The 288,358-nt window shown below is 39.5% G+C and overlaps 3 protein-coding genes across 5 annotated transcripts; 2 read left to right on the top strand and 1 right to left on the bottom strand.

The window, feature by feature from the left end:
• The first annotated feature begins 53,502 nt into the window (after nt 1–53,502).
• On the top strand, nt 53,503–175,568 carry LOC109406911 (developmental protein eyes absent). Of its 3 annotated transcripts, XM_029867311.2 has the most exons (9): nt 53,504–54,755; nt 73,354–73,484; nt 84,326–84,749; nt 106,289–106,335; nt 156,131–157,412; nt 164,860–165,055; nt 165,323–165,437; nt 165,530–165,774; nt 174,481–175,568. In XM_029867311.2, the coding sequence occupies exons 3-9, from the start codon at nt 84,669–84,671 to the stop codon at nt 174,660–174,662; spliced, it is 2,148 nt and encodes a 715-aa protein (XP_029723171.1). In that variant the 5' UTR covers nt 53,504–54,755; nt 73,354–73,484; nt 84,326–84,668; the 3' UTR covers nt 174,663–175,568. The 3 variants fall into 3 exon arrangements, with proteins under 3 accessions (XP_029723170.1, XP_029723171.1, XP_029723175.1); XM_029867310.2 differs by lacking the exon at nt 84,326–84,749 and having other exon boundaries at nt 53,503–54,755; XM_029867315.2 differs by lacking the exons at nt 73,354–73,484; nt 84,326–84,749.
• Nucleotides 175,569–183,754: 8,186 nt separating this feature from the next.
• LOC109406928 (cytochrome c oxidase subunit 4 isoform 1, mitochondrial) lies at nt 183,755–199,193 on the top strand. Its single transcript, XM_029867316.2, has 3 exons — nt 183,755–183,911; nt 184,426–184,651; nt 198,704–199,193. Exons 2-3 carry the CDS (start codon nt 184,445–184,447, stop codon nt 199,028–199,030), a joined length of 534 nt encoding a protein of 177 aa, XP_029723176.1. The 5' UTR covers nt 183,755–183,911; nt 184,426–184,444; the 3' UTR covers nt 199,031–199,193.
• A 6,321-nt stretch (nt 199,194–205,514) lies between these two features.
• On the bottom strand, nt 205,515–210,327 carry LOC134285947 (uncharacterized protein K02A2.6-like). Its single transcript, XM_062847505.1, has 2 exons — nt 208,007–210,327; nt 205,515–207,909 (listed from the first exon to the last, which is right to left on the bottom strand). The coding sequence occupies exons 1-2, from the start codon at nt 209,921–209,923 to the stop codon at nt 206,017–206,019; spliced, it is 3,810 nt and encodes a 1,269-aa protein (XP_062703489.1). The 5' UTR covers nt 209,924–210,327; the 3' UTR covers nt 205,515–206,016.
• Nucleotides 210,328–288,358: the final 78,031 nt, after the last annotated feature.

Here is a 288,358-nt window from a genome sequence, read left to right as displayed (position 1 = left end):
TGGAGGAATCCCTGAAAAAATCTCTGAGGAAATCTCTAGAGGATTTCCTGGAGAAATTCTTGGAGAAATTGCTTACAAAATTTCTGAAAGATGTCCAGGAGCAATTCCAGGAAAATTCCAGGTGGAATTCTTGAATAAACTCCTGGGGTAATTCCTGGAAAAGTTCCTAGAGAAATGACTAGACAAAATCTTGGAGAAATGCCTGCAAAAATTCCTAGAGGAATTTCTGTACGAATTGCTGGAGGCATTCCTGGATGAATCTCTAGGGAAATTCTTGAAAGAATTACTGGATGAAGGTCTGGAGAACAGCTGTAGAGGAATCCTGGGAGATTTTTATTATTTATATATTTCTGGAGAAATCCTCGAAGGAATTCCTGATGGAATCCCTGGGGAAATCCGTGGAAAAGTTGTGGAGAAATCCCTGAAGCAATTCCTGGAAGAATCTTTGGAAGAAACCCTGGAGGAATGCCTGGAGGACTCCTGAAGTTATTCCTGGAGAGTGTCCTGGAACAATTTTTGCAGAAAGCCCTAGAGGAATTCATTTCCCCTTGGAGAAATTTCTGGAGGATTTCCTGGAGAAATTTCTGGAGAAATTTCTGGAGAGATTCCAGAAGGAATCTTCGAAGGAATCCCTGGGAAAATTCCTGGAAAAAATCGTGGAGAAATCCCAGTAGGAATCCCTGAAGCAATTCCTGAAGGAATCTTTGGAATTATTCCTCTAAAAATCACTGAAAAATTCCTGAAGGTATTCCCGAAAAAAATCCTGGAAGAATTTCTGAAGAAATCTCCTGAGGATTTCCTAGAGGAATCCCTGGAGAAGTTGATGACAACATTTCTGAGGGTTGTCCAGGACTAATTCCTGGATCAGTTCCCGGAAAAATTCATGGAGGAGTTCCTGGAGAAATTCCTGGAAGAAATCCTGGAGGAGTGCCTGGAATTATTCCTGTGGGAATTGTGGAAGAATCCCTGAAGGAATTCCTGGGGAAATCTCTAGAGGAATTCTTGAAACAATTACTGGATGATTTTCTGGAGGATTCTCTAGAGTACCTCTGAGTGAATTATCTGAAGCAATCCCTTAAGAATTCAATTTCTTGAGGAATTCCTGGAAAAATCCTTGAAGGAGTTACTGAAAGAATCCCTAGAAAAAATCGTGGAGAAATCTCTGGAAAACTCCCTGAGGAAGTTCCTGGAGGAATTCTTAGCGGAATTCCTGGTGAAATTCCTGGAGGAATCCCTGCAGCAGTTCCTGGAGGAAATTCTGGAAGAATTCCTGGAGAAATCCCTGGAAAAATTCCAGAAGGTATTCCTAGAGAAAATTCTGGACGAATTTCTCAAGGAATCCGTGAGAGATTTCCTGAGAAAATTCCTGGATGAATTGCTGATAGAATTTATGACGATATTCCCAGATTAATTCCTGATGAAATTCTTGGAGATATCCATGAAGAAATTCCTGGGGTTATTTCTTGAGGAATTCCTCGAGGAGACCCTGGAGAAATTTCTGGACGAAATCCTGGAGGAGTCCCTGAAGCAATTTCTGGAGGAATATATGAAGAAATAGCAGGAAGAATCCCTCAAAGAATTCCTGGAGAAATCTCTGGAATTCTTGGAGCAATTCCTGAAGTAATTTCTGGAAAAATCTTTGGAGGAATTCCTATGGGAGTCTCTGGAAAAATCCTTGGAGAAATCCCTTGAATAATTCCTGAACGAGTTCATAGGAAATTCGTGGAGGAGTTCCTGAAGCAATTCCTGGAGGAATATCTGGAGGAATACCTGCAGGAATCGCTGAAAGAATTCATGCAGACATCTCAGGAGGAATCCCTGTAGGAATTCTCGGAGAGATGCTAGATCTCTAGAGGAATTTCTTGCGAAATATCTGGAGGAATTTCTGGGGGATTTTTTTTTAGAGAAATCCCTGCAGGAATTCCGGGAAGAATTTCTAGATGAAGTTCTGATGAAATTTCTGGAGGAATCTCCAAGAGGAAATTCAAGAGGAATTCCTAAGGGAATATCTAAACAGTTCGTGGAGAAAGTATTAAATAAATTCCTGGAGAAGTTTATTAGAGAATACAAGGAGGAATTCCTGAAGGAAGAGTTCCAGGGGAAATCATTGGAAAATTTTTAAAAATAAATTGTTTCCGAAAGAAAGAGAGAAGGAATTCCCTAGTGAAGCCCTGGCGAAATTCTTGGAGGAATCCCTGGAGGTATACTAGACTAGTGCCTGCAGGGATTCCCGGAGGAATCTCTGGAGAAACTCTAGGAGAAATCTCTAGAAGAATTCCTGGAGGGATTTCTGGAGGAACTACTAGTGGAATCGCTAGAGGCATTTCTGTATGAATCCCTGCAGCAATTTCCAGAGGAATCCCTGGAATATGCGTAGAGGAATCCCTGTAGAAATTCGGAATTCCTGAAAAAATCCCATAAGGAATCCCGGAAGCCATTCATAAGAATTCAAAAGAAAGTCCAAGGAAAGCTTTTTTAACAAATTCCTAGAAGAATCTCTGTAGGAATATCTTAAAATAAATTCTGGACGAATTATTGCATATTTTATTCGTTGATAGACTTCCGAGCAAATCTTCGAAGAGGAAAAATAAATACTCACTCGTCAGATTGCATGGCATTTAGCAGCTGAACGAACCATGTATTCATTGCATCAACCGAGAGAGTGCGTTCAATGTTATTTTTGTTAGTGGTGGCAAAACTCAATCTATGGGAAAAGCGGTGTGACAATATTTTGGTGGGACAATATTTTCCGCGCGTGAGTCTATTACGGGGTATGGCACAAATTTCACAAATGGAGGAGAACGTGCCTCTAGGGCCGACCTACTGATACCTATTACGGGGTAAAATCCGCAATATTGTTGGAATCTTTGGATGAACTCACAAAATTTAGACATTTTACCAAGCTTGGTAAAATTTTATGATAGCAAGCTTGATGAAATTCTATGATAAGATTAAAATGGTTCTTGTTGGAGAAATACTTGGCAAAATTTCTTTTGATTTTCGAGTAAAAAAGGTTTGATAATTATGGATAAAAACCTTAATCATTAGAATAGTTCATTTGCTGAGAAAATTTTCTGCAACTCTTAATTATTGGTAATCTTTGAGTTGTTTCGAATTTAAAAAAAAATCTGGCGGCCAGGGGGGGGGGGCACGCCCCCTGCCCTTCTCTGGCTACGCCCATGGGCAAATGTGTTTGCGGACTTCATGAGAGTACCGCCAAGAATTTTATTGATAGACAGTAAAGGTTTGAAAAAGAAAATCATAAAAATATTGCAGAAGATTCATTAAAGAGCTGAAGAAAAATACGCCAAATATTTACCATAATAAAATCTACAAATTGTTAAAAAAAATAACACTGTTATTGCCATCAGGTCTACACAAGTGGTGAAGAGCACTTTTCGTATTAATCCTGCAGAAATAGTTGAAGAAATTCCTGCGGGGATTCTAAATATAATTTTCAAAAAAAAAAAATATTTAAATGACTTTGCTTTATTTCAGTATGTTCCAACACGGAACAAGGAAACGTATGAAAATAAAAGTTTGGCCACTGCAGTGTTTAAAACCGGCCATAGTGGTGCGCCTGTTGAATGATGTCTTAATATCTTCAGACCAGCCCAAAGGAGCATTCGTCCATTCTCTGGAAGCAGTTCTGCTACAGCAGCAGCAATACACCGAACAAATCATTCCATCATGTCATAATTATGAAATGCCACTCCACCACGGTACGCCCAGTACCAGCGAGGGTGGATGCCAGAGGAGGTATCTTATTTTTTATTCAGAAGCTGTCAGCCGTTTGACAGTTGATAATTTTCAAATCGCGTACATTCTCCGGGACTACTTGTTGCTTCCGACTGATTGCTACCGGGTGGTGGTCTGTGCCATCCAGCGGACAAATGTGTAATCTCGATTCTTCGTAGGAAATTCGTTTGAACTGGCTTCGCTGGCTGCTGTGAGCGAGTGAGGAATAAAAATATCGCTTTTGGTTTTGGTTTATCGTTTGATCTTGACCGAAATCAGGCTTAAAATACATATACACTCCCGATCAAAAGTTTGGGGTCACCCCCTCAAAAACATGTCATTTTTTTAGGCCCATATCTCCGCCAATTTGTGTCCGATTTCAAAACCCTAGATTCCATTCAAAAGATAATAAGTCAAAGAAACTTTGAACATGATTTAAAAGAAACTTTTTCAAAAAATTTTGTATGTAAACTTAACCCAAATTTGCCAAATTTTCTAAAAAATGAATATAAACTTACGGCAGTGTCGCTGGAAGTTGGGTCGACCAAATTTTAAGATGAGAGCGGTAATATGTCCCATTTTCTATTAGCTTTCAACTGCTTTTTACAAAACTTAGCTAAAAAACCTAGAAAGAAGTTATTAAGTAAATTAATCCTTGATGTCATCGACCAAAAGTTTGGGGTCACTATCGTAAAACATGGAAAAGTGATTTGTTGATATCTTTGTCATCTTTCATTCAATTTTAATTCTTCTTGGCTTATTTGAAACAAAATGAATGATACTTACTGCATAGACATTGAACCACACATATTTGTTGAAATTAACATACTAAAACTTAACGTAAAGTTGCTTCATTTTTTGAAGCGTGGTAAAATGTGCTAGCTTTACATATCATTTTTATATACAAAAATCGTTAAATACGTTAAGTTGAAGACATCAAACGTAAATTTAGTTAATTATCTTTGAAATGAGCCAAAAATAATTGAAATTAAACTATAGATGACGAAGATATCACCAAATCACTTTTCCATGTTTTACGAAAGTGACCCCAAACTTTTGGCAGATACATCATATTGAGGGGTGACCCTAAATTTTTGGTCGATGACATCAAGGATTAATTTACTCAATAACTTTTTTTCTAATTTTTTTTAGCTAAGTTCTGTAAAAAGCAGTTGAAAGCTAATAGAAAGAGGGTCATATGACCACTCTCATCTTAAAATTTGGTCGACCCAACTTCCAGCGACACTGCCGTAAGTTTATATTCATTTTTTAGAAAATTTTGGCAACTTTGGGTTAAGTTTACATACAAAATTTTTTGAAAAAGTTTCTTTTAAATCATGTTCAAAGTTTCTTTGACTTATTATCTTTTGAATGAAACCTAGGGTTTTGAAATCGGACGCAAATTGGCGGAGATATGGGCCTAAAAAATGACATGTTTTTGAGGGGGTGACCCCAAACTTTTGAACGGGAGTGTATATAGTCTCAATTGTAGGCGGATAGCAATCATACTAAATTTTCTTTCTTAGTTGTTCGAATGATTTTTTTTTTGCCAAAGAAGCTGTTTGGGCCAGTTGATTAGCAATATAAACTTCTTTTTTTTTTTTCGGTCAGCAGACAACTGTGTTGTGTCGGTAGGGGTTGTTGTAATGGACTATGACTAATGCTACGGACCGCCTATTCCTGTAGTAGGAGTCCATAAACAGCTAACCCGTTTCTAATATGAATGGATAGCGGTGTCTATCGCAATCGATGTCTTTGGAGTACTCGGGAATGGTACACAGAATTATGAACTTACCTGCTTTACCGGAACAATGGTGTAGCTGACCTTGTATTTCTCCTAGATAATAAGCTATTCTACTTTGAGTGGTACATATTATGAATAAGTTGTTTATTAGTTTTAATTATTATTTACATATATTTGTTATTTTGCAATGAAATCAATCGTTATCGCTATGGAAAAGTGAACAGTCAATGAACGGAAGTTTAGTTAAGGTAGTTACAATTTCCAAAATACCTGTAAAATATCATAGAAATTGCTGGAGATGTAGATATTCCAAAAGAAACCCTTTTATTTTCCATCAGCAAATCAACACAACTCACCCAAGTAGATTAGCAAATTGCACCTAATTGCGGCTGAAGGTTTCTCACAACACGATAATTAATTCCCACCGTCAGAAACACGTGCTCAACATGCTGCCACGTCAGCGAGACTTCAACATCACCAAAGGTAAGAAGCCATGACAACATCATCCTCCCCCAGAAAATGCCAATCCAACCATTATCATCGCAGCGCCGCCGACATCCAGCATCAGCATTCAGCAGCAACCAACAGCAAGTCCCGCGCGTCAATTCACGTTCACCGGAGCAGCAGCAGCAGTAGCAGCAGCAGTAGCACGGAGTGAGTGGGTGCGAACGTACGTTGCTGCTTGTTAAAAATAATAGAATTTATCTGTCATCACTCATTTGATAATAAAGGCATAAAACAGCATTAGACAGACACAGTGTAACTTCGGTCTGCTGCGCTTGGCGGTGGTCGGTGGTGGTGCTTTCATGATGTTTGCTTCTCGCGCACGTCGTACCTACAGAGTGTGTTGATATAAATAGCGGAAAATATAGTTACAGTTTGAGTAGTCGTTCTGGTATGCCGGAGTGTAAAATAAAATTCACGAATAAAAAGAAATTAAAAAAAAAAACAATTTTTTTTGGTATGCCGGAGGAAAAGTCTTGCGTTAAGCTGCGAGCAAAGATTTGTGTTTGAACTGCGAACAAAATGTTCACTTTTATCCATGCAATTTGGAATCACAATATGTAATTTGTATTTGAAGACGACCTTACAGTTAAGGTCGAAATACGTATCTGTCAGAGTAAGCAAATTCTTAGTGGAATTCAAAGGAACAGTACCACGATTTTCTTTTTTACTTATTCTCACAGGCATTTTGAACATGGGATTGCTTCAACAATTTAGTAACGAGCGCAATATTCAACCATATTGTGGTAATAATCCCGCGAGTTTTTGACGAAAATTCTTTCGGAAACTTCTCGAAATTTCTTAAGGAAATAGACCGCCATAATGTCAGTTATTTTCGATACTGTTGATAATTACATGAGTCATTCTGCTGGAAAGCTCTAAAAAAAGTTCATTGTACTCCCGAATCAATCAAGAAGGCCTTTAAATTTTGAATCAGGAATATTTTCAAGATATTCTTGATTTTTAATAATTGTCTAAAAATTTCTAAAACTGATTCCGAAAACTGAAAACTCTTTCAAGAATCCACCAGAATTATCTGCAAAACATTGTTAAATTACATAATATATTTTTGAAAGATGCCTGTCAGAATTCTGGCGAGTTGACACGCAAGCCTACTGTATTTTTGCCTTTCTCGTACACTAAGTGTTCTGGAAAGGCTATATGTTCACTCCAAAAATGACTTTTTGATAGAAGGCCCGGAGGGTAGAGTAACATATACCTATCGACGCATTGAGGTGATGTCTGTGTGTGTATTAGCGTGGTTCAAAAATCGTTTTTGCTCCACACGGCTTATTTGATTCGTAATCAGATTCTAAGCCTTCTCCCAAATTACGAGCTGAATTGGTTGAAAATTGAGAGTGCACAAGTCCTTCAAAGTTTGTATGGGAATTACCATGGGAAAACAACTTTTTCATTCAATTGACCGTAGCATTTCCCCAAGTATCCTAGAGTATTAGTTGACCTCCTCCTAGGTTACTCTTAGTTACAACTTTGCTGAAGACCACATTCAAATTTGACGCCTCATTAATAAGTTTTTGATTTTTATCCAACCGGAGAAACTTTAACAGTGATGGTTCAGCTTCCCAGCAGGCAACATTGCTGCACATGATCCCAAAGATAGCGTACAGAAATCATGGCTACTACCCAGACAACCAATTTACACGTATAATGAAGTTTATGTCCATGTTATACGTACTTTTATGCGGTAAAGTTACATCGCATAAGATGCAGTAAAAGTGCCTTATGCGTACAAAAGTGGAGGCGCTATACGTGCATTGACGGAAAAATAATAACGCTATATGACTTCAGGCGATATCTTATGCGATGCACGGTGTGCACTATTGCGACGAAATGTATCACCTTATGCGACTTAATAATAATCGAAAAAAAGCAATTCTTGTCACCTCAGTATTGAACTAAGAACCTTTGGATTTTCGAGCCACACTTCACACTGTGCACCAAACACTACTTATGAATCACACTGATTAAATGTCATGACCTTCTAACTCACCTCAGTGTTGAAATGCACTTGGATTCCGTGCGCCATCTAGAGCTCAAAATGACGAAACGTAATTTCCCGCACAGTTATCACTATCTCTCTCTTGCTAGCATATATATTAGCAGGTCATAATAAACAAAAATGATGACTTTATAACTTATTTTGTAACAATAATTATGACTGTTAACTTTCTTGTAGCTTTTTGGCACTCCAACAGCAATTCTTGCAATGTTATCACATATCACATCGCAATATGCCAACGTTAACGATTTTAGCTTATGCGAGTTTGTATGCACATTTTAACGAGTTGATTTTTACTTATATGCGATTGAGTTTGTACCCTGATAAAAAAGATCATAGAGATACAACAGAATGGATTGTTACAACACGCTGAATTGAATGGTACTTACCATTAATTCAATTGTTTAAAACGATAGAGTAACAACAGATCTTATGGTTTTCCACCATAGCATGTATTGTAAATGTCACTTTTTCAATAGAAAATGGGGGTTGTTATGTATCTTTACCATAAAAAAATCCAAATTTTCTGGAAAAAAATCAAGTCAACTACCATTCAACTTATGGTGTTTTTATTATTGAAATCTCTAGTGCCATTCATTTTATTGTACACGTATTGTAGTTCCAATACACCATTTTCAGCAGAAAAATACGTACACAATATAATTTGTTGTTGAATAGTTAAATTTATCATTATTCAATGGTAGTTTATGGTGTTTTTATTGGAAATTTTTATCAGGGTACACCAATGCGAGTTTCTCTGACATAATAAGAAAAGTACCATACGAAGTCGTATAATCATCGCAGTGCGCAATTATGCGAATTCAATTGGCACTTTGCGAGTCCGCTCGAACTCTTTTGCGAATAAGTAAAGTTCGTCGCAATAAAACATCAGAATATCGTCTACTACGATGTAGTTATACATTATAAAAGTTAATTTGCACTCTTATATGATTTTGCCAGATACATCGCAATAAGTTCAAAAAATAACATCATATGCGATGAAAATTGTCATTCAGCCGTATGTATATGCGGTAGTAAGTTAAAATAGTACTTTATACGATGTACAGCGTACATCCTTATGCGATTTCTGGTTGTCTGGGTAACGAGGCGTCCGATTGGAATGTGGTCTTCGACAAAGTTGTAGCTGATAGAGTAGCCTAGGAGTACCATAGGTCAACTAAAACTCCAGGGCACATGCGGAAATGGGTGTCAGGCCATTCGGCCGAAGGTCATTAGGCCGAAGGCCATTCGGCCGAAGGTCATTAGGCCGAATGGTCATTAGGCCGAATGGTCATTAGGCCGAATGGTCATTAGGCCGAATGGTCATCAGGCCGAATGGTCATTGGGTCTTCTTCTTGCCGTTACGTCCCCACTGAGACAAAGCCTGCTTCTCAGCTTATTAACTGAGAGCTTCCTCTGCAAATGACCATTTTGCATGTGTGTATCGTGTGACAGGCACGAAGATACTTTATTGATGCTGAATCTACTGATATTTTACCCATGAATTTTTCCTTCTTTTAAATATAGGCTGTTCTTTCTAGTATCATTGCTGAAATAGTTTTTGGCGCTGAAACTGCTGATATTCAATTCATAAATTTTTCCTTCTTTAAAACATAGGCTATTCTTTCTAGTTCCATTGTTAAACTAGTTTTTGTCAAAAATTGTTGGAAAAGGTAAAAACAACGGCTAACTTTCAATTCGTCCTGATGACCATTCGGCCTAATGACCATTCGGCCTAATGACCATTCGGCCTAATGACCTTCGGCCTAATGGCCTTCGGCCTAATGACCTTCGGCCTAATGACCCAGCATCGCGGAAATGCTACGGTAAATTGGATGAAAACCATCGTTTTCCCATAGTAATTCCCATCAGGTATCAGTAGGTCGGCTCTAGAGGCACGTTCTCCTCCATTTGGGTAATAGTAATTCCCATACAAACTTTGTAAGGGGCTGTTCATAAACCACGTAGACCAAAATTTGGCAATCTCAGACCCCCCCTCAACCAATTTAGCTAAAATTTTTAGAGAAGGCATATAGTCTGGTTATGAATTGAATTCCAGAATCGGTTCCGGATGTCCCGCCGGAAGTGGTCAAATATAAAAGTGAACATAACCCATTCATGCGACACATCAAACAGCTGCATTTCAGATAACCTGATGAACGGTTAGCAGGAAAACAGTATCAGACCATATCTGAACCGGTAGTGTTCCGGAACGGTTCCGAATGTCCCGTCGGAAGTGGCCAAATATAAAAGGGAACCAAACCCATGCATGCGTTACATCAAACAGCGGCATTTTCGATAACCTGATGAACGGTTAGCAGGAAAACAGTATCAGACCATATCTGAACCGGTAGTGTTCCGGAACCGGTTCCGGGTGATCCGACAGAAGTGGCCAAATATAGGGAACCGAACCCATGCATGCGTCACATAAAATCAATTTTCCAATAACCTGTTGGCTGGTTATCAAGGAACACCAATGTGGTCTGAGCGTCTGAGCCTCCTTCCTGGATAACCAGCCAACAGGTTATTGGAAAATTGATTTGATGTGACGGATGCATGGGTTTGGTTCCCTTTTATATTTGGCCACTTCCGGCGGGACATTCGGAACTGGTTCTGGAACACTACCGGTTCAGATATGGTCTGATACTATTTTCCAAATTTGTGACCCCTGTTCCGTTCTACAATTCCGTTCTACAATTGACATCAAACGTCTAGCTACTCTCGAGTTCTTGCAATTTCGTATTCAACATCGTATTCCAGATCATGAATATGCAACTGCAAAGGTAAGCACCTTTTTGCACACTGTGCCGCTGGAGCTAGCACACGCTGGTATCTCCTTTTGCACCGCACACACAGTCTTGATCACCTGCCGAATCATAGTAGCTACGCATATGAAATAAAAAGATTTGCACTCACGAACTTAACACCAAAGAATAAGAATATCAAGAATGCCCACTCCGCTGATGCTCGGGGGGACACTACCGCAGCACTGTCTGCGGATGAAAGTTCAACCTTAATGCGATATTGTGTGTTACTGATTGTGATCTTCTCTTATGACAAATCACGAACACTGTTAAATAGAGCTTCCACCTTAAAACGCTTAGAGAGCGCCACTTGTCTTGTCGCTTGATGTTTACATAGAAAAAGGCAAGAGAGGGCATTCTTTCTATTTTTATTTTTTGCTAACACCCTATATTAGAGACTATCGGTAGTGTTCCGGAACCGGTTTCGGATGGCCCGACGGAAGTGGCCAAATCCATGACACCTCAAATCACGGCTTTTTAGGTCAGTTGACAAAAAAAAGTTTCTGACCATATCAGAAATGGTCAAAATAGAAGAGATGGAATACATGTGACATGTCAAATGATTTATTCGGTAACCTGATGAACGGTTGGAATCATGGTTAGTATCAATCCATGTTTCGATATCAGAATTGTTGATAGTGCATCGAATGTTTTAAAATTTTGCCTATGCAAGGGATGTACATATATCGAGAGGTCTGTTTTCAAAATTTCCGTCATTTCAAATTCAAAAGTTACAGCGCTGATTAGGTGGTGCACGAAATTCATTTGCGCATGTTCTACTGTTTCATCGCTACAACAAAAAGTACAGCACCGATGTTCATGAAATATTTCTGGTGATCTTCTCAGTTAAAATTTGAAAAATTTTAATGCATCCATTCCAGAGTTGCAGTCATATTTCTGTGCCCCGATTATTGCGGATACAGGCTTTAAAAGTGAACCAAAATCATGCATGGGGTCACTCATTAAATACGTGACGAATACGTGATTAAATACGTGAAGGGGAGGTTCTTAAAATGTAACAAGCAATGTATTAAGTAAAGGAAAACCCCGTCCGAAGGGGGAAGGGGCGAAAATTTCCAATTTCAGCGTGACATACTTAGATGGCGAACATCTGATCCGTTGTAGCGCATTAACCCATGAATTCAGCCTGATATTGCCCCACGAACTCTTGTACGCTGCGCTCAGTAGTGTGAACGCGCCTTTTCGTAGATGAGACACGCGATTCCTTCCATCCATTCCTTCAGTAATACTTCCTCCTCCCAAATATTGGTAATTACCCAGTATAGTGTTATCATTAGTGCTTCTCCACCGTTTTTCAGAAGCTTGCTTGGTAGTTGATTTGCCCCAACGTATCTGAATACCAGGGTAAAATATTCCAACTATTATTCATGTATTGGTAAGAAATGGAAAATAGCAAAAAATAGTTATGAAATTTGCGCAGATTTGTGTGGTCACATCTCTTTATGTCAACTATTTTGAAAAATAAAGCTTTCACATCAAAGACGCAATTATTAAAATGCATTTCATTAGATTAAAAGTGACTTTCAATCAATAAATCAGAAAATATCATCATTTGAAAATGAGTGACAATTTTTTTTAAATGGTTCTTAACGTAGCTTTACTGCATTGAGAAACGTCCAAACTAATAAAACTTCACAAATATTGCCGCAATAATGACAATTTAGAGTAAAATCACCAACTTTTCATAACTAACGAAGTTGTGTTGGTGGGTCTCGTTATTGACGTTTGCGTTATTATCTTACCTTGGTATTTAGATACATTGAATTTGCCCCAGCGGCTTTGTTGTGTTTCAACCGGTCAACCTTCTCCTCAATTTCTTGGAGGTTAGGGGCTAGAAATCTTTCGTCCTGCGCACGTTCTCCTAGGGGCTGTCCATAAACCACGTGGTCATTTTTTTGGGACTTTTCAACCTCACCCCCCCCCCCCCCCCCGCGTGGTCATTTTTCCATACAAATTTTTTTATATGTCCATACAAAATGGTTTTTGGCCGAACACCCCCCCCCCACCCTCCTCCCCCCCCACCCTTCATGACCACGTGGTTTATGGACAGCCCCCTATATCTGCTTGCAACGATGCCATTGAGGTGCTCATAGTAATGCTGCTGCCACCTTTCGACCACCTCACGCTCGCCCGTGAGAAGATTCTCGTGATTGTCTTGGCAATGTCGGATTGTGGCGCAAAGCCTCTGCGCGAGTGGTTCAGCTTCTCGTTTGTTGGAGTAGTGTTGTCCATCAATCAGAACGTGATTGAATTGGGATTTTGTATGCTGTGGAGATTTCCGGATGAGAGGCTGTGATGGAAAAAGATGCTACGTGTGGTCACGTTCTTGGAGGTGGCGAAATCGATAAGTCGTAGGCCGTTTTTGTTCGTCTGCTGATAAGTGCTGAATATTCCAATCGTCGGTCTGAATTTCTTCTCCTGGTCTACGTGACTGTTTTGGGCTCCCATGACGATCTTGACGTCATGGCTGGGCAGTGATTGTAGTCGTGTTCGAGCTGAACGTCCTTGATATCAACAGTACTTCCTGAATATAGATCTTAGTCCAAATAAATCAAAACAATATATTTTTATATTTTAATGCTCCACCCTGTACCCCTAGTACAAAAAAGTGGAATACGTATATCTGGTGAAATGGTGTTCGATCCATTCTTATAACCACCCATCATCTGACAGCAAACCGCGTGTCTCCGACCAAACTAGGATGGATCTTATCAGCCCTCCCTCACCTCCTTCCACCAATAATTCCTCCACGATGGAATAAACTTATGATAAATATATCTAGCGGAATGGTTTTAAGGGTGTTGCAGTTCATTTTCAAACACAAATAATGTGTTTCTTCATCAAAACTTCTAAATATGCCATTGAGTAGTTTAATTTTGCATGAATTGATTGATAATGAAAAACGGAATGTCATATAAAATTAAATTTACAATTGGAAACCGTGTGTAAGCATATTTTAGATGTACCTATGTATGATGTTTTTTTGTTATTCCGAAAAAAAAAATGTAAAAAATATTTATTTGGTGTACGATATCATTATCTCTTCCAGAAAATTTATAGAAAAAAATCTGTTCCGATCTCATAGCCTTTCAATGCATCTAGTAAAACAAAGCATGCACAATCCCTAAGCATACCGCACACTCGTTATCCACTCTCGTCTGATGATACAACACAGTCGTCGTCGGCGTCGTCACCGTCATCCGCCACCACCACCGCCACCGTCACGCCGGAGAGCCGTTTGTATCCAATCTTCGGCTTTGGCGATGAGAAAAACGAAACCAAATTAAAAGCATAAGGCACAAGTTAAGTTGTTATAGAAACGCCCCTACAATTTGATTTGCGCTCGCTTCGCTTCTTTGCCGGGTGCCGATGGTGGCTCTGAGGATAAGAAGGGGCAACCGACCCAGCACAGGGCAGCGAAACGCAGCGCAGCGGTGGAAATGCTCGTTATTTTCCCTCTCGGGATGGAAAATTTTGCAGAGCTGAGGGAAAAACTTGTTTTTCCCGAGTCGGAAATAATTTATCCGTTGTTATTGTATATAATTTAATTTGCACAGAAAAAGGGAAATTGAGGGTAAATCCTTTGATGCGGTGGAGTTTCCGGTATCAACTCAGATTATCATTGGTAGCGATGGGGCTTATGTTTGCTTTCGAGTGTTATGGAAATTATGAAACATTTTTTGCAATATTTTGGAAGCGGAATAAGCTCATTGATTGTAGTAGATAGTCGAAACGATAAACGCGAGAGTAAATATTCAGCAAGGCTTATGTCAAGGGTGCCTGAGTGCGATTCCCGGTTGGTCCGGATTTTTTTTCGTATTTAAAGTAAATTAATATGAAATAGACTAAGTAGTGGGATTATTTGGGCAGGGGGTAAAAACCAATTGTAACGGAAAACCAGCAATATTTTCAGATAAAGCTCATACATGGACAAAATTTCATTTGAATTGAAAAAAGGTTGCGTCTACACGATTCGTGCGTTGAGCTGGAAATGCTCAAAATGAAAATGAAATTTCACCATGATGTCTTTGATTCGCTCAACGTTTTCTAACCGATACATCATCTGTGTCCAACATCACTGCATCTGTGTAGATATAGACTTTGGTACCCATCGCAAAACAGTTACAGTACTGTCGGTGGCGTACAAGAAGCGCAAAAAAAGGAACGAAAAAACCGAACATCATCAACGGGCCAGAAGACTGGCAAATCAATAAAAAATATCGAATATCCAATTTTATTAATGGCTTTGAACTCCGCAGAGCAAAGGTTCGATAATTAAAAGGTCAGGATGCTGCTGCTGCTGTCGGGATCGGGAGAGCTCTTTCTTTCGTTTTCAATTCGGTTGGCTAGGTAACGGCGGCAGTAGTGTGTGGTCGTTAAGAAATGTAGCATTTAATTTTTTTTCGAAAAGGTCACCCCTTTTTCGAAATTATCACGGGATATCGGGATACAGCTTTGATTGATTTGCCAAGGGGTCAGGCTTGTTTGTCCGAATTTCGGGCTGCAATTCAGTCATGGATATTGTGGGAACGTGCAGCTTTTTGAAAGGGTTGTGGAAGGGTCAAAGGGTTCGTCTTAAAGGGTTGCTTGATTAAATAATGCAATTTTGAAAATTCTTATACCGCTGCAGTTTTTTAAATATTTAAACTCTTTCTTCAGTTGCGATTGTGTATTGATTAGAATTTATTGAATTCTGAAACTGAGTTTGCTCTCACGACAAGCGTTCTCACGCTTTAAAGTTTTTTTTAAAGCATTTCAATGCTTCTCATTGTTCGTTAAAGGGATGAATGTTCTTCTTCTTTTTATGGCTCGACGTCCCCACTGGGACTTGGCCTGCCTCACTTCAACTTAGTGTTCTTTGAGCACTTCCACAGTTATTAATTGAAGGGCTTTCTTTGCCTGCCATTGCATGAATTTGTATATTGTGAGGCAAGTACAATGATACACTATGCCCAGGGAGTCGAGAAATTGTTCCGGAACGGGAATCGAACCCGCCGTCTCCGGATTGGCGATCCATAGGGATAAATGTGCATTGTGCATATCTGCACTTTTTCAAGATTTTATTTCATCTCAATTTTACTATGTTGGGAAGCAACAAATTTACACGTAAATTTGGAATGAAAATAAGATGAAATGCGACAATTTAGAATTTATTATTTATGCTTGTAGCAGTGCCTTTAAAAAAAATATTATTTTCTTTCCTTTATCACATATTTTAGGCCCATCGCTTAATCATTTGCGTGGGATTGATATTTTTTCTAATACAGTAATGCCCCGATTTTATCACCCCCTTCTCACGTCAGACCTGAACCACAAAACTTTACAGAACTACGAGATTTCACAGAAGTCAACATTACTGAGATCCTCGAAATCCATGAACAGTGGTTCAGCGCTCTTACAAAACGATTGCGTCCTTATGAAGAAAATGTTCGAAATGGAAATAACAAAACCGGATGTTCAACATTAACGAAAGGAAGTTCTACAACTGCATCCGAAACGACAAGTCTGGACAAGGCCTTCCTCAGATTGGCGACATCACACCGCTCTGGGTTAATCTATGGGAGAACCCTGACATGACCGCGGTCGTAGTAACCGGCTAGGATATACATGAGGACCCGATTTCGTGAACAATTTTTGGTATGGAAAACTCACTACGATTCACGGGTGGCTGGCGGAATGCTTCAACATGGTGCTTGAAGACCTAACGCAGTTACCAGAGTTCACGTATCTCCTGCCGAAGCACCAAAACACAGCTGATCCAGCTGGATGGCATACATGTCCCATATAGAGGATAACGTGCCTCTGGAGCCGGCCTTCTGATACCTGATGGCGTACATCGAGAAGGCGTACGACTCAGTACCGTACTCGTACCTTCTTTAGGTACTGCAGTTGTACCAGGTAGTCGTGCAAGATGGGAATGTGGAGCACGTCCCTACAAATTATCGATGGAACAGCTGTGTTGCGGTCCAGAACTTTCAGCATCAGGAGGAGAATATTTCAAGCCGATACCCATAGTCCGCTAAAAGTAACCTTGGCGTATCCAGTGTAATAGTAATTTGGCGACAAGAGACATATTAAAAGAGCTTAAATCATGGGAAAGTTAGTTAGATAGGTAATTTATTTTCGACACTTTACACATTAGTGTGCATTCATGTCGGTAAATCATGAGAAAGGAATTCGGTTCATAATTTGGCGGCGGCACAATGTTGGTCATAGTCATTAGTTGGTACAAATTGTACTTTTTAAATACTATCGCATCATGGCGGCGCTTACTTAAGGCGTTTAACATTCCGACTTGTTTATTTACATATCCAAAAATTAATCTCTGTGTGCTACAATGTTGATCAAAAGTTTCATAGACTATTTCGCGCAAACAGTAAACTTTTTGCAATATCATATTTTTGCGTTTTAATAGACTGGCATTTGTTGATATTAAACCAAGTTCCGAAACTTTCCAAATTAATGTTATTTTCGATCGCGTCAAATATTTTTTTATTATATTCAACAATGTTTCATATCAGTGCAATCAGGAGATTTCATATTTCAATATGCAACTAGCAATTGGGTTGTTTAGTGAATAACATATTGCTATTTTCTATATTGTCATATCGAAAGAGCTCATTTTTCTGAGTATGACATAATTTTATTGAGTTCCAATACCTTTGTTTTGATGGTTGAATTAACCCTAAAAGGGATACCTGGGGTCCATTGGACCCCAGGCGCCTTTCAGAGCTCGTCTTTGATGGAACACACTCAGCGAGGTGACGAAACTGAGGCCATGAAGGTATCCCTTTTAGGGTTAACAAAACAATTTGAATTTCTGTGGATAGAATGACAGTTCAATCAATAAAATGATAGTTCAGCCCGAACAAAAAATTTTCTCCATACAAACGTTAAATGCATTTTAAAAATACTTCCCAGACTCCGAGAAGTTTTGGGCGGAGATTCCAATTCTAAAATAATCCGGATACCCCTGAAGTACCCAATTTAGTGTATAAAAAACAAACATGGTTTGCATTACCAGTAGTGTCATAGAGTTTACACCAAGCTAATCACTGAGTAACCAGCTCTTCAAAAAAATAAAACAATTGCCAAGAATGAAAATGTGCTTCTTGTAAAAAGATAATCAATCCTGTCGTCCAAACATAATTTTACTCAAGATTTATTGTTTTTTGTTCTCTTATAAACATAAAAAGCCTTTGTGGAGCAACTTCTCCATTTATCATTATCCATATTATCACTATACCTTACCTACTTATTATTTAATGTTAGAAAGCCGCCTATAATTTTTTTAAAAGAATGTTTCTTCCCTTCTTGTTGCTGCAAGAAAATCGCCTATTTGATTGATAAGGCCGTTACAAATATTTATTTCACTTTTTGTCCCACCACTCTTTGGATGGTCGAGGGGGGGGATAAATATAATAAAGCATTTAATCTGAAAAATATTAAAAACTCATCGGATTTGTTAAAGAATTTTGGCAAGACCCGATATTTTGATAAATATTTTTTTTATCTGCCCCCTCAAAATGCCAAATCCAGCCAAAAATTTTGGAAGGGGGGGGAGACAAAAAGTCAAAATAAAATTTGTATCAGCCTAATTCTGTGTCCACATGAGAAAAATTTCCTTTATGCAATTCAGTATCATAATTTACAATTTATATAACTCATTTTGGTATCATAATGGCCATTTTTTTCGAACTGGCTCATTATGCAACTCAAATGAGTTGCATAATGAAAAATAGTTGTATAATGTTCATAATGCAACTCATTTAGGTTGCATTATGACCATAATGCAACTAAAATGGGTTGCATTATGAAAAAATCATTGCATAAAATTTTGTATGGAACTCGTTGCAAAACTCGATTTTTTCAGCACTCTTCGTATTTATCCAACTCGGCAAGCCTCGTTGGATAAATGTACGACTCGTGCTGAAAAAATCAACTTTTTGCAACTCGTTACATAAATAACTATTTTGGTATTTTTTTTGCACCCCATTGGGGGAAGAAAAAAATCCTTTGTGATTTTGGAAGAGCTGTGAATTTTCTCGAAATTTTGAGCGCCCTCATAAATTCAGGAAAAGTTACACGGTCATTTTTCAAAATATTTTGCTTTATTTTGCCCATATTGTAAGAAAAATCTTTTTTTCCAGTATGAAGAAACATTTTATTTCGCCTTCTTGGATTTAATAATAGCTATTTATGTAACGAGTTGCAAAAAGTTGATTTTTTCAGCACGAGTCGTACATTTATCCAACGAGGCTTGCCGAGTTGGATAAATACGAAGAGTGATGAAAAAATCGAGTTTTGCAACGAGTTCCATACAAAATTTTATGCAATGATTTTTTCATTATACAACTCATTTGAGTTGCATAATGTTCATAATGCAACTCAAATGAGTTGCATAATGAACATTATGCAACTATTTTTCATTGTGCAACTGCATAATGAACCGGTACGGAAAAGTTGGTGCTTATGATACTGAAATGAATAGTATAAAATAGAAATTATGATACTGAATTGCATGAAATGATATTTCGAACTATTCTGCGCCCTCACACACTTTGAGTAATTATTGATGTGAATAAATATTACAACTTTTGTGCCTCCATACGATAAAGTATATTCTTTATGATATTGGAAATTGCTTCTCCTGAATATAAGAAAATCGCCTATTTGATAATTGATAATTTTTGCGCCCTCATATTTGCAAAACAAAAATCTCTGTGATATTGGGACTACTCCCTGGGTTTATTTCAAAAATTCGTCCTCCGATGTCTTCAGAAATTCTTCTAGATATTCTAGGATTCCTTTGCAAATGCTTTCAGGGATTCCTCAAGGGATTCCTTCAATAATGGTTCCATGAAATTTATCAAGCAATAAATCGGAAATTTCTTTGGAAATTCAATTAAAAACTGCAAAAATTTCTTAACGGTTTATTTTACAAAAAATCCTTCATAAACTTCATCAGAAATCTTTCAGAAATTTTTCGAGTGCTTTCTCCAGAAATTTCTCGAAGGATTCATTTAGAAAACCATTCACGAGTTTCTTCAAAAATTCCTTCTTTGATTCCTTCTGAAAATTTATCATGGTTTTCTTCAGAAATTCCTCCAGTGATTCCTTTATAAAGTATTCCGTGAAATCATAGGAAATTATGCCAGGGATTTCTTTTGAGATTTCTCTGAGAATTTCTTTTAGAATTATTTCAGGGATTCCTTTAGCAAATCCATCAATTCATTCAGAAATTGCTCTGAAATTCTCAAAAGATTCATCCAAAAATGAAGAACTAAAAACAACAAAGAACTCTGCCATAAATCCTACCATGGGCTCCATTCGAAATTTTTTCATGGATTGCTTTAGAAAATCCTCTAATAATTTCTTTCAAAAAATCTTGCACGGATTCCTTCAGAAGGTTCTCCTGGGATTCTTTAAAAAAAATCATCCATGAACTGCTACAGAAATTCCTCCAGAGCTCCATAAGCTTTCGAAAAAAATGCTCCATGGATTCTTTCAAAAATCTCTCCTGAGATTCTTTCGGACAATCATCCACGGATTACTTCAAACATAGTTCAAGTAATTTCTTTTAGAAATTCCAAAGTTCAGAATTCCTCCAGAAATTTCACGAAGAATTTCTACAGAACATCCTTCTGAGTTGCCTTTATTTTTTTTTCGAGATTCATAATACATTTTCACCAAAGTTTCCTTTAGAAATTTTCCCAGGGATTCTTTCAGAAATCTCTCCAGAGATTTTTTTAGAAAACCTTCTATGGATTCCTTACAAAATTGCACTATGGATATCTTAAGAAATTACTCCAGGATTCATTTATAAAAAATCAAAGGACCCTTTCAAAAATTTTTCTAGCTGAATGGAATCATTAAGAAATTTCTCCAGGGCTTCCTTCAGATATGTCCTTAAACATTTCTTCAGAAATTTATCCAAGAATTTGTTTAGGAAATTTCCCATGGATTCCTTCGGAAACTTTGGATTCCTTCTGAAAGACTTTAGAAAATCCTTTAGAAAATCCCTCTGAAGGAATCAGAAGTTTGTCTAGCGAATCCAGAAGTTTTATTTTTTTTTTATTATTGAGATTTCCAGCCCTAGGCTGGTACATCTTCGCATTCTGAGTTCTTTCAAAGATTGTTTCAGATATTCTTTCAGCTAGCGATTTTTTTTCCGAAAAAAATCCGGTGATTCCTACTGGAGCTCATACAGGATTTCTTCACGAACTCCTCCAGAGATTTCCTCGGGAACTTCCCCAAGGATTCCATTGGAAACATCCGCAGTAAAGTTTCCAGAAATTACTTCAGGAGTTCATCCTGAAAAACGGACAAGAATTCCCGCAGAGATTCTTGCATTATTAACTCCAGTGATTCTAGCGGGAATTGATCCAGGGATTCCTGCAGAAATTCATACAGAGATTCTTGCATTCCAGTATTCCTCTGTATATTTCTTCTGAAATTCTTCCAGCGTCTCCTCCAAGGATACCTTTAGAAAATTTTCCACGGATTCAGAAAATTTCCAGAAATATTTACTTGCCATTTCAACAGAAATTCAATTGGAAATTTTTCATGAGATTTTTCGGCTTTCTCCAGGAATATTAAAAAAATCCTCCTGGTACTCTATTGAAGGATTTCTTCAAGAACTCTTCTAGAGTTTCTCAATTAATTCTTCTTGCAGTTCCACCAAGCGTTTTCTAGGAAGTTTTTCTTGTTATTCCTTCAGAAATTTATTCAGATATTCCTCCTGAGATTCATTCAGGACTTTTCCTGGAATTCCTTCAAAAATACCTTCAGGGATTTTTACTGGAATTAGACTGGACATTTTTTCAAAAATTACTTCATGCATTCTCTTAGTAATTCCTCCATGGATTCCTTTTGAAATTTCTTCAGGGATTTTTTTCGGAAATATCTCCAGAGACTCCAGAAACCGAACAGCTACCGGAGGAGTGGAAGGAAGGGGTAATCTGCCCCATTCACAAGAAAGGCGACCATTTGGAATGTGAGAACTTCAGGGCGATCACTATTTTGAATGCTGCCTACAAAGTGCTATCCCAGATCATCTTCCGTCGTCTGTCACCTAAAACAAATGAGTTCGTGGGAAGTTATCAAGCCGGCTTCATCGACGGCCGGTCGACAACGGACCAGATCTTTACCGTACGGCAAATCCTCCAGAAATGCCGTGAATACCAGGTCCCAACGCACCACCTGTTCATCGACTTCAAAGCGGCATACGATAGTATCGACCGCGCAGAGCTATGGAGAATCATGGACGAAAACGGCTTTCCTGGGAAGCTGACTACACTGATAAGAGCAACGATGGACGGTGTGCAAAACTGCGTAAGGGTTTCGAGTGAACTATCCAGTTCATTCGTATCTCGCCGGGGACTGCGACAAGGTGACGGAATCTCATGTCTACTCTTCAACATCGCGCTGGAAGGTGTGATGCGACGAGCCGGGCTCAACAGCCGGGGAACGATTTTCACAAAATCCGGTCAATTTGTGTGCTTTGCGGACGACATGGACATTATCGCTAGAACATTTGGAACGGTGGCAGAGCTGTACACCCGCCTGAAACGCGAAGCAGCAAAGGTCGGACTGGTGGTGAATGCCTCAAAAACAAAGTACATGCTGGTAGGCGGAACCGAACACGACCGGATCCGATTATGATATATGAGCGATTCCAAGCAACAGCATCAAAATTAAGGAAATTTTTTAATTCATGATTTTCTATTGAACTGAAACTTTGCACAGTTTTTCAGTTCCATCTAAATCGCCATTTTTCGATATCAAATTTTTATTTTGAATCACGACTAACTTTTCGAAAGGGTGTATGTGAAAATGGTTCAATAATATTCAAAAATCTGTACAGCCAAAATGGTTCGTTCGATTGCTATGAATTTTTCAGCAAAGTTAGATAACTAAATGGTGATTCCTATGAAAATATACACTGTGAAAAAAACATCTTTTTTAACATTAAAAATATCATTTTTGTCACAAAAACTCAAATATCTCAAAACCCTATCTTTTTACCAACGCAATTTTTTTAGGGAAGACGGTCCATTGTATTAGCAATCTACCATAAAAATTTGGTGATGGTGAACTAATAAACAAAAAAGTTATAACATTTCAAACATTTCACAATTTTCACATTTGGTAAATATTTTTTTCTGTGTAAATTATTTCGGTCAGAAATCGCAGTTTGATGCTGATTTTATTGTTCAGCAAAGTTAGATAACTAAATGGTGATTCCTAAGAAAATATACACTGTGAAAAAAAATCTTTTTTAACATTAAAAAATATCATTTTTGTCACAAAAACTCAAATATTTCAAAACCCTATCTTTTTACCAACGCAATTTTTTTAGGGAAAACGGTCCATTGTATTAGCAATCTACCATAAAAATTTGGTGATGATAAACTAATAAACAAAAAAGTTATGACAATTCAAACATTTCACAATTTTCACATTTAGTAATAATTTTTTTTAGTGTAAATTAGGCTAATACAAATTTCGATTTTCTCTTATGTCACCGCCCCCTCGGAAAATTTTGGTCGGAATTCAACATTTTGAGGGGGGCACAAATAAAATGTTCAAGAAAATCAACAAATTTAAGGTGTAATTCGAGTTCCACAGAAACTTTCTTAATAAATCCGATGAGTTTATCTATGTTGCCTAACTGTTTGGATATTTTTCCATCGAATACATTTATTATTTATCATCCTCCCCCTTAACGAGTCAACGAGCGCTGTGACAAAAGAAGAAAATGAGATTTGTTCCTGCCTTTATTTCGGCCGGAAATCGCAGTTTGATGCTGATTTTATTGTTAATGGCCTTGCGTGAGTAAAACAAGCTGTTTTTATTATGTATTATGTATATTATATGTACAGTAATGTTCCGATTTTATCACGCCCTCCGCGCATTAGTCGTTTATTCATTATTTGCTGTTACATTTGAGGACAAGTGTTTTCCCTCTTCTTCAAAATGAATGTTGAAAGCGTGTTTTGCAACGTTAAAAATATTGAAGTGGGTATAGATGTTGAAGTATATATCAAAGCATTTTTGAAAAGGGGCGTGATTAATTGTTCAAACTGATGTCGCTGATGGTACGGTGACATGACTCTCTGCACTTAGCACTTCTGGCAATTTCTCAGTTGTTGTCGTTTTCGAACTTCCTACGCCCTGCTTTACCGATGATATACAGATGGCTCGTTTGTCAAAGTCTAGACGGCATGACGTGCAAATGCGTAAATTTGGATTCAATTTGGGCATAACCAGTCTCTTTCAGATTATCTATGGTGCTTTCGGTGAGATTTCGTAACTCCTTTGATCATTTTTTTTCATCAAACGGTCTACAAGAGAGAGTTGAGTTGAAGACCTTTGAGAAAGCGACTGTTCATGTTGTTCGTTAGATTATAATAAACAAAATCACTTATTAGTTTTAACTGACTAGTTTGGTGTTGTTTGCTTGGCTGAAGAAAAAATTTACTATTTAATATCCATAGCGGTAGTATTTTTTTTTTGCTTTTTCGTGAGCATTGTCATGGTATGTATACAGACAAACAAACGTAACACTGACGAAATTTTCATTGACCACGCCTTTAACGATCATTTTGAATCTTGGTTGTGGCTTTCATAATCAGAAGAGTGCCCATCATTTTTCTTTGCGTTTGACGTTTCACACTAGCGCCTTCTGATGACGATATTGCACATCGCAGTATTTCGTGAAACATTTCCACCAGGTGGGGGTAGTGTGAACTGGGCGATGGATTTTCACGTGGTAGGTAACTCTCATGCATTTGTTGTTGTTGAAGTTACTCGCATTCTTCCGATCATAAAGTCTGTTCTCTAAGAGGTATTTTTTTGAAGATAAACTAGACGTATACGCGTATATAAAACTTTTATTATACAGCTTTTGTCTTAAAAATAAGTTTAATTCCATTTTTCTTATAATCAACAGCTTTTCAACACTATCAAGGGATTTTTTCACCAGTCACGTACAATAAAAAGTATGACACTCTCAATATTTTTGATCAAAACACTGGATCGCGTCTAAGTTTCAAATAGATACTATAGAAATTATGAATAATCAAACAAAAGTATCATGAAAACAACTTGTTTAATTCAGGCGGTAGCCTTTACAATAAAATCAGCATCAAAAAATAATTCTCAAAATAATTTACACAGAAAAAAAATTTTTTTTGTTACTAAATGTAAAAATTGTGAAATGTTTGAAATGTCATAACTTTTTTGTTTATCAGTTTACCATCACCAAAATTTTATGGTAGATAGCTGATATAAAGGGCCATTTCCCCTAAAAAATTAACGTTGGTAAAAAGATAGGGTTTTGAGATATTTGAGTTTTTGTGACAAAAATCATATTTTTTTTAAGTAAAAAAATACATTTTTTACAGTGTATATTTTCTAAGGAATCATCATTTAGTTATCTAACTTTGCTGAAAAATTCATAACAATCGAAAAATCCGTTTTTGCTGTACAGCTTTTAGAATATTTTTGAGCTGTTTTAGCATACACCCTTCTGAAAAGTTAGTCGTGAGTGAATATGAAGGTTTGATATCGAAAAATGACGATTTAGATGAAATTGAAAAACTGTGCAAAGTTTCAGATATTTTTGAAATGGTCGCTCAGGATCGACTGACATGACTCCGTGGAATTCCTCATATAGTTTAGTTTTTTTCTTTTAGTTCTACTAAAACCGGATATTATTATGATATATAGTTTAGTTTTTTTCTTTTAGTTCTACTCGGGAATACATCGGCTTCCTGCAACTTAGAGGTATTCGCCACATAGGAAGGAAGAACTGCTTAAGAAGGAACTGCAGGACAAGTTCTTGCATTGTGTCAACTGTGTTCTGAAGAGCTGACGGCTGGCAGAAGCCGGAATTGTGAATAAACCGCACAGTATGTGAAACTGGCCACGGATACAGCGCTCTGCATCTGGCGCAGGAGGTTTTCCAACTGAATTGCGACATCGAGACCGTCGACGAGATGAGCTTAACGTGGCGTTGAAGCAGAAGAAGTTGCATGGGAAGCACCCCTATCAACTGAAGCTCGAGCTCATCAATATGGTGGCGACGAAAACATGGCTTCGGCGTACCGCTAGACCAAAATTTCCAATCAACGTTCTCTGGTAAGGCGCTGTCCATAAACTACGTAGACTTATTTTTGGCCATCTCAGAACCCCCCCTCCCCCCTCGTAGACTTTTGTCCATACAAATTTTTCGAAATTTGTATGGAGCGTAGACTTTGGTCAGACCCCCCCCCGTCCCCCCCTAAGAGTCTACGTAGTTTATGGACAGGCCCTAAGATAACCAAGCACCACGACCTAGCGGATGAGTTGAAGCAGATGTGGCACCTGGAGGACGTCCGTATAGTTCCGGTTGTCGACGTAAAATCCATAAAGCCATCTGGAGACCACCCGACTATCAAACAGGAAACCAAATTGACCACGTTCTAATCGACGGTAAATTCTTCTGGGATGTAGCCAATGCCAAATTCGGATCACTATTTAGTCGCCTCAAAATTTCGAAAGTCGAAGTCTACCGCCGGCCGTGGCTTAACATCGAGCGGCTGCGTAACGTATAAGTGGCTCAAGACTACGCGCAGCAGTTAGCAGTGAGTGGCTCTACCAACGGAAGAGCAGCTTGAAGATGGCCGGAGGGATAGCTGATCCGCTATAGATATCTCGGCTGCAACACTAGGCTTCGCGACTCCGAATCAAAGAAATGAATGGTACGACGGCGAATGTGAACAGTTGAAAAACGAGAAGATTGCAACATGGGCGAGAATGTTGCAATACCGTACGAGGACGAATGAGGCGCGTTATAGACAGGCTCGGAACAGGCATAACTCAGTTATCCGGAGGGAGGAGCGCTAGCATGAAGCACGAGATCACGAAGCGATGGAAGAGCTTTACCACGCTAAGGACACCCGGAAGTTCTACGAGAAGTTGAGCCGCTTGCGCAGAGGCTTTGTGTCACAAGCCGACATGTGCCGAGTTAATCACGGGGATCTTCTCACGAGCGAGCGTGAGGTGGTCGAGAGGTGGCGGAAACATTATGATGAGCACCTCAATGGCGACGTTAAAAGCACCGAATTTTATGCCGCCGTCTATCACCGATTGCAAGAGAGTTCGTGGGATAATGACAGGCTGGACTCATGGGTGAACGCGCTACAACGGACCTGATGTTCGCCATCCGCCAGGTGTTGCAGAAATGCCGCGAATACAACGTGCCCACACATCACTTGTTCATCGCTTTTAAATCGGCAGATGTTACAATCGATCAAGACCAGCTATGGCAGATTATGCACGAATTCGAATTGCCGGATAAACTGATACGATTGATCATGGCGACGATGAATCGAGTTATGTGCGTAGTTCGAGTATTAGGGACACTCTCGAGTTCCTTCGAATCTCACAGAGGGTTACGGTAAGGTGTTTGTCTTTCGTGCTTGCTGTTTAACATTGCTTTAGAAGGATGCTGGGTCATTAGGCCGAAGGTCATTAGGCCGAAGGCCATTAGGCCGAAGGTCATTAGGCCGAATGGTCATTAGGCCGAATGGTCATTAGGCCGAATGGTCATCAGGACGAATTGAAAGTTAGCCGTTGTTTTTACCTTTTCCAACAATTTTTGACAAAAACTAGTTTAACAATGGAACTAGAAAGAATAGCCTATGTTTTATAGAAGGAAAAATTTATGAATTGAATATCAGCAGTTTCAGCGCCAAAAACTATTTCAGCAATGATACTAGAAAGAACAGCCTATATTTAAAAGAAGGAAAAATTCATGGGTAAAATATCAGTAGATTCAGCATCAATAAAGTATCTTCGTGCCTGTCACACGATACACACATGCAAAATGGTCATTTGCAGAGGAAGCTCTCAGTTAATAAGCTGAGAAGCAGGCTTTGTCTCAGTGGGGACGTAACGGCAAGAAGAAGACCCAATGACCATTCGGCCTGATGACCATTCGGCCTAATGACCATTCGGCCTAATGACCATTCGGCCTAATGACCATTCGGCCTAATGACCTTCGGCCGAATGGCCTTCGGCCTAATGACCTTCGGCCGAATGGCCTGACACCCTTTAGAAGGTTTAATGAGGAGTCCATCGTCCACACTACGAAAATCGGAAGCCTACAGTGACCAGATTACGTCATCAGGACGTCGGACAGCAACCCGAATGAAATGGTTCTCGTTAGCCATCCGACCAGTACAAGAAGGTGAACGGGAGACGACGCACCGCAACAGCAGAGGACACTCAGGCCTAATTCTGACCAGTAAACAAGACAGTAATTCCTGAAATAGCACTTACCGTTCATGGCAACGGACCTGATTTGTTCAGTATAGAGTTTAGCGGAGCAGAATGCTTCTCACCTCGTAGACTGAAAGCTACAAATACATATTTGAGTATTTCTCAATTCAAAAAACTTTTATCTTGATTCTTTGATTTTTAGATAAAATGAAAATGTAAATGTAAATCCCTTTTTCTCTCTATCTCAAGACACACAACTCTGACTACGATTTTCCAAACGCATAAATACATCACATGAACCACATTTCATTAAATTTAAACAAATCCCAACATTGTATTTACCAACGACAAACAATAAAACATCACCAAATCCAGCAGCCGTCGTCGCACAGCCCAACTTCCGGCGCCATCATCCTCCATGCTGCTCTCCTTTGCTTCGTGCATCCGTCGGCGTCGTCGGTTTGCTTTACTCGAGTGGAACCATACCAAGCGGAACGTTTCCAAATACGAACGCACAAAAACAGAATAACAAACTTAACTCTCGAACTGCTCCAGTATCATCCCGTCACGGCAGCCAACAACGGCAGGAACCAAACAAATAGCAGCATCATCATTAATCATCTTTGCCTCTGCGCTGCTTGCTGGCAGATCTCACGCGTTGCTTCATCTCAACTCCGCTCCGTGCACAACTACTGGCGGCGGTAGATCCACCACACGACGCGACGGTTAAGCCAACTCCCATTTTTGTGCAGTACCGCACCGGCAGCCACGCCGGTATCGAACCGGAACGTGTTGCCGATATACCTGCCGTCGTCGATGGTCGTCTACTCCGGAGGTTTTTATGGGGTTGTATGAGTGTATCGAGGAAAAACTCGTTTTGCGGAATCATCTTTCTCTCGCTCTTGCACGTTGAGAGTAGGAAACGGCTTTATGTGATACGGTGGGCGTGGCTTACAACGCTAGGTTTGGTGTTGGTGAACGTTTCGGATCACTAATACTGAAGTGATGAAAACGGATGAATTAAATTTACAGTGTACTTCGTTGGAGCCGAAGATTCTAGCCGAGTCTTTGAGGAGTTTATTTTGTTTTCAGCAGTTCGTACGCATTTTAGTGGGTAAACACGGGTAATAGGAGCCTGTGTCAGCTGGATGGATGGAACTTGAACGGTAGATGGTTTGTATGTAGCTATAAGCCGTGAAGCGTAAGGTGTGAAGAAAAATAAATTGAATTTCGTAAGTCGTATCTGTTCGGTGGGATTTTACTAAATATGTAGTGATGTGAGCTGCTCCAAGTAGTACAGTGACTCTCGAGTGGTTTTTATAATATCTGAAAATCGTTGTTTATTTTATCTAACACATATCTTAGTACTTTTGAACGATTTCTCTATAATATGTATCTTGGAATGCATAATGAATCTCCCAAAGAAACACTTTACATATGTTTTATTTTAACATTTTTTTTATCAAAATGGCATGTTTCTGGACTACATAACTTGCAAATATTTAGCTGGAAAAGGTACGACTGGAAACAAAGGTCGGCAAAAGAAAACAAGAAACGCAAACAAGACTGAGACATTTACTTAACTTTTTCACTAGAACTAAATTGGCTTATAACATTGGATCCTGTTCAAGTTTGGGAACCACTGTTCGGCTCCATCGAAGGCAGGATTGCGAGAGCAATGATGACGGAGTTGCCGATTGCTCTGCCGTAACAAATTGGTTTGCCGGATCGGTTTGAATTGCCTTCCAACAACCATTGCAATGGTAGGTACTACCTCACGTTGTCTGTGTAGGATACTTTTGCTAACTAGAAGCGACACAAAGTATTGCGACTGACTGATTCTGGTGGCCGGCGGGCTAGTGGGGATGATGCTGGTAGAATGGGGGGAGTTTCCATCTGCCGTGTGCTTTGGCAGCAAATAATACGGGTGGAGGCGAATAATAGATTACGATGGAAATGAATCAAATTAAATTTGCGTGATGAAGAGGTGTTAATCTCGTTACGAGAGAGAGAGAGACCTGAAGGAGGCAGCTTGGAAATGGGTTTCCGTCGATGGAAAGTTTATTTGCGTGAAGTGGAAATTAGGATCGTGTTTGGGAATGAGCAAAGGATGATGAGATCAACAAGAATGCGTTATGTGATTCAATTATGGCATTTTTATCGTTTTTTTTTTATTGATTCATATGTTACAGACTAATGCTTCTTAGATTCTTTCGTTATAGAATTTGATACACGGGCTTGATGTATAATGCCTACCGCTTCTGATTTGTATGCATAAGGTCCTGGGGCTCCCATAGCCACGGCTTTAAATGCGCGTGGGTATTCTGCCTGACCATGCAGAGGGCTTAGTCAGATTTTCGATCGGGGGGGGGGGGGGGTGGTGTCTGTCCAAGTATCCTTAGCAAATTTATACCTAATAGCTTTTATAAGTAAACGTAACACGATGAAATTGAATACAATCCAGCAATTTACGAGCGCCAATGGCTGCCACAATCATGCTCAATGCTCACTCTCTGCAACAGATACCCTACCCAGGTGGTTCCTCGGGTGATGTGGGGATCGACCCACTAAAAACTCATTCTCTCTCTTCCTTACCTTCGCGGTACACCCGTTAGGGATGACTTCGAGAAGGGGGGGACCGTACATGAGTACGCTCTAATAGTAAGCGTTCCACCAGCTACCGCCTTAAGTTGTTCACTCTCCCCTGGAGGCTCGGGTCCTGGCTAGTACTTAGACTACCCGTTGAACTCAAGCTTCTGGATGGGGAAGGGGGGCCAACTCAACTAGCTGTTGTTCGGCTTGCCATTTACTCTGTAGTTCAAGTACGATTCGAGAAACCGTGGAAGTAACGGAGTCCCACTTGTCCGCCCCCATACACATCCTTTCAACAATGTTGTCAGGCGTGATATCTCTACCGCATACCTCCTGCATACTCGACCTTTGCTCCATGAAACGTGGACATTCAAAGAGCACATGCTCCGCGGTCTCGTCGCAGTCTGCACACTCCGGACATGCGGGGGAGCCTGCGTGTCCGAATCTGTGCAGATACCACCTAAAGCACCCATGGCCTGACAGAAATTGAGTCAAGTGAAAATTCACCTCGCCATGGGGCCTGCTCGTCCACTTGGACACGCTCGGTATGAGCCTGTGTGTCCATCTACCCTTGCTGGAGGAATCCCATTCGCTCTGCCACTTCAGCATAGACGAGGTTCTGGCGATACGCCTCGCGCCTCTTATGCCGCGTCGCTCGAAGCATTCTTCATCCTCTGCCACCACTAAAGCTATGGGCATCATGCCCGCTAGCACACATACCGCGTCCTTTGAGACCGTGCGGTATGCGCTCACCACCCTAAGGCACATCAGCCTGTGGGTACTCTCAAGTCGCTTCACGTTTCGGTTAACCACTAGCGCCTTCGACCATGCAGCAGCGCCATACCGTAGTATGGAGACCGCTACTGCCGCGAGCAGCTTACGCTTATTCGAGACTATTGCCGAGCTGTTTGACATTATCTTTGACAATGCCATTATCGCCATGCTTGCCCTTTTGCAGGCATATTCTACGTGGCTTCCGAATTTCAGCTTATCGTCGATCAATTGCTTCAGTGAGCGCTTAGAGTTGATCGTGCATCCACCTGTGGTGACCACTGCCTGCTGTTCAGACTTGCGGTTGTTTACCACCACCACCTCCGTTTTGTGGTGCGCGGGTGCCAAATGTCTCGACCTCATCCAACCCTCCACTATGCCAATTGCGTGAGTTGCTGTCAGTTCCAGTTCCTCTATCGACTCGCCGTATACCACGAGGGTAATATCATCGGCGAAGCCGACCAGCTTTACGCCCGATGGAAGTTTGAGCCTCAATACGCCATCATACGCCGCGTTCCATAGTACCGGGCCCAAGATGGACCCCTGCGGTACCCCTGCGGTAGCCTTGCGGTGATTTTGTAGCTCCTCTCGCCTTCCTCGGTGTCATAGATTAGCACTCTATTCTGGAAGTAGCTCTCCAATATCCGGCATAGGCTAACCGGGACTCCTAGGTGGTGTATTGCGCACTCAATGGCGGTCCAGCTGACGCTGTTGAACGCATTCTTAACGTCCAGCGTGACGACCGCGCAATAGCGGATTCCTGTTCGCTTCTTTTGGAGCGCTATTTCGGCCGTTTTGGTTACAGCCCTAATAGCGTCCACCGTCGATCGACCCTTCCGGAAGCCGAACTGGTTATCCGAGAGACCAGAGTCATCGGGTTTCTTGGTATAGACCATCAGCCTCGACAGAATGATCCGTTCCAACAGTTTTCCGGCGGTGTCCAGCAGGCAGATAGGTCTGTATGCCGACGGGTCGCCAGGTGGCTTCCCGGGTTTGGGCAGTAGAACCAATCTTTGCCTTTTCCACCTCTCCGGAAATTCGCCTCTGTCTAGGCACATCTGCATAGCCATTTTGAACATGTCAGGCTTAGCCTCGATGGCCGTCTTGATGGCTAATGTTGGGATACCGTCCGGACCCGGAGCCTTTTCAACTTAAGCGACTTCGCTATTGCAATGAGTTCGTCGTTCGTCACCGGGGCTACCTCGCTATGGCCGGTTTGGCTATAGGGAACGGGGGCCCATGGTCTTGTATCGTGGCGCGGGAACAGCGTTTCCACGATCTTCTGCAGCATCTCTGGGGAGCGTTCTGGGGGTGCTGACGCGCCCTTCGTTTTGGCCATGACTACTCTGTAGGCATCACCCCATGGGGTCGTGTTGGCTGCCTGGCAGAGATTTTCGAAGCACGCCCGCTTACGAGTCTTAATCTCTTTATTCAGTGCCAGTTTAGCCGCCCTGTAGGCCTCGCTTCGTTCAATTTTATCCTCATCGGTACGAGCCCTTTGCATCCTCCTTCTAGCTCTTAAACAGGATGCGCGGAGTTCTGCAATTTCTGGACACCACCAGTACACCGGTTTGCGTCCATTTCTGGGTAGGGATCGCCTTGGCATAGTGGCGTCACATGCACGGCTTAGGGTTCCGACTAGATCATCGCTGGATAGATCGTCGGTGTTACTCTCCATAAACAATCGCTCCACAAATGCCGGCTTATCGAATCGCGAAGTCAGCCATCCCCGATGACGGTCGATGACCTTCGGCTGTGGCCGTCTTCCTCCGTGTTCCACTCTGTATCGAATCGCCAGATGGTCACTATGCGTGTATCCATCGTCAACCCTCCACTCCGAGCTAGGGTTTAGACCCGGGCTCATGAAGGTCACATCAATGATGGACTCTGCACCATTCCTACTGTAGGTTTTTTTGTCGCCTACGTTCGCGACATCCACGTTTAGTCTAGCCATAGCTTCGAGTAAGGCCCAACCTCTCGCGTTAGTCAAGCGGCTACCCATCTCAATCGCCCAGGCGTTGAAATCTCCCCTGATGACCATGGGAGGGATAGGCTGATCTGACGCTTGACTTGTGTCGTTTGGCATCTGGTCGATAAGATCGATCATAAAACTTATCGATCAGCTGTCAATCGACACAAGCCAAACGTCAGATCGTTTTATCCCTACCGGAAAGTGAGCATGTTTGTGGCGGCCATTACCGCTCGTGAATTGCTGGATAACATTATATTTTAAAAACAACATTAAAAAGCTCACCTCTTCTACACAAATCAGCGTGGTGTGGTAGCGGTGGCCATTTTTTGTAAGATTATGGATTTTTATTTACTCGTGCCTTATTTCTACTTTTTTTGTTAATATATACACAACTTTCTTATAAATCATATTTGAACCTTGAGCTCTTTTTGCACTAACCCAGGATTTTCTTCTTGATTTTTTTCAACATTTTCTTCAACATAATGAATTTTAACCGAAGACCACATTATCTAGAAGACTTGCAGCACTGCTGAAAATCGGGAGTCACTGCTAGCAGCACATGATAGTGTGTGTAAATTTTAATACAATGCACCAATACACTATTATACTTTAACACATAGATACCACTTTTGCTCACCAGTCGGCGGTACCGTCGGTGACACTTGCCGTTAGCATGGGAAAATAACAGAGTTGCATGTCTTCTTGATAAAGTGGTCTTCGCTTTAACATAATCAACTAGTCCGATGATTTTTTCAAAATGTCTTCATAATGTCTTCCATGACGAATTGTAGTTCTTTCAGTAACTAATAATCAAGTTTGTATATATTATCATTTGTATGTTTCTACGTTTATTAGCAACCTTGAAATGTCCTGGATCTGTATTCCTCTAAGAATAAACCTTCAGTGGTATTTATCTGAGTGCATCGTTGCTGGAATTCCCCTAAAGATAATTTTATATACTCATATACTGCCGTGTGCAACATAGTTGTCTCATGCTTTATGGGAATCCCATTAAGGCACTTCCCTGTAAAATTTTGGTTTGTATAATCTGTGCTAAACATTACTATATGAGACTCAATTCAGTCGTTTAAAATGCACACGATAGTATACTACATATATTCACCTCAGAGAATAATCCTAAAGAAATGTCAATTGACATATTCTTGGAAGGATCCATGGAAAAATTCTTGAGGGTAATCTTGTAAAAGCCTAGGAGTTATTTTTGGAGGAAACCCTCGAGGTATCCCTATAGGGATTCCTGAAGGGAATCCACAGAGAAATCGTTGAAGAATTTCCTGGAGGTTTTTCCGGAGAACTTTCGAAAAATGGAATAGTTGGAAATAATCTTGAGCTCACCTGTACGAATTCCTGGACGAATCCCATGAAATTTATATTCAAAAAAAAAAAAAATCCAGAGAAATTTAAGAAGAAATCCTGGTGCATGTTAAAAATATATTTAGGGGAAATCTCTGGCAGAATTACGAGAGAATCTTCCCTGGCTAAATTCTTGAAGGATTCCCTGAATAAAAGTTTGAAAAAATGCCTGGAGGAAGAGAAGTTCTGATGGAATCCCTGAGTAAACTCCACAAAAAACTGCTGGAAGGATCACCGAAAGACTCCCTGGAAAATTTTCGTACATGAACTACTAAAGGATTGCTTGGAGAAAATTTTGAAAAAAAAAACCTGGTTGACTTCTTGGAGAATTTCCTGGCTCCTGTATTCATCCCTATAAAATTATCTTCTTCTTCTTTGTGTCTTAACCTTCCCACTGGAGCTAGGCCTGCCTACTTCAACTTAGTGTTCTTTGTGCACTTCCACAGTTATCAATTAATGGACTTTCTTTGCCTGCCATTGCAAGTACAATGATACACTATGCCCAGGGAAGACGAGAAAAGGTGTTTGACCGGAACGGGAATCGAACTCGCCGTCTCCGGAGAGGAATTCCTGGAAAAAATCCCTGCAGGTATACATGGAGAAATTCTTAAAAGAATTCCTGGAGGAATGCCTAGAGGAATTTTCGAAGCAATTTCGGGAGAAATCCGTTAAGGAATTTCTGAAGGAATATCTGGAGGAATTCCTGAATTTTCCTGAAGGAATTTCTGAACAAATTCATGGAAAAATCTCTGGAAGAATTACTGGAGAAACCCTAGGAGAAATTTCTGGATCAATTCCTGGGGGGATTCCTGGATGAATCCCTGACACAATTCCTGGAAGAATCTCTAGTGGTATTCTTGAAGGATTGCCTGGAGAAATTACCGGAGGAATACTTGGAGGAATGCTTGAAGAAATGCCTGAAGGAATGACTGTAGGAATTCCTGCAGGAAGCCATGGAGTAATTCCTGGAAGAATCTTTGGAGGAAATCCTGATAGAAATCCTGGATAAATTCCTGGAGGAATTCCTTGTCGAACTCCTGTATTCCTGAGGAAATCTCTAGAGGGATTCCTAGACGAATGGAAGGAGGAACTCTTTAAGAAATTCCTGGAGGATTTTTTGGAGGAATTCCTGGAGGAGACCCTGGAGTCATTCCTGAAGGAATCCCTTGAGGAATGCCTGGAGGAGTACCTGGAGGAATATCTGGAGGAATTCTATATTAGAGTTAGTGTTGGAGTAAGGTACACCAGGGCAAATAGAAACACGAAGTTTTGAAATAGTTTTCAATACAATTTTGAAATTTTTCTTTTGCCGAAAGATTGTTTGAATAAAAAACTTTATGTTTTGGAATTCAAGCTGTTTACCATCATTGGATAACACAAGGGATAACATCATGTTAAAACGCTGTTTCATCTTGCCCCACGCGTTTCAACTTCCCCCGGTGTACCTTACTTGTAGGAATTCATGGATGAATCCCTGAAGCAATTTCGGGAGAAATCTCTGGAGGAATTCCTGGATTAATTCCTAAATAAACTCTGTGTGGAATTCCTGCAGGAATCCCTGGAGCAATTTCTGGAGGAATATCTAAAGGAACTTCTGGATGAGTTCTTAAAGATATACCCTGAGATACTTCTACAGAAATACATGGAGGATTGTTTAGCAGAATTCTTAGAGGAATCTTTAGAGGAATTCCTGGAGGAATCCCTGCTAGAATCTCAGGATGGTTTTTTAGATTTCTCAAAGGAAGAATCCTAGGAGGAATCCCTGTTGGAAGTTAGGTAGCGTTGAACGCTCGGGTAGCGTCGAACCTTCAGGTACGAGTTTGGAGTGTTGAAGCGAGGTAGATTTGTTGGCGTACACAGTTAAAAAATGTTACATCATATCACCTGTAACAAAAGGACCCCGTCATATCTCACACATTTTTCTATCAGTTTTTAAATTTACTGATTGCTCTCAGTATGAAGCTTGCGTTCAACATTCCATACAAGAAATTGTTTAATGTAAAATTCTGTGAAATTGAATAGAAATTTATAAGCCAAATTTGTTTACGTCGGGTGTAATTTTCAGAAATTTTTGCTGTGTAGGTATGTTGTTATTGAAGAAGATTGACAAATTGTATATACCTGGAATTTCGCTGAAATAGGAAAACATTAGACTCGCCTACACCCGACAGTGAAACAGTGGCAAGAAAAAAGCAAATACTCCCGCTACTTGAACACGATACCGTAAATCGTTCAGTACCACCTAAAACAGATTCCTCAAATGTTCAAACAATGAGGACAACACGACAGGCTTAAAGTTTTAGAACAAGAGCGACCATTTTTTTATCCCTGAAGAAGGTCCCAAACTAGGACCGAAACGTCGGAGCGAGAAAATTGTAGTTCGCTTAATGATTAAATAAGACTGCCGAGCCAATACAATAACCGCCCCTAGGTGATATCTAGTCGAAAATCCACCGTATTTCTGAATACCTGCAGAAATATCTAAAAGAATTTATGGTGATACTTCTTTGAGAACCCCTAGAGAAAATCCTGAAGGAAACCTCGATAAAAACACTGGAACAATCACTGGAGGAACCTCTAAAGATAGTCCAGAAGAAATTCTTGAAGGAATGTGTGGTGATGTCCTCAGAGGAACTCTTGAAGGAATCTCAGAAAGAATCCATGATAAAGCCACTGCAGGAAACTATGGGATAACTCCTGGAGGAATTCTTTACTGCATCCTTGCAGAAGTATGTATCTGTAAACATATCTGAAGAAAATTGTGGAAGGAATTTTTGAAGCATTTCTTGAACAAGCCCTGAAACAATTACAATCGGAACCTCGCTAGACGCAAGCTTTAGCACGACATTTGTTTGACTTGAATACTAGTGAAAATTCATGAATTTTGAGTTACTACACTCCATAGCAGCATATCGTGCTGGAAAGTCCTTCTCTTTCCCTATCGGAACCAGTTCCGGCATACCCGGAAAATTTGGCATATTGTTCTTGTATTCCATAAATAAAAATATGACGCGAATGCCACAATAATGGTAAAGTGTCGTTAATAAATAGTAATAATAACAAATAAAACGCACTATATTTTGCAATTCAACCAATCTTGTTATTTGGTAAAAGGTTTCGGAAAAAATAGTTTGTTACTTGAGAGAATTTGTCGGATATTTCGAATTATGTATTAATAATCTTGAGTAGGCTAAAAAAAATGCCCTTCTTCGGGTAGGCAAAAAAATGATCCTAATGCCAAAGGAGGGTTAATTTCAACGTTAAATTGTCCTGTTTTTGTTCGTTGTATCGCTATTGTTTTAAACACACAGAGGACCACACGAGTGTTCCTTGTAAAATTTCTCTAGGGGTTCCGAGGTACCAGAGTTGCGCAATATCAGTCTAGTCAGGTGACTAATGCAATTGCACAATCGTCACTATCACTCCAGAGTCCAGACAGTTCAATATTAAAACGACAATGACAGGCAACGACTTGATATTGACCCGCACTCTAGATCACAATAATTGCAACTGATGTGATATTTTAGTAGTTTTCTCCAACACTGAAACTTTTTTATGACCAACATGCAAAACTTGTTATTTTGTACCACATATTAAAATATCATCATGGTAAATCTTCATTTTCAATTTTTAAACGAATTTTAAAGATGGCCTATCAGTGATATCTACACACCATCACAGTTAGTCCAGTTATGATGGAGCAAGGAAAGTGACGGTGACTCACCAGAGCGCACGCTGACTTGGATCGCAGTCGGCCTATCAAAATCAGCGATTTGCTTACCATTAACAATGACAGAGTGCAACTCTGCGAGGGACTTTCACCAGGAGTTTCCACTGAATTCCTTCAGGATTTCTTCGGAAATTCCTCCAGGAGTTTTTTGGAAATATCTTCAGATGTTCCTGGTAAATTTTTTCATATATTCCTCATGAATTCTTCCAGGAGTCCTTTGGGAATTCCTTCAGGAATTCCTCGAGAATTTCTCCAGTAAATTTCCCCAAAAGCTCCTCGAGAATTCTTCCAGGAATTCCCAGGAAAGTCCTCCAGGAGTTCCTTAGAACTAAGAAACTCCTCGGGAATTACTCCAGGAGTTTTCCGAAAATTCCTTCAAGAGCTCTTCGGAAATTTCTTGGGCATTCTTCTAGGAAATTCTCTGGAATTGCTCCAAAAGTTTATTTGGGGATTCCTCCAGGATTTCATTAGGATTTCCTCCATGTGTGTTTCGGGAATTCCTCCAGAAGTTCTTCGCAAATTTCTCCAGAAGTTGCTCAGGAATTCCTTCCGAAGTTCTTCAGGCATCACTATAGGAGTCCCTTGGGAACTCCTCCAGGATTTCCTCTGTATTTCCCCCAAGAGTTCTTCTGAAATTCCTTCAGGAGATTCTCGGGTATAGCTCCAGAAGTTCCTTGAGCATTCCTCCAGGAGGTCCTCGGGAATTTCTCCTGGAGTGCATTGGAAATTATTTTAAGAGATTTCTTTAGAATTTCCCCCAGAAGTTCCATGATAATTTCTCCTGGATTTTCTTGTGAATACTTCCTAAAGTTTCTCAAAAATTTCTTAAGCTTTTTCGCGGGAATTCTTCCAGCTGATTCTCGGAAAATCTTTCAGAAGATCCTCGGAAATTTTCAGGGAGCCCCTGGGAAAATTCCCGGGGAACTCCAGAAAAAAACAACAACAAAAAACTCCTGAAGGAAATTCCGAAGAACTCTTGGAAGAACACTTGGAGGCGTTCTCGATGATGTCCTGAATAGCTCCTATAGGCATTTCCCTATCACATAGATACGTGAAGTTCATCAAATAAGATACCAGACATTTCACCAGCCTCAGAAACATGATCCGAACATTTTCTAACGATTTCCAACCGATTAGAAATTCTGTGGACGTACAATAAGCGAATGATAATTAATTATCAACAAATTTCTTAAGAATAGATGCATTTTGCTTCCGAAAATTCACTAGAATTCGGTAAGCTGAAAGATAAATGGTAAAATAAATAAAATAAACATGAACAAAAATAAGCTGGGAATTGGGTAGGCTTGGAAGAACGAGCAGATTATGTAGAAACTTCAAAAGGTTCAAGTGGTTACAAAGGTAAATAATAGCATATTGCAGGATGATAATAAAAATAAATACACGATTAAGGAACACTGTAGATAATGCTTAGCACTGCAAACTGAGACTTGAAAACAAATCACATTTATAGAAGAGTGCTAGAAAATTGAATGATGGAGGAGATAAGAAGAGATATTAAGTGTATTCCACAAGTTGAATAAAAGGATCCAATTCTACAAGATGTGCGAAGTGGACATGATGAGTGGTAGACATGATGGTAAGGTAAGATAGTTAACAACAATTCACAAAATTCAATAAATAAGGGGGGTCAGGGAGGGTATTAAGCTTATTGCAGATTGGATGAGGGAGTCGTGGGAACCAGGCTCAATTCACGGAGGTAATCGCTTATGATCAATATTTTTTGAATATTGACAATAGTTGATGATTTCTTCCAACATTCTGCGATAAGTTTGACGCACCCTTTTAGTTACAAACCACCAGATGGAAATCTTAATATGTACTGCGAGGTGTTGGATGCTGGGATAGGAACATTTTGTTGGAAGGAGATTCTCTGCCCTAGAAGTGGATTGCGCATTTGTCAAAGTACATATGGGGCCACACTCCCTTTTGGCCCTTCATACAACAAAATTGGGGATATACTGACTGTCCAACATTTTGATCTGGCTATTAAGAGGAACCGTACGACATGGCAAGTCCTGCACTGGTGGTGGCTTGACATCACATCACATCACAATAGATGCATTTTGCTTCCGTGACCGTGACAAAATGAACAATTATGATGCTTCCTGTATAAAGTCTACATTTATGAATTCTACGAAAACCTTCCTTGCCATCAACTATTAGACTGATTCCTCGAGTACTCCCTCTTCCAAGATCCCGATGATGGCTCCAAACAAGATGCTCGTTTGCATCGCCCGATTTGCCACCAAGTGGCATTCCTGCACTTGATTCCTGGGAACTCTAAATACTAAACAAAAATTGAAATCGAGAAAAACAAACCCGCGGGAGCACTCGTAAAAAGAAATAGCCCTTCATCCTCTTCGGCAAAAATCATAACACAATCCGAAACACAAAAAGGAGAAAATCTCATAAGCCTCGGCTGAGCAAAGCATAAACAGCCCGTAAAGAAGTGCCGCATTAAACGTGATCATAAAAATTAAAGCGTAAACTCATCAACCTCGGCAGCCAGCATGCAAACATACTTTTTTGCTGCCCCTTCACCGCCACCGGTTTCACTTCTGGAGGAGACTGATTAGCACGTCTCGCATTCGAACGTGGCGAAATATCATCTTGGGCATCACGAGACTTGCCAGTTGGCAGTTTTCCGACCATACTCATATGCATATACATATGCACGTATGCCTTGCCGTGCAGAATGATACAGCTTGTTTACATTAGGGATAATTGAAATCTCATTTGAAAATATCGTACTGCTGACTGACATTCGGGCTACTATGGCAACGATTGCACTGACCCGTCATCGAAGATCAACTCCGCGTGCCGACGACGTGACGCACGCTGGATGGTTGTGACGTGTGGGTGGGAGACCTTTCTTGGAGTCACTTGAAGACAGGGATGGAAAATGTCGCGGAATTTGATGAAAAAAAGTCATGACATTTTTCTATTTACAACGCTTTCGGACCTTCTGTTCGTCTATTTTTTTATCTGTATTAAGGCTTTTTACGGCATCATCAGCATCGGCAGCCATGTTGGATATGTGGCTCGAAATTGCAAAGTGATACTTCTCTGCCACCAAAGCGAATATTCGTAGGAAAAAGTATCAACCTATATGCTCACTCGCAGAGATTACGATGATACTTTTTCTGCTGGATTGCTGCAGAATTGACAGTTTTTTATCACTTCAAAAACGCGAGGCAAACAATCATTGAAAAGCAAAAAGTCAATGATTCGTTTGAAAGCTTAGTGATGCATCATGACACCTTAAAGAAATTTAGACCAGTTCATCTCGGGACCCACGCTTTATTTCCATTCCGAAGGAAGAACTCACATTTTGTGAGTTTGTCGGGAGTGGGATTCGATCCCAGGCCCTGGGCGTGATAGTCAAGTGTTCTAACCATCACACCAGGTCCGCTCCACAGTTCTGTTCGTACGCATCACCAGTCCATAACGTTGATTAGTTATGGATTATCAATGATGTCGCCGATTAATATTTCTGACAAAGTGCAGTGAAATTAGCAAATAAAGAAATGACATTTTCATAACATTTCCCATCCCTGCTTTTAAATGACATATTAAAAATTGGTTCTTTTTGAGAATTATTGTAGAAATCCTCATTTTAACTCGATATCAACAACGTGCCCCATCATCCCAGTTAGCATCACCAGAAACGTCGTCACTTGGTTTTCGCACTGAAATGTATCGACCATCGGAAATCACAATCTACCCATGCAGGCAGTTGTAATAAGCAAAGGCGCACGATCATCCTCCAAGTACGGGACCACAAAAAGTACTTACTTATGCGAGTTAATTTGCATAACAGTCACTGTTTAAAATTAAGTTGTTAAATACTCGAAGTCGAGCTCCCTCGTCAGGAGAAAGGCACCGAGGCGAGCCGGGCTCATTCAGCCAGCCAACACATAAAAAGGGACGAGACCGAGCGGAGGAAAGATGACGTCCGCGAGTCATGATCGTTTACATTCGCCTTCTGCGGAACGAAAACATACTGATCGATCGATTCCGCAAAGTCACCAAGGAAAGCAAATCGATCATTTCCGATCTTTGTTGCTGAACGGTAGCTAGAAGTGCAACGCAGCGTACCGAAAGGCGTGAATGAACTAATAAAAATGTTTTTGCTTCTGTTTATGATGAAAGTTTTGTAAATATCACTCTGCAGTGGAATGTTTGGAGTGGCGGAGATATGGTTCGATTGATTGATGAGGCATGAATGAAAGCACGATCACTGGCCCGGCTCAAGTTGACTTGTTCAAAGGAACGATGCGATGGATGGACAGACGACAGTTGACAACTTTATCCGGGATTTTCCTCAATCGGTCGTAAGGAAGACATAACAATGCAGTAGCGGTTGGTGTATATTTTATGCATGCTAGTCGGTTTTGCAGTTTGTTGGTTTATGACTAGCGTGGGAATGGGATTGCTGACCGGATAGAGATGCAGCACGAGTTGGCGTAGCGAAATGTTTATTGACTGGATTGATTCAAAGGGTGTCATTTTTATATTTTCAAACGGTCAAAAAAGCCAGACCAAATTACGTGATAACGATTTAAATTATTTTTACCAAAGAATACGCGAAGATCTTCCAAGCGATCAGCATTTTCAATGTCGTCTACAAACCTACTATCTAAAGATCATCTTCTGTCATCTGTCACCTCAAACGATTGGGGTTGTCAAGTCGAACTTATATACGGCCGGTCGAAAACGGACCATGTCTTCGCTGTTCGCGCAAATCCTCCAGAAATGCCGTGAATACCAGGCCCCAACGCATTACCTGTTCATCGACTTCAAGGTGGTACACGACAGTATTGACTGCACAGAGCTATGGGAAATCATGGACAAAAGCGGCATTCTTGGGAAGCCTACCAACCGGTGAATTGGACTGCAAAACGGTGAGCCGATAAGGAGAGCGTCCAACATATCTCTGGTCCTCACTACCTCACGCGCCCACGAGTCAAGCGATGATAAAGACCGCCAGCTAAGATTTGTGTACTCAGCTGGATGTGCAGCCTGGGCACGGTAGTTCTTCTGACTTCAGCTAGATTGAGGAGGTACGACCCAAGAGGCTGTTCACCAAGGAGGTGCGGCTCAAACAGCTTCTGTTCTAGCATGCAGCGGCTGAGTATGAAATGCTGTATCACGCCCAGCTAGATCTAAGCTGGTAGCCCCATCAGCGTGGTAATCCCAGTGTTGGTTGGGACGTCAAACAGAACTGGCACGATGGCCCTCCGGCGAGACAGGAGTGTTGGCGTAGGCCCAAAAGACCACCAGTAAAATCCCCATACGAATAACATAGGAGAAAATACGACTCGAAACAATCGGTAATGACCCACGTGACGAAAAAAGGACTACGATTGGAAACTTGGAACATGGAATTGCAAGTCACTAGGTTTCGCAGGATGTGACAGGATAATCTACGACGAACTACATCCCCGCAACTTCGACATCGTGGCGTTGCAGGAACTTTGTTGGACTGGACAGAAAGTGTGGAAAAGCGGGCATCGAGCGGCTACCTTCTACCAAAGCTGTGGCACTACCAATGAACTGGGAATAGGATTTATAGTTTTGGGCAAGATGCGACAACATGTGATCGGGTGGTAGCCGATAAACACAAGGATGTGCATGTTGAGAGTTAAGGGCCGTTTCTTCAACTACAGCATAATCAACGTCCACTGCCCACACGAAGGGAGACCTGATGACGAGAAAGAAGCGTTCTACGCGCAGTTACAGCAAACATACGATGGTTGCTCGCCGCGTGACGTGAAAATCGTTGTCGGCGACATGAACGCGCACGTAGGAAGGGAGGAAATGTACAGACCGGTAATCGGGCGGAACAGCCTGCACGCCGTATCGAACGATAACGGCCAGCGATGCGTAAACTTTGCAGCCTCCCGTGGTATGGTATTCACAAAGTCACTTGGAGATCACCCGACCATCAAACAGAAAACCAAATCGACCACGTTCTAATCGACGGTAAATTCTTCTCGAGTATAACCAATGTCCGCACATACCGCAGTGCGAATATAGATTCGGATCACTACTTAGTCGCTGTATGCATGCGCTCAAAACTTTCGACAGTTATCACCACGCGAACGCCGCGGCTCAAAATCGAGCAGCTGCGTAACGTAGAAGTGGCTCAAGACTAGGTGCAGCAATTAGCAGTGGCCCTAGCTTGGCGCAGCTACACTTGAAGATGACTGGAGGGACATCCGATCCGCCATAGGTACCTCGGATACAGCACTACGATGAGCGACGTTGCAAGCACCGAAGGTTGCATGGTAACAGATCTAGGAGTACATGCGCAGGACGAAAGATTTCCAGCCCCTAACCTCCAAGAGGTTAAGGAGGAGTTAGGTTGGTTGAAAAACAACAAAGCCACTGGAGCAGATCAACTACCAAGCGAGCTTCTAAAATACGGTGGAGAAGCACTGGTGGGAGCACTACCCTGGGTCATTACAAAGATTTTTTTGGACGAAGTATTACTGGAGAAATGGATATAAGGTATGTCCCATCTACAAAAAGGGCGACTATGTAGTTGGATTGCGGGAACTATCGTGTGATCACATTACTGTTTAATATTGCTATAGAGAGCGTAATAAGGAGAGCAGGAATAAACACAAGTGGAACGATTTTCACGAAGTCCGTTCAGCTGCTCTTTTTCGCTGATGATATTGATACTGCAATCTGATGATGAAATGAAACTCCAATACGGTGAACGAAAACAAAAGTGTTCCCAAAGTGTCAAGTATTGCGACTCGAACGGTTAAACGTACCACCCACCCACCACGGTGCTGGTTGGTCCAATGTTTCAATTGCGGTTATCAACCCTCATGAAAACGACAATCCTCCGTGTGACCAACACGATCTTCACAAGTTGATTCATATCGAGCCCTTATGAAGATCCAAACCACAGGATCGAAACGTAGGCAATGATTTGAAATAATCAACGCTTTTTCTGTCACTGAAAGCCAAAAAACACCAAGCATTAGTATTACCTAGCAAATCTGAGATGATGGCGGAATCGTACATTCGACTAAAGAATGAAGCGAAGCCAATCGGATTAGTCATTAATGTATCGAAGACAAAGTACATGATGGCAAAGGGCTCCAGGGAGGAATCACCGCGCCCGCCACCCAGAATTTCTATCGTCGGTGATGAAATTGAGGCGGTTGAAGAATTTGTATACTTGGGCTCAGTGGTGACCGCCGACAACGACACCAGCAGAGAAATTCAGAGACGCATTGTGGCAGGAAATCGAGTTAACTTTGGACTCCGCAGAATTCTACGATCGAACAAAGTTCGATGTCGCACGAAGTTAACTATCTACAGAACGCTGATTAGACTGGTAGTCCTCTATCGGCACCCTACGTGAAGAGGACCAACGCACATTTGGAGTTTTCGAACGGAAGTTGTTGCGAACCATCTACGGTGAAGTGCAGATGGAAGTCGGGACTTCGAAGGCGAATGAACCACAAGCTGCTCTGCATCAGCTGCTGAGAGAACCATCGTCCACACCTTGAAAATCGGGAGGCTACGGTGGGCGGGTCACGTCATGAGGATGTATGATAGCAACTCTACTGAAATGGTTATCCGACCGATACAAGAAGACGTGGTGCACAGCGAGCTAGGTGGGTCGACCAAGTGGAGGACTATTCGCGGACTCTTCGCAGAGTGCGGAACTGAAAACACACTACCATGGACCGAGTGGAATGGAGATGGCTACTATGTACAGCAGAGGCCACTCAGACCTTAGTCTGATCGGTAAGGTAAGGTATGAGACCAGACAGGTTAACGAAACTATGCAGGGTGTAAAAACTGCGTAAGGGTTTCATGCAGGTAAAATGTTCATTTCAATTGTGTTGGGAACTGCGACACGGTGACGGACGCTCATGCCTATTCTTTAACATGTCCAGGAGGATGTAATGAGACGAGCCGGGCGCAATATCCGAGATACGTTTTCATGGAATTTGGTCAATTTGTGTACTTTGCGTACTTTGTACGCCGACATGGCTACAAGAACATTTGGAGCAATAGCAGAGCTGTACCTCCGCCTGAAGCGCGAAGCATCAGAGGTAGGACTGCTGGTGAATGCGTCGAAAGTAAAGAACATGCTAGTAGGAGGAACCGAAACCGACAGGTTTCGTCTTGGATGCTATGCCATGATAGATGGGGTTACCTTCAAGTAGTGGAGGAACCTCGAATTGCTCTGACGGTACTCACAACCACACTAGCCTTGTTTGTAATGCTTCGTTTCATTGTTTCAGTCGTATATGATCCTTTTGTCCCCAAAGGGTAAAGCTTCATTGAGATAAATTATGTTTGTGTAACATTACGTAAATGAAAGTTGATTTTATTCAGGGCAGTACGAGGACTTGCTTAGTGAGGTTTAATGTGAGTTTACGGGGCCCCACATTTTTGGGCCCCCCACAAAATCCATTTTTGCTTGCTAAGCATTACCTTTATTTTTCATTTTACTCAAATACTGTTCAAAAACGAAGAAAAATGTTTTTGCTCATCGCATTTGTACCTCCGAGGGGCCTTTTCATCCGTTCTGGCCATGGGCCCCCACAATCCTTAATCCGGGCCTGGTCAAATAAGTAACCCATAAAATCATAGCCTTAGCTATAGGACCACGTTTGCATAGGGGGTGCATATTATCCCACCTTTCCCTACTACTTAACATACATGTTTTCTCAAGTTATGAATTAAATGACATTCTACGATTCCCAAAGAGCTTCATTGATTATAGGTGCACGGATCTATTAGTAATCTTTTGAAGCATTATGATCAACAATTATTCTTAAACTGTGTTTACTCTGTTCAGCAAAATGGGTAGTTCAAAGCTTGTTTCAAAGCTTGTTGTCCCTAAGAACCAACGAAACCCCTGAAATTAAAGTGAGACATTATACACTACCCGCCAAAATATGGAATCGTTGCAATACTCAGTATTGCAGCAGCAGCACCCAACAAGTTTTGCATCACCCACAATAAAGAGGAAAAATGAAGTAATCCTAGAACCAATTAGGTTGTGGGTACGAGTTCCATTTTCAAAGAGAATTAGATCATAAGTGACATCAGCCTCAAAGTCCTGAAAGAATCACATTTTAGGGTGATGCAAAACTTTTTTGGGTGCTGCAATATTCAGTATGAGTGTTGCAATATGTGATTCAATATTTATGGCGGGTAGTGTATGTCCAAGTTTTTGAACCTAATGTAATACCATCAAAACCTGAAGGCCCATGAAAACTACAGAAACTACTCTTGTACTACTTGAAACTCCCCGGAATGCTTTTCCAATTCCTTCTGAAATCTCCTGAAGTCCCTGGAAACTCCTTAATATCCATTGAAATCCTTGAAAGCCTGTGAATTGTCCTTGAATGTTCACGAACCCTTTTAGATCCCATTGAAACCGGAACTCAGTAAAACCCCCATCAAACGCATCTGAAACCTACATAAAACTTCATTAAACCCTTATAAAACCCCCTGAAACCTTCCTCAAACTCCTAGAGATGTCTCTGAGCAAAGCAAACTTTGTATTTGCTTCGTTATTGGACAGAGCAGTCGAAGTTGCATAGAGAACCAATTAATGAGTCTTGAGACCACACGCAAAACTCGATGTACACAGCGCAACGAGTAACTTTCACGCAGCAATCGAAAAGACAAATGAATTTTCTCGCAAATTTGTGTAACACCGGATCAGCACATTTTTTATGTTGATCCAGTCCTACACAAGTGAGTGAAAAATCCTTTGTCTTTTTGCTCGCTGCCTGAAAGTTACTAGTGCGCTGTGTTGTTTCATTTAACCCTAAAAGGGATACCTGGGGTCCATTGGGCCCCATGCGCCTTTCAGAGCTCGTTTTTGATGGAACACACTCAGCGAGGTGACGAAACTGAGGCCATGAAGTTATCCCTTTTAGGGTTAAGGGTGCAGTTAACCATTCTCAATTTGCACAATGCGAGAGATCAACATTTAGAAAATCAAGTCCAAGTCCTTAGGAAAAGTAAGGAATGTTAGTTTGGGAATCATTTCTACTAGAGACCGTGGGCGCCCTAGTTGTCTCGGGATGGAGTATTACGACTTATTTGAATTTGTAAAGGAATTCCTGAATGTATCCAAAGAAATCCCCAAAGCAACATCGGAGAGACACAATGAAGGAATCCTGAAAGTAATTCCTGAAGGAATTCCGAAAGAAATCTACGGAGCAAGCCCGGTAGAAATCTCTGATGGAATCCTGACAGAAATCTCAGAAAAATCTTGGAGTAATCAAGTAAGGAGTAAAGAAGGAGTTCCTTCGAATACTATTGATGAACTTCTGAAAAAATCCCAGGAGAAATCACTGAGAAGTCATTGTAGGAATAACTGAAAGAGTCGCACAGAAATTCTTGAAAAAAATCTCTGAAGTAATCTACGGAGAAATTCTGAAAAGAATGTGCTCGATGTGGCCCCTCGCGAACTGCTGGAGTACAGTCAAAGTATCCATTAACAACGCAGCCGAGAGCACTATCGGGTACGTAGAATGGAGTCGACGAAATGATTGGTTCGACGAGGAGTGCAGAGCGGTTCTGGAGGAGAAGGATGCAGCGCGGGCGGTAATGCTGCTGCATGGAACCCGACTGAATGTGGAGCGATACAGACAGAAGCGGAAGCAGCAGACCCGTCTCTTCCGGAAGAAGAAGCGCTGCCTGGAAGAAGCGGAGTGCGAGGAAATGGAACTGCTGTGCCGTGGGAGCCTCCTGACGGACAAACGTGAGGTGATCGAAAGGTGGAAGCAGCACTTCGACGAGCACCTGAATGGCGAAGAGAATGTAGGCACGGAGGACCAAGGCAGCGGAGGAAATGACTATGTTGGTGCAGCAGAGGACGGAAACGAACCAACTCCCACGCTGAGGGAAGTTAAGGATGCCATCCACCAGCTCAAAAACAACAAAGCGGCTGGTAAGGACGGTATCGAAGCAGAACTCATCAAGATGGGCCCGGAAAAGTTGGCCACCTGTCTGCACCAGTTAGTAGTCAAGATCTGGGAAACCGAACAGCTACCGGAGGAGTGATCATCTTCCGTCGTCTTTCACCTAAAGTAAATGAGTTCGTGGGCAGTTACCAAGCCGGTTTCATCCACGGCCGGTCGACTTCACCGTACGGCAAATCCTCCAGAAATGCCGTGAATACCAGGTCCTAACGCACCACCTGTTCATCGACTTCAAAGCGGCATACGACAGTATCGACCGCACAGAGCTATGGAAAATTATGGACGAGAACAGCTTTCCCGGGAAGCTTACCAGACTGATAAGAGCAACGATGGACGGTGTGCAGAACAGCGTAAGGATTTCGGGTGAACTATCCAGTTCATTCGAATCTCGACGGGGACTACGACAAGGTGATGGACTTTCCTGCCTACTATTCAACATCGCCCTGGAAGGTGTTATGCGACGAGCCGGGCTCAACAGCCGGGGTACGATCTTCACCAGTGCTTGAAATTGAGTGAATATGAATGGTACGATCAGTCATCAGCGCCAACCATCGAACGAACACGCACAGGGAGCAAAGAGAAACCGAACCAACCGCGACCACTATTCCTCATCGGTCGGTTGGCTGGTGAAGCATATTGACTGGTAACGATTATTTCTCACTTGCTGCGGTGAGGCTGAAGATGCGTAAATGATTCACTGGATTTATTTTTTGCTCAAAACTTGAAAAACCAATCAATTTGTCCATATGAGAATGATGGACGTGACTATTATAATCGATTTAATTCGAGTTTATGTCATTTGCACTGTAATAACGAGATAAAAATCAAGTATATTCATTGTCGTATACACCGGCGAAGAGAGAGATTCAGAGAGCCGCACGGCGCTGAATCGTCGTTCCTCACTCTCACTCATATTTTTTATTGCTCCCGCTCCCATTTGCTTCAGAAGCATGTTAGCCCATGAAGGCATATTTCTACCGCTTTGAGTTGAAAAGCGCTGGTCAAAGAAGAGCAAATTTTGATTCGTCTGAGGTAAAACGCTTCAATTTTCAAGCGCTGATCTTCACGAAATCCAGCCAATTTGTCTGTTTTGCGGATGACATGGATATTATTGCTAGAACATTTGGAACGGTGGCAGAACAGTATACCCGCCTGAAACGTGAAGCAGCAAAGGTCGGACTGGTGGTGAATGCGGCTAAGACAAAGTACATGCTGGTAGGTGGGACTAAGCGAGACAGGACACGGCTTGGCAGCAATGTTACGATAGACGGGGATACTTTCGAGGTGGTAGAAGAATTCGTCTACCTCGGTTCCTTGCTAACGGCTGACAATAACGTGAGCCGTGAAATACGAAGGCGTATCATCAGTGGAAGTCGTGCCTACTATGGGCTCCAGAAGAAACTGCGGTCAAAAAAGATTCACCCCCGCACTAAATGTACCTTGAATAAGACGTTAATAAGACCGGTGGTTCTCTACGGGCACGAGACATGGACGATGCTCGAGGAGGACCTGCAAGCACTCGGAGTTTTCTAGCAACGGGTGCTAAGGACGATCTTCGGCGGCGTGCAGGAGAACGGTGTGTGGCGGAGAAGGATGAACCACGAGCTCACTGCATTTTACGGCGAATCCAGCATCCAGAAGGTGGCCAAAGCCGGAAGGATACGGTGGGCAGGGCATGTTGCAAGAATGCCGGACAACAACCCTGCAAAGTTGGTGTTTGCTAACCATCCGGTTGGTACAAGAAGGCGTGGAGCGCAGAGAGCACGATGGGCGGACCAGGTGGAGCGTGATCTGGCGAGTGTTGGGTGTAACCGAGGTTGGAGAGCTGCAGCTGCAAATCGAGTATTATGGCGGCAAACTGTTGATTCAGTATTATCATGAATTTGATGTTAACTTAATAAATAAATGAATCTTAGGAGGAGTCATTAAAAGAAACCCGATAAAAGTCAATGAGGTAATCCCAGTAGGTATCAATGAAGGAATTCTGGCGTTGCCATGGAGGGAGTCGATTGCTCGATTACGCCCAATGCTCGCCAAGTCACGCTCCACCTGGTCCGCCCATCGTGCTCTCTGCGCTTCACGCCTTCTAGTGCCAAGCAAACTCCAGCTATGCAGAATTGTTGGGTTCGCCGTAAAGTGCAATGAGCTTGTGGTTCATCCTTCTCCGCCACACCGCCAATGATCGTCCTTAGTACGCGTCGCTCGAAAACTCCGAGTGCTTGCCGGTCTTTCTCGAGCATGGTCCATGTTCCGTGTCCGTAGATGATCACCGGTCTTATTAGCGTTTTGTACATGGTGCACTTGATGCGTGGGTGTATCTTTTTAGACCACAGCTTCATTTTAGACCACAGGCTTCCACGACTTCCACTGATAATTCCTCTTAGTATTTCACGGCTAGCATTGTTGTCAGCCTGGAGTAAGGATCCGAGGAAAATGAATTCCTCCACCACCTCGTACTTTGTTTTGAACGCATTCACCAACAGTCCGACCTTTGCTAGTTCGCGTTTCAGGCCTGGTGTACAGTTCTGCTACCGTTCCAATTGTTCTGGCGATAATGTCCATGTCGTCCGCAAAGCACTCGAATGGTCCGGATTTTGTGAAAATCGTACCCCAACTGTTGAGCCCGGCTTGTCGCATTACACCTTCCAGAGCAATATTGAAGAGAAGCCATGAGAGTGCGTCACCTTTTCGCAATCCCCGGCGAGATCCGCATGAACTGCATTGTTCACCCGAAACCCTTACGCAGTTGTTTAAGGATAAGGCTACACACGAAGAAAACCAGATACCAGATCCTCCATCTTCAGTTATTGATACGGAGTTATGGCTATCTTGAACATTTGCTTCTTTGTACACTGATAAAACGCTTTGTCATTTTACGCCTTGAATTTTGAATAAAGTACCAAGTGCTTCATCTTTATATTCTAAACCGCAAATGAAGGAAATGGAGGCGCATGGTTGTTAAATGTCAGCGAGTGTTTGAATTGCGTGCACAGGCGTGCACTATAAATTAGATAATGTTTCCAAATTTTCAAAAGTAAGGTCCTGTAAATAGGACGTTGGGCGTACATGGGCTAAGGTGCTGTCCATAAACTACGTAGACTCATTTTTGGCCATCTCAGACCCCCCTCCCCCCTCGTAGACTTTTGTCCATACAAAATTTTCGAAATTTGTATGGAGCGTAGACTTTGGCCAGACCCCCCCGTCCCCCCTAAGAGTCTACGTAGTTTATGGACAGACCCTAAGAACTGACGAAACGTTACATAAATACAAATGGCTTATTATTCCAAATGTTTGATAGTTGTAATCATTCGCATAAGTCAACAGAATAAAAACAATCAATATCTACTCCACTACCAATAAACATTTATCCTATCTTAAAAAGAGAAAATTATCACACATGATTGTACCTATCAAAAATAACATTGAAGATTTCAATTCAATTGACTCAATTCACAGCATCTACAAGATGTACAATAGTGGGTATTGTCTTTACAACAGCGAAGCTCTTTAAAACTGCTCTTCTATCAACAATGTATAAAATCGACTGCTGCATGAGCATCAGAGAACGGAATAAAGAAAACCAAAATGCACAACACCATCACCACCATCATTGAATTGAATTGTAAAGGGCTTTTTATGCTCGCAGAAATCTTCAGCATGGGGGAACCTATTGCTGCTGCTGCCGTTGCCGTTGATGGGGTGGTAGAGCCCAAGAAACCGTATTGCGCAGAACCAGCCAGGGCATGTGTATTGGTGGTGCTATCAAAACGGTGAAGAAGAGCATAGAATGAGCAACTCCGACCAACTGCGAACGTCCGCTCGGTCTCGGGGTGACCGTCAGCGGTGTGGAGGAAAACGTGCGTCTTTCCTTTTTCCACGTCGTCGCGCCCGTTTGCGTGTGGTTCGAGCGACTGCTCAGCTCACCAGCAGCAGTCCGTATCGCGTCTACTGCGGGAGGGTTCCCAATACCGGCGGCGCACAGCACCGCAGACAATCACGAAACAGCAAATGCTGGCACAGGAGTGAGCGAGAAAACTGGCCGACCTTCGAGGCGGGTCGGAACGATGGATCGAGGAAAAAAATCTACGACAACATTTTAGTTGTTGTTTGACTCTCCGATGCGGAGGACCGTCTTTTGTCTGGTTTGAAATTCGGTAGGTTTTTGTTGCGCCGATCGAGAGATCGTCATCGAGACGCGGGCGGTCGGTAAGAACGTAGATCGTTTCGAAGATTTCGAATGAGGAACACGGACGAAGGACGAAACGAGCCCATCTAGTCGGTATTCAAAGCATATAGGGAGGATACTGCTTTTTTTTCGCGTGAAATACTTAGTGATCGCCGGGACACGTGAAGCGAAGTGCAACCGAAAAAGGACCAGAAGGAACGATTTCAATTCAGCAAAAAGCGAGAAAAGATTCAAATTTCAAAGCATTTTTTTCTGTTCGTTTCATTGTTGTGAAGGAAACAAGATCAATACGAAAGGAATTTTGTCTATTCGAACAACTTTGTGGGAGTTTCGGAAGGACAAATTCAAGTGTGGAAGAAAAAGAGGAAACAGGAAGATATAATCCTCGTTGTGAAGTAGAGAAAGACGAAGTGTAGAAAGCGCGACGAAACTCGCGGATTGAAGTGACAAGTCGTTGGGTTCGACAAGAGGCTTAGCGCGGAAAAAAGGTGATATAAGAAGTAAAGTGTGAAAGTGCTGGAAACATAGAAAAGCTGGAAAAATCTATCCGTACAAACAAGTGAGCATTAAATGCAGTGGGAAACCCCGATTACGGTGGAACGAAACCGATACTACCCGCCGAGTAGATAGCAATATAGTGGTACAATTATGCAGCTCAGCTGAGACAGAATCGTGGAAACAGGTCAAAGCAATTTGCGGCGCTAATTGAATGCACTTTTACCAGGCTGGCCTGGTGCTTCGTGGGTAAACTTCCCGTAAGCCGTGCTGTGGAAATTGCCCTTTTAGTAGTCGCTCATTGTAAGGTTTCAGTGCATGCAAGTCAGTTGAGCGGTAGTTGATTGTCGCTAAGTTCTTGTGATTGATGATATGGATTGACCCGCCACGCCGCCAAACGACGCTGATGACAGATCGACGAGGACAAAAGGAATGGGAAACAGTGATTGTCGGTGTTGCGTCAAAGACAACGATCTGACATTGTTGTATTCATGTTGAAGCTGAGTGTGGATAGCTGGGATAACTGCAAGCTGACGGTATGTTGAGATTTGTTTTATTTTGCGGTGGACGGGGTTGTGTATGGATAAGGCTGCATCTTGTTTTCATCATATCTATCACCATCTTCTTTTCTGCAATCCTCTCTCTCAAGCCAGTAAACCTAGCTAGCAAATTAAACAGGATATTCATGCAATATTGTTGTAAGCAATCACCTAATGTTTTAATTCAGACTGTTTTATGTGGCTCTTATTACTTATGATCAACACATGAAAAAAATCCTCATATTTCATAAAGAAGCAACAATTATTGATACGCGATTGGACTGTCTGGAACGCAAATCTTTGTACACTGATAAAATTCTCATTGTTACTGCCGTCTTGAGATTTGAATAAAATACCTAAGTGTTCCATCGCTATATTTTGACTCGCAAAGGAAGAAAATGGAGACGCATGGTTGTTAATAGGGTAAACATTTACATACTTCGTCGCATGCGCTAATATTCTTCTCCTCAGAAGGAACATATCTAATCATAACAGATATTCTGACTAACCTTTGCCAGTGCTTCATTAGGTGGAAGCAAAAAGATGTAGACTATCGATAATCAGCCTCGTTAGCACTCGAAATCGAATACCTTATTACGCAAAATTTCATGGTTCAATTTTACTCCACTTGCGACTTCACAATTTTTCAATTTACACTAACCAGATGCACTTGTTGAACCAACCTTCATTTCACACCCCATAAAAGCTCTGAAGCACTTCAAAGTTGGATTTCACTGCTGCAGAATGCAGCAAAAGATGGTTAAGTGGATCAAATAAATCATTTTTCCCCGTCGTTAAAATGTAAACAACTAGCTTTCATCGTCTAGGGAGGATGCAAGCAAAAGTGTTCGTGGATTTTCTGCATACGAAACATCGTATTTCACAACCACAGAGAATGCATTCTGCGTTGCATTGCGTTGGCGTATATTGATCTGGTGGTCAAAAATATTTTTTTTTCAATTCGTTTATTTATACGGCTCTGGCGTTTTATATAAAACTTAACGGAGCCGAATTTCTTATGAAACAACAAAATGTTATTCTAAAGCTATTCTACATTTTACATACAATTCACATTGAATTGGGTTGTTTAGTGAATTAAATATTGCCATTTTCTTTAGCCTAATCGAAAGAGCTCATTTTTCTGAGTATAAAGTGATTTTATTGCATTCCAATTCCTTTGTTTTGATGGTTAAATAAACAAAACAGTTTTAATTTCCGTGGATAGAATGACAGTTCAATCGATAAAGTGACAGTTCGCCCCGAACAAAAAAAATTCCCCATATAAACTTTAAATGCATTTTAAAAATAGTTCCCGGGCACCAAAAATGATGAAATTTTGGAATTCAACTAATTTTTGGACGGAGATTCCGATTATACAATAATCTGGATACCCCTAAAGAACCCAATTCTTGCGCGAACTCTTTCTTGGGTAGTGCGATCTGTTGTGGATCCTGAGTCCGATGAAGCAAATTGAGCCCGACGTTGGTTTGCTATCAGAATCTTGCTTTTCTCCTTCATCATGGCGTTGAAATTTTTCGCTAGCTGTGTAGCATTCGGAATACTAAAGGTCCGCTCAAAGTACTCATCGTTGATAGCCGATTTTGACTTCTCTTCCTCTTTGTCGCTTGATTCCTGCACTAACGGAGTTTCCTCGAGAATTTCTTCAACTACTTCCACGACATCGTCATCTATTGGATCCGATTCCTCAATAACTGCTTCGACTTCTCCTGTACTGACTATTTCGGCAAAAGTTTTAGGCTTGTTGGTCTTCTTTCTTGCTGGGCAGGCGTTTCTCTGGTGTCCAACTGTGTGACAAAAGAAACACTTGTCCTTCAGTCCATCGTAAAACACTTTTCCTCTTTGCTTGTTCACTTCAATAAATGGTGGAATTTCCTTGTCGATGTCAATGTACACATCCATAACGACAGTATGCACATGATCCAATCCTAGGCTAGTTGAGAACTTTTCACGATCCGTTCTATTTACTTTTCCGTATTGATTAAATACCGTGACCAAATCATCATCCGAAACTTCCGGTGGGATGTCAAAGATGATCTTTCGAAATGCGTTATTTGTTTTTCGTACACTACACTGAAGAAGTGTTTTCAGAATTACATTTCAAGTCTTGCATCTTCCACCTTAAAAAAAACATAAAATATGATACAATTACGAGAAAACGTGTTGTCCCTGAGAAGCGTTTCAAATCATTTTCACTAAATACTTCGCTTTGTCACAGATTTACATCCCGATTCATATTTTATATGATGGATTGTAGCTCGGTGCGGTAGCTTCTTATTTCAGATGAGTTTTTTTTAGCTCGAAGTGATAAGTGGGAAGCTTAGTTTCCGCCATTCGTAACATTTTTTCGATATTGCAAGAAACGCATAATATGAAACGCGGTCATATCTCACATCATCATTTGAAACATATGTTGTTCAAAAGTAGGCAAATTGTACTGATTGTGGAGCAACTGTACTTTGGTCATCTCCACGGTCATATGTACGAAAAATTAGCCGGGGCCCGTGGCGTAGTTGGTCACACGTTCGCTTCATATGCGGATGATCATGGGTTTGATTCCCAGCCCCGGCACTAGCAATTTTTCGTCAGTTGCTTTTCCCCCGAGAGCAACCGACACTGACCCTCTTCTGAGCCCCATGGCTCAAACGGACCCGGATACCTGGACATCGGCTAACTGCTACTCATAATGGACCCCCAATTGGACTGGAAAGGAACAACGGCCATCCATCATCATCCTTGTGCTCATCATTCTACTAGGTATAAAGTAGAAAAAGTGAAAGCAGCAGAAAGGCAACCAGTTCGATAAAGTAGAATAGAATCTAGGCGCTGTACAAAATGTAAGTGCAGCTGTCAATTGAAATTGCTCACGTAGTGCCATAGTGAAAAATAGAGCTGTAAATTAGGTTAAGTGATTAAGAATTAAAAAATATGTACGAAAACTATAAAGTCCAAAGGTAATGGATAGCTTGACAGCAACGTTCCAAATGGAAGAGTTGCTCATGAAAGTTAATGATAATGTAATTTGAGAACACATTAGAACATTTCATAGTAAGTATATGTATTTTTATCGGTAAGCAATGAAATAGCTTAAAAACTTTGACATACACTTTAATAAGATGATAATTGATAAAATTATAAAGCTCAACTTTTAGAACTTCAGTGCAGACTTTGAAATTTAGCGTGAGTCACATAAATTCGATAATCCTATATTAATGAAATGTGACAAACTGAATGATTTTAGTGAGAACTCTATCATAAATTCATCATTAGGTCCGGAAATTTATGGCATTTGTTTACCAACTTTTACCGACCATTCATTTCTTGTACCTACCATTACATTTACATTCCTTTGAATTTCATTTTCTAAGAGTTATCAGAACATTTGTATGGGAAGTCTGTAACCCAAATGTTGAACGCTCCCTTAGACTAGCTCATCCTAATATTGGACGATTCTCGCTAATTGTTGAACGGGTCAAGCTTTGTTCGTGAATGATGTCGTATAACCCGACAAAAACCCATCATTGACGTGTTTTTGTTTTGGCTACAAACCCAACATAGACCCAACGCCAACAGCTACCCGCTGTGGATCCAACAAAGGCATAATATTCGGTAACATTTTTCCGGGTTTTTCGTGTTTTGTGCTCAGCTAGTAATTTGAGTGACAACTCAGGTATTAGTAGGTCCGCTCCAGAGGCACGTTCTCCTCCATTTGGGAAATTTGTGTCATTGGTGACCTTACCCTTGGATCGCCCTGAAATACTCATGGGATCCTTATCACTCTGAATCCATCTGGAATGCCCCTGGAACTCTCTTAAAACCCTAGAATTTTCCCCTCTGGAACACCCAGGAACATCCCTAGAACGCCCTAGAAATGCATGATAAGGTAAAGTGAAAAGAAAATCTGGCGGCCATGCTAACAGCTTAGGTTATACCAGTGTTCAACAATTGGATCATATGATTATGATATTGTGATAATATTTTTATGTTTTACCCCTGAGCAGTCGCAGCTTCGGCCACCCTCAACAACACCACGATCAAATTGTGTACCGCAAGCATGCTTGTTTCACGGTGCGTGTACTCAATACACGACGCGACCACTCTCGGGTGCCTCTGGGGCCGATCGACTGATCACGTTTACTGCAGTCTACACACTAAGATTCTGATTTTCCAGCTCAGTAAAAATTTCGCTGAGTTCTGCAATTTTTTCATCTTTTTACTGAGTTTTCAACAGCAGATTTATCTCGGTACACTCGGTAATCAATATTTACCGTTCATCAGTAACGATATTTACCGTTCATCTGTAATTTTTGACAGTTCATTTGCAGAACTCGTTAACTCATTTACAGAGTATTCAGCAAAAAAGATAACCGAGCGTACCGAGTTAAATCTGCTGTTGAGAACTCAGTAAAAAGATGGGGAAAATACCGAGCTGATCTTAGTGTGTAGGATATGTCAATTACAGTTTTAGAACAGCGCCACCTGCGTTTTTAAGCTTTGTGATAGATCGTCAATAATTCATTCATAAGGGAGAGGAGATCCCCATGTCAAATCCTAGTATAAAAACGATAATGGAAGAAATTATATGTATCAGAAAATGATTTTTGGATGTATCAACGTGGCATTAGATTCCATAGATTCAATTGGATTTCTAGAAGAAGAGAACCATAGCAAACTTCAAAAAGAATTTGTAGTAGAAATATTATTTAATTTCAAAACAATATTGGTAGCGCAAATCAGGCCAAACATGTCTAAAGGTCCTTTTCCCGCGAATACGTTGCGGAGTGATTGAAAATACAAAGGAGAGTTCCTCTACAACGATTTATTTGATACTGATTCTATTCAGTTAGAGGTGCCCTATTTATAGGGAACTCTTTCCTATCAAACAACTACCAGGTATAATTGCATACAAATAAATATCTATAATCTATTGTGTGAATGTGGCTGATCTTTTAAAACTGCTAGACCTTTATAACACAATAACAAAGCCTTTACGAATACGAGCAATGCAGTGCCTATCTAAAACAATAGCGATGAAATTAAAACACCCCAGATGCTTGCTTATGGCCTCGACAGGTCCTATCTGCAGAAGAGATGCTCTCTTTGCTTTCTCTCTCTTTCGTTAATATCTCAGCTGTTTATTTGAATTATGATTGTCTCCTTGCATAGAACGATGGTCAAAACAATCGTCTTTTGATTTTTACTGCAAAAATAGTTGAAAAGTATACCATTACATTGCAATAACTGAAAGAGCAAGTTAACAAAGAGAGCCTCTCAAATGCAGATAGGACCAATTGAAATGTTTGGCCCGAAATCTTGTGGATCTTGCAAAAGATTAAAAGACAGTTTCTTGCGGAATCCCTGATGGAAGATCTGGTCGATTACCATGTGGAACATAAGCATACGATCTGATACGTCTTACAGAGATGTTTCTGACGGCCTTTCAAATGAATTTGCAACAAAACTTCTGGCGAAACTTCATGATGCAATATAGATTGTAATATAAACTTAAGAATAAATGTTTGCGTTAATCTACCATAAGTTGCTGATGGTAAATCTGACTTAATTTCTCATAGAATTTCCAGTGAGGTTTCTAGAAAACATTTGGCGGAAAGTCTGTTCGAATTGTTATAGAAAACATATGCAAACTGTTTTCACAAGACTTGTTAGGATGCCTCCACATTTTATTCAAGTAATATTTTTATCGCAACATCCTTAATTCAGGAAGGAAACCTTTCAACTTTTCAATAAATAAATTCGGAACGAAACTTTCTAAATTAACCCGCCTTATAATCCTACTCGAGTTCTTCTTAAATATGTTTCCACAGTTTCAAGTTTAAATTTGAATGGACCTTGTATCGGCAGATAAAAGCAAAATCTAGAAGTGTAAAAGTTGTTCTTAATTTCGATAAAAAATCCTGAAACTAAGAAATCTGTGTGGTAATACTACATATAGTAAATATCATCGAAAATTTCTGGCAGAAACAAATAAAATATTCCTGCAATTCTTCTAAACCCTGAAAAAAGCTTGAGCTTTGAGCAGGATGTTTTTGACTCTTACTCAACAGCGAGTTGGAATTTTTTTCCAAGATAAAAAAAATACATGTTTTGAGTAAAGTTTAAAATGCAAGAAGCGGCAATCTTCCTTTGTAAAATACAATATATCACAAACATATTGCCAGTAGACATTAATCTGAAGTTCTCATGATGAAAGTTAATTTAAATGATGTTTCTAGCACTTCTCTTCATTTTTTTAAATTCATATTTTTATTCTTGAAAAAAGTTTTTCTGCGGGCCCAGGATCATGACCCACCTGTCCTCTCCCCTAAATCCGGCCCTAGTTGTTGAGATTTCGCAGAAATTTTGCACCAGTTTTGAAGGACAGAAATTGGAGAACTTTCCGAGAATATTATAAAATTATTTACATACGTAACTTGAGAAGTGCCTTGAACTTCTATTACCGTAACAAATATTTATACACTTAATTTTGAATATCGTGTTCGATAATTTTTTTTTGACGAAAATACAACAGCTGATTACAGCAATGATGGATTGTTTATTTTTTGCACCCGTTTTTAACAGCTGGTGTACCGAGCCTCAGTAAAATCGATTACTGAAGCTACCAAAATAGTCCTGCTGTTCTATTTTCGCCAAAGATTTTTGAATTGTAAATCTAGACATCAAGGACTTTGGACAGATGAATATAGATTACAACAATACATATTGCCCATTTTACTGGCATTTTACCAGATTTGCTTGTATGTCTGAAACATACTGGAAAAACTTGTAATTAGAAAGCACGAAATGTTGCTTATTGACAAATTGAGAGATGAAATTTGTGAAAAAAAATCGCGTTCTGGTGGGATACGAACCCACGACTTCGTATTCGCTAGACCGGCGCTTTAACCAACTAAGCCACAGAACAAGTAATAGTTCTGCGGAATAGAAAGCCAAACTGACTCCGAAGCCGCACCGTGAACACTCCTATTTCACAAACTCATCTCTCTTTCGACTTAGATGTCAATCCACAACACACTCCTGATTGTGCATACTAACTACAAGTGCGAGCGAATTATTTATATGAAGCCGAGACTTACTCTCGCACTCCGCATACCTAGCCACCAGGCAGTTTGTTTTGCTGGTGTCTAATTAGTATGCGTCGAGAGCTCCCACCAGAACGCGATTTTTTTTTCACAAATTCTCAATTTGTCAATTAGCAACATTTCGTGCCTCCTAATTACAAGTTTTTCCAGAATATAGACTGTTTCAGAAGTTATAAATACACTTTGTTTATTGAATAAAAAGAACTGATTTGATGATTTATACCAACTTTTTTTCAGAATGCAGCATATTGTGATAGCATGATATTTTGAAGACTAGGCGAGTTCTCTAGGCTAGTCTAGACTAGTCTAGTCTAGTCTACTCTAGTCTACACATACACAGCCATTCATTGAAATAATCCTCGAAAATGATAAAATCGACTAATTTCATCATTTTTCTTGTCATTAATAATGCTTAGATGTATTTACAAGGATTAAAGTGGCCAGGTCTACTGTGCAGCGTTTTAGTTTTTTTTTTTAATGAACGGTGACATCACGTACCAACCGCTCAGTTTTATAGAAGTAGAACACGTGAAAATCGGTGGGAAAAACGTTGCTAAGAAGGTTAACCTTCAAATATCCGACCCCCAACATTGATTGATTGATTTGTCTTTATTAAAGAGATTTTCAGCTCTTGGCTGGTTCGTCTCTCGGACCCCCAACATATCATTTTCAAAACGCTGGCATTTCGTCAATTTTCAAGCTATTTTTTTTTTGAAGTTGCCCTCAATCGATCATAAATTGGTGCAAGTTTATTACACCCCAGTGGCCATGCTATTTTCGGAACCATTCCGGAAATATTCCGGATTATACTGGGGTCGAGGAGGGTGCCGAAAAGGCTAAAAATTATTATTTCGTGTGCTATTGTATTTGAACCATTAATTTTCAGCTGAATTTTCATTGTGAACAACAAATCACAACTGCGATAATCAGATTTGAATAAGTTGACCTATCTGGATCACCGTGACAGGTTCCGCGGGGGCCTCATTGGGGACACTTCTGGTTTTCATCCAAAACATGTCGTGCGACATATCGATCTTCATGATTTCAAATGACTGAGTCAGAAACAACAGCCTGAAATCTGTATCAACTAATATGGCCACCCAGGAACAGCTAGCATAGGTTCCACGGGGGTGACATCGGGGACATTTCTGGTTTGCAACCCAAACATGCCGTGCGACGTAACAAACTTCATGATTTCAAGATAATGGGGCAGAAACAATTGACTGAAGTATGTAGCAACTCATATGGGGGTAATTCTCGCTGAGACCGGCCCACTATTTACACCTTGTCTTCAAAAACGCTTAAGGTGCCGATTTTCTGAAAGCCCTCGCCTAAAAAGAAAGAAAAATGCATTTGGTTACTCAAATTGATGGACCCCCCGTTAGTTAGAGCCACAACAATTTTTGCAGACCCCTCGATTTTGGTCAAATGGTGGCTCACTTAAACCGTTATAACTCGAAAGTTTCTCCAATAAACACCTCAAAACGAATTGTTGTTGAAAAGAGGAAAGATAGAGCTACTATTTACAATAATAAAAAGTTGGGGCGGCCATATTGATTTTGGCCGCCATCTTGGATTTTTATACCAAAACATTTTTTCACCATGAGGGCACCCACCGATTCTCAAAATTTTTGCATCAATTGAAAGCTGGGACATTTATACATAACATATCAAAAAATTAGAGATGTCTTTTTCTTCTTTCAAAAGTTATCTGCAGTTTTGTAAATCATGCTACTTTTGCGCACCGGTGCCGGCCGTTTACATAAATGCAGCGTTATTTCAAATTTCAAAAATACATAGATTAGATAGTCAATCTATGTATTTTTGAAATTAACGTCACGTATACCAATTGAATACCGGTTAAACCACTCATTCTTCACAAACGACAGAAGTCATTTCAAATCTTGCGACAGCTGAATTCTTAAAATGACAATATTCAGTCTATGATAAAGTTCCCCTATTCATACTTTTTCAATGAAAAATTGCTAAGAATTCGCATGCAATTTATATTTGAAGCTCCAGTTTTACGCTTGGCTGTATCTTTTTCATTTTCAAATTTACCAGATGGTTTAACACAGTAAATAGGAAAAAATGATCTAGAAAGTATTTTATTAACATTCCTATTTCAAGATCAAAACCCCGTCGGCGAACGTGGGTAATTAAACCGACGTACTTTTGCAATCATCACCATCACAACCTAGTTAAACCCCACTCAGCAGCCTCGATTCGCCACACCGTTTCAACTCTAGCTGCAGCACGGTTATTGCAGACCAATACCTACCATACCAATAACAACCGGGATGAAATGCACAGCGAATGGTTCGCACAATCTCCAATTACACAGCCGGGTGAGAGTGTCTCTTTTGAAATGTGACCCGTAAAATTTCACTAGAAACGGTTTCAAATTCGCCCATATTGAAGTGCCTCGGTTCGGTATACGACGGACGATGTCGAGTATCGAACCAACCGACCGACCGACCGTCGGAGACATTGCGGCTCAGTTCGGTGCTATGGCTCTATGAAGGCTATGGAGGAAAACAGTTCGAGCATCAGCAGTGGTGAAGATTAATCTGATCTCTTTTAGTGAAACAGCGTAGTAATGTCTGGGCTGGTTTTGCGAGAGAATGCAGCAGCACAATTATGGAGATCGATAATGCCCAAAACAAGGCGATTTGCTTTTAAAGTTTAGAAAAAATGCTGCTTTTCAAAATTGTTTGTCCGTTTTACGAAAGGTTTTTGTATACGAACAGTACTTATACGATGCCCAAGCACCGAAAATCGAATAGTCAAAGTGGTTTATTCAAATGATCTATTTTATGAGCTACGTGGCTGCTAAAATGTACATATGGCCAAAGATATGGCCGCAACGCCGCCTTACATGCATTTCAAACATATGGGACTTAAGTGAACTAGAAGGTGGTGATGATAAAAACTTAGTCTAGAAATCTTGTAAGGGATTTCCTTTGAATATATTGTTTTCTTTGATTATTTTCTACCCACAAACAGCTTGAAAGGGTAAAATGGGAAATCGACCATGGAGATGGCTCAGTACAATACAATTTTGTTTGACGACATGAATCCAAACTCTTCCAGTATAGTTTGTGCTGAGAGGCAGCCCAAGTGTCAATCTGAAGCTTTATCCAACCATTTTACCCTACATTGGAATAGATGGCTCAGGACCAGGGATGCCAGGTGATTTTTTCAAAAATCTGTACCCCACACAAAATTTGGGTGAAAAATATGTATCTCATACAAAAATAAAATAGCCCCTTTTGCTCAAAAATCAGATTTTCATATAAAATGAAATCTGTACGGATGCTCAAAATTCTGTATAATACAGATAAATCTGTATATATGGCATCCCTCCTCAGGACCACTTCAGTCATGTGATATTCCAGGGTGAGCCAATTCATTTCCAGCGATGTAAGAATGGCCAGGTACCCATACAAGGTGAGCAACGTTTGCTGAAATCAGCTGCTCGATTTGAGTTCGGCAAGCGATAACTAACTTTGCCATAGAGTTGTCCGAAGCAAGTGCTTTAATAGCAGCCTTGCTATCAGAACAGAAGTATATTGCTTTCCCCATTATTTGTTGCTGAAGTGCTGAATGCACTCCGCACATAAGAGCAAAGATTTTGGCTTGAAAAATGGTGCAGTGTCTACCAAGTGAATATGACAGATGTGCCCTTAGTTCACGGAAGTAGCCACCAGCACCTGCTCGGCCTTCTAGAAGAGAGCTATTAGTGTAACATGCGATGCTGTCTGGAATACTTCTCTCCGGATAACTAGATGTCCAGGGCAGGAATTTTGTGGAAAATGTCCCATATGGAAAATTGAAAGCAATTGTAAGTTTACTTGGACTAAGGACAACTTTGTCCCAATTCACCAAACAACGAGGTGTGCGTTGACTGCGGTTCACAGGAGTTTCTTCTGGTAAACTGAATACCGATAGGTAGTGAGTGCAATAAAGAACTTCGAACACTACCGTGGAAGTTGAAGAGAACATCATCATGAATCACATCCTTTGATGGAAGAGAACCCAGTTGGTTGACCGGGGATTCTTGAAACGCAAAATTTGCGAAGTAATCCTATAAAAAAGATACAGCGATGATCAGATAAAGATTCTTCATCTGACACACGCGAATTGGTTATCTCGGGACTAATTATATTAGAGCAAAGCGTTCTATCTAACACTTCCTTACTAGCAGATACTATGAAAGTTGGATGGTTGCCTGTGTTAAGAAATCCAAGATCTGTACTACTTAAGTACTCTCAAGTTAATATCTGGGCAGTCCCAGGTGATGTGGTAAGCATTAGCATCACTGCCAACAATTTGCTGTAGGCCTTTAAAGGTAAAAAATGCGATGACTTTCGTGAATTTTTCCGTGGAGGATGGTTCATCATGCGGTAAATAAAACGAACAAAAGACGTATTTCCTCTTGATATTTACAAAAGATTCGTATGTTGTAACAGCACATTCATCTCTGGTGGTAAGTTCAGAGATGAGTGTAGTAACGATTGCGCTGTTGACAAGCACACATACTCGAGGCATGACTCGCGAGTTAGACATTTCGTTTTTGCTGAAAATAGCAAACACCGGATGCACAAGTTTTTCAAGATAGAAATTCCCCATACGAAAGTAAGGTTCAAGATAGAAATTCCCCATACGAAAGTAAGGTTCTTAAGGTGAATATATAACGAGGCCACACCTCGATTTTTCGAGAGCACAAATCTGAAGAACCGAATGTCAGTTTGAACTGAAAAGTTGATCGATTGGTTACTCGCTGGTGGTGACCAATCGATCAACTTTTCAGCGCAAACCGACATTCGGTTCTTCAGATTTGTGCTCTTGAAAATTCGAGTTGTGGCTTCGTCATATATTCACCTTAAAGTCACTTGGGCTGAACCATTATGTATAGGTCTGCAAAGTTTGATCGTTGCTGTTCTTTTATGCTGACTATTGCTCTGAGCAACACGGAGATCTGTGGAGATATTGAAAGAGTAAAGAAAAAATTGATGTTCAAAAAACTACTAAGAGTCTTTTTTTTTGCAATTACGCAAAAAAAAAATCTTTTCACTTAGCAGTGCCGAAAAGTACTACTTTTCCGCATTTGGGCTGAAAAGTAGTACTCAAATATGACCCCAATATAGAAAAGCCTGTATAAATTCACACAGTCAATAAAACAGAACACTGTATTTGGCAAAGTTGTTGCAAATTGAGTCCTCTATTAAGGCAAACTGGGAATATTTGTATTTGAGACTATATTGACAACCTAGAATATCCTGAATACCTTGATGTGATGATGATGAATGATGATGATGATGATTATGTACCCCCCATTAGCACAAGGATTACCTATGGCTGCAGAGTCATACCGAAACGGAATGATCTACCTGATGGTTTGTTGTAGCAGGGCAAGCTAAATTCACGGGAGACCTTCGCAATACAAAATGGTGGTTGTTATCTCTGATAAAGTCTGGCCATTAGCCCATGAACACTTGCCCGGAAACCAGTTGGCAAGGACCAGTTGGCAAAACCATTTTGGCGGTGGTATTTCATTAGTTATTCCCAGATAATTTTGAGATATTCCAGATCAACCAAGCTACTCCGGAGACCATAGCTTCAGGTTTACATTTGTGATTATAGCTTTTGCTACTATGTCAAGTAGTGTTACATAATCAACTGTATTTACCAAATTACTTCGAGGAACAATATAAGTTGCTATATATTGTTGGGATTTCGTTTTAAATAGTAACGTTACACAACCTTTTAACACTCAACCCAGGTAACAATTTGATGCTGTACAAGCATTTTTCCAACTATTTTAAAGCAGCCTTAATTTTAACAAAAGCTGAGCACAAGTGGTATAATCATTTATTCAGCCCCTAAATATCTAATTTTGGTGATCTTATTCAACCTTTAGCTGATTTAAGGTTCATCGAAAGGCTGATTTAAGGCTTAATATGCGCTTAATCAGCAATCAATAAAATTTATTTATTGTGTAAAAATTAAAAACACTTTCTTAACATAATATCTACCATTTGCAGCTTATTATTTCCAGAAGAGATGTTTAAGAATGTGTAAATTAATTTATAGGAAAACTGGGGATTGAGCTCGGACCTCTTGATTTACAGTCACTCCCCTTAGTACCTACACCACATACAACTGTATACGTATTCTCGAACACGAAGCTTTACTCGTTGTGTCTGAATAATCAAGTTGAACTAAGCCTGCATTGAGGCTGAAGAAGCGATGTGAACTCTACAAAAACTTGTTTGGGTCAACTGTCAAAAATTATTTGATTAAAGATTGAACAATAAATGATTAAATCTACATGTTGGTGTTTTAAAGCTGGTTAAACAGATGAATAATATCCTATTCAATTTGATATTCAGCCATCTATGTATTGCCGACTTCAGACCAATATTCAGCTGTCGTTGTATTCTGCCTCTGACACCATTGACCAGCCTATGTTCAGCTATTGCTCTCACTGTTCAGCATTCATTGTTACTTGGGAAGGAACATTCCATGACAGTTTTGTGATAATTTGAGTCATCCAATCTTTCTTGTAGCAATGCTAGCCTGCTACATTGAATAATAACACATTATGAATCATATTTATTAATATTCTTCAAAAAGTATATGTAATATGAATGGTTGCACAACATTTTCAGAAACTCATTTTTTGAAATCTTAAATTCATTGTAGTCATATTGTTTGTGCTATCCGTGAATTTCTGTGAAACTCGGAGACATTCTAAAATTCCTTCGAGATATTTCAGGATTGCTAGACGTTTTTAACTGAGAACCACCAGTTGATATTTGTACCAAACTGTTTTCCCGATACATAGAGTAACCCTACATTATCAATCATGTTGTAAATAGTTGAAGGTTACACGGTATTTTTGTAAAGTTTTGGGTTGTCTGGGTTATTTTAAGTATTCTGGAGCTCAGTTATTGAAACATTATGACTATGACAGTAGATTCTCAAGCACGGGCACGAGACCAGGACTCGAGAAGAACATGCAAGTACCCAAAGCATGAGGTGCTTAGGGGCTGTCCATTAATTACGTAAGGGAATTTTAGCAATTTTCTGACATCCCCTCCCCCCTAGTAAGATTTTTTGTATTAAATCCCAAAAAAATGTTGTATGGTGCGTAAGATTTCTCAAACCCCCCCCCCCCCCCTCCCCCCAAAAACCCTTACGTAATTAATGGACAGCTCCTTAGGACCATTTTTGGCGGTGTGCAGGAGTACGATGTGTATGAAGAATGAACCACGAGTTCGCTTTACTCCACATTGAACCTAGCATCCGGAAGATGGCATAAGTTGAAAGGATACGATGTGCAGGACATGTTGTGAGAATACCGGCTGGTGTTTGCAAGAGATCCGGACGGTACAAGAAGACCTGGAGGGCAGCGCGCAAGGTGGGCGGACCAGGTGTAGAACGACCTGGCAAATGTGGGACGCGGCCGAGGATGGAGGACTCCCCAAGTAACAATTCCATTGCTGATTGGTTTTGTTTGATTTTTATTAAGGTTTTATTACAGCAATAATCAAAACTCACAGTTTTATGACTGCTTTTATGAAAACCATTGATGAAATGTTTTATAGTATACTTGAAGATATTCATAAAGACAGATTTTAAGAGTAAACAAAACTTTCCGATATGTAAACCATTTGGTAATCATTATTACCACAATAAAACTGTTAAAATTCTCAACAGATGGCGATCCGTTCGATTATTAACGACATCTGTTGGTGGAAAAGCAGAAACTACGACACTGCTAGGTTTATTGCGGTCATCATAAAAGTAAACTTGCTTTCGTTTTATTTTCGCTGATTATGGTCGTCGCCATATTGAATAATTAGCTTACGTGAATGAAAAATAGTTAATTTTGCTTAAATAAGCAATGAATTGATAGTTTGTCACCATTTTCATAACATGCTCACATAAATAAACTCTCTCTACTGAGTTTACTTGTGATTCGAGATAGTTTTACTAAATTCACAAATTGATTTATTTCATTCCAAGATGATAATATTCACTTTTTTAGAAGCGCATTAATTTTATGATTCTGCAACCCCAATATTCACGGTAAATTCGAACGCGCATAAGCCTACCAGCACAATAACTACTAAAATATTACGCTTTCTACTCACGAATGATGTATCCTCCTGAACTTTACGTACCATCGCAGAAGCTTCTCTGCATCTTGAGCTGTCATAGTTTTTGTTGAAAAAAAAAAACAACAACAAACGAGAATAGAACATTTTTCAACTAGTTTTAAAAGGAGTTTATTGCTACTCTTAATGCGGTTTGCAAACCCTCTTCAAGAGTGGTCCACTTAGCCAGATGATGCTCCTAAAGAGGTTATCAAGAGGTTTTGATGTATGATTCAGTTTTATTGCAAGTTTTATAAAACTGGTCATGAAGATCTCTTGTAGAGCCGTACAAAACTTAAAATGTTACTTGGGTCCAGTTACGCACCGAGGTTGTGGTGAAAAGTTGTTGATTCAGTTTTATTATAATTGCTATTAACGCATAACCTTCCGTAACTCGCGTGGTTGGCCACTTCCGTCAGTACCATGCTAAGGCTGAGTACAAAAAGCGAGATTCTTTTCAACGTATTTTGCGAAATACAACAGCGCGATCGCTCGAGGGTTAGTAGATTAGATACAATCATTACGATTGGTAATGTTGTGTAACTGAAAACAGGAAAACGGATATTATTACGGCTGTATACTCCATGTAATATATTGCAGGAAAGTGTGTACGATTCTGAATATCCCGAAGCTATGCCATAGTCTCTGAATAAATTCTGTGAGCTCCATTAAGTATTATAGATTATGCAACGTAACCCTATATAGCCAAAACAGAAACTTCAATTGCTGTAGATGCTAGATTCTAAACATTATAACTGTTTGGATAGCCCAGCTTATCTGATAATGTCCATTGAACATTCAGAAGACTTACTGCAATCATGGACATGATACTCACTCATAGCTCGGTCTGCAGAAGTATGTAATTCATCCAACCTACGACTACCGTCTAACCCCTCTGGTTCGACACGTTTTAATACGACACTTTTTAATTCGTACCCCGCTTATACGACACATGTCGAATCAAAAAGTGTTCAAATGTCACAGCGATACACTGTAAATGCAAAACAGTTTGATATTGCGCTTATACTCGCACCCGCAGCAACTCCTCCTGCAGCCGCAAATTTCGGAAGTTCTGAGTTGGTGCTATTCAACACCCAAACCGCCTGGAGACCAACCGGAATGAACTGAGGATGGCAACAATCGTAGAAAGAACGAGTTTTTCATTCGCGCCCAGGGCGCAAAATTTTCGAGCAGACGAGTTGAAGTTCACCGTGCGGCAAATTTCATTCACTTGCCTGCATATTCATATTCAGCTGCTCGATACTCGTTTGTCAACTGAATGAAAGTCAATGAATATTTGTAAACATCTTACAAATTGTTAAATTGCTAATAAAATATTAACGTTTCGATTACATTTAACTGTGCTTTACACAGATCTTTTGCCATTTGATTGTTGTGGAATGATTTTGGAAGGAATCGTAGCCATAAACGTAGGTAATTATGAAGATGTTTCTCGATCCGCTTTATATTCAATGACTACGAATTGACTGACTGTGTGAAGAGGGAGAGCGAAAATGAATTTGTTTGTTTTGAATATTCAGTGCAGAATCATTCAAATCCGTGCTGTTTTCAGTCAATGACTATGAACATTTTGCACCCTGTTCGCGCCACAGCAATATTTGATGAAATTATGTTTCATAACAAATCCGGAAATCAAAACAAAAACAAAAATAGAGTTGCCAAATTTCAATGAGCATGGTGGTGTAGGGTGACCAGTTTGTCGAATTAAAAGTATACCCCGGTTATACGACAACAGTCGATGTCGTATTAGCGGGGTAATACGGTAGTGATGAAGAAAATCATCATTCTGCAACTTGTTGCATATCCAAAAAGTGTTAGAAACCTTTCTTGATTTAGGACCCCCTGAATTCGGGGGCCCAGTGCAGACCACATCTCTCCACCCCCCTTGCTACGCCACTGACTGTAGGAAGTTGTTACAGACAGCGCCTATGCATGAAAATGAGTGCTGGTTGGGGCCTTGGCATTCATGGCTACTCAATCGTGGCCATATTATTATGAAAGGCAGTATATACATCACAGAAGTATAACAGAAACAGACCATAAAGACTGCTAAAAGGCGGCACATTTTCAGGAATGGCAAACATCCGGCAACAAGCTCGCTCACAGCCTGATCTACAGATTATTATCAAATTTGTCCTGGATCATTATTGTGATCAGCTGAAATATGACAAGCCATAGGCTCCCGAGAAATGCGGATTAGCAGACGGTCCTATCGCGATGCAGAATCTGCCCTAGAAAGAGGCAAAGCAGGTACCTGGTTGGCTGTCGGTCGGTGCACAAATGCGTTGATTCATGAAAATGGATTCCCTGCTAAGAACGATACAGGCGAAGCGAAGTAGAAGGATTAAGCCTACAACAGCTCTGCACCAGGAGGGGAACAATATTTGTAAATATATAAAGAGATGTTACAGTGGAATGAAAATCCCACGATACGTCAAGCTGCGCTGGATGGCTTCGGTACGGAATTAGCATATCAGGCGCCAGGTCAGCCAGCAGATGAGAGTTCTACTCGAACATCGGTAACGGCCGGTGACATTAACGAGTGGGAAGGACCAGTCAAAATTTGGGCGTAAATTGGACATTCGTAGTCAAACCCCATCATGTACTACAACAGCTATATTTCAAGCAAGCGTCTCGTCTGGCCCGAGCTGAAGGTGGTCCACGGATGGTTGTTTCTGGTGGGCCAAACAACTAGGTGGCGAACAGCAAATCATCGGAAACTCCCACGCGCACTATGGGGAGGAATTCATTCCTTCAGAGCTCAGCTGGACCGTTCGGATATTTATGGCAGTCTATTTGAGCTGTGACGGGGCCAATAAATTTGCCATTAGCCAAATGGGACCCTAGCGGGGGCATGTGGGAGCGCAGTCTATGCTGTTAAACATTTGTGATGCTGTGATGGATCTGTCGAGTCGGTTGTGGTGAGCAGCGATAAGAATAGGAATTGGAAATGTGGGGCGTATGCGACATCTGGCATCGTGTTATCTTCTGCGAGGCGTTTTAAGATGTCTGTTTTTTTCTATTAGGTGATAATTATGACACTTTTTATATGTTTTCATGTTATCCATTCATGAAGCTTGAATTGAAAACATAATCATAGTATACTCAATATTCTTCTAACCTTTAGTCTTTTTCATTTCGTTATTTCATGCACCTCTAACATTCATCACAATCGCTTTTCTATCGTTAACACACAATAGCAATAGCACATAAACCCTCAGTTCTCAAAATTTCTCCACCAAAAACGCTTGTCTTATGTGTGTCTTTTTTGTTTTCTCCTTTCTTCCTCAGTGTAACAGAGTGTCAAATTGTGTGTGATGAAAACACCAATTAAAGTGCAAAAAAAGAATAATTGTCATATGAAAGAACACGTAACCGATATATCACACACAAGAAAACGTGTTTCGCGGCCACTTTTGGGGGTAAGAATCGAAAAAAGTGCATAAACCAAAACCTGCGAAAATAAAAGAAAACCACTGGCAAGTGATAGTACATGTCCGTCGTCGTCGGTCGGTGTGAAATCTTACACTCAGTGTCGGAAAATTGCAGTCAACCCAACAACCCAACGCAACTGTGAGCCATGAAAAAAAAATCAAAAACTTCACCGGTGCTGGCTGGCGCCCTTCTGCGGTGTATCCAAGTGCATCGGATTCGTGGAAAGAAGCGTGCGAATTAATGGCACAATAAAAAACTAATAATTACAATTATACACTCGGGTAGTTAATTAATACGGTGGCCGGCCGGAGCGGTGCGATGAAAATTTAAAACCAGCACGGTAAAGAGAGTCAGCTCATTAAAGCTGGATGTGGATTAAAGTTGTGCGGTGGAAATAAATAACTGGCTCTCTTCCATTCTGACTGAAGAGAGCTTTCCGGGTCGTCGGGCTGAATATGATCTGTCCGGCACGGAAGACAGGATATGACCAATTGAGGCGTAAAAATGGCGCGTACGGAAATAAATGGTACAATTTAGCATGGCAATTAAATGGCCAGAAAGTGACTGGCGGCATTGTTTCGAGTAACCTAGTTTTGTTAACTGGAAAAAAATATGAGTGATGGGACGCAATGGACTGGTGGACAGGCTGCTCCAACTAGCAATACTTTCAGATCTGAAGGAGCTCCGATGGCTTTTCAGAAAACATGTTTGGCAAATCTCTGAGATTTTTGTAGTAAATTGCTCAGAATTTTGATCTATGAATTCAGTTGCATTTATTTAGTGGAACCCGTATCAATTCCACTGAACTTCTCGCTCTTCAGATTTTTCCTGAAGCTGTCTGCAAATTACTAGAGATGGGATATGTCATAGTCAAATGTAGTTTTGTTATTTGCTGTCCCTTGTTAGAAATGTTTATCGACGGAATCGTTAATTTTCAATAACTTATAACCATTATGGATTGGTCCGTTTATATCATCGGACGGAAATTTTCACCAGAAGTAGTGAAAATTCCAAAATATCATTTTTTTCATCCGTGACATTTCCAATCCTTGTTTCTAACATTCTGTTAGATATTCTGACATTCCTCCTGGACTGGAATTGGGAATTCTCCTATAAATCTTTGAAAAATTATCTTTTATCTATCGACTACAAATTCTTACAGATATTTCATAGAAAATCAAATCTAAGTGTTTCCTAAGAAATTCTGAAAAAAAAAATCAACATTACCTCAAGGATTCCCACAATAATATAGCGCATTTAGTTCACCACTGGACTATCGCACTAGTTTTCACGAGTGCGAAAACGCTAATAAAAGTGCGCGATTGCATCAAATCAACTCGGTGTCTTCAGAACACTTGTTCTCCATAGATTGAAGAAATAGTGCGCCGAAGACATCAACCTGATTTGATGCAATCGCGCACTTTTATTTACGTTTTCGCACTTATAAAGTCGCAGTTCGCAATCTAGTAGTGAACTAAATGCGGTATATCTCCAGGAAGTTTATACATAGGAGATTCCTTAACGGACCCTGACATTCAACCTCCAAATAGTTTAGAAAATCCTCCGAAGAGTTGTCAAAATTTGTCAGAAAAAAAAACAAAAAAAATCAAGGTGTTTATTTTAATTCAAGGTTTCGGTGAACTTTTAAAGAGCTTAAAAAGCTTTGATGAGAAACTATCTTCAAAAATTTGCCAAATTGATTCTTGGAATTAAATAAAATTTTGATAACATGGCCAAGAAATCCCAATTTTTCTTTTGTTTGGAGTGTGTGGATTAGATTTGCGGTTTTTTGATAATGTAATATTTTTCTATACTTTTAAAAGTTTCTTGAACATCGAAAAAGTTTTATGATTTCTTCTTGATCTCACGCACTCAATTCCCGAAAAACTTTTAAGTGGAGTAGAAGAAATTCTTTTGAGAATAGTAAAAAACTTTTAACAAAGCTATGAAAAAAATCGGTACAGCATTTATAACGAAATTATTTTACGGCTCATCAGCTTATTTAAAAAAAATCCTCAAAATCTTAAATGATCCTTGTGCTATTTAAAAAAATCCCTAGCTATATATGCCGTCTAGAAAGCATTCAAGAGTAATATTAAAAATGATATTGATTCTCCTATATTCATTCAGTTTGCTTCAGAAAATCAACGCAAAATGCCTGAAACAAGTATGCTTGCATTTAAACTTTATTTCCAATGAGATTTCCTGCGTTATGGAATCTTTACAGTTTTAAACTCCGCTGAAAATTCGTCCAGGAATTTCATTTAAACATCTCTGATAACTTTTTGAAAAAATTCTCAGATGTAATTTGGTTTACAAATTATGTTATTTAATATTTTCTCTTTTTCCAGAAATTCATCCATGTAGTTTTTTTTTATTTGTCGGAAATCCAAGTGTAATTTTGTAGAAAAATCTAGGTACTCATTTAAGACATTGGCTATATATTTGATTTGTATATATATATGTACGACTAACTTCAAGTTTCTTTACAATACCAATGCATTTATTTTAGAAGATCAACCTGTGATGCCTCCCAAAATGTTTATTAAATTCTGTTGAAACGTTCTTCAGATGCTTATAGAAGTGCTGCTAAAAGGCATATTTCCAGGTTTTTAAGAATAATTAGTGCTGATTCCAGAATTTTCATGATATACAAATAAAGCTGTTTTGTCAAAAAAAAGACTGGAAAATAAAAGTGCTCCAATATTGCTCAAACTCGGATGTTTTCCAAAAAATATAATGCCCGTATTTTTTTGTTTCACCATTAGGGTGACCATATTGAAAATTTAATGGTCCAAAACGAAATTTTTATTTTTTTTTCTATTTTAACTTTTGAACCAATTCAAAAGGTTCTATAACATTTACCCGAAAACCATTTACCCGAAACACATTTACCCGAATGACATTTACCCGAACGTCATTTACCCGAATGCGACAAATAACCGAACGCGACATTTACCCGAATGCGACAGTTACCCGAATGTGACATTCACCCGAATACGACATTTACCCGAATATGACATTTACCCGAATGCGACACTTACCCGAAAAATGCAAAAAAAACCGTGGACTTGATCCCCATATGATTTGTCAATAATAAATATGTTATGGTTAGACCTTATAATCATAAGGCCAAGTGATCATCAAGCACTTTGGTACAATACTAACTGGCGGTCAAAATGCAATTTTAATTTGAGGATTTTTTAATGTTTTTTTTAACGTCTTCACATCACAAGCCCGAACGCCAACCCGAAATCATTCAGGAGGTCGCTCAAAAATTGTTCACTGTGGACAATTTATTAGAAGTTGATAAAACTTAATCAGTTAGAAAAGGGTTATCCTTGGGCAAAATTCCCTAATAAAAAGAAATAAAAAATTAAGGGTTTACGGAGACGTAAGAAGCAAATGGAATGCATTTAAGAAAACTGCGACGAAGGGAAAGGTTGCTGATTCAAACAGTTTGCCTGATATTCAGCGTGCATATCCGATGGCCGAAGACGATGTACTTGTCTTCAAATATGGATCCTGAAGAGCTCAGTATGCCTTCTTTAAAAATATTGTGTTCTCTTAAAATATGCATAAACATTTGCTGTTGGTGCTAAGTCTGAACCAAATTTTTATAAATGATTCTCCCTTCTTTTTATTATTGGCTGTTCTTTGGAACTTACGTTACAATAGAGTTGTTGAAGTTTTTATTTGAGAATTCTTTTTATTTCAAGCTATGACTGTTCTTTCGAAGTTATTCCTTCGAAAGCTATAAGTATTTTGATCTGAAATGTTTCCTTCTTCTAAATGTTGAATGTTCTTTCAAATAGACGATCTTATAACCATACCCCCACGAAATTCGTTTTTATCATAATTCATTTGATATTGAGTTCTTGTCAAATGGCTAGCTTTCTGATAAGTGAGATAAATTGACCTGTTTTCAGCACAACTGAACATTCGAATGTAATGACTTTTTCATTACCAAGCTATTACATTTTAAGAAGACAGACTGCTTTGAGCTACTTATATACATTTATATACTCGGTCACAATTTAGCAGCCATACTGCAAGTATTCTCTACTTCTGCTAATATTTGCCTTCTTTATAAAATAGGCTGTTCTTTTGAATTTGCAGAGTCCAACTGTGTACTGTAGCTGAGTTTGTCGACCAAACTGGAAATAGAGGCTATTTTTCGAGTTGGAATGTTTTATAGTTTATTTGCAGACGAACTTCTAACTCCATGAAAGATTTGTCCTTCTTTGAATAATAAGCTGTTCTTTCAAGTTAAAATTTACACAATTGACTGGTGGCCAAATTAGCAACTTGATGAAATATTTTCCTTTTTTAGAAAAAACTGTTCTTTCGAGGCCTGCTAATCGATCGATATATCATTGTTTCGGCCTGATGACCACTCGGTTAGTATGCTTGGCTTACTATCCATTTCTCTACCTATAACGGTGTAATGACCCATTCGGGGTAATGGATTTTGGGATAAAGGCCTATTCGGGGTTATGGATTTCGGGCCGTGGCATTAGGGGTAATTTGGTAGAGTTTCTTTTACAGAAATAGTGTTAACCTCACTAAGTTGTTTGGTGGTCAAACTATTCCTATCCTTCGGAGATTTTTCCTTCTTCTCTTCAAAGGCTGTTCTTTCGAGTTGTACTGCTGCATATTTTAATGGCGTTCAAACTACTAACTGTATATGAGTTTTTTTTTGTCTTCTTTCGATCATAGAATGTTCTTTTAAATTACAATTTTAGGATTGAGTGATGAATTCCAAGTCTACACCTAAGAATGTTCCCTTCTTTTAATAACAGGATGTTCTGTATCGTGAACAGATTGCAAATTTTTTTATCAAAGTTTTTTTTTCCTAATGATATGTTGATTTGCCGAGGGCTGTTCTCTAATTGATTCGATCTAATGACCATTCGGCCTACACATAAAGTTTTTCTCTTCTTTTAATCATAAACTGTTCTTTGCTTATCGAAAGAACAGCTTATGAATCAAAGAAGGGTAAATCTCTAGAGGGAATTCCAACAGCAAACACAAAAAATATCAAGCTGCAGTGATTAATTTTATTCGGGTGTTTACCCTGTGAATTCCTATCGCGATTTATTTCAGAGAATATTTAATAAAATGTGTTTTTGAGGAATTCGACATTAAAAATATTTGTATGAGCCGCAATACAAAATAATACATGTACTTTTTGCATTGAACAAAACAAATGAACTTTACTTACAAAATCATAATTTATGCAGAGTCATAAACTATTCGGGTAAATGTCGTATTCGGGTATGTGTCGCATTCGGGTAAGTGTCGCATTCGGGTAAATGTCGCATTCGGGTATTTGACATTCGGGTAAATGGTTTTCGGGTAAATGTCTTCGGGTAAATGGTTTTCGGGTAAATGTTATAGAATCGTTGGGGTCAATATGACCCAAACAGGCACGCTGCACGTGCATTACGCCATCGTGGTGCGAAAAACCTAACATCCTAGGAGGGTTAATAAACGTGAAAGAATAGTCTATGTTTCAAAGAAGGAAAAATACATGAGAAAATGACATTCAATCATAGTACAAATACGAAACTTGAAAGAATAGCCTTTGTTCAAAAGAAGGAGAAACCTTTGATGGAAAAGCCAGTATGTGCCACACAAAAACGCAATGAAATGATGAAACTTGAAGAAAGAGCCAATATCAAAGATAAGGAGAAATCTTCGATGGGATTTCAACTACTTCACCAATGCCAACGAAAACTACATTGCAAAACAAGTTACCATAATAATAAACACCCTTGAATGAAATATTTGCTGTTTATTGTTTGATATTTTTAACATGATCAAATTGTTATACGACTTAACGTCCATTCAACCATCAAATAAAATCAGTAACAAATTAATTCAGATACCGAAATCCATCATATTTTTTCCACTAAAATATCTTTTCATCGGTTAGTGCCTTTCGACCAGATGTCCATTCGACGAATTGTCCATTCGACGAATTGTCCATTCGACTAAATGTCATATGCTTCTTCTTCCACAAAATTGGTTTCGACCAAATGTCCATCCGACCAAATGTCCTTTCGACCAAACGTACTTTCGACTAAATGTCGTTCGACCAAACGTCATTCGACCAAATGTCATTCGACCAAATGTCCTTAAGCCAGGTTCAACATTGTTTGGCCTTTTTTCCATATATAACACGAGATTTGTTAATTACGTAATTTATAAATGATGCCAAAAGATATCAACTGAAATAAGGCTGACACAAATTTCGATTTTCTCTTATGTCACCCTCCCATTTCTTAAAATTTGTGTCGGAATTTAACAATTTGAGGGGGACACAAATAAATTATCAAAAAATAAGGTCGCAGATGCATACCAAAACCGCCAGAGAGATGTGAGCACAAGGTGAGTATGAATTACACGAATTTTACTCACCTCGTACTCACAGCTCTCTCACAACTTTGGTATGCGTCTGCGATCTTTACTTTATTCGGCAAACTTTTAGATTGAACTACAATCTAAAAGCCCTTCAAACATCATTTTTTTGATATCATGCTTCTGGACTGAGATAGAAGCAAGTGAGTATCACTCTTTCAAGTGAGTATTCTCAACACTGAATGTTAGGTGAAATAAGAGTCTCTCAGAAACTTTTTCAATAAATCCGATGAGTTTAACGATTTTGCCTAATTATTTGAGTATTTTTTCATCAAATACAATAAATTATTATTTATCATTTCTAGGGTGGCCCACACTTATAAAAAAATAATATAAAAAATAAAAATAAAAAAAAACCATGTTTTATCTCCTGAATTGGTTGTTTTGGACTCTAAGAAGCAATGTTCTGGCGCTGTAAGCGTTCAGTGATCAAACCTTTTGGTACTATTATAGGTAACGTATATACCGAACAACTGTGTCGAAGACCGCAAAGTAAAACTAAGCCTGTTAAAAAATATACCCTAGGTAAAGTGAGCGGAAACACTATGGTTGTTTTCCCAGTCATGTAAAGGAATAATATCAATAATGAAATCTCAATACATCATCGCCTTGAGATTTTTGCATAAATTTCCCAAGTAACAATTCCATCGCTGATTAGTTTTGTTTGATTTTTATTAATGTTTTATTACCGCAATGATTAAAACTCGCAGTTTTATGACTGCTTTTGTGAAAACCATTGAAAAAATGTTTTATAGTGTACTTGAAGATATCCATAAAGACAGATTTTAATAGTAAACAAAACTTTCCGATATGTAAACCTTCTGGCAATCATTATTACCGCAATAAAACTGTTAAAACTCTCAACAGATGGCGATCCGTTCGATTAGTAACGACATCTGTTGGTGGAAAAGCAGAAACTACGACACTGCTAGGTTTATTGCGGTCATCATAAAAGTAAACTTGCTTTCGTTTTATTTTCGCTGATTATGGTCGTCGCCATATTGAAGAATTAGCTTACATGAATGAAAAATAGTTAATTTTGCTTAAATTAGCAATGAATTGGTAGTTTGCAACCATTTTCATAACATGCTCAGCTCACATAAATAAACTCTCTCTGCTGAGTTTTCTTGTGATTCGGGATAGCTTTACTAAATTCACAAATTGATTTATTTCATTCAAAGATGATAATATTCACTATTTTCGAAGCGCATTAATTTTATGATTCTGCAACCCCAATATTCACGGTAAATTCAAATGCGCATAAGCCTACCAGCACAATAACTACTAAAATACTACTTTGAAATAATCGCTTTCTACTTACGAATGATGTATCCTCCGGAACCTTACGTGCCATCGAAGAAGCTTCTCTGCATCTTGAGCTGTCATAGTTTTTGTTGAAAAAAAAAAAAACAACAACAATCGAGAATGGGAAATATTTCAACTAGGTTTTAAAACGGGTTTATTGCTACTCTTAATGCGGTTTGCAAAACCTCTCCGAGAGTGGTCCACTTAGCCGGAAGATGCTCTTAAAGAGGTTATCAAGAGGTTTTGATGTATGATTCAGTTTTATTGCAAGTTTTATAAAATTGATCATGAAGATCTCTTGTAGAGCCGAACAAAACTTAAAATGTTACTTGGGTTGGCCATGTTTTTCCATACAAACTTCAAGCTGGTTGAGCGCTCTCTTAGGCTTTATCGATTGTGCTCAAATTTCGAATGCAGCTTTCGGGAATATCTACAGAACCAGCTGTTGTGCTTGAAATAATTTCTGGTGAAGTTCCGAGAAAAGCTTCTGATGGAATTCTAATATTTTGACTATTTGAAAATATAGAAAAACTAATTGGAAGCACAGTTTTTATTTTCCATAAAATGTATTTTATTTTCAATGAGTGTTGGTGATCTTCTTTTTTGTCGAGAATGGTGCTGCTACGTTGCAGGTAAATGTGTAGGAGTCATGATTGCAATCGCTTGTCCACGGCAGACCGTCGAGTCTCGTGCGTCTGCACAAGTGCGGATGTTAGACTGTTTTGATTAATAATAGTTGTGTGGTAAAGGGTTCACGCTGATGCGTGGATGCCAGGCGTGAGGGCATAGATTGTGTGTTGAAACCTCTGAAGATTATGTGGCACAGTTAGCTGGTTGCATATGCTGTAGGCGTGATATGACAAATTTACACTACGCTGTGAAGTTGGAAGGAATGGAAACGGCTGCGTCAACCCGTTTATGGTATTAGCAAAAATATTATATAAACAAAATGAGTCACTTTCGCGTTCCCCATACATTGAATTGGCGAACAGCTTTCAGCACCATCTAGCGTCAAACGTGGCAATCAACCTTAAATTAAACCACATATTTGCTAAATATTTTTAACCGTGTCTCTATGACATTTCCTTTTGTTATGGTCGTCAACCATATTTAGGGATGTACAAGATTAAATTTGCGCAAACGAAATCATCTGAAAGTATCTGCATGATATTCGATCCGTATAAGTAATAACTTAGATCCCGAGCGGAAAATTTTTAGTGCACACTAGGGTTTAGATATAATTCACATATTCTAATTACTGTTTATTCTATGTTTATATTTTTTTAGCTGTCGTACATGAGTGATGAAACATACACAATTTGACGTTTCGCCGTTATCATCTTTTTTTCAAGAACATGTTTGTTTTGGAAGTACTGAGAAGTGAAATATGTTGGTCGAATTGTTATAGCTATTTGACTAAAATTATGCTGCGTACAACAACTATGACGCAAAAATATGATTTGTTTGTTTAAGCCCCATTATATTATTGATCCATAACTGAAGAGATTATTGACATCCCTAGTTCATTGCTGTTGACAGCGTGTGCAATTCTAAAGGACATGCGTTTTTAGAGTGTAATAGTTGCCACGTTCGTCACAAGCGGCGCCACTAGCACTGAATAAAGGGTCGCCAGAAAAAGCTGGAAGTGAGTTATATTATTAATATAGTATTATTAATATAGTAGTTCGAACATGAACGTATACATATATAGAGAGGAGAGAAAGTTGATAGAAAGATACAAAGTAGGATGTTAGGGACGGGCCAAAGGTTGAACCCAGAACCTTCTGAATTCGAATTCGAAGAATCACTATGCGAATCTTCAAATAATAAATATACATAACATTGAAAACGTTTGAAGCGTTACATTGTATAGGAACATCTGGATTTAACGGTACTAATAGCTTATGAATTTTTAGCCACTCTTACTTTTATGACGGGCTGCCATGCGTCTCCATAACTTCACCGAGTATGAATGGTGATTGGTGCCTTGACATGTTAAAACATTGATTGGCAGAAAACGATAGAAAAGTAATCAATGTTTTGAGTGCGATGACATGTATGTAAAATTCGTTTTTAATTTTTGTCAGAATCGATCTGCTTAACACTACTATTCATGTAACACACTTCCTATGAAGTTTTTCATCTGGAGATCTGTGTTTACATTATACTCTTTTATCGATAACACTTACTGAAACACACCACCAACTTGCACTGCTCGACCACTGCCATCAATTCCAAACAATGTAAATTTTCACGCGATTAATGACTAAATTGACCAGTACGGGTGCCGACGGTATCCGTAGTCCGTACACCGCTAGATTAAACCGTCGTCCGTCGGCTTTCCCCAGCGCGAGATAGATATCTCGAGCTATCTGATGAGAGTGCGCAAACGCGCGCTGACAGATCACCACATCTGGTGCAAGGCGGCAACGACTACGGACTCGCTCACTGCCATTCCACCGCCGGCCGGCCAGCCGACCGTTCGGGTTGTTGGGTTGCCTGAACTGATGATGTTTCGCGCTCGCGAATGACCAACCGTCGCGTTTTTGTGTGAGAAATTCGCAGTGCGATCATAAATCTCTAGGAATGATGATACATCATCAAACCGTCGCATCGCCAGCAGCAGAGGACGCACATTCCACGGTCGCCGCGGCACGAAAGAAACTGAGGGCGCAGATTCGCGACGCGTTTTGTGAAACGGGGAAAGATTTTTACGACAATTGGGACTTTGGAATAAATAGCAATTTTTCATTTGAATTTACATTTTTTTTTTCTAAAATTAAGGTAAATGTGCAATGCAATGAACCTCAATTTCAAAATGTCAATTTATTTCAAAAGTTTCAAGTTGATCAAGTGATCATTAATTGATCCATCAACTATTCAACGCAAATTGTTGTTTGTTTAGGTTACAGATGACAATTAAATTGTCATAAATTTCAAAAACAAAAAAGTTTTCTGTAATGCTCGTAGAAAAAAATGTAAATTTAAATAGAAAATGATTCGTGTTTAATGGCATTAGTAGTTTCGTTGAGTTCTACGAGTTCACGCCACAGGCTGCTAGTGAGTAATTGCGGGACATAAAATTTGGATGTTTTCACAGTTTTGCAGTGTTGGGCGATGAGGAGCCAATCGATAGCCCCGCAGAAACACCATGGACGACGGAGTCCAAGAGCAGTGTATAGTGATTGAGTCAGCTGCTGAGAGTTGAAACCTGAGGCAGTCAGTGAGGAATCAGAAAAAAAATAACCCGGTGAAAAAAACAGTGATTGTGGATCTGATAGTGCGTGCGACGAAACAAGAAACCTGCTCGTAGAGTGACCGGTCCTCGGAAGTGGGCAACGACAGGCAACCGCGGCGCGAAGGGGTCAGTCAACGTGCGTTGCGTTGCGTATGTGCCTGTGCGTGTAGTGTTTGTGCCCTTAATGTGAAAAATCATATATGAAATGGTGACACTAATGCCTTGTAGCTACATATCGGCCCCCCGGATCTCCATCATTGATAAAATGATAGAGATAGAACCAAAGGTACATAAAGACTTGATGCTTGATTTTTTTTTTGTTTCGCTTTCTTCTTTTTGTTTCGTTTCAGTCGTTTAGCTTTAAAGATATGATAATAATGATTGGAGTTCCAGCCAGTTGATGGGAGAAATCCCTTCTATCCAGGTTTTGTTTTTGTTTCGATCCGTTTGGTATACTGATCGGTTAAGGGTCAGGAGAACCACTTGTTGTGGAGAGCATCTTAGCAATAAATTTGTTTAATTTTATGTGAGTTTTCAAAAGATACAAATTGTTTGACAATTCGGAATTCAACGCGTTTAGGGATGCTAACGAACAGAACAAAGCACGTTTTCGTATTTGAAGCAGTGTTCATTAGAAATCTTTTGACCTTGTAATTTCTTGGAAAGTCGCATTCCTTAGAGAGTTTGAAGAGATTCCACACAGAATTTAAAATCCTTGAGAAAACTATGACATAATTTCAGAAGGAAGTAAATTTTAGAACAATATGAAGAAAAATTCCTGAAGAAAATCTTGAAAAAAAAAATCATTTAGGGGATTTACTAAACATGTTAAGGACAAGGTATTTGGAGTACACTGCTCAAATTTTCTCCAGTACAAGTCTAGAGAACTGTTTGACGTTTCTCTAGATTTTCGTACGTTTTTTTTTTCGGAAAATCAATAGAGTAATGCGCAGGGATGGGAACACTCACTTGCAAAGAGTTACATTAACTTGCTGTTTTCTCAGCTCAGTAGCTTGCAATCAAGAAATGATGTATGGACGACTTTTGCCTTGTGGTTTTGTCTAAAAGTTTGCCGAATGGTGTAAGGGTCGCACAAGCATACTAAAGTCGTGACAGAGCTGTTAAAGCGACTCTCCACGAGGTGAGTGTAATTTACATTCACCTCGTGGAGAGTTGCCTTCGCAGCTCCCTCATGACTTCGGTATGCGTGTGCGACCCCTACTTTATTCGGAAAACTTTTAGACAAAACCACAAGGCAAAAGTCGTCCATACATCGTTTCTTGATTGCAAGCTTCTGAGTTGAGAAAACAGCAAGTGAATGTAACTCTTTGCAAGTGAGTGTTCCCATCCTTGGTAATGCGTCAACTGTTGAACAGTTAGTATTGGTATTTTCGTCTTCGTTTGTTTTTCCTAGGCTGTCTTTAGAACTCTTGCCGCAACCCCCTTAGTAGCTTGGAATGTTGCTGGAACGAGCCTGAAATGTCCTTGAAAACCCCTAAAACACCCAGGACATCTCCTGGAACACCCTTGAAATCACTGGAATACCTCTGACACCCCTGGAACCCCTCTAAATCAACTGGAACGCCCTTGAAACCCCATGCAACGCCTCTGAAGCTATCCAAATCCTTCCAGAATACCCATGAAGCCTCTGGAATGTCGTCTAAATCCCCTAGAACGCCCCTGAAGCTGCTTGAAAACCCCTGAAACGCACATGTAACCCCATGTTACGCCTTCGTAAAGCCCTGGAATACCCGTACTACCCCTTGAAACCTTTTGGAACACTCCTGAATTTCTTCGAACTCCCTGAAATGCTCTGGCACCCCCTGAAACCTCATGATATCACCTGGAACGCCCCTGAAACCTCTCGAAAGACCCTGTAACGCACCTGAAATGTTCTGGAATTCTTGGAAGACATTCTTGAGGAGATGATTGCGAAAATTCACACAGAGATTTCATCAGAAATCCACTGGGTACTATGTATTTTCTCTGAAATTTCTCCAAGCGTTCCTCTTGGAATTTCTCTAAGGATTTCTCCAGGAATTCATTTTAAAAGAAATGTTTAAGATTTTCATTAGGAGACTTCTCCAGGATTTTTTTCTGCAAAAATATCTCATGAGGTTTTGTTAAATGATACGTACGCGCGCCGGCAGCTTGGTCGAGTGAATCGTTGCTCATATGTACTTTTCCTTTGGAGGGGCGGCTACGGAAGCTTTAAAACGTTTCTCGAAAACGTCCCAAAATTTGCCTTTTCAAAACAACCGGAGCAATACGCCCCATAAAAATAAAAACGTCCAGCCCCGCTGTAAAACTGTCCCAGGGGATAATTCCATCACATGTTTATCATAGGAGGGTCTTTTACCAACTGTTTAAAGACATAAAAATTGCAAAATTACAACAGCGAACAGGACTAGCTCCGTTTACAATGAAGTCTGCTTACAAAAAGCAAAATATTACATCGAAACCCTCGTTTTTAGACTTTTTGATATTTTTATTGCTTTTCTGTACCAATCAACTAACGGAGCAGCTTGATGGCAATTATTCTTCAAAATTTATGATTTCTAATCGATCACGCATGCGAAAAGCGCCTGAATCGCTAGAAAATGAAGGGGGAGGGGGCGGTTTTCCCTGGTGGAGCGTATTATACCCTTTTTCCCTACCACCCAAGTAACAATTCTATTGCTGATTGGATTTGTTTGATTTTTATTAGGGTTTTATCACAGCAATAATTAATACTCACAGTTTTATGACTACTTTGATGAAAACCATTGATAAAATGATTTAAAGTATACTTGAAGATATCCATAGAGCTAGATTTTAAGAGTAAACAAAACTCTTCGATATGTAAACCTTCTGGCGTTCATTATTACCATAATAAAACTATATTCAAACTCTCAACAGATGGGGACCTGGTCGATTAGTAACGACATCTGTTGGTGAAAAAGCAGAAACTACGACACTGCTAGGTTTACTGCGGTCATTATAAAAGTAAATTGCTTTCGTTTATTTTTGCTAATTGTGGTCGTCGCCATATTGAAGAATTAGCTGACGTGAATGGAAAATAGTTAATTTTGCTTAAATAAGCAATGCATTGATAGTTTGCCGACATTTTCATAATATGCTCCCATAAATAAACACTCTCAGCTAAGTTTTCTTGTGATTTGAGATAGTTTTAGTAAATTAACAAATTGATTTATTTCATTCCAAGATGATAATATTCACTATTTTCGAAACGCATTAATTCTATGTTTCTACAACCCCAATATTTACGGTAAAATTTAATGCGCATAAGCCTACCAACACAATAACTACTAAAATATAACTTTGAATAATCGCTTTCTACTTCCGAATGATGTGTCCGCCTGAACTTTACGTGCCACAAAGTAGCTTCTCTGCATCTTGCGCTGTCATAATTTTTGGTGAAAAAAAAACATCAACAATCATAATAGAAATACACTAGAACTCCAATGGCACTGTAGTCAGTTTTCATAATTAATTATTTTAATAACTTTAATTGCAATATTTCACAAGTGTCCTTCTTGTAGAGGACCTTTTGTTTTGGTAAACAAAATTAACTTGACACTTCTAGTACCGCTGCTGACGCTGTAAGGGCGTGGCAAACTAGATGTTAGTCACACGGACAGTCGCGACATTAAACTTCTGTGGCTACCCGAGCAGGAATGAATAACTGCCACATTACTGGAGCATACCAAAGTCAGGTATCATACCAAGACAAGGTATTGGTCGGTTATCCAGGTATTGCAAATAACTTATTTTGGTATTTTGTAGGTATTGATGAAATACCTCAACGAGTTATTGGTTTGGTGTTGAGGACTGTTTGAGGTATTATTCAATTATGGAAAAATCGCAATTTGTATGGAAAAATCTCCGAATATTGTTTACCCGAGCAGGAACGAATAACTGACACATAACTGCAGCATACTAAAGTGAGGTATCATACCAAAACGAGGTATTGGTCGGATACCCAGGAGTTGAAAATAACTTATTTTGGTATTTTGTTGGTATTGAGCTAATACCTCAACGAGTTATTGGTTTGGTGTAGAGGGCTGCTCGAGGTATTATTCGATTATGGAAAAATCGCTATTTGTATACCCGAGCAGGAACGAATAACAGACCCATAACTGCAGCATACCAAAATCAGGTATCATACCAAGACAAGGTATTGATCGGTTACCCAGGTATTGATAATATCTTATTTTGGTATTTTGTAGGTATTGAAGAAATACCTCAACGAGTTATTGGTTTGGTGTTAAAGACTGCTCGTGCTATTATTCAGTTATGGAAAAATCGCTATTTGTATGGAAAAATCGTCAATTATTATTTAGGTATTACCATACCTGGTGTCATTATTCATTTGTTATGCACAGAATACACACCAGTTATTATTTTAGGTATTTTACCTCTTATGCAGGGCTTCTTAATACCTTATTCAGGTTGTAGGTATTCGGTTTTCCATACCTGAGTTTGGTATTCTTCAGCTATTTTCTCCTGCTCGGGTTATTATTTAGTTATTGCCATACCTGATGTCATTATTCACGTGTTATGCACAGAATATGCACCAGTTATTATTTTAGGTATTTTACCTCTTATGCAGAGCTACTTTATACCTCATTCAGGTTGTAGGTATTCGGTTTTCCATACCTGAGTTTGGTATTCTTCAGCTATTTTCTCCTGCTCGGGTAGGTGTTGCCATACCTGATGTTATTATTCACGCGTTATGCACAGAATACACACCAGTTATTATTTTAGGTATTTTACCTCTTATGCAGGGCTTCTTAATACCTCATTCAGGTTGTTGGTATTCGGTTTTCCATACCTGAGTTTGTTATTCTTCAGCTATTTTCTCCTGCTCGGGTAGTTATTCTACTACAATCATCATAACCTCTTTTCGAGAACAGAACTTTTTTCAACTAGGTTTTAAAACAGTTTTATTGCTACTCTTAGTGTGGTTTGCAAAACCTCTCCGAGAGTGGTTCACTTAGCCGGAAGATGCTCTTAAAGAGTTTATCAAGAGGTTTTGATGCATAAATCAGTGTTATTGCAAGTTTTTGGTCATTGTTTTCTTTTAAAATCTCTTTTAAAGCCGAATAAAACTTAAAATGTTACTTGGGCAGTGAGCATAGCAGTGTTGGTGGCGGTAGCGATCGGTTGATCATTGGGTTGGTCCAGTGGTATCCAACTGCAAGTATTCCTCCAGGCATTACCAGGTGTTTCTGCGGGTGTTCTTAAAATTCCTTCAGAAAATTCATCTGTGGATTCTCAAAATATTCCTATTTTTTCAGATTTTTTTCAGGAATTCATTGAGAATTTCTTCAGTTTATTTTTAATTGCTTCTGAAATTTCTTCAGCATTTGGAAACATCTCTTGAGACTTCTTCAATATTGCAAGAATTACTTCCAAAATTTTAGCAGGGATTTATTCGAAAGTTTTTCCATAGATTCTTCCAGCAGTTCCATCAGAGATTGCTCCAGGAATTCATTCATTGGGAATGTACCAGTAAAGGGGCACTAAAATTGAGGAACCTTGACTAACTAGCTCGGATCTTACCATGACATCTTATCAGTAATCTGCCAAAACATTACAATGACCTTTTCATGGAACTTGCTTCAATCAGTAGAATACACGCCAAGACAGTATAAGGCATCTACCAAAAATATCTTGAATATATTACAGTTCTAGGTGAGAAAGACATACGAAATATTGATAGAAGTTTGTCAGAAAGCAGAATATATTTCGGCAATTTATTTTGGGATTGGAGTTTGCCAATTTCTTTGAAAAGCTTCCATCTTTTTTTCAGGAATTCCTTGAGCAATTCGTTTGAAAACTTTTTAGGTAATTTTGGTGGAAATTTATTCGATAATTAGGGTCTTGTACCATTTGGGCAGGTGTACCTATTTTGGGCACTTGCCTCTATAACTAGGTCAATTTCAAACCGATTGATTTGAATGTTTGTACAGAGTTAGATACTGTACGTGCCTAACTCTATACAAAATTTCAAATCAATCGGTTTGAAATTGACTTAGTTATAGCGGCAAGTGCCCAAAATAGGTACACCTGCCCAAATGGTACAAGACCCTAAATCGAAAATTTCTCTGGAAGTTTTTCGGGCATTTCGTCATGTTTTCATTTCAGAATCCTTTCGAGGATTCAGGAATTCCATTTTCAAATTTTTTCGACTATTCTCTCGCAATTCCTTTGTCATTTTTTTTTTATTTTTGAGCAAGCCCAATTATGAAATTTCTGAGCTGTCTGGAAATTTTCAAAAAAAAAAACAAAGAATACAGGGGAGGGGATACTCAAAATAACTAGGACAGGTAAAACTTTCACTTTTCAAGAAATGTCCAAATCGCTGTAACTTTTCGAAAAGGGCATCCAATATTCTTAAATTTTCACTGTAAGTTCATCAACTAGTTGTGTATCAGTGGTAAAAATTTGGGAAGGATCGGGGCCTTCTACACAAAGTTATAAAGATTCTAGAAAAAGGTATAATTTTCCGATAGCCAATTTTGAGCTGTTATATCTCCGGGTTCAATGAACCGAATGGAATGAAATTTTGATCATTTATGACTCATATAATGAGCTATTAAAAACATTTGACTAAACTTAAAAATCTTCACACGAAAGAAAATTATTTCGATTAGAAAATTTTTCTAATATAACACCAATTTTTCCAAAACTTCATCATCGTTTCAAAATTCGAGATAGTAATTATAGTTCATTTAAATTCCCTCTAATTGAATTGAATATATTTATGTTTCAAAGAAAAGCAACCAAATAGCCTTCATTAAATTGAAAAAGTAATGGGATGCATATGAAAAATAGATAAATTTACTGAAAAACCATGGAATAAATGAAATCGCCATAACTTTTTTTCTTATTAATAATTTCAAATTAAGTAAACTGTTTTTCAAAGTTCATTATTTAAGTCATAAATGATCAAAATTTCATTGCATTCGGTTCATTGAATCCGGAGATATAGCAGCTCAAAATTGGCTATCGGATAATTATACCTTTTTCTAGAACCTTTATAACTTTGTGTAGAATGGCCTGATCCTTCCAAAATGTTGACCACTGATACACAACTAGTTGATGAGCTTACAGTAAAAAATTGAGAATATTTGATGCCCTTTTCGGAAAGTTACAGCGAGTTGAACATTTTTTGAAAAGTGAAAATTTTGCCTGTCCCAGTTATTTTGAGTATCTCCTGTATATCGAAGGAATTGTGAAATGAATTCCTAAAATAATTGTCTGAAAAATTTACAAATTATTGGACTAAATAATTTTCAAAGAAATTGCCGAAAATGGTTCCTTTGAAATTTTTGAAATTTTCGAAATATGTGACTGGTCCGAAGTTGAAGTATGTGATTCGTTCGAGTCTGAAGTTTTGTATTGCATAAATTACCAACTATTTGAGTTTATGCTACCATCGATGGTAATATGTCCAAGAAGATAACCATGGATGAATGGAATTTCTAGAAAATGCACTTTAGGAATGTGGAGATGAACCAGCATCGGGCTGAAAATCTCCCTAATAAAGCTAATAATGATAACTTTAGGAATGCTTGTAATAATCTCTGAGTTTTCTTAACGAGTTAGTGGTTGATTATTTGGGTAATTTCCTGCAGTCTGTTCTAAAACATTCTTGTCAAATTCATTGACTAAACTCTTGGAGCAACTGAAAAATCCCTAAAAAAAGTATCTAAATGGACGGAAATTTCGAATGATTACTAGTGAAAGACTTTTAGCAAAAGTGTCTAAAAATGTTTGGCAAAAGTTGTGATGAACTTTTGGTGGAGTAAGTTTGACGGAACTGCAGTACAATAAAAATCATGCTTTCTGTACACACTTAAAATTGAAATGTTTCCAGCACATAGTAATAGAAATCACTGCATTTTCAGCAAAATTTTGGCAAAGCGTTGCTGATTGTGTGTCAAAAATGCTGCACACTTAATTTCGATTACCGAGTTCGGTAATTTTTTGACGAGATTAAAACTGCTGAGCACCGAACTCGTTCAGCAAAAATGCATTGTTTACCTTTTCCATACGATTTTGACAGTTGTTTTACTGAACCTCAGTAAAATCGATTACCGAAACTACCGAGATCGTACTGCTGTTATAATCTCGTCAAAAAAGTACCGAACAGGCAATTCAGAAATAAGTGTGTGAAGAGTTCAGCAAACCGAAATAAAAATTGCTGATACACAGCAATTCGAGAAGAAGGAATGCCTTGGATTGTTCCGGGAAATATGACCAATATTCGGATGATCTTTCGGTGCGTTTCGGTGAAGGACGATAAGAACTAGCATCATTAATCAAAGAGAAAATCGATAAAGAGAAATCGATCATTGTAGATACGCCCGTATGATACTGAGCGCGAAAATTTACCCTCAATCTCTTGAAATACTTATTAGAAATGCCTCTATTAAATCTGTTAATCTTTTCAGAATTGCTAGGTAACATTCCCACGTTCACATCTTGTCGTCAAGTTAAGGACAAACGTCTTGAAATCCCGCTTCAACATTGCATCATAACTTCAGATGTACACATCTTAAGAAGCAAGCTTCAAACAACAGTGCATTTTATTATTCTGTTCTTGCTCACTTGGAATAAGCTTAAAATAAAAAGATAAGGTGCGCTGGTTTTGTTTACAAAGAGATTAATGTGCTTGAAATCGTGAGTAGGTGCCAAAGTCGGCCATTGTGGCGACCATTTTGGGATTCTAACAAGTCTGTCCTTAAGAGTTACAAGGCGGTAACATGGATATGTAGTTCAAAATTCTTTGAATTCATATCGCTCCTGAATATTATGTGGTTATTCAAACTTTCCATAACCTACATGATAAACATTCTATTCAAGTTCTCAATACATACACACCTTCGTTGTAATAATTAAAAAAAAAAACAACAATGTGCGATCATTGCACATGGCGGACACTGTCACAGTCTTATGTCACGCAGCATTGAAAATTGCGTAAAACCTCCACATAGTGTTCCAATCCATGCTTCAACCTGACGTCTCCACTAGACAGAAATGTCTTGCCTTTTTCCGGACAGATGTGTCATGACAGAAATGTTCTCTCGTCTTACCATTAAGAGCAGTAGCGTTGAACATTTCTGTAACGTTTTCTCTTTCTCGTAGCAAAAATGCAAGGCATTTCTGTCTGAGGACGTGGGATAACAATCAAACTCTTTTCGTGTAGCCATTTTTTGCAGCAGTGGAATAGTAAACCCTCAGTCGTATCACTAGCATCTAACTTTTGGTGGTGGTAGAATTCAGTTTATGGTCATATTTACATGAAAAGTTGTTGACGTGAAACTTCACATTTGCTTCTTATAAGAATAACTAAATCCTCAGACAGTTTACAACAGATCTTCCCAAAACATCACATTTTCCTAAATAATATGGGATCCCACACAGCAATAATCGTAATAATCAATGTATATTCACAATGTCAACGCCATCCCACACCCAAGTCGGGGGTAACTCGCGAAGAAATCACACTTAAAAACTCGTAAAACCCAAGCTGTCCAATTAATTGCCAACCACCAATAGCACCCTATTGGTGTGGAAATCTACAGCAGCGTCAACCGAAGACAATAATAATTGTATATCTCCGGCTGCAGATCGACATCGTGTTCTCGATCGTCGTCGTCATCGTCAAACCAAAACCGATTTTTACTATCATTTCTACAACAAATCTCATAAACTCGGCCATCAATTTCCTCCACCAGCACACCGGTACTGGCCAGTACGGCAATAGTGATTCGAAATAACCACCACCGGAGAAGAAGTTCGCTGGCTCGCGTGGGGGTGATCGGGGTAAACTGCGCTCCACGTGTTTCCTGAAGCAAGGCCTGGAGTATAATCAACATGCTCATTCTAGATATTTGGATAAGAAACCCTTTTGAAATGAAGCATTTCACACCGATTTCCCCTTATCGTCAACGATCAGCGAGGAGAGAAAATTAAATTAATAAACAAAAGGACAGTATATTAACACGGAATATATTAAAACCCGAGGGGAAGACGAAACGGAGACCGATGAACACAATGTGTGACTCTCTGTATGGGCTCCTTTGGTGGTTTTTCTTCCAAGTGCGCGAGAAGCGAGCAAACAACAACACACGTTAGATCGCTCGTCTGTCTCGCTTCGGATGGGAAAGAAACGATCGCGAGAAACACCCCGATCGTAATTGAACGACACAAGAAGCGGAAGGGGGGAGGAGCGAGGTATGAGAAATGATCGAACAAATAAAATTTGAAAAATAGCCATAAATATTGGAGGTGATTGGGGGGAGATTGATTGTGTGAGGAGGGGGAAGGGGTGAAGCAGAGACGCGAGCAAATCACCAGGCAGCATCGAAAATCATAAAATAAAGCACGATGAGAATCTGCGCGAAGAGATTTCTTGCACCATCATGCACACTTCTAGAAATTCTGGTGCGCTTGTAAGCAGCGAACCTTTTCTAAGCAATAAAGTTAGAATGGTAGGGATGGTCTTATTTTTTTCTATGCAGAAAAAAAAAATGTTTTCTACGAACATTTATTTAGAACAAAATTGACATCGAGTCAACAGTCTTATGTCACACGTTTTTAATCACAGCGGCTTCTTTTCCTCCTCTGGAAAGTTCTTCGTCTTTTTCTTGGTGTAACGTCCCAAGTATCATTTTGATGACCAATTAGCCTTGCATAAATTTTGACAACCATCATAAAACCTTATGCTTTTTATTTTGGTTTTATGATGGTTTAAAGAACCTCTTCCAGTCTGTTTGACTTAAAAATGTTACATGGGGTCCCCACTAGCACAAAACCCGCTTTTCAGCGTGGTGTTCTATGAGCACTTCCATTGTTAATAAGTGAGAGATTCCTTATGACCATTTTGTCCAGAGAAGTCAATGAATTTTACGAAGAGTACCGACCAAGAATCGAACCCGTTACCCTCAGCATGGTCGCCTTCACAGCTGTGGCTATAGCGACCAGGAAAGTTCTACTACAATCGCTGAATCATCAAGACTTGATGGGCGATACGAACCACTTCTTGCAGCGAACCACTTTTTACAGGTTTCATTCGAGGCATTATCACAACATGGCCTGCCCACCGTAACCGGCCTCTGATCGAAAATGCAATCTACCAGAGATACGGTAACGCAATAACTCGCATGTGTTACCGCATCTCTGGTAGATTGTGTTTTTGTCAGGCATTTTCGAAGGATATTTCATAGATTGCACCTTTGACTCCACATGAAATCCCTCTTTAAATGCGATGTTTTCAATGGAAAGTAGCATTTTTCCTGGGCTTCCACTTCCAATATAAACGGCCAATAAGTATCCAACATTAAATTTGTCTTAGCCATTCCGAGACTCCATGACCTTATTCAAACATCATCAAACTATGTTTACTCGATACTCTCCATGGCATTGTACTTAAATCACGTTCCAAATTGATGTTTCTGCATCAATTTCACATCACATGCAATGGGAAGCACCCGGCCGGCTGTTGCCATATGACCTGCGTGATCACTGATTTGCTCGATCGTGCGAGAAATGACCCGATGTCAAAGACACATTAAACGAAGAATTCGCCCGAAAAGAAACAAACATAAAAATCGTCATCGTCACCCGGGGTTGTCCTGTGTGCATCGCCATCGTCGTCGTTGTCGTCCAGAACGCGAGAGAAAACAAATAACTTCGACGATATCTGCAAATCGGCGATCTCATCTCGTGGGGAGCACATTTTTGCCCAAATCTGTGTGCCCCACCACACGAGAGATCGTTCTGGCCGCATGGAATGGGCATGTTAAACAACACCAAAATGTCTCCACCGTTTCTTTTCGTTTTTTTTTCGCTGCTTTAGCTGTCGTTTGTTGGGTCATCCCGATGATTCGTTGTCACCCCGCGAGCGACCACGAGATACCATCAGCATCGAGTGCCTTCCAGTCTGGTATACGAAGGGGCATACCACACCACACTCTACTGTGTGTGTGGTTCATAAAAATTAAAAGACAACATAATTTTTCATCCATTAAATCTGCTTTTATGGATATTATTTATGGGGATAATTTATAGCACTTTTCACTCCTTTGTTCGCCATAAAGGAGGAAACGACAGGAGGGCCGATGGACAAAACAAACAACACAAAGGAAGGCACATCAGCGACGAAAAGTACAAATTGATGAATCTGTTTGCGAGCCCAGTGAGGACTAGTGAGTTGGGATCCAATATAAGAGGTTGGTGGAATGATATGGTCATTCAGGAAAGATGTAAACAAAACTAGCAAAGCAAATGCAAAACTCAGTGACAAATAATTAAGGGGTTATATATGTTGAGGTGCGTCAAAATAAGGAAATGTTTGAGTTTGTGTAAAAGTATGTAACCATGTTTTTAAATTCTCGCTTCCACTGTTTAGATCTCTATGAAAACTTTAAACAGCATTTCTAAGAATCCACACTCCCAATCCCAATCCAGATAAATGCATAAAAAATCGATTTTTTGCCTGACCTTAACATTTATAGCCCCTTAAGCCGAGGCACGTGGCGTAATTGGTCACAGGTTTGGTTCCTAAACGGATGATCATGGTTTTGATTCCCATTCTCGGCACTTACAATTTTTCGTTCAGTTGCTTTTTCCTCTGAAAGCAACTGACACTGACCCTCTTCTTAATCCGCGACTCTAACGGGTTCGAATACTTGGACATCGACGAACTATATCTCGTGATGAACCCCCAGGACTGGGAGAAAGAATAATTTAGCCACTCATCAAGATCCTCGTGCTCACCATTCTTGCATGCTAGCTTAGAAAGTAAAAGCAGCACAGAATCAACCAGTGCGATACATATAGTAGAAACAAATAGGGTAGACATCTTATTCGTCATATGCACTAATTCTCGTCATATTAGATGGAAAATAGCCAATAATAACATTTATTCCAACTTACCTATGGCAATGGCTCATCAGATGCAAGCAAACATATGTAGACTACCATTAACCAGCCCCATAGCACTGGAAATCTAATAATTATATAAAATTTTACGTTTCAATTTCATTTTACTTACGAGTTGAAATTAATTCTCGTTATGCGTACGACGAAGGCAACCGCTCCATAGCAGCAGCTAGCTGAATTGTTCTTCGTCGCCGTTCAATTTTCGCTTCGTCAGATTCACTTTTGGAACTTACCTACATTCAATTCACACTCCACTAAAGCTCTGTGGCACTTCAAAGTTGGATTTCACTGCTATAGATCACTTTGATCCCATTGGTAAAATTAAAACAACAAGTTGTACGTCTAGGGAGGAAGCAAGCAACGGTGTGTGTTGATTTTCTGTATATGAAACATCGCAGTTATTCTTGTTGAAATACCTTAACCACAGAGAAAGGTTCTTGGAAAGATATCTTCGTTGCACTGTGATAGCGTATTATGATCTGATGGGCAATAACATCATTTGAAATATTTTAATCGTTACTCTGAAGCACCTCGATTTGAAAGCTTTTGCTAAATCGTACTTTGGACACATGATCTGATTTGAGTTGCGGAGAATTCGACCGACTTTTCCAATAAACGGCTACGGTAAAATGATAATTTTTGGCCATCCTTTGTACCAAAGTGTCACGTAGAAGGTGTAATTCAATTCAGGTTATATCCGAAAAAGACGTGGACTAGACGGCAACTGAATTCAAGAGACAATTCAATCTTATTATTTAAGGAAAGCACAGTTCTTTCACAATACTTTTTACATGGTATGGAAGCTAATTTATTGATACCAAATTGGTCACGAGGCATTTGGCGAGGTGCAAGAATAAAATCGATCATTATTGGTTGGTGGTTCGCTAGACCTGGGACGGGACGTGACAGCTCACTGGAACAAGCCCTCCTGTTCTTTTCGCTAGAATTCATACGGAGTTGGCATAAGTGTTGCCAATAATATTGGAATGCCAATCAATCAAAATGTGTTGACTATTTTTCCTTAGATATTCTGCTTTAATGGGTAGTATGCTGATCGCAAGAAATTTTTTGGCCTATCTCGATGCGTGGAAAATTCAGGCAAGGAATCGCTCAAGAAATGAGCAAGCGTCGCTTTATTCCGGATCCCAGTACGGAGCTGAAACGAAACGTCAAATCAAATGGGGCTTGCTGTGTTAAATTTCTTGATCATTCCGGTCATGGAAAAATAATGCATTGAACGAAAATTACTTGAGCGATTCCGTCCTCGCATAAGGTGTAAATTTGAAACCAAGCTGGTCTTCATCGCTTCCCCTCTCCACACAGAGATCCATCCACTGCCGGAAAATCTCGATGGTTATCAACTGTCGACAAAATAAGGTTTAAAAAGGCAGTGACTACTAGCAATACGACTAACGTAACAACAAAATGCCCTCTTGTAAACTAACGGAACGGGATGCAACGATACTTTTGTCAAATTGACTAATTGATTGATGCGATTGATAGCGCTTATTAGCTTTGTTCTCGACAGGATGAAAATGGAAAACGTTGCTTAAGATAGGTTCCGTTCTTCTATATTTGCTACATTTTCTATTAAAACTCATGGACAATGCTTGCAGAAACTGAAGATTTTTTTGATTTGCAAGACTTTGAAACACCAACTTACGAACTTACAGTTGGTCGGCGTTAAGTCATAGGGGACCAAGTAACAAAATTGACGAAAACTAGATTTTCAAGGCATATGATTAAGAATTACTTAAGCTATTTGGAACATTGAATGTTACAATTAACGAGAGTTATAGCACAATTTTCTTTTGATTGAACTGCAAAAATGGATAATAGTGTGCAGTCAGAGTGGACCATATGCTTGATGTCAAGAGAGTTGAAAAAATATGAATTGGTTAAAATCCAATAAATAAAATAGGGTAATTGATCGGATCATGGAGGAGTTAAGCGCTGGGTTCATGTTTAAACCACAATTGTATCGCCCCAAGCAAACTTTTTACATGGATTGAATTGAAAATAATAAAATCCATCCTTAATCTACGGGAAAATAACGAAATATTGCCACTTTAATGTTGTTATGAGCATTTTATTCGTTTTTATCTGAAAGATCATTGTGTTCCTAATGTTGCGGTATGTGTTCCTAATGTTGCGGTATTTTGTTCCTATTGTTGCGGTATCCCATTGAAATCATTTGGGATACCGCAACATTAGGAACACTACCGCAACAATAGGAACACAGCAGCAAACACATTTAGGAAAATATTTTTTTTAAATAAGTTTTTGGGCAAATGTTAAGCAAACAAATGGTGCAATCTCATAATTTAAGCACCATACATCTATTAAAAATACCTTTTGGTAACATTTCAGTCGAAAAAATGCTCAATTGCCATTACCGCAACATTAGGTACTACCACAACGATGGGAACAATTACCCTAGTTTATCTTCAAAATGTGATACGTTTGCAAATTGTATGACTCCCTAACGCATTTTCTGATAATTCTTGATCAAGAAAACACGTGAAATTCCACTTTATTATGGTTAATATCGTATTAAACAGATCATCGTGTTGAAGCATATTGTGGCATTTCGCGTGCAGACAGAGTGGACTGTGTGTCTCTAAGAAAAATGGTTGAAATTATCTTATTCTTCGTAATCCTTTCCAAATCAAAATATGTTTGTTTAGTAGCTGTTGGGCATCAATAGTACCAATACCCGTTCCATGCAGAAATTGATTTTACCGATTATTTAAGAATTGTGTACTTGGTTCACTCTGTCTGAACGATTTTTTGAAAAGTACCAGTCTTCTGAATAAATTTTTATGAACTGTGAAACTACAATATTTCAAAAACGTACCGAACTATGAAAATACATTCAAAAGTTGTTAGCTATTGAATGTTCAAGTTAAGAATTCTCAAATAGCTCATCAATGGACTACCCTTCATTTGATATTGAATTGTTGTACTTGGTCCACTCTGACTGAACATAAAAATTAAAAATGGTAATCAACAGTGTAATAACAGAAATATCAAATTTCAAACTTCCTGCTCACATTATACACTACTCCTATTAACTGTTGTCCTACTTGTGCATTACTTTTTCATCAAATATGTAAAAACTTGCATGTGAACTGTAGTTGGTTGAAGATTTTCCAAAAACCGTTCAGTCAGAGTGGACTAAGTACAATCAATTAATTAGCAATTTCACGGTTTCGAGCTTTATTTTACGTTTTTTCGCGATCAATACAGAGCGATGCTGTGATGAATAGTTATTAAGATATATGGCAAAAACTCAAGAACATTTGTTGAAAAACTCAAAACTTATAGAGTTGCAAACTTTAAAGTCGTTTTTCTAGAAATAAAGTAAAAGACACATGATCCTCTCTGACTTAACGCCGACCAGTTTATATGTTTGTTCAACATGAGATTTGCAATGACTCCAGATCGGCTCTTCGAATGGAAAAAGAAATTATTGCTTTGATCGAAATCTATCAAACTCATTCCTTAAAATTTTGTTCTAGTAAATTTGATTTGTTTAGTGAAATTTAGCGCATAGAACAGTGATACAAGAATACTTAATCCCATGAATTTTTGCAAAATTAAAATATATTTGGAATTCTAGTATATTCAATAATAACATGTGTTTGATTGGGGAAGGAAGGGGAATCTGCCCCATCCACAACAAAGACGACCATTTGGAATGTGAGAACTTCAGGGCGGTCACTATTTTGAATGCTGCCTACAAATTCCGTGAATACCAGGTCCCAACGCATCACCTGTTCATCGACTTCAAAACGGCATACCTACGACAATATCGACCGCACAAAGCTATGAAAAAACATGGACGAAAACGGCTTTCTTGGGAAGCCGATTAGACTGATTAAAGCAACACGATGGACGGTGTGCAAAACTGCGTTCATTTGAATCTCGCCGGGAACTGCGATAAGGTGTGATGCGACGAGCCGGGCTCAACAGCCGGGGAACGATATTCACAAAATCCGGTCAATTTGTGTGCTTTGCGGACGACTTGGACATTATCGCCAGAAAATTTGGAACGGTGGCAGAGCTGGAACGCGAAGCAGCAAAGGTCGGACTGGCGGTGAACGTCTCAAAAACAAAATACATGCTGGTAGGCGGAACCGAACACGACCGGATCTGTCTGGGTAGTAATGTTACGATAGGCGGTCTAAAAGGACTCACCCACGCACCAAGTGCACAATGCACAAAACGCTAATAAGACCGGTGGTCCTCTACGGACATAAGACATGAAGCATGCTCGACGAGGACCTACAAGCATTTGTAGATTTCGAGCGACGCGCGTTAAGTTGTGCAGGAGAATGGAGTGTGGCGGAGATGAATGAACCATGAGCTCGCTGCACTTAACGGCGAACCCAGCATCCAGAAGGCGGCCAAAGCCGAAAGGATACGGTGGGCAGGGCATGTTGCAAGAATGCCGGACAACAACACTGCAAGTTGGTGTTTGCTACTGATCCGGTTGGCACAAGAAGGCGTGGAGCACAGAGAGCACGATGGGCGGACCAGGTGGAGCGTTACCAGGTGAGTATTGATCGTGACCGAGGATGAGGAGTGACAGTATTGTGGCGTACTATTGATGATTATGTCTTGTCTTAAATGTGGTTTTGGTAAATCAATTTCTCGGACACCAAGTGTACTGGAAAGCTATGTGCTCACTCAAAAAATGACTTTTTGATAGAAGGCCCGGAGAGTCAAGTAACATATATCAATCAACTCAACTCGATGAATTGAGATGATGTTGGTGTGTGTGTACAAAAAAAAACTCACGTCACTTTTTGGCAGTAAACCTCAACCGATTCTAATGACCGACGATTCATTCGACGCGGGATCTGGTCCCATTGTTTCCTATTGAAAATGGTTCGGATCGGTCCAGCTGTTCCGGAGTTATGGCCACTTAGGTGTTTCGGGCCGACTTAGTCGATTTCGCTCAAAACTTGAACGTAGCTTCTGAGAGTCCACAACAACTGATTCAGAGACTCGAATTTTATGTTTTCATATTAGTGTTGGACACCATACTATCCAGTTTTCCTATAGTGAGACTTCTGTTTGCTTGTAGTTGAACACAAATCAAGTTCATGTTTGTTGCTACATACAAAATTGCAAACAAAATTTAGCATGTTTTCACAAAACAAATCTTAAAATAAAATTTGATCATGAACTACCACCACTACTAAAGTGGACGGTAATTTCAGCTTACAAATCTTCCCCTTGAAAAGCAATAACAATAAGATACAAAACGACAAACATTTATCACACTTGCTAACATGCTTCTCCAAGTGGTGTTTCCCTCAGTCATGTTTTCCTTCCGATTCCATCCTCGTCGTCGCCAGTTTCTTTTTTCGGTAATTCACATTCTTTTCTCCTTTCGTTTCACTTTGTTCCCATTGCATCAGGTCCATGGTGCTAGCGAGCGAGGTGGACAAGTGTGACCACCACCGTAAGCACATGTGCCGCGTTGTCTGGTCAAGTCGTCCAGTCTAACTAACCAACCAACTATCCACATATGCAGCGTGAATAGTTTCCGCAGCTGGTCGGGCGAGAACCATTTTCGGACCGACCTGATCTACTACCAGTGGGATCTAATAAATCTGCTTGAAAAGTGGCCTCGGTCAGCTAAAATATTATGTAGCTAAATGATTTTCCGAGAAATTGAAGGTTCACTTGGTGGCGGCGGCGGTTGGTGCGACACCAAATGTTTACCATTCCAACACGTTCCATATGCCCATCGTTCAAATGCCATGCCGCAGATAAACGTTCTCGAGACGAGATGAGCTACGTCGACGACGCTACGGTCAACGCTTAGTCAAAAGCTGCAGCATAATTTACAAACATAATTAATTTTATATTATTTTTTAATTTATTTTTCATTATGTTCTACGCTTTTGTTTTTCGTTTATTTTTTTAAGTCACATGTTCAGTGTAGGGGATGCTGGGGTACCGTTGCGCAGTAGAGTAACGGATCCGAAACCAAAAAGTTCAGAAACGGCTGATTTTAAACCACTCTGAATTGTTTTACTTGTTGCAGCTACGTCCCACCTGGGACAGAGCTTGCCTCTCAACTCAAGCTACACATGGAGTTTAACAAGTTTTCATAAGTTAAATTTAACAACTTTAATTGTTATACACAAACAAATCGACAATGATTTTTCATAAAAGCCTAACTGACTTGATCGATTTCTCTTCGTCGACTCTCCCTTTCGCTAATAACTTGATCAAAACAAACAAAATCATTATTCTTTTTGTTTCTGTAGAAACATGTAGTCGTCTTCTTCGCATTTCAACCAAAAAATCTTTGGAAAACTCAATACACATTCTGTGATAACACAAAGAGAGGATCGATGAAGAGAACTCGAAAATGTCAGTTAGGCCCAAATGGAAAATCAGTGTCGAAATGTTTCAATTTGGTATCGATTAGAGCTAAGATATATTTTTTTAATTGATTATGTGGTTGAAAGCCATTAGACCCCTAATTAGGCTGGGCAATGCATTCGTTTTTGCCAGTGCTTATGCATTATTAGATTTGTTTCTATGTTCCATAATTATTAGTGCAAATAGGGTGACATAGTTTGTTTTCTTCGTCATGAGGGAGTTTTGTGGACCAAATTGCTTGAAACTTGGTCATATAATTCAGCTTGATAAGGAACGATTTGAAGCAAATTTTGAGTTCAATAGGTTAAAATAAACACACATAACGAAGAGAACAAATCGGCCGAAAATACGTAAGTTCCCCTATATTGAAAATTTATGCTGAACAAGAACATAGAACTGTTTGAGGGACTTGACTTATCGTGAAAATATGCATTAAATTATATTTGTTTATTTTTTCACTTACTGTCTGACATACTTGCTTACTTACTTACCTACTTACTTACTAACTTACTTACTTTCTTCCTTAATTAGTTACTTCCTTACTTATCTACTTTCTTATATGCTTATTGACTCACTTACTTTCTTTCTTTATTATTTGCTAACTTACATAATTTTCTTACTTTCATACTTACCTACTTACTTACTTACACAAATTTCCCAAATAGAGGAGAATGTCCGTAATTTTCCCCAAAATCCTATACAACCGCACCTAGTGGCATGTGGACCAACAACAACGTGTTGATCTTATCACACACAGCACATCACTACAGAGATATTTCTTCGTCCTTCCTCTCTACAGCGATTCTGATGCAGTGCGGTGCTGTGCCCTGTCTGTATGCTCCACTCGATCTGTTCTGCTGCTGCTGCTGCTGCCGGCGAGCCCCTGGGGGAGATATGCTAATAAGACACGCAGTCAAAACGAACCATAATCGACGATGGTGTCAACTCATAAATTACCACATTTATTGATTTTTATCGGGAAGCGTAATTTGTTGAGTTGGTTCCACATCCCGATCGTAAAATATATCAAAACGGGAATGGCTTGGTGCACTTCGTGCCAGTTCCAGTAGTGGTGGGAGGGAAGGCGTGTTGCTCACGAACCGTTGCAGCTTCCGTGAAGGTGCGTGAGAAAAAAAAAAATACAAGCTGGCGTTCCCAAATTTGACATATTTATTCTTCCTCTAATCTGACGAAGTCACAATAATCGTCGTGCAATTTATGACCTACTTGTTGCAGTGCAGTATTTTATGGTGATTTATCAACTAACTAAGCTCGAACACGTTTCCTCACTTGTATGGAACGGTCTCTTCCCATCGATGCTATCCTATGTTTCCCTATCCTCTTTGATGTACCACCCTCTTTCAAGACAAGAAGGAAAGCCGTAAAAATCACTAAACGGGAACAAATCGTCCAAGTGCTTCCAAATGTGCGATAACAATCACTCCCCCGAGAGTTGTGCAACATACCGATATGATGGTATGCTGTATGGGATACGAGGGATTAGATGTGATGGGGGGAAGATAGAAAAGGCATTTAAGGTTGACGAATTTCTAACAGCCTATTACCAAGTATTTTCGCAAAGAGTGATGAAAATTCTTGAAACCTCTCAGAGGTAGCCAGAGAGTTAGTTTGATCCATCTAACGTTATTAACATACTAGGGTATTGGTTCCACTATTAGGCATGTGGCTCCCATTTACATCCTACTAAAAACAAAGAATTGAAGCGCTGTTTGTTTTGTTCCTTATTTTTGTATGTTTTGATAGAAATGAGCACGCATGAAACCAAAAAGAACGGAGTCAAACGATGCCGTATTCGCTTGTTTTCGAATAGGATGGACATGGGAGCGTGAGATTACTGATGGCACTCGTACCCTATGTAATCATTAGCAATGTAGACTTTTTTTTGTCGATCGTGAGTTATACTTCTACTGTTTTTCAACTCTTGAACATACTACACGTTGAGTCTTCATATGTTATTAATATATATTGTTGGGATTTCTCTATTTTTTTGATATGTTGTTAAAAATGCCTCAGTTTTCGAATGGAGTCATCGATGTTCGTTAGCATCTTATTCTGTTTTACTGGTCAATGTCGAACTTCAGAAGGTTTTTTTTTATATTCGAAACACTATGGTTTCGAATCGTTCGACATTTCAACAAGTTCCGATAATTGATAATGTATAAAGTGGATCAATTGATTAAGCTGTACACCTATGCATTGGAGAAGCTCGATTTGCGTGATTCTGAATTTTGCAAAAAAAATCTCCACACATCATTTTGGCTCTTGGGTTATTGCTCTCTCTCCCTCCTTTTTATACTACTTTCCATTTGCTACAAGTAATTTTGCTTTCCTTCGACTTTTTCTCCTAATTCCTCTTTCTCCTTTCGCAAGCATCATTATAATGATTTGAAATACATCATCAATATCAATAACTTGATTTTTTTTCTCTTTTTCCCATTACAGGGTAAAAGATCACGCACAGAAGGACCAGAAACAGCAGAGAGGAGTCGGTTAGTATCTGAATTCTATATGCAACTTTTGTTTTGTAACCTTGTTTTTATTCATCAACTACTAAGCCTAATTTTTACAGCTCTTTTGTCCACTAGGGCACTGCGTGAGAGATTCAAACTAGCAGCTGCACTTACACTTTGTACAGCGCCTAGGTGTTTTCTATTCTCATTCTGCTATATCGAGCTAATTGCCTTTGCACTGCTGTCACTTTTCCACCCTGTTCATGGTAGAATGATGAGCACGAGAATGTTGATGTGTGGCTCTTGCTCCTTTTCCAGTGCGATTGTGGGCGGGTCCATTATGAGTTGCCGTTAGCCGATATCCACGTTTCTGGGTCCGTTAGAGCATAAGCCCAGAAGAGGGTCACGTGTAATCCAATCTCGGGGAGAAGAGCAACTGACGAACCGTTGCAAGCGCGGGGCTTGGATCGAACCCATGACCATCCATTTTCTGAGATTTTTCAGGCTTCTCCTCATTGTTGTTTCTGCGATTTCTGTGATCCTCCTATTACTCTCAGTGCTCTTCCTAGAATCACTAACGATAGCTGTCTCGGGATTCCTCTGGGAGTTCCTTTCAGGATTTCTCTCATAGTAATTCCCGGAGTTCTTGCCGCGGTTTTTCAATGAGTTTTTTTTTCGGAGCCTACGAGATTTCTTTGCAAGAAACTTCCGGAGAAATATCGGAAGGATTACTGGTGGAATCTTGTGAGGAGCTCTGAGGAAAAACTGAGACATCTCGGAAAAAAAATGTGGGAGTATTCCCGGGAGTAAATGTAAAGGAAATTTCTGGAGGAGTTCTGGAAAATTGTAAAAGAAGTCCCCGAAGGAACTGCAGCAGAAACTTTTTTTTGCAAAAAATCCTTGGAAAAACTTCAGCAAAAGTCTCTCAAAAATCTCGGGAAAACTGTTGGTAAGCTATCTCGGAAAAAAACTAAGAGAAATCCCTGAAAAAACTTTAGAAGAATATCTTCGGAAAGAATCCCATGAGTAACTCTGAGAGCAAATCCGGGAAAACTCCAGGAAGAAATGCCGTGGGTGCCCGTGAAAAAACTTCTGTGGAAATCCTAAAAGGAACTCAGATAGAAATCTAAGATGCAACTTTCAGAGATCCCGGAAGGAACACTGGGAGCAAATCCAAGAAAACCTCTGGATAGAATCTTGGGGAGAAATTCCGGTAGAAATCCAAGAAGAAATTCGGAAAATCTTCTGAAAAAAATGTGTAGATAAATTCAAGGAAGTACTCCAGGAGAAATCGCGTGAAGAACAACGTGAGAAATTGGACTGAATTTAAAAAATCAATAGCGGAAGGAATTTAGAAGGAATTCTGGACAGTTTTCCATAATCCAGGAACAAATCTCCTAATCTCTGAAACAGTTCTTGAGATCACAGTTTTTGTCTTGTACCAATCGGAATTCTATAGATATCGTCCGTTTTGATTCAAAATAGTTAATGGTGCATCGTTGTATCCAGCTTTCCGTAGGATTTTCTTCGGATTCCAAAAATAAGGGGAAAGAGGGACATAACGCCCCGGTTAAGCATATGTGGTCATAAACCTCAAAAGGGGCTGTCTATTAATTACGTAAGGGATTTTTTACGATTTTTCGACACCCCCACCCCCCTTGTAAGATTTTTTGTATGACAGCCCAACAATTTTTGTATGGCTCGTAAGATTTTTCAACTCCCCCCTCCCCCTATAAACCCTTACGTAATTAATGGACAGCCCCATAGATGCTTATTTTAAGTCGTATACTGCCTTGGAGAGCAGTTTACTCCTTTACCAGGGTTCGTAATTTTCGTTTCAGCGATACGAAATATGGCTATTCTCACGACGGCGGCGTTATGCCCGTAGTTCCCCTACTACTCCACCAGTAGCAATCTCTATTCAAAGCCGCCAGCAAGCAGAGATGGGAAATGATGAAGACTGCAGCTGAGCAGACACAAACCAAAACAAACATACTCGTGAACATCAGGGGCCCGAGAATACTCGCATTTCTTTATTCGTGAGTAAACGAAGCTGGCAAGCACTCGCATGTGATTCGCGAAGCTTCGTGAGTTTTTTTGCATTTTGACGAAAAACGTATTTTAACAACTGGCAGTGCTGCTTTTCAGGAACAATGAAGCATAAAGCATTAGTTTATGTTGGATAACCACTGGATTTGCTATTATAACCACAATAAAATGCACTTCCCGTACCTCCACTAGTTCTTCTCATGAGTGTTTCTGTTTTTGTTTTGCTTCTTACTCACGAAGCAGGCGGGTGCGAATAAACTCACACACTGTTTACTCTCGGAATCGTGAGTAAGCCTTGTGTTGGCTTTACACTCGCGAATTGCTTCATGATGAGAGTAATTCCATCACTGCCAGCAAGTACTACATTCATTCATACTGAACACTCCACTTGTATGTATGTAGTATGTTCGAAAGTAGCAGTGTAGTAAACTTGTTTTTATTCATATTTTTCTTCTTATTTTTCGACCTTTTTTCCCATCATTGTGAAATTAGGCTGGTCCCTCTAGTTTAGCTGATCCAAACATCTGCTTTTTAATAGTTTTATATACGCTTACAAAATGTTCTACAAAGTTGTAAAAGTACTTATTTGGAGCATCAGGGTTTGCCGAAAAAACCATTATTCTATCTCTTATGGTTCCTAACTTATAATTTTTTAAAAGAATCATGTTAGGGTGATCGATGAAATTCACTTGAAACTTTGTTCCGAGCACTTTTAGAACTATCAGTGACGCATATTTTGTCCAAAGAGCTCAATGTTCTAACTCTCATAGTTAAAAAGATATTGGCTTTTTCTTCAAAAAATCACCTTTTTTCAAAAAGTCATATCTCAAAAAAGAGCAAATGGATTTTCACTTCCCGAATTGCATTGAAAAGATCGTACTCTGTTCTATTGATGTTGAAAAAATTTTGAGTACCTTTTTTGTTTGAAGCTTTTTATTGAATTTTAAAAATACGGTTTTTTATATAGAAAATCAGTTGTAACTCTTAAAATAGATGAGATATAAACTTGGCGTCTTCGACAATATTGTGAGTTTATGGATGCTCTGAAAGTGCTTAGAACAAAGTATAGCGAAAAAATCAACGCATAAAATTATATTGAATAAAAACGGATTTTTACATGGAAAACGAAACTTGTCACGATTTGTGATAAAATATTGTTTAAAATAAAAAATAAAAATAATAAATGGAACGAGCTCGTCAATAAATATCCAACCTAAGTTTCATTGAAATAGTTTGTTGTGGTTAAATCAATTTTTTAAATCATGTTTTGCAATTTCTTTTAAAGGGGATCCTTGTTGTTATTTTAGAATGTTTCAAAAATTAGTCTACACTGCTTATGAACTGCACCTTTCTGGATATGTTAAGAGATCATTGACGAATTTCTTACATGGCCGATGCAGTGTCAAATTTCTGGATTCGACGGATTCCCTGGTAAATTGTTATAGTAAAAAAGTAGGCCAAACAACGCCATCGAGTCCAAATGATGTTCACGAAGAACTCCCGGGCTTTCAATCAAAGTTTTCCACAGAACAATAGGAAAGATATTTAAAAATCACAGCCACCATCCGAAGTGACTACAATAGAATCCATGGTCTGATAAATAAAATCTCAAATTACACATCTGCATTTTCTGCCATAATGTTGGACTCCCTGCTGGCATTTAAATCTATATCTGCTTTGAATGTGCGCAACCACATTACCCAGATTGCTGGTAGCTAACCAACGCAACGGAGCAACGCTTCGGAATACCTCACCGTTACTGAATAATGGAAGCTGAATCATCTCTGGAGACTGTTCTGCAGCACCTGCTCTACACGTACCTGGTATTGGGTAGCATCCTTCGCCTCACCATGAAAGTAGTTTTTCAATGAAATTGGACCGCATCACTCACTCGCTCGTCTACATAGTTGTTGTTCAAAATGCTCTGCCAACATAATTTGCCTGCTCTTTATGTGATGGCAAATGAGCTAGGCTAGACTGAATCATAAATAGATTCCCATCACAACCTCATTATGATGGGACATTGCTGCCCTTTCCCGGGCGCGCGCATATGAATGATTCCTTTGATGTCTGCTGGCTGGGTCTGAGAGAATCCCTTCCAGAACGGCGCGGCGGCAGCATGTCAGTCATTCATTCGACGACGACAACGACGGTCCCGAAATTTTACTACAAAGCAAGAACCAGCTAACCGCTGGCGCTGGCTGGCATGGCGGCGCAACGTCCATACTAAAAATAGTGATCTGTCAACCGTTTTGTGATGTGTGACATATATTCCGCGCTCCGATGATGAACGTTCCAGTTTCATTGGTTTTTTGCCCTCGCGTTAATTATATTCCACGTTGCTAGCAACATCATGCAAAGAGAGTCATCATAACAAGATGAACACATAATAATTAGCGATCGTCAAAAGGCATCAAGTTTTATGCACCCATAGCATACATTCAGCATATCACAGCAACAAATGTTATAATCTGAGTTTAGAGGTCACTCTACCTCAGTTTAAAATACTTCCATCATACTTTTGTATTATAAACATAAAGCCTTGAGGGATTTATGTTGAAATGTTTCCGATGGATAAACTGGTATAAATTGCGAACACAATTCTACGTATTCCGGCAGGAATCGAACACACGATTCCGTATTCACTAGATAGGTGCTCCTTACCTCCAGACTGCGGACTCAATTCACTTGAATGTCTCCATTTTCTATAGGCTGGGCATCGTACAGAATCTGAGCAAACCATGTTCTAAAGTGAAACTCAGATTGAATACTTCACGAATTCTTGTGAGCATTTATACAGTTTTTGTGTTAAAAATGTATGTGACAAAGATTTTGACCTGGAAGGCTCATAAAGTCTACGTGGTTTATGAACGGTCCCTTTTCAAATAAGTTTAGTAGAATACTAAACTTATTTTGAATCTAGGTGTTTTATAGCCATGACGTCCCTTAAATAGCGTGTCATCAAATTCCTCCAATGCATGCTACAATCCTCAATACTTAAACAATTCAAGTCAACCGGAAACTATCATGACGCTGACGATATCATCATGCTTTGAAATCCGAGCATTATTACCGCATCGTTCTTCAAAAACAATAGAACTAAAATAGGTAGCAAATGAATAAAAATCTTCCTGCTGCATAAATGCGCCGCGCTTCACATTGCCATCGCCATAAATTAACGATTTTCAAGAGCACAAACAAATCTACACCACATAAGCGTTGGTGTAAAAAACACTTCCGAGTAGAATTCCCTCGGCTTTTCCCTCCAGTCTCTTCTCCTGGCCGATGGATGTGTCCTAGCAGGGAATTTGATACGTTCTAGCGCTACTACGCTGATGATCATCAGCCAGCAGTCAAGGGAAAAAGCAAATAGTTTTTTTATGGGGTTTGCTTTGAACCAAACCTAGATTGAGTTTAAATAAGGGCGAAAGTAACATGAGAGAGTTCTCTTCATCGACTCTCTCTTCTTCAAATTAAAGTGACAAGATTCAAGTATTGTTGAACTTTTTGGTCATAAATCGCTAGGTTGCGATGCAATCTAGCGTCTAAGTGTAAAAAAGTTCGATTGAATTTGCATCTTGTCACTTTAATTAGCAGAAGAGAGAGTCGATGAAGAGAACTCTCTCATGTTACTTTCGCCCTTATTTAAACTCAATCTAGAAACAACAGAAGTTACATAACGCGGGCCTATGTCGGCCACGACGACTCAATTCAGACGCATTGTATCGTTTGAAACCGGCGCCCTTGCCGGGTAAATTGAAGAGGTACTTGCGACGAGGACAGAAGAGTTTTACGCACATTAAAATCTTATATGTACCATTACAGTGCTGCAAACTTTTTTTTATTTATAACACTGCGCAACATTTTTTTGTCTCAAGAGCAAACTTATGTGTCTCCGAAGGATTTTGGGCCGCTGAATCCGAATCCGGGCTCAGATTTGCTCTAACACGTCACAATTTTGAGCTATACTTCAATTTATACGGCAAAATATGCGATTTTGGGCTTTTTTGACTGCAAACCATTTAGCAAGGAAATATTTTTTTTAGCAATCAAAAGGTTAATTGGTCAATTAACATCTAAATCAACGACTCATGCAAAATATTTCATTTTACCTAATCAAATTTAATAGATTTAAGTATTTTATGTTAGTATGAAAACTTGCATGCAACTTTTGGAGAGTGACTTGTATGGGAAATATCGTACCTAACATATATCGTTTAAAACTATGAAATTTGATTTGGTAAAACGAAATATTCTGCATGAGTCGTTGATTTAGATGTTAATTGACCAATTAACCTTTTGATTGCTTAAAAAAAATATTTCCTTGCTAAATGGTTTGCAGTCAAAAAAGCCCAAAATCGCATATTTTGCCGTATAAATTGAGGTATAGCTCAAAATTGTGACGTGTTAGAGCAAATCTGAGCCCGGATTCGGATTCAGCGGCCCAAAATCCTTCGGAGACACATAAGTTTTCTCTTGAGACAGACAAAAAGTTAATTTTTGTTACGCTGTGTAATTCAATGAACATCTCAATCAATTTTAGCATTTATCAACTTAAACTACACAGAAAAAAATATTCATGTAAAATTCAGCGAGAAATCATGCACATAAAGGGAATGCTAGAGTTAGTGTATGTTTACATGAGATATCATGTAAAATTACGTTACAATCGTGTAAATTGAATTGGAGTTAGCAATAATCAAACCTTGACTGTAAGCATGATCCCAACACGGTGCCACAGTTCGGATGAACTGTACTACCGCATTGGCGTTTGTTCTCCAGACATCAAGGGGTTCTATCAGCCCCTTGTCGAAGAACCTAATTCTTTTAGCTGCAATTGCCGGGCAACGGCACAACAAATGCTCCGAGTCTTCTGTATCTATGCCGCAAAAGCGACATAAATCATCTTGAGGTTTTCAATTAGCTTCAGATGATACCGGCTCGGACAATGACCTGTTAGAAGGCCAGTAAAAGAACTAAGATCTTTTTTCGAAAGTTCTAGAATTTTACGAGTACTTAAAACGTCCGGCTTTATGAAACGTTTCGACTGCCTCGCAATAGTGGTGTTTTCCCAGTTGGATTTTATTTTCTCATGTTCCCATGCTTTAAACTCCATTCTGAGAAAACAACCAGACACACCACAAAATGGTTCAGGCCCTATGAATTGATGAGACGATCCAAGTCTTGCTAGCTTATAATGTGTAAGTGAATACATTTGCTCATTTATGAACAGTGAATAATAAATGCAATAACTTAAACTTGTGTATCTTGACTTGACATATAAACTAATATAAACTTTACGTGATTGTATAACTTAGAATCAAAATATCAGATCATCTACAGCTGCTTCGTATACATTTTTCAATCGTGGAAGATGCGTCACTATAAGCATCCCTCAGGTTGAAATGGCGAACACGCATATCTAGTTGGGATAAAAATGTATATTAGAAAAGTTATTTTCAAAATCAAATTCAAGTCAATACTCAACCTTCTGTTTCGTTACATTTCCTCCTTTGATCATTAGATTGAATATCTTTTCTTACCTCAAATGATACTTCATACCACTCTGGGCCTCTCTTTAGAATGAAGTATCCGAACTTAAAATTTGGTATCTATAACTCCGATTGGTGATTAGACCTAAAATAATCATAGGATTAAATATTAAGAATTTGATATTATTACGTGCTCTCCTCGGTCCTTGTATTAAGAGATAAGATGAAGTTGATCAAATAACTACCTTCGCCTTAAATAAGACAGCCAAATGGACTGAGACGGATCTCCTACATCTGGTCTTTTCTGTTGTAAACTGAAACTGTGTTTCGTTTGCAATTCCCTTTATCATAGATGGACTGAAGTCACACTTCCTATATCTCATGATAGACTGGACTGCCAAATGGACTAAGACGAATCTCCTACATTTGGTCTTTTTGTTGCAGACTGAAACTTTATGTTTCCTCCGCATTTCCCTGTACCATTCAATAATATGGACTGAGGCTTAGAACGCTTTCTACATCCTTTAGCGGCCTGTATATAATACCAAATATACTAAGATTGTTCTTCTTCATTTGGTCTTAATTGGTGGATGTGAAATCCCCTTCATTCTATTTTTCTGAGCTACAAATAGACAAGTCTTCTATATCTGAATGTAGAAACGGACTGTGACATTTCAACGTTATGTTTGCTGAATCAATTCCCAACCATCGCACAACAACATGACCATGACTAAATTTATTATAGCAATAAACTTAATGCGACATAAGTTTGTTCCAATTTGAACAGAATATGATTATGACTCTACGCCGTGCATTTAAGTGTTTTAAACATTGCATTGCGATATTCGGAGGGTAACATCAATTTGATAAACACTTTTCAAATTGTTTCATCACTGTTGAACAACCAACATAAAACAGTTGTTTCAAGGTAATTGATTATTCATGAGTTAAACCATACCTGGTTTGCTAAAGACAAACATTTATGTCATTATTAGTGCAATTTGAGACAAATAATAATTACCGTGCTTTCTTTGTCATTTGTTTTACGCCTCTTTAATCAGACAATTCTCTCCACTAGTTCTGGCCGTATAAACTGGTAATTTTGGTCTGTTGAAGACCAAGGTCTGCTAAAATCTCCTCAATGCACTAGGACTGTGGACCCCTTCACTCTTTTTAAGGGTCTTCGAAAAGATAGGTTAAAGGTTAAACTAAACTTCTGTATGGTTAAAGTAACGGCCTTCAACATTTTTTTTATATGTTCGATGTGCTTCCGGTCTAATAAACTGATACCCTCCTTTTTTTAAGTACTCTGGTATAGGACTAAATAGGTACCTTCAAAACATTTGCGAACTAATTTGACCATATTTAAATTAAGACCACGTTTCATTGTACGAACTTAGGTGCGGACAAATAGTTGTCATTATTCAGTATTAAACTTCAGGCAGTCGCGCGGTTGGCCACCCCCACCAGACTTGGGTATACAGAAAGATGATACTAAAACTTATTGCAACAATTATTGCGGCGTTTTTATCTATTCACAAGTCTATTCATTCAATGTGATATTAAACGTATTGTAAACTGTTTATCTCTCAATTAGATTTTTCAGAAGATTTGGTGAAAATGTACTTTCATCACTGCCACCACATTACCAAATGGTTCTGCCAAATAATTACTAAAATTTATTGAGAGTATCCGATTTAGCATATTTAGTGTTTGGATTCAAAATGTATCTCATAAAAATATAAAAACGGACTTCAAAGTATCTTTGCTATGTTACTCAAAAATATCAAACCATAAGTCTGTAAAGGAACCACAAACTTTTTTTTCCGGGTTAAAAAAAAAAACTCAATAAGTTTGAACCCTTAATACTTGATGTGTTTAGTGATCGTATCCCAATTTAAAATCCGTTTATCAAATTGTCGGAAAATTTTATCATATTCAAACTGATAGCAAAGGAAAGTAATCCTCATTAAAAATAATAGTTTGCTGGGAGTTAAATTGTGTAAACTTATTTTTATTTTAACTCGATTATTATGCCTTCATACTGAAATCATATAAACTGTTAAAAATATCAGGACCAGAAGTATCAGAATAGTACTTGAACACTTCTCCAGCTATTAACTGAGAGCTTCCTTTGTCAATGACCATTTTGCATCTGTATCGTGCGTCCGGCAAGACAATTCTTTATGTCTAATGAAAATCATAGAAATTTCCACTGCCAAAAGTTCCCGGGCCGACCGGAACCCGTCACCCTCAGTTGTGGCTATATGGAACTAAACATGGAACCTGAATCCAAAGTGTCAAGCGAACCATGCTGCAAAACTAATTGTCTTGATGCCACAACGTTTTGTGTTGCGTTACCGCAAAAGATCAATCAAATAAAACTGTAGTGTAACTGCTCCCAATTATCAGCATAACATATCTAAGTAATAAAAGAAAACACCTTGATCCTTACATCATTTCAAGTTAATTCAGTTCAGAACTATTGTACCACTGCTAAAAGTGTTGACAAATGTAGATAAAACTAAAATTTGTGCCTTGCAATGTGAATAAATCATCCAATCACAGCATGTCTGTGTCTTCAAAGTCACTGACAAGCGAAAACCATCGTTTTCCCGATTAATGGACAGCTCATTACTGTAGAATTACTTTTAAAATCCTAAGATAATTTTACCTTTCAGTAAATCGGAAAATCATTTCATCACTTACCCGTCATTCAAAAGAAACGCAAATGATTTAATTGCTCGTCTTGGTTATCTTCATCTGCTTTTTTTTTTGAAGGTCCGGATCATCCCTCCTAGAGAGTTTACCTCGCGCGTTCGTTCTGTCTTTATTTAATCTCACCAGTTCTGCAGTGGTCGTCCCCATTCAGGCGTTTCTCTTGGATTAGTTTTGTTCCTCGTTCAAATCAATCCCGTTCATCCTCGTTGCCAATGTAGAATATCCAAAAGACGTCGTATTTCAGTTGGGTCCAAATAACAAGTGATCTTTATTTATCTATCCACTCTTGTCATCTTCATTCGCAGCCTACTACACACGCATCCTTTCTCCCCTGTAGATTCTAGAATTGCTTCGACGGAAAACTATCGTTTAAACTCGAAACAATTCCAAGAATCATCTTTGCGGCAAATACAACGCAGTAGGCCTGGCCGCTTTGACACTTGTGTCATATCCCTGATATGCTACAAGCCTCAATTTGTGGGCATCGTGACCGTGCGGCTAGAGGCGTCAGTCATCTAGACGTTTCGTAAGCCTCGGAGTGTGGGTTCGATTCCCGCTCCAGTCGGGGAAAACTTTTCGTCAAACGGAAAATTCTCCACTTGGTGTTATGTGTGTTGTCCGTTGTCATATATTATTGCTTGTTCAGTCTGTACAACCTCTGGTTGAAGACGGTGTAGTGCCTTTTTTAGAATAGATTAAAATTGGTGTTCTGTGCATTGTTCAACACTACCTATAGAACTATAGGTATTCTATACTATAGAAGACTGCAACGATTTTTGACGAAAATTTGCAATGATTTTCGTTGAATATTGGAAATTTGATGTAACTCATTATAGTGCTATAGCAGGGAAGCAACTTCAAACCCATTTTCAAAATTTTATTCTGAATCTGGTATTGCAAAAGCTCTACCACGGTCAACCCATCCAGATTCACGGTAGCTGGATAAATGAGGGAGAATGTTGAAAGCTTCCAATATCTTGGTAGCCAAATGGTGGCCGATGGTGGCACCAAGATCGACATAGGTGCCCGAATCAAGAAGGCGAGGCGACGCACCAAAATCCATTTTTTTAACTCGAACGTGAAATCTGTGCTGCTGTTCGCCAGTGAAACGTAATGTGTATCAGGGGAGAACACTCAACGGCTGCAGGTCTTCATCAATAGATGCCTGCGGTATATAAATCGTACATGGTGGCCTCACAATTGGATCTCCAACGTGGAGCTCCATCGTCGATATCATCAAGCCAATAGCGACAGAAATTCGGGAGCGGAAGCGGAGATGTGTCGGCCACACTCTACGCAGGAGCGGGATCGAAATCTGCAAACAAGCGTTACATACAAAGTTTGAGTATTTGTTTCAGACAATATTGACATTTTCCAAACTATTTTTGGCTATTCCGTAGTTGTGTTCACTCTGTACATATACAGAAACAGCTTCAAAATCGATGCCCCATCGAAATTCCTGTCGATGACTAACGTGTCAAAAATGAGCCTTTGTGTCTGCCTAAATATCCCATCAAATGTTATCGCCATCAAGGAGGTGATCGCGCTGTGACTCCAAACCGATATCGATAACCAGCTAGCTGCCGTTTAGCATCAGATTATCACTTAAATGGCTGGACAGGCGTTTATCTAAATATGCCAGATAATTTGAAATTTGTAGAGAAGCGATAAGCTAAAACCAACAGCACCCCCGTCTCTGGACTCTGGCTAGTGCTTGAACGTGACGACGACGAGAGCCATATGGAACGGTGCTGGTTGAGGCTGGTCCATCCAATCCAATCGTCACCCCTGCTAATCTGCATAGTGATGGGTTCCATCGCAGCTAGTTCCATCTTTCACTCTTCGTAGCGCAGCATCCTCCTCTCCCAGCTTGTCTTGTTTGTTTTATCTCGGCATTTATTCGTCTAATTTTTTCCATGTCCACCTAATTTTGAACCCGCAGCGCTTGTCACACGCGGGGGTTTCGAATTATAAATTAATGTTTTATTCATAGAACATTCGTTCCCCTTTTCCTTCGGTTGCGTTTCGACCAAAACCTCAGAAGAAAGCCAAGAACAACAGATGAACTTTTCCCACAGGTCCATCTTATGCGTTGCGTCGTCGTCGTCGTCGTCGAGGTTGTCGTTGTCAAGCTGAGTGATGGCAGCTATGGGCCCATAAATAAGCTGTCTCCAGGAAAAAAAAATCAACCTCGTATCAGCTCCCCCCGTGCGATAATGGGTGTCCCACTGATTGTTCCACGCTGCTTCATCTATCGCTCGCACACATAGGTTGTTCCAAAGTACGCAAATGTCACATCCGTAAGCAAATGCGTTTCCAAAAGTCTAGAATTATGTACTTCACGCACATATGACGCTGAACGGGGCTATGGTTCATCTTTAGCCAGGATGCTTATGGTGAGATTCTTGCTGAATGCACGGTCATAAATAAGCGCGGAACTTATTGGAACTGACGACGGAGTGACGAGATGACAAATTTCTGCACATTGGAGAAGCTCCCAGCAGCGCCATTAAGTTTAGTCGTAAATTAATCGTCGAGCGTGGATGCAACACGGGAAGTTTTGACAAGCCTGGTAATGGTCGTCAAACATTTACGACCCCGACACGTGATCGGTCGAGTTTAGGAACAAATCATATCGTATTTTTATTACGAGAACTGTCAGAGATTCGTATATGTGAATGATTTACAAGAAATATAATTATTCTCCAAAAATTATCAAAAATTGTTGTATAATAGAACAGATATGCCGAACAAAAAACTCATTGAGCCTTCGAGCTCCAATGAAGAAATGAAAATAAATATCAATCACAGATATGTAATGTATCACTAGTGTTTATCTGTTCTGTAGAATACCTACTTCAAAAGCTTCTCCAAATTTTGATAATTTATACCTTTGTATTAAAGATATGATGACTCTCAATTCCCTAAATTTTCCGTTTCATCACTTCCAAATCAAACTCATCATTGCGCATCTTCATCGCGATTGCAAATGCAGTGTTTCAACCTTTCAACTGACAGAAAGAAGTGTCGTGTCATTCATCAGCCAGCAGCACTGATTCAATCGAGCGGGAGGAGATCAGTTCAGTGAACGGCGATTGGTTGAACACGCGTGCGTGCACGATGGAATGGGGATGCCCCGCCGACCGGCGCATACCGCCACCCACCAAATTTCCACCAATCAACACGTTCTCTTTTATTTTCATTTGTGGGACGCATTTTTTTGTGGAGAGAAACGATCGTTAAATTCGGGGAATGCGCGTAGCACACTCGCTTTCATTATTGAGAGTAAAAATAACAAAAGACGCAGCCAGGAACGAGTGCGCTGCTCACTACCGCTGCTGGCTGGTGAGGCCCGGCCCGGATGGACGTAAAACATCATACAATTTTCGTTGGAGAGGGAGGTGGTTCGGAAAAAATCTTCACGCGTGTCATACGCGCCAACCAAATGGCCACCACCGTTTTCACAGAACAAGGGGTCCGTCGTAATAAGTGCAAGGGCGAATGAGGGGTGAGATCGTTCGTCAGAATTTAGAACTGTGCTGGTTGATGGCACTGTAGTGAGCAACTGACCGAAAGAAAACGCACATAGGGGTGAATATTATAATATGAACAGTAATGACACATTGGAGCAAAACTGATTCAAACTAATTTAACCCTTTGGAGACAGCATTTCCGCCTTTCTGGATGTAACCTCGCTGGTCTAAAACACGTTTGTTAAGGTCGGTTTTCTTGTCCAATTTCCAGTATTAGGGCTTGTAGCACATCAGGGATATGTCACAAAATGGTCAGGCCTTCTGCGTTGTATTTTCTACGAAGATGATTCTTCGGAGCACCTAGAGTTCAGATCAGGCAAAAGAAATACACTAGAACTCCAGCGGCACAGTAGTCACTTTTCTTAATTAATTATTTCACAATTTTAATTGCAATTATTGATTGTTTTGCTTATCTTGTATTGATGATTGCTTATCTTGTAAAAAATCTTTTGTTTTGGTGAACAACATTTTTTGACACTTCTAGGATCGCTACTAATGCTTTAAGAGCGTGGGAAACCAGATGTTAGTCATACGAGCAGTCACGACTTGGGTCACGTTCAAAGTTTTGTTAATTACAAATAAATCAAGTCATTAGGTCCGAAATTTATAAGTGTAGTTATATAATTTCAGTGTAATGTTGTTAGCCATTCAAATTGTCTTTTAACATGGACCAACTTGCAGTCGTAAACGGACTTCAAAAATTTTTTCCAAAAAAGTCATTTCAATACTTGTTTACAAAATTTCCGCGCTCTCATCACTTCTATGATAGGGTTTGAACTACTTGGGCACCCGCGTCAATTGGGTTCTTTAGGGGTATCCAGATTATTCCATAAACGAAATCTCCGTCCAAAAACTAGTCAAAATACAAAATTTCATCATTTTTTTTATGCTCGGGAACTATTTTTAAAATGCATTTAAAGTTTGTATGAAATAGTTATTTATTGAACAAGTTGCAAAATGATAATTTTTTCAGCACGAGTCGTACATTTATCCAACGAGGCTTGCCGAGTTGGATAAATACAACAAGTGCTGAAAACATCGAGTTTTGCAACGCGTTGCATACAGCATTTTTTGCAATTATGAAAAATACCCTTAAGGCGAAACTGGAAGCATTTTCTCATTTTTTTGGTTCTTGATATTTAATTAAATAACGAAGCAATATTTTCAAAATCGGTTTTCGTGCACATGTAGAGTATGGATCAAGGTATCTTCTGAATTTTTTTGAGGTGGAAAATGTTTTCCATTTTTGCAGAAACCATTTTTATGTGAAATTTCGTTCAAAAATGGTTTCTGCAAAAACGAAAAACATTTTCCACTACAAAAAATTCAGAAGATACCTTGATCCATACTCTACATGTTTACGAAAACCGATTTTGAAAATATTGCTTCGTTATTTATTAAAAAATCAAAAACCAAAAAGTGAGGAAATGCTTCCAGTTTCGCCTTAAGTACCATCATTGGCTGATCAAAACAGAATTGGAATCGCTTCTATTCAGGTTCGATCTGCCGAACATACATAGAAGCAGCCATCAAATAGACAAATGTATACGGAAGAACATAAGTGCTTCAGGAAACTTGTGAAAAGTGTACCATTGCAAAGGTACATTTAAGGTACATTTAAAAAAATGCTCGATGTTAGATCATTTGAGAATACCCCTTTTCGAAATAATAAAAATGCATACAGTCATAACTAGATAACTTTAAACTTCGTTTGAACTGATAAAAATAGTTTTGGACGAATTTTTTTTTTTTCGTCCATCAGGTATGTAAGGTTACGACTGACGTCCAAATCTTATCCGCAACTCGTACATCGGATTTCGAGCTATCAAGCCTTGCACGAATCAGCCTAATCAGTTTCGACAGAAAATCTTGTTTTATCATTAACTGCTACTACCCTTTTCTTTTCACTGAATCGTACGCCGCTTTTGCAGGGGATAGGCAAAATGATCGGGACAGCCACATTTTCACGTTTCAAAAAAATGTTCAACTATCTGTAACTTCGCGTAGAGAGCATTCACAATTCTAAATTTTTCTCTGTTAGTCGATTAAGTAACTGTCTTTTGATTATTTTTAATTTATTATTATTATTTTAGACAATGTAGAACTATTCTATATAAAGTTATAGCGTTATTATCTGCTAGCCATTTTTAGACTGTTGTATCTCGGAATTCAAAGCAAAGCAAAGCAAAGATAACCGTACACATCGTAGTTGCTACTCCGTGATTGACCAGAACAATCGAAGTTGCACAGAGAGCCAATGAATGTGAAAGCTTGGGACTAGCTAACCATTCTCAATGTGCACAATTCGAGAGTTCAGCTATTTAAAGTCAATAACGGCGCTGGCCACGTCCTTACGGTCATCAGGAAAGGGAAGGAATGTTAGTTCGACAACCGTTGCTACTAGAATCCGTGGAATCCACAGCATCCCCACAGTTGTCACGGGAAGGAATGGTGGTTAGTAGGGTAGGGTAAGGTGTGGATCTAGGAGCCACCTCTGTTAGGTGATATGATCCACTAGTTATATGGAAATACACGTCGCGGTCTTCATCACGATTATGATTTATTTGATCACGATGACCACTGATCCCGGATTTCGTGCTCGCGTTTCCATCGCCCTACCGTGGAAACCGACTGATCTACGATTATTGTAGCGCGATTCTGAACCCGGATTTTTCACTCGCACTTCCATCGCCCTACCGAGAAAACCGACTGACCAACGAATATTGTAGCGCGATTCTGAACCCGGATTTTTCACTCGCACTTCCATCGCCCTACCGAGAAAACCGACTGACCAACGAATATTGTAGCGCGATTCTGATCCCGGATTTTTCACTCGCACCCCCATCACTCTTACCTGAAAATTGTCTGCCATTCGAAAATTCTCAAGCTAATCTGATTCCGCTTTCCACACTCGCGCTTGCATGGCTCTACCGAGAAAACCGACTGACCAACGAATATTGTAGCGCGATTCTCTGTTGTATCTCGGAATTCAACAGTAAAAAGTGAAATTTGGGGATCGTCGGTCGTAAAAATCCGGACTTGCCGAACTCTTCTTTCACTTGAAATTCTTGCTGTTTTATTCGTTTCTAACATATTTATTATGTATTATTGTGCATTTCGATTATTCTTGAAAATTTCATTATTGTCGATTATCAACTGTTGAACATTTCGAAATCTGGTTTCAGGTATGAGAACTTTTCGAAAAGAGTGACTTCGTCGAAAAGTGATATGGTACAGCATAGCTAAAATGCACTTTTTTCCAAAGATTGCTCACTGGACTCTGGAGGCATCGCAAGAGCTCCTTAATTTAATCGTTTGATTTGTTCATAAGTGTCTATAGATAAACGGTGCAAAAAGTGAAAAAAGTGCCTCGCCATTATGGTGCCCCAAAATAGAAAAAGCATTGAAAAATTAATTTGCTCACCCTTATAATGATATATTAGGTTCTTAGAAACAAATACTTCACACACAAAAACACAATCACAAAATATTGGGACGTGGAACTCCTCGATTTTATAAAGAATGAACGATTTTATTAAAATTTTACCTAAAAATGTGTATATGAGTTGAAAAATATAATAATTAAATCTCAGTAAATCTTAGTTCTGGGTCCCATAAACAAAGTTTGAGAGAATTTATAAGTTATAATTTTAAGTTATTATAATTTGATTTCATATGTTTAGCATAAGTATGAAGTAGCATAAATTTTCCAAAAATCTAGGGTAAACAAATGACATTTTTTTCAGATCGGGTGGGTGGCTGTTCGATATGAGCATTTTCACAGGTTGCTAGACCAATTTTTCTTAGAGCAAAACATTCCGGATGGGCGAAACGACATCTGCTTGTTGATGGTTTTTCCTAGGTACTGAAGTTTGTTGAATCTAGTGTGCATTACAAATTCTATCTCGATTTCTATCTCGATGGTCCTTTCAATATCGAGATGTAGAGAGTTAACAGTAGAGCAAAAAACTTCTCTTGGTTTTATTTTTTATTTCCTTTGCGATGTTGTCGGATGAGACTAATACTTGGACTAATACCTATGTTAATCCAACTCTCTCTTCATAAACATAGGAACTTGGCATGTTTGTCTACTAGAAAAATTTATGGTTTGGTTTATATTGGGGAGACTACAGTTAACGCTTCAGCTACCCATACATGTTAAAACTTAAACAAAAACTCAATAACTTTAGTGCATTTGAATTATTTAGCTGGAGGATAAATTTTCGCATGAACTCTGGATGAATTATAGAAAAAAAAAATAACATAGAATCTAAAGTCTGTAGATTGAAATTCCTGTAAGTGCATTTTAAATACTTTACTTTATTGCCTCCGGATATTTTTAAAGATATTCTTAAGCATTTTCTATGACAGGATTTTGAATCAAAACTTCTAAAGATTAGACTGACAGGACAGGACAAAACGTTAATTGGTGTGAAAAGTTATGAGAAAAACTTTGAGTTCAACAGGTTAAAAAACATCTCATGACGAAGGAACACCCTCAAACTCAAGTCAATACTCAGGAACCGAATTCACTCGAAAGTACAACGACTTGGGTTCTGAATATTGTTTTGTTAAAGTTTGGACTGTGTGAACACTAATTTAAAATTATTAACATCAGCATATAAATGCAAAGATCTGACCTCAATGGCGTCCTATGTCACCTAATTGCTGGCTTGCACTGTAGACTACTTCACTACAACTCGCTGGACGTAGACCCCGAATTCGATTGGAACGTGGTTGGTCCAAACAGTCGTTCGGTGAGTATCACCGGTACTTATCTTCTTCCCGACACGTTATCCCAGGTTGAATATGATGTAGCGGTGGAAAATCTTGGCTGGACAACGTCGACAGCCACTCGATAATAGAAACCGGCAGTTGACAATAATAACGTTGGATCACATGCGTTTGGGGCACTGGTTCACTACTCCTAGAACGGGCAGCTACACGGGCACACAAATTTCAAAGGTAGTTCCGATAGCAGAAACTTCCGATGTTTTCATTGTTAAATTTTCATATTATTTTAATTTTGATGGACCGAAGAAATGTTGCTTCCGTTTCCTGGCATAGCATACTTCGACCCCCCTTCAAGCATTTTCAACAAAGTTTGTGAAAAAACTGAAAAATGTTGAAGCGAGCGAAATTTAGCTTTTTTTTTCTAAAACGAGGTTCATCTTGGCCTAGTTCTTGAAGTTCTTGAATAGTTTTCTTCTTGAATTAGCATGTAGTTATGATGAAATTTCTGAAAAAAATCATAGGTCTTGAGGATTCTGCAGATAAAATTTGTGGAGAAATCCTGATAAATATTTAGAAATTTCAAGAGCATTATTTAAAAAGAAATGAAAATGTTTAAAATCAATTGTACATTCGTTTGTATTTTCCGTTAAAAATTTATTATTAAACCCAAAAAAGATTGCGCCATTGAGCAGTACAAGTTGTGCGGGAAAAATTAGAAATTTCAAAGTCATGTATCAAAAACCGCTAAACCCGACAGTTATAGTTAGACCAAACATAGGACAAATAACGACACAAATATTTACCCCCTGAGGAAGACACAATCCCCGTGTCGAAACGTCGGGCAAATAAAGAACGTCGTTTGTTCAATAAATGACTGCGTAGCCAAACATAATCAATTCCACCAAATCAGTCGATTTATCTTCAGACAAATACTTAATTTTAAGTATTTTTCACCCAACCGAAATTTCAACTAAGTTGTATTGACTCAAATTTGAGTACTGTGCTAGAAACTCAGTGTTGTGTTGACGCACTCGAACTGCCAAAGTTGGGCTGTTTCTGTCTTCACTTTCTGACAACAATAGAAAGAGCGCAAAAGAACTCAAAATGGAGTTTAAAAGTACTTAATTTTGAGTTTTACAGTTTCTAAGGTGGAAGAGAAATATTGTAGAAAAGGTTTATTGTTATCTATTGATTAACTCGTATAAATACTATAGGGTGACCTTGGGTATTATCGACAGGTTTGTTCTCTTCGTCATGGGGGTGTTTGTTGGCCAAATCACCTGATACTTGGTCATATAATTCAACTTGGTTGGGAAGGATTTGAGGCCAACTCTGAGTTCAAAAGATTAAAAAAAAACTCATGACGAAGTGAACAAAACTGCCGAATATACGAAAGTTCTCCTACATGTAATATCTGTGATATTCTGTATTACAAGGCAGAAGGTTTGACCATGTTCTGCGACACTGTGGCATGATCTATTGCCTATTTTTTCATATTAGGTCTGAACTCCTCTTCCTATTCAATCGCAGCGTTGAACCTCTTAAATTTATCTTGGCATAATAGTTTCGTTCGTTTTGTTATATAACACTTTCTCCTTTACGCGCGATGACAGAAATGGCAAACGCAACGATTTTGACGATTCTGACGAGAAGATGCACGATGGTTAGGTTAGGCACCAGTACAGATACGGATCAAGTTTCACAACCGAACCAAAACCCAAATAGAATGGAAAAGCATTTTGTTCGTACACGGATCGTGAAATTTCGGATAATAAATAAAATTGTTCATTTCATCGTCATCGTCGTCATCGTCGTTCGTCGTTCGTCTGCGTCTGCTTCTCGTCTACCCGGACGGGATTTTATCAACGATTTTAACTAGTTTTTAATCTGCCAGTCAGTGGAATAATCAAATTAATCTGTTTTAAAGGAGGCAACCCCCTTTTGGTCCCAATCGTGGGCCTGGCTTCACTCGCAGCATAACGAAAGAGGAAGGTCCAAAATCGGAGCAATAAATCAAAGAACTGCGAGCGACCACGACGACGATGGTGGGCAACGTCTGGGATTGACGTCGAAGGAGCTGGCCTGGCAGCCATCCAACCACACCGAAGACGATGGCGTTGGTCAATTGGATTAGGTACCTACCGACCGACCAACCTACCTACTAAGGGAACAGCAGCAGATGATGGTGATCCGATTGAGTTTCAACAGCAGTAGCAGGGGTAACGCGAAGGCTTGGGAGTGGGGATCAGACGCGTGCTATATAAATGAATTCGATAAGATTTAGTGTCTAATAGCAATTAAATGGAATCGTGTTTTAATGGCCCGGCGTATTGGTTTAGAAGGGCACCAGGTTTGCGTTGTGTGTCTGGATCGATGATGTGGGTCGAAAATGTCCGGAGTCTGACGTCGACGATGGTGAGGAGGACAATTTAATTAGTGATTCAGGACTGCCATTTTGGCACCTTCGAATTAGTGAGGAACGGGATTTTTGTTAAATAGATGCTTTGAATTCCGCGTGTTGATGGCGTGGTATCTCAACATTGAAGGAGTCTGCTTCATTGCTGATAATTTTGCAATTGAGGCAGCGTAAATATTTCTATCATCACAGTACATATTTTTGCTAGGTTGATTCCAGTCGTTCATAGACTTTCCCATCAGCCAAACTTCAATAATTTAAAATGTTTTGTTCGCCCGATTAAACAAGCACAACGTTTTTTGGCACGAGTCACTGTTGTATTTTTTGTTCTTTGTTTGAGCAATCTTGTAGGGGCAAGAGAGGTGTTGCAATCACCTTAAAACTCATTGAGCATGATTGGCCTCGTTATTGTACGAACAGATGTAGTTACAGTAGTTTTCCTTAATGTGTATCAAACCTTCAAGCCAGCACTTATTGTGACGGACTTCACAATATTTGTCAAGAAAGTGCAAAATAAAATATATAGGGTCTTGTACCATTTGGGCAGGTGTACCTATTTTGGGCACTTGCCGCTATAACTAAGTCAATTTCAAACCGATTGATTTGAATAGAGTTAGGCACGTACAGTATCTAACTCTGTACAAAAATTCAAATCAATCGGTTTTAAATTGACTAAGTTATAGCAGCAAGTGCCCAAAATAGGTACACCTGCCCAAATGGTTCAATACCCTACATTTTCAAACATCGTAGATTTTTGTTATATGCAAACTTAAAAACAACAAAGTAGCATAAAACGAGCTCACCAATTCATATGTATTCATCCATTGCTCCATTGCTGACAGAAAGTGAACTAATGTAAATTCACTGCCTACTGATTATGTAGGTAAAAATTAACCATTTATTGATGAGCTCGTTAAACAAGGTTCTGATGGGATATATCAGAGATGTTTGATTATTCAAGAAACAAGAGCGGTTCAACTTATATCAGTTTTTTAATCTTAAAAACATTCAAAAGCTTTTTATTTTTCTCTAATACAGAGTTGTTGGAACAACATCTGAAGTATGGAGTATCTTTATACATATCTAGAGATCTAAACATACTTACTAGAAATATAAGAAAAGCTATACCTCACTTAACGTAAATCGGTCACAACCCAAACGTTGCCCATACATACTACGCCACGCACTTTCAGGTTGCAATGCAAGAGCCGCCCAAATTTAAAAACAATTGCCGAAAAAAAAATCTGCCCACCTCGGCAACTCCAAAGTGTGAGAAAGTTTTCAAGTTTACAGTCGGGGCATTTTGGGGCTTCAGCAAAAAAAAACGTTCGGTTTCAATGCACTTTTCCGTTGTTGCTGTCGACTACAGTTTCATGTGTGTAAAATAAGAAAAACAAAACTGACTTCACGTCGTCGTCGTCGTCGAGGCAATAGAGATATAGGCCTCCGGCCGGTGCTCAATTCCGGTAGTGGTCGTACGTCGTCCACTTGCACTGTTTGATGCTTTAGGCTAGATTTCTTCGGGTGGATCACGATGACTACTTACTACAGTTTGGCCAATCCACACTCATTAGGAGGACCGTTCCCGTTGGATACCCCGTCCGAGGAGGCATCAGCAGGAGTCATTCGAAACCAATTTCACCGAGTAAGCAAAACAAGCATGATGCCACCGCGCGATAATTAATGTCGTTTTAATGCGCGCTGCCAGCATGATGATCGCGATGGACGTTGCTGAGGGGACGACGACAGGCCCGACCGATGATGCGATGATGATGATGTCTTCTTCCTTCGAATGCAGCGAGTTGTTGTTGCGTTGCGCACAGAGGGGTAACAAGCCTAATTTCTTAGAAAAAATTCTGTTGCTGTTCAACATACATACATACAAGTACATACATACTTTAATTCGCTCAACATCACATTAGAAGAAATCTCAAGAAATAAACCATTTCAATCATTAAGAATTTTATCCACAATAACCAAACCTTTTTTTATCGAAAACCACTAGATACCTATTTCCCCCAGGAATTTCTCCAAGAGCCCACTTCAATATTATTATAGAATTTCATCAAATAACAAGCTTGGTTAAATGGCTAAATTTTGTGATTTTTATTCATGGAATCTAAAAACAATCTACCAAATTTTCCAGATATGCCGCAACCGATAGTAGTTCAAAATTCACGATTTTTTACAAGTATTCAATTTACCTGAGTGTATTCAAAAAATAATCAGGAATTTCTTAAAAAAATTGTTCAAAAAATCCTTTATGAGTCCATCCACGGATCTTTTCAATAGTTCGTCCAGAAATTACTGCAAATATGAGTTCTTACAGTTTTTTTGTAGGGATTCCTATAAATATTCATTCACGAATTCGTTAAGAAAGCTCTCCTTGGATTTCCTATGGAATTTCTCATGGAATTTCTTCCCGGATTCCTCATGGAGTTTAGAAATCCCTCCAGCTATTTCCCAAGAACTCCTCCATGGTTCCACTCGGGAGTTCCTGCTGTATTCTTTCAAGAACAATTCCAGGAATTAATTTAAAACTCATTCAAGGACTCCTCCAGAACTCTTCTTGGGATTCCTTCAGGAAAACCTCGTGGAATTGTTTCAGAAACTAATCCAGGATTTCCTTTGCTTTGAAGATACCTCCAAGAATACCTTCAAGAGTTCCTCCATGAACCCTTCATAGGATTCCTTCAGGATTTCTGCAAATATCTCTTCTGCGATTTCTTCAATACTTCTTCCTGAGATTTCTACAGAAATTCCTCTTGGGATTTTTTCGGAAATTCTTCCTGGGATTACTTCATGGATTCCACCAGGCATTCCTCCAGGAATTACTCCTTCAATTGCTGCAGTGGTTCGTCAAGGGATTTTCCTGGGATTCCTACAGAGATTCCTCCAGGAATTCCTCAAAAGATTCATCGAGAAATTTCAGCAGAAATTCGACCAAGAAATCCTCTAGGGTTTCCTTCAGGGAATTTATGCAGGGATTCTTCCAGGAATTCCAGAATTTCCTCCAGGCATTTCTCCAGGATTCCATCCAGGAATTTCTCAAGGGACTCCCCCAAGAATTCCTTCAAAAATTTCTCCAGTAATTACCCTAAGAATACCTCCAGGAATCATTTCCGAAATTCCTCCAATGGTTGATCCAGTAATTTTTCCAACACTTTTCCAGAAATTCCTACAGCATTTATCTAGGAATTCCTTCAGGGATTCCTCCAGGAGTTCCTCCAGGGATTACTCGAGAAATTCTTCAAGGCATTCATTCAGGAGTTTTTAGGCATTCCTCCAGGATTTCATTGTGGAATTTCTCCAGGGACTCCTCATATAATTCCTCCTAGATTGCCTCCAATAATTACCTCTGGAATTTCTTCAGGAATTTCTCCAGGAATTTGAGGAATTTCCTCAGTAATTCCATCAGAAATTATTTTTTAATGATTCCTCCAGAAATTCCTATAGGAATTCCTCTGACAATTCTAACAGAGAGTCCTCCAGGAGTTCTTCCAGGGATTTTTCCAGGAATTTCTCGAGGGATTTTTCTAGGGACTCCTAGGGATTTCTCCAGGAATTCCTCTAGGTATTTGTTCAGGAGTTTATCTAGGCATTCCTCCAGGATAGCATTCTAGAATTTCTTCGAGGACTCTTCCAGGAATACCTCCTAGAATTCCTGCAGTAATTACCTCAGGAATTTCTCCAGGAATTCCTCCAGGAATTTCTTTAAGAACTGACTCAGGAATTTATCCAAGAATTGATTGAGAAATTCCTTCGTTTTTTTTTTCAATGATTCCTCTAGGAATTCCTCTAGGGATTCCTCTACGAATTCCTTCAGGCATTCCTCCAGGATTTTTTTCAGGGATTATTCGACAATCTCCCTAGGAATTTCTCTAGGAATTCCTCCAAGGATTCTTCCAGGAATTCCTCCAAGGATTCTTCCAGAGATTCCTCCTAGAGTTGCTTCAGGGATGCGAATGTCTCTAGGAATTTCCCCAGGTGTTCCTCCAGGGATTTCCTTAAGGTTTCCTCTGAAGATTCTCAAGCAATTCCTCGAAAGTTTGCTCCAGGGATTTATTCAGAAATTTATCCAAGGATTCATCCCAGAATTACTCTAGGGATTCCTCCAGGAATTCTTTCAAGGATTGCTACCGGAATCATTCCAGAAATTTTTCCAAGGATTCATCTAGGAAATCTAGGAGGTCTTTCTTCAGAAATTCCTCCAGGAATTCTTCCAACAATTCCTATAGAGATTTCTCCAGGAATTCCTACAGGGGTTTTTCTAGGGCCCTTCTCCAGGCATTCCTCAAGGAATTCCGCCAGAGATTCCTTCAGGTATTGCTTCAGGGAGCCCCCCAGAAATTTCATCAAGAATTCCTCCAGAAGTTTCTCTTGGAATTCCTCCAGGAATCATCCAGAGATTTATCAGAAATTCTTTCAGAGATTGCTCCAGGCATTTCTCTAGAAATTCCTAAAGGAGTCATCCAGAGATTCCTTCAGGAATTCTTTCAGAGAATGCTCCAGGCATTCATCCAGAAATTCCTCCGGGTATACTAAAAAATCCTCCTGGGATTCCTCCGAGATTCCCTGGCATTTCTGCAATAATTCCTCCAGGGATTTATTTAGGAATTCTTCCAGGGATTTCTTCAGGAATTTCTCCAGGGATTTATCCAGAAATTCTGCCAGGAATTCCTCTCGTGATTCCTTCAGAAATTATTCTCGGGTTCCCTTCAAAAATACATTCAGGGGTTGTTTCAGAAATTCCAGAAATCCTTCCATCATCTTTTTAAGGAAGCACCCAAAAATTTCTCCAGGATTATCTGAAGACTTTTATTAATTACTTCAAGAATTTCTCGAGGAATTCTTCCTGCGATTTGAATTGGAATTCTTTGAGATAATTTTAGAAGGATGTATACAGGAACCAGGAAATTCTCCAAGAGGTCATCCAGGATTATTTTTTCAATTATCTTCAAGAAATCTTTTACGAGTTCATCAGTAGCCTGATGTCTCTACGGGAAACAGAATTAAGTTACCTTGACAACTCATGGCTCAAATGTCCCAAATGAAAAATAACGGGCCTCTAGAGCCGGCCTTTTGATACGAGTTCAACAACGACTTTGTTGAGGAGTCCATCTATGAATACTTTTTAGAATACCCTCTGCAGGTCCTGCAAAAGAATTCCTTCATAAATTTGTACTTTCAGGAATATATCCTCAGAATGCTTTTTTTTTCTCCAGAATCCCTCCAAGAAGTTATCTATTGATTATTTTCAGGAACTTCTCCAGTGATTCCTCTAGGACCCGAGTAGAGGCGAAGAACAAACCAAGGACAAAATAATAACAAATTTTGCCATCATATCTCATTTCATCATTCTTATGTTATTTATGGATAACACAAAATAACTCGCTAAGAACAAAAAGTGTTATCATTGCAAAATTTGTTATTTCTGAGTTATTATTGAATAACAATAAATAACTGAAAAATAACAAAATATGCAATCATAGCAAAATGAGTTATTCTGAGCATCCTAAGTAAACTAACACCCTAATTGCATATTTTGCAATCATAACTTGTTTTGTTATAGATGAGTTATTTAGTATTTATTTTATTTTAAATAGAATATTGGTGAAGAGCAAATTTTGTTATTGGTCTAAAAGCTAAAAGAACAAAAAAAAATAACTCACTTAGCTCCAGAAAAAAGTTAATAATAACTTATTGTGTTATTAAAAGATCAAACCAAGGACAAAACATTTGAGAACTTATAATACAGTTTTTTTCCAATCATAAGAACAAAATTTACAATTATGATGATCTTATTTGAAATAACTTATTTTGCTCTTACTTTGTTCTCAATAACTCGATAATAACTTATTCAGTTGTTCTCCTCTTTGAAATATTTTGTCCTTGGTTTGTTCTTGTAAGGACAAAATTAGTTATTATTGAGTTATTTTCCGGTTCAAAGTCAGTTATTATTTTTGTTCTTTTAGCTCTTATTCCCAACAAACCAATAACAAATTTTGCCATTCAGCTATTCATTTTTAATGGCAAAATTTGATCTTCGTTAGTTATTTTCTTCTACCCGGGGAGTCCTGAGGGGTTTTCCAGAGTTATTTTGTGGGTGTTCCTTTAGAAAGTCCTTCAGGGTTTCTACCAAAAATTTGTTAAGATACTCCTTCAGAAATTCCCCCGAGAATGCCTCAAGGGTTTCCTCCAACGATTGTTTTAGGATTTGTCCTAGGATTTCTTCAAAAATTTTACCAGAGGTCACTGTCTGAATTTTAAGTAGGGATTTCTCCAGAGAGTTATCTTGAAATTTCTGCAAGAAGTTGCCCAAAACTTTTCCAGGGACTCCTTCCGGAATCTCTCCAGCAGTTTCTTTAAGAATTTACTCAGGGATTCCATCAAGACTTCTTATAATTAGTCCTCCAGGTATTCTTCCGAGCAACACTCATGCCAAAGAAAAGTCACGACAGCGAAAGTAAGCACTTACATGCTAGAAGCGCTTTCAGACATTTTTCCAGGGAATCCTTCAGGACTTCACTCAGGGAAGACTCTTTCGGAATTCTCCCAGAGTTTCCACCTGGAATTTCTCGAAGAATTCCTTCTTAAATTCCTACATATATTTCTTTTGAATACACTCCAGCCATTTGTCCAGGACTTCCTTCAGGTGAATACCAGGATTTTTCCAAGTATTCCATTTTTTGGTATTCTACCAAAAAAAAAAACCTCTAAAAATTCCTCAAGAATTTCCTCAAAGATTTCTTTCAGAATTTTTTACAGGTATACCTCGAGGGTTTCCTCCAGTGATATTTTAAAGGCTTTTACGAGAATACCTTTTAGATTTTTTTCCAATGATCTTTCCGGGAATATGTCAATAGACATTTCTGGAGGACTATGCTCTGAGATAAGTACATGCAGTATATGAGTATGTAAAACTATCTTCAGGGAAATTACGGCATTCCTTGATGATGTATTTGGAACAATACAACTGGAGCTTTATTCTTAGATGAATGGAGATCTAGGACATTCCAAGATCACTAATAAGCACTAATAAACTGGTTGATCAATTACTGAAAGAGCTCCAGTTAGTCATGATGGACATTATGTAGACATTTCAAAAAAAAAAAAATCAGACTGTTTTCCTTTATTTTCATGATTCATAGTTCTTTCATTTTATAATCTTATCTCCGTGAATTTTCCACCGATTTTAATTTGTTTTGCTCATTAAACTTAGAAACTAAAAATCTATCGAGATAATATTCGGTTGGACCGCTCCATCGTGGGTGCCGTAAAATCCGGGTTCATTTTTTTTATACAATGCAATGCATGGGATTCACGGTAGTTTAGTAGCAATATTAGTATCAATCATCCAAAAAATGCTTCAGCATAAACCTGGAATCATTAAATATGACTTTGAAGCTGTGATTTCGGTACATGCTTCCCGTGGGGCCATGGTTGGCCATAAACACTTTAAGGTATCTTAACCTCATCAATGATGAGGTCAATATAGTGATGATCAATATGGAATGAAGACATGCTCCCAAATATTCGGATTTATCAAAAACCACGATGTAGCCGTTTCCTCCGTTGACGTGATCTACCGTGCTTACTTTCTCCATGTCATTTAGGTTTTCATCGCAGCGCTGCTTCCACCTTTCGATCACCTACATATTTCGGCTAGTGACACGAAACCAGCACAGAAGTTCCATTTCCTCGCATTCCATTTCTACCAGATGGCGATTTTTCTCCCGAAATAGGTGATAACCCGGGTAACAATTTGATGCTGTACAAACGTTCCTCAACTATTTTAAATCAGCCTTCATTTGAACAAAAGCTGAGAACAAGATGTACAACCCTTTATTCAGCTCCTAAACATCTAATTTTGGTGATTTTATTCAACTTTTAGCTGATTTGAGGTTCATCGGAAGGCTGATTTGGGGCTTAATATGCGCTTAATCAGTAATCAATTAAATTTATTTATTTTGTAGAAATAAAAAATAAAACACTTTCGTGAGCCTATTTTTACCATTAGCTGCGTCTATTTCCAGAAGAGCTATTTAGGAATGTATGAATTAATCTGTGGGAAAACTGAGTATTGAACTCGGTCCTCCTGCTTTATAGTCACTCACCTTAGCACCAACACCACACACAATTGTATACAGATCCTCGAAAACGAGAACATCACTTTTTGTGACTGAATAATCAAGAACACCAGTTGAACTGAGTCTGCATTGAGGCTGGAGAAGCGATGTGGACACTACGAAAACTTGCTTGGGTCAGCTGTTACCAGATGGATAATTGTGTAGTCTAGTTTATGTTCTAAAACTGGCTACGCAGATGGAGAATATTCTATTCAACTTTATATTCAGCCATTTAGGTATTGCTGATTAAAGAGATTGAACAAACCATACTTCAGACCAATATTTAGCTGTCATTGTGTTCAGCCATTGACACCGTTAACCAGCTATTGTTCAGCCAATACTCTCACTGTTCAGCATTCATTGTTACTTGGGAATGCTGTTTACGCTTCTGTTTGTAACGTTCTGCCGGGTTCTTTACTGCAGCATTGCCGCCCGTGCTGCACTGCACTGTACCATTTGTTCCATCGACTACTTTCCACGTGCCCGATGATGCTCTCGACTGCGTCGTTGATGACTGCTTTTACTGTTCACCAGTAGTTTCGCAAACATGACGTCACTTTCGTGCATCCAAGTGAACTTAAATTGGTATGTTTTTTGTCTGATAGTGTCTACTGTAAGGATTTTTTTTTATTTTTGCCAGATTTCTGGCCCATTTACTCCTACTTGGCATTGCTGGTCGGTTCTGTTGCTCGTCGAGCGGTAAAGACGCTGACAAAACATCGATCATCTACCGTCCTGTCCGGCAGTCTGAGCCTGACGGACCCGTCTGACGACCGACGGTTGACGAAAGCAAAGACTTATGCGCGAGTCAGGGTCGTGATTTATATTTATAAGTAATCTAAACATGCTCGTTTGTAGAGTTTTATTTTTCATAATGCTCTCGACGTGTAGTCGGTTGGTGTGTATAGTATGGAGCATAGCTACCGTGTGAGATTTTCGCAAACTCTGGATATGAGTGGAGTTGAGGAAGGTGTAATACGTGGCGACGATGAGGGACGTTGATTGTAACCTAATCGTCGCGCCGTCATCAACGTCCTAATGTGTAGTGCGGGGAGACCCGCGTTATGGAATGTCTCTGACTGTAGGCAGATAAGACATGGGACTGTAGCAGCAGAACAGCAAGCCGTCAATTGGGAGACAGACGGATGAACGGTCCTGCGATGATACGGGATATCTACATAAACAGGGGGCCAATGCAGGAACCTGACGCTTGGGAAGCGAAACTGTTTCGAGTTGGCAATATGACTCTATGCACAAATATGAATTGTTTCGGCTGGCTGGGCGAGGTAAACAATTGCAATGATAGGAAAGATAGAGTGTGCACTGTGCATGCTTGCTATTTAAAAATCCGTTAAGTCAGGGAAAATCATGGAAAATTCCATGAATAGGAATTACTGAAAGTTTGATGAATTTACTGGGCTACATGTTTCGCATTAAGCATGAAACGGGCGTATTAATCATTAATTTTCTCTTAGAAGTACTTACTTACTTACTTATTTACTTACTTAGTTACTTACTTACTTATCTACTTACTCACTTACTAACTTATTTACTTACTCACTTACTCACTTACTTACTTACTTACATACTTCTTACTTATTTACTTACTTAGATACTTAGTTAGTTAGTTACTTACTTACTTACTTACTTACTTACTTACTTACTTACTTACTTACTTACTTACTTACTTACTTACTTACTTACTTACTTACTTACTTACTTACTTACTTACTTACTTATTTACGTATTTACTTACTTACTTATTTACTACTACTACTATTCCTCTTATTCTGCCCTCCCTCGAATAACAGTTCCATCTTTGCTTGGTTTTCTATTCATATGGGACGGTTTTGCGAGTGGGGCACTATTGTAGTCTGTGAAAATTGTTTTCAAGCTTATGGTAGTGCTCATTAGAACAATTTGTGGTTCAAGGGTATAGTATCACTATTTGTTCAACTCATTTTTTCTTAGTTGTTTCAACACAGTGTGTTTTACTACCTACAAAAGCAGCTCCTACGAATGCTAAAGGAAGAAACGAGCATCATTCATACTCCAAGCCTCTAAGAAAATCACCCAAATCGTTGTTAGGTTAATGCTTGTCTCATTCACCAGCACGCGCTGACAGAGTGAATCACTTGCTAAAATGCAATTATCCTGCTAAATGTCGTGTCACTAACGACCGAAACGAGTGAAAACTCACGGATTGGTCCAGTCGTTGAGTGCATCTCACCAGTCACTAAAAAACCTCTCGAGAATAATTTGCGCCCATCCAAATTCCTACTAAAAGCTGTAAAAATTCCTGTACCTAGCGTAAAATCTCCCAGCAGGTCATAACTCATCGCATCCTTCCTCCAGAACATGGGTCATTTCACTTGAAATTTTCTCGCCCTCGATAACAGATTTTACGAGTGCCTGGAATGGCTGGCATGCTGCACAATCTCTTCTCCGCTTGGCAGCATCCCGAAATTACTCGGTTTCTAGGGCCTCTCGAGAGCGCCCAAATCGCATGGCACCACCGCTATAAAGCAGCAGCACAGAAAAAACCGCGCGCACATGTGTTCAACAAATGCCTCCGTCATTACTTAACCGAAGAAAGAAAAAAAAACAATCTTTTAAAAATGTCAAGTGATTAGGTCGCGTTTGGTCCTACGGCGAGCATCAGTCGTTTATTACTCTTTCTCGAAACATACGGAACGAAATGCCCCGATGTAGATCATTATGTAGGTTGACACTTTGCGAAAACGACATCATTACCGGCGCAATCCGAGCGAGTCACGAAATGGGTGGAATGTCTTACAAGATGATGTTTTCGTTTGTCGTTAATTTATTGAGTTTTCGAAAGTAAACTTGTTGCAATCCTGAAGCTTAGAAGAAACAAAAAAAACATCAGAAGAGTCAATAGTTGCACAGTTGGTTCCTTTTCATATGTGGGATTCTCCTTCTTCGTCTATGAGATAAACAAACATTGATGGGTTCATTCAAGAGTGAATTGGACGATCACACCGACATACAGCCACCGGCCGCATGATTGTTGTAGGGTTGATCATTTAGAAATGGGACGAACATTTGTAACATTTCTAGGGCCCTACCCCATATGGCATAACAAGTTTTATGCACATTCTAACCAAGAAGGCTGTTCTTCGTATTATGCCAAAGGTCGTTGTGCTAAACGATTGTTATGCCAAATGACCTTTATGCTAAATGGCTTTATACCAAACGGTATTATGCCAAATGACGTTATGTCAAATGGGATAAAGCCCATTTCTAGTATGAAATTTCCTGTTTAACAATTTAACAGTTACATTCTCAGCATTTTCGAAATGTCCCTGTGTTTTCCAAACAGAATGCAGTCAAGGCAATTCATTATTTTCAACAATTTTCAACAAAACAAATGACACATTCTACTGTGACGTAACAACGTTTTGTCGCTTTTTTTCTCAGATTTTCCACTATAACTCGTAAATTCTACCGTTCGTAAACCCTCAAATATTTTTGCATATTCGGATTCCTTGTAAAGTTTCCAATAAGTTGTAACGTCACGCTACTAATTCCCATTTTTAACATACTTTTCCAATGAAAAAACTAACTGTTCGACAGATCATACTTATTGGAAATTTTACAAGGAATCTGAATATGTAAAAATATTTGAGGGTTTACGGTCGAATTTACGAGTTATAGTGGAACATCTGACAGAAAAGGCGACAAACGTTGTAACGTCACGGTAGAAGTTGTCTAATACTAACGTAAAATGAATTTTAAGTTAACAGTTAGTTTTATATTCAACTAAACGTATTAATTTTCTATTCAAATTTTCTACACAAGAGTATCAGTGTGTAAATAATGGAAATTGTGTTCGTTTTCTCTGTTAAAAACGTTGGATACATTCAAGAGTTTCATTTCTTGGAGGCCAAAAACCGTCATCTAATGAATAAGTAGCCATGGGTTCGATTCCCACCGGAGTCTGAAGATTTCATGTCGCACACTTAGATTCGTGGAAGCTATGTTGTGGTCAGAGCCGTGGCGTGGTGCCATGGCATCCTTGGCAAGCATCTAGATTGGCGATTGTTTTTTTTTTTTAAGTTTTTTTTGAAAGTTGGATTTTGGCGTTTCGAAGAAATAAACTCCTCCAGTTTTTTTTTAATTTTCCTAGAGTGTTTTTCATTCGTGTATTCGTTTAGGAATATCAATTGAAATCGCCCAAACATTTTGCCAAAATTATTCCTGTTATACGAGTACACGTTTAAATATCATTATAATTAAAATGACTTTCAAATTCTTAATCTAACATTAATGATGCATAAAATTCTTCAATTTATCTTACAGTACTTTTGTTATGCTTTTTTTTTCTTTTCTGTATGTTTTGTTCAACAGCATTATGTTTTCAAAAATACTTAATCAAATTTCAAGGGATTTCAGGAATCCTTAAACATTCTATTTTACCAATTTCCGGCGATAAGTTCAATTGTTTTACCAGAGTTTTCCAATAACTTATAATCTCATCATTCTACCATGATAGGGTAGAAAGTGAAAGCAGCGCAACGGCAACCAGTTAGATGTAGTACAATTAGAATAGAATACATTTAGGCGCTGTACAAAGTGTACAGCTTCCAATTGGAATCGCTCACGCAGTACCCTAGTGAATAATAGAGCTGTAAATTACACAGATAAAAAAATGATATTTACACGTCATGTAAATTTCATTTTAGTCATGTAAACTTAGTGTTATGATGGTTTACATGATATATCATGTAAATTTGTGTTATATGTCATGTAAATACTCAGAGTCATGCTGAATTATATGACATATAATGGAAGTTTACATGATGTTTTATGACTTTCACATGATAATGTCATGTAAACTTCTGTGATATCCCACGCTCCAATCATGTGCATTATATGTCACAGAATTTTACACTCTTTTTTTCAATCTGTGTAGGTTAAGTGATTGAAGAATAAAAAAAAAACTTATAATCAACTTTTTTTCGTAGTTTAATCAAAATATTTCCCAGAATATCTGTAAGAAAATTTGAATGAAATTCATGGTGTAATTTTTGCAGGAAACCTGAAGCAGTTCATGAAGAAATGCTTGTAAGAATTTGTGGAAGAGTTTCTGAAAGAAAACTTGGGAGATTTTTCGAAGGAATCCCTGAAAAATAATCTAAAGGAATCTCTTGAGCATTTTCGGAAGGAATCCAAGGAAGGCTTTCAAAAGAAATCTTTGGAGAAATTTTGGATGTAATCAATGCAAGATTTTCTAACGGACGACCTGGGGAAATTTCTGACGGCTTTCCAAATTTAGTTTCTGGAGAAATTTTAGAGGAAGTTCATGAAAGGTTTCCTAGAGGAATACTCTCAGAAATAAATAAATCTAGTAAACATGGAACTATTTCGGAAGGAATCAATGGAACTTTTTTAAGTGGAGTTGGAGATTTTTTTTTATATAGAAGCGTTTCTAAAGGAAACTTTGGTCGAATTTCTAATAAAATCTATATTTTTTTAAACCCCTGGAAGAATTAATAAAGGAATCTCTAGAGGGATTTCTGAAAAAAATATCTGCACAACTTTATACAGAAATCAATTAATTTCTTAGGAAGTCTATTGAATGGTTTCTATGTTTTTTTTTTAATATTTTTGCAGGAGAGTTTGTCAACTATGTAGAAACTATGTAAAAAAAATCCAAGACAAACCCGGAAAAAAATGTGTGATATAAGTATTGAGAAACAGAGGTATTATCCCCTAGATGGAATCTGTGTAGAATCACCCTGAAGAAACTGTTCACATTTAACCCTGAAAGATTTTTTGAAAGAATATCTGCACAAATTTTTCAAGGAAACTTAAGAAGATTATTTAATAAAATCCTTGGAGAAATAACGGGAGGAATCCCTTGACTAATCAATGAATTTAGATTAACTAGATAGATAACTTCCTGAAAGCCACGTTGAATGATTTTTTTATGGAATTCGTCGAGAAATTTTGAGATGAATCTCCAGAAGAGTTTTTGATTATTTTTTTTAAGAATCCCTGAAGAAGTTTATGTGAGAATTTTTAAATATGACTTGAATGGTTTCTGCTAGATTTAGGTACAAGAATTTAAGTCCACAGAAACATTTACTGGAAAAAACAATTGTGTAAAGTAAAAGAGCATCATCTGAATATTGTCAATAAAAATTTTACACTGTAAAATATTTCAGTGAATGCAATAAAAATTACTTAAAAAGTATTACTTTTGACGAACTTCAAGACCCCAGTGCGAGTGTTTAGGAGTTTTCAGACAGAAACTTTCACTAGAATTCCAAAAGCATATTGTTTTTGCTTTGCTCAAACCCTCAAATAATCGTGCTGTTGAAAAAATCTTGCTGTTTGCGATACTCATTATTAGCGTGATGCCGGCCGACCGGTTTCCAAAATGACATTCATAGTTCCGAGGTAACATCATGGTAAATGTTCAAAATTATCTAGAGATATCTGATTTTTTTAATTTTTCAAATTGACTCCACGTACAACTTGCAACGGTTCGCTGAGGGTGACGGGTTCGATTCCCGGTCGGTCCAGGATCTTTTCGTAAAGGAAATTTCCTTGACTTCCTTGGGCATAGAGTATCTTCGTGCCTGCCACACGATATACGCATGCAAAATGGTCATTGGCAGAGGAAGCTCTCAGTTAATAACTGTGGAAGTGCTCATAGAACACTAAGCTGAGAAGCAGGCTTTGTCCCAATGAGGACGTTACGCCAAGAGGAGGAGGACAACTTGCAACGGAAAAAAACTATGCATGTTTTTTGCCTTTCTCGTACACCAAGGTGTACCGAAAGGCTATATGTTCACTCCAAAAATGAGAATTTGATAGAGCCTCCGGAGGGGTCAAGTCTTATATACCAATCGACTCAGCTCGACGAATTGAGGTGATGTCTGTGTGTGTGTATGTGTGTGTGTGTGTATGTGTGTATGTGTACAAAAAAAACTCACATCACTTTTTGGCAGTAAACCTCAACCGATTTTAATGACCGACGGTTCATTCGACGCGGAATCTGGTCCCATTGTTTCCTATTGAAAATGGTTTGGATCGGTCCAGCCGTTCCGGAGTTATGGCCATTTAGGTGTTCCGGACCGGTACCCCAGGAAGGGGCCAGATATGAAAATGTTACAAACCCATGCATGCGACCCATCAAACCGCGGCATTTTCGACAACCTGATGAACGGTAAGCAGAAAAATAGTTTCAGACTATATCTGAACCGGTAATGTTCCGGAACCGGTTCCTGGTGCCCCTCCGGAAGTGGCCAAATATAAAAGTAAACTAAACACATACATGCGACACATCAAATAGCGGCTTTTTCGATAAACAGATAAACGGTAGGCAGCAAAATAGTTTCAGACCATATCTGAACCGGTAGTGTTCCGGAACCGGTTTCGCGTGTCCCGCTGGAAGTGGCCAATTAAAAAGTGAACCAAACCCAGGCATGCGGCACATCAAATAGCGAGTTTTTAGATAATCAGGTGCATGTTTAGCAGGAAAACAGTTTCAGACCATATCTGAACCGATTGTGTTCCAGAACCGGTTCCAGGGGTCCCGCCGGAAGTGGCACATTAAGAAAGTGAACCAAACCCATGCATGTGACACATCAAATAGCGGCTTTTTCGATAACCAGATGAACGGTAAGCAGGAAAATAGTTTCGGATAATATCTGAAACGTTAGTGTTCCAGAACCGGTTCCAGGTGTCCCGCCGGAAGTGATCAATTAAATAACTAAACCAAACTCATGCATATGACACATCAAATAGCGGCTTTTTCGATAACCAGATGAACGGTAAAGAGCTGTTTGCAGTTCGGAAGGAATTTCTCACCCTATCTTAATGCATGGGAAATTCCTTGCCTGAATCACTCAAGAAATCGTTTTTCTTCGATTGCAGTACGCAGTTGAGAAGAAATGACAGTTCCAATGGCAGTCATTATAGAAAGCTTCTGCCAGGAATCGGTCAAGAAATTTCTTGAGCGATTCCTTTCGAACATGAAACTGGGCTTTTAGCAGGAAAATAGTTTCAGATCATATCTGAACCGCTTATACTGACGGAGTCGAAAAGGTGAATCCAGCTGAAGGCATCTGATGCAGACCGAAGAATAGCAGCTCGAAAAGCGTCACGCCAAACAAGCTGCATCCGTTTTTTGTCAACGATAATTGACAATAAATCCAGATAATAAGATATCTGAACCGGTTGTTGCGGGAGGTGCTCGATACCATCGACTCTTTCAGCAGAAATTAGACAGGTATTTGTCATGATCAGCTACATAGCTGCAAACTCATATTTATTAAATTATAAGTACAATATACAATAATTAACTAACGAATTCGTTGATAAAACTAGGGAGCACGATTTGCTCATTTACTGAAGGTACCGCTAGCTACTAAATGTCTTTACTGAACTACTGCACAATAATGTCACTGATATGATTTAAAGGGGTGTTCATATTTTCAATAATGTTGGGTTCAACCATAAGGCTACGTATCTTTGCGTAACACCGGTTGTGTTCCGGAACCGGCTCCAGGTGTCCCGGAGATAAACGGTCAGCAAGAAAATAGTCTTTGACCACACATAAGATTATCGGCAATCCTGATTGCTTCACTGAAATTACGAAAGTGAAAATTTAAATTTTATCGTATCAATCCCCTTTTGCGTTTAAAATTGCTGGTTGGTTTATTGGAATGGGTTTCATTCACGTGTTTGCCTTTTTTCGACAAATTTTATAAGAATCTTATATTCAACGATAATAAAATATATACTGAAGTGTGCAGAAAAAAATTATCGAATTGTCTTGATAATGATCGGAATCCAGTGCTAGTGAAGGCGGTCAAGCAGTCAACTGAGAGTATAATAAGTTTCCGAATTTGATTATGGCTTTGATGAAACTCTTGCTTTTCTGAATACGGCTGACACAAATTTCGATTTTCTCCTATGTTAACCCCTCCCCCTCTTGGAAAATTTTAGTCGGAATTCAACATTTTGAGGAAGGGCACAAAGAAATGAATCAAGAAATTTTTAAATTTTAAGGTGAAAAAGAATCCTCCATAAAATTTCTCAACAAATCGCTTAACTAGATTTTGCTTAATTGGTTGGGTATGTTTTCATCAAATACATTTATTATTTATCATCTCCCCATTGGCGAGTCAACGAGCACTGTGACAAAAGAAAGAGAAAGAAATTTGTTCTGTTCTAGAGTATCCTCAGGATTCAGGAACACTTTGGCTAACGTCGACGGAAAAATACTGATTACTTATTCGACGAGAAAGGCACTATCACCACTAGGTGGATTAATCTGGGTTTTTAATCTTCCCAATGCATCACGTTGGGAAAAGCTCGCTGTATAGCAAACTCAAAAAAATCAAGAAATAAAATTAGAACAAAATGGACCTTGTCAAATGTTATTTGAGATCGAGACAGTCTGAAAATTCACACATCTGAGAAATAAAAACTGTAGAACAGTAAACAAAATCTCGAATAATAATAACAGGTCCTGAACATTTTTCCTAATTTTTTGATTTTATAAATTCACTGCAACTTACACACTAAATTTTAAATGCCAATTCTCGGTTTAGTAATGCCGAGATTTTCACAGCCGAGTAGTCAGCAAACTATTATGTATTATGATATCTCAGATAATAAATGCTGAGAATCAGAATATCGCGTTTTGTTACCAAACGATCAAGCAATTTGTTTGCTGAGTCTCGGTTAAAATTAAGAAACCGAGATTCGCACAGCCGAGCTCGGGAAATAAAACTGAGTGTGTAAGTATGGTTCGATGTAAAAAAAATATGCATGGGTTTGCATTGGAACGTGTAAGTAAAATCTATTTGTGATATTAAAAATCTCAAAAATGGTTTGCTTCTGCTTGTTTTAAAAATCGATTAAAAATAAAAATTTGAGAAAAAAATAGGTCAAAGTATTTTATTATCCTGGGCTACTTGGCAAATTTTAGGACTGAAAGTCAGCTTTACACAGACAATATAATAAACAATATTGATGGGTAAGAAAAATTGAAATTATATGGCATCTATCATAGGTCTACGATGAATAATATTGTCAGTGTATTTTTTTTTCTTAAAGTCCTTTGATTATCCTTAAACATCTTTAGTGTAGAATTAGCAACTAGTTAAAATACACAAAAAAAAAACTAAAAAAAAAACTTAAACATCTTCGAAAACATCATTACAAACTGCGCACTTTTCTAAGATATGTGAGCTATACAATTGATATACTAACTAGTGCCGACTGGAGACCGAATTTTGAATCATACTGGACATCTTCTCTAAGCCTTCCAAACAATTTTGTCAAAGACATTATGTCTCTAAGTAGTTGTGATCCTGAGATATATCAGTTATAAAATATACATGCTCACTAGCGCTGCCTTGTGGTGGAATTTTGAGTCAAATTCCGCATTTATGTGAACCTTTAAAACCTAATTTACATACTCGGTGGGGGAATTCGGAGGCATTTCAGGAAGTTGGAGAGGATTTCCAGAGACTTGATCATAATATGTTTTGAAACACCCTGGAATGCCCTCGACACAAGGGTGTTCTCCCATGTAACAGAACTAGCTGAATTATAGTTTCGTGAGCTAAAGTTTTCTTAGGAGTTGTTTGCTCCACTTTTGCACAGCGAAAATGTTTGTTGGGGTTGAACATGCTGCTCCAAATTTTTGATCTTTCTAAAAACTATGCCAAAGACGCCATCTTTCTAAGTAATCAGGACCATGGAATGTTCTTATGTACTAACTAACGCCGTCTAGTAGTTAGTGTATCTAATTAGACTGTCAATCAACTGTCAGTCCTTGATCTACAAACCTAGAAAAAAGTGTAACTTTCGGTGTCCTGAACCAGACATATACGAGCATCTTTAACCCTAAAAGGGATACCTTCATGGCCTCAGTTTCGTCAGCTCGCTGAGTGTGTTCCATCAAAGACGAGCTCTAAAAGGCGCCTGGGGTCCAATGGACCCCAGGTATCCCTTTTAGGGTTAAAGGCACAATTATAAATGCGCTTTTAATTTCACACGACACAAGAGAGCACGTAAACTCCAGATGCGACGTAATCGTTCAGCCACTACCGCAGCTGGAACAGCTGGGAGTTTCTTTGCTTTTCAATATGACGGCCTCCGTCGCCATAAGAAAACTTGCAATAAATCACCGAAATACACGATATCTGTTCTCACCACATTCAAAAAGATGATGCTGTACCTGCAGTCCACTGAAATACTCTTGTTTCCAGTATGTATTTCACGAATATAACTTGTACAAAAACATATATTTATACGGTAAGATGCGCACAGTATCTGGCAATGAACAAAATTCCATACCAATTGGTTTGAGATTGACTGAGTTATAGCAGCAAGTGCCCAAAATAGGTGCTCCTGCCCAAATGGCTCAAAACCCTACCTTTTTTTAAATGAAAAAGCAGCATTTTGGCGAATTACGACCATGTATCCCATTTCCAACTGATTCTGGCTTTAGCTACAGCCAACAATCAAGAGAATCCAGAATTGACTGCGGGTGAAGTCAATGATGGGGAACCAACGAAACCAAAAGGCCCGACGACTTGTACGAAGAAGCGGAAAAACAAGCGTACGACGCGACGTCGATGGAAGAAAAGATACGGAAAAGGGTCCTTATTCGATTGATCTCAAGTGGCCCCTTGACAGGCTGCGCATGCCCATGTGGTTTGTAGCAACGTCAAAGGCGTACAGCACACTACTGCGGACTGCGGAGACGGTTGATAGTTCTTCCGCTTTTGGGATGTTGGACTTTTGTTTGTTCAGGCCGTTCAAGTGGAACATGTGCAAAACCTCTGAAAAAAGGAAGATCCTTTTGGATCGGCGCGATTTTGAATTCGAGAGGCGCGAATGATGGTTTTGGAATCAAGGGACCACCCATTGCGATTTAGTGATAGATTTGGTGGTTTGGTGGCTGATTTTTACAGACCTACATACATAGTGTTACATTAACTTCGGGTATCAGTTGCATATTTCAGAAATATATGTGTTCAAGCAACACCTAACATAACGTCTCAATTCATAAAGCCTGATTCTTAACTTGAAAACTAGATACCACGCACGGTGATATACAGAAATCCTGAAATCTATGTCCAAGGAATCCTAGGAAATTTTCATGATGAAAAATTCTTGTGTGAATCTAAAATCGAACCCAGACACTCTCAGCACAGTCGAGCTGAATACCTGTGCATTTACCGCTTTGGACCCATTTACCATATCTACATTCCTGGGGACTATCGCGAAACTGTCGGAGGCGAGCAAAGCAACTACCTCCAACCATCACGAAACAATTATAATGATCCAATTAGTACCTCTGAATTATAAAGATCCGACATCTGCTCTGACCGTGGCCGCGCCATAAGTAGACGTCGTGTGCATGGTGCAGCGGAGGATTTCTGTTGGGTGGCAAAAACCTGCGTGACAGGTTGAGCACGGTACGGGAACCGGGCCCGCGTGCTCCGGCGAGGATAGTGGCGGCGTTGTCGTTGTCGTCGTCGTCGTCGTAGTCGTCAGCTCAATATTTTATTTGGAACTTCTTATGACATGTGGTTGCTTTTATCTCGACCGACGGATCAAAGTGGATTTGCTAGACGCCCGTCGGATCTCCCAAGTCCTAGGCCGTACATACGGGTGGGTACTGGGTATGTGGGACTGAGGAACGTGTGGCAGCTGTCATGATGAGGCTATGAGTTATTGGATTAATCTGGAGTGTTGTTGAACAGTGGTTATTTGCATAAATTAGACAGTGACAATTGTAGTTTTTTACTTTTCTATAAATGCACAAATTGTAACAAGTTATGGAACAGGGTGATCGTTTCCTTCGTTGCGGTAATGTCAATTGCGCACTTTTTCGGCTAAAGGCATTTTTAATAAATGTATAGATGTTGCATCATTCATAAGTTTTCGTAATTTGTGTGCATAAGATTTGTCCAAAAACCTATTAAAAATATTTTCTTTAATATGTTTGCTGCTATGTTCCTATTGTTGTGGTAGTGTTCCTATCCTTCAACATTCCATATAAATTCAATGGGATAGGTACCGCAACATCAGGAATCAATATTTAATTTTACCTTGTGTTTCTCCGATACAATCAGCTGCCATTCTCCAATCTCATACTTGAGGCTGAATAATTGCGGGATTAAAAAGAAGTTATTAATTAGTTTGAATTTTCACCTATATGGTTTTGGATTATGCATTTTACACAGTGTATTCCGTTCATCCCCGCCTTTGGCGCATTCAAATTGATACCGATTTGGCTTTATTGTTGCTGTTCTTTTTTGTGCTGTGATTTTTAAGAGTTTGATCTTGCATAGTTTGGGTAGTGGTGACGGTTAGGATAGCTCAGATCAATCTTCAGCATAAAAGAACAGCAACGATCAATCTTTGCAGACTTTTGCAAAATGGTACTGCCCAAGTGAAGTTAGTTCAAGAACCTTTCTTCTGTAAGGGAAAATTTCTATCTAGGAAACCTTGTGGATCCGGTGCTTGCTACTTTCAGTAAAAGTGAAATGGCAAACTCGCATGTAATGCCTCGAGCATGTGTGCTTGTCAACAACCCAATCTTTGCTACACTAATCTCTGAACAAACCACTAGAGATGTATGTGCTATCAAAATCTATGTAACTGTTGGAAACCTCAACAGGAAACACGTTTATTGTTCGGTTTATTTACCGCATGATGAACCATCCCCTACGGATGCTTTCAAGCAAGTCATCACATATCGCATCGTATCGCAGCTCAGACATCAGTTTGAGAGGCTCCAGTTTGATGGAATACTTAAGTAGTACAGATCTTGGATTACTTAACATAGGCAACCGCCCAACCTTCATGGTATCTGCTAGAGAGGAAGTGTTAGACATAACGCTTTGCTCCAGCAGAATTAGTCACGAGCTGACCAATTGGCATGTGTCAGATGAAGTTAAGATACTGACCTTCGCTACATCTTGTGAAATGTGAATGTTACTTCGCAAACTTTGCGATTCAGGAACTCTTTACCGATTTGGTTGCAACCAAATTTTATGGAAACTCACCATCCATTTATACTCCAAGTGATCTAGATGATGCCGTTCATACTACAACGGCCTTCATCATGGAAGCTTTCGAAGAAGCTTGCCCTCTGCGGTCTGTGAAGGCCTTAAAAGGAACCCCTTGGTGGAACCCCTTCTGATCTGACGAAATTCACGATAAAATGTAGAAAGATTTGGAACAAACGACGTTCGGCTGGTTCGGAGGCTTCCAGATCGGCTCGCAAGGCCTGGAAAGCTCTCCTGTCTGCTGAACGATCCGGCTGGAAAAATCTGTGTACAAATGTTTCCAGTTTGAGTGAAGTCAGTTGGCTTAACAAAATCCTTGCAAAATCTAAAGATTTTCGAGTGAACGAACTTCGTTTGCCAAATGGTGATTTCCCCTTCCTCTGATGAGAAAATTTTGGAATGTTTATTCAGTACCAGTGCTGAAAAATTCATTTCGTCATTTCTAAATTCATTAACCTACAGCTCATTTAAGAAGCTGAACCTGAGAATATCGTATATGAAAAACTTGTGCGGCTAGACCAGTTCTGCAAGAAAGTCACGAAAAAACCACTAATTTTCGAATATTTAAGGTAAATGCCACGGACTACCTTCGAAAAATGCCAATGATATTCACGGTGAATTTGGCATTTTTCAAAGGTAGTCTGTGACATTTACATTAAATATTCGAAAAATAGTGGTTTTTTCGTGATTTTCTTGCAGAACTGGTCTAGCCGCACAAGTATTTCATATACCATATTCTCAGGTTCAGCTTCTAAAATGAGCTGTAGGAGATTGAGTTTAGATATGACGAAATTAATTTTTCAGCACTGTTCAGTACACACTTCCCCGGATGTGTGGGTATTACATCTTCGGATGAACCTGGTGTCTTTTCTTGCAGTTATGACTCTCTGGCTTCGGCTCGGAGTATCATAACATTAGAATCGATTGAGTGGGCAGTAAATAGTTTTTCTCCTTTCAAATCTCCTGGGGCAGATGGGATTTATCCTACTTTGCTTCAGAATGGATTATTTCAAACATGTTTTGATAAAACTACTTGTTTGCAGTTTTTCTACAGGGTATATTCCCAAATCCTTGCGGGATATTACAGTAAAATTTATTCCGAAAGTGTGTCGTGCGTCGTATGAAGAAGCCAAGATTTTCAGACCTATATCAGTGTTTCCTCTTTTCTTCTGAAATGCTTAGAACGCATTTTCGATCATCACATCTATGATATCCATCTGGCCAATGAATGTACCTCTTCATGTGAACCAACATGCTTACAATCCGGAAATTCCACTGTGACTCTTTTACACAAGGTTGTTTACGATATCGAGAAAGCATTCGCTCAAAAGCAATCTTGTTTGAGTGTTTTCTTAGATATCGAGGGTGCCTTTGACAATGTGCCTTTCGATGCCATATTGGAAGCCGCACGGAGTCATGGTATATCTGCAATGATTTTCAATTGGATTCATCAAATGCTCAAAAACCGATATCTCTTCTCGACATTGCGTCTAGCAGGGATTAGGAAATTGAGTGTTTGTGGATGCCCCCAAGGGGGAGTCTTGTCACCGCTTTTGTGGAACCTCGTAGCAGATACGCTATTGAGGCAACTCAATAATAGCGGTTTTCCTACTTATGGTTTTGCCGACGACTACCTAGCATTATTAGTTGGTATGTGCATCAGTACCCTTTTCGAACTGATGCAAAGCGCCCTTCAGGTAGTTGAGGGTTGGTGTCGCCAATATGGCCTTTCCGTTAATCTGAGGAAAACATCTATTGTTCTTTTCACGGAAAAGCGAAACCGTATAATGGTGTTCGACCTTTGCGTCTCTTTGATTCTGAAATCGAAGTTACTGAACAGGTAAAGTACGTTGAAGTCATTCTTGATTCCAAGCTTTCCCGGACACCTCATATAAGAAAGCTTGTATGGCCTTCGGGCAATGCCGGCGAACCTTTGATACAACTTGGTGTCTAAAACCCAAGTATATCAAATGGATTTACACAACTGTTGTGCGGCCAATATGGGCCTACGGATGTCTTGTGTGGTTGCAAAAGGGCGAAGTGAGAACGATCCAATCAAAATTAGGCCATGTCTAAAGGATGTGCTTAATGGCGATGTCTGGAACGTTCTCTTCAACTCCCAACGCAGCGCTCGAAGTTCTCTTTGACGTTGCCCCACTACACATTCATCTCAAACAAGATGCGCTTTCTTGCACTTACCGCCTATGAATACTCGGTTTACTAGAGCGTTAACTGGCTGTCTTCTTCTGGTTCCGGAAACTGGGCGATGGAAATGCCGGACTACTTCAGCGTGTAGTCATCTTCAGGAGATCGTGAAACTCCTGAATAAAAACCGGACTGCAAGAATGAAGCGCTTCGGCCCCTATACGATACAGCGTAGCTTCGACCTTGTTTCGACTTTACTACTATGGGCTTCCAGTCGGCCTATTCGCGATTCCAACGGCGCGTAAAGGTGAACAAAGGTGATCAGCCCGATCAGAATCTGTTGAGCAGTATGTATGTGTTTTCTCACCACTTCCAAAATAGCTACCGTGTGCTGTTGAAGCTTAGAGCTCTCCACTCTTGGCCTAGAAGCGTTGCGAGATGAAAAGACTCACGCTCACGCACTGCGAACCTTATTCGATCAGGAAAACTCCGGCGGTCCAAGTCACGCGCAATGACTGTGTCGCTGGAGGTCTTCTGTCTCTCACACTCTGTCGTGCTTGTCTCTGGTTTGGCACTGTTTGACTCTACGCAAGATGGTTTTTATCTGTTTGTTGAAAGCACCAAACAAATTCCCTGTGACGAGCACTGTTCTTTACTCTTGGCGTCGTAAAAAGTAGAGCTAGTGCTGCGATTCGTCTCCCGCACAGTTACGAACGTTCTCACTAATACGTCTCCGTCTCTCGGCATAAACGAGAAACAAGCACTTGAGACAATCCCTGGTGCTGACGAAATAGAGCAGCGGATTGCTTCGCTCTCATTGAAAGACGGCTTGCGGTTGAAATTACTATTCTAAGGGTCAATTTAAATACACAACGCCACTAAATTTGTACAGACTGAATTTCGTTTCAATTCAACAGAATAATGTTTTCAATTTTACCATGGGCCCGATTTTCAATTAAAAAAAAGTTTCTATTGGAAACCGGATTCGAACCAAGAACCTTGGGATCACCTGGATCGCACGCTACCATTCAGCTATCGAACCGGTTGATATCAGACGAAACAAAGCGCACACAAGAAGCGATGGTGGGTCGATTGTCATGTTGGTCATTACTGCAAGCCGTCTTGCAGTGTAGCCTTCAACGTTACAGCGGAAGCTAAGCTTGCAGCCGGTGGTACAGTGCTAAATTCAGACACAGTTGACATAGCTTCGATCTGCGCACCGCTTCCCATCACTATCCGAGCTGGAACCTCCGAAACTTCTCGTAGTTCTGGATCCGGTGATCCACTCTGCCGCAAATCCGGCTGGGTTTCCTCTTCCTCAGGGGTGAACTCTAACTCCAACTCTCTTCCACGTTGCACGTAACCGTCGTGCGCTTTGCTCTCGATCCTTTCATAGGCCGCTAGCATCCTTCACGATGCCTGATAGGAAGTTGAATAACGTGCACGATATCGCAGCCCATTCTAGCTGGGTTGCCAGATGGTAGTTTCGCTATTAGCTCCTGGATTAGCATCGGATTGGCCAACTGCGTAGTTAGCCCGGTCACATCTAGGTGATCGCGGTGATCTGCTGAACTACAACTCCGAAGCTCATGAAACTCGTCAGCTGATTGTTGGTTCTCGCTGCCGGTACTTCCACCCATCCTTTCATTTTCTACTTCTACTTCTGCTTCTACGACGAGGCTTTTCTCGCTTCCTATCTTCTTCGGAACCCTCTGAACTGTCTTTTGTGGTTAGAGTTTTGACCATTTCTGCAGACACATAATTGTAGGCTCATTAAAACTGTTATAACTCAAAATATTCTTCAAAGATCCTCTCAAAACTAATGTTTTTGAAAAGAGGAAAAATACAGCTACTTTTTGAATGCTATTATGAAGAGTTGGATTGATCATATTCGGTTGCCATCTTGATTTTTTATAGAAAAACTATTTTTTTTTTCACAATGTTCGCAACCACTGTTTTTAAGAATTTTACACCATTAGTAAGCTGAGATATTTTTTGCATAATGTATCAAGATATGCGAGATTTATTTTTCTCTTGCCAAAAGTTATAGATTACATGCAAAATAGCTAAAATAAATTAATTATAATAGCAATAATAGTGTCGGAAGATCGAAATAACATTCCACGTCCTTCAATCACTGTTTTTTTTGTGTGTGCATTATATGAGTATTGTGGAAGGCTTAGAAAAGGAGACTATGGGTATTGTAGACTGGTTTGTTCTCTACATCATGAGGGGGTTTTGTCGGCCGAACTGAACTTGGTTGTATAATTCAACTAGGTTGAGACAAATGTTTGGGCAACTTTGATTTGAACAGGTTAGAAAAACATTAACAGTTTTTGGATTAATGTACGGCTGGTTCTGAAAAATCAGCGTTTAGCAACTTGTTGCATAAAAAACTGTTCTGAACGGATGGCTAGGCTTACTAATGTAAAAAAAAACTCACTGTACTCTCTGCTAAGAATCTTCTGAAGCAAGTCGTGCATAGGCTCGCTGTCCACTTTTCGTTATATTTCTCTTTAGCCTGCACAAATGCTTGTTTCACATTTGTGTTAAATATCATGGTTTTGGTGTTCACATCTGACTGTTATGCCTACCAAAATATATTTCAAATATGACAAAACATACATTCCATTTAATTTACATAAAATCCACCATCACCAAAATCGCGCCTCCCTAACAAATGCTCAAAGTCACCCATTCGCTGCGCCTCGCAATTTCGACCAGCATGGGAAAATTTACTGTTTATTAGTTCGCAAAAGGCGTAAGCAAAATTGTGCCAGTGCCATATCCGTGGGGCACTAATTGCGCAAAAAGACAAAATTTGCTGATCCCAGTCATTTTCCGCGCCGCGCTTTATGCATCCGACGACCGACATTGCCAGTTGAGTCCCGAAGGAAGTGCTGCGGATCAAATACACCACCGTTAGCCAGACATGTCACGTGGCACACATAGGAAAGTGCTGCTTAGGCGGGAATCGAAATGGATCAAGTTCAGTTGGTACCCATGCTACTACATTCATATTGAGGTCTTGTTGGCATTTGCATGGACTTATTTCAAAGGTTGCGCAATCGTAGAAACACACCAATCATTTGACAAGAAAAAAAAAATCAGGGCGATCGATTCTCCCTGTGCGTAAATATTGTGATTGAAATGTCACGGTCCGCCAGGCCGGGGATCGAAATCTTCCGCGGTCCGGTATCGGGGCTGAACATGGCAGATCAATTTTCAATCGGTTGACACCAACCACGGATTTCACTTTGAAGCGCTACATCGTCATGTTTGCCGCAGCCAGACTGTCTGGTTTCGAATTGCTGGTCTGGTAGGTACCACCTCCTTCGGCTTCACGTGCCTATACACATTAGAGTGGGTCAACGATGTATGGAGAAACTTTAAATTTGATCGTATCAACCCGGAACAAAGCTCTTTTAATCTATATTAGCGTCCAAAACAACTGTGCAAAATTTGGGAGCGATTGGTTGCGTCCCCGTATTCCGCATTGCGATTGAAATTTGTATGGAATTTAGTATGGGAAAACGTGCTTTTTTGAATTTTTCTCATAAATTGAAGTTTTTCGTCTAAAACAATCTAACCAATGACGGTAAAGTATAGTCTAGGATATGCCGGAAAACTTTGCCGAAGACCGCAAAGTGATCCGACGCTTGTGAAAAAAGTTATTCGCCTGGTAACTTGGGGCAAAAATTGAGATTTTATTATTGATATTATTCCTTTACATGTTAAATGTTAAGCACCACCAGGCAATCTGTACGTTATAACTTTTTTCACAAGTGTCGGATCACTTAGCGGTCTTCGGCAAAGTTTTCCGGCATATCCTAGGCTATACTTTACCGTCATTGGTTAGATTGTTTTAGACGAAAAATTTCAATTTATGAGAAAAATGCGAAAAAGCACGTTTTCCCATACTAAATTCCATACAAATTTCAATCGCAATGCGGAATACGGGGAAGCAACCAATCGCTTCCAAATTTTGCACAGTTACTTTGGACGCTAAAATGAATCGAAAAAGCTTTGTTCCGAAAAATCGACTTTGTTGACCCAGTCTAATACACATACACCAATTGACGACGTTTGGTGAAACAAGTTCAAAAGGAAAGTAGAACATGCCATGGAACACATAAATGGGTCGCATTTTTCAATACTCTCCTGGACTGTCACAACTTCACCGACCTTCGAGTAATTAGGAAGAAAGTGTGAAATTACAATAAAATTAATGCGGTTGACTCAACCCTTGGAACGAACGGTGTGACTACAGTATGAAGTTTTAGGAAAGTGGTGCTATCATGGGTCTCTACTGGCATTCCTTGAATCACCGCCCGTAATAAATCATACACTTTTTAACGGTCCCATGATTCATGGAAAAAATCAGATCAGCCTGTTCGTAGCCGTATGGCGTTTATGATTTATATTGTTTAACCATGAGTAATGGAGTAATTTGACCCGCCCAAATGCGACACACTCCCTTGAACAATCGAATATGTATAGCATTCTTTCAAACGCAATTCTTTTTCTCTCCTTACTGTTTCAGAACCTACAACTCAACGTCAGTATCCAGTCTTAGTTCAGGTGGTTCGATAGACAGCTGCTTACCACCGAGTGGATCGACGCTGCATTATCCAACGGCTTCCCATTCAGCTGGTTCGTATTCTTTGCTGAACAACAACTATCGCTCCCTCAGCAGTTCATCCAGCATTCATAGTGCGCACAACGGATTAAGTTTATCTTACGGGACGAATCATAGTTCAACATCCGGTGGTACTGTAGTGTCCCGCCTCAACGGAGGGGCGTCGTCTACGATCACCTCTGGGAGTAGCAGCAGTGCAGGCACCGCCGGAAACTCTCTGGATGGACTTCCTTCATCCACCGCCATCAGTAATAGTACAGTGGGCCTGAACACCGCAGGTCACGGAACATCGGCCACCGCACTGGCTTCGTCCGAGCTGGGGATGTCGCATTGGCTGACCGACGGGACAGTCAAATCGGAAATCCGTAGCCCAGGACTTGACGCAGCCATCTCCGGTGGAAACCTCGCGGTCGGCTCCACCCATCTCGACAGTTCTCTGTTCTGTACCAACCCCAACAACCTCGACGCCCTGCAGAGTAGCACTAACTCGTACGATAAGTCTGAGTACTACCCATACGCTTACAACATGCAGCAATACGCACCGTTCACGTATTCATCCTACGGATCTCCGTACCAAACGAGGACGTCCTCGAAAATCCCCTCACCAAATACATATCTTCCATCCAGCTACGCGGCGGCCGCTGCCAACAACAACTCAGCACAAATCTACTCTTCCTACGGATACAACAACTTCGCACAGTTCGGCACTAGTCAGCAGGACTACTACAACTACAATGATCCAACGTACTCGCCGTACTATCAGACCGCCACCTACCCGCCGTACGTCAGCTCTCCTGGTTCCAGCGGCAGCCAAAGCTTCCACGTGGCAGCGGGCCTATCTGCCGAAAGCCCCTCGGAAGGCCATTCCGCCGCAACTCCGACCATGCTGGCTCACTCGCATTCACCCCAATCACCCCTCTCCATCTCACCTACCATCCAAGCGGGTTCGGCGGCTGCCGTGGCAGCAGCTGCAGCAGCAGCAGCCGCCGCCAAATCCACACCCTCGGGGAAGCCAGGACGGGCGCGGGGGCGAAGACACGCACATCCCAGTCCGACGCGAAGTTCCACCTCGGAGCCGGGCGTGACGGAGAAGGCACCCGAGCGGATCTTCGTGTGGGATCTGGACGAGACGATCATCATTTTCCACTCGCTGCTGACGGGGACCCATGCGGCCAAGTATAATAAGGTAAGCGAAGTTTTTGCTGTGGTGGTCAAGGAATACGTAACAATACACACAACGTTCAAAAATTTGCGGAACATCGGATACACAAAACATTAGATTTTTGTTTGCGACCGTCAGTCACATTGCTCAGGGATTTAGAGGTTTCAACAAGTTGCATATAATCAACCTACACTGTTGTTATTGCTTAAGGGCAGACGTCAATGTTGTTATTGCTTAAGGCGGAGTCAATGTTGGTCAGACCGTTTGACTGGTGCGTAGGGTGCCTTAGAATTAGAATCCAAGTTCAACGTTGCATCAGAAACTCAGAAGCACAAATCTGAAGCGATAGGGTAAAAGCTCCCTTAGTGGAGGTAGTACCAATAGTGGTGGTAGTGCCAATTTAGCATTATTTCAAACAAAAAGCTTGCAAATGACATTTTTAATAGATGCATCATAAATAATTAATAACATTAGTTCAGTTTTGTGTTCAGGATTTGTCGAAAAACCTATTTTAAACAATTATTTTCCTTAAATTTTTGGCTCCTTTGCACCTATAGTGGTGGTAGTGTTCCTATAGTGGTGGGTCCCATAAGAATTCAATGGGATGCGCCACTATAGGAACCAATGTTAAATTTTACCTCCATAATAGGAACCGTGTACCTATAGTTGGTGCAAGTGATTTATTAGCAAAAACTGTAATAAACAATGGTTTTTACATTTTTCCTGGCCAATTTAAGTGAAAAACTACCGATTAACGTTTTCAGGCTTTTTATTTTGTGGTATTATCAATTTCATTCAATTATTTTTCTACAAGGAGCTACTAATAGCACCACTATTGGTACGTTTACCCTAGTGTAGTTTTTATTTTGCTCTTGCTCACTTGTAAAAAGCTTCAATCAAAAATACCAGGTGCACTGGTTTAGCTTATTTTGAGTTTTGTGTGTTTCAAATCGTGAGTAGGTGGAAAAATCGGCCATTGTGGAGGCCATCTTGGAATTCTAATGAGCTTGTCCTAAAGTAGGCCTGAAGAAAAAGCACTGCTTGAACACTGGTGAGATTTGAACTAACTACCAGAGATGCCATATTTACAGATTTATCTGTATTATTCAGATTTTTGCACATCCGTATAGATTTTGTTCTGTATTTGAAATACCGATTTTTGAGCTGGAGGGGCTATTTTATTTTTGTAGGGTATCGCGCCACTTGGGCGGTGGCTTCTATATTCGTCTGTTTTCCACTATAACTCAGTCAAGTTTGTACCAATTGACTTGAAATGTTGTACACGGGCAGATACTATACCTATTTCACCTCATTCCAAAAGTTGTGTCAATTGGTTCAAATTTGACTGAGTTATAGTGGAAAACAGACGAATATAGAAGCCACCGCCCAAGTGGCGCGATTCCCTACGGGATATAGATATTTTACCCAAATTTTGTATATGATACATATTTTTGAGAAATCATCTGGCATCTCTGCTCACGACCATTATAGATAAGTGCTTAATCAACTCTGGCGTTTGATTTGAATAGTTTGAATCTGCATAAACATTGGCGTAGCTAGCTTTTCATTTTTCTCACTCCAAACAAACGCAACAAAGAGAAGGATGAAAGAGGGGGCACATGCCTTCTCTTGCATCCCACTTATTCTCACGTTTACCAAGGAGAATGAGTGAGAAAAAAAGCTAGCTACGCCAATGTACATAGGGATCCCAGCAAACTTAGAACTTATTTAAATCGAACGCCACAACTAAGCTAATGGCACGTCATTCTAGCTACTATAAAGTAATTCAAATTTATTGATCTACATCATCTTTCCCAATAGTTCACTGGGCTATAGATTTTTATGGTTCAATAAATAATTTACCCATCTAAGTATACTTTGTATGAACGTTGAGTTATTTGGAAATCATAATTGACCACATGGATTGGTATACCGAAAAGTTGCACTTTGAGTGAGTCATTTTCGAGCATCTACCTCTTCTGTAGAAATCTGTCGTATCGTTTCAAACAAAGTACGAACGACACGTTAACCGCTTTCCAAGTTTCAATTGTCCTTGTTCAACACAGTCGTCGGGAAAGCCAAGCTTGTACGATAGGCTAGCGATAAATTTCAAGATTTCAAGAAATGACTGGTGATTTCGTGCAAAATAATTACAAGCTCCGCCTATGAGTGTCCACCCAAGAGATAGCTCTGTAGATGTTTTTTTTTCCGACGAATCATTCTGGAGCTCCTCAGAATATTCTATTCAGTGATGTTTCAGGAGTCTCCAGGAGTATTGCTTATGACTCCAGCCGCTCTTCAGATGCTTTTTTGAAGTACGGGAATACCTCCAGAAGTTTATACAATAATCCTTCCAGGAGTTCCCAGGGGAATTGTTCCAGCAGTTCCTAAAGCAGTTCTTCCAGGAGTTTTTACTGGAACTCTTCTTAAAGTTCCTATGAAAATTCCTTGACGAGGTAATACGGGAATTTCTCCACGGGTTTCTACGGGTGTTTCTCAAGAAGTCCCTAGGTACATTTTTCAAGCAGTTTCAACGGGGATACCTTCAAAAGCTCCTATGGGATTTCAACAGAAGACCCATTTGGAATTCCCACGAGAGATCCGCCAGGATTTCCTATAAGAATTCATTGAATCGTTTCTACGAGAATTCCTCCTGGAGTTTCCATGAGAAACTTTTCAGGAGTTTCTGTAAGATTTTCTCTTGGAATATATACTGGAATTTCAGTGCAAGAGTTCCTTCGGGATTTTTCCCAGTGGTTTCAAAATTTCGAAGGGTTCCGACGGGAATTGCTCGAGAAGTTCATTAAGAAAGTCTTTCAAAGACTCTTATGGAAATTCCTACAGAAATAATACAGAAGATACTAGAGTTCGTATGAAAGTCCCTCTAGGAATTCGACCGTAAATTCATCTACTATGTGCTACGGCAATCAAATTGTTTATCATCATTAAAACATCACGTTGACCCGCTGTTTTATCTTACCCCATCCGTTTCAACTTGCCTCGGTGTACCTTAATCGAGTCCAACCTGTACTTAATGAAATTCCTTCAGGAATTTTCACAGCCATTCCTCGAGGAAAAAACATGGAAATCCTTTTAGTAGTTTCTACGGGAATCCTTCCAGAAGTTATTCTGAGGAAACCTCCAGATTTTTTTATCAGAATGCATCGAGAAGTTGATTCTAGAGGGTTTTGGAGTTCCTTCGAAGATCGCAACTAGAGTTACTTCAGGAATACTTCTTAGCAATACTCTAGGAGCACTTCTACAAGTTTTTCTGCAAATCCTTCCAAGATTTTTTCCGGAAACTTACCAGAAGCTCCAGCAGCTTTTCAATAAATTATTCTAGGATATTCTTAGGGATTTCCTTTGGGTGTTCCTCCGGGAATTTCTTTAGGAATTCTTCCAATAGTTTGCAACGGGAATTGATCAATGAGTTGCTCTGAAAATTCTCCTAAGAGTTGCTACAGATATTCCTCCAGGAGTTCCTGCTTCAATACTCTTCTAGGAGTTGAGGTTCTTCGTTTCTTTGGAATTTTTCTAACTATTTCACTGAAATTATTCCAGGAATTCCTACCCTTCAGGAGTTTCTTCACTGGAATTCTTTCGGGAGCTACTAACCTGGAATCTCGATGATTTCGTCCCCTAGGATTTCTTTGCTAAGATTTATTTAAGATTACTTCCGCTGCAATTCCAGGAGTTCTTGTTCTACACAAATTCCTGCGGGACCTTTTCTTCTGGAATTTTAAAAAGTATTATTTCTCATATTTTTTTTCCAGATTCTTGAGATTCCCTGGAGAATTCCATTGGGAGCGCCCCCACCGCAATTACTCCAGAAGTTTCTCCTTTGGATTTTTCCAGGATTTCCTTTGGGAATTTTTGCATTCAAATATTTTCCAAAGTTTCTCCTAGAAATTGTCCCTCTTCGGTTGGTTTTTCGGTCTGAATAAAATTTCATCCGACGTTTCGACTCTTGGTTTGGGCCTTTTTCAGGGAGGTTACAGAGGTACCGCTACTTGTTTCTCGCTGGTTGCGCTACAAGTAGCGGTACATCTATAACATCCCTGAAGAAGGCCCAAAGCAAGGGTCGAAACGTTGGATGAAATAATATCACCCCGCTTATAATTTTATCCTGACCGAAATGCCAACCAAAGAGCGACAATTTTGTCAATTAGTCGGTTGTTTTTGCACAAATACTGCAAGCAATTTCGGCAATTCCACAAGAAGTGCTACCTCTTCCCGTATTCCTTTAAAACCCCTTCAGTATTTCTTTCGAGCACAACTGCATAAGTTCCTTCCAGTAATAATTCCCATAGGATAAATTCAGTAAAATGTTTCCCGAAGTTCCTCCATAGGCTTTTTCCTAATTAAAAATTATTACAAATTTTCTCAAAAGGCTTATCTAATATTTGTTGCGGGAATTTCATCAGAGATATAAACATTCACAATTTTCTCCAATATCTTCTCTAAGCCATTGCTGACCCAATTTAAAACATAAATTTATACAAAAGGCCTTAAATGAACCTCTGCAGAATAGAGAATAGATGACCTGAGCTGATCTCAGGAATGATTTGGAACTTCAAGGAAAATTTCAAGAAATTCTCAGAAAAAAATGTGGGAGGTACTCCTAAATGAATTCTTAGAGTTACAGAGAAAAAAATCTATCTTGATGAAACTCCGAAAAGAATTATCACAGCAGCGCCAAAATTTCTGGACAAACTGCATTGAAAAAAATGAAAAAGCATTTCCAAAAAAAGAGGAAAATAACTTCTGGAAAAACGTTGAAAAAAAAAACAACCGGAGGAATACCTGTAGGATTTCTGGGAGGAACTGACGAAACTATTATTATTATCACTACTATTTAATAACGACACCCTACCATTCGTGTGGCCTTCTTGTCATTTCTTTGTTCAAGGCATTTTGGACAGACCATAAGACCATTTTGAACCCCGAAGACACTATGGAAAGATTTCCATAAGGAATTACGGAATGAAATCTGATTTGCAATTAGTTACGGAAGAACTCTTAAAAGAGCTGCGAAGGAAATCTAGGAGGAACATCCCATGAAAGCCCTATACGATCATTGCAGGGAATTCTTGGAAAACTACTGGATGGAATGACTAGAGATACTCTGGACGGAAGAAACTCCTGGAGGAACTCCTGAAGGATCTCATGATGTAATTCCCGTAGGAAATCCGGGAAGAATTTCTCTAGTAATTCCTCCAGCAGTTGCTCCGGGAATTTCTCTTGCAATTCTTCCGGGACATTCTGTAGGAGTTTCTCCGGAATTGCTTATAGGAATTCCTCCGTGAATTTCTCTGGGAATTTTTCAAGGAAGTTTCCTAGGAATTCTTCCAGGAAGCTTCCAGGAGCTCCTCCGAAATTTTCTCCAGGAGTTCCTCCGGAAATTTCTCCAAGAGTTCCTTCGGAAATGTCTCAGGGAGCTCCTCCAGGAACTAATCCAAAAGATTCTCCGGGAATTCCTCTAAGAGTACCGCGGGAAGTTTTTGTAGGAGTTCCTCCGGTTATTCCTCAAGGAGTTCCATTGGAAATTGCACTAGAAGTTCCTCCAGGAACTTCTCTGGAAGTTGTTCCGAGAATTTTTCTAGCGGTTTCTCCGGTATGTTTTTTAGATGTTCCTCCTGTAATTCCGGGAGTTTTCTCAGAGAATTCTTCATATACTTCCTCTAGGAGTTTCTCCGGAAATTCCTCTAGAAAATTCTAGGAGAAAATACTCTATACCAAAGGAAGCCTAGGAAATTTTCTTTACGAAAAGTTCCTGGACCGACCCTGAATCTAACCCGTCACCGTCAGCATTATGATGCTGGATACCCACGCCTGTGAAGGATGTGACTGTGGCCACGGACGTAGCCAGCTTTTTCTTTTTTCTTGCTCACTCTTCTACTTACAAACACGTGAAAGTAAAGGAGGGAGGAGCCATTTGCCCTCCTTTTCATTCCGCTAATCCTTGAGAGTTCCTCCGAAAATTTCTCAGGGAGTTCCTCCAGGAACTAATCCAGAAGATCCTCCGGGAATTCCTCTAAGAGTACATCAGGAAATTTCTGTAGGAGCTCCTCCGGTAATTCCTTAAGAAGCTTGGTTGGGATACGACTGGGATGATTTTGCTTCGGAATGTTGGCTTTGCAGTCTTTTGGGGGAATCGAAAACACTAGTTTATGACTTTTCCCGACGTTTCGGTCCGTATGGGACCTTTTTCAAGGGTTAAATCGGTCAAGGTTTCCTAGTCAAGATGACTTTGCTAAATCAAAAATGTCATGCGGAAGTTTTGGTATAGATTGAGTCCGTTCAGTTCACTTGTCTAAACAAACACATGAAAGAAAAGGATGGAGGACGGGGTCATTCGCCCTCTTTTTCATCCCGCTCATCACGCTCAAATGTATGCGTACCTGTTTTGTAGATGTAGTTGTGAAACTTACATTGCACTCTTACCCCGGACGTTAGTTTTACCATTATTTCGACAGTGATTTTTCATTTGGGCCTAACTGACATTTTCAAGTTGTTTAATTAGCAAACTTAATTAAATTAGTATCGCTTGACAGATGACTTGAATTCAACTCACATGAATCACGGGTTTAGATGTGGCAAATGAGATGATTCAATTTTCGATCAAGTCAAGTGAGTTGCTCAAGTGAGATGAATGGTGGTGCTTACAGGTTCAATTCGTATTTTCCATTTACTTGAATCAAGTCACATGAACCATGTAAACCAGCCAGTATAGAGATAAGTGACATTTTAACTCAATTGCACACCAACGTGCATTTTTCCTCACACAACAGTACACGCTCCCCAATGCTATTCAGATTGTATATGGAAATATTACTCGATTGAAACGGGTGAAACGAGTAAATGATGGTTAAACTATTGTTTGGAGTAGGAATTCATTTGTTTTCCTCTAATTACCAGGGGGCGACACTAGTTTTGTCAAGTCAAAACAGCTTAAAAAAGATGATAAAAGACGAAAAAACCCGGTAAAACACGCAAAAGTTTTGCGGATTTTACCGGTTCATTCTTCTTTTGTCGGCTTTTTCTATGATATTTTGGCTTGGGAAAACAAGTATCGCCCCAGTCTAATTATGAAAATCTCGAAGAAAAAACTCACATAAATATTTGCTTTTTTCGGGAGTAGGATTCGATCGAAGGTCCTCGGCGTGATGATCACGTGCTTTAATCTTCACGCCAGGACTACGTCTAAAAATTGGAATTGCCGATAAGAATTCTACTTAAATATTTGGTTTCAAAGTCTTCTGAAATACATAAGGAAAACATTTCTCTATTCAAAGTGTAGAATTAACTAAAAATTAAAATACACGTTAATTAAAAAAAATCTTTGTTCAAAAGAGTTGTGCTAACTCTTTTATTCGTGATTTAGTTCATCTTAAGGGTTAGCAAAAGAAGTTGTTGAAAATTGTTGTTTCCATGATCTTATTCCCGATTATCATTTTCCCCGTTCCAACAGAGCCGGGACCACCACATGCAACTGGGCTACCGAATGGAGGAGCTCATTTTCAACATGGCGGACGCCTTCTTCTTCTTCAACGACCTGGAGGAGTGCGATCAGGTACATATCGACGACGTGTCCTCCGACGACAACGGCCAGGATCTGAGCAATTACAATTTCTCCGCCGATGGTTTCCACCCCGGAACGGCACAAGGTAAATATAAGCAGCAAACCTCATTCTATCATCATCAGAGATATTCATCGAATTGAGAATCGCCTGTTTATGCGGCCTTCATCCAAGTCGGGAACAATAATGGTCCTAAGTAAATATTTGTCGCACTGCGGCGGCAGCGTCTATTTGCAGTTCAATTTCTCATTCCTTCAATGGATGTCCCGTCCCTGCTGCGCTCTACACAGACCGACTCGTTCAATCTCCTAATTCATTTTTCCTTTTCGTTTCCGACACTTTGTGTGATCACAGGAGCTCCACCTAATATTTGCCTTCCTAATGGCGTTCGCGGGGGCGTTGACTGGATGCGAAAGCTGGCATTTCGCTATCGGAAAATTAAGGACACCTACAACACCTACCGAAATAAGTAAGTTAGATGTCAGCTCACCCGAAGCGACATGATTTATGACCTTTTTGAATAGCTTCTGAACTAATCTAATCATTGTCTCTGCGTTTTAGTGTTGGTGGTCTCCTAGGTCCTCAAAAACGGGAACACTGGCTGCAAGTTCGGTCCGACATCGACTTCGAAACGGACAACTGGCACAGTCTAACGCTGAAGTGTTTGAACATGATTGCCCAGCGGGAGAACTGCGTCAACGTGCTGGTGACGACCACGCAGCTGGTTCCGGCCCTGGCCAAAGTGCTGCTCTACGGACTGGGGCAGATATTCCCGATAGAGAATATTTATAGTGCAAATAAAATAGGTAAGAGTTGATTGAAAAACTTGTATGAAAAAATATGATTCACCCTTCTGAACTATCGCTTTTCTCGTGCTGACACTTTAAAGTTTCGCAAAGTTCAGATAAAGTTCCGAACGGAGCTTTCTGGCTGCTTAAGGGGCTAAACAACGCTCACGAGCAACTTTATCATTTATTGCGATTTTGCATTTGCATGCATTTAATGAGTTGATTTGTATAGATAACTAGAAATATCGCAATAGGTTTAAAAAACAAATATTATATGCTGTGAATCGTTCATAAGTCGTGCATTTAAGCGATACTGACTTAAAATAATTCTTTATACGATGTAATGCATGCTTCCTTATATCACTACTGGTTGTTCGGGCGGTGGTTCTATTTGTTCATTACATATCGACCGTCTTCGTAAATTTGATGATGTGATTACGATAAAGTACACAGCTTATGAAATCTAGATTGAATCATTTATCTGATTAAAGTTAAGTATGTTTGCATACTTGTACAGAAATGAAAGCGTTCTCACTCGTTGATTTTATGATCAAATTTCTTCTTCCTCAGCTTGTGCGCGTGGACATGGAACGCGCAGTCACATTTATTGCAAATATTACGCATCCCTTTTCACCATTTTTGGATTACAGTAGACGTTCGATAACTGCAACATGTTAACGTTACACTTAGCGAATTGGATAACTGACAATAACTAATCAATGGACATTAAACGAACGTACCATCATTGACTAATTTCAAGACCTCGATGTACCAAGGAAACCATTAAATTTTCTGTGTCCAGTCCGGTACCCAATAATATTCATTACCGTGTATTTTTTTTCGTGTAAATTACCATTTGTGTAAATTATGTTTAGTGTGTTACACCCATATGACAGAAAAGGACTAAAAATAAATTACGTAATGGGTACCGAGGATTGTTCACAATCTGCGAACTTGACTGCGGAAAAAATCGCGACCATGGTACTATTCATTCGACTGTTTATTTGGGCTAACTTGACGTACTATTTTGACGGATAGTGGTACGATCAGTGCTGTCATGGTAAAATCAGAGCTGGTCAATCAATGTTTCAAAATCTCAGCGCATGCTATGCTAGTAAGCCCCCATGGAAATGACCTCAATTCTTTATTACACCAACGTACCTAACCTCAAAAAGACTGAAAACTCTCAGGTCATTTTGGCAGGTGTAACATGAGCATGAAAAGGACGACATGTAACATGACCATGAAAAAGCTCGATAAAGTAGGATATATGATCCGTCATTTTCATGCATGTGTGTGGTCTGTCAAAATGACCTGGGAAGTGTCAAACATTTTCATGGCTAGCTTTGTTGGTGTAATGAAGAATATTATTTCAATATTATCACAGGAATCTTACGCGATTTCTTCACAAATTTGTTCCAGGACTCCTCCAGGAGTCTCGTATAGGATTCCCAGGGAGTTCTTGATGAGATGCTTCTGGCAGTTTATTAAGGATTCCTTCAGAAGTTCCCTCTGGAGTTCTTCCAAGAATTTCTTCTGAGATTCCTAAAGAGGTTTCTTTAGAGATTCCTTCAAGAGCTCTTACCAGGAATCCTCCAGGTGTTACTCCCGGGATTCTTCCAGAGAATCTTACCTGGTTTGCTTGAGGAATACTTTCTGAGATGTTTGCGGTTGTGGAAGGTGCTGCCGAAAGAATTTCAGGAGTACCTGAATTTTTTAAAAAATCCTTCCGAAATTTCTCTAGAAATTAATTTCGAGATCCCACTAGGATCACTCCCTCCAAGATTACCCAAGCAAAATTTTCCTGAGATTCTTCTAGGAATACCTTCCATGGTTTCTCAATATTTTTTGTAGGATTTCCGTCTGTAATTCCTCAGGGAGCTATTTTTTTATTATATATGAGATTGTTTTTAGGGTTCCTTCTGTAGTTACCTTTGGGGTCTTTTCAGGAGTTTCTTCTAAGATTCTAAACTTCTATCACAGGAACTCCTTCCAAGATTTCTTCTGAAATTCCTTCTGAAACTTCAAGAAGTTTCTCATGGAGTTCCGGGAATCCTCCAGGAATTCCATCCGAGATTCTCCTAATAGCTTCTGATGATAACCAGAAGGATCATGCTGAAAATAACTGGGACAGGTAAAATTTTCACTTTTCGAAAAATGTTCAACTAGCTGTAACTTTTCGAAAAGGCCATCAAATATTCTCAAATTTTTACTGTAAGTTCATCAACTAGCTGTGTATCAGTGGTAAAAATTTGGAAAAGATCCGGCTATTCTACACGAAGTTAGAAATATTCTAGAAAAGGGTATAATTATCCGATAGCCAACTTTGAGCTGTTATATCTCCGGATTCAACAAACCGAATGCAATGAAATTTTGATCATTTATGACTTACATAATGAGCTATTAGAAACTTTTGTCTTAACTTAAAATTCTTCACACGGAAGAAATTTATAATGATTGGATTATTTTTCTAATATAACACCAATTTTTATCTAAAACTTCATCATCGTTTCAAAATTTGAGATAGTAATTGTAATTCTTGAAAATTCCCTTTAATCGATTTAAATATATGTTTCGAAGGAAAGCAACCAAATTACCGGCATTAAATTGAAAAAGGAATGGGATGCACATGAAAAATAGATAAATTTACTAGAAAAACATAAAATAAATGAAATCGCTGTAACTTTTTTTCTTATCAATAATTTTAAATTAAGTCAAATGTTTTTCAAAGTTTATTATATAAGTCATAAATGATCAAAATTTCATTGCATTCGGTTCATTGAATCCGGAGATATAACAGCTCAAAGTTGGCTATCGGATAGTTATACCCTTTTCTAGAAAATTTCTAACTTCATTTAGAATAACTCGATCTTTTCCAAATTTTGACCACTGATACACAACTAGTGGATGAACTTACAGTAAAAATTTGAGAATATTTGATGACCTTTTCGAAAAGTTCTTCTCCAGAACTTCTCCAAATACTCCCTGATAAACTTCTGGATGATTTCCATTGGAAACAACTGAAAGAATTCTTGAATGAACATCCAGACGAATACCAGAAGAATCTACAGGCATTCCAAACGAAGCTCTTGAAATTGACGAATCCTGGAAAGAGTTCCTGAAAGAATCTGGGGAGCAGTTTCTGAAAGAATTCCAGAAGAATTTCCCGGATTGAGTTCTAAGAGGAATCCCAGAAAGAGTTCCAAAAGGAATCCCGGAAGAAATTCCAGGAGCAATTCCTGGCAGAAGTCTAGAATAAAACAGGGAATCCCTGATGGAGCTCCCGAAAGAATCCTGGAAGTAGTTCCCGGAGGAATCCCGGATAAGGTTCTTGGATTTTCTGGATCAAACCCTTTAGAAGTTCCTGGACAGATTCCGCTGAAATTTTCAAAGGAATCAATAAAGCAATGCCTGAACAAATCTCTGATGGACTTCCTGAAGAAATATCTGTAAGATTTTTTAAGGAATTTCGGAAAGATTTTCTGTGGAAAACAGTGGTAGAATTTATGAAAGAATCTTTGAAATAATTTCTAAAGTAATCGCTCTGGAAATTATCGAACGGTGTTCTTATTGAATCCCTAGTAGAATTTTTGAAGTAATCTCTGGAGAAACCCATGAAAATCTACATAAAAGAATTCTTAAAAAAATTTCTTGAGAAATTCTTAATGAAATTTCCGCAGTAAACCTTCAGAAATTTGGAAATTTTGGAAGCAATTTTTAAAAGTTTTCTTAACCCTCCAGGACACGCGCCGTTGTAAAAAGTACAACACTTCCAAATAACCTCGCTCGTGGTATTCAGTGCGAGCGCGGTGCAGTATGAATTGCTTGATGGCGCGCGTTCCAGGAGGAGGTCCTGGAAAAATTACGAAGGAGGAATACTGATGGAAGTTCTGGTAGGATTCCTGGAAGGACCTCAGAAAGAACTTCTGAAGAAATCCCAGAAGGAACTCCGGGAGGAACCTCGCATAGGATTCCTGAAAGGAATCCCTGACGGATTTTTCTGAATTTTTGGAGCAGAACTCCCATAAAAATCTCTGGAAGAATCTCGGGAGTACCTCTTGGCAGAAACTCCTGGAAGAATTCCAGAAAATCATCAATAGCTCCCTGGGAATCCAAACTCCTGGAGGAGCCCTGGATAAGATTAGAGTTTCTTCAGAAGCTTCTCAAGGTTGAAGGATCTTGTATAAAATAGAAATGAAAATGTAATTTCAATGATGACGACGATATCAATGCCGACTTATTCAACCTTAAAGAGGTATCGTAAAGAGTTTCTTCAGGTATTTTCTGAGGCTTTTATCTAGGAGTTTTTTTAAAGAAGGTATTTCTTGATTTCTCTTAAGAGATTCTTTCAAGAATTCTTCTAGAATTCTTACAATTTCAGAAAGAACTTTGGAAAAGATAAACCTCTGGAGGAATAACTAAACCAATTCCTACAAGTATCTTTCAAGGAATCCCAGGAGGTGTATCCAATGGATCCAAAGGATCAATTTGTAGGAAAAAAGAACATTGTTGAATTTTTTGCAGAAAACCCTAAAAGAAATTCTCATGGAGTTTTTGAAGGATATTTTTAGAATAATTTTCGAAGAAATCCTCCGCTGAAATTCCTGAAGAAATCTTTTGAATTCCAAAGATATTTTCTCTGAAGCTATTTTTGAAATAATCTCTTACGGACTATCAGAAGCAACTCCAGCAGGAATTTCAGAAAACTCCCTGAAGGAATTTTTGAAGAAATTTCCAGAAGAATTATTGTAGAAATTTTAAGAATTACTGTTGAATGATTCTCTAGAGGAACATCTAAAGAAATCCCTGGGAAATTCTGGAAGAATCACAGAAGAAATTGTTGAAGAACTTCCTGCACAAACATCATGGAATTCCTGAAAAGTTAATAAACCTTTTAAGTTTGAGTAAGTTCAAGAAAAAAACCTGAAGAAAGCCTTCAATATATATGTAGAATTTACTTCAATAAAAATACCCAAAAATAAAAAATAAACTTGAACTAAATTATTGGGGATTTTTCTGAAAATATTCCTGGAGTAATCTATGGACGTTTGATAGACGTATTTCTGAAAAAAAAAAAAACTCCAGTAAGAATGCTTGAAGAAACATCCAGATGAGCTTCTGTAAAGATCCCTAGAAAAAGCTTATGAAATATTTCTAGAAGAATTCCTAGGAAATATTTCTGAATGAACTCCTTATAGAATCCGTGGAGGAATTCTAAGAGTTATCCCAAGAGTATATACCAGAAAAATAACTGGGAAAATACATGATAGAATATCTAGAGCAAATCGTGAAGGAATATCAGTATGAAGTTCTGCAAGAAACTTTGGAGGCATTCACCTGTAGGATTTTCTGGATCAATCCCTCTAGAAGTTCCTGGACAGATTCCGCTGAAATTTTCAAAGGAATCCATAAAGCAATTCCTGAACAAATCTCTGAAAGACTTCCTGAACAAATCTCTGATAGACTTCCTAAAGAAATATCTGTACGAACTTTTGAAGGAATTTCTGGAAGATTTTCTGTGAAAACAAGTGATAGAATTTATTAAAGAATTTTCGAAGAAAGCATAGAATGGTTTTCTTATTGAATCCCTAGTAATATTTCTGCCGTAATCCCTGACGGAGTCTCTGGAGAAACCCATGGAAATCTACATAAGAGAATTCTTGAACAAAGTTCTTGAGCAATTTTTAATGGAATTTCTAAAGGAAACTTTCTTAAGGAATCCTTGAGGCAATTTTGGAATTCATAGAAAATTTCTCAATGAAAAACTTGTACAAATTTAAAAAATAAGCTCATTGAAAATTTCTGAAGCAATCTCCAGGGAATTTTTAAAAGAAATTCCTGGAAGAACTTTTGAAGGAACCTTGAGAAAATTTCTAAAGAAGGCTTTCTAAGGAAATCCATATCGAAATTTCTGGGGGAATTCTAAACTTTTGATTTTCTGAAGGCGAATCTGAAACCATTTCTAAGGAAATCCGAGAATGATTTCCAGAAAGAATGCTCGTACGGAATTTCGAAAGAATTGAAGGAGGAATTCAGGAATTCAGGAATTCAGGAATTCAAATTCATCCCATGGAGTTCTCTCTAGAGGAGTTCTTGAAAAAAAAAACGGTGGATCGTCTATCTAGAAGTTGTAATTGTACTTTTGCTGAAGTTTTTTCAAGAATCCTTTCTTGAATTTCTCTAAGGGCCTCCTGACATTTATGTTCAAGAGTGAATTCAGAAATCAAACGAAGAACTCCTTCGGAAATTTCTGCAGTAGTTTTTGCATTTTTCTCTCTGGAAAATGTTCTCCAAATCTCTAAAAACTTCTTCATAAATTGTTCCTGGCGTACCCCCGATTCTTTAGAGACTCCAATAGTATTACCTTCAGACATTTGTCTAGTAGTTTCTTCGGAAACTCTTTTTTTTTCAAAATTTTCTCTCGAAAGTTCTAGTGTAGTTATTTTTTTCGGAAATGTGTCTAAGAATTCCTTTGCAAATTCCTCTGGGAGTCCTTAAGCATAGAAACCTTTTAGGGGGGTTTTTATGTATTGAATTTTATCACTTCTTAAGGTAATCTTAAATGAAATTTACAAAAACTCCCGGAAAAAAACCCTGCAAAATTTTTAGATGATTTACTGCTCTAATGCATTTTTATTGCATTAGAGAAATATGTTTCTAAAAAACAGTTGTTGTAATAACTCCTGGAAAAATTCCTTTAAAAAACTCTGAACTATGAAAAAAAAATCTCGAAGGAAATGCTCAATGAATTCCCGAAGGAATTATTGTATTGTGAATATTTTGTAGAAGTGTTTCTGAGAGAAAATTCTCCTAGTTTCACTCTAAGTGATTCAAAAAAAAACTTTGTAGAATTCTTGCAATCCATGAAGATATTATGAAGAAAGAGAAGAAATGTCCTGAGAAAATTATGCATGAACAACTTGCGCAATTCAAAAAAAATATTGAGAAAACCTAATAGAAAACTCTAAAAGAACCCCAGGGCAAAAATTTATAAAAAAAAAACTTAAGAAAAAAAATTAAGTTTTCTTCAAAACTTATAGGAAACCCTTTGATTCGCGTTAGAGGGTTTGGAGCTTCCGGAGGAATAACTGAAGGAACTTCACCCAAAATTTTAGAGGAAACTCTTTGACAAGCTCTTTTAGAATTTTAGGAAAACCCCTTGTAGAGCCTCTTGAAGAACTTCGCATTTCCTAAAGAAAGAATCTTCTGCAGAGGAGTTTTTTTTTGTATGCAATGCTTTGAAGATGGTGAAGGAACTTGCTGTGGATCTTTCCTCGAAGAATCCTTTGTGGAGATCCTTTATAGTATCACTGAAAGTATTATTTATTTTGACATTCTTTTAAAAATTACCGAAAATTACTGAAAAAATCACCTATGGAATCCCATTTTAATCCTGGAAGAACGTCTCGCAGGAAAGTGTTAGTGGGATATGGTTGGCAGAGGGTTCACACATTGGTCCGTGGATGCCAGGCGTAAGGTAAAAGATAGTTTGTTTATTACTCTGAAGATAATGCGGCACAGTTCGCTTGATTGCATAGCTCGTAGGCGTTATCTGATAGATTGGCACTGTGTTGTGAAAGTTGTAAGGAAGGGAAACGGGTTTTCAACCCGTTTCTGTTTAAGCGATGGATATAAACATGTGAATATACACGAGTAGTACATGTAGAGAGGAGGGAGACGGTATATAAAAAAAATACGAAGCAGGAGGAAAGGGACGGGCTAGGGATTGAACCCAGGACCTTCTGTATATGAAAAAGGGAAGCCACTAGACCACCAAGCCCGTCAAGAAAAGAACAAATCCCTAAAAGTGCTTCTCATGGAGCTCGTAGAAGGATTCTGAAGGATGACTACCATCGTAACTGGTTGCACTTTATTTTAATGTAGAAAGTTTAGCTTTTAAGGTATTTAACCAGTTATAACAGGCAATAAGCAGTTACTTAGATGCTCTGACAACACCGATTGCTTAAGGCGAAACTGGAAACATTTCCTCGCTTTTTGGTTTTTGATTTTTTATTAAATAACGAAGCAATATTTTCAAAATCGGTTTTCGTACACATGTAGAGTGTGGATCAAGGTATCTTCTGTTTTTTTTTGTGGTGGAAAATGTTTTTCGTTTTTGCGGAAACCGTTTTGAATAAAATCTCACAAAAAAATGGTTTCTGAATAAATGGAAAACATTTTCCACCACAAAAAAAAAATCAGATGATACCTTGATCCATACTCTACATGTGTACGAAAACCGATTATGAAAATATTGCTTCGTTAATTTAATAAAAAATCAAAGGCCAAAAAAAATGAGGAAATGCTTCCAGTTTCGCCTTAAGGCCTTAAGAACAGACTTGTAATAATCCCAAAATGGCCGCCACAATGGCCGACTTGGGCACCTACTCAGGATTTCGAAAGCACAAATCTCTTCGTAAACAAAATCAGCGCACCTGAGCTTCTTTTTTAAGCTAATTACAAGTGAACAAGAACATAATATTATTTAATAAAATGCACTGTTGTTTGATCTTGCTTCTTAAGATTTGTGCGTCTGAAGTTCTGATGCACTGTTGAAGCGGGTTTCAAGACGTTTGTCCTCAAGTGACCAATGAGTTACCAAACATGTAACCTAAATTTACAAGGTGGCTCACTTAAATGTACAATATTTCGAGTTCATGGAATATGTAATTTTCTTTTCTCATCTTATTAATTTAACCCTTAATTTTTCCCTCTCCTTCCCAGGTAAGGAATCCTGCTTCGAACGGATCGTGACCCGATTCGGTCGGAAAAGCACATACGTGGTCGTCGGTGACGGCCAGGATGAGGAAAGCGCTGCCAAAAATCTTAATTTTCCCTTCTGGCGGATATCGAGCCACAGTGATATCCGGTCGCTGCATACCGCCCTGGAGATGAACTTCTTATGAAGATGCTCAGCGATGAACATCGCTTCGGCGACGATGACGACGAGGACGATGACGACAACGTGTCGTTTCATACTTGCTGTGAATGCAAATATAAGATTCTAGTGAATTTAGGCAGATTGAAGAAATGTGTAAAAGACAGAGTCAGTTTAGAAACTTAAAATGATTAGCATTTACATGTGAGAAGTCCCGTGTACATTAAAAACCTATATCTAACACCAGAGAGCACTTTGTAAAAAAAATTGTCGTCTTATCCCCCAGCAAAATTGAAATATTCATGTAATGTCATATGAGATCATAAATTTTAGGGCATCACTATTCAAATAGCAAATTTTCCAAATGATCAGCCACAGTTTGAAAGTCGCGCAATGTTGCTCAATCAGTTTTCTATTGTACGCATAAACCTCCGCACTGAACTCATTTTCGTTCGTTCAAATTCCCAGTGTATTGATCGTCCTACTACTAGGTACGAAAGAATCGAATTCAAACCTAATGAATTTATTAAAAAAAAATAACTTAATTTCGGCATGAAACTGAATTGCACTAAGAAGTAGTAGAATTGTAAAAAAAATAATCTAATAAGTACTAATTGTTGGTGAGCAACTGAATGATGAAAGGCTCATCCCTGTCGGCGTAAACTGTCGCATCTATCAAACATCTGTGTTAAAATATTTAGGATTGCGTGCGAAGATGAGAAAAAGTATCATGATTGTTTTAAAACTTATAAGATGAAAGAGACGTCCATTTGTACATAAAATCACCCTAAAAGAATCAAAATACAAACACATACATTATCTTTTACTAAGAAATTTCTAAATAAATTGCACCTATGTAAAGCGAACAAAAATGTGTATTTATAAGCCCTACCTAAATATATCAATAAATGAACTCAAATGTAAGAAATGCGAAGTGAGGTGAGTGAGTTTTTCACTTATGATGACATACAAACAGGCACGGACACGTTTATTACTTCCAGTGAGCTATTCGCTCTTTGAAGGAAGCACCCAAGTAACCATGGAGCAGTATATGGAACATTAAATTCACTTTATAGTGTATTATATAGCATGTAATATAAAGTGGTTTTGTTGTGCACCATTAAAGTAGGTTTTAAGTCGAAAGTGGCGCTACTATTGTTGATGTAAAGCATGCTTTACTATAGACTTTGCTAAAGTATATAAAATGCTTGTGCCATATATAAGCTGTTAATCAACTATAGCTAATCCTAATGTGATGAAACCATATAGAAAGTTGCGAGTGGCCTTATCTAGTAAAAGCTTTTCAGGTGATGTTCAACGGTTCAACGACCATGGCGATGAGATTCGTAACACTGGTGGCGAGACTGGTGGTGACGTAGTGGCTATGGCTAGCCGCTATGGGAGCCTGTACAAGTTGTACAGGCGTTGATTAGTGTGCTGCCGTTGAAGTGCCAATACACTTGGCACCGTAGACTTCACCATCGGGATTCGGACGTTGTCAAAGCGATTTTTGAGAATGGTGAGGCACCTGGATTGAAAATAGTGGACTGTGGAATCAGGACGATTTGACGTTGCGGCCTGGAAGGCAAAATGGCACGGACCCTGTAGTAGCCAGAGGTGTCAGCTTATGAATTGTATATTTTGAGAGTTTGGACAATTTGAAAGTCTTATCATACCGTGTGCGATTATCTTTATTTTAGCGTGCACGAATGAATGCTTGGGGTTTATTCAAATATTACGTAACGCAAAATATGACAATTTTAAACCCCCTCCCTCCCCCACGTAACACCTTTTGTATGGAACATTTTGAAATTTTGTATGAAGCGTAACACAGCTTTAGACCCCCTCCCTCCCCCCTTAGCGTTACGTAATGACCGCCGTCAAATATCAGGATTGCCAACTGTTCGGCGACTGCTGTCATGTCTCTGTGTCGCCGAATCTGGCGCTGGGTCTTCGGCGCGGAAACCCAAAGGTGGGAATAAAATTTTGGGGTTTGAGCGCAATAACTGTGCTGACATAGTGCCGCGTCGAAGTGAGAGTGGGAGTGCGCCTCCAAAGGATTTTCGTGGATTTGCTATTATTGGTATTCTTTTTTGCGTCTTCGCACACGCGCACTCCCACTCTCACGCGTAACTATAACGGCACCCTAACGTTAACTTGACACCTTGCGTGCGAGATGTACCAGAAGCATCAATCATGCGTAAGCATGTGCTGGATGGAAATTTAGATGGACTTTAGTTTAGTGAACAATTTTGTTGCAGATGGACGTATCGTCAGTTGAGTGCGGGAAAACAAATCGGCCGATGGCAGACCAGCCGAAAAGCTCGGATACTACAGACTCCTTTCCCGAAAACGGAGAATCGAGGATTGAGGGACGTAGTGCACACGGACATCAGTGGACCAATGGTGCGCACTCCCAGCGCGAATAAATATTTCCTTACTACGGCGACATTCGAAGAAGCTACTACACTGAATGGTAGGAGGCGATAAACGAGGAGCACAAGCAAAGGCCAATTTGGTCTTTGGCACAAGTCTCTCATCTCGAACAACACATGGGAGCTTGTAGATCCCCCGGATGGCTGCAACATCGGTTCAAGGCTCGACTTGTTGCCCAAGGATTCGGACAGTGGTACGGATGGGACTATGAGGAAGTTTCGGCGCCCGTTGCCATGCAGTCGAATATTCGTGTATTACTGACCATAGCCAGACATCAGAAGCTGCAGGTTGAACACTGTTATGTCTATGACCTGGATATCAAAACCGAGAATTTGTATGGGACGTTGGAGGAAGTGATTCACATGAGGCAGCTCCAAGGTTTTGTGGTTCCGGGCAAGGAATACCAGGTCTGCAGACTCCGCAAGAGTATGTACGGCCTAAACAGGCCGCTAGGGTGTGGCACAGAACCAAGACTACGATCTTGAAGGATTTGGCACAGACAAACAGACGTAACACTTGCGAAATTTCCATCGACCACGCTTTTAACGATCATTTTAAATTTTCATAGTTGTGGCTTTCACAACCAGAGGCGCGTGCATCGTTTTTCTATGCATTTGACGTTTTACATTAGCGCCTTCTGTTGACGATATTGCACAACACAGTGATTCGTGAAACTTTTTCACCAGGTGATGTTAGTGTGTACTGGGCGATGGATTTCCATGAATATCGTTCAAGGTGTTACGTCTGTTTGTCTGTGGATTTGGGTTCCGAAGCATGACTATCTGATACTTTCTGTTCCGGAAGCGCCTGGAGGACGGTCAGTGGATATATCTACTTTAAGTGTAGATGACATCTTGGTTGTCTGCAAATACGGTGAGAGGATCAAGGAAGTTGAAGAAGCTCTTCGACGCAAACTGACGGTGACGACACTCGGCGATATCAACTGGTTCTTGGGAATACGGATCGTGAAAAACAGTGATGGGTTGTACAGTCTGTCGCAGGATCATTTCGTCAAGAAGATTGTAATACGTTTCGGGCTGGAAGGAGCAAAGAGCACAAAGTATCCCATGGACACCAATTAGTTCAAGCTAAGAGTCAACAGTGAGAAGCTCAAGGATAACGGAGAGTACCACAGGCTCATCGGCTGTCTGCTATATCTGGCCACACATAGTCGTCCAGACGACATCGCAGCTTGTGTAGGCATCCTGAGCCACTGTGTGAGCTGTCCTACTACCGTAAATTGTACCATTGTACGGAAACCAAGAGAGTCATCCATTACTTGATTTCCACTATCGACTACGGACTACGGCTGGGAACGAAAGAAGAACGAGAACTATTGCTGACGGGATTCTGCGACGCCGATTGGGCGGGCGATATTGTCATCGCGGTTGAAACCTCTCTCTCACGCGACAATCGATTTTGCTCCAAATCCATGCGTGAAACCTAACGTCGGACATAGTGCGCTGGGCAGCAGATCTGGCCCTCTAGCCAGCGCACTTTGCCCGACGTACATCCGAGGCACGGTTTATGAGAAAAATCAATTTTCGCGTGTCAAAAATTCCGATTTTCAACTGCACGAACAATACTGCTGATAGAAAGTCGTGTAGCGGGTTCCTGTACAGCGCTTAGGAGGAGCGACGATATCATGGACGAGTCAAAAGCAGGTATGCGTTGTCATGTCAACGATGGAGGCAGAGTACATAGCTCTGTCGGAGGCTGTACAACAGGCAATGTGGCTACGATCTTTGCTGAATTAAATGGACCAGACACAACTCAAAGCTACAGTCATATACGAGGACAACAGAAGCTGTTTGGACTTCGTCTCTCTCGATTACCAAAAGTAGAGGTGGAAGCACATCGATACTCGATTGCATTAAGGCCGGACGGGAGGGACGGTGGTTGAATTGTCCACCATTCAGGCCAAACATTTCAATAGGTCCTATCTGCATTTGAGAGGCTCTCTTTGTTCACTTTCTCTTTCAATTATTGCAATGTAATGGTACACTTTTAAACTATTTTTGCAGTACAAATCAAAAGACGATTGTTTTGACCATCGTTCAATGCAAGGAGACAATCATAATACAAATAAACAGCTGAGATATTGACGAAAGAGAGGGAAACCAAAGAGAGCCTCTCTTCTGTAGATAGGACCTTTAGATATGTTTGGCCTGCATTGCTCTGTTGTTAGTAAGAAGCAAATGTCAACTTCTACTTCATATTATTGGCTAGAAATTTGATCGTTCATTTGCTCACTTGCGGAAGATAGGAAAAAATACCGTCGTCCCGTGCGGCCTTAAATACACAAAGGACCTGTGCGCATCGGGCAAGATCGACCTGAAATACTGTGCTACTGAAAATATGACGGCGGACACCCTGCCCGAGCAGGGAATGAGAACTAATTGAACACAAATTGAGTTATTTAGATATCACGAATTTTGATAACAAAGTGAGTTTTCATTTTGTATGACTTAAGTGTTAACATAACAAAAATGATAACACAATAATGTACTGGAATATCTTATTGAAAACAGAATGAGTTCTCATTGATAACAAATTGATATCTCATTTTGTTATTCACATTTTACGACTTGATATCATACGCAGTTATCAGGGAGTTATCAAATCTATAGGGTAATAACTAAAAAATAATAACAAACTTAGTATTCATTTTGATATGTTATTAGGCATTAATTTACATGAATTTTATTGAGATTTTATTTTAAATTCAGAAGAATCTCGTGATTGAAAACTTGTTTTGTTTGACACGATATCAACAGAATATGACCTCTTTTAACCTTCCGTAAATCGCGCGGTTGGCTACCTGCGTCAGCACCACGCTAATGCTGAGTACAAAAAGCGAGATTTTTTCAACGTGTTATACAAAATACAACAGCGCGATCGCTCGAGGGTTAATGGCGTAGTATTATCGATTGTAACATTAACATTCAATCAGTCATTTCTAACATGAGCCTACACGAAAAAAAATTGTATTGAAATCGGATATGATATCCTCATCTAGCAACGAATTGAGTCGTATTCGGCTTCTCTCTTTCCCTTGTTACCCGGGGAAAAATGATCACATTGCTAAAATAAGGCATTCGATTGGAAAAAACATTTTACTACATCATTCTACCGGGTTTGGCATAGTCTTTTGGCATAATGGTCAAATGGCATAATAGTCGTTTGACAAAATGGCCGTTTGGCATAACAATAAGTGAAATGGCAATTATCATTTTCATGTATGATAATTATCTGTGTTATTTTCAAAACTGTATCAAACATCACGGGATTCAACAATTTGGTACGGAGCTACAATGAATCCTTTTTCACGGAGAGAGCTTTATAAAGATAAAATAGGGTAATTCATGTATTTTGAACAGGTTGAGGACAACGTTGAAAAAATCGTTCCCCAGCTTCCTTAAAAAGCAATTGATTATTTTGCAAAGCTACTAATACGCTTATAATATGATTGTATACAAGTATATTTTGCGTTCCTGGTGACAAAAACCTTAAAAGCATTTTAAGCTGAGAAAATCACAATTTCCAATCGACTGTTAGAATTGCATTTTGGACACCGAATATATGTTTTGGACACCCTCAGAAATATATAATTTAGATAGGGTAATTATCTCAATGTTTAGCCATGAATAGAGTAAGGTGGGGCAAAAGTTCGACCTTAGTTGAAAATTCAACCTATTTCAAAAAATCGAAGCAGATAAAAATCAATAAATACCGTGTGGTGATTCTACCATCCATGAGCTAAAATTTTGCTGAACAAAGTAACGCCGAATGTCTTTTCAATTTTGAGTTACAACACTTTTTGTATGTGTGCGTTTTATTCGAACTCTTGCCCCACCACTGGGGCAAAAGTTCGAATCTAGTGTTTGTGGAATTACGCTAACCGTAGCACACTATTTTGACACTTTGGTAATTGGAATACCTGAAACCACCTAATATTTGATGTTAGAACTGGAATACACTTTAAAATTCGATTGGAATTTTACCCAAATCAGGGTTAAATTTACTACACCAAAAAGTAGTAGTTTTCCGTCAAATTCAGATAAAACAACATTTTTTTTCAACTTGAATCGAATTTTCTCACTAATTCCATCACTCTTAGAGATAATATGTACATTTTGCAGAATTTTAGGTTTACACTGAAACCTCCATTTAAGTTGATGCATGGCTGATCGAAAATAATTTTTACCATGCAAGCAATGACTAAACTACACAATTTTATATTTTTTGGCAAATCTCCTTTGTCATGCGAAGTGTTAAAAAATATAAAAGTCTTTAGTCTTGTCATTGCTTGTACGATGAAAATTATTTTCGATCAGCCATGCATCGACTTAAATGGAGGTTTCAGTGTATACCTAAAGTTGCCACATGACTCGAACTTTTGCCCCACTATGTGTAAAATACTATTTCCAAATCTTTTTTGCAAAAAGTTATACATGCTAGAGCATCTTCAAAATATACCTAGTTACGCCCCAAAATAAAATATCGAATTCGATTTCATTAAAATTTCATTCCATGCGTTGGAAGGGCCATCGCATGTTACAATTTTTTGATCAAAAACCAACATTTTGTCATAACTTTTCGAAATATTGATCAATTTTCATAATTTTTGGAGTGAAACACTCTTTTTCAAAAAGGGTTCGAACAACCTTGACACCCGAAAGAAATAATTTGAATTGAGCTCAAAATCTTCAAAAGAAACTCTTGCCCCACTCGAACTTTTGCCCCACTTTACTCTACTGCTAAATCATGGAAGCAGCATACATACATTAACAAATATTTTCTTGCAAATAATCAAATTTCTCCGCTTAACAGGCATCTATTTTGATAACTATTACAGTTTTTGATAAAATCAAGGAAATATCGCCAGACCCACAGAATACGCCTCCAAGTATGCAATCGCACAGCATCCCCATGTAGTTCGTCAAATGATTAAGCGTTCTAGAAATGTTAAGAGGTTGGCTGCCTAATGCTTCTTTATTGAATATTTTTCATTGCAATTAGGCTATTAAATTTCTTACAGTTATTAATTCAACGATTTTGAGATGAATATTGTATGTGACTGTGAAGTGTATGTCGTCTTGCATACTTGTGCATTTGCGGGGTTTTAGTCAAACAATTTACATTTTCAATAATTTTGAAATAAATTCTCAATTGTGAAGCGTATTTTCAACGTAAGTCATCAGAATAGGGTCCGTTTGATCCAATAATCGATATTGAGTATTATCTACTTTTATTAGCTCTCCGGAACAAGACGAACATCGCCGTGCATGTCCAAATTACATACATGTCCAAATTATATTTTTTACCCTACGTAACCTTCAACAGTAAAATGATCGTGAATTACTTCGGTTAGCCATATCCAACTTCATTTGTCTTTAATTTAGAATTATGCCAAATGAACATTATGCCAATCGGGTATAATGCCAAACGACTGTTATGCCAAACGTCTATTATGCCAAATGACTTAATGCCAAGCGACCTAAAGTGTGAAAAAATTTTGAGTACTGTGGAACTCTCGTTGTTTAGTTTCGAAAGCGTAAATGGTGCAGTTTTAAAATGTAGAACTGCAGAAATAATCACCCTGTAGTTCAAATTTTATAATTTTTGGCAATTGTTTAGATTGAAATAACTATTATAGGGAAACTTTTGTATTCTGGGCAGTTTTGTTCTCTTCGTCATGGAAGGCTTTTTGAAACCTGTTGAATTCAACGTTGGCCTCAAATCTTTCCCAACCAAACTGAGCTATACGACCAGGTTTCAGGCAATTTGGCCGAAGAAAAACCGCTCATAACGAAGAGAACAACCCTGTCGTTAATAACCAACCAGTCACCCTAAAAAGACTTAAAGTTCAAGAAAATTTAAATCAATAGACCATAAATTTTAACCATCACCCAGAATCAGCTAATTATAAATTTTGTGTCAATATGTAAGTACAATACTCAGGTAGATTCAACAAATATTTTGTTGATGATGAAGTCGAGTCAAGCACAAGACACTGAAGACGACCTTACAATTGAGGTCGAAATCTGTCAAAGGATGCAAATTCTAATTCCACTTAACAGTATTTAACCCGATTTTCTTTTTACTCAAATATTTTGTGAATAGTTTAATCAGTTTACGCTGTTAAATGAATCCCCCTAATGTTAATAAATAAAACATATTAAACCTATTTTGGTTTTTTGAAATCAAATCTTGTTATCATTGAGTTTTTGAAATGATAACAAAATGATATCTCAATTTGATATTAAATAATAACAATTCGGAACGAAAACTTGTTTTGATTTCATTTTGTTATCAATAACAAAATGAGTTATCATTTTGTTATAGGTTTGTTCTCATTCTCTGCTCGGGTGACCAAACCTTTGGGATCGAGTTTTGTCAAAAGCAAATTTCGCAGTCAATATTATTATTATTATTATTTATTAATATGGACGCTTAAAGAACGCTTAGCGTTGTTCTAAGAAATCGACCTTGTTGACCCAGTCTATTGAATACAGAAGAGTTTAGAGTGTTGAAACTTTCAAACAATTTCATTTCAGTGTGCATAACGCAGCGCAGACACAACCCAAGTTGCGAATTCGAACCGAACTTGAAGCGCTCGCCGTTAGCGCCCGCCAGTGTTCCTGTTTTGCATTTTCTAGCTTCGTGTGACGCTTTGTGACGCTCATTTGACAGCTCGGGCGCGTGTGTTGCTTTTTGACAGAAAACCATCCGTGCCGTGTTCACTGTCTGTCTGTGTTTGTCTTTTGTGTAGTGCGCCGCCCAAGTAGTGGTGATTTTTCTTTCTGCATTTTCGATTCGGTCACAATTTTCTGCGAAGGTGAGTGGTTTTCCAAAGTTTTTCGACGATTTTCTGGAAATATTTTACGTTCTTTAGTGAAAATTTTGCAGAAGTGTTAACAGTATTATTGATTGTGATTGTCGAGTGGTGATTTTACGTATTTTCTAATGTTTTTGCCGGAGTTGTGTAAGAAGTGTAAAATGCAAATTTAGGGTTAGGACAAGTTTTTAGTAAAATTTTCTGTAATCCTGCAGATTTTGTTTATAATTTGCTATTGAATTAGTTACCAATTGTGCAATTTATTCAATCAAATTTGTTTTTATTTCAACAACATAGGAAAAATAAGTGTAATTTATTATCATCGGTTACATAACAAATTTTCCTGTCTGCACAAAGCAGGCGCTGAGTAACAGTTACTGTTCTGGTTGTGAGAATCCGCTCTGACGTTTACATCGCATCGCTGACTCCGAAGCAATAAAAAGTGATCATATGATTCCACCGGACGAAATTATACAATCCTTTATCTTTCAATATCCTTCCTACTTTCTTCCAGATCCAAAACAAATCGCAACATGGCCAACGTAAATCTGGCTTCGGTGGTGCTCCGCAATGCCCTGCGGCAGAAGATGGGCGTTCGCTTCTCGCACGACATGATTGCCCAGAAGATCGGCAAGCGCGAAGTCGTCGGCCACGGCTGGAACGGACTGCCGGTGTACGCCGATCGCGTCGACTACCCGATGCCGGCCATCCGCTTCAAGGAGGTCACCCCCGACGTTATGGTAAGTTTGATGTCTGCTGGAACTTTAGATAGGGTGGGGCGTTGGAAAACTTGTTCCTGCTTGTGTAATGCGATTTGAGAACTTGTTGATGATTAAGGGATTTCCCATCATTCGGGCTAGTTTTTTTTTCTTGGATTTTAGGTAATAACGTTTCTTATTAGTAGGGGGAGTTGTGTATTTTCGGCAGTTTTGTTCTCTTCGTCATGGGGAGGTTTTTGAATGCTGTTGAACTCAGAGCTGACCTCTATCATTTTCATTTATTTAGTTCACATCAAATTCATGATAATACTGAATCAACAATTTGCCGCCATAGTACTCGATTTGCAGCTGCAGCTCTCCATCCTCGGTCACGCCCAACACTCGCCAGATCACGCTCCACCTGGTCCGCCCATCGTGCTCTCTGCGCTCCACGCCTTCTTGTACCAACCGGATGGTTAGCAAACACCAACTTTGCAGGGTGTTTGTCCGGCATTCTTGCAACATGCCCTGCCCACCGTATCCTTCCGGCTTTGGCCACTTTCTGGATGCTGGGTTCGCCGTAAAGTGCAGCGAGCTCGTGGTTCATTCTTCTCCGCCACACACCGTTCTCCTGCACACCGCCGAAGATCGTCCTTAGCACCCGTCGCTCGAAAACTCCGAGTGCTTGCAGGTCCTCCTCGAGCATCGTCCATGTCTCGTGTCCGTAGAGAACCACCGGTCTTATTAACGTCTTGTACATGGTACATTTGGTGCGGGGGTGAATCTTTTTTGATCGCAGTTTCTTCTGGAGCCCATAGTAGGCACGACTTCCACTGATAGGCTGACCAGATAATAACAAGATAAAAACGGGACATATGCACATAAAATACGGGACATACAAAACGCTTAAGACTGAAATTATAAATTTTTTCATATACACATTTGGGAATGATTATGTTCCAAATGTTCGCAGATACACAAATTATTGTGCTCTTATAAAAGCAAAATACTTAAGAAAAGAAACCTGCGAGTGTAAACAATGTTTTGAGACCCCTAAGATATCATTGAAATTGGGTTTTTAAATTTTCAAAAATGTATCGATTTTTCATTTTTATACGAAAGAACACCTTTTTCTGAGCCACTATGATTTTTTTTTCAGAGTTTCAGAACTTTGTTTTGGTACCAAAAATCAATTTCAAAGAGATTTTTTGAAAACACCTTTTGACAGCTGGGCTACTGCTTGACAGCTCCACCCAGTACAAAATGCGACGAGGGGTGATTCGACAAATCGCTCCCATACAAACTTCAAATTGATTTTTAAATAGGTTCCCGGGCACCAAAATTCATGAAAATTTGGATTTCGGCTCAGTTTGGCATGTAGATTCAGAATATGGAATTATCTCTAAACCGCTAAAGAAGCCAATTATGTTAAAAAATAACACAACAAACACTACTGCTGTACAAAAGACGAATAAGCCGCTTTTAAACTTGATTTTGAAAATTTTGGCTGAATAAGCTGTTATTCAGCTATCATTGTTACCACAGAAGGAATCAATCGAGCGATTAAAAAGTTAAAGCGTGCAAAAGTTAAATAATTATAAAACTAGAAATAAGGTTTTTTCCGCAGTATTAAAAACTGATGTTCAACATATTTCTAGGAAATTTAATTTTGAAGACAATTGAAGACAGTAAGATTCATAACCGATTAGAAAATAAGAATTATCAGAGTTGGAGTCCAAAACACATTTTATTCATCGCCTCTTTATTCTATTATTTTTGGCTAAAACTTGTAGAAGCCATTTTTATGTGATTTAAAACCTTAAAAGCTAACAAATCTGAATTACTTTCGAAATTTAAATTGCACCAAAATAATCAAGAATATGTCTCGAAGTTATAATATTTTATTGTTTCATTATTGTTTTTTTTGCAATTGAAGAATGACTGAAAATGCCAAAAGTTCTGTATGTTTATTTTTGAATGTAGTTATTTTATTATAGTCGTAGTTTGGTCCATTTTTATTTTTTCTTCATACTTATGGGCAACTATTTTAGGAGCCATGTATGAGATTCTTTCAACAAATATTTTCATTTTTCGTATGTAAGTCTGAAATTCCTTATCATATACATTATTTTTTAACTTTAACTCCTTTCTGCATGACTTAATTTGTAGACTTAGAAAAAAATGGAGAATTTAACATTTTATTCTAGTGAATTCCTGTAGAATTGCTGAAGAATCTAAAGGATATATTCTAATGTAATACTAAATTATGGCTTAAGCTTAATTAACACTTTACAAACTACATTTTATACTTATTGAGAATTTGAACAAAAGCACGAAAAACCTATTGAACTGTGAACTTTAGTAAGCTCTTAGGTAATATTTCTGATACTTTAAATCATTAATATTTAACTCGAAATTTCAACAGGATAAACCTTTACTTCTTAATCTGTTTCATTGAAAAGAGTAATGATAGGAAAATATTTCCAAACATTATTTTAAAAAAGTAAACTTTACTTTTTTTGTTAACACTAATGAGCTCAATTTCCGAAAAATACGGGACATTTTGACCTTTTTCCACAATACGACGGGACAACCCTAAAAGGTCATAAAAACGGTACTGTCCCGTTGAATACGGGACGTATGGTCAGCCTATCCACTGATGATGCGCCTTCGTATTTCACGGCTCACGTTATTGTCAGCCGTTAGCAAGGAACCGAGGTAGACGAATTCTTCTACCACCTCGAAAGTATCCCCGTCTATCGTAACATTGCTGCCAAGGCTTGTCCTGTCTCGCTCAGTCCCACCTACCAGCATGTACTTTGTCTTAGCCGCATTCACCACCAGTCCGACCTTTGCTGCTTCACGTTTCAGGCGGGTGTACAGTTCTGCCACCGTTCCAAATGTTCTGGCAATAATATCCATGTCATCCGCAAAACAAACAAATTGGCTGGATTTCGTGAAGATCGTACCCCGGCTCGTCGCATAACACCTTCCAGGGCGATGTTGAATAGTAGGCAGGAAAGTCCATCACCTTGTCGTAGTCCCCGTCGAGATTCAAATGAGCTGGATAGCTCACCCGAAATCCTTACGCTGTTCTGCACACCGTCCATCGTTGCTCTTATCAGTCTAGTCAGCTTCCCGGGAAAGCTGTTCTCGTCCATAATTTTCCATAGCTCTGTGCGGTCGATACTGTCGTATGCCGCTTTGAAGTCGATGAACAGGTGGTGCGTTGGGACCTGGTATTCACGGCATTTCTGGAGGATTTGCCGTACGGTGAAGATCTGGTCCGTTGTCGACCGGCCGTCGATGAAACCGGCTTGGTAACTTCCCACGAACTCATTTACTTTAGGTGAAAGACGACGGAAGATGATCTGGGATAGCACTTTGTAGGCGGCATTCAAAACGGTTATCGCTCGAAAGTTCTCACACATTAACTTGTCGCCTTTCTTGTGGATGGGACAGATTATCCCTTCCTTCCACTCCTCCGGTAGCTGTTCGGTTTCCCAGATCTTGACTACTAACTGGTGCAGACAGGTGGCCAACTTTTCCGGGCCCATCTTGATGAGTTCTGCTGCGATACCGTCCTTACCAGCCGCTTTGTTGTTTTTGAGCTGGTGGATGGCATCCTTAACTTCCCTCAGCGTGGGAGTTGGTTCGTTCCCGTCCTCTGCTGCACCAACATAGTCATTTCCTCCGCTGCCTTGGTCCTCCGTGCCTACATTCTCTTCGCCATTCAGGTGCTCGTCGAAGTGCTGCTTCCACCTTTCGATCACCTCACGTTTGTCCGTCAGGAGGCTCCCTTCCTTATCCCTGCATATTTCGGCTTGCGGCACGTAGCCTTTGCGGGATGCGTTGAGCTTCTGGTAGAACTTGCGTGTTTCCTGTGAACGGCACAGCAGTTCCATTTCCTCGCACTCCGCTTCTTCCAGGCGGCGCTTTTTCTCCCGGAAGAGACGGGTCTGCTGCTTCCGCTTCTGTCTGTATCGCTCCACATTCTGTCGGGTTCCATGCTGCAGCATTACCGCCCGCGCTGCATCCTTCTCCTCCAGAACCGCTCTGCACTCCTCGTCGAACCAATCGTTTCGTCGACTCCGTTCTACGTACCCGATTGTGCTCTCGGCTGCGTTGTTGATGGCTGCTTTGACTGTACTCCAGCAGTCCTCTAGAGGGGCCACATCGAGCACACCCTCGTCCGGCAACGCTGCCTCGAGATTCTGCGCGTATGCGGTGGCGACATCCGGTTGCTTCAGTCGCTCTAGATCGTACCGGGGCGGCCGCCGGTAATGTACGTTGTTAATAACGGAGAGTTTTGGGCGCAGTTTAACCATCACCAGGTAGTGATCGGAGTCGATATTAGCGCCACGATAGGTCCTGACGTCGATAATGTCGGAGAAGTGCCGTCCATCAATCAGAACGTGGTCGATTTGCGATTCCGTTTGTTGTGGTGATCTCCAGGTGTAAGGATACGGGAGGCTGTGCTGGAAGAAGGTGCTACGAATGGCCATGTTCTTGGAGGCGGCGAAATCGATGAGGCGTAGGCCATTTTCGTTCGTCAGCTGGTGGGCGCTGAACTTTCCAATCGTCGGTCTGAATTCCTCCTCCTGGCCTACCTGAGCGTTTAGATCCCCTATGATGATCTTGACGTCGTGGTTTGGGCAGCGGTCGTACTCGCGTTCGAGCTGCGCGTAAAATGCGTCTTTGTCATCATCAGTGCTTCCGGAGTGAGGGCTGTGCACGTTTAGTATGCTAATGTTGAAGAATCGGCCCTTGATCCTCAACCTGCACATTCTTTCGTCGATCGGCCACCAACCGATCACGCGCCTCTGCATGTCGCCCATCACTATAAAAGCTGTTCCCAGCTCACGTGTGTTGCCGCAACTCTGGTAGATGGTATGATTACCTCTAAACGTTCGCACCATAGATCCTGTCCAACACACCTCCTGCAGCGCTACGATTCCGAACCCGCGGTCCTCCAGTATATCGGCGAGTATACGGGTGCTCCCGATGAAGTTGAGAGATCTGCAGTTCCACGTACCGAGCTTCCAATCGCAAGTCCCTTTTCGTCGCTGTGGTCGTCGCCATTGGTATCGGTTCGCATTCTTCTCTTGTTGATTTTCCGGTGCTAGTCTTTTTTACGGCTGGCTCGCAGGGCCTGACACCAACCCACTAACCCAGGGAGCTGGGCTTACCTTCCCGGAAGCTACGGGTTCTGCAGTTGACCTCTAATCCTTACCAATTAAGCTGAATTACACGACCAAGTTTCAGGAAATTTGGCCGACAACCCCCCCCCCCCCCCCCTGACGAAGAGAACAAACCTGCCGATAATATCCATCGTCACCCTAATATATGTACTTATTTTTATTAGGAAACTTTTTAGGAGCTGCAAAACAAAGGGACTATTTACTAACCAAAACGAGAAACCGGGAACTTTTAATCAGTCGATTCTTACACTGCTTCTAGTCGTTATTGCTACAACTGATAGCGATCTAGGCATGAATTAATTTTTGGCTATAGCAACTTTTAATGCTCTACATTAGGCAGCATAGGGTCTGAGTGCCATTAGTAATCTCACAACCCTCCCAAATTCATCTTATTCGAAAACAAGCGATTGATTCTGTTCTTTTGGTTTTCATGCGTGTTCACTTCTAACCAAAAATAAGAAACAAAACAAACAGCGCTTCAATCCTTTGTTTTCAGTAGGATGAAAATAGGAGCTACATGGAACCATAAGGGAACCACTACTACGATGGCATTGTATTACGGCGGAACAACCATTGCAAACTTCCTATTCTCCCGTCTTTCCTAGGTGCAAATTAATTAAATTCAAGCACAGTTTCTTCAGAGTTAGAGATATAGAGGTGTCGCCACACACACTTTTGATCCATGTCCGAAGGAACTCCTCCAGAGATTTCTATGATTAGTCCAAAAATTCCTACTGCGATTCATTCGAAGCAGGAATGATCCTGCTAGGATTACTCAAGATTCGTTCGAGGATTTCTCCAGGAATTTTTCCTGGGATACTTCCTGTGACTTCTTCAAAGACTCCCTAACTTTTTGGAGTCGGATTATTTCCCCGCTGCCGCAACCCTGTTGGCCTGGAACACGTTTTTTCTCGCAGAATTCCTGCTTAGATTTATCCTGGGATTCCTCCAGGATTTTTTCCTCAGATTCATCCAGCAACTCATGTGATTTCTCCAAGGGTGTTCAAAAATACCTTAGGGCTTAGAAAATTAATCTAAGATTTTTTGCTTGAATTCCTCTTGAAATGGCTGTGAGTATTTCTGAAAAAAATCGTATTGCATTTTTTTTTTAGGAATTTCTCAAAAGATTTCTTCAGGGACTCCTGAGATTTTCCCATGGGTTGCAGCATGTTAGCATACATACATACATTTATTTGTTCAACATCACATTTACCCTTTCGTAACTCGTGCGGTTGGTCACCACTGCTTGCACCACGCTAATGCTGAATACAAAAAGCGAGATTTTTTTTAACGAGTTGTACAAAATACAACAGCGCGATCGTTCGAGGGTTAAGACAAGACATAATCAACAATAGTACGCCACAATACTCGGTTTGTGGCTGCCGCTCTCCATCCTCGGTCGCGCCCAATGCTCGCCAAGTCACACTCTACCTGGTCCGCCCATCGGATCTGCGCTCCACGGCCTTCTTGTTGTCCGGCATTCTTGCAACATGCCCTGCCCATCGTATCCTTCCGATTTTGGCCACCTTCTGGATGCTGGGTTCGCCGTAAAGTGCAGCGAGCTCGTGGTTCATCCTTCTCCGCCACACACCATGGTGTACAGGAGAAATCACCGAAGATTGCCTTAACACGCGTCGCTCGAAAACTCCGAGTGCTTGCAGGTCCTCCTCGAGCATGGTCCATGTCTCGTGCCCGTAGAGGATCACCGGTCTTATTAGCGTTTTGTACATGATGCATTTGGTGCGTGGGTGAATCTTTTTCGACCGCAGTTTCTTCTGGAGCCCGTAGTAGGCCCGACTTCCGCTGATGATGCGCCTCCGAATTTCACGGCTCACGTTGTTGTCAGCCGTCAGTGAGGATCCGAGGTAAACGAATTCCTTCACCACCTCGAAAGTATCCCCGTCTATCGTAACATTACTACCCAGACGGATCCGGTCGTGTTCGGTTCCGCCTACCAGCATGTACTTTGTTTTTGAGGCATTCACCACCAGTCCGACCTTGGCAGCTTCGCATTTCAGGCGGGTGTACAGCTCTGCCACCGTTCCACAGGTGATGCGTTGGGACATGGTGTTCACGGCATTTTTGGAGGATTTGCCGTACGGTAAAGATCTGGTCCGTTGTCGATGAAGCCGGCTTGATAACTTCCCACGAACTCATTCGTTTTAGGTGACAGACGACGGAAGATGATCTGGGATAGCACTTTGTAGGCAGCGTTCAAAATAGTGATCGCCCTGAAGTTCTCACATTCCAAATGGTCGCCTTTCTTGTGAATGGAGCAGATTACCCGTTCCTTCCACTCCTCCGGTAGCTGTTCGGTTTCCCAGATCCTAACTATCAGCCGATGCAGACAGGTGGCCAACTTTTCTGGGCCCATCTTGATGAGTTCAGCTGCGATACCATCCTTACCAGCTGCTTTGTTGGTTTTGAGCTGATGAATGGCATCCGTAATTTCCCTCAGCGTGGGAGTTGGTTCATTTCCGTCCTCCGCTGCACTGGCGTCGTCGTTTCCTCCGTTGCCGTGGGCTCCCGTGCCTACGTTCTCCACGCCGATCAGGTGCTGATCGAAGTGCTGCTTCCACCTTTCAATCACCTCACGTTCGTCCGTCAAGAAGCCTCCGTCTTTATCCCTGCCATCAAAAACTTGAAATTCGGCACCAACATTTCAAAAGGGCGTAACTGCATTTACAACCAATGCCTTCTCACAAAGCTGTGGAGCGTATCCCATCCCTCTCGAGCAATCTCTTAGCCAGAGAGTAAAAAATTCGAAGATTGAAAGTGAAGATTGACAATCTCATTTTTTCATTCGTGTTTGGCCACATTCATTGTCAGCTGAATGCCTCTCTTTTTTCATTCAATTCTCTATCACGAATATTTTTTCGCACGTCGTAAAATGTCCAATTTCTGTTAACAGACGCACAATCCGACTTAATGGACAAATAGAGAACATAATTAATATTCTAATTAACTACTTTACACAAGTTTTGAGGTAATTGGAAGTATGATCGGGAGTTACGGTCCAGTTTTATTTCTCAATGAAATTTGTCAGTGACAGAAAAATGAATGAATAGGTGAAAAAATTCATTCACCAAAATGAATTTTATTTTGATCCCTCAGTTGAGAATCTTCAAACTTCACGTTGAATTTCACTCATTGAAAATGAAAATTTTAAACTCTGCTCTTAGCACAAATAGAAAGATAAAATCCTCCTCTTTCGATTAATGGATGTGAATTGCGTGAGATGAATGAAATACGACCCACAGCTCTGTGAGAAGGCATTGGTTGCAAAAGCAGTTACGCCCTTTTGAAATGTTGGTGCCGAATTGTAAAAAGTTTTAACTGAATTCGGCTCCGTTAAGCTTGTTGGCGCATGAGCCTTAAATAAATGATTATGTAAAAAAAATATTCCATGGCGTTTGTGTGATCAACAAAGACTATTCAGCCATTACCCCTTCTTATCATCGGCTTTGGACTGACTTGCGCTCTCATTGCCCCACCAAATGCTGCAAAATGAAAATAAAAATGATAAACGTGAACATTTTTATTCAACTCGGTTCACTTGTTTCCGAGATATGACAGTTCAAAAATTGGTTGTCTAACAACAACACATTTGGTGTCATCATTGTGATGTGAGAAAACGATGTCCAGAGCTCGAACTTCCCGCCAAATCTTGGAATTCCAAGCAGATTTATCTATGAACGCATACTTTAATCTTCTGGGAACACTTCCTCATCCAGGGATGCCATATATACAGATATATCTGTATTATACAGATTTTTGAGCAACCGAATAGATTTTTTATATGAAACACAGATTTTTTAGCTAGAGGGGCTATTTTATTTTTGTATGGGATACAGATTTTTGAAAAAAAAAAAAATATCTGGCATCCACCACACAAATTTTGGCGCACGGCTTCGTCTGAGTATCTGCGAAGAATTCTTCAGGCGTTGTAAATAAATCGCTCGTCCATTTTAGGCACAGCAATGTCTTTGGCCCTTCTATACCGAGTTCTTCGGCGAAATATACAGTGTCGAATAAAACAATAAGGCCACCAGCCATTTTTTATACAAAATGCACAAGTTTGCCGACGCGATGCTCGGTTTCTAGTGAACCGATTTGACAGTCGCCATGGAGTTACGTGAATTTTGATTTGCATTTAATTGATTGAGTTCTGTTCACTGTGTGGGGTGTACGCAGGCATAATGAGTAATCATCTATGAGTGTGTAATTTCCAGTGTGTTGTCTTCCAGCGAAGTGTCAAAATTTATTTAAATGTTAAAATATTTATCGTACTGTGAATGCATTATCAACACTTTTATATTTGATTAAATAGTAGTTTACGCAACAAGGTGCAGAATGACGATTTTTACAGCACGAGTCGTACATTTATCCAACGAGGCTTGCCGAGTTGGATAATTACGACGAGTGCTGGAAAAATCGAGTTCTGCACCGAGTTGCGTACAACGTTTTTTGCAATTTCATAAATTGCCCTTGAGGATAGTTTTTAACAAAACTTTTCCATCAAGCTGCACACTGATGTTCATAGCCATGTTTGAGAAAATCTGAACATAACAGGTTATACTGTGCAGTTGTCACAATTTTTCAAAACTGCGTCCACAAAGCATCAAGAAGTTGATCAAAACTGAAAACAGTGCTGTAATGGTTCATTACGCAACGCAAATCAGTGCTGTAATGAACCATTACAGCACTGTTTATTGGGGGTGGGAAATTAGGCCTTTTCCTGTCAGACTTGCGTGAGGTAAAACAGCCTATTACGATGAGAAATTGCAAAAAATTATAAACCGAATTGCAACAAAATGAAAAATGTTTTGCTGAATGAATGTATTAAACAAAATTCAAGTGTTTCCAAAACTGAAAACATCAACTACAGTAGCGAACACTGCGTAACTCATTGGATTAATCCGTTCCCCGCCATCTTAGCTGATGCTTGCTAGGGGACGGACACGCATGGAGAATAACAGTAAACTATATTCACACCCCACAACACATCTTCTCATCTGTTTCACTAAACCCTTCTTGGAACATGAGTGGTTTAGGGTATCGCGCTACTTGGGCGGTGGTTTTCTTCGTCTGTTATTTTCGTCTGTTTTCCACTGTAACTCGGTCAATTTTGAACCGATTGACTTGAAATTTTGTACACGGGTAGATACTATACCTATCTCACCGCATTCCAAGAATTGTGTCAATTGGTTCAAGATTGACTGAGTTATAGTGGAAAACAGACGAATATAGAAGCCACCGCCCAAGTAGCGCGATTCCCTACCTAAAAAAAATTTGGTTGAACTTTATAAGCCTGAGTATTCACATTTTTTTGTATTTTTTAGAGAAGGAGTGGGATGTGGGGTGTACGCAGGCATAATGAGTAATCATCTATGAGTGTGTAATTTCCAGTGTGTTGTCTTCCAGCGAAGTGTCAAATGGGTGAACAAGAGGTTGGGAATCGCGCTACTTGGGCGGTGGCTTCTATATTCGTCTGTTTTCCACTATAACTCAGTCAATCTTGAACCAATTGACACAATTCTTGGAATGCGGTGAGATAGGTATAGTATCTACCCGTGTACAAAATTTCAAGTCAATCGGTTCAAAATTGACCGAGTTACAGTGGAAAACAGACGAAAATAACAGACGAAGAAAACCACCGCCCAAGTAGCGCGATACCCTTCATCCTTTCACTGCATCGTCAGAGTGACAACCACCGTTTCGGCTCTCTTTCTCCAGGCGGCAGCAGACCGAGTAGCACGTAGGTAATGGCCACAGGCCAACTGTTGGGTGATTCTTCCGCTGTATTATCCGGATTCCACACACTGCATCAAAAGTTACAGATGTACGAAACGACAAAATAATAGGACCACTTTCAGATTGCCATTACCAAAGGATATATGCGAGTATCTGATACTTGAGGATTGATAAACAAGTACCAAAACTAAGGATGCCATTTAAACTTGGGGACATTTTTTTGAATCGACCACGAATAACCATAAAAAAAATCTGGGGTTGGAATTTCGTTGCACCGTATATCTGTAACTTTGGAGGTACTGTCCGACTGTCCGAGGTACTTTGTCCGACACTGTAGATCAAATATAGACACTAGGGTGTCCCAAAATAGAAAAAGTGTCAAAAAATTAACTTGCTCACCCTTAGAATGATAGATTAGGGTCTTAGAAACAATAGTTCCATACATGAAAACTCAATCAAAAAATATTTAGAGGTTGCACGCATCGATTTCATGAAAAATGGACGATTTTTGGTATTTTTACCAAAAAAATGCTAGTATGAGTTGAAAAATAAAAGAAATAAAAGTCATCAATCAAAGTAAATCATAGTTCTGGGTCCTGCAAACAAAGTTTGGAGGGAGTTTAGGTCGACAAAGCTGATTTTATATATTTGGCAAAGGTTAAAATATCAAGAAATCGCGATTTTTTTCACCAAAATTTTCAAAAATGCTCAATTTATAAGGATTTTGAAATTTTTCCTGTGATTCGCGATTCCCTTATTTTATAGCAAATTTTGTGTAGATTATTTCGGCTGAAGACAGTTTTGAGCTATCTCTTTCATGAGCTGAGATATCGGTATGATAATGATAACACAATCAACGAAAAAAAAAACGTGTTTTCTTACGTTAATCGATTTTGTTCATTAGTTTCTATGGCTACCATGCAAAAAAAGCAAATAACAAGTGTTTGACATGTTATGTTATGTAAGTACACATTTTTGAAGATTTTCAGAAAAAAATAGGTTACTTTGATCATTTTACATTGGTTGTGCTTACTGAATCGAAGAAAAACTCAAAAAGTGACTCGTTGCGAAACTTTAAAAATATAAGTGATCGCAAGGCAGACAATCAAATTCCATGTGTGAAGTTCTATGATATATTTTGAGTGATGTGTAGATCGCTAAACAATGTTTACCTTTTTAAATAGGTGTTGGTACTCTTGTTAAGCAAACATATAGGTTCTTTCTAGTTATACCAGAACTACTGCTCTAACATTGAAAACTAAAAACTAAATACGCAAGGGTGTTTTCGTTCACCTGGCAATCATTTGACTCATTTATCCATAACTCAGTTCAGAAGCATAATAGTGAAATGAGTTGTTCGGCAAACTTGTAGATAAGTGTTTTTCCCACAATTATCACCAAGGACGCCATATCCTTACTCTCATATATGCGGCGTGACACCGCTAGTACCACCTACTCATACTAAACGATCGAAAAATCCGATCGTTTAGTATGAGTAGGTAGTACTAACACTTTTACGCCGTAAATATAAGAGTTTGAATATGGCGTCTTTGGTGATAATTGTAGGAAAAACAATAATCTACAAGCTTGTCGAACATCACATTTTAATATTAGGTTTCTGAACTGAGTTATAGACAAATGAGTCAAATGATTGCCAGATGATCGAAAACATCCTTGCTAAAATGAAAATAAAATAGCTAATAAAAACTGAAAGAAAGATAAATATAGTTTTGTTGTTTCAGCCAATCGACATAAAATTTTAATATGTGCATGGAAATGCAGGAGTTTTTACGAATTACTAGGATATTTTTTCTTCTTTTATTCGCGAATTGTAACTAAAGCAGATTCTTTACATAATATTGAGATCTATTAAATAATTTGATTTTGAAAACAAACCATTAGCTCACATATTTGCAGCTAGGGTTTGATTTTAGAAATCATCAGGATGTTCAGATTCCACTATTATTTAAAAAAATAAATATAACTTAGTGACTGGTCTAATATGTTACAAGAGGTGTTAACCTAAGAAATGTCAATGCTAAAATCTTTCTGCTGCGCAGCTTACTTGTTAAAACATAATTTGCAACCAAAAATCGTTGGCTTACTCTGTTATCTGATCAACAGATGAAATCTAAGAAAAAAAAAAATCTTCTCGTTTTCACAAAGCGGGTGTGAAAAGTTATGTTCAGCATGTATAGATATAAATCGATGATTAACTCTCAAAACAATACATATTGTTGCTGTCATGTAGTATGAATCAGTAATGATCAAAGCAACCCAATAATTTCTGACATTCTTATAAAATGTACACTTGCACGTACTATAATGTCAAACATTTGTCGTGTGTTGTTTTAATTGCATGGTAGCCTTGGAAACTAGTGAACAAAATCAATTAACGTAAGAAAACACGTTTTTTTCATTGATTGTGTTATCATTATCATACTGATATCTCAACTCATGAAAGAGATAGCTCAAAACTGTCTTCAGCCGAAATAATCTACACAAAATTTGCTATAAAATAAGGGAATCGCGAATCACAGGAAAAATTTCAAAATCCTTATAAATTGAGCATTTTTGAAAATTTTGGTGAAAAAAATCGTGATTTCTTGATATTTTAACCTTTGCCAAACATATAAAATCAGCTTTGTCGACCTAAACTCCCTCCAAACTTTGTTTGCGGGACCCAGAACTATGATTTACTTTGATTGATGACTTTTATTTCTTTTATTTTTCAACTCATATTAGCTTTTTTTTGGTAAAAATACCAAAAATCGTCCATTTTTCATAAAATCGATGCGTGCAACCTCTAAATATTTTTTGATTGAGTTTTCATGTATGGAACTATTGTTTCTAAGACCCTAATCTATCATTCTAAGGGTGAGCAAGTTAACTTTTTGACACTTTTTCTATTTTGGGACACCCTAATAGACACTTATCAGAACGCGTTATAATTGCCTTCTACATCTTACCTGTCTAGCAAATGGGATAGAACAAACTGAGCCAAACTGGTTAAACTTATATGGTTAATACTGTAACTAAAAACTGATTGTATCAATCGTGATGGAAAAGTTTTACAAGGGTGCTAGGCTATCTATCCTTCAAATCAATAATAATTATTTCTTTCATTTGCTACTTGCAGGCCCTGCGCGAAAAGGAGAAGGGAGACTGGAAGAAGCTGTCCATGCAGGAAAAGAAAGCCCTGTACCGTGCTTCGTTCTGCCAGACCTTCTCCGAGATTAAGTACCCGACCGGCGAGTGGAAGTTGAGCGTCGGCTTCGGTCTGATTGTCCTCTCGATGAGCTTGGCCACCATGATGCTGATGAAGGCCTTCGTGTACGACGACATCCCGGTAACCTTCGACGACGAGCACCAGAAGGCTCAGCTCAAGCGTATGCTGGATCTCGGCGTTGGCAACATTACCGGATTGTCGTCCAAGTGGGACTACGAAAACAACAAGTGGAAGTAAACGGCCGCTTCTGCTTCCGGGTGGACGTGGGATACTTAGTTGGTAAATGTGTATTATAAAATCCTATCTTAAATTGGCACCAGCTAGAGGCGTACGTTGGGTCTCGAGCCACTGATTCCAGTAGGCTGAACAATAAAATGATAAAGAAAAATCATGCTAAAAATCTTGTTTTCGATAATACATATTGAGAAGTCAGTGTATAGCGGGGTTTTTGAAATGCTTTGCTTGTTTCTGAGTCAGCTAACAAATGTCACTTTTTGCTGGGATATCAGCTGATAGTTTTACTGAGCAGTCGGCTGTGCGCGATTTTGCCGAGCCCGCGAATCTGTTTTGAGTGTGTAGGCTGTTTGGCATTTTTTAGTTACGACCAGAATGTAAAAAAATCGAAGATTTAAAATGAAAATTGATAATCTCTTTTTTTTCATTCGTGTTTCGCCACACTCATTGTCAGCTGAATGCCTCTCTTTTTTTATCCAATTACCTGTCATGAGTATCTTCATACACATCGTAAAACAATCAAATTCTGTTAACACACAAAATTTGACTTAATAAACAAATGGAACAGATGGTAAGTATTTCAAATAACCCAAGTTTTGTGGTGATTGGTGTCGAGTCGCTCCGGATTACGTGCAGTTTCGGATACCACACAGAAATTCCGCATACCTCACTCAAGTTACGAACAGCGATTTGTTAGTCACTCCGCTTTCCGATGTGGTTACACTTCTACCATTATTGTTTATTTTTTGAGCTTCTCAATAATGACATTTCCATAGACAAATAGACGACCAAAGCTTGAACCAAAGCGTCACAGACAATAGACATACAAATGACAAATATAACATAAATCTAATTACCGCAGGGTACATCAATAGTGTTTATGTACTCTACATTCCTCACCTGGTCCGAGGATTGAAATATGCATAAAAACAAAGAATTTTATTGATACCGACATAGTGTTGAAAAATAAAATTGACCCAATCATTCGTTATAACGTGCTGGCATTTTTGAAATTCTTCTGGAGCGCTTGGGTGGTGGCGTTTCTTTAGAAATCGGGCTCCGAGTCATCTCATTCTCGGTAGCTGTTTTTGCATCTGCCGTAGCTGCACCTGTCACAGCGGGATCTGTCGTAGCTGGATCTGTAGGATCTGGATCGGTCGTTGCATCATGCGGAATGGGCCATCCCCCTGAGGTGCGCTACAGGCCGACGATATCCAACTCCACTGCCAACAAGAACAACAACGTCACTTTCGCCTCTCTGAATCACCGAACACTCCGGTCGAAAGCTGGGCTCCAATTCTCCCATCTCATAACCCTTGATCATGACGGCGTCTCCAATTGTTACATCTGCCCCTTTGGCGTGCTGTCGCTTATCGGGGCACAGCCTCCCCCGCAGTGAAGTGCTAATGAAGGCAGCAGGTCCCTTACAGGTCCTCCAGTAAGCAGCTCCATCGGAGACCCCCCGGCAACAGAATGCGGAGCGGTGCTGCAAGAATACACACAATCCTCAAGCGCCCTCCTCCAGGCATCCCATAATAACCTCCCAACTCGCAACGCTCGGAGCATCCCCTGGTTCCGTCTTTCGACCAACTCACTCATTTGGGGCCAGTAGGGGATGACACCAAGGATGGCACGGACTAGTTGGATGCTTCCCGCTGGTACAGCAGCTCGAAAACTCCTCGCTGGCAAATGGAGGTCCATCATCCGTTCGAACCGCTTCAGGACAAGTGTGCTCCGCGAACACTCGCCCCAGTGCCTCGACACTCTTGTGCGCACATGCTGTCCTCATCTCAATCACAGTCAAAAATCGGCTGCAGCAATCAACTATAACCAAAAGTGTCACACACTCCTTTGCAGAAAAAAAAAATCCAATGCCAAATCCCGCCACGCACGATCAGGCATTTCTTTACGTAGCATCGGCTCAGGATTTCCTTATTGGCTTACTGATGCACACTCTGCACACTCTTGCACACGATTTTCCACGGAGCGGTCCATATACGGCCATATTCTCATTGAAACAACTCCAGGATGACCCCTATGTGCGACATCCAACGTACCCTGCTGAAGCCACGATGGAAAAATGACTCCACCATTTCTCACCATTAGATTATCTATGACCCCCAGTTCCTTCGGATAAAACTGATATGAAATCATCTGTGATGGCCACACTTGAGATTCAATAGCCTTCGCAACCTCTGTGGGTACGTCTTCATTACTGGCTTTCTTTCTAAGCTCATCCATCGGCCGTCACCGACAAACATAGTGCTCCGAAGTCTCATCGAAAGGTGGATCTGTCCGCTGACACAGCCTCGAGAAGATGTCCGAGATATTGTCGGCTCCAGGAACATACACAACTGCGTCAACACAGCACCAAGACCCACTGCTGACGCATCCACATACAGTTCGGTTGGGTCATTAGGGTCAAAGAATCCCAGACGATAAACAGTGCCGGCTAGCTCGCTGCACAGGTCGTCAAATGCTGTCCTCTGCTCAGTACCAAACAAATCCACCTCACCCCTAACGAAACAACGCAAAGCTTCTAACCTCTCCCCTTGTCTCCGGCACCCTAAAGCTTCTGATTGCTGCCACTTTGTCGTCGGCAGGACTTATACCATGACCGCTGATCTTGAAACCAAGTATCTCCAGCTCCTCCACCTCAAACAAGCATCCATCCTTGTTCAGCAAAGCGTGATTCCTCTTAATTACAGCCAACACCTTTTGTAACCATTCATTGTGCTCGGTTAGTCGCTCTCCACACCACAACATCATCGATACAAACTATTACCCCATCAATGCCCGCCAACATCTCGCTCATTCGTTGAAAAATCTCTGGCGCGCAATTTATGTCAAACATTAGGCGCCTGAAACGCATCAGACCCCCGCTCGTCATGAAGGTTGTTACCTCTCGCGATTCAGGATGTAGTTCCACGTGGTAGTAGGCAGAGCAGGGTTCCTGATTTCCACTTTTCATCTTCTTCCACATTCGAAGACAGTCAGCAGCGAACGGTTGTCGCTTTATATTCGTGTGTATGCTTGTCAGCGACGACAGCAAACTCCGGCGAACGGTGGGAAGCCACACTTGGAAATTACTCATTCGTCCACATTCGCATCGCAAGCGAATGCGATTGGTGAGTGATGCGATTGATATTGTGCATACGAATTTTTGATGTTTTCGAATTATTTTCTTTGCTAATCTAGCATTTCAACAACAATACATTAAAAATGTGTGCATTACATGCAGAAATTCTCTTCTACTTATAATAATAGCCGCTTCAATCGCTGGCCAGCATTCTTCACCATTCGTTATTCATTCATTCGCTTGCGATCCAAACTGCGACGAATGGCAACGAATATTCATGTCAAGCAGCTGGCTCATCGCTTCCCACTGGTGATGGGGTTGCGTGTTTGATCACGACGATCCATTTGCTGAATATTTCTCGATTCGTTTCAGCAAAGAGGAGTGAATATGAATGGAGTGAGGCAAATATACCGATCCTTGAGGCAGAGGAAACATCAAGCTTTGGGAAAACAACCGCTCCTTTGAGCTTATTAAGAAAAGTATCGAAAATTGGAAGTGGATAGTGCTCATGTTGTATCGCTTGATTGGGATATCGCACATCAATACATAGCCGCATATCATCAGTCCCCTTGGGGACCACTACCATTGGAGAAATTCAGTCAGATGGCCCAATAACTGGTTCAATCATATCGGCATGGAGCACTTCCTGAAGCCCCTGATTGACCCTAGCCTCCATTGCCACAGGGACTCTGAGGTAAGCCAACTTCCTTGGAAGCATGGTGTAATCCAGGGGTTTTCAGCCCTTTTGGCTCGCGGTGCACTTTTGGGAAATGAATTGTTTCGCGGTGCACCTGATTATTATAGTCAAAGAATCCGGTTTGAGGTCCATTGGACCCCAGGCGCCTTTCAGAGCTCGCCTTAGATGGAAAACACTCAGCGAGGTGACGAAACTGAGGCCATGAAGGTATCCCTTTTAGGGTTAAAAACGCTGTCATATTTTCCAAAGTGTCTTCCCGGTGCAACGATATATGATGAAATACTTTTTCCAATGATATAATCGTCAACCTTCGTTGTTTGAACGACTCCTCATGCAAACCAACCAGTTTTTAATTTGAACTTCTAGTAACCTTAAGGGCGTTTTGCTGTTTTGTTTTAATCCTGCGTTCTGTTTCACTCCATTTCATATTCTGCTCATGACGTTTGAATCATTTTCAGTTTGAAAGATGTGCAGTTTAGCGGGGATCTAATTAAAAAGTGTTCAGATTAGATGCGGTCAAACTAACGGGGGTAAACGGTATAACATTCGTTAGCGTTTTTGTAACTTGTCGGAGCTTACTACGAGTTAAACTGTTGATGAACCTAAGACATTTTTTTCTGTTGTTGACGGTATTCTTGAACATTTTCGGACAACAATAATCTCCGATGGGTTCCTAACAAGTTAACAAGAACTCCGACGAATTCTTGCGTTTACCCTTGAATCATTTTAAGAATTTTTCAACTATTCAGATTCTCAGAGCATTCCTGTCAAATTTGTCATAATTGACAAAATTTTCGGTAAATTTCATCCTTGTTTTCTGGCCGATTCATAAGGATGTGCTGTGCCTACATCTGTTTGTAATCAATATTATTCGTTTCCCAAAGCGGACCACTCTTGTTTCATACAGTTCATAAAACTGCAACCTAAATCATTTACTGAAACCTAAAACATGTCGTAACCAATCGAGGTGACAGACCCGAATCCCACTCAGGTCAACTTACATTTCATAAGCCAACATGTGGCGTGAGAACACAAATGCGAACGAACTGCAAAGTAACAGTCAGCATTATGCATTCAATTTTACTTTACCCATCTGGTTGCTATTAACTGCCTGGCACAGCGCAACTCTATCTTTCTCCCTCTAGATGCTTAGAATGTGTAAGTGCGGATCGATACATATCTGATCGATCCAAATATCCATGTAACTTAGCAAGTAAGATTTGTTGGAATAAACATTCATTCTTAACCGAACCATCGAAGTATTCACATGTAATACCGTTACTACATGTCGACCGCGACAGATTCTAAGTCCCAGACTTAGAATAGTTTAGTTCAAGTGTCAGTAGTGCCAAGTCAAGTGAATTTGTGAATCGAACAGTGATCTCCCCGCACATTATGGGCAAAACCCAAACTAAGCAAGCCAACGAAAACGGCGACGTGCAGCTTACTGCCATCGTAGAAAATCAACAGACACACGACGAACACCATCAGCAACAAATCCTGTTACTGTGGCTAATTTTCATCATAGTTGCCATACACCTAGCCATCACGTTATATCGCCTTTACAAAAAACGGGAGAAACAAATCGCCTTGAAAGCGGCGAAATCCATCGCAGCTTTGAACATGGTGTGAATTATTAGGACGACCAACTATAATAGTGTCATGAACAACAACGACCCAACTCATCAATAATCCAGCAACGGTTCCAGCGACCCCAGTTTTCCACGATAAAGCAGCGACCCCAGTTTTCCACAAGAGAGCAGCGATTCCAGTTTTTCACGATTATGCGACAACCACCGAACAATCATCATCGACATCTCCAACAATAAATCACAAAAGCCCGGAGCAATCCAGCTCGGCGAGGCCACCCCATAGCTGCGCAGTACACCGATGCATAACACGACGAGGACGACGGTAACCAACGAGAACTTCAAAAACCATTTATGAGTGAGTAACGAAATAAAAACAAAATTTTCATTTTAACTAATTGTGTTCAGAACATGCAAATGAAAGAACGATATGAGTTGTTAAAACAAATTTATAACGATTTAAAAGTGAAAGTGAATGTCAGATCGTCTCATCGAATTTTGTTACTAAAATCAAAAAAAGCCAACACCTTAGTTGAGCAGATATCGGAAATTACACAAATCGAAGACTCTGTTGAAAATCAAACCATATTAATTAAAAGTAAAAAAGTGTTAGAAGCGATTAATGCTTTAATCGAAATAAAACAAAATTCTGAACTAGTGTCATTCAAATCAATAGCATCAGCTGTAATATTCGCAAACAAACTGAAAAAAATTGCAAAGATGGCGCAGGCGCAGGCTGCAGAATTGATTAGAACAATCCCAATATTAATTCAGATTTACAATGGTGATGGGGAAAAATTGTCTAGCACAGTGGCAGCTCTGAAGGCATGCAAAACTTTAATTAATAACGATAACCAGGCAATTGCCCTTCAGGTTATACTTTCTCGTTTGGAGGGAAAAGCGAGAGCAGCCGTGGGAGACAATCCTCAAGATGTGGATGATATAATCGCAAAGCTTGAGGAAAAATGTCAAATTAAAATCGCACCTGAAACGATTGTTTCAAAATTAAACGCAACCAGGCAAAACGGTGATGTAGGAAAGTTTACAGAGCAAATTGAAAAGCTCACATTACAATTGGAACGTGCCTATATACACGAAAACGTCCCGGTAGACACAGCTGTAGATATTACTTCTCAATCAAACAAATCACCGCAATACGTTTCAAAACATTACAATCTTTATTTTCCCGAAATTATCTGTTAACTCTGTCCGATTGCTTTTCACAACTCCAACCCAATCTATTTCTCCTTCCCCCTCCTTCTACCTGTGTCTCGTTCGACCGAGGTGACACTTTTCCTTCCACGGTAAATCGCTTCTACCCAATGCTGGCATGTTCATACCCTACATCCCCCTCTTACTTTTATGAAATTATTCAGTACGTAATGTAATCTTTCAAATGCTTAGGTTCTACGCGAGTCCTCCTGGAAGCTCCTGCTATTGGCATGTCGTCTGCTTCCGATGAAGCCACTGTCTTCTCGCCTTCCTGAGATTTGCGCTCAAGGTTCAACGTGGATGGCCCTTCAAGTGGATCAACGGCGTCTTGGGCTGCGTTGCAGTTGTCTGCTTTCGGAAGTGCTTTCAGATGGGCTGAACTCCTTCTATACTCCTTTCCCGTAGTACTAGATTAAATGGTGACATCCGTTCCACTCTTCCGAATAACGACGAAAGGCTCTGGCGCAAAATCTGCTGAAAGCTTGTTTTCTCTCCGTGTCCTTTTCGCCAGCACTTGGTCTCCAACATTTACGTCACTTGCTTGAGCTCTACGTTTTCTGTCTGCATAAAGTTTTCCTTTTTCTTTCTCCAAAGCATCTCTTTCCCTCACGACTTCGAATTCCTCTGAAGCAACCAGTATGCTTGGTAGTTTAGTCCGTATGCGCCGACCAAACATCAGTTCTGATGGAGGTTTGCCTGTTGTGGAGTGGTTGGCTGCATGGTACATAAGCAAATATTTTCTCAATTCCGTCCTCCAGTCGTTTCCCAACTCTTGTGCTATTCTTAATCGTTTTAAGATTGATCGATTCTGGCGCTCTACCTCGCCGTTCATTTGGGGCCAGTACGGAATCGAATGCACTAAGCGAATGCCATATTCCTCGCAAAACGAACGAAAATCATCAGCGACAAATTGTGGGCCATTGTCCGCCTTAAGGCTCTCCGGTATGCCAAAACGGGAAAAAACTATCATCAATTCGTCGATTGTGGCTTTGGCCGAAGTATCATTCATCTCTACAACCTCTACAAATCGGCTATAGTAGTCGACGCAAACCAATAGATTTTCCCCATTCGGCAAAGGTCCTAGAAAATCGATCGCAATTTGTTCCCAGGCACGTGACGGTAACTCCTTTCGGATCATGGGTTCGGGAGGACTTGGGGACGATACAAGTGAGCACCCACGGCATGCTTTAACATGCCTTTCTACGTGCTGGTCCATTTTTGGCCACCAGACGTTCGCACGAAGGTGTCCTTTCATGATTCGAGCTCCAGGATGGCCCTCGTGTGCAAGATTCAAAACATGTCCTTGTAGTTTCTGTGGAATTACGATACGATCTATTCTTAGAAGCACATCATTCAGTCGACATAATTCTGAAAATATCATTTTGTACTCCAAGGGCAATTCATCCTTCAATCCTGAATCCAAAGCTTGGAAAATCTGCTGGATTTGGGGGTCATCTTGACTAGCTTTTTCCAAATCGTCCCATTTCAGTGCGACTGCAGTTACAGCTGAATTGACCACTTCACGCACCATTAACTCTTCACCTTCATCAAATGGTTTGGGTGGCACAGTAGAAAGCCGTGAAAGTACATCTGCAACATTCAAGCTTCCCGGAATGTGTGAAACTTTATATTGGAAACCTTGCAGTCGTAGCACCCAACGTTCAATACGAGCGCATGGGCGAGATGTTGGAGAAAAAAGAAAAGTAAGTGCCTTACAGTCCGTTAGTAAGTTGAATTCTCTACCGATCAAATAACTCTGGAATTTCTCAACACTCCAGACCAACGCGAGGGCCTCTTTTTCGGTCTGGCAATATCGTCTTTCCGTTTCCGTAAGAGACTTGGATGCAAAACAGACCACTCGAGTTTCATTGTTATCATCCGTTTGCAGTAAAACAGCTCCCAAGGCATAAGGGCTAGCATCTGCCATAACCGATGTTTCATCTTCAGGTTTGAAAAACCCTAGGCAAGGTGCGTTTGCAATACTGGATTTAATTTGATTAAAAGCTTCTTCTTCCTTCTCACCCCAGTGGAACTTCGACCCTTTTCGAATAAGGCTTCGAAGGGGCTCATCAATGGTTGCCAAGTCAGGAACAAATTTACCCATATAATTTGCCAGGCCCAGGAAGCTTCGCACCTCACATTCATTAGTAGGCCGTCGGAACGTAGCAACCGCGTTTTGCTTTTCCGTAGAGGGGAGGATACCTTTTGAATTGATACGGTATCCCAAAAATTGAAAATCATCGGTACGAATCTTACATTTGTCTTGATTTAAAACCACCCCATGGTCGCTTAACCTTTGCAGTACCTAGAACCAAAAATCAAATAAAACAACGAAATTAGTGATTCAGAAGCATTTCTCTCTATTTGTTTACCAAAACCGAGACCAAAACTTAGTTTTATACCTTTGATAGTCGTGAGTCATGCTCTTCAGTAGTACTGCCCTCCACACCAACGTCGTCGAGGTACCAATAGGCACCTTCGCAGTCCGCCAAAATGCCGTCCATGGTACGCTGAAACATCTCAGGTGCTGAAACCAGTCCAAAAGGCAGGCGTTTGAACTGGTACAATCCCCGATGCGAGATGAAAGTTGTGACACTTCTTGATTTCTCATCCAGCTCCAACAAAAAGAAAGCATCCTTGATATCGAGTGTGCTCCATACGTTCCCTCTGCCAATTTTCGCCAGGACGTCCTCAATAATAGGCATGGGATGACGTTCCCTGACCACGGCCTGGTTAACTCGCCGTAGGTCTACGCACAATCGGATCTCTCCATTGGCTTTCTTCGCAACAACCAGCGGGGACACCCATGTGGCTGGACCCTTCTTCGGTTCAATAATATCTTTCGCAAGAAGTTCGTCCAACTTTTTGTTCACGGCGTCTTCTAGTGGGATCGGGATTCTCCTCAATGGCTGGAAAACGGGTACAGCTGTTGGATCCATCTTGATTTGAACCTGTACTCCCTTGATTTTCGGGAACGGAATGGGAGGAAAACTATGCTGAACTTGGTTTACATCCACGCCCACTCTCAACACACCGAGTTGCTTGGAAGTAGTGTCGCCAAGTATGTTCCGCTGCCCAGTTTTGACCACGAAAAACTCTGCAGTGGCTGAACGTTGTCCTAATTTCACGATGGCTTCGAAAGAACCGAGTATGTCCAACGGAGTTTCAGAACCATAAGCTTTCAGAACCTTGTCACCGCCTTTAGTGCATTTCTGAACAGCTACATGTTTAGCCTTCATTTCTTCCCATGTCTCAGCCGAAATTAGATTTACATCAGATCCGGAATCAATGATCATTTCAATGGAAACTCCGCCGACCACACATTGCATCAGGTTTGTCTCGTTCCCGGTATGAAACGTATAGTATACCTTTTGTTCAACCCGGTCAACGGAGATGTCCTTTTCAGTTGAGATGGAAGCCGACTCGTTGCTTACCGCTCGGATTTTCCTTGGAATCGTGTTGTCTTGAGACGTAGATGGCCGCTTACGACATGCTTTCTCAAAATGACCAGGTGTTTGACACCTGCGGCATTTCTGTCCCTTAGCAGGACATGACGCGTCCCTAGAGATGTGACCGGGCTTGCCACATGCGTAACAAACAATTTTCGAAACCGTTCCATACGAAGAAGGCCTACCAACAAAACGCTTAACAATTCGTTCCTGCTTTCGATCAGCTCGACCAGCCGAAAACTTATCAACATTGCGGACTTCGAGTTCTCCGGTGACGTCTCGAGGATGCTTGGTCATCTCCTGCTCCTGAGCCCTTACACTTTCCATCGAGTTACCCAACGCTTCAATTTCGGAAAGACATTGGTCCTTTTCCAGAATTTTGCGGCGCAATTCTGGAGAGGTACACCCCTCCACGATTACGTCAATCAGCATCATTTCTTCCACACTGGTTCTGACCTCTTGAGGGTACTTTTCTAGCCCACAATCCAGCAGTTGCTGTCGAAGGCGTAGAACGAAGTGCGAGAACCGCTCATTTGAACCCTGCTTCATATTCCGTAGCTTATACCGTTCGAGTACATCTTGTCTGCGTGGCTTAAAATAAGCATCCAGTCGTTCTACTGCAACGTCATACCAGGGTTTTTCCAGTAACACAATGGGAAAATTCTCAGTTCCTTCAAGACTCCTGAAAACCTTTTGGAGTTGAGGGCCCCCCAAATGTAACATCTTCGAACGCTTCAGCCTTTGATCAGTAATTTGGTACGATTCGAAATAAATCTCAAGCGCACCCTTCCATTCGAGCCACTCTTTGGCTAATTTTCCACTCTCAATCTGTTCGCATCTGAACATAGGCAAGGGTCGACTTTCTTCCATCTGGAACAAATGAGAACAAAATTTGTTCTATCTCAGATTAAAATGAATAAATCATGCGATCATAATAATGATCAAGCAATAAAAACATGTAACAACAAAACATGAACATAATTTACCCAAGCACTGATCAAATAAAACACTAATTGAAGCCAGGAAACAAGTTTATTAGTCTCGATATTATTATCAATACCAATTTACCTAATATGCATTTTATATTTTAATCCTCCATTTGCTTAGTAACTATAAAGTCATACCAATATCCGAGAATCCAGCCCCCTAGCTGAAGAAACTGTCGTCGACTGTATGCCATGCTGGTGATCGTTCTCAACCATCTAGCTGCAAAAATATTCCATTGAATTCTTTTGAGAAATGTTTCCAGTCCCCTAACTGCAGAAACTATAGTACTTCACATAGTCGACCGTATCCCAAATCGAGTTATCGTTTTCAGCCCCCTAGCTGCAAAAACTATTAATATCTAGCATTCTATAGTACTTCACATAGTCGACCGTATCCCAAATCGAGTTATCGTTTTCAGCCCCCTAGCTGCAAAAACTATTAATATCTAGCATTCAATTGCAATCAATTTCATATCGGTTTCCAGCCCCCTAGCTGCAGAAACTTTTTTTTATAACATCTAGCATCCAATTGTAATCAATTTTCATATTGGTTTCCAGCCCCCTAGCTGCAGAAACATTCCATCTGTGAGTCCTCCATCCGTTCCCAGCCCCCTAGCTGCAGGAATTGAATAATCAAGAGGCTAGCAATCAACCAACATCAAATTTCCAGCCCCCTAGCTGCAGAAATTTATTTCAATATCGGTTTTAAAAAAAAATCAACATTCTCAATTTGCTTTCCATTTTTTTCATTTGCGCACCCTTGCATTTCACTACCTACGCACGACATTGTTTACATTTGAAAGTTTTAGTATCAACAGATAGCACCAGCTGTCTTTTCCTCGCCCCTTCTTCGTCGACAGAAAAAAGAAAAAAAAAACACGCACAAAGCAGCCATCATGCCCCCGTTTCACTTTTCAGATTCCGATCACATAAACTGCCATATTTCATCAACACTCAATTTATATTTACCTTCCGATTCCTCTATCGCTCGTCGCCAGATGTAGATATTACTTCTCAATCAAACAAATCACCGCAATACGTTTCAAAACATTACAATCTTTATTTTCCCGAAATTATCTGTTAACTCTGTCCGATTGCTTTTCACAACTCCAACCCAATCTATTTCTCCTTCCCCCTCCTTCTACCTGTGTCTCGTTCGACCGAGGTGACACTTTTCCTTCCACGGTAAATCGCTTCTACCCAATGCTGGCATGTTCATACCCTACAACAGCTACAAAAATGGCTGTGAAAGCAGGAGTTAAAGCTCTTGCGTCAGGTGTGAAGAATTCTGAAACCAGACTTCTTTTGAAGGCTGGGCAATTTTCTACTCTTACCGCAGCAGTAGAAAAGGTTACCGAAAATGAATCAGCAGGTAGCTCTACAAATAGTGTCCTACACTACCGCGCTCATAGTTTTAATAATAATCGACCAAGGGATACTCGTTCTTCGAATAACTACCACAGAGGCCGTGGAAGTGGAAACCGTCCTGCTAATTACGTACGAAATGACAGATATCAGCCACGTGGCACAACAAATTACCGGCGAAATAATTATGATAATTACTATAGGCAAAATAGTCAAAATTTTGACCGTAATCAGCGTGGCAGATCTCATTTTAACGCTCCGCGTGTTTTCTTTACGCAAGCGGGAAACCAACCAGCTCCTCAACTGGGCCAGGTTGGGAGCCAAAGACAACATCAAGGCCAACTCGTGAACCAAATTCAACAAACGCAACAACTTCAACAACCACAAGGTCAGGTTGTGCATCATATAACGCGAAATTAAAAAATGAACAATGTTTTCAAATAAATACAACGTGTAGCAATTTTGTATATCTGAAATTAAAATTTTCGTCTACAGAATCAACTTTGTTAGTTGATTCAGGTGCTGAAGTTTCCATCTTTAAAGTCAATTCGCTCAAACAATCCTTACCAATAAATTCTTCAGAAAAATGTCAAATAACTGGCATAAATAGCTTACCTACGGAGACTATCGGAACTATTTCAACCGATATTTTACTTCCAAATGGCACATCAGTGCTACATAAATTCCAAATAGTTGATCAAAACTTTCCAATACCGACAAATGGAATTCTCGGTAGAGATTTCTTTACAAAATATCATTGTTCAATTAATTATGACACTTGGGTCCTAACAACTATTTGCAATGGACACTCGAAATTCCAATTGAAGATAATTTGAATGGAGATTTTATATTACCACCACGATGCGAGATTTTCAGACACATCCATTCTAGCGAAATTAACGATAACTATGTTTTATTATCCAATGAAGTCAAACCTGGAGTTTATTGTGCTAATGCAATAGTAAACTCTCAAAATCATGTCGTAAAATTAATCAACACTAATGATGAACCCATACGCATAAATAAAAATTTTGAAAGGACTTACGTACCTCTTCAAAATTACAATATCCTTAATTATGACAAACCCAATTCTGAGGACAGAATTAATAAACTTTTCGAAGAGTTAAAATCAAACAGTTTAACGGGGACGCACAAACAAAAACTTTTAAACTTGTGCGCTAAATTTAATGACATATTTGCCCTAGAAGGAGACACGTTATCCAGTAACAATTTTTATAAACAGAAGATAAATTTGTCTGAAAGTTCCCCGGTTTATATTAAAAATTACCGTTCACCAGAAATTCATCGACACGAAATCAATACACAAGTTGATAAACTTTTACATGATAAAATTATACGACCTTCTGTTTCACCGTATAACTCCCCTATTCTTCTAGTCCCAAAGAAGTCCTCCACAGACACTAAAAAATGGCGTCTTGTAGTGGATTTCAGACAGCTTAACAAGAAAATAGTTGCCGATAAATTTCCGCTACCTAGGATAGACGATATCCTCGATAACCTAGGTAGAGCGAAATATTTCAGCACTTTAGACTTGATGTCCGGTTTCCATCAAGTTGAACTTGATGAACACTCGAAACAATATACTGCCTTCTCCACAACATCTGGTCATTTTGAATTTAACAGATTACCGTTTGGGTTGAACATATCACCAAACAGTTTTCAGAGAATGATGACTATTGCCCTCAGTGGACTGCCACCAGAGTGTGCATTTCTTTATATCGATGATATAATTGTAGTTGGATGCTCAATTAATCATCATCTTACCAACCTTGAAAAAGTTTTTGAAAAACTACGACAGTTCAATTTGAAATTAAATCCGTCTAAATGCAATTTTTTCTGCGCTGATGTTACCTATTTAGGACATCACATCTCTGAACACGGTATACAACCAGATAAAAGCAAATATTCTTCAATATTAAACTATCCCGAACCGAAATCAGCAGACGACGTTAGAAGATTTGTAGCGTTTTGTAATTATTACAGACGTTTTATCCCTTATTTCGCTGATTTAGCAGCACCATTAAATTCATTGTTACGTAAAAATACAAAATTTGAGTGGACAGAAAATTGTAAACACGCCTTCCAAACCTTGAAAAATAAGCTTCTATCACCCCAAATTTTGAAATTCCCTGACTTTAACAGAACGTTCATACTCAGCACGGATGCGTCTAAAATAGCATGCGGTGCAGTTTTGTCCCAAATGCACGGCGAAATAGACTTACCAGTTGCTTATGCAAGTCGTAAATTTACGAAAGGCGAAAGCAATAAATCAACCATCGAGCAAGAACTTACAGCCATTCATTGGGCTATTACGTATTTTAGGCCATATTTATATGGTAGAAAATTCGTGGTCAGAACTGACCATCGCCCACTCGTACACCTATTTTCTATGACTAATCCCTCTTCGAGACTTACTCAAATGAGAGTAGATTTAGAAGATTTCGTTTTTGAAGTTGAGTACGTGAAAGGTAAAGATAATGTCGGGCCCGACGCACTATCACGTATAACCATCAATTCGGAAGAACTAAAAAATCTACAAATATTGCCAGTTCGAACAAGATCTATGGCTCAAAATTTACCACCTATTCCAAATAGTAATCAGGCTGCTAACGAGATTGATCACCTCAAAGCATATGATTCTATAAACAACATTGACGCATTTAACATGCCAAAACTTATATTTACAAACCAACAAAATGACTTATATGTGACAATTTACAACAAAAATGTGAAAAGGGTTATTGCTCAAGCACAATTCCCCTATGCATCTAAATCGAGAAATTTAAAAAGGTACCTTACTGTTATAAATGATATGGCCAAGAAAAGCGAAGTGAAAAAGCTAGCAATTGCAAGAACAGATATGATATTCACGATGTTTACACCTGAAAGTTTCAAACAGGAATGTAACAACGTTTTGAAAGATGTACAATTGATACTGTACAATCCCGCGCAAATTATAAAAGATGAAAATGAAATTTTGAAAATCATCGCAGAAAACCACGTGACACCCTTAGGAGGACATGTAGGTATAAACAAACTTATACAAAAATTAAGACGAAACTACTACTGGATTAATATGAAATCCATAATCACCAAATTTGTCAAATCTTGTCTTCTCTGTAAGCAGAACAAGAACACGATTAATACTAAGGAAAAATTCATTCATACAACAACTCCCAATCGAACTTTTCAAACGATCTCAATGGATACAATTGGTCCATTTACGAGATCTACAAAAGGAAATCGATATGCATTGACAATTCAATGTGAGTTATCAAAATACGTTATAGTAAGTCCAATTGTTGATAAGCAGGCGAATACGCTAGCGAAAGCCTTCGTCGAAAATTTAGTATTAAGATATGGATGCCCATCTATTATTAAAACAGATATGGGAACGGAATATAAAAATGAAGTATTCCAGCACATATGTAATTTACTTCAGATAAAACACAACTTCTCCACTGCATATCATCCCGAAACAATCGCAAGCCTAGAGCGCAACCACAGATGCCTTAACGAATACTTGAGACATTACATAAATGAGCAACATGATGACTGGGATTCATGGTTGCCCTATTATACTTTTTATTACAACACCACACCACATACCGAAACAAAATATTCACCATTTGAATTAGTATACGGAAGACAGTTTCAATTCCCAACCAACTTAACTAATAGAATCGATCCAGTTTATAACACAGACTCATACGTTACAGAAATGAAATATAGAATTCAAACAGCATGTGCCAAAGCGAAAGAATTATTAGATAAATCTAAAATAACACGAATTCAAAGTCAATCGCAAACATCTAATCCGTTAGACACAAAAGTAGGAGATACAGTTTGGCTTAAAGTAGAAAACCGAAGAAAACTTGATTCTGTATACTCAGGTCCATTTAAAATTACCAACATAGATCATCCAAATGTTACAATAGAAAATTTAATTTCAAAAGAACGCCAAAATGTACATAAGAACAGAATAATTAAGTAAAGCATAAATCCAATTGTAAACCAAAAAAAAAATATCAACGAATGGTCTACTGCGTAAACCATTCTTCTCATTAGGGGGTAGGTGTGCTGTGCCTACATCTGTTTGTAATCAATATTATTCGTTTCCCAAAGCGGACCACTCTTGTTTCATACAGTTCATAAAACTGCAACCTAAATCATTTACTGAAACCTAAAACATGTCGTAACCAATCGAGGTGACAGACCCGAATCCCACTCAGGTCAACTTACATTTCATAAGCCAACATGTGGCGTGAGAACACAAATGCGAACGAACTGCAAAGTAACAGTCAGCATTATGCATTCAATTTTACTTTACCCATCTGGTTGCTATTAACTGCCTGGCACAGCGCAACTCTATCTTTCTCCCTCTAGATGCTTAGAATGTGTAAGTGCGGATCGATACATATCTGATCGATCCAAATATCCATGTAACTTAGCAAGTAAGATTTGTTGGAATAAACATTCATTCTTAACCGAACCATCGAAGTATTCACATGTAATACCGTTACTACAAGGAAATCTAAAGGTAATACAAAAACAACCAAAATTAAAAAATATCAAATACGAGAAGCAATGGAAAATTGAGAGAAATTCTTGAAAGCTGCTTGCGAGACCCTTTCCCAGGTTACATGAGAATTCGTAGCAATACAGGTTGAATTTCATATGAGATTTTAAGCGAAGTTATTGAAGATGCACTACAGATTCCTAGTAAAATAATTGATGGCCGGATTTATTTAAAAAAAAAACATTCTTACATTTCTCACGAGATTTTTGGCAAGTCAAGGGTAATCAAAACTCTCCCTCAGCAAGAACCTTGCAAATTTATATAGCGATCGTTCGGAGCTTCGTTTTGCAGTCGACTACAAGGTACTTTCGAAAATTGTTCGTTAAAGTGATGGCAGGACTTTTAATATGTCTTGCGGTGCACTTGTCGAGACTTTACGGTGCACCAAGTGCACCGCGGTGCATGATCTGAAAACCGCTGGTGTAATCAATCAACAGCTCCACCTGGACGTTCGGAAATCTTTGAAACGCAACCCTCTTTTGGACAACACTGTATTTATACCTCTAACCCTTCTTTCAACACCGTGAGATCCTCAGTCGTCTCTTTGCTAAGCAGACATCGTTGTGCCCCTTCAATCATAAAAGAAATCCGCATAATTCTTGGGCTTTGTATCATGAATCGCTATCCAAGCTTCAAAAATGGCCAAAACCCGCAAGGGTTCCTGAGAAGCATACGCTGTATACTGTCAATCGCATTGAAACCCTCTATTCTTGGCGCTATGGTCTTCAACCGGTCTCGCATCTTTTCAATGTCGTTACACTCTGGGTGTGCGCTACGGTCTTCAGCCGGACTCGCATCTTTTCATTTCTTCTTCAGTTGTGCGCTACGGTCGCCAACCGGACTCGCATCTTTTTTTCACTTCATCCTCGGTGTGCGCTTCGGTCATCAACCGGACTCGCATCTTTTCTTTTTTCTTTTCTTCACTTCGATTTCACTTTTAAGCTTCCAACTTCTAGAGAATCGATTTTCACTTTAGAACTTGCGACATCCCTCACGATGCCATGGAATTTTTCAAATCGTCCCCGCAATCAATAATCTACATCGTACACAATCCTCTCAAGCATACACACAATGATCACTGATCGAACATGTAGCATCAAGAACTCAAAACATCCATTTATTATCGTTCAACTTTCAAGTCCCCTCTCAAAAACCGGAACCGCAGTTTAAAGGAAACTTACCGTAGCAAACAAATCGTACCGGCTGCGCCAAATTGTCGAGTCGCTCCGGATTACGTGCAGTTTCGGATACCACACAGAAATTCCGCATACCTCACTCAAGTTACGAACAGCGATTTGTTAGTCACTCCGCTTTCCGATGTGGTTACACTTCTACCATTATTGTTTATTTTTTGAGCTTCTCAATAATGACATTTCCATAGACAAATAGACGACCAAAGCTTGAACCAAAGCGTCACAGACAATAGACATACAAATGACAAATATAACATAAATCTAATTACCGCAGGGTACATCAATAGTGTTTATGTACTCTACAATTGGAAGTAAGGACAAACGTCTTAAAATCCCGCTTCAACAGGGCATCAGAACTTCAGACGCACAAATCTCAAGAAGCAAGCTTCAAACAACAGTGAATTTTATTATTCTGTTCTTGCTCACTTGTAATAAGAAGATCAAGTGCACTGGTTTTGTTTACGAAGAGATTTGTGCGCTCGTAATCATGAGTTGGTGCCAATGTCGGCCATTGTGGCGGCCATTTTGGGATTCTAACAAGTCTGTCCTTAATCGGGAATTATGGTCTAGTTTTGTTTCTCAGTGAAAATTGTCAGTGACAGAAAAACGAATGAATGAATGAAAAAAATCATTCACCAAAATTAATATTATTTTGATCCCTCAGTAGAGAATTTTCAAAGTTTATGTTGATATCACTCATTGAAAATGAAATTTTTTAACTCTGGTTACGACATAACGTCATTCAGAATAAGGCCATTTGACATGACATTCAAATATCTATTACCATTTGGCATAAACCAAAACATACCTATCTGTTTTGCTTATGCCAAATGTCTAATATACCCAAGAGCGGACCAGTTAATAAGATTTAGATTTTAGATAATTAATGTGAAAGCTATGCCTCTTGTGTAGGCTGACCATCCGTCCCGTATTTAACGGGACAACAAAATTTTCAAACACTCGTCACTGGAGCATAATTGACGTTTTTGATTCAATTATTCGTTCTTTCTAGCTGAAATAGCATTATTAAAAACATGTACTTCTGTTTGTGGACATTGGTTTCCTTTTTGTTGAGTTTCCGAAATGTGTCCCGTATTTAAACGGGATAAATCTGGTCAGCCTACTCTTGTGGTGCTTATTCATAAGTTAAACGTAATTAACATGTTAGGCCATTATTGTATGGACTGTCTCTGAAGTTCGAACAGCATCAAGCATTTACAACAAAGCTTCTGCTAGTTTCCCCGATCCATGTGATAAAATTTTGGGTTTACAGATTAAAACAATTGCCAGCCCTAAACGATCGTTTTATTTTCACGACTGTTTTAAATGGGAACAAAACTTTTTAATTAAATTTCCGAAAAGCGACGGCAGTACCTATAAACCGTGTAGCTAAGTGTCTCAACAACACGACAACTTTACAACAGAAATGGGGTTGAGGGCTGTGGCCATGATAGGTCAAGGGTACAAACAAGAAGAGTGGAAAAGTTCGTTTTAATTTAACTTTACTTACAATTCGTACAGTTATTGCAACTTCTCCATCTCAACTCGTGTCGGAAAGGATTCCTCGAGCCGAGAACAAAACATGATGGCAATCAAAAATCGTTCTGTATGATCTGCCCATTATTTGGTATGGAGCGTAGATACCTACTACTCAGACCTGCAGCAGACCTCCCCGTACAATATATTTTTGGAGTAAAAAACAAAAACTGCCTTGTTCGTTGCATTAACTTCACTTCAATCATAAATCATGGCTAGCTTCGATTTTTACCCCACACTGTATTACCGTTCCAAGAAACACATTTATATGTATGTTACAAATATATTTGCATGGGATGGAAAGTCTCATTTCAGGAATAATGGCAAATTAATCAGTCGTTTCAATTGATTGCCAAACAACAGCAACAGTTACCACTCACTGAATTAATAATGATGCCACTAATTATATTCATTCATTCCCAGTGCATTGAATTGACACATTCGAAGCCAGATACACATCAATGATGGGGATAAAAATTGTTACTGGCATCGACTGTCATAAAGTAATTCGCATGGTGACACGAAAATTATTGAACCAACCAATCATCCCTCCCATCCTACGGTGGCGTTCTCAGAAAATATGATCTACCGAATGTACCGAATGGCGGATACCATATCCTTTATTCAGGACAGTAACTCATTCGCCCCGCCCGGTATGAGCATGGCAGAATCTGTCACTGGGACAATCTGCCTCGTGCCCGGTATTCGATCGTTTCCTAAAAGAGGAACTCCCCACTTCTTTTTTCCTGGAATCTGTTTCAAAACTCACCACCTCTAGGTCCTCTACCGTTTACCGATTCCACAACTGACTGCAACTGAAAGGCCCATTTGGCTCGGCATGAATTATCGGCTACATAAATCGATCCTGACTGAAAATAAATGCTATCGCTTTATCTTAGCTTGTTGGACAATGGCACCTTGGCCGAGTCGAGGAAGAAACATCTCCTGCAGGAGAGGCTTTTTATCCCACGCTCATCATTAATATCCTTTAAACTTCCATGTTGGGTTCAATGCAATAATTGTTGAATTTTTATTGCCCTTCGAGGGCTATGGCCGTAGATTGTTCCTCACAAAGTAATCAGGCAGTAGTTTACAAATACTCCAAGATCAAAGTTTGATGCACTTTTTTGATGCTTATGTAATATTTTTGTTTCAATTTTGGTGCTAATCAACGTTTTATTTCAGCAGGATTCAGGTAAATTTATTGTATTGTCTATCCGGTTGGAATCAAGACCGACATTCAATCAAAAATTGCCATTTTCTTGGTCCATAAGTCTGGACGAACATTTGAAAAGGGCCTATCTGCTTTGCGTAAACAAACATGTTTTTGTCTCTGTAGGGCCCATCTGCATCCACCCACGCACGTCAACACCCTTATCAGAAAGAGTGTTCTTCAAGCTATCTGTTAAGGGTGTTGATGTGCGTGGGTGGATGCAGATGGGCCCTACAGAGACAAAAACATGTTTGTTTACAAAAAGCAGATAGGCCCTTTGTTGGAAGTAAGGTAGCGTTGAACGCTCGGGTAGCGTCGAACCTTCAGGTACGTGAACGGCGGCGGTTTTGTTGGTAGGTACAATTGTTGGAGAGATGGCAGAGGTATGAAGTTTGGAAGAAGTTTGTTGAATTGTATATACCTGAATGGAATAAAGAGTGTGGCGGTTGCAGATTGAGGTATCAGTCGGCAGCCGTCTAGTTTGATGGAAGATGTCTAGCGTTCTATTTTCATTGTAATTTAGAAACATGCATCGACGGAGCTAGCCTCGCTATGGCCTGCGTGGCCATGGTGGACTAGCTCCAGCAGGAGCGTGTTCCACAGCACGTATCGACCGGGAGAAGGATCGGCCGCATAAGTCGCGGAGTCGCAGCACGGGATCCTTGGGCGGATGGATTGGCTGCAACGGAGGACAGGATCCATGGGAATGTTGGCGATACGGGTCAACTGGATGATTGCTGGCTGGTCACCGGACGGAGCTCGAGGATTGTTGGATCGGATGCATCTCGGTGGTCGCACCTGGACGAAGAGGTTGGCGACAGGAGGACCCAAGTAACCATGACGCTGCATATAGAGCATTAATTTCGCTTTATAGTGTATTATATGACATGCGATGTAAAGTTGTTTTGTCATATAGGTACCATTAAAGTAGGTTTAAAGTCGAAAGTGGCGCTACTATTGTTGATTTAAAGCAAGCTTTACTGTGGTGATTGCTAAAGCATATAAAATGCTTGTACCATATAGCTAATGCAATGAAATAGTATGGAATGTATACTTAAGGCATCATGTCAACAAAAGAAAAATAGTATTTTTTCATATTTCTGTCTATTTTTATCTTCTCATACCTGTTCCGATACTCTCATTCTGATGTTTTTTATTCTTATTCGGGAATTGAACCTAGACTGCTGAAACTGGACTGCGATGAAACTCGGACGTGCTAACGCTGTGCTACGACTACCATGCATTTTGCACCCGGAAAAATGTGCAACATAAAGTAACGTATACTTAGCTCGTGCTTTATTGATTTGTGTTTTCAGCAGCTCTAAAAAGTTGTGCTAGGGTCTGAATGCCATCAGTTATCTTAGTCTCCCAAATTCATTCGAAAACAAGTGATTGCAGAACCAATTGATTCCACAAACAAAGATAATATAAAGATATAAATTAGTCTGTGTTGATTCTGCTCTTATTGTTTTCATACGTGCTTACTTCTACCATTTGTTTTATGAAATCGGGGCACTATATGTTAAATAAGGAAATCAATACCTCAACCCCACATATTTTTTTGTTCCCTCAGCATCTGATTGTCTTTATGACCCAACCAGAATAAAAAAAAAAACCATGCATAATATAAATTTTCAGCAACATCTGAGCATGATAATCCAAGTTCTAAGTACGCAGCAATCCTTGAAAATTTGGGTTTGTTTTTCTTTTCTTTTAAATGGTTGTGTTTTTAAAAAGGTTGTATTGATTTTTTTTCGAACTGATGTTTTTTCTGTTTACAACTATGAAAGCATTAGTAAAGGCATATATAAAGTAATAAATCCTTGCATTATTGATTACCATAAAGCTTTAAACATGGTAATGCAATGAAGCATTAAACAACGTCCCTATAGAACTATACCGAACTGTCAATATCCCATAATGCTTCAATGCTTTCATAATGTAGATTAATCGCTTTATTACTTGACAGGTGTAGAATAAAAGTTATCTCGCATTAGCTAAACTATAATACGATTGAATTAATGTTATGATATAATGCTTGTGGTTACTTGGGGAGTGATCCGGAAGACAACATGAAGGTGGAGCTCGGAGATGGACCTGGTCGGAGCTAGGAACTGGTGTAGAGCTGGTGCAAGCGTCGGAGTTGGGCCACTTGCCAAAGCGTTGGAGTGAGGAGGAGCTTCGATCCAGGAGGAGGTGAACGTGTTTCGAAGGTTGCGACGCTAAGGAGGAGTGTTGGAAGTAAGGTAGCGTTGAACGCTCGGGTAGCGTCGAACCTTCAGGTACGTGAACGGCGGCGGTTTTGTTGGTAGGTACAATTGTTGGAGAGATGGCAGAGGTATGAAGTTTGGAAGAAGTTTGTTGAATTGTATATACCTGAATGGAATAAAGAGTGTGGCGGTTGCAGATTGAGGTATCAGTCGGCAGCCGTCTAGTTTGATGGAAGATGTCTAGCGTTCTATTTTCATTGTAATTTAGAAACAGGCATCGAAGGAGCTAGCCTCGCTATGGCCTGCGTGGCCATGGTGGACTAGCTCCAACACCCTTTTCAAATGTTCGTCAAATGTTACTAATATGTAGCTTATTCGACATCAATGTTTATATTTATATTTTAGATTCTCAACCGAAAAATCAAGTAATTCAAAGCAATGCCATTAAGATGACGAGTAAAGCAGGACGTATTTGGCAGATAACTAAATTCGAAGCAGTCTAATAATGGTGTGCCTGAACTTCCACTAACAACACCTAGAACAAACACCCATATCCCCTTGACATCTAGGCCTGAGAGGTCGTAGAACTTTCTACATCTTTCTTATGTGTCTTCTTCTTCTTCTTCTTTTTTCTGGCCAACTAAGGTATGCGCACAGCAAAATCTGGCCAAAGAAAATCAAGCAGTAATAATTCATTCCAACTTGTTCCCAAACCAAAAGTGTTTCATCGTAAAAAAGCATTAATTTACTTTAAAGCAACATCAAGACATTGCTGATTTGACTTGTTATATCCGTCATCTCGAGTTTTGAGCTTGAGCCCTTCCGTAAAGTTTTGCACAGTACCTTCGACCGCATGCCAAGAAATTTTTACCACCTTTGTGTCAAAATCAATCTTATTTTTCGATGAAAGATATCGTTCTTGACATTTTTTGAAGGTTCCAATTCACGGTTACTCAATATTTTTCAATTGGGTTGAGTTTTGAAGTGTATGAGATTTTACGTTTTTTGGAAAAATGCAGTACAATTTCTACATAGTTTTCTGCATACAAACGCAAGCATTCTCCGCCAAAAACAGGGGACAAAAATCAATACACAATATCTAAGCTTTTGAATAAGGGGTGCCAGCCATTTTTCCCGACATTTCCCGTTGTGAAAAAGATGATTTGCTGTACATGTATTTCTAAAAGTTCGGTTTTTCAAACCACAAATTTATATTGTTGACCAAACTATGTATTTCTTGCCAAACTTCGATTTTTTCTTGCTCTTAAGTTGATCTGCAACCTTTCCAGGTTGTAATGATGTATATAACCGAATACTTGAAAGCTAACTTAGGTCTGCGGGGACGGTCGCTTTAATGTACATTGTCAGATTTTCAGCACGTTTGTGCAAAAACTTTTCGAGGACTTCTTGTTCCCTTGACTCTATTTTAAACACAATGTCAAAATATATCCCGAAGTAGATATTTTTCGATTCCTGACACAATAAGCTTTCATTTGCGCCAGAGATTGGCACGATTCGTTGAAAATAGAGAAATTTCTATCCAAAATGCGGTGGCTAGATTTTGCTGTGTGCATACCTTAGCACCGTTCGGCGCCAGTTGTGTTTTACGTCGGCTGGGTCTAGGAGCTAAGCCTTAAATTCCGACGCCCCAGGGAGACAGCCACCACACCTCAGGACCCTACATATCGAACCCATCAACACATGGGGCCGGGACCTACGGCTTTACTTCCTATTCTTTTTATGTCTCAGAAAATCCCATCGGCGTCGACGGGAATTGAACCCCGACCGACTGGGGTGAGAGGCAACCACGCTTACCACTACACCACCGACGCCGGCTCTTAGGTGTCTAACTAGCCATCCTTTCATATTCCTCAGCAGTCGCAAGGACGAAGCCAGGACAACTCTCGACTGTTGGAGGATTGCATCAGTCTTGTCGAGAAGTCAGAGATAAGTCTTCAATCTTTGTGTTTTGGTATCCGACGGGAAGGAGGCAATCCTCGTAACTGTGGTCTAGGGCTGCACTACTTACGAAATTTGTGCGACTTGCTCAATGTTTATGTTTACTTTTTCAGTGGTAACCAGGTAATTGATTTAACCATGACAATTTCTCATACGCTTTTTCGCCAAGGAAAGCACCCCATTAAGCCCTATCCAATTTACAACTCCAGATATCTATGAAGTGGGCCAAGTTCTTGGACATATTCTGAGTGGATATCTAATCAACATTTCCTCCCCATCCCCGCTGATCGTAAGGACCTGGCCAGGAGTCGAGAGTTCGTTAAATGAAAGGTGGGCGTGCGGTTAGAGGCGACAGTCGTCTAGGCGTATCGTTAGCCTCGGAGTGTGGGTTCGATTCCCGCTCCAGTCGGTGGAAACTTTTCGTCAAACGAAAAATTCATCACTGGGCCACTGGGTGTTCTGTGTGTTGTCCGTTGTCTAGTGTAAGTAATGTGTTCAGTCTGTGCAGTAGTACACTCAGCCAAATAACCTTAAGATTTCCATAAGGCCCAACTTATGAAACGACCTTTAAATAATTCATAATGATTCGGATGAATTTCATAAGGTCACTCTATGACGTAAACAATCGTCTGATTCTTCAGATTTGTGCTCTTGAAAATTCGAAGGGTGGCTCCGTTATATAATACATATTCACCTTAAAGTGATTATTTAATCCTTCAGCTGTCACGCTGTTGTATTTTGTTCAATACGTTTTTTTTTTTTAAAAAAGCTCGCCTGATCTACACAAATAAACAATATCTGGAAGATAAAGGATTTTTATTCACTCGTGCATTATTTTGCTCTGATTTTTATATTAGGGAGATTCACTAAACAGCGTAAACCGATTAAACTGATTAAACGTCGCGATCACCAAGGCAATCTTTGATTATTTCATTCGCAAAATCATGAAACATTTCAAATAAGCAGAAAATCATGGCTTACGCAGCAGTTTAATCTGTTTTGTGAGAACCCCTATTGTTAAAGTCTACAAAATATTCATAAGAAGTTATAGCTTTTATCTTTTGAAAATTACGAACTTTTTCGAAGACTAACCTAGAATTCCCTCGTTCCTGTATGCATCCCTTTTAAATTATCTTCCAATACTATTCGCTGGAGGAATTCTTCCACAAATTTATGAAATAATTAAAAAAAAAAAAAACTTCACGTAATCCTGAAAAAGTTCTTGGGTACATCCCTGAAAAGATGTTGCACGCAGGATTTATGAAGTTTCCGAAGGAACTCCTGAATGAATTTTTGAAGAGAACCTGAGAGGAATTTCTGGAGAATTCACTTGAGGAATTCCCGGAGAAATCGATGGAAGACTTCCTTGATAAATCCCTGAAGAAAAACCTGAATGAATGCCTGTTGCAATTTCTACAAGAATGCCTGAAGGAAGCCCTGTAGAATCCCTTGAGGAATTCCCGGCGAAATTCCAAGAAGAATCCCTGGAAGAATATTTGAAAGTATACCTGAAGGAATTCCTGTATAAATTATGGGAGAAATATCTGGAGAAATATCTGAAGAGATCTCATGAGAAAATCCTAGAAGAAATCCTCCATAAATTTCTGGAGGATTCCTTGGGGGAATTCTTGGAGAAATCCCAAATGGGATTCCGGGAGGAATCCTTTAAGCTATTCTTGGGAAAATTTCTAGCGAGAATCCTGGAGGAATGCCTGGAGAAGCTTCTGAATAAATTCCGGGCGTAATTCCTCGGGTCTTATCCAAGTATTCTTCCAGGAATTACGCCCGGAATTTGATCAGATGCTTCTCCAGGCATTCATTCAGGATTCTCGCTAGAAATTTTCCCAAGAATTGCTTAAAGGACTCCTCCCGGAATCCTATTTGGGATTTCTCCAAGAATTCCTGAATTCCTGGAGAAATTTCTTGGATGATTTATTGGAGCAGTTCCTGGAAGAGTTCCTTAAGAAATCTCCAGAGGAATTCTGGGAGGAATTGCTGGAGAAAACTTTGAAAAAATCCCTTAAGAAATTTCAGGATGATGTCCCTTGGAGGAATATCTGGAGGAATCTCTGGGAATATCCCTGGAGATATTTGTGGGAGAATCCTTGAAGAAAATCCTGGAGGAATCCCTGAAAAATTCCTGAAAGTATTCTTGGAAAATTTCCTGAAAGAATCTCTGAAGAAATCCATAGAGTATTTCTTGGAGTAATTCCTGAAGGAATTGCTGATATAATTTCTGAAGGATGTCCAGAAGAAATTCCTGGAGGAAATCCTGATGAAATTCCTGGGGTATTTCCTGGAGGAATTCCTGGAGAAGTTCCTGGAGAAGTTCCTGGAGAAAATCCTGGATAAAATCCTGAAGGAATTCCTAGAGGTATTCCTGTGGGAATTGCTTGAGGAATCTCTAGAGGAAATCTTGAAAGAATTACTGAATGAATTTTTAGAGGAACTCTGGGAGATTGCTATTTCAATCACACTGACAAAATAAAACGAAAGTCGTGAATTTCTGTCAGCGACTAAAATTTTTGAAGCGCAATTTAGCGCTCATTTCGAAACCGAAAAAAAGTTTATGTTGAACAGTTTTTCAGTTTTAGCTCAATATCGAGTTTTACAACTTTTTAAAATATAGAATTTACTAAAATTCAAATATCTTGCGTTTTGCTCAACCAATTAAAAATATTTTTCCATAAGTTATAACATAAGCTGAATATAATATCATTCGGTCATCTGAAAGCAGGCTTTGTGTCAGATCGATGAAATTCAAGATATTGGCGAATTTTGAGGGGCGATCTCCTTAAATATTAGTTAAATTTCCAAAAACATATGTAGAAATATATTTTTTTTCAATAAGAAAAAAAAACATTTAAAAAAAATTTCTCAACGTTTATTTGACATAGGATATGTAGGTGAGTTACTTTAAAAAAAAATCAGCTCAATCGATGCATTAATTACGGAGAATGAGATGCGTGATGTGAGCGACTTTGCTTAAAAAATAGAACAAAAATCGATTTCAAAACATCAACCTTGTATGGAAAGTCGAAAAAATGTCCGCTCTACTGTAATTTTTTCCTTCGCGCTTTCAAACTTAAGGCATGATTCTACACTAAAAATGACCATCAGCTTACTGTGTTCAAAAATGCTGAAAACAAGTGTTATTTTTCTATTTCTGTGAAAGTCTATTAAATGAAGACAAATCAATCAATCAATCAATCTATTTCTGAAAAAAAAAATCCCTTGAGAAATCATCGAAGGAATTCCTGAAAGTAACCCTGGGGAAAACCTTGAAGAAATTTATGGAGAAATCCCTGGAGGAATCTCCGAAGGAATTCTTGGAGAAATGTCTGGAGAAATCTCAGGAAAATTCATGAAGGTATTCCTGGAGAATTTCCTGGAAGAATTTCTGAAGGTATTCCTAGAGGAGTTCCTGGAAGAATCCTTGGAAGAGCTTCTGGAGGATTTCTTGGAGGAATCTTCGAAGGATTTCCTGGAGGAATCCTTGAGAAAATCCCTGGAGAAATTTCTGGAGGAATCCCTGAAGCTATTTCTGATGGAATCTCTGGGGAAATACCTGGAGGAATCCCTAGAGGAATTGCTGACATAATTTCTTAAGAATGTCCAGGAGCAATTCCTGGAGAAATATTTGAAGGAATTCCTGAAAAAAATCCTGGAGGAGTTTCTGGAGAAATTTCCTGATAAAATTCGGGCCTGGAGAAATGCGTGGAGAAATTCCTTGATAAAATCCTGGAGGAATGCCTAGAGGAATTTCTAGGTATTCCTGTGGTAATTGCTGGAGGAACCCATGATGAAATGTCTGTTGGAATCTATGGGGATTATTGGAAAGAATTACTGAATGATTTTCTAGAGGAAGCTCCAGGGGAATTTCCTAAAAAAAATCCTGAAGGTATTTCTGGAAATTTTACTGAAATATTTTCTGAAGAAATCCCTAGAGGATTTCCTGGAGTAATCTTCGAAGGATTTCCTGGAGGAATCACTAGGAAAATCCCTGAAAACATTCGTGAAGAAATCCCTATAGGACTAACTTAAGCAATCTCAATAGAAGTTCCTGGAGAAATGCCTGGAAGAATCCCTGAAAAATTCCTGATGATATTCCTGAAGAATTTTCTGAAAGAATTTCTGAAAAAAATCCCCAGAAAATTTTCTGAAGAAAATCCTGGAGAAATTTCTGACATAATTTCTGAAGGATGTTCAGGAGCAATTCCTTTATAAATTCCTGGATAAATTTCTGGAGGAATTGTTGAAGAAATTTTTGGGGTATTTCCTCGAGCATTTCCCGGAGGAGTTCCTGGTGAAATTTCTGAATAAAACCTAGGAGGAATGCCTGGAGGAATTCCTGGAGGTTTTCCATTGAGAATTGCTGGAGGAATCCGTGAAGAAATTCCTGGAGGAATTCTTACAACACTTACTGAATAAATTTCTGGGGAATCTGAAAATTTCTGAATAAATCCCCAGAAAAATTCCTGGAGAATTTCAGGAGAAATCCTCGAAGGAATTTCTGAAGGAATCCCTAAAGAATTATTGGAGAAATTCGTGGAAAAAATCCTAAAGAAGTTCCTGGAGGAATTGTTTGCGGAATTCCTGGAGGAATCCTTGCAGCAATACCAGGAAGAAGATCTGTAAGAATTCTTGAAGGAATTCCTGGAAAAATTTCAAAGGGTATTCCTAGAGAAAATCCTGGAAGAATTGAGGAAGGAATCCCTGAAGGATTTCCTGGAGAAATTGCAGGATGAACTGCTGACGTAATTTATTTGGGAATTCCTTGATTAATTCCTGGAGGAACCCCAAAAAGGATTCCTGAAGCAATCCTAAGAGTCCTTGAAACAATTCCTGGAGGAATATCTGGTGGAATTCCTGGAGGAATCGCTGAAAAAAATGCAAGAGAAATCTCTGCAAGAATCCAAGGAGGAATCCCTGGAAAAAATCAGAGAAAATCTCTGAAAAAATGCTAGAGGAATTCCTGAAAAATAATCGTGGATAAATTTCTTAAGGAATTCGTAGAAGAATATCAGGCATAATTCCTGAAGAAATCGGAGATGGATGTTTTGGAGGAATTCTTAGAAGAGTTCCTGAAGAAACTCCAGAAGAAAACAATTTCAAGAGGAATTAGTAAGGGAAACCCTAAACAGTTCCTGGAGGAAGTACTGAACTGGTTCCGGCATATCTGAAAAATTTGGCGTGCTGTTTTTGTATTCCACGAATAAATATCAAAAAAGTTAGCCATTCAACCAAGCTTGTTATTTGTTAGAATTCTATGATAATATTGAAATTGTTCTCTTGGAGAAATACTTGGCGAAATTTTCTATGGTTCTCGAGTAAAAAAGGTTAGATAATTGTGCATAAAAACCTTCATACATAATTAGAATAGTTAATTTTTCAAGATATTTTTTCCGGAACTCTTAATTGTTGATAAAGTTTGAGTTGGCTCGAATTTTTAAAAATCTGGTGACTAGGGGGAGCCACTCCACCCCCCCCCCCCTGTCCCCCTCTGGCTACGCCCATGCTTGTGCCTAAACATTTTGCTTTTTGAAGGAATTAAATCGTTTGAAATATAAATTTGATGTAAGCCCTACGACAGTATGTATCTCACTGTGTGACAAGAATTACGTTATTAGTCACAAGTGGTCACAAGTTTGTTATGAGGCAGCGTAAACATGTGCAAAACTTGCTACTGGCAACCCACTTACCGTCAAATGGGGTAACTTGCAACACTTTTTGACTTTGACGCAATATCATTGAAAATATAAACTTTTAAAATATATTGTAAAGCATCGTGTACACTAATTACTACGAGTAGAATATTATGCAGCACTTGATTTACCAAAATACGTTTCCACCCTATCAGGAGGTGCGAAATACATGCTTGTTGCAAGTTACCCCATCTGTGGGGTGAATGAAAATGAAATGAAAATAAATACTAGACATTTTTATCAATTTTAAGTATTGCAAGTTACCCCATAGTGGTTGTCGAATATGATAAAGATTTTTTACATTACTTAGTCGAAAAGTTTATTAAACTTTTATTGATTAGTAAAGCTTTCTATTAGGTACCCTCACTGCACGCAAGGTCGTCAGACTTATTGCACTTACCATAGGAGAGAGGTAAAGCACGATTTCCATATTTGTTTTTACGGCATAAAATGAGCAAACTGTTTTAACAGTGTAGCTAAACAATAAACAAAGTAACAAAGCTGATTTTTCCACTGAATCAATCTTTGGTATGCATAATCTCGATAACCGAAATAGTGGAGCACTAGCTTTCATTATTATGAGAAAATAGTTTACATGTAATGTACGTCATCGTGTTGCAAGTTACACCCCTGTTGCAAGTAACCCCGTTTGACGGTACTCATTTAGTTGTAAAATGATTAAAATCTACGGAATAACACCCGTCAGGGATATCTGAGGTCACTTGTTATAGCATATGTTTAAGGCCTTCATATCTAAACCCGTAGAAAATCATCGGCTCAGGCTCGTGCTCAAAAAAGGTGGCATGGGAGTGGTTTTTCGTAAAAGCGGAGTGGCGCCTAGTACATGAAATGCCGGAAATGTGAGGGGTTTAACCCCCTAAACTCCTCCGTTGGGCACGGGCTTGCATCGGCTACCCTTCAAACTTAGTATAGAGTATTTCAAGCAAAGCAAAGATAACCGTACACATCGTTCAATCACAGACAAACAGACGTTACACTCTTCAAAACGACTTGGCACATGCATTTACGTTCAATTCAAATTTCATTTGATTTGCGTGATCGTTCCACCAGATGCTCTAGTGATCGATCGCTTTGACGTTGGCCAGTGTACTGTACACGTTGCTGAATGATGCAAACGAAAATTACAGGCAATTTGTGTAGTAGTGTGCGTGTCAGCAAAACGTCAAATCGAAATTCATCATGGCCGACAGTGTCGCGCGCGGTTCTACCAACAGGCTGCAGTGTGCTCATAAAAATGACACCGGGCAAAAGTTTATGATGAATTTCCTCTAAGAGTTACGTCTGTTTGTCTGTGATGCAATGTATAACTAGTCTGTTGAAGTTTTGATCCCAGAGCTATTCAGGCCTCCAAAGTACTCAGAAATTTGTATCATAAATCCAACAAGCATAACCAAATTTTATACACGATGAATGATCACAGAACATAGTCTACGGTACTCAAAAAACCTCAAAGCACCCTAAGAAAACTCATGGTATATGAATCTAGATCATCCAAACTACTCTGGCATTGATTTTCTTAAGATCTACAACATATACCATCATTTGTGCTCACTCTGTTCAAGCAATATACTCACGTTGATGTTCATTAAACCTCGCAATGCTACGAGCAACTCTATATTGTAGAAGTTGAACATTCCGTGAAATAAAAATGGTCTCCAATACACTTTGAAGTTTTGGTTACAATATCTACATACTGTATCATGCTTTAAATGTCAAAAAATATTCGTGGAATAAAGTCTATACTGCTGATGGAGCGTCAGTGTAAAACTATAATGCTTTTGGGACATTCATGGGATATTCCAGGTTTTCCAAACTATTCTGGAGTTAGGACCTCAACAGGATCTACTCTTGTTTCACTTCACTCTATCGGCATAATTCTTTCACGATTGTGCCTGTTGCACCTCATAATATTACGAGTATGTCTATGTGTTTCTATTTTAGAGTCCACTGGCATACAAATGGACCTAATATATTTTTACGTGGGTCGCAATATTTGTAAATGTTAGGATATTTTTTATTGTAGCGAATGCGCGCGGAATATACCGGTACTCTTGGAGCCTCAGAGTGCAATTAAAACTTAGCCACATTCACTTGGTGATCTAGGTCATCTAAACTATTAAGACCTTCAAGCTCTACTCTTGTATCTCTTTACTTTATCGATGTAATTCTTTCAAGATTGTTTCTGTTGTATCTCATAATATTTTGAGTATCTTGTTGTGTTTTTTGTGCATCCACTGGCAAACAAATGATTTTTGTAGTATTTTGAAGTGTCGGAAATTACCCAAAAATTCCCCTCGGAAATTCATCGTGATGTTTTCCGATAATACCTCTACGAGTTCCTAAGAAATGCCTCCAAAACTTCCCGTGAAATCTTTCACAAGTTTTCCGGCAGCTTCTTGGAAATTCCTTCAGGAGCTTTTCGGGAATTGATTCAAGAACCTTTCGAACAATTCTGCAGGAGTTCCTCGAAAATTCTCGATGTATATATTCAAGTATCACGTGAATCAACTGATCTTCTGTGACTGCCAAAACGCGTTATAGTGAGCTTAATGTGTAGCCGATGCTTTGTTACGAGTGTAGATCTGGAGGCTTTAACAATATAATATAAAAAAATATGCTTCAGATATCGCTGATGTACTGGAAATGTGTCTCCCACTACTTGTATTTTATGTTCGAATCAAATGAGATAAATGCTGAGCACACTTGATAGGTCACACACTACACCAAGATTTGAACGGGCAGGATGCTTTGTTAAGAGTGTAGATCTGAGAGCCTTAATCACATAATACTGAAAGGTGACCTCAGATATCTCTGATACTCTGGAAACTTCTCTCCTATGACTCGCACTATGTGTATGAATCAAATGGGCAAATTCTGATGTTTGTGCGTTTCTGTTGATATACCATTTCAAATTCAAACCATATTTCTCAACTTCAGAATAGTTCGGATGACCCAGTATGCCTCTATGATGCGTATACAAATGCCAGCTGATCTTCGATGACTACCATAACGCACTATACCAAATTTGAAATGTACCCGATGCGTTTTTACGGGTGTAGATATAAAGGCCTTAACTCCAGAATGATTTGGATGGCCTATGGTAACGACATTGAAGTGCAGCTAGTCTTGCATGTATGGATCTAATGAAATCAGTTCTGACATGCATACATTATATGCATGATATACTATTACAGGTAAAGACCTTAGCATCAGAATTCCAGAGCTATTTTAAGTTTTACTATTATTTTAGAGCTTTTAGTAGAACTTGTTACTTCAGACTCTAGTTTAATTTAAAAAAAAAACAAAAACACAGTCGAGCACTTGACACTGAAGAAGTCTGTAAGTCACAGACGAAATAGGCCTATCTGTCCGAAGATAAGCACAGTAGTAGAATTAAAAGGAATTTGCTCGTCCTTTCTAGTTTTTCTTTAAAAGAGTTATTCATTTTTTATTTTCTTTTGCAAAAGTGAAGTATTAGTGAAGTGTTTTTTAAATTAAACTAGAGTCTGAAGTATTTTAAGTTGCCTAGAGCATCACCAAGTCATGACTACCTTCATTTCATGTATATTTGAATGTAATTCATCGAATTCAAGTAATTTAAAAAGTAAACACAACTATTTATATGCAGTAGGCAAAGTCCAAAATTTATTTTTTTGAAAGTTTTCTCATGCAAAAATTTTTAAATGCGCATATTGTAAATTTGTGCATCTCCTACAAATGGTCACATTTTTTTTATCTTTTAAGAAAGAACCATTAAATTTTCAGACGTTTCTTAGTAGTATGCGTAGATGACTGTGTAAAATTTCATTGAAATATGTTGAATGGTTTTTGAATAATACCAAAACTATCAAACGCATTCTAGAATACTATGCTTAGTAGCAAAAGTTCAAAAAATATCTATTTTTCATATAATAATACATGAAAAATATTTGGAGGTACTGTGAAAACTTGTTTCTCAAAAGATGCTTTGTGTTGATTAGACAGGCTATGTTTTAGCCCCAATGATGAACAGATACACAGTCTAACACATAAAAGGAAAACACGCACACTGCCATTATGTAGCTTTTCACTGAAGTATTCATTATTTATTGCATGAACGTAGATTTGTGTATACATGTTCATTTTTTCCATTTTTTTTATGATTTAGGTCTTACCTGAATATCAAATTGCAAGCGTATGGCTTGGGAACGTGGCGCAATAAATTCGATTACAAAAAAAAAATTGTTAATTTTTCGGAAGATATAGCTTTATGTTGAAAATATTCTACTAGTAAACGACGCCCTAACAATCATCAATGACTCTTCCTCATGCTTGGAGGTTTCAAATAACACAGAACATATTTTTTGAGACATCATATGCAAATCGATAAAACTATTTAAATCATTGTTTTCAAATTGTTTTTCCTAAGCTTTAGGCTGAACAGCTTAATTTTCATGCTTAAAATGTAGAAACTCTTTCAATAAGTACTCCGTTCTTTCAACTATCCATTCAGAACTTATTATCAATTATTTGTTAATTAATGGTGGCATAAGCAGTAAGCATCATATCGCTATTAAATTCAACGACAAACTTAAGTTTAGGTCCAACAGCTATGTCTAATATAGTGGAATAATCTGGAAACTATGTCTAGTATCGTAAAGTTGTCCTTGTGTTCTTCAAGATAGTGGTTTAATATAGACTCATACCCACAACTTTATAATGTTATTATGAGGTCTTTGATTGAGTTAACTTGTTTTTATTCTTTAACCAAGGCAAGGGCGTAGCCAGCTCAGGGGGGGGGGGGGATTGCAAGCACCCTTGGCAAATTTGTACCTACTAGCTTTAATAACTGAATGCAATACGATGAAATTAAACATACACACTTATTTCTGAATTACCCGTTCGGTACTTTTTTTTTACAAGATTAGAACAGCAGTACGATCTCGATGGTTTCGGTAATCGATTTTACTGAAGTTCAGTAAAACAACTGCCAAAATCGTATGGAAAAGGTAAACAATGCATTTTTGCTGAACGAGTTCGGTGCTCAGCAGTTCTAATCTCGTCAAAAAATAACCGAACTCGGTAATCTAAATTAAGTGTGTAATACCATTATATTCTAAAAGCATTGTTTAACGTTGCTTAACCCTTCAGCAGTCACGCTGTATACACAACGCATTATACACAACGTTAAAAATAGCTCGTCTGATCTACATAAATCAACGTGGTGCTAGTAGCGGTAACCATTTCTGGAAGATTAAGGATTTTTATTCACTTGTGCATTATTTTGCTCTGATTTTTTTTATGATGTCTATAAACATTCATAAGAAATTATAGCTGAACTCTTTTGGTAATTACGAACTTTTTTGAGGACTAACCTAGAATTTCCTGGTTCCTGTATAAGTCCTTTAAAAATTATCTTCCAATACTATTCGCTGGAGGAGTTCTTCCAGAAATTCTTGAAATAACCATCAGGTAATCCTAGAGAAGTCCTTGGGTACATCCCTAAAAAGATGATTGAAGGATGAATGAAATTTCCGAAAGAACTCCTGAATGAATTTTTGAAAAGAACCAGTGAGGAATTTCTGTAAAAATCATTTGATGAATTCCTGAAGCTATCCCTGGAAGAATTCCCGGAGCAATCTCTGGAAGATTTTCTGGATAAATCCCTAAAGAAACACCTGGATGAATCCCTGGAGCAATTCATACAGGAATGCCTGGTGGAAGCCCTGTAGAATCCCTGATGGAATTCCCGGAGCAATCCCTGAAAGAATTTCCGAAAGTCTACCTGGAGGAGTTCCTGTATAAATTATGGGAGGAATACCTAGAGAAATATCTGAAGACATCTCATGAGGAAATCCAAGATAAATTTGTGGAGGATTCCTTGGAGAATATTCTGGAGAAATTCCTGGAGGAATTCAGAGAGGAATCCCTAGAAAAAAATCAGAAGAAATCTCTTGAAGAAATCTTAGAGAAATTTCAAAAGGAATCCTTGGAGGAATTCTTGGAGAAATCCTTGAAGGAATTGCTGGAGGAATCCCTGATGCAATTACTGGGAAAATCTTTGGAGAGAATGCTGCAAAATCTTCCGAACAAATTCCTGGCGTAATTCCTGGAAGAGTTTGTGGGAATGTACGATTCGGAGCGGACGGTTTACGATTCTGCGGAACGGATGAGCGGATTTCGATTGAAATAAACGCGACGATTTATTAACAAAACTTGAGTATTTTATTTCGCTATTTCAGACGCGACACTCACGTATACTTCGCATTAACTGACTGACTGTTCTCTCTATAGGTGGATGCTGTGGGCGTGCGGCAGTGTTGCCGAGATGCCACAAGTTCTTGGATGAGACCCAGCACGAATTCGTGGAGAAATTTCTTTGATGAATTCGTTTAGGGGAATTGCTGGAGAAATATCTGAAAAAAAAAGAATCCCTAGAGAAATTCCAGGAGAAATTCCTGCAAGAACCCTTGGATGAATTTCTGCAGGATTCCCTGGAAGAATCTCTGGGTATATCCCTAGAAAAATTCGTGGAGAAATCTCTGGAAGAATCCATGAAGCAATTCCTGGACGAATTTCTGAAAGAATTCATGGGGGAATGTCTGGAGAAATGCCTGTAAAATTGCTGTTAGTATTCCTTAGAAATACTATGGAAACTCCTGGAAGAATTGCTGACATAGTTTCTGGAGGATGTCCAGGAGAAATTTCTGGAGAATTTCCTGGAGGAATTCCTGAAAAAAAAAATTCTGTGGTATTTTCTGAAGGAATTCCTGTAAATGCTCCTTGAGAAATCCCTGGATGAAATCCTAAAGGAATGCCTGGAGGAATTCCTAGAGGTATTCCTGTGAAAATTGCTGGAGGAACCTCTAGAAGAACTCTTGAAAGAATTACTGGATGAACTTATGGAGGAATCTCCAGAAGAATGCTATTTCTGTTATAATTCTTTTTCTGATAAAAATCTCTTGGGAAATTCATGAAAGATTTTCTAGTGGATTTTTTGGAGGAATTCTTGGAGAAATCCTCGAAGGAATTTCTGAAGGAATCCTTGGGGGAATCCTTGAAGAAATTCGTGGAGAAATTCCTGGATGAATGCCTGGAGGAATTCCTAGAGATATTTCTTTGGGAATTTTTGGAGAAGCCATGATGAAATTCCTGGAGCAATTTCTGGAGGAGTTCTTGAAATAATTACTGGATACACTTCTAGGCCCATATAGCCGAGGCGGTAAACGCACGGGAATTCAGCATGACCATGCTGAGGGTGACGGGATCGATTCCCGGTCGGTCCAGGATCTTTTCGTAAAGGAAATTTCCTTGACTTCCTTGGGCATAGAGTATCTTCGTACCTGCCACACGATATACACATGCAAAATGGTCATTGGCAGAGGAAGCTCTCAGTTAATAACTGTGGAAGTGCTCATAGAACACTAAGCTGAGAAGCAGGCTTTGTCCCAGTGAGGACGGTACGCCAAGAAGAGGAGAGGAGACTTCTAGAGAAATCTCTAGAGGAATTCTGGAAGAATTCATGGAGAAATTCCTGGAAAAATCCCTGAAGAAGTTCCTTAAAGAATTTTTAGCGGAATTCCTAGAGGAATCCCTGCAGCAGTTCCTGGAGGAAAATCTGGAAGAATTCTTGGAGGAATTCATGAAAAAAATCTAGAAGGTATTCCTAGAAATAATCCTGAAAAAACTTTTGAAGAGTTTCCTGGAGAAATTCCTGGATGAATTGCTGACATAATTTATGATGGAATTTTTTGATCAATTCCTGGTGAAATTCCTGGAGAAATGCCTGAAGAAATTCTTGGAGGAATTCCTCGACGAAACCCTGGAGAAATTCTTGGATGAAATCATGCATGAATTTCTGGAGATATCCCAGGAAGAACTCCTGAAGCAATAACAGGAGGCGCCCCCCCCCCCCTTTGGCCCCCTCTGGCTACGCCCATGAACTAAGGTAAACTGCTATTTAATTTTGAGCTTGTAAACATTTACTCCGAGATATTTTAGCTTCTGTACTTTTTCCTTAAAACAGAGATGTTTTCCAATCCTCGAGTGCTTCTCCTGGCTTACCAAATAACACTCAAATATTTTTTTTTCAGTGGAGTCCGACATGCTATTTTTATGTTCTTCCTCTTCCTAGAAAAAAATCTAATAACTTAGAAAACATTTTTGAAATGCTTTAAAGTATTCTGTTTACCAATTTGATGTTAAATTATTTAAGCTGTGATTGTATTGTAGGGCTTTATTAAGATATGTTCATTTGGTAAATGAACACCTGTGGGCCTTTTTTTGTTACTTATTTTTATGTCCCATAATTACGAAAATATCTCAAGCATACTACAGTGGGCTGGTTTCTTATGAGGCATGTTGAAGACAACTAATAATGAAAATAAGGGTTTATAGGTTAACATGTTATGCTAAATATCCTTATTAATGACATTTAACATACTGGATGTAAGCTGTGGAGCATGATTGGGAAAATGTAATGCTTTGATTTAGGCAGAAAGTCAGTATGGCAAGCATAGATAGGGCACAATCACCAACACCAAACACCACATTATTGTGGACGTAAATAATAATCTCGCCATTGAGAGTTTCGTTTACTGCTCTCTAGTGACCAAATTATCAAAGCTAGGTTAGTGCAATATTCTGCAAAGTTTAAGAAAAAAATACATACAAAGAAAAGCTCCATAAATTGTTTTTTGATTCAATGCTTGTGAAGCGGATTAGCAACAAGTGAATGTATCTTTGTTTAAGGTATTAATTTCATCCTTCGTAATATTCAAACCAAAAGTTTTCAAAAATAAATTTTACTCTAGATCCCCCGACATATTTTTTCGACTTTACCCTTCAATTAAAGAAGAATATCTATACTTAAGTTGCTCTATAAACACACCGTGGCGGAATCGAGTGAAGAACAAGTGGTGTACACTACATTTGCAGCTTTATCTCCAAAATGTTCTAGCAAATCATAATCTCCATATATGCATATGATATAGCACAACTAATCCCCTTGATAAAAATATTTTGGTTTTGAAAATTCACCCACGGGGTCAAAAGCTATAAGTAAAACTATGCAAAGAAGTTGTCCACATCCTTTAAGGGTAAAGAGAAAACAAACCATCATTCGTATCGAAAAGCTTAAAGGCAGTTTTTTCGCTCCAATATCAACCGATGGTAATAACAAATTTTAACTACGCTCTGTTTACCGTCTTGATAACAGTGACATAATTTTAAATGGTGACTTCGTGAATTTGAGCGAAACAACTGCTTTTTAATAGTTGATAATTGTTGATGATTGAATGATGGTTATTTGAGCCTTAACACGATAAATATTTTTTATCCTAATTTGAATTCGTTTTGAAGTTTCAGTTTCAAAAGAACCCAACACAAACTGAGGTAAAATTGAATAAAATTTAATTTCAAACAAATGGAAAAGCAATGCACTCTTTTTATAAGACCTTTATTTCACTGGATCTTTCTTTTCTGCTGCTCGAGGAATACTTGCGAAGGGAAACTTCTTTCGTTCAGAAGTGCGGATATTTTCCACTCCTGTTTGCCATTAACTAAGCGATAAAACGAGTTGCACCGGATACTAAAATAACAGACCGAACTCACTCCCAAGTGCAATTATTTGTTTTCTTCAGTTGCATCTAAGAAGACCGAATGAACCACTTGGTTACAGGCCGGGGTTACAGAGGTGCTCATAAAATCAGATTTTTTGTTCGTATAAAGATATTGCATTAGAATTATTAGTATGATCACATTTTATGTATTTGTCAACAAACTCTTCAAATATTTGCTATGCTTCAATATTGTGATGATAAAGCTATGAAAAATCAAATAACAATGTAGTAAAACCTCTTGATGGTATCCCTACAAAACTTCTGAAGATACGTAGAACATCTATCCTGCAGAGGCGAAGTAAAGTTTCCGACTTGTCTACGCTAGTACGCGGTTGACGGTTCGCTACCCACCAAGACTTTCCGCGGTATTTATATTTATCCCCATCCACCGCGGTCCAACTTGACCTGTAAATTCCTTATCCCGCTTTGCGGCCTGGAAGCTTTGACCTGTTGCCTAACTTCGCTTCTTCTGCCATGGTCGACCAATAATCTTAAGGCTTTCAGCACGACAGCTATCTAAACGCCACCAGCCAAGTCAGCGACCGTGACATCCCCCCTCTCTCCCACGCTGCTCCCATCGTCGCGCTTATTTGAGCTTTGTATCAAAAGTTAAACAATCTACACTTCGTTTAGCATTCTGCCATTGAAGCGGGAAACACTTTCCTCCGGTAGTAGTAGGGTGGTTCTTGGAGCAGACTTTTGTGGAACTAGTTGGTGAGCGCCGTACTGTGAACATCTATCGGATGGCGGTGACAAAGAGATGCACCCTTCCGAAGGTAATTTCACCCACAGCGAAGAGGAAGTTCACCGAAGTTTACATTATTCCCCATAGTCATTATTTGCTCGTAGTTTTTCTCCGGTTTTTCCGCGCTCCCCTTCGGCAGCCAATGCAATAGGTTTGCGCTGCAGGAGCTTTCGGGCAGCAAGCAAACGAACGGCCCTCCTCGGTGCGATGCGGTCGCGGTGGTGTCTCGCTTGAATGCACGTTGCTGTGGCTGCTCTTGGTTGGGTGGCTAGCCAGCAGGATGGAGGATGCATGGAAGGATACAATTTTCTTTTTTCTCTCTTGTCGTTATCCTTTCGACTCCTAAGAGTAATAAATATTTATTATGAATTAAAACTAGAAACATTACGGTGCGAAAAGGTGGGAGAAAAAGTCACTGTTAATTTACTCCCCTGATGAAGACGGGTGGACTTCGCTGTCGCGAGACGGAAAGTACATTGTGGGTCACGACAAAATCTCGGGAGTAATTGAATGAAAATGAACAAAGTAGCCGTTTATAGGTATTGGTAGCCGAATCGCAGTGGATTCCGAGCATAAGAGACACCTTTTTTGTATTTCAAGACTTCAAAACAGCAACAAAACTTATAAAACTTACAGTAACCTCGCAACTTCACGTGTTCAGACGTACGTAGCGGAGTTTGCATGTGGAGACTCTTCTCCACTGCACACTGCACTGGGCCACGAGCGAGATCTAGCAAGCAGGGAGCGAGCAGATGAGCTGAAGTTCACCTTGCGGCAATTTTCATTCACTTGCCTGCATGTTCATATTCACCTGACCAAAGTCTACGCTCCATACAAATTTCAAAATTTTTGTATGGACAAAAGTCTACGAGGGGGGAGGAGGATGGTCTGAGATGGCCAAATTTTGGTCTATGTGGTTTATGAACAGCCCCTATAATTGAGATATAATATTTTTAAACCCCAAAGATATTTAAGCTTGATAATTGTTGGAAATGTAAAATAATTTTCTTCCGTATTCAGTGAGTCCCAAGATCTCCATTGCTCGCTTATGAGTTTGAATAGGTATGAGAGTTGCATAGAGGATAGAACTGTCAGATACTGCGATAGTAGATGAATGGACAGTGTTGGGGATCATACGTGGGACCCGGATCGTCAAGGGTTAATTATTTTATTCACTATACACGTAGATTAAATTTGTATGTCACACACACACACATATACATCCATGTTGTACCTAATTCGACACTTCCAATATGCAATAAAGTTAGTATGAAATTGACTCTCACGTAGTGCACACATTTTATTGTCGCGGCGGTGAAAGAAGATCCCCTTCATCTACTTCTCGTCGTGCACCTTCTCGTTTTACGGCTGCCTACGTTTGAAGATCGCCAATCGTGGCGAATTTAGTGCGCGGTAAGTGATCGCGCCAACAGACAGTATTGAATTTAGCTAAGTCCATAATAGCAATCCATAGTACATATATCGGCATATAGTTAGGAGAGTCGCACCTCGAAGATATATCGATGGGCTTTAGGACATTTAGTCGAATGACATTTGGTCGAATGACGTTTGGTCGAATGACATTTGGTCGAAAGTACGTTTGGTCGAAAGGACATTTGGTCGAATAGACATTTGGTCGAATGGACATTTGGTCGAAAGTTTATTTTTGGTCGAAAGACATTTGGTCGAATAGCAATTTAATCGTGCTTAATAATATTTGACATTAGAGAGCAAATATTATTTTCAAGTGAGTTTACTATTGTTATTCATATTGTAAATTGTTTTCGATGGCAAGCTGCTAAAGTACCTGACTTTCTCTGCTGACTAAAGATTTCTCCTTCTTTTCAACCTTGGCTCATCTTTCATGTTTTCTTATTTTATTACGTTTTGTGTAGCATACTGACTTTTTCATCAGAAATTTCTCCTTCTTTTGAGCATATGCTATTCTTTCAAGTTTTTTATTTGTGCTGAGAGTGGATATTTTAGTTTCGATTTTTTGTTATAACAGATTTCTCTTTCTTTTGAACATATACTGTTCTTTAAAGTTTCGTTTTTGTACTGTGTTTAAATGTTATAGCTGATGTATTTTTATTAGATATTTTTCCTTCTTTGAAACATAGGCTGTTCTTTCAAGTTTAATAATTTCATTGATTCTCCATGTATCTATTGTTCATTTTTTCACCAGAGGTGCATTCTTCTTTTGAACACATGTTCTTATTCCATACTGTGTTTCGTGTAATAAATAGCTTTTTTCATTAGAGGTTTTTCCTTCTTTAGGGGGTTTGTTGAAGTTTCTAATTTGACTATGATCAGATGATGAGGTTGCAGACTCATCACATATTTTTCCTTCTTTTAAACATTGGCTGTTTTTCCATGCTGTATTGCATTTGAATTAAACGCGAGCCGAAAATGCAATAAATGCGTTCAATTTTTTGAACGGTAGCGCAGTAGTTATTCAACTTGCATTTAACTTCAAGAACGTTCAGGTCCCAACTCGGTTCCAATCTCTCATATGCTCGTTCTATTGATATGCCATGCGAATAAACTGGTATAGTCATCCGGAACTTTAGAAAATTCGGAAATGTGCTAAACTAATTCACATTGTGGGAATGGCGTGTAAGAATGTGTTTATTGAGAAGTTGGAATGGCCATGACATGCCGAACATAATGCTGAAAATCCGGATTTTCCGAAAACCATGGTCACCAGACAGGTTCACTCGAATATGTTCTCATAGAAAGATGAGCCCAAGATAATTCAAATCTTAAAAAAAATACGGATATATGACCATTTCAGTTTCGAGGATACCAGGGTATCATGCTGTTATTTTTCTGCGTTCAAGTTAGAGCTCGCTCGCGTGCCAACTGAATAATTTTCAAATATTTCTGATCGCAGCGTGCCAAGTTTGAACTTGAACGCATTTAGGCACTACTTTCATGTTACCCTCTTATTTGTATTTGCATTTACAATTCTTTCATGTAATAATATCGTTCGCCATGGGCTCCCAAAAGTAAGAAATTATGGTTGCGAAACTGCCGTTCTGAGCCGTAGATATTTAATTTAGGAAATCAATTCAATTGTTGAGCAATTTGGTTACATACACTGCTTGCAAGACGTTGCGTCTGGTTTCAAGGGTGTTAATTCCTAATAACAGGCAGCGTTCTCGGTATGGCGGTAGATTTGTCTGATCTCTATATGGAGGTTTTGCAGAGCGTGGCGTACTAACATTTTCTGAACACTCTCCATCCGAACAATCCAGGAAGAGTGGTACGGCGTCCAGATTTCTGAGCCGAATTCAAGGATCGAACGAACTAGGGCGTAGTATAGCGATCCCAAGCAAAGCGGGCTCATGGGTGTAGTGGAGGGTGAAGGAAAGGTATTCTCAAGTCACGTATATGATCCACACGCTCGAGCACTTGTCTAGACGTACGGGAAGAGAACGGGATTTTTCTTCTTACTATATGAGATGACTTTTCATTTACTAACACTGAGCACCAAACGATTTCTTGAATACCAATCATTCAACGCGTTCAGCAGAGCTTGCAAAACGTAGCAATAAATATTGGAATCATCAGCGTAGAAAACTCTAGTTCCGGGAGATAAGATCAAAGCTGCGTCGTTTATAAACAGGAACAGCAGACCGTATTGATCTCAACAAGTTTTTGCACCCAAGGGCTCATTCAACCTAATATTCCCTTTCACATACAAAATACTTCAATCTAGTGGAAAGGAAATGCTGGGGTAATTGCTTGGCAATTTGAGCTGATTGAAGTTATTTGATAAGTATGGTATACCGATATGATCCTGAAGTTAAGTAAGATAGAAGTTAAAAACCGAAGCCAATGATATTATTTTCCATTCGTAAGTCTTTTTATCAGTTAGTGCCTTTCGACCAAATTTCCATTCGACGAATTGTCCATTCGACTAAATGTCATATGTTTTCTCCTCCACAATATATGATTCGACCAAATGTCCATTCGACCAAATGCCCCTTCGACCAAATGTACTTTCGACCAAATGTCATTCGACCAAATGTCATTCGACCAAATGTCTTTCGACGAAATGTCATAGATCCATATCGATGAAACTAGAATGTAAGTCTATATTATGTTTATAATCTATTTAAACAATATACATAAACGTCAATAAATTGCAGTCTTGAAGCTGCGAAAACCGCCAAACTGATGTCGAGAAGTTTCTCATTCTTCCGAGGAAGTCGCGTCCCTTAACACTAATATCACAATGAGTTATAAATATCAGGGTTTGTTATAATAATGTTAAATTTTTGTTAGAATCTTCTAGTCGGGTTTTGGGAGTGCATTTTTTTTTGAGTTGGTGTTTTCGAAGACTTGTATTTATTTCACCTGTACTTTTATGTGATGATGAAAGTTGGTTGGTAATTTTGCCGCATAGGTGACGCTGCGATACTAACTTTTTTTTTGACGTCCTAGTACCTAGAGGTTTCGAAATCCCGTCTTCTGCAAAGTTGTAGAGTGTGCAAAAATAAGTAAAGTCGCTGAAGACACCAAAGTTGTGTCACTTCAAATAACAAAGTTATACTGAAAATAGTTAAAGTTACCTGAAATTAGAGTTTTTATTACTGTTTTGAATGTTAGGGGGATTTGGGGGATATTGGACACCCTAAGCATATCAATACGTTAGGCCAATGGGGTCAAATTATGTCACGCAAAAATCGACCTTTTTCAACCCCCCTCCCCTCTATGTCACACTTTTTGTATGGGACCTCAATATGTTTTATATGGGTCGTCACGTTCTGCAAAACCGCCCCTCCCCCCTAAAAGCGTAACGTAATTTGTTCTTACCTTACCTTACCGGTCAGGCTAAGGCCGGGGTGGCCTCTGCTGTACATAGTAGCCGCCTCCATTCCACTCGGTCCATGGCTGTTTGTCTCCAGTTCCGCACTCTGCGTAGGGTCCGCAGATCGTCCTCCACTTGGTCGACCCACCTAGCTCGCTGCGCTCCACGTCTTCTTGTACCGGTCGGATGACTCTCGAGAACCATTTTAGTCGGGTTGCTATCCGACATCCTGATGACGTGACCCGCCCACCGTAGCCTCCCGATTTTCGCGGTATGGACGATGGTTGGTTCTCTCAGCAGCTGATGCAGCTCGTGGTTCATTCGCCTTCTCCAAGTCCCGTCTTCCATCTGCACTCCGCCGTAGATGGTACGCAACACCTTCCGTTCGAAAACTCCAAGGGCGCGTTGGTCCTCTGCACGTAGGGTCCATGTTTCGTGCCCATAGAGGACGACCGGTCTAATCAGCGTTTTGTAGATGGTTAACTTCGTGTTACGGCGAACTTTATTCGATCGTAGAGTTCTGCGGAGTCCAAAGTAAGAACGATTTCCTGCCACAATGCGCCTCTGAATATCTCTGCTGGTGTCGTTGTCGGCGGTCACCAGTGAGCCCAAGTACACGAATTCTTCAACCGCCTCGATTTCATCACCGTCGATATGAATTCGGGGTGGCGGGCGCGGTGATTCCTCCCTGGAGCCCTTTGCCATCATGTACTTTGTCTTCGACACATTAATGACTAATCCGATTCGCCTGGCTTCCCTCTTTAGTCGGATGTACGTTTCCGCCATCGTCTCAAATTTACGAGCAATAATATCAATATCATCGGCGAAACCAAGCAGCTGAACGGACTTCGTGAAAATCGTCCCACTCGTGTTTATCCCCGCTCTTCGTATTACACCCTCCAAAGCAATGTTGAACAGCAAGCACGAAAGACCATCACCTTGCCGTAACCCTCTGCGAGATTCGAAGGGACTCGAGAGTGTCCCTGATACTCGAACTACGCACATCACTCGATCCATCGTCGCCTTGATCAACCGTATCAGTTTATCCGGGAATCCGTATTCGTGCATAAGGGAGCGTCCATAAATTACGTCACGCAAAAATTGCCCATTTTTAACCCCCCCTCCCCCCTATGTCACACTTTTTGTATGAGATCTCTGAAATCTTTTTATGGGTTGTCACACTTTACGGAACCCCCCCTCCCCCCTAAAAGCGTGACGTAATTTATGGACGTTCCCTAATCTGCCATAGCTGTTCTCGATCGATTGTATCATACGCCGATTCGAAATCGATGAACAAGTGATGTGTGGGCACGTTGTATTCGCGGCATTTCTGCAACACCTGGCGGATGGCGAACATCTGGTCCGTTGTAGCGCGTTCACCCATGAATCCAGCCTGATATTGCCCCACGAACTCTCTTGCAATCGGTGATAGACGGCGGCATAAAATTTGGGAGAGTATCTTGTAGGCAGCGCTCAGTAGTGTGATCGCGCGGTAGTTTCCGCAATCCAACTTGTCGCCCTTTTTGTAGATGGGACACACGATACCTTCCATCCATTCCTCCGGTAATACTTCTTCCTCCCAAATCTTGGTAATGACCCAGTGTAGTGCTCTCACCAGTGCTTCTCCACCGTATTTTAGAAGCTCGCTTGGTAGTTGATCTGCTCCAGCGGCTTTGTTGTTTTTCAACCGGCCAACCTCCTCCTCAATCTCTTGAAGGTCAGGGGCCGGAAGTCTTTCGTCCTGTGCACATACTCCTAGATCTGTTACCACGCCACCTTCGGTACTTGCAACGTCGCCATTGAGGTGCTCATCGTAATGCTGCCGCCACCTCTCGACCACCTCACGCTCGCTCGTGAGAATATTCCCGTGATTATCTCGGCACATGTCGGCTTGTGGCACAAAGCCTCTGCGCGAGCGGTTCAGCTTCTCGTAGAACTTTCGTGTGTCCTTAGCGCGGTACAGTTCTTCCATCGCTTCGCGATCTCGTTCTTCCTGCTGGCGCTTCTTCATCCGGAAGACTGAGTTCTGCCTGTTCCGCGCCTGTTTGTAACGTGCCTCATTCGCTCTCGTACGGTGTTGCAGCATTCTCGCCCATGCTGCATTCTTCTCGTTTTTCAACTGTTCACATTCGCCGTCGTACCAGTCGTTTCTGTGATTCGGAGTCGCGAAGCCTAGTGCTGTAGCCGAGGTACTACCTATGGCGGATCGGATGTCCCTCCAGCCATCTTCAAGTGTAGCTGCGCCAAGCTGCTCTTCCGTTGGTAGGGCCACTGCTAACTGCTGCGCGTAGTCTTGAGCCACTTCTACGTTACGAAGTTGCTCGATGTTGAGCCGCGGCGTTCGACTTCGACGCGTGGTGATAATTGTCGAAAGTTTTGAGCGCATGCATACAGCGACTAAGTAGTGATCCGAATCTATATTCGCACTGCGGTATGTGCGGACGTTGGTTATATCTGAGAAGAATTTACCGTCGATTAGAACGTGGTCGATTTGGTTTTCTGTTTGATGGTCGGGTGATCTCCAGGTGGCTTTGTGAATATCTTTGCGGGGGAAGAAGGTGCTTCGGACTACCATACCACGGGAGGCTGCAAAGTTTACGCATCGCTGGCCGTTATCATTCGATACGGCGTGCAGGCTGTTTCGCCCGATTACCGGCCTGTACATTTCCTCCCTTCCTACCTGCGCGTTCATGTCGCCGACAACGATTTTCACGTCACGCGGCGAGCAACCGTCATTAATGTTTGCTCTAACTGTGCGTAGAACGCTTCTTTCTCGTCATCAGGTCTCCCTTCGTGTGGGCAGTGGACGTTGATGATGCTGTAGTTGAAGAAACGGCCCTTAACTCTCAACATGCACATCCTTGCATTGATCGGCTGCCACCCGATCACACGTTGTCGCATCTTGCCCAACACTATAAATCCTGTTCCCAGTTCATTGGTGGTGCCACAGCTTTGGTAGAAGGTAGCCGCTCGATGCCCGCTTTTCCACACTTTCTGTCCAGTCCAACAAAGTTCCTGCAACGCCACGATGTCGAAGTTGCGGGGATGTAGTTCGTCGTAGATTATCCTGTCACATCCTGCGAAACCTAGTGACTTGCAATTCCATGTTCCAAGTTTCCAATCGTAGTCCTTATTTCGTCGCGTGGGTCTTTGCCGATTGTATCGAGTCGTATTTTCTCCTATGTTATTCGCAATGGGGATTTTTACGGGTGGCTTATTGGGCCTACGCCAACACTCCTGTCTCGCCGGAGGGCCATCGTGCCAGTTCTGTTTAACGTCCCAACCAACACTGGGACGACCACGCTGATGGGGCTACCACCTTGGATCTAGCTGGGCGTGGTGCAGCGTTTCTTACTCAGCCGCTGGATGCCAGAACAGACGCTGTTTGAGCCGCACCTCCTTGGTGAACAGACACTCGGATCGTACCTCCTCAATCTAGCTGAAGTCAGAAGGACAACAGTGCCCAGGCTGCGCTACCAGCTAAGCACACAACTCTTAGCTGGCGGTCTTTGTCATCGTTTGACCCGTGGAAGCATGAGGTAGGAACTTGTGAGGACCAGAGCTATATTGGACGCTCTCCTTATCGACTCACCGTTTTGCAGCCCAATCGTAATTTGTTCACGGCCCCTATATAACAGAGAAAAACTTTACAGATTATCAGTTGGCTTGCAACTTTAGCTTGTTTCCTACGTATTTCAATCATTCACAGCAAGTAGAATGTCTTTATTGCGAATAAATAATAAATTGAGTAATTCTCGCTGAGACCGACCCACTATTTACAAATTGTCTTCAAAAACGTTTAAGGTGGCAATTTTCTGAAAGTCTTCCCCAAAAAAGTAAGAAAACTGCATTTGGTTGCTCAAATTGATGGACCCCCCATTAGTTAGAGCCACAAGAATCTTTGCAGACCCCTTGATTTTGGTCAAATGGTGGCTCATTTAAACCGTTATAACTCGAAAGTTTCTCCAGAAACCACCTCTTAACGAAATGTTGTTGAAAAGAGGAAAGATAGAGCTACTTTTTACAATTCTAAAAAGCTGGGTCGGCCATTTTGATTTTGGCCGCCATCTTGGATTTTTATACCAAAATTTTTTTTCACCATGATGGCAACCACCGATTTTCAAATTTATTATATCAATTGGAAGCTGAGACATTTATACATAACATATAAAAAAAATAGAGATGTCTTTTTTTCCACTGATGATGCGCCTTCGAATTTCACGACTCAAGTTATTGTCAGCCATCAGTATAAGGATCCGAGGTAGACGAATTCCTCCACCACCTCGAAGGTATCATCGTCTATCGTAACATTACTACCCAGACGGGGTCTCCATTTAGCCTAGTGGTTAAGGCTATGGGTCGCCAATCCGGAGACAGCGGGTTCGATTCCCGACCGGATTTTGTGAAAATCGTTCCCCGGCTGTTGAGCCCGACTCGTCGCATAACACCTTCCAGAGCGATGTTGAAGATTAGGCATGAGAGCCCGTCACCTTGTCGCAGTCCCCTGCGAGATTCGAATGAACTGGATAGTTCGTCCGAAACCCTGACGCAGTTTTGCACACCGTCCATCGTCGCTTTAATCAGTCTAGTCAGCTTCACAGGAAAGTCGTTTTCGTCCAAGATTTTCCACAGTTCTGCGCTGTCGACACTGTCGTATGCCGCTTTGAAGTCGATGAACAGGTGATGAGTTGGGACCTGGTATTCACGGCATTTCTGGAAGATTTGTCGTACGGTGACGATCTGGTTCGTTTTCAACCGGCCGTCGATGAAGCCGGCTTGACCAAATATTTTAAAACCATTTTAAACAAGATAAACTGGGCATGACAAAACAGACTTGATCAGAAGAATTCCAGGAAAAGTAAAAATGTTTTGAGCCTATTTTAGCTTAGATTGCCATCACTATACATCAAAATTTCCACCGCGAATGAATGGAAATTGGCGAGCACAAGATGGGGGATTGATCATTTTTACCTTTTTCGAACGGCACCACCGCGACGGCGTATTTGATAACTGCGCCAAGAGAGTTGGTGGCAAGATAATTGAAGGCTCGTGCATGTTTTCAATTTGGATGTCGGAGGTGTGTTTGTGTGCGTTGAGTAGCTTGAAAAATAAAACCGTTCCTATCCACAGTACTCAGGGTTTTACTCAAAATATTCAAATTTCCATTGCAAGTTGTACGATATTAGCTTTTTTCCCTCCCCTGTTGGGGAAATTAGGCAACTGCGTCCAATAGGCTGAACTTTTGTTGCATAGAACGATATTAGCTTCAACATCTTTGAAAATACTTTTTTATGCATTTAAAATTCTTTCTATGTCGCCCAGTTAACCACGTAGCACTGCTATAAGCATTGAAAAGGCCGTCCGATGGTTTTTCAATGCCAATAGGCTCTACACGAGGTTTTATAATGCTTATAGGCCCTGTAAACCGTAAGCATTGAAGTAGGCAGTATATGAGTATAAAACGCTATCTTTCAATGCTTGCAGGCCTTGTGCCTATAAGCCGAGTAAGATGGCTGTTAGTGCTGTTGCATGACTTTTATATCAGTCAACACAGATTTCAATAATAATGGAAAAACAATGAACGTCCATGAAAACAGCAGGGATGTTTGGGAGTAAAAAGATTTTAAAGAAGCAGCATTTATTGGATTATGCAAGCTACTCCCCTGATGATATAATCTGCAGAGGATATGTTTAGGAGCAGAAAAGATTTAAAGGAAGCAGCCTATGTTGGACTACGGAAGCCGTTAGCTATTTACCGGAGGATGTTTTTGATAAAAAATATGGAGCCTTCAACTTTTTCTGTTGTTTATAAGCTGATTTCTCTCCTTAACTACAATCAGGACTACATCACATATTCTCTCTGTTGCAATCTCCGCAAGTTCAATAACAACATTCTTTTATCTGCATGCATATGATCGGTCAGATTCAATCACTTACTCGGTTGTGCTGAATGCTGGAGTGATTAACCAAAGTTGCCTGGGATTATTATTTAAAGTTGCCTCGAAAGTTCTTTGATTTAAATACGGCACAGGGCAAACTAAACCAATGGTGCACTTATGGAGCAGATGGGAAGCATGACGAAAAACATCATAAAGGGAAGAATCTAGAGTACGTGACATGAAATCTAGATTAAGCAACAAAAAAAAAATACACGTTTAGGGCCTAATGGTAACTAGGGTATTTATGGTTCTGTCGTCGACTACCTAACATATTGTGAGTTTGTATGCAAGATAACGTGCTTTGGAGCCTACTAAATATTGTTGCACGTTACAGGTTATAGACTGTTTCAGAAATTATAAATACACTTTATTTATTATATAAAATGAACTGTTCTAATGATTTGTATATTTTTTTTCAGAATACAGCATATTGTGCTCCACATTTACCTATAATCTTTCAATTGTTATGGTATTTTGAAGAACAGTGGAGTTCTTTAACAGTAAACTTTATTCTCCAAATTTGCATTTGCCTCAATGTGGCTTTTAATGATTTCAACATTATTTATCACTAAACACTAAAAGTATGGACAGGAACGATATGCGGAGATTTTATGCAACTGTCAATGGCGCGCGGCACAAGACTGCGCCAGTGCCCGCCATGTGCAATAACCGGGAAGGAAATTTGCTGACAGACAAAACAATGGTGGCAGCCAGGTGGAAGGAGCACTTCGAAGATTTGTTGAATGGTAGCAGCGAAGGAGCACCCAGGAACAGGATTAACATAATGGATGACAGTCAAGCAGTGGAACCACCAACACTGGATGAGGTTAAAAAGGCCCTTAAGGAGCTGAAAAACAGCAAGGCTGCTGGGAAGGACGAGATCCCGGTCGAACTTCTTAAGCACGGAAGCGAGCAGCTACATCAATCAATCCATCAGATTATTATAAAGATTTGGGAGGATGAAGAATTGCCCACCAGTTGGTTGGATGGCCTCATATGCCCAATCTACAAGAAAGGGCACAGACTGGAGTGTGCCAATTACAGAGGGATTACCCTTTTAAATTCGGCGTATAAGATACTGTCGCGTGTCCTGTTCAACAGACTGCGACCTCTTGAGGAGTCCTTCGTCGGCGAATACCAGGCTGGTTTTCGTGAGGGCCGATCAACGACGGATCAAATGTTTACCCTGCGGATGATCCTAGATAAATTTCGGGAATATAACTTGCAGACTCACCATCTGTTCATTGATTTTAAAGCAGCGTACGATTCAGTGAAAAGAAATGAGCTTTGGCAGATAATGTCAGAACATGGTTTTCCGGCGAAACTAATTAGGCTGATACGCGCAACGCTGGATGGATCAAAATCAAGTATTCGGATCGCGGACGAAGTGTCTACGTCGTTTGTGACCTTGGATGGATTGAAGCAGGGGGATGCTCTTTCAAATTTATTGTTCAACATTGCACTCGAAGGAGCGATTAGGAGGTCAGGCGTGCAGAGGAATGGCTCTATCATCACACGGTCGCACATGCTCCTCGGTTTTGCGGACGATATTGATCTCATCGTCATCGATCGTAGGGCAGTGGAGGAAGCTTATGCTCCTCTGAAGAGAGAGACAGCGAGGATAGGCTTGACGATTAACTCTACCAAGACGAAGTACATGATAGCGGGTAGAGACAGAAGCAGGCCTAGTGGTGTTAGTGCTGAGGTAGTGATTGATGGGGAAGTGTTTGAAGTTGTTGAAGAATTTGTTTATCTTGGAACACTTGTGACATGTGACAATGACGTTTCCCGTGAAGTGAAAAGGCGTATTGCAGCTGCGAATAGGGCCTTTTACGGGTTGCGTAGCCAGCTTAGGTCCCGTAACTTGCAAACGCAAACAAAATTCGCTCTGTATAAGACGCTGATTCTTCCGGTTGCCCTCTACGGTCACGAAGCGTGGACGTTAAAGGAGGTAGACCGAAAAGCTTTTGGAGTTTTTGAGCGCAAAGTGCTGCGGACAATTCTCGGTGGGAAACAAGAAAATGGAGTGTGGCGCAGACGCATGAATCACGAGTTGTACCAAGTGTACAAAGATGCGAATATTGTGAAACGTATAAAGTACGGCAGACTTCAGTGGGCTGGACACGTAGTGCGAATGTCGGAAGAAAGAATAGCGAAAACAATATTCTGCAGAGAACCCGGTAGAGGTAGGCGACTTCGTGGGCGGCCGCGAACTCGCTGGCTGCACGCGGTTGAAGAAGATCTACGATCCCTACACGTTCGGGGAAACTGGAGGAACATCGCCCAAGACCGACGAAGATGGTGCTCTACTATACGCTCGGCATTGGAGTAAAGTTACATTGTAGCCAACAAGGTATCAAGGTAGGTAAACACTAAAAGTTATCTAATTTTATCCCATTCGCTTTTTCAACAAGTTGCCTATAAAATGCATTCATCAAAACCTGTGAAAAATCGAAAAAAAGCATTTGCACAACATTTTTTCTGTGCATAAGTTTCTTAATTTTTAAGGTTTTCTACAGAACATAATAACTACCACACAGTTCTTTAGCATTTCTGAACACAATTAAATTGAACTAATTTATCTTTTCAGTTCATTCGATACTTCAGCTGGCAAAAAAAAAAACGAATGCAGTAAACAGTAATTAAGACATTCTTTTACTTAACGTTAGTAGCTACTGGTGTTGTTGAGAAATTTGAAACATTTTTTTTTTGCTTTGAGTAGGCCCGCAATGATGGTTCTTCATCAAATATTCCAGTGAAAATTACATGCTCATGCTCAAATATTCCAGTGAAATTACATTTACCAATTCAGAAATATCTTTCTAATCGATACAGTAACATTCATTATGTTTGAAAATTATTTTTTTTGTGAGGATTGTTTCTTTTATACTTTACTACATTTTTTGACCGCTTTGTGCAACTTCCAATTATAATCATCTAGTTAATTTTAGAATAAACATCAACAAATTTAGTATTATTAGCTTCGTTAGAATGTTTACAACAAGTGCCAGAAGAAACTTTTTTGGTTATAGTACTCAAATTGAAAATACAGTCAATCGTTACTGGGTTTATAATTTCTGAAACAGTCAATCTTCATTCACTTATTTCGTTTACTCCATTAGAATCGTGAAAATTAATTTTACTTTCTAGTTCGTTAAAAAAAAATATCTATTGAAACCGGCATTGGTCCACTAGCAAGAAACTAAATCATCGAGCTGCAGAATCTACCAGCGGAAATAGTGTGAAAATGTGATAGGAACGTGAAAACGCATTGAACCTAAACGGTCAGTGAGAGTTTGTTTAGACTATGTGTACGTACACACAATCTCGACTCGGAATGGCGGCGCCGTTTTTGCATCCTAGGTTCATAAATCAAAAATCCGATTCCGGTGCCATAGCCAGTGCCGTACGTGACAACGGGAGTTTATGTTATTTTTTTTTTGTTAAACCCCGATTACTCGTATTTTCATTTTAATCAACCACATGCCGGTTTTGCGGACACCGAAGCTATGTGCGGGTCTTTGATATTTATGACGTACAATGTTGTTGAAATGGCTTGTTCACAATGTTAAAGGCAGATGTTCTCACTCTTTTACTACAGGACGATTTGATATGGTCCTATAATATTCCAACTGGGACCTGTTTCTCATATTAGTGTTTCAATGAGAACTTTCTCAATTATTAGCTTATATTTAGCTTGCTTTGGCAATGCTCATTTTGATAGTGTGTGTGTGTGTGTGTGATCCAACTAACCCCCACTGTCCGGCAGTGGTATTATGGAAGAAAGTTTTCTGCAATATCATTTTGACACTATTGCAAAAAGCTTTAGTCCGGGAGTTAGAAGGTGATAGCTCTATTGCAGATTCAGAGACCCATTTCAGAATGGCTGGAGAGACACGTCCATTCAGAAGTCACTTTCACTTACAATAAGCCCCGCATGTGTACATTACCGTTGTCATTTGGACAATGATAATGCAAACACACTTCCTGATTCAAAGGAAATCTTTGAAACTGGCGCGTATTTAGTTCATTTTGTTATAGTAAAAGTAATCAGAACATTCTCACCGGAATCCATCCAATCCAAGGTAGCGCTGCCATCACCATGGGAACGTCTTCGTTGTGCAGTCAGGCTTCCTCCTCGTCTCGCCACCGTTGTGCTTGCAGTCAGTCATCATTTGAACACACGTCACTTTAGCTCCCACAAAAATATGAATGTTAAGCCACACGGGATGATTCTGTTATCCCTCGCGAATCACTGATGGCATGGCGGTACTTTCATAGCCACATACGTAAAAAAACACGACAGAAAACTGCAATCGTAGCGCCTTTACAACAACTTTACTATGGAAAACTACTGGAAGGCGTAGCGCCATTGACCGTTCTACGTGAAAACGCGAAATAGACGGCACATTCCCACACTCTCGAAACAAATTTCAGCACCGTTTCCAAATCCGAACTTCTTTAGCAGCGGCATTCAAACACACACAATTTTTAAACCCCCCCGCTGTCGCACGATTCATTTGAAAATTATTATATTTCTTCAAAATCAATCAATCCATTTCTCACTATTAAAATTCACAAATGACAAGCACTCTTTCACACTCGGAAGCTATCCGGATCTGGCAATGCTCATTTTGATAGTGTACTTAAATCAAATACAAACGCGCTCTCCAAAGAGTTGATTTAAAAGTTGGGAACTACTGATTTTAAATAGAGTCCGGCTGCAGCAACGGCATTCTTTGTCTATTGCGAGGAAATTTTACCTCCATCGAAAATGAGTTATCGCAAGCGTTATACGATAATGAGATAAGCGGTATTTTGTTGTGTTTCTGACTTCACACACATAGGGGATAGTGGTTCCAAATAGATACAGAAATTCTTTGTCTTGTACATTTAAATCTTTGTAAGCACTCGTATATTAAGTTCAGGAAACCTGTGCAAACTTTTCGAACAATGTTGGTAATTTTACCCCTTGCGTCCATTTCAAACCACAGTTTTCTTACTGTGTGTGATTTTCGTATGAGTACCTATGTCGACAATCGAACAACCACCGAGGTTTTATCTATTTATGGTATTCCACCCGGGGGTTGCACCCCATCACACGAAGACTGCCACCGGTTCGCAGTTACGCATTGCGATGGTGGCCCCGTGGTCGCCAAGCTTTGTGTTTTTGTTGTCGGGTCTGTCAATAATTATTCTAATTTAATGAATTCGATTAGTGACACGAGCACCCCGATGCACAGATCAGATCCATGGTTTACCAGCACCACCGAGCGACCGTTGTTCTAAAGCTGTGGCGCAGGTGGTAGATAAAAAGTTATGGCAACATAATGTACGAGCGTGCTAATGAAAATGTTGCCATTAGCAAATTAGTATTGGCTTTCAATTAATGCGTGTGGGTGGAGCAATTCATATTGGTGGCGATAGATGTGTGATTTTAGGAAAATAGCATATCCAATTGTTCAAATGAGTATGGAATATAACCTTGATAACCTCTTTAAGAGGTTAGGGGGTCTCCAGTTAGCCTAGTGGTTAAGGCTATGGGTCGCTATGGGTTCGATTCCCGTTCCGGTCGGGAATATTTTCTCGAATCCCTGGGTATAGTGTACCATTGTACTTGCCTCACAATATACAAATTCATGCAATGGCAGGCAAAGAAAGCCCTTCAATTAATAACTGTGGAAATGTTCAAAGAACACTAAGTTGAAGCGAGGCAGGCCAAGTCCCAGCGGGGACGTAGAGCAATAAAGAAGTAGAAGAAGAAGAATATGTATTATGAAAATATGTTCTTAGTAAATTTTTGAGCCATTTTGTATGAATACTTTCAAAGTTTTTTTTTTTTTATTCTTAACCACTTAACCTAATTTTACAGCTCTATTGTCCACTAGGGCACTACGTGAGCGACTTCAATTGACAGCTGCACCTACAGTATTGTACAGCGCCTAGATGTATTCTATTTTACATTATTGAACTGGCTGCCTTTCTGCTGCTTTCATGTTTCTACTACATGGTAGAATGATGAGCACAAGGATGATGTGGATGGCCGTTGTTCCTTTCCAGTCCGATTGAGGGTCCATTATGAGTAGCAGTTCGCCGATTTCCAGGTATCCGGGTCCGTTTGAGCCATGGGGCTCAGAAGAGGGTCAGTGTCAGTTACTCTCGGGGGAAAAGCAACTGACGAAAAATTTCAAGTGCCGGGGCTGGGAATCAAACCCATGACCATCCGCATATGAAGCGAACGTGTGACCAACTACGCCACGGGCCCCGAGTACTTTCAAAGTTGTAGCAGTTTGAATATGAAAAAACTGACCGGGTGCCACTTAAGCAAATATAACTTTGTAACGGCTGGATCAAATTGAATGAATTTTTTAAACAACATTTTCATATGCATACTTTACATACAGAAAAATTTTCATTGAAATCGGTTAAGTATATCAGCTGTTTTGGTGTACGCAGTCTAAAGTTATGAAAAAAATTGTGTGACCAAAATTTGACTTGACAAAATTTGACAAAATTTGTCCACCTAAACAAATATAACTTTGTAACAGCTGCATCAAATTGAATGAATTTTTTACACAACATTTTGATATGTATACTTTACATACAGAAAAAAATTCATTGAAATTGGTTCAGTATTTCTGGCTCTATAAATAAAAGAGTTAAATTGTGTTCTTATTTTTTAATCCTCTTCGCACAAAATTTTAAAATTGCAGTTTTCAGGATTCACAATATCTCCGCAAATACTAAACCGATTTTGATGAAAATTTTATGGTATAAGCTACATATAATGTACCATTACTGGTCCAAAAATCAGCTGTTTTGGTGTACGCAGTCTCAAGTTATGAAACAAATTGTGTGACCAAATTTTGACCGTATCACCCTTTACCTTAGCTATGCTTGTGGATGATTCATGGAGCAACAACTTTGACGATGAAACTTTGACGATGACGATGAAGGAAATCTCGATCAGTACAATTCAAGAAACAGCTGCTGTCGATATCTCGGAAGTTGTTGAAGCTACGGAAAAGAACGAAGAAATGCAAGCATCAAACTGACAGTAATGGAAGAGAATTGGACGTCAGAACTCCTGCAGCACCCTATGCAGCATTTCGACACGAATTATCATTCGTCAATGGACTCATAATGAGAGGAACAAAACTTGTGATTCCGTCTGCTTTACGAAGTAGGATGTTAGTACTTGCTCACGAAGGACATCCTGGTTAGACGATCATGAAGCGTAGGTTGAGAGATCGCTGCTGGTGGCCTAAGATGGACGCCTGTGTATCAAAAACATGTGTCAGTTGTGAAGGTTGTCGCTTGGTACAAATAGCTGATTCGCCGGAGCCAATGCAACAAAGGGCGTTGCCGAACAAGCTTTGGGTGGACATCGCCATAGATTTTCTGAGCCCTTTGCCAACAGGAGAGTATATATCGGTGGTAATCGATTACTTCAGCAGGTATCTTTCGTTATTCTTACTTATTAAAAAAATATTTTGTCTTTATTGAAAAATCATGTTTGTTTATAGGTTTTTATGTTTGGAGATTATGACTAGTATTACAGCGAAGGAAACCATAAAGCGGCTGATGAAAATATTCAGCATCTGGGGAGTGCCACGTACTTTGACACTCGATAATGCCAAGCAATTTGTATTCACAGAATTTCAAGAATTCTGTAGCCCAAAAGGAATCCATCTGAATCACACTTCTCCTTATTGGCCGCAAGCTAATGGAGAAGTGGAGAGACAAAATCGGTCCCTTCTCAAGCGTTTGAAGATTGCTCTCTATGGTGACTGGAAAGTGGAAATGAACCAGTATCTTGAAATGTACAACAACACTTCACATTCAACAACCGGGAAAGCTCCAAGCGAGCTTTTACAAAATCGAAAGCTGCGGTTCAAGTTCCCGGACCCAGATGACCTAGGTACCGGTGTAACATCAACTGACTATGAGCCTCTGCACGAATCTGGCGTACTGCTCACTCCCACAGAAAACTTGAAAACAGTTCGCACAGTAAAAGTCAATGGAAAACTTGTAGGCATGGTAAAAACCTACATTTTTCCCGAAAACAGTTTGACTCTATGTTTGAAATTGTATGAGTTATAAGTAGTTTTTTCAATTTTTAAGGGGATTTTTGGAGTCGATTTATTCCAATTTAAAAAATAACGTTCTTGTAATATTTGCTCCAAATTTGGCTTTATATGTGACCTTCCAAATGCCGCTTAAAGAACATTTTTTATTTTACCAGCTCCTAGAGATATAAGCATTTGAAGACATCGTTGATTTTAAGTCAAAATTGCCCATAACATTTGAATGACAAGACCTAGCAACGTGCAATGTTCAGAACAAATATGCGTCATTACTTGCTCTTCAAATGCTCCGAAGCTTACATCTTCGAAAAAAATCAAATAAAAAAGTTATTGCGAAAAAACCGTTTTTGGGTGGCTCACCCTAAGTCAAAACTTAAAATTGACCTACTATGTTCCAATTGAGAGCTAGATAAACGGCGTATTCGGCAAAGTTGCTCAAAATAGCATTGCCTACAACTTTGCTGAAGAACTCGATCGCGTATGACTTGAAATTTAAAAGTTCTATTCCAGATTTGAGTTAAGACGAGGACCATCCTAATCAAAAAATTTTGGAAAAGATGCAGCAAACAAATTCAAACAACTTCTCTGAAGACACCAAATGCCTAAAATTAACGAAAACAGAGATACGGATTTTTTTCCTGCTAAAACGTGGATTCGGACCATTGTGCATTGTTTCTTGATTACACGCTTCTGAACTGAGAAAATAGCAAGTGAATGTAACTCCTTGCAAGTGAGTGTTCTCATCCCTGATTTGCAGCTGACATTTATGTACCAGTTACTCAAGGTAAGACATATATACCATAATTAAATAACAATTACATAACAATCTAATGTCTATGAAATTATCTTATAATGGAAAGGGGATGTGGTGATCTATATTATGAATGATACCATGTGGTATATGTGTTGAACTAGTGTGGGTGGCTGCACTAGCGAACAAACGATCCAACCACGAATAGCCGGTACCACTCGTCATTCTATCGGACGACATCACGCGTAGAAAGAATAGCCTATGTTTAAAAGAAGGAAAAATCTCCGATGAAAAAAAAAATAATAGAAGTAATGAGAAAAACAGTTGAATTAGAAGAATAGTCTTTGTTCAGAAGAAAAACTTTGATGAAAAAGTTAGTGGCTGGAATACCTATAAATGAGTAGAACAGCTAAACATGGAAGAACAGCCTATGTTTAAAAGAAGGAAAAATCTCCGATGGAAAATTTAATAGCTGTAGGCTCAGTGTACCAGTTATGGCTATAGTACCTCAAATTCGCCATAGTTGTTTTTCATCCTTCAAAGATGCAAATCAACAAGAAAAAAATCGTGAACAACAGATCACGATCACAAAAGATGATTGCAATCATTCAAACTTCACAATTTGCTCAGATTATGATAGAAATAAATCTTTTTCCTTAACTTTTCGGCCTCCTTGCACCCTATTTCGCCATAGTGTACCAGTTATAGCAAATCCCATAAGGAATGCATGTAAATAGTGCGAAGTGGAACCCAAATTAAAAAATGTGTCCATAACTGGTACAGAGTTCCTATCATTGGCACACGCCGTAATAAATACTAAAAGTAGTTTTGGCTCCGTTTCTATATTTTTTCTGTAAAGTATGAAAACTAGTCAACCATTTGACATATTGATGACATTGGTCGATCTTCTTATTTTTGTAGACATAGTTTTCCTTAGGTAGTGCGATAACTGGTGCAGGCACCCTAATGCTTATAGTGAGTATGTATAACAGTTAAGCTAGAAAGAAGAGCCTATGTTTCATAGGGAGGAAATAGTCCGATGAAAAATTTAATAGTTGTAATGCTCTTTTAGTCTTAAACCACATAAGCTTATATAAAAAATAGCTTTCCAGTCCACTAGGGCACTACGTAAGCGATTCCAGTTGACAGATATATCGAATTGGTTGCCTTTGTGAAAGCATCTCTTTTCTACCCTTCTTATGGTAGAATGAGGGGACGATGATGTTGATGCTTTTAGGTTAGGTAGAATTGCAATGTTTCTGAATTGAATATCTTTATACTGTAGTGAAGAAAGACGTGCAGTTGCAGATTCTATATCTTTTATTCTGCCATAACTTGCTAGCTACATAAATCACAGCCTGCTATAGTTCGGCCATCTTGACGTAACACATCGTCCTCGAATGTCAGTTTCCATATTGCCTTTTCATAAAACTCTAACTCGGTGGCATATATTCCGATGCTGTAATGCTGTCTCTTTCATAAAAGCACGCTTGAGTTTCTTGTTTGCGCCACATATAGCCTTTTGCATACATTAACTCCTCTCGTAGACATTCAAGCTCGAGAGTAATGAGCGTTAATGTCACCTATTCTAGAGCTCCTTTCCGACCCCTTCAACCAACAGTTAGGTTTCTGTATAAATTGGTCCTTCAACAATCATCTCCAAGTTGGAGCTTCATTTTGAGATTATCTCCTCTCACGCATTTTTTATTGACTCTGTAATTTTTCTTATATGATGAATAGTTTGAGAGTAACATGCTACCCCCAGATCTCTACCAGGCGTTTTTGTCGACTATTCGGCCTAACGACCTATTTGGTCTAACGACCCTTTCGGCCTAATGACCTTTTCAGCCTAACGGCATTCGGCCTAACGGCATTCGGCCTAACGGCATTCGGCCTAACGGCTTTGGGTCTAACGGCCTGCTCCTATTGCGTAACCAGCTTAGGACCCGTAACTTGCAAACGCAAACAAAATTCGCTTTATATTAGATGCAGTTTCTTCCGGTTGTCGTCTACGGTCAAGCCGTGGGCGTTTAAGGAGGCAGACCGAAAACATTTCGGAGTTTTTAAGCGTAAAGTGCTACGGATAGTTCTCGGTGTGAAACAAGAAAATAGAGTATGGCGCAGACGAATGAATCACGAGTTGTACCAAGTATTGTGAAACGTAAAATACGACAGACTTCAGTGAGCTGGGCGAATGTCGAAAGAAAGAATAGCGAATGCACTGTGGCTGCACGCGGTTAATGAAGATCTGGTGATTCTGCTATACGCTCGGCGTCGGAGTAAAGTTACTTTGTAGTCAACAAGATATCGAGGTAGGGTGTTAATGATAAGCAAAAATCTGATTTTGACTGCCCTTCTGTAATCCAAATAAATCTGCACTCTGTTAAGCCGCCGTCACTTTCCTCTCTCCCTCAGAAGTGTACTGACTAAGATGGTGTCTGGAATCACTACAGGTGAACGTTCTTTAAAACCCGATTAATAATCCTAGATGCATTTTATCACGACCTCTTCTATGCTTATGCAAACATTTATACAATACATACTATCAAAGGGCCTTTGTATGAAAAGGAGTAGACCAGCGCACAGTGGCGAGCCTCCATACAAAAGTCGGACAAATCCTCAAATGTTAACCGAAATTGCTAAAATTCACAGGTCATGATGATTTTAGCTCCCTAAATCTATTTCTGATATGGAACTTATCATATATTTTGATTTTACTATATTAGGGTGGTTCAAAATTTTGAAATCTGCTGATTTTGGAAAGCATGTAAAAATAATCGATGATAAGCTACCACGATGTGCTTTCTGAACGTAGGTATTGATTAACCTTTTAATTTGGGGGTTCTTCAATCATGTATTGGTATTGAAATAAACTACAATTGTGTATTTGTTGCTGTTAGGGTGGTCCAAAATCTTCAAAACTACATAAATCATTAGAAAAAATCTACGTTTTCTTTCAATGGGTCAATTCAGATACACACAAATGTTGGCTGACAAGACGTGGTCTATTCTCAGGGACTGCTCACAGACCACGTGACATTTTATGGTGCGTGCACGGAGGTGTGTTAATTCAATCGTTATGGGGTCAGATAGTCTAATATAGTGAACTGCGTAAAATTTGAACTGTTTTTATCAATCTCGTTTCAACAACTTCATATACGCTCTTCCGAGTTTGGGTTGTAAGGTACATCGATCCCTGCTATCACTTGTCGAAGCAACCGAAACAACCCTATCTATAAAGAATTGGTAATTCATATTCGCAATATTGAAAGGAGTTTTTGATAAACGATCATCAGAGATCGGTAATCATATTTATGAACAGTAGAGCTCCAGCACATATTTTCAAAATCTTTATCACTCTGTGTGTTGTTCAGTAGAAATGTGTTTAACGAAACTGCATGAATAACATACAATAACACTTCATGTTTAAAAAAACAATATAAGGGGTATCACTAAAGAACTTAAAATGTTCATTTCATAAAATTGCGATTATAATATTCAAAGATTGCCTTGGTGATCGCGACGTTTACGCAGAAAAGTATTTAACGTAGCGTTTAACGCTGCTTAGTGAATTCCTTTTATATTTTATAGATGATTGTTGCTTTGAACTGTAGCGATGTGCGTGTAAAAAAGAAACACGTAGATGTTGACGAATTTGTGTCACTATATATTTAAACTTTGATAGAAGTTCGTGAAGAGATTGCTTCCAAGGTTGTTGAGCAATTCTAACCATTAAGATGAATCGAAGAAACGACCAGTTTAAGAAAATCAATGAGCAATGGTTTGTAGTTATTTTGCATGTTTTTCACGGTTGTTTTTGTCTTTCTTTTATTTTGAAGGCTAAAAGAGTTAGTTGTAGCTGGTGAAGCAACATGTGGTTAGTGTCTAAAAAAATAAAGGCTCATTCATACTTGGTCATCACTCCTTTCCTTTCCAGCTTACGGTTTTTAACTGGAGCACCCACCTTCTTGTGTTTTTCTGTCAAAAAATAAAATATAGTTTAAAAAAAATAATAAAAAAAAGTGTTAAAGCTGGGGCCATTACATTATCAGACACACACACATCCCCCCCCCCCCCCCTTATGACCATCTGACTTGGTCTCTTACAAGAATGAAAATTACACTAAATTGTTAGTATTCTGAAGTCAATTTGAACTTTGTTAAGATAAAATTCAAACTTCAAAGAATATCACTTCCTCCACAACCATGTGGGGCTGTCCATAAACCACGTGGTCATTCTTTTGGGACTTTTCAACCCCCCCCCCCCCCCTGCGTGGTCATTAGTCCATACAATTTTTTTTTATTTGTTCATACAAAATGGTCATTGGCCGAACCCCCCCCCCCCCCCCTCATGAACACGTGGTTTATGGACAGCCCCTGTGGCTCCATTGTAACCTGATATAAAAAAAAATTTCGCGCTTAGCGCAAAAATGCGCAAACAGTGACCTATATAGCCAAAAACTAGACAAAATTGCACGTCAGATCCGGGATACGACGTTGTTTTCTGATGTTTCCTAAGCAAGTACTGGATCTTTTTTATACGAAGTTTTTCTCCAAAATTTCATAAAAGTCAATATGTTTGCATATTTTAAAAACATTATAATTTTGTCATTGAATTCCAAACAATCCCTGAAATGTGATGGTTATTCATACCCAAAAACACAAAAAATATTGTCACATTATTCAAGTCTTCCTAACTCTTACAATGTACTCATGAAGGAAGCTTATTAAATATAGACAGTAAATACTAATATTGTAGCACATAAAACTTCAACTTTGAAAAAATCTACAAGACTCAATTTTCGACCAAATGACTTTAAAAATTGGGGTTTTCTTAGTTAAAGTATCTATAATGGAAGAAAAATATTAGAAAAATAAAATATTGAAGTCGATTTTTGAGGTTTTGTCCGGCTTCCGGCCACTGTGCAGCGTAGACTACGTTCAGATTGTCTGTGTCAGTACGTTTGTTTACCGTATGTGGCGTGTTGTATATGTGACAGCTTTGGGAAGATTTGATGGTTTTTGTGTCCTATCTAATATCTTCACATCGTCAAGTCTGAAAACATGGTCATTTTCTGCTGCGTGGTCTACTAGCGCTGTCTTTTCCCTAATATTAATAATCGCTGCGTCTGCGTGTGTCCTGCTTCTCTCAGTGTCGTCAGTCTGCGTACGTTTGAGCGATGTCACGATATGCGCGTTTTCAGCTTCGTCGTTGTCATCCCAATGTAGCAGCCATCACAGTTGTCGCAGTTGATTTTATATATTACATTACTCTGTTCGTCATTGGGTGTCTTGTCCTTAATCTGTGGTAGTATCGCGCCAACCGTGTTTGTTGTTTTGGTGGCAATTCGTGTTGGATATTCCCTTCTCAGTGTTTTGATTATCGAAAAAGCAACAATTTTATTCGGTATGTGTTAAGTGTAGTCCAATGTTTTAAAACCAATGTATTACAATATACACTACAAATTACAAATTCCCTGAGGAAGATCCAATAAGGATCGAAACGTTGGAAGAAGAAAACATTTAGTTGTTTTTGACCACGAAAAGACTGAAATGCCAAAAGTATTCGAAAGTCTTCAAAACAGTCGTCGTCAATATAGTGAAACATCTAGTTTGAGAAGTCAAATAAAACGAAAATTTGTTTGTCTCCTTTGAACGAACAAACATGTTGAGATCACAATCCAACTCCTAGAAGTATGGAGATGGACAAATGCGATTTTCACAGTGATTCAGCCACGTAGGAAAGCCCTATACTTACCTGCATATCTAAGCTACTTTCGACTGCCACCTACTCGTGTTCCTAGAAACGCCATAATCAGCAATTGTCAATGCATTGAAACGGAAAATTCTCCTCATGAGTTGCCACTAGGTACCACCGGAGAAGAGCTCAATCCTCAATCCTCAACAAAGCTTATCGGACGAGCTGAGGATGCAGAAAAATGGAATTCTGTGTACCAAAGCTCGGCAAACATCTATCCCCCGCGGTTCCCAGACCGACCAGCTCAGCTTGCCCGCATCATTCCGTTTCTCAAGAAGGATGTTGGAATGTTTACCGGAAGATGCTTTCCTCTGTTTGCCGTGCTTTAGCAGCGTCAGAGCCTTAAACGAGGAAATTGTCCGAACGAGGAAAAAATAGAAAATCCGACAATGATCCGCTCATGAAGAAGTGTGCACAAGTGTGTTATTGTTATCCGATGAAAGGGACCTCCCCCTGGATTAGGGTGGAATTCCACCGTCGTCCGCTTCGTAGTAGCCAAGGACGACGGATGGGTGGTTGCAAGCAAGATGCCATCGTCTTGAAGAAGGACGGAAATGGAACTGATCACACTATTGAGTGCGAAGGAATGAAGTTGATTTGCTTCATGTGATGTTGCTGACTAGGCTGGAAAATTGCACTTTTCTGCAAATTATGAGTATTTCGTGATGCAAGGGCGTAGCCAGCTTTTCAGTCAGGGGAGGGGATAGGGGTTGGACAAGCACCCTTAGCAAATTTGTGCCTGTTAGCTTCTGTATCTATACGCAATACGATGAAATTAAATTAAATAACATTATATTCTAAAAGCATTATTTAACCCTTCGTTAGTCACGTTGTTGTATTTTGTACATTACGTTAAAAAAAGCTCGCCTGATCCACATGATTCAAGGTGGTGTTGGTAGCGATGAGCAGTTTCTGGAAGATTAAGGATTTTTAGGACTAGAATTTCCTGGTTCCTGTATGATTCCTGTTTAAATTATCTTCCAATACTATTACCAATAGGAATTACTCCAGAAATTCTTGAAATAATTAAAAATAAATCATCAGGTAAACCGGGAGAAGTTTTTGTGTACATTTCTGAAAAGATGATTGGAGGATTTTTGAAATTTCCGAAGAAAGTCCTGAATGAATTTTTGAAGAGAACCTGAGAGCACTTTCTGAAAAACTAATTTGAGGAATTCCCGGAGCAATCCCTGAAAGATTTCCTGGATAAATCCCTGGAGCAATTCCTACAGGAATGCCAGGAGGGAGCCCTATAGAATCTTTAGAGGAATTCCCGGAGGAATTCCCGTAGAAATTCCCGGAGTAATCCCCGGCAAAATTTCTGAAAGTATACTTGGAGGACCAGGATCTTTTCGTAAAGGAAATTTCCTTGACTTCCTTGGGCATAGAGTATCTTCGTGCCTGCCACACGATATACGCATGCAAAATGGTCATTGGCAGAGGAAGCTCTCAGTTAATAACTGTGGAAGTGCTCATAGAACACTAAGCTGAGAAGCAGGCTTTGTCCCAATGAGGACGTTACGCCAAGAAGAGAGAGAGAGATACTTGGAGGAATTCCCGTATAAATTATGGAAAAATACATAGAGAAATATCTGAAAAGATCTCATGAGGAAACCCTAAAAGAAATTCAAGATAAATTTCTGGAGGATTCCTTGGAGGAAGTTCTGGAGAAATTCCTGGAAAAATTCCTAGAAAAAAAAAATCAGAATGAATCTTTTGAGGAATTCCTAGAGGAAATCTTATAGAAATTAAAAAAAAACATCCTTGGGGGAGTTCTTGGAGAAATTCTTGGAGAATTCCAGGAGAAACCCCTGAAGTAATTCCTGGGAAAATCTCTAGAGAGAGTCCTGGAAAAACTTGTAAACAAATTCCAGACGTAATTCCTGGAAGAGTTACACTAGTTTACAAAATAAAACGAATGTCGTGAACTTCTGTCAACGACCAAAATTTTTTAAGCACAATTAAGCGCTGATTTCGAAACCGTGCTTCAAAAATTTTCAAGTAGAACAGTTTTTGAGTATTAGCTCAATAATAAGTTTTACAACTTTTTAAAATATGGGAATTTACTTAAATTCAAATATCTTGTGTTTTGTTCAACCAATTTCAAATCTTTTTCCATAAATTTTAAGCTGAATACAATACGATTCGATCATCTGAACGTAGGCTTTACGTCAGATTGATGAAAGTCAAGATATTGGAGAGTTTTGGGGACGATCTCCTTAAATTTAAGCAAAATTTGCAAAAATATATGAAGAAATGTATTTTTTTTTCAATAAGAAAAAAATAATTAAAAAAATCTTTCTCATCGTTTATTTGAGAGGAATTGCTGGAGAAATTTCTGAAAAAAAAATCCTTAGGAAATTCCAGGAGGATTACCTGGAAGAACCCTTGCAGGAATTTTGAGGAATCTCTGGGAACATCCCTGAAGCAATTCCTGGATAAATCTCTGAAAGAATTCCTGGAGGAATATCTGGAGGAATCCTTTGAAAATTCCTGAAAGTATTCTTGGTGAATTACCTAGAAGAATCTCTGAAGAAATCTTTTAAGGATTTATTGAATTGCTGACATAATTTCTCAAGGATGTCCAGGAGCAATTCCTGGAGAATTTCCTGCAGGAATTCCTGGATAAAATCCTGGATAATTGCCTGGAGGAATTTATAGAGGTATTCCTGTGATAATTGATGGAGGAATCTCTAGCGGAATTCTTGGAAGAACAACTGGATGAATTTCTAGAGGAATCTCCAGAGAAATTCTTGTAGACTTCTATATCTGGAAAAATCCCTTGAGAAATTCCTCGAAGGAATTCCAGAACGAATCCCTGGGGGATCCTTGAAGAAATTTGTGGAGAAATCTCTGGAGAAATACCTGGTGGAATCCCTGAAAAATTTCTGAAGGTATTGTATTTCAAGAAGTTCTCCTCCTGGAATAATTTCTGAAGAAATCCTTAGCGGATTTCCTGGAAGAATCCGTGGGGGAACTTCTGGAGGATTTCCGGGAGGATTCCATGGAAAAATCCCTGGAGAAATTCGTGCAGTAATCTCGGAGGAATTCCTGAAGCAATTTCTGATGGAATCCCAGGAGAAATTCCTGGAGAAATGCCTGGAGGAATCCCTAGAGGAAATGCCAACAAAATTTATGAAGGATGTGCTGGGGTAATTCCTGGAGGAGTTCCTGGAGAAATTCCTGCATAAAATCCTGGAGGAATGCCTGGAGGAGTTCCTAGAGGTATTCTTGTGGGAATTGCTGGAGGAATCCATGATGAATTTCCTGGAAGAATCTCTAGGGGAATTCTTGAAAGAATTATAATATAAGTTTCTAGAGGAATCTCCAGAGGAATTCTGGGAGATTTATATTGTCTATTTCTGAAAAAAAAAACAAGAGAAAATCTTGGAGGAATTTCTTCAGAAATTTCTGGAGGAATCCCTGAAAAATTACTGAAGGTATTTCTGGAGAATTTCCTGCAAGAATTTCCGAAGAAACCCCTGGAAGAATCCCTGGGAAAATTCCTAGAAAAATTCGTGGAGAAATCCCTGGAGGAATTCCAGAAGCAATTCATGAAGAAATATCAGGAGAAATTCCTGGAAAAATGCCTGAAGGAATCCTGAGGGAATTCCTGGAGAATTTCCTCGAAGTACTTCGGAAAAATTCCCAGAAAATTTTCTGGAAAAATTCCTGGAGAAATTGCTGACATAATTTCTGAAGGATGTCCAGGCGCAATTCCGGGATCAGTTCCTTGAGTAATTACTGGATGAATTCTTGTAGAAATTCTTGGGGTAATTTCTGGAAAATTTCCTGGAGGAATGCCTGGAGGAATTTGTGGAGGTTTTCCTTTGAGAATTGCTGCAGGAATACTTAAAGAAATTCCTGTAGGAATCTTGGGAGAAACTCTTGCAACAATTACTGGATGAATTTCTGGGGGAATCTCTAGAGGAACTCTGAAAGAAATTTCTGAAAAAATCCCATGAGAAATTCCTGGAGGAATTTCTAGGGAAATTTTCGGAGAAATTCCTAAAGAAATCCTCGAAGGAATTTCTGAAGGAATCCTTGGGGGAATTTCTGAAGGAATTCTTGGGGGAATTTTTGGGGAAATTCGTGGAGAAATTCCTGGAAAAATCCCTGAAGGAGTTCCTGGAGGATTTTTTAGCGAAATTCTTAGAGGAATCCATGCCTAGAGGTCCCAAGCAACACACATGTTATATAAAAGTTACGACAGCGCAAGTTTTGGTTGTATAGAAGTTTATTTTACGTTATTTCAACACTATGTTGGAATTACGTAAAATAAACTTCTATACAACCAAAACTTGCGCTGTCATAACTCTATTATAACAAGTGTGTTGCTTGGAGTAAATCTACAAGAATTCTTGGAGGAATTCCTGAATAAATTCTAGAAGGTATTTCTAGAGATAACCCTGCTAGAATTATTGAAGGAATCCCTGAAGGATTTCCTAGAGAAATTCCTGGATTAATTACTGACATAATTTATGATGGAATTCCTTGATTATTCCCTGAAGAAATTCCTAGAGAAACATCTCGAGGAGACCCTGGAGAAATTCCTGAATGAAATCCTGAAAGAAAGTTTGCGTGGATTTCTGAAGGAATCCCAAGAAGAATTCCTGAAACAATCCCAGGAGAAACTTCTGGAACAACTCCAGTGGGCTCCGTGGCCGTGCGGTTAGCGGCGTCAGTCTTCTAGGCATTTCGTAAGCCTCGGAGTGCGGGTTCGATTCCCGCTCCAGTCGGGGAAAACTTTTCGTCAAACGGAAAATTCTCCATTGGGCCACTGGGTGTTATGTGTGTTGTCCGTTGTCTCGTGTATGTGTAATGTTCAGTCTGTGCAGCCTCTGGCTGAAGACGGTGTAGTGTCTTTTAAAAAAAAAACTCCTGTGGAATTGCTGAAAGAATTTCTGGAGGAATCCCTGAAGCAATTCCTGGAGGAATATCTGGTGGAATTCCTGGAGAAATCGCTGAAAAAAAATCCTAGAGAAATCTCTGCAAGAATCCAACGATGAATATCTGGGAGAATGTCTGGGAAATTTCCTGGAAAAGGCCTGGAAAATGTCTGGAACCTGGAGGATTTCTTGGAGGAATATCTAAAAAAAAGTGTTGTAGGAATTCTTGGAGGGATCCCTGGAAGATATCTTAGAGGCATGCCTGTAGCAATTCCTGAAGAAATCTCTAGAAGAACTCCTGGAGAAATCTTTGAGGAATTTCTGGCGGAGTTTCTGGAGGAGTTTCTGGAGGAATCTGAAGATAAAATTAAATTCCTAGAGGAATTCCTGAAGAAATTCGTGGATGAATCTCTTTAGAACTTCGTAGAGGAATGCCAGGAATAATTCCTGAGGAAATCGCAGATGGAATTCTTGGAGAAATTCTGGAGGAATCCTCAGAAGAGTTCCTGAAGAAACTCCAGAAGGAATCCCGGATGCAATTTTAAGAGAAATTCCTAAGGCAATTCCTAAACAGTTCCTGGAGGAAATACTGAATTATTTCTTGGAGGTGTTTCTTAAAGAATACAAGGAGGAATTCCTGAAAGAAACTTAAGAAGGATTCCTGGGAGAATTTTTGTAGTAATTTTTAAAATAAGTTGTTCCAGATAAAATCACAGAAGGAATTCCCCAATCAAGTCCTGCAGAAAATCTTGGAGGAATTCCTGGAGGATATCCTAAAAAATTCATGTAAGATTAACGAAGGTGTCTCTGGAAATACTCCTGGAGGAATCTCTAAGATTTCCTGGAGGAGTTTCTGGAGGAATCTCTAGAGACATATTTGGAGGAATCTCTAGCGATATTTCTGAAGGAATCCCTGGATGATTGTTTAGAGGAACCCCTGCAGCAATTTCCAGAGGTATCCCTGGAATAATTCCTGGAGGATTCTCTGAAGAAATTCGTAGAGGAATTCCTTGAGAAATTTCTGTAGGAATCCCCGAAGATCCCCGGGAATTTCTGAAAAAATTGCAGATGGAATGCTTGGAGAAATCCTGGAGGAATTCTAAGAAGAGTTATTGGAGGAACTCCTTGAGGAATTCCTGTAGCAGTTCCTGAAGGAATCCTTGCAGGAGCTCCTGAAGAAATCCCAGGAGGAATCCCACAAGCATTTTCTAGAGGCATTCCTAAAAGAATCCTTAAACAGTCCCTGGAGGAAGTACTGGATTAATTCCTGAAAGAATTTCAAGAGGAACCCCTTAAATAGTGTTCGTTGGGGAATCGTTTGAGGAATTTTTAAATTATCCCTTGAGTAGTTCCTGAAAGAAACACAGAAGAAAATCCCGGGTGAATCTCTAGAGGAATTCCTGAAAAAATCCATGAGGAATCCAGTACGCATTCTCATGAGAAATTCCTTAGGAAATCCAAGGAAAACTTTCTTAACAAATTACTGGAAAAAATTTTATTGGAAAAAAATATGGAGGAATGCATGTCTGCATTAATTTTTGGTCGAATTATTGTTGGAATCTTTGAAAATTCTCAAAATAGAATGTTTTGTACAATGTTTAAAGGAACTCCTGGATTTTTTTAGTAAATCTCTGATTAAATTTCCTGTAAGGGTCCCTGGAAGATATCCTTCGAATTAATCCAAATAGAATTATATCTCTAGTGGAATTATTGAAGGAATATATGGAGAAATTCCTGAAGAAATCTCTGAAGGAACACTTGCAGAAATACCTAAAAGAATTTCTGTTGACATTCCTCTGGGAATCACTGAAGAAATTCCTGGAGGAATCCTCGAAAAACACTGGAACAACCACTGGGGGAATCTTTACAGATATCCAGGTTAATTTACCGGAGGAATGTCTGGTGTAACCTATAGAGGATCTCTTGGAAAATTCTCTGGAGCATGATGGAATCACTGAAGGCAGCTATGGAAAAAATCCTGGTGGAATTCGTAGATGCATCCTTGCAGAAGCATCTATAAAAAAATCTGAAGGAAACGTGGGAGAAATTCTTGATGTATTTCTTGGAACAAACCCTGAAACAACAACTGGAAGAATCCACGAAGGAGAAGTCCGTTGTGGAAGTTCTGAAAGAATCCCTGAAAAAGTTCCTGAATGAATGCCTAAAGGAAATTTTGAAGATGTCCTTGAAAGTATTCGTAATGAAATCTCAGGTATTTTGCTCTTAGCATGACGTTTGTTTGAATTGAATACTGGTGAAAAATCGTGTCACAGTACAGGTATACCTCGATTTAGTGGACCCTCGATTATATAGACCCTCGATTTTATGTATATTTTACCTCGATTTTATGTACATTTTTTTTTAATGATAAAATTTGTAATATTCAATCAGTTTAATACTTGTAGTTTGTATCATGATGACTTATAATGCAGGGGTTTTCAACCCTTTTCACTCGTGGAGCACTTTATATCAATAAATTATTTTGTGGAGCACCCATACTAGACCCATATGACAATATGAGTGATAAATTATTTCTAGTGCTGTCATGGTAAAATCAGAGCTAGTTAGTCACGATTCTCCGATTCCAGCGTCCCTACACGTGTAATTTCCAAGGATGAATTCCTGGAGGAATCTCTGAAGGAACCGCTTGAGCAATTCTTGAAGGAACTGCTGGAACAACTTCCGAAAAATCCATGGAACAACTTTTGAAGAAATCCCTGCCGAAATTTCTGAAGTAATTCTAGTAATATTCAAGAAGACTCGAAAGTATCGCTGAAGAAATTTCAGAAGGAATTTTAAAAAAATCTGAAGAAAATTCTAAATAAATTTCTGAATGAATTCCTGAATAAAGGAATATTTTTAGAATCCCAAGATGGAATTTTTGAGGAAGTTCCGGAAGGAATAACTGGAAACTCCCAGAGGAATACCTAACAAAACCGCTTGAGATATTGTTGAAAAAAAAATTCTGGAAAAATCCCCAAACAAAAATTCTGAACATTTTTTGAATTCCTTGATAAACCCATAGAGAAATTCTTATAGGTATGCTTTTAGGAAATCCTGAAAGAGTTTCTGATAAAATACATAGAAGAATACTCGGTGGAATTTCTGATGAAATCTCTGTGTCAATTTTTGCAGGAATCTCTGCAATAATGTCTTTCAGCCTTTCCATAGCAATCCTCTGTAGAAGTCTGCAAAATCTGTAAGAAATTTTCTTTGAGGATTTCCAAAGTCTTTCTTAAGAAATCCTTGGAGCAATTTCTGGAACAGAAATGTTTTGAAGGAATACCAAAAGGAACGTGAATAAATTTTGGGAATTTCCTTAATAAGACAGTTCTTTAGAAAGTTTCTAAGGAAATTTTTAAAGAGTCAGAAGCTCAAAGATCCTCAATGTATTCGTGAATTATATTCTAAAAAAAAAATATGGAATATTTTTAAGAAACTTCATGAAAGGTTTTCTGGATGAATGCTTTGAAAAAAATCAGAAAATCGGGAAGAATCTCTATTGAAGAAATTCGAAGAAATTCGTAGAAAAACTTCTGGAACAATCTATGTATTGAACGCATTTATGGAAGCTATCCATGCAAGACTTTCTTAAGGTGTTCTTGGTGAAATTTCTAAATGACGTTCTAAAGTTTAGAGGAATCTCTAGAAGATTTTGTGCAAACAATCTGACTGAATTTCGTAAGGATTCCCTGGATGATTTTTTGATGTAAATCTACGAGCAGCTTCCAAAGAAGTCCATGACAAAATTTCTTTTAAAATCTCTGGAAGATTTTATCAGGAGCTCGTGAAAGATTTTTTAAACGAATCCTAGGATCGATTTCAGCAAGGGTCCATGGAAGATTTATCGACAAATCTGTAGAAGTTCGTTCAAAGTCATCCTTGGAGAAATTTGTAAAGAAATCATTGGTCGAATTTATAATTAAAACCATGGGAGATTATCTGAAAGAACCACTGGTAAAATGTGAAGGAACTCCCAGGGTAGTTTCTATAGGAATGCCTGGAGAAAATTCCCGAATAGTTTTCACATTTTTTTAAGAAACCCTGGAGAAATTAATAGAGAAATCCCAAAAAGTTTTTTTTTTGACAGAAATTTAGAGCAAAAATAAATCTTTGGAGCAATTTCTAAAGCAAACCCCGGAGAAAGTTTTGGAATAAATCTTTGGGAGAATATTTGAATGAATGCTTAAAGGAATTTCCGAAAGATTTTTCGAAAAAAAAAAACTGAAAGTCTCAAAAGAGGTAAAGGAGGAATTTCTACAAAAAATCATACACATCTCTTTCTGAAAATTCTGGAGAAATCCTTAGAAATTGGAAGTTACTGTGGGAATATTTGGTGAAATCCTTGGAAAAATTTCCAAAGTTTCCCAGTTCAAATTTTTTTAAGGAACTTTTGAAACATTTTCTAAAAAAATAGTTTCTGAATGCATCGCTGAATGTTTTTTTAAAGGAATCTCTGGAGAAATTTCTGAATATATGTCTAAAGATATTTGTCAAGGAATCTCTGAACGCATTTTTGTAAGAATCTTCATAGAGATTCCTCTATAGAGGAATTTCTACTCATATTCATGGATATTTTTTTGAAAAAAAGAAAGATGCTTTGAAAGAATTCTTTGTGAAATTTCTAGAATAGAAGGAATTTCTAAACAAATCTATGGAGAACGTATTCATGAAAGATTTTTTGAAAGAATCCGTGAAGGATTTTTTTAGCGGAATACTTGGACAAGTTTCCGCAAATTAAAATAGAATAGAAGAATTTCTGAAAAAAATTTTTAGTACATTTTCTAATGAAAGCTCCAATAGATTCTCGTACGAATGCCTAGAGCATTTTATGAATAAATAACTAAAGGAATTTCTCAAACAATCTCTGAAATAATTTGTGAAAAACCATGGAGAAATTGGTGTAGCAAATCTTGCCAAATTTCGTTTAATAGTTCTTTGTGACTCTTCTGGAGGAACACATGGAAGATTTTCTGAAATATTCTGTAACATAATTTGATGTGGAAAGTTTTATTCGGAGACTGACGTAATAAAGTTGAAAATTATGGGTTCACTTAAATTAATTCAATACCCCAGAATTGCAACAAAAGGCGACCGAGCAGATAGCGGCACAAACCTACACTACTCGTACAGAAAGATCTTTCGTCAAATACAGCACAACCAGTAATCACGCTCTGTCAGGTGCTTGTCATTGTCACGAATCTCTAAATTTCCGAAGGAACCCTTTGAGGAAGTTCAGATGGGATCCCTGGAGGAATTTAGAAACTTTTTCAATTTTTTTGGGACATTTATGCAAATAACGTTATTGTGTATGTCCATTGCTCAAAATATTGGCTTTTGAATCAACCTTACATAATTTTGCACACAAAAGATTTCGATAGTAACAAAAAAGCGAGATAGTGGTTTATTCGTTATTTAGCGAGAATTGCTAATATATGCCAAAAACTTTGTATGTTTTGGTACATTTTGGTATAAAATTTACATAAAAATAAAATAAAAAATGTTGCTTCGATTTTATGTAAAATTCGATTTCATAGACATTTCAAAAATTGAAATGTCCACTAAATCGAGGTATACCTGTAGCACATAACTGCACTCTATACCCAAGTAACACACTTGTCACCGAAGAGTCACGGCGGCGCAGGTTTTTGTTGCGCAAAAGTCACTGTGACTTACTTCTAACAAATAAACACTTACTTGCTAGAAGTAAGTCACAGTGACTTTTGCGCAACAAAAACCTGCGCCGCCGTGACTCTTCGGTGACAAGTGTGTTACTTGGGTAGCAGCATATGGTTCTACAAAGTCCTTCCTTTTCCCTACCGGAACCCGTTCCGGCATATCTGCAAAATTGGGCATGCTGTTTTTGTATTGCCATCACAAAATTTAGCCATTCATCCAAGCTTGTCAGGCCGATGCAAATATTTAATTCACTCTATTTTCAATAGAGGACTCTATTTTCAATGGAAAAAAGGTTTTTAAACAACAATTTTTCAATAGTTGACAAATATTTTTTTCAATAGTGATTATAATTTTTAATTTTTCAATAGTTTTTTTTTTGTTTGCTCTTTTTTATTTTTGTCCCCCCCTCGTACCCGATGAGAAGTCTCGGACATAAAAGAAAAATAATATTTGCAACGGCCTTATTTGTTAAAAAAAATCGAAGATAAGATCGAAGTGGTACTCTTGGAGAAATATTTGGCGAAATTTCCTGTGGTTCTCGAGTAAAAAAGTTTTGATAATTGTGGATAACCTAAATTATTATCATATCAAATTTTTTGAGATATTTTTTTTCTGGAACTCTGAATTATTGATAATCTTTGAGTTTGCTCGATATTAAAAAATAAATCTGGTGGCACGCCCCCCTGCCCCCTTCTGGCTACGCCCATGTCATGATGTTTTATACATAGAACTGCTAAAATAATCGCTTGATTTCGATAAACTGTATACTTGAATGAAGATTCTAATTTAAAAATTTAAATCCTTTGCATGCATTTTTTTGAATGTCTCAATTGATGATCTGACCTTAAACTTTAATCAAATCTAAATGGTCTCCAATACATATTGAAGTAGACATGGAATTACCCAGTATACATCAAAATACAATTCTTAGAAAAGAAAGAATAGGAGGACTTATATTTTTTGCGGGCATTTTGGATTTGTCCGCCATTTTGATTTATTTTTCAGAAACTTGATTTCAGTCTTCGATTTCAAACCTCAGATCATCATTAGAAAGCTAAAAGGCACAGCTTTTCGAAACGTTCCTATAATTTACTGTTGAACACGGAATAAAACATGCACGCCCAAAACCACAAGCCTAAACGGCTAAAAATGTTTTAATAACAAAGCCGAGCCATAAATTTTGCTACCATCCAGTTCGTGTGACACATAAAACATGTTCGCGAATCTACCGACTGCACTAAATTGTTTTTTTTTTTCGTGCCAACTATCATCGGACATCCCCGCATATGACACGCGGAGTGCGTTGCACAGTTTGACCGCGACCGGTGTTCAGAGCACTAAACTCGTGGTTACTTTTCAACAAGCCGCGAAAAAAAAACGCTCCCAACCCATAAACGATTGGATTTCGGTATGCAAAATAAACCAGTGACTATCTTTTGGTGGTCGACATAGTAAGCCACCGATGGGTGGCTGATAGGTACACGCTGCTGCTGGAGTGAAAATAGAAAATGGAGATTAATTTTCCGCAAAAATGTGTTCGACCGAATCGGGTTATATTTTTTTTTGTGCCACATTCATGAGAATGAAAAGAATTCAATGGGTTGGAGAATGCTATAGAGAGGTTTGTGCAATGGGGGGCTAAATGAATAATGGTCATTTTAATTTATACCTCTCTTTTATTTTCCTATTGCAAACTATGTTAAAAGCCACTGGACATATCAAATTTATCGTAATGTCGTGAAAGAGGATTTATAGATGTTTTTTTTTATCAAAATGAATATAAAGTGAAATAGTACAGTACGAAAAATGTGGTGAACTGGAAATCTACAACAGCGGTGATTTTTTTGTAACAATTTTGCATTATAATGACTTCGACTGCTAATTAAACTACTTTACTGCATATTCGAGCTCGTTTGTCATTTTTAGTATAGAATCGTTCTTTGAGGCGGAAAACGCGAAGGGACACATTTAGTATAGAAGAGTTTTTTTTTATGACGTCCCTTATAGGGTAATTGATTCGATCATGGAGGAGTTAAGGACAGACTTGTTAGAATCCCAAAATGGCCGCCACAATGGCCGACTTTGGTACCTACTCAAAATTTCGAAAGCACAAATATTTTCGTAAACAAAACCAGCGCACCTGAGCTTCTTATTTTAAGCTTATTACAAGTGAGCAAGAACGGAATAATAAAATACACTGTAGTTTGAAGCTTGCCTCTTGAAATTTGTGCGTCTGAAGATCTGATGCACTGCTGAAGCGGAATTTCAAGACGTTTGTCCTTAAGCACTAAGCTCCAGGCCTGCTAATATCAGTCTCAGTGCTTGTTTTTCAGCCGAAAATGAATGGCTGCGGCGGTCGTTTTCAGTTTCTCGATGTGAGAACTGACAGAACCCGAGAGCTCCATCAGTGAGCGACCCAACAAGGTCAGTTCCCAATCATCCACACACTACTCATGCTGACAGACGTCTCAAGCGCTGGCTTGTGAGAGTGAGTGCCCTATACGTTACCACGGGTGAAAACACTCAACTACAGAAAATTCGCCTTGACGGTGCCTCTCTGAGAGAATTGCGCTGTGCGTGAAAACATTTTTTTTACATGGGAAAGGATAGGAGCTGAATTTTCAAATCCTTCTAAAATATTTTAGGGACTTCAGATTGAAAAATGTTTAATGTTTTGCAATATACTTTCAATTAGCTACATTATAACTGGTTTTAGGCAAAAAGTTTTTAAATTACAATGTTATGTTCATGATATAGCGTATCAAAATCTCAATCGATAACATTAAGAACATTTTGCTTAAAAAAAATTCTATAAAGAATTAAAAGCATTTGAAAATGCAGCTCCTATCCTTTCCCATGTTAAAAAAATTGTTTTCACGCACAGCGCAATTCTCTCAGAGAGCCACCGTCAAGGCGAATTGAATAGAAATTTAGCCCTGTCAGCTCTCGTTTTCAGCACGCTGCGTGCGAGTGTTAGAACCTATTTCATTTCGCTCCCGTGTTGCTGATCGGAAAACAACAATGACAGGAAAACCGAAACGGAGAAAATAAAAAAAGGAAAATATCGCTATCATAAAGGCCTGTCGAAAAATTGCAGCCCTGCAAGGTTCATGTTTAAACCACAATTGCATCGCCCAAGCAAACTTTTTACATGGATTGAATTGAAAATAATAAAATCCATCCGTAATCTACGGGAAAATAACAAAACATTGCCACTTTGATGTTGTTATGAGCATTTTATTCGTTTTTATCTGAAAGAAAATTGTGTTCCTAATATTGCGGTATTTGTTCCTAATGTTGCGGTATCCCATTGAAATCATATGGGATACCGCAACATTACGAACACTACCGCAACAATTCAATAGGAACACAGCAGCAAATACATTAAGGAAAAATTTTTAAGAAATAGGTTTTTGGGCAAATCTTGAGCAAAAATGGTGCAATCTCATAATTTAAGCAGCATACATCTATTAAAAATACCTTTTGGTAACATTCCAGTCGAAAAAGTGCTCAATTGCCATTACCGCAACATTAGGTACTACCACAACGATGGGAACAATTACCCTACCTACAGAAATTCCTCTAGCATTTTTTTTTAGAATTTCCAATTTTTTTTTGAGGTTGCCCCAGAAGTTTATTCAAGAACTCCTTGATAAAACCAAGGATGTTTTCGATCACCTGGAAATCATTTGACTCATTTGACTATAACTCAGTTCGGAAGCCTAATATTGAAATGTGTTGTTCGACAAACTTATAGATTAGTGTTTTTCCTACAATTATCACCAAGGGCGCCATATTGTAACTCTCATATGTACGGCGTCAGAGCGCTAGTACCTCTAGTACTCTGATACTAAACGATCGAAAACTCCGATCGTTTAGTATGAGTAGGTGATTTGATCAAAGATTCCTTTAAGAAATCTTCTGTGGATTCCCTTAAGAAATTACTCAATAAATTCGGTCCCAAATTTACCAAGATTTTTTTTCACAAGCTTCTCCATCGGTTTCTTCAGAAATTCTTCCAGGGGTACTTAAGGAAATTGATCCAGGGCAATCTTCAAATAACCGCACAAAAGGTCTCCAAGAATTTCCATAGGCATATCCACCAGAGAATTTTAGAAATTGTTCTGGGATTCGTTTAGAAAACCCGTGGGGAATTTCTCTTTGAATTCCTTCCAAGGATTGTTTCAGAAATTCTTTTGAAGCTCCTCTTATAAATACTTCTAGTGGTGACTCTGAAAAATCTTTCTTCATTCCTTTCTTATTTCTTAAAGACGTCCATCAGTGATTTGTTCAGGAATTTCTCAATTCCGCAGCAATATGTCCAAGAACTTCTTCCGGGAATCATCCAGAAAATTCTGCAGGAACTCCTCCAGAGATTCTTACATTATTATTTTCAGTAATTCAGATAGGAATTCTACTAGATATTCCTACAAGAGTTCATACAGAGAATCCTCCAAAATTTCCTATAGATACCCCTCCATTTACTAAAATCCTAATATCTCAGCTTCTAGACAAGATATTTTAAATCCTTTTTTTTTAGAGAAATGACGCTTTCAAATAGTACTATCAGATAAAACTTTCAAAATTGAAAATAAAAAATCGTGCATGTATTTTTTTCTCAAATTAAGATGAAAAATTCTCAAAAAACAGTCCTTTTATCAGCACAAAAACGGTTCTGCCGTCAATATAAATACAATATTTCAAAAATTTATACCTAGAGGTCCATAGAAAAATACAAAAATGTTGAAAAATTCAGAAGGGGGCCGTGCACAAATTACGTCACAGTATTGGGGGGGACGGGCGGTTTTGCTGAACGTGACGACCCATACAAAAAATATTGAGGTCCCATACAAAAAGTGTGACATAGGGGGAAGGGGGTGTTTGTCAAAGGTCGATTTTGGCGTGACATGATTTGTGCATCGCCCCAAGTTGAAAAAATATTACGAAAAAATGTTTTTTTTGAGACTTTTCATGAAAAAAGGCCATTTTTCAAAAATCGCCCTAGCGGAACCTCTAAATGATTTTTTTTTAGAAAATCGAAATGTTCTACAAAAATGCTTCAAATATGCATATCTTTTATTTAAGCACCTTGACTTTTCGAACATCGATTTTTTTTTTGGCACAGCCTCCCTCCATGTTTTTTCCAGAAGCTTCTCTGACATTTCCTTTGAGGTTAACTCTAAGAATATGTCCGCGGAGTTAATACTCAGAAATATTTCTTAGGCATTTCTACAGGAATTCCTTTAGAAATATTTTTTTTTCTAGAGATCTTTGTAGAAGCTTATCTAGACGTGTCTCTTGGAATCCCGTCTTAAATATGTACACAGAACAATCCAGGAATACTGAAAATACTCCAATAATTTTGTCAAAGGATTTCTGCAGGAATCTTGCTAAAATTTCTTCATAAACTTTTCTACGAATTCTACCAAGAGTTTCTCGAGGATTTTTTGAAAAAAAAAAATCCAGGACATTTTTCATAAATCCCACCTAGGATTCTTTTAAGAATTTCCCAGAGACTTCTTCAGCAATACCACTGACATTTATTCGAGAATATTTCCAAAACTTGTCTACTGGAAATTTCTTCAAAACTTCCGTCCGAAATTCCATATCTCCAAAAACTTTTCAGAATTATACAGATTTCTTCTGAAATTTCGGAAAGCAATCGTTCTAAAGTCTTTCCATGGAATTTACCAAAAATTCCCCTAAAAAAATCTTTAAAAATCCCACAGAGATTCTTTCAGAAATTCTTCCAAAGCTTCTTCCAAGAATTCCTTAAGCACTTCCTTCATGACTTCCTGCAGAAATTACTACAATAACTATTTTTGGAAAACGCTCCTGCGGTTCTGTTAGAAACTACTACTGGGATTCCTCCAGAGATTCCTGCAGAATATGATTCAGATATTCCAAAGCTGATTGTACGACATTTCCCTGAAAACCCGTTCCCCGAATGAAGTTTCCCCGAAAGTTTTTTCCCCGAAAAACGATTCCCCGAACGAACCGTTTCCCCGAATAGACCGTTTTCCCGAAATATTTATAAACCTATTTTTAGAACTGGTTTCTGATGAATTTCTTGATTAATTCCATTGTCTGAACTAGTTATTGAAACGAAATAGCGGAAAGTTAGCCTGAGTACAAAGTCTGTCGATGTGTAGTCTCTAGAAGATATTAAGATCATGGAAACTTTCATACCTCATTGATATTGTGCATTCCCTCTTATCATGAATTATATTTTTAATATAAATGGATATATAATGTTCTTCATGATGCTTCAACGAAGTTTGTTCTTCTTTTAAATATGGGTCGTTCTTTTCTGTTGTATTGATTGAAAATGATATGGCACTCAACCAAGAACACGCTTAACATAATTTTCCCTTCTTTTATTCATAAGCTGTTCTTTCTATTTATTGTTAAATACTCAATTGATGAAAACACCCTTTGAACGCATAATACCTTTAAAATGAGTCATCAAGATTGTTGTAGTAATCCGCTAAAACTCTTTGTCATTGTATAACACATGATCCAAATAACTTAAACTTTAAGTCTTAAATTATTCATGCTTGCGAAGGAAGTCTATGATAATAATTTTAATGGGTATTAACAGGCTTTAAAACGAAAAGTCAATGGAACTCAATTTGATTTACAAATAGATTTGAAGCTAAGCACTCTTCAGATTTTTTTTTGTAAATGAATGGATCAATACTTTGGTCAGCATTTGAAATTGACATTTCTGCACACATGATGAAAGAAGGGAAAATCTTTGATGATGATTTCTACTATAACGACTATAGATACTAGAACAGTTGGTCACAAAACCAAAAAATTAAAACAAATATATCAGCAGTCGAATTACTGATGATTAATTGAGCAGCTCAACTTGGAAGAACAGCCTTTGTTTGAAAGAAGGAAAATTTTATTAAATGAAAGGATATAAATCGAGCCAAAAAGATATTACAATATTACAACTAAAAACAACTGAGTATTATAAAAAGAATCGAAATTTTCAGTTGGAATGTAAGCAGAGTGATGAATTAATGATCAGTACTTCAGTAACAGTATAACATCAACATCAAAAAATCATCTGAGAAAAGGGAAAAGGGTAAAATAATATTTTATAATCATGGAAGTATATCCCAGTATCCATAGAATGCCCTAGATTCAAATAATGTAAAAAAAAATCAAGGGAATCAAACATATTCTAGGAATTCAAAAACAAATTTTAACATCGTTAATGAAGAAAATTAGGAAGACGGCCTGCTGACCCGTTCTACCATATGAACTTCGGCTTAGCAACCCATTCGATTTAACCTTCCGTAACTCGCGCGGTTGACTACCTGCGTCAGCACCACGCTAATGCTGAGTACAAAAAGCGAGATTTTTTCAACGTGTTGTACAAAATATAACAGCGCGATCGTTCGAGGGTTAACGTACTTCGGTCTGATGTACTTTTGCTAAGCCTACTTCGTCCGAAAGACCGGATCTCCCTAGTTGTGCATTGGGTGAGTATTAAGGCTGTGAACCATTTCGTTTATTCGTTTAACTTTTAGTTAAAATTTGACACTTGGATAGTTATTTTGCATCGAAAAGTTAAAAAATAACCACGACGGCGGCCCATTTGAAATTTGACAGTGATTATTTGGAACAAAATACAGTACGCAAAGTTAAACGAACAAGCGAAACGGCTCACAGCCAAAATGACATATGCAATAATCTTTTCGAGAAAACGGTACACTCGGGGAAACATTTTTCGGGGAACTGGTTTTCGGGGAACTGGTTTTCGGAAAATGTCGTACAATTCCAAAGCTTTCCCTGAAATTGCACAAATGTACTGGAAAAAAACTTGAAAGAATTTCTTATGGATTTTTAAAGAAACCCCTGGAAATCTGGAGAAATCTTTAAAAAAAAATCTGGTGTTATTTCTGGATATTCTTAGAAGATTTTCTTCAAAATTTTCTGGATGCATTGCCGCAATGCTCACGTTATCTCTGGAGTAATTCCTGTATGAGTGCCTAAAAGAATACCTGAAGAAATTCTTTAAGATACCTCCTCAATTCCTAAAAAAAAATCATGAGAAGTTTTGGAGGAACTCTGGAATTAATTCCAAGGACACATTACTTAAAAAATCTGGAGGGGTTCTTGGAGAAACCCGTAGAAGAACTTCCGAAGAAAATTCCTAAAAAATGTCTCCACAAATCCCTGCAGAAACTACAGACAAAGATACTGGTAAAGTTCGTGAAGGAATCCTTCGATAATTTTCTGAGGGATTCTTGGAGGATTTTCTTAAGAAATCCTTGGAATGCTTCCTGGAGATAACTCTGAAGGAATTATTACAAAAATATCCTATACAATTTCTGAAGGGATTAGTTAAAAAAAAATATCTGTATTAACGAGATTTTAGCCTTAGTCTATTTCATTTCGGAACCCACACTTTACTTCTCTTAAGAACTCAAATTCCCATTCAAAGAAGGTGGATAAGGTGTGTGAAGAATAATTTCTTGAAAAGTGCCAAGGAATAGATTGTGGAGTAATTTCTGCAGGAGTTGCTGTGATGATCTCTGGAGAAACTCCGGGAAAAAATCTGAACGTATTCCTCAAGAAAGGTCTGAATATATTCTAAGTAATCTCTGGAAGAACTTCTGGAGAAACTTCTGGAGGAAATTCCAAAAGAATCTCATGAAATTTATTTACATGGCTTTCTAAATATATGTGGGAGAGAATCCCTGAACACATGGATATAAAGGTACCTCTAGAGAAATATCAACTGTAATGGAAAAATGTCTGTATTTCTAATAGAAAACCCTAGAAGAACATCTTCCATGTTTTTGAAATAATCTCTGAATCTTCGCGAAGAAAATCTTTGAAAACCGTTTCATATCCCAAAGAAATCGTTGGAGTAATTTCTTAAAGAATTTCTAGAGAAATTTCCAGAAGAGTTTCTGAAAAAAAACCCAAAGGAATACCGTCCATGTACCAGTAGCCGCTCGTGTTCCAATAGCCGCTCACCGTCATAAAAATGATGTATGTTGACATATGTACGACTCTCTTCATTCGAATAGGGGTGATACACAAATTATGTCACGCAAAAATCGACCTTTTCCAACCTCCCTCCCCCCTATGACACACTTTTTGTATAGGACCTCAATATTTTTTGTATGGGTTGTCACTTTCTGCAAACCATCCCCCTCCCTAAAAGCATGACGTAATTTGTGCACGACCCCTTATCTACGTTCATGTGCGGCTATTGGAACAGGAGTGGATACTGATACCTGAGGGTACTCCGGGCGAAATTCTGAAAATATACTTGAAGGAATTATCAAAAAATATTTGAAGAAATGTACGAATGCATACACGAACTTCTGTATGAATTCTGCTGAAATCTTCTTCCAATCAATATTTTGGAAAACGTTTGGTAAATCGAGAATCTCAAATGCATATCTGGCGATGTTCCTGGAGGTTTCCATGGAGAAAACTCTTAAGAAGTAAGTTTTCTTTCTTTACTTTCTTTACTTTCTTTACTTTCTAAAATAATTTCAGACAAACTTCATGAAAAAATAATTCATGAAAGGGTTTCCAAGGAATAATTTTTAATTTGGGACAATATTGGAGTTTTTATGGCGGCGTTCTAGTAGAGCGACGCAGCAATTTGGAAACCTTGTGACAATGGCAGCACAATCTAATACTTGTTTGCAGATTTCGTTCCTACCCCTGCGTAGAGTATGGCCGACCCACCTCCACTTTCGCTCCCGAATTTCTATTGCTATCGGCTTTTCATGACATCGCCAATGGAGTTCCACGTTGGAGATCCAATTGTGGGGCCACCATGCATGAATTATATACCGCAGGCATCTATTAATGAAGACATGCAGCCGATGAGTGTTCTCCGCTGATACACCCCAAGTTTCACTTGTACGGTAGTACAAGTGCAGCACAGATTTCACGTTTTTTATTTTGGTGCTTCGACTAATCTGATTGTTTTTTTTATACATTTCTTAACTCGCAAAGGCAGCCCTTGCCTTTTTGATCCGTGCACCTATGTCGATATTGGTGCCACCATCGGCCGCCATTTGGCTACCAAGATATTGGAAGCTTTCAACATTCTCCACTGCTTACCCAGCTACCATAAAGCTGGAAGGGTCGGCCGTGTTTTCATGGATTTGGTCTTGTTGACGATGATGGTAAGACCTGCCGCCGAGGAGCGATTGGCAAGATAATCGAGCTTGCTCTGCATATCAAAGCGCCGTTGAGCTAGGAGAGCAACGTCATTAGCCAATTCGAAGTCATTTAGGTGCTCCATGGTAATGGGCTGCCACAGCAATCCACGATTTGGTTGACGGTCAATCGCACTTACCAGGATCTCGTCGGTTACGATGAGGAACAGTAGCGGTGATAGGATACATCCTTGCCTCAGTCCAGCAACGCCCTGGATCGGATCGAACAAAACACCGTTGTACAGTACTCTGCACGAAAATGCCCTGTGCTGTGCTTCAATGAGGCCGACGATTTTCTCAGGGAGATCCTTGCGCCTGAGGGCTCCCCACATTTTTTCATGATTGAGTTGGTCAAAAGCTCTTTCGTAATCAATGAACACTCTACCTGGTGTTGGATATTCTTGGAATTCATTGATATGCTCCAAGATTATACGGAGCGTGACAATATGGTCCACACAGGATCATCCGACATGGAATCATGCTTGCTGCCGCCAAAGAGTTGCCTCAATCTTATCCTGTACCCGGTCAACTTTACAGGACACGCGCCATCAATCAGCTGTAATTGCACCACATACGATGCATACGACGAGCGAATTTTTTTGGTAGTGTTGTACTTTTTACAAAGGCACGCGTCCTGAACGATTGAGGATTACTTTGCTGAGGGCTTTGAGAACGATGCGCAGAACATAATACCCCGCCAATTATCGCATACAGTCAGGGCAGGACGCCCTTTTTGGGCACCTTTACTAAGACACCTTGCATCCAGTCGACCCTAAATGTTGCGGTTTCCCATATGTTGCAGAACAATTGATGCAGCAGCTACGGGGTTAGCTTTGAGCATCTCGGCTGATATGTGATCGATCCCCGGGGCCCTGTTCGATTTCATGCTACGGATGGCTGTTTCTCCTGGAGCTTCGGTGTTGACACGGGTAATGCGTAGAACCCTTGGCGGATCATGCTGAGGTGTTGGTGGCATGGCCGACGAATGAAAAAGGTTTCAGCTGGTCAGTCGGATCGGTCAAATGCTTTCCAGGTGTGTCTTTCACGGGCATCGTAGCATTCATCTTAGTCCCACTAAGGCGACGTGAGACATCGTAGAGGAGATGAATGTCGCCGGTATTTGCGGTTTTTTCTTCTCTCTCGGCGGTCTTCGTTGGCTTGGGTGTCCGCCCACGAGCGCTTCACTTCCTTCTCGAGAGTCGAATATCGCTGACGGTGGGCTGCGGCTTTGGCTCCTCGGATTTTTGCTCGCTCTATCGCAGCTTTGGCGTTCCTTCGCTCCTCTTTCTTCCGCCCGGTGTAATCGGTGATCCATTGCTTTCTTCGGGTGCGTAGCTCACTCAAATTATTCTCGCCGGTGGCGATGAAGGGTTCTTGATGGCACTCCTTTGATCTTATATGCTTCCACCTGCTGGAATATCCGCTGCACGGTTTTCCAGCTCCTCGACGAGAGCCTTTCCGCCGCAGCGTCTTCCAGTTGGCGTGTGTTGAACCGGCGCCTGATTTACTCCTCCTGTCGATGGAACCTTGCAATGCGCAGCTGGATCTCGCCGATCAGGAGATGGTCTTCGAACATAATGTCGGCGCTACTTTCAAGAAGGCTCCGTCACCATTTCCGGCTGATATATGTATATGTATGTGGCCATTTTGATAAACCCATGTCCATGTCACTTTGTGCACTGGTTGATGGGGAATGAGCGATCCCCCAATCACCATGTCATTATTCCCACAAAACTCTGCAAACAGCTCACCGTTCTCGCTCATTTCTTCGAGACCATGGCGTCCCATGACGTGCTCATAGTCCAAGTTGTCGGAACCAGGCGTTGAAGTCGCCCATGAGAATCTTGATATCACCTTTCGGAATCTTGTCCACGACAGCATTCAGTTGACTGTAAAAGTTCTCTTTGACTTGCATTTCGGCAGCATCGGTTGGCGCGTAACATTGGATCAAGTTCCGTGTTCTGAGTCTGGCTACAATTATTCTCTCATTAGGAAGTTCCCGCTTCATGACCGCAGCGTGGGCGTGAGCGCTGAGCAGGAAACCAACTCC

This window comes from Aedes albopictus, chromosome 2 (genome assembly GCF_035046485.1).
Source record: "Aedes albopictus strain Foshan chromosome 2, AalbF5, whole genome shotgun sequence".
NCBI classification, from domain to species: Eukaryota; Metazoa; Arthropoda; class Insecta; order Diptera; family Culicidae; genus Aedes; species Aedes albopictus.
The sequence above is the reverse complement of the archived record's forward strand: the minus strand, read 5'-3'. Positions and strand labels throughout refer to the sequence as shown.

What these genes read in the sequence shown, in the direction of transcription:
- LOC109406911 (XM_029867310.2), top strand. Translation starts at nt 73,380, where the DNA reads ATGAAAACACCAATTAAAGTGCAAAAAAAGAATAATTGTCATATGAAA. An exon ending in GAAACAGCAGAGAGGAGTCG is followed by an intron (nt 106,336 to 156,130) that starts GTTAGTATCTGA and finishes TTACTGTTTCAG; the next exon opens with AACCTACAACTCAACGTCAG. An exon ending in CCACCCCGGAACGGCACAAG is followed by an intron (nt 165,056 to 165,322) that starts GTAAATATAAGC and finishes GTGTGATCACAG; the next exon opens with GAGCTCCACCTAATATTTGC.
- LOC109406928 (XM_029867316.2), top strand. Translation starts at nt 184,445, where the DNA reads ATGGCCAACGTAAATCTGGCTTCGGTGGTGCTCCGCAATGCCCTGCGG. An exon ending in AGGTCACCCCCGACGTTATG is followed by an intron (nt 184,652 to 198,703) that starts GTAAGTTTGATG and finishes TGCTACTTGCAG; the next exon opens with GCCCTGCGCGAAAAGGAGAA.
- LOC134285947 (XM_062847505.1), bottom strand. Translation starts at nt 209,923, where the DNA reads ATGGAAGAAAGTCGACCCTTGCCTATGTTCAGATGCGAACAGATTGAG. An exon ending in ATGACTCACGACTATCAAAG is followed by an intron (nt 207,910 to 208,006) that starts GTATAAAACTAA and finishes TTTTGGTTCTAG; the next exon opens with GTACTGCAAAGGTTAAGCGA.